The following is a 270,510-nucleotide window of genomic DNA, read 5'->3' as shown; positions in this document are numbered from 1 at the left end:
CGAACAATTCGGTTAACGAACGGACTTCAGGAACGAATGAATTTCATAAACAAGGATCGACTGTATAAGAATCAACATTATCATCACTGTGCCCCCCTCCTTAGCCCTTCAAGTCTATCAATGAAAAGGAGCCTAACCTACTTTTCAGTTGGACGTAAGCTACATGCTTGTTTATAATTTGTTTTCATTTGTTTTTACATTTTCTACAATTTCTTTATAACATTTATTTTTATTACATATATTTTTTGTGTGTGAGATGCATTTTAATCCACTACAATTTGCAGCAAGGCTTCATTTCCCTTCATTAGCAATTTTTCAGTGATTTTATCGATGCTTACGTTATACTTTTGCTAAAAAGTGGTGCATAGGTCAGCCTGGTATCTCAAGGAAGTCTAACCTTAGGTATGTTCATGCTATATTCTGGCAGGTTATGTTTCGATATTGTACTGTTATGTAAACGAGAGCCAGAGTACTGTATCAGTTGATATACACAAGTACAGTATTTCTTTCTTTTTAGCGTTCTTTGTTGTGTATATACTTTGTATATATAGTTGTGTATTTTCTTTGTTTGTACCGTATTTTTATAAATTGGTTACTAGAGAATTTCAGTATGCAAAGAGGAAGGAATTTAAAGTTCCTTCAAAAGTTTCAGAGGATAAATTTCGCGCCATCTACAAAAATGTAGTAAACGTTATTTTGGGAGAAAACTTGATGATTTTGATTTTTTTTAAATTTACCATTATAATCTGCAGTCTACTAAAGTCTACATATCATGTGTGATGTATGTGTGTGTGTGGTTCACACTGAATAGTTTTTCAAGTTCAAAAGTTCAAAAAAGCAATTCTCTGCTTTCTTTGAGTATTAAGAACAACGCCTCCCTTAGGGATGTGCGACAGGTGCGGCCGCACTCGCCCATCTAAAAAAAAATTCTTTTTTATAGTACAATAAGGTGGCTGCTCTTAAGAATGGAAATGATTTCAAAATCAAAGAAGCTTACGTAACAGAGGATTGCACGGTACGCAATGGAACTGAAAATTTTATCTGTCAGCGAATAGTTAGTGAAATACTGTAGGCTACATTATTGCCCCATTATACGGGATTCGGAAAAGTATCCGTTAATAGGAAGTGTTCGCTATTTGTTTAATTTCCATCACGGGAAGTTACACTGCATAAAAAATTAAAGGAAATCGTTCGTATACCCAGGACCGTAACTAACCATTCCTGTACCCTGTGCGAAAATTTGTATTTAGGCACCTTCTGGCCCATTTAGGCTCATTCTGGGCCCTCTTCCAAGTGAGCCCCGTGTGGGTGCGCTTGCTGCACCTGCCTAGTTATGGCACTGCGATACCTGCTATAATAATGGGTCTTGTGATTAGTATTGCATCGGGCCTCGCGTCGGGTAAGAGCAGCCCTAATTTAAAATTTAAATTCCCAAAAATTGGTGCTCGTAAATACGTGTAAATAGCTGTTCGAAATAAATCTGTGACGTCTTTAATTTTGTTTCATCCTCTGCTCATTTCAAGGACTTATGTGAGAGGCATTATACGGAACAATGATCAAAACCTGATGGGAAATTTGGGAGTGTATAGGAATGAAGCATAAAAACACATTTTTAGATGCAGCTCATATTTCATTCTTGTGAAAGGAAAATTAAAGCAAACTTTTTTTTTAGACCAGTATTGTAAACTGCATATGATGAATAAAATTTACCTAGAGTTACACAAAAATAACGTTTTTCTTCTGTTTTCAAAAACTAAACACGCTTTACTAATTTACTGTAAACTGGGGTTACTTGGACCCTGGGAGGTTACTCGAACCCAAGACAAAAAAATGTTTTAAATCACTCCTGGGTCTGCTATCATGAAAATATAGAAGTGATTTACTATCTCTATACAACAGGTAGCAACACTAGCTAGTACCTGAAACATTAAACTATGTTCCACACTTTCCGCCTTCTCCTAGTTCAGGTTATAATGTTTTGTACTAGAAACACGAATTTTTGTGACCTGATAATCTTCCACCTTCACTTTTTTAAACACGGCAGTCACACGCGCAAGTTAAAGAGAAATTTACATTTCATTTATAACTCTTACGAAAATAACAACAGGTTTAGCTACATACAGGCCCGTCATTTGGGGGGGGGGCATTGCCCCCTCTGGGTTTGAAAATACACTAAAAATGGTATATATATACATACATTGAGTACATGTGCTTTGCCCCCCCCCCGGAAAATGTTTGCCCTCCCTTGGAAAATGTTTGCCCCCCCCCCCCGGAAAAAGTTTAAATGACGGCCCTGGGGCTACATAGAGAACCACTTAATACAGAAAAATTTATAAATAATGAATAGTGTGTTGAATAAACAAAAAATGGGGTTACTTGGACCCAGCCAGGAAGTGGGTCCGTCGCTACACGTTTAGTTAAACGTTTTCAAATTTCACCGTAAAAACAATCTATATGTATTTTTTCGATTTCCTTTCATTAAATGGTTTAGCCCACTGTGTTCATGTGCATTTATTTGTAGATATGAAACCAAAAATGCCCTGAAATTACTAGAGGTCTCCTGGGAGCAGAAAGTATACGGCATTTTACAGCTGAAAAATTAGAAGAATGTTTAAATGCTGTAAGGTCAGGAGAAGTGTCTTAAAGAAACGCATCAGCCCACTTCAAAATAAGTAAATCTACTATAAAAGAGAGATTGAAGAATGATTTTTATCAAACAGACTTGGGCATCCAATCGTTTTTATTAGTGAAGAAGAGTTGTGGTTTTTTTGCCAGTCATTTAGATAGAATTGAAACAGTATTTTATTAGGACTAGTTAGAAAGATATAAGGATACTAAAATATTCCATTCAACCTCACAGAGCTTATGATGTATTTTAAAATTTATTGTCAAATTACATAAGTACTCTTACAACTAAACTGTCTCTAAGTGTTTATACAAGTACAAATAAATACAAGTACAAGGCCACAACAGACAAAATGCCCAACGAGGTGGCTGAGAAAAAGATGCCCATAACAAAAAATATGGATGTCATATATTTCAAAAATAAAACAACCCAATAAAAATGCAATTATAAAAACTAAAATCTATGTATACATGATCAAATATTATACAATGCCCATAAAAAATATTTATGGTTGTCTTATTCTAAGTAGGTTAGCTTCTCGATTTACTCCAACATGTTTATCGTATTTCTTTGTAAACGTGTCAATTGCATTAGAATATACTACCTTAAGCTATTCCATTTAATAACAACCCTATTAGAAAAAAATTCCCCGCGATACCACAATCTAGAATTGTCCCTTACCAATCGATACTGGTGTCCTCTTGTCAAAGCAGTCGATTTACGGCGTATTAATTATTCATGGTCCATCCTATCCATCCCGTTGAAAACTTTGAACACTTTGATCATATCCCCCCGACACCTGCGTTCTTCCAATGAAGTTCAAGTCTTTAAAAAAATTAAGTCTTTCGTCATAACTCAAGCTCCGTGTGCCAATAAGGACACGCGTCGCTCTTCTCTGCACCCCTTCAATCAAGTCTATCTCCAGATCCTAGGTCCTAATTTATAGCCCATTACCTATTTAAATTATTTATTTCAAAGGAAATGCAACTTGGGTCCAAGTTACCCAAATTTCACTAATTTATTCATTTTGGTTTAAAAAACCTAGTCTTAGAAAAATACCCCAAAAGTAGTAAAAATTAGTTAATCAGCATGATCAAGGTTTTGATGGCCTATTTTTGTAAGAAATGTACAAAAGTAAAATATTCACTTTTTGAGTCCAAGTAAACCTCAGTTGCGGTACTTTTATTCATTTTCTGCGGTTGTAGATATGGATAGTGAGATATATACGTATTGCGTCTGATCAACATTTATCTTCATGAAACGATAGGGATAATTTTTACACACTGAAAGAAAACTTTTGATGGAAACAAAATGAAATCATTGTTAAAATTTTAATATATATTTTATTCCCCTTACTTTATGTGTGTATATATATATATCTCCTGACTTGTGAAAGATCAGAAAAATCGAAACAACCTCGATTTTTAACATGCGTCGATCGCTGTGCCATCATTATGAGCTCGAGTTTCGCTATTATTTAGTTTGTTAGGATCGATAAAAATCACGCAGCTAATAAGGCCTCGATAGGTAAATTTATGGATGTTAAAAGAAAACTTCAAAAATTGTTTTGGTCGTCATCGATCGAGAAGAAAAAAAAAATCGTCTCGTTGCCTGTCGCTATAAACATGAAACATCAAGAACTAAAAACTTTTGTTTATGTTGTGTCCTTTTAAATCTGGTAGACAATGTAAACCAAAACGAAACTTTTTTCTTCCCAGTCTTATATATGAAAGTGGCGATGGTGGGGGCAAGGAATTAAGGAATGATGCATTAATGCTCCGCAGGGGAGTTCAGGCAAAAGTGGTACCGGAAGGTTGGGGGGTTGGAGTTTGGTTTAAATTCACGAGAAGAGGCTACGCCCATTCGAGTTGTGCTTAATGTTGAGGTTGGGTGGGAATATGTCTGGAATGGCGTGCTTGGATCTCATTGGCGCTCTCCAAACGGCTGCTGTCTCTAGGTCCAGGTCTGGGATCTGTGAACACCTCATTTGGCAAATAATGCATCGCGCGGCTCAAATGTATATGCTACATGATTATCTTTGTCAGTGAGCACTCGCTTTATGACTTTTTTTTATTGACAGTTACTTAAGCTGTGAATAAATGAGAAAACAACTGAATAATGCTTCAAAGAAAAATTTTCAAATTGAGAATCATAAAAAAAATAAACAAATAAATAAAGTTAACATGGAAACTTTTCAAATTTTTAATTATCATTAAAATGTAAACAACGGGTAAACGGCCCAGCGAGATGGGAACACTGACAAAAATAAATACAAGAAACTTCGAAAATTAACTTTTACTTCATTTTCTTAAGTACGCTCATCACTTACTTCTGTATTAGAAAATTGGGCTTGAAATAGCGTATGTAAGTTCATTACTTATGTTAGTTAAGAAAAACAAATACTACATTTAAAACATGTATGTATGTATACATTATACAGAGTGCATAGCCAACGATCTTAGAGCTGTACATCCAGTTAGAAAATATATCCAAATGATACAACACTCATATTTCAAAAGGCTGTACAATTATTAAAATAAAAAAAAATTAACCTCCTCTACCAACACCCTGTGCTCAAAAACCCAATCAAAAAGTTGTTGCCCCATTCTCTCCTGAAGCCAATAAAAGAAATTCTACATTTCTATCAGCAATATTCGCTGAAATATTTAAATTTAAAAAAATTGAAAAAAATTGTGGAGAAAAAACAAATGAGATAAAACAGTATTTTCCGTTAGTTTTTATGCTGTTTTTCCCAATTTCTCTCCATTTTTTTAATTCAAATATTTCAGCGAATATTGCATTTAGAAATGAAGAATTTCTTTTGTTGGCCTCAGGGGAGACAGAGCAACAATTTCCTGATTGGGTTTTTGAGGACAGCGTTTTCATATAAAAAGTAAATTTTTTTTATTTTAATAACTATACAACCCCTTGCAATACTAATGACGTATCTGAGGTTCACACGTTATTTGGATACTTTTTTTAAATGGAAGTATGCCCCTAGGATCAACAGTTCACTAGTAATTTGCGGTTCGAGGAGTTAACTATGCACCCTGCGCAGCGTTGGAATTGAAAAATAAAATTCCCTTACGAAGGTTTTTAACACAGCTGGCTGATGCGAAGATATATTTAGGAAATAGAAAATTTTTTCAACTGCCCCTGCGGGGAATCGAACCTACGTCCTTTCACTTTCCGGGTGAACTCACTAGACTACAGAGGAAACGAATAGCTCCATCTTTCCTTGGAGCTCGTGTGCACTGAACGGGACCGTACATGGACGGTCGAACCTAACTCAGGCCAAAGCTCACAATTGCTGACAATGCCAAATATATTTTCGCATCAGCCAGCTGTTAAAAACCTTCGTATGGATATCGGAGAGTGACATCATCCTCGGATAAAATTCACTTGTCCCACGGACCAGTGAATACGAGAGGTAGTTGCCCAAAAAGACATTTGACCCCAAATGTAATCTCTTCTGAGTAATAACAATTAATTTTCCTAAATATGTTAATATTTAGGATTAATTAAGAATCCTATAATTAAGAAGAGTTATATACCCTAAGGGGTGCAGAAAGCCATAGAAAAAATTATAACTGTAGTCAAACCTTATGAAGTCACCACTGTTGATTCTATGGCTTTATCGATAAACAAGTGTGGAGGCTTGAAAAGGCCTTTTTTTTTTAAATTACATTTTCAGAAAACATTTTGTAAAAGATATTTGCTACTAAGAAATCACATTAAATGCACATGTTTTTTTAGCATATCAGCAAAAAAAAAAGGCATTTTCAGGTGTCAAACTTACTGGCGGCTTTTTTCGCTACTGGTCTCTCCCGCGGACCACCACAATAATTTTTTTCTCGATGGTCCGATTGTTTTAATCAGTGGACCACCAATGACTTCGAACGCTGCTGTATATATTTAAAACTCAGAAACTTTTCTCCAGTTCATATACAGAGTGTTTGCACTATATTGAGTGCTGTCCAACAGGCACGGATCCAGAGCGATGTGCTGGGACCGGCGATTAATTGTGTAGGTTCCTAGAATGGTCCCGTATTTTATGGGGGCCTTCTGGATCCACGTCTGTTAGTCACCGAGGAAAGGACTTCCAAAGACAAAAACAAAATGTTTCAAATGTTGCCGCCCATCATCCTAGAAGCCGTTTGATTAAAAACTAATTATTTCTTCAAGAAATTCAAAATTTAAATTACCATACACTTCCCGGGTCCTATAATCAGAATTAGTAAAAAAAAGAGAACATTTTTCATAAACAAGCACACAATTTTTATAAACAAACTAAAAAAATCAATAACTTTACTTCCGCAATTGACAAAAGTTATGAAACATTAAATTTTGTTAATTTCAGGCATATTATTTGGCAGAAAATATATTATTCCTGCCAGGCTTTAGTGGGCAGTGTAAAAATTTGTCTCTAATAACAAATGTGATTTTCTTGAGATTTCAGTTATAAAAATTCCTTTGAGAAATAAATGATAATTGGTTGAAGATTGAACTTAAAATAGACGTATATAGAAATTTCTAAGTACTTAAGCAAATAAAAAACTAGTTCAAAAGACTTATGGCTGCATTGCGCCAAAAATACTGAACTATTACCTTACAGTAAATCAAGAATTTTGAATACTTAACACACAGTGAATTGAACACAAAAAAAGCTATTATACATTTCAAAAATTTTAAGAAAATTAAAAACATAATTGAAACCCTTCAATAACGTGAAAACAGTGATTGCCTCGGGGGAAAATATATTTAAAATAAATAATATATTGAATAAATTATATTAATAAATTTAGACCTGCTTTAATGATTACCATAATACCTCCAGATCACAAAGAGGATGTATATCTTTGTCTAATGTAAATGTTTTTCGTCAAATGTGAATTCTGCGTTTGATGTTCTACTGTAGATTTCCCCATTTTTCATTTTTATCGATTGTGGTTATGTAATTGTATTCTCTCTCGTGGTTATTCTCCAAATAGAAAAAAGTTTCTTCTTAGACTGATGGAATTAGATAATAAGAGTGTATAATACAATTGTTAAATTTGATTGCTCCTACTTTTCCAATTTTATTTGCTTAAAAGACGCGGAATTTTTAACTATCACATTATTCAACTGAATTTTTTAAAATATTTAACTGGAACAATGAATAAATAAACGAAAATTCGGAAATATTTCTGGAGGTACGCGTTGGACATCAAACGGAAAAAGAGATTACTCATGTGTGTTATCACTATGACAGGAGTTAGGTCACGTGGAGCATTATGTAATTCTTCTCAATGAGTTATAAAATATTAATATTTTATATTTTTTAACGATATTTTGATCTGATTTTTCAGTCTTTGAACGCTGATTGAAGAATTCGGTGTTAAAAGATTATCAGGAAGAACGAACTAATGCATCCCGTAAACTGTAATGCAAACTTTCTTACAATATAGATTAACATGCCAGATAAACAACTTCTCATAGATACACGAAATTCACGATTGCTTATTATGGTGAGATTTTTAAAATATGATTATTCTATCGCTGCAGAATTTTTGAATGTAAGCTTTTTTTGTTCTATTTATAATGTATATGTTTCGAATTCCATAACAGTGGCCAAGAGTTATACCCGGCGATCACTCGTGGCGGTTGGGGGTTATTCATAAAATTGGGCTCTGCCTGTTGAGATGCGGATAAATAAATAAATAAATTAATTAATTGAACAGAAGGAGTGAAATTTTTTTATAAATTTGACCAAGTTTAATCCATTTTAATATGTATAACTGAACTAACGAGGGATTTTTACTTTCCAGTCAAGAAAACTTCGGATCAATCAGTTTGCAATGTTGAAATCTACTATTTGTTTTCATGTTGGTAACAACTAGTAAATTTCAATTGCAAACTTATTGAAAAACAAATTGAAATAATTTTATTTCAATTTAGAAATCATACGCTAAGGGGTTCTGTTTTTGTTTAAATTTTCCACACATGCTAGATTCGATAGAGTTTATAAATTTTTTTACCGAGATTTACTATTTAGTAAAATGCTAAACGTATACTACAGTGTGATTCACGCTTAACAGAGATATAGACAGTGTATAGGGTCAGAATAGACTTTGATTTTCTTTTATGGTGAAAACTGCAATGAGTGCTAGCCATTTTAATGTCTTTTGTGATTTATATTTATCTAAATTTTTCGATATCAAATGCATCTCTATATCATGAAAGACTTGCGAGGGAAACAAATCAACAGAGGAACAAGCTATCTGTGATTACATACTGTATTTTAACGTGTATAAGGAACCCCCTGATTTTTTGGTCTTAAAATTTGTAGAAAAAGTTGAAAGAGATAAATTTCTATAACACTATCCATGTATGTATCCCTCCTATTTTTGGGATCCAATTTTCGGCAAAATGGGGTTCTATATACACATTAAAATACGGTATATCATTATTGAATTTCATCAAGAGCTATATGCAACTTTGTATTCAAACAAAACCAGCTAATTTTTTGACTATATTAATTCTTTTGCTGCTAACATCGCAACATCAGTTTACAATTTAGTAATTTAAATTTTCGTAATATTTCAGTTTCACCTCTCTTATTGCATAAATACGAATGTCATAATTTAAAACTTTTCAATTTCAGTATTTTGAAGAATTTTTTTTTTTTTACAACGGTGATCTTCAAAGTTTTCTTGCATCCCTATGCTCTTTTTTCTTTGATTCAAAACAAAAACCAATTTTCATTGAGTAACAAAAGGAAGCCTTATAAAAACGAATCGAATTCTGCTTTCTTTTCCGCAAACCAGTGATGTTAGAGAACTTCACGAAGTACTTCTCTCTCATATATATCCGTTTGCTTTTATCCGTTTCTGAACGAAAACATTTTTTTTCTTCTTCAATCATATGTAAGAATTGAGTTTTACCAAAAATATAGAAAATCTCAACATTTTCAAGCAGGCGTTACTTTAAAGTAGTATCACTTTTGTGAAAGAAATGATTCACATTCTACAACTCGTTAATAGCAAACACTTAATTTTCTTTTGTTACACTATTGTTCCCAGTATGCCAAGAAACACTGATTTATTATGTGATTTATGAAACAGTTCGTTTATTTTCTCTGTATAAATATTGCGTTTTTAATCTCATGTAAATGAGTATATATTTCAACATCATGACGATTATAAAACGATTATAAAAAATGAAAAATCATACGAGTTTCAATGTTTGAAAAATGTTTCGTTCTCTCACCACAGTTTAACAGTTTTAAATGTTCACAAAAGTTGTAAATTTAGCTGCATAAGCTTTATAGATAGCATCACATATACTTTTAATCATTTAAATCTAGAACTCGATCCACATTTGTTGTGACCATTTTTAAATGAATACGGTTCGTGAATATTTTTTTTCTCTTGAAAATAAATTTACATCCGGTGAAATCGTTGGAAATCTGCTTGCGTCAAGAGAGAAGCAGAGCAGTTTACAATCATATATACTTGATTATAATAACATCTCAGCTGCAACGTCAAAAATTGGCGTCAGCTCCTGCCGATTTCCATAGAGACTAATGTTATTAAACCTCGCCTTTAATATGAATAAAAATGCAACATCGGATATATATATATATATATATATATATATATAACAAATGATTTCTCATTACTTTCACTTTTGTGGTGTGTGGTTTCAAGAAATTTCTAAAATTTGAGCTCAACACATTGGTGAAATGTTTGTCTATTTTTTTTTTTTATGACAACAAAACAGAAAGTTTATTCATTGTTTTCCGTTCACTGTACGTAGGAATATTGGCAGATTTCTAAAAGCCGTCGATCTGTATTTAACTCTTTATTTGGCAGTGCTGCTCTCAGGCAACATGGTTTTCTTATATTTTTTCAAGTAAAGGCATTTTATATTTTGAGCTAGTTTTTGCATTGATGCTTTTTAGATAATCCTAAACATTTGATTTTTACTTGTGAACTGTGCGTGAAGTCTATACAATCGCCAGCAGATGGCTGGATCAAAAGTACACGTGTCTCCTATTTTTTGATATGTCAAGCAAGGACGATTGTTAACCCTAAGATTTTGGAGTGAAATATCACGTGTGGAGGGGAAATATTGATGTGTGTATTCTTAAACAATGATATAAAGTTACGTTTTCAGACAATAAATGATATTTTTATACTGTACTACTCCAAACTATGTACTTCATATGCATTTCATATGTTGCCTGTGTAGGCAACAATGCCAGTCATAAGTATAATAGACAGGTCATATTGCAATGATGAAGCAACTTTGTATCAATATTTTCTGTCACTTTTACTCGTAAATATTGAACAATGTTTTATAAATTCAATAATGATAGGATAGTGATTGAACATGTTTCCAATGCAGACTTTTAAGACACTTCAAAAGAAAAAAGTTTGTTAAAATTTTGAAAAAGAAACAAATCGTTTCTTAGGGAGGAAAAAATTACCCACAAGTGCTTTTATACTACCACTATTTAACCGTACATGCACCTCATGAACATTCCTCTGAAGAATTTCTAATCAATTGATGTATGCCAGAACGTATTGAGTTGTGTCACAGAAACTAGTTTCTTGAGGATATGTGCACTGACAAAGAGCACAAAAGCAAGAGCAGAAGAACATTCGATTAGGTGAAGCAAGACATTTCATCGAATCTTCCCAACTCATCTGAAATTTTTTGTTCCAGTGAAGACAAAACTGCCCTGCAATAGTGTACTTCAGATATTTTGACGTGAATCTTGTAAATGAAATAGTGTATCAGATTTACGGAAGAGTAGATGACTGCCTAATAATACTCAAAAAATCGTCAACGAATAAGGCAAATACCAGGAAATACTAAAAAATTCCTAATGCATTTCGACACACTATGGGTATGGTCTTCAGACGATAAGAGTATCACGCTGACTGAGTTTCCCACTTGGATTGAGTACCAAATCTTCAATCTCGGTTGCTCAGCGAAACGTAAAACAATTTTTTTCGTTTGTTGGAATCAATCCAAGTGGGAAACTCGTTCAGCGTGATACTCTTATCCTCTGAAGACGACACCCATAGTGTGTCGAAATGCTTTAGGAATTTTTTAGTATTTCCTGGTATTTGCCTTATTCGTTGACGATTCTGTTAGTATATCAGATTTACCCGTATTCTGTGCAATCTATGGACTTATGCTTTGTAAATGCATGGCTTGACAATCGACGTGGGTGCGAAAAAACAAACCGTGAGTCAAAAATTTCCTAGTAGTAATTGCAGGTAATCTTATGAATGCTAGCATGAAAAAAAAGCTGTAGGCAATCTCTGGACTTGGAACCATAACCTAAGAAGAAGTTACCATGCGCAGGACAATGGTATATATGATTCGTATACCCACTGGCTTGAACATGGATCAAAAGACCGATGCTGCAAATATGGGTACTCAGCTGTGTTTTGCTCAAATTGTAAAAGGCTTTAGTGTTTTGTGCAACATAGGAACAGTTTCAAAGTTTTCCATATTAAACTGTAAAGCAGGGCCGTTACTAGGATTTTTGCCGCCTCCACAACTTCAAAATTCGATCATTTTGTAACGGTGTTCTTTGTTCCCACGTAAAACTGCCGCCCCCTAAATTTTGAGCCCGGGGCAGTTGCCAAAGGGCCGAAAGTGTTGAAAAAATGTGCATCTTATTATATTCAAGTTATCTAATTAGTACTTGGAGTATATTTTTTTCCACGTCCAAAAGAACTTGAATTTTTATTTATATATTTTTTCTTATTTTGCCAATTTTGCTTATCAAAAATTTTAGTTTTTTTTTCTTTATACTGCTACTGGATTGACAATGTTGCTTACAGATAACATCCCATATTTCTTTCAAAAAAAAATCTCCACAATATATTTTTTTATATACAATGACATTCGAGACACCTCTTTTACTCTATACAACTCGTCAAAAAAAATATTTCTGTGCATATAGTTCGATGTTTGTCAATTATACGCGGTTAATATACATAATTTTTTTAGCTTCCATATCACGTTACAAGTATCTCGCAAGAAATCTGGATCCATGCTTTGTCTTTTATTTGAAGGGGCTTTTGACTTCCATTCAGAGCCTAGTTCAACGAATATATTGTATATACCGCGCCAAATATAATTTTTATTGTCGTGTTCATCAACTACACAATTTCACGGTTTCTTAAATGCCTTTATAACCGAGTTTGAATGTATATATTACCGTATATATTTAAAAAAATATGATAAAAATATTGATAACTATACGTAATCGTCGACTATTATGCATAATCTCCATTCGTCTCGGTGAGTTTGATAAATTTAACTGCATTTATCACTTTTATTGGCGATTATGCACAACTCCCACAAATGATGGTCAGTTTGATAAATATAGAAGAGGTCACATTGGAGAAATCACTTCAATTTAACTAGTTATCAGTTTTACGTGATACGTACACAACACGTATTTTGCCATAAAAGTTAAATTAAATTAAAATAAAAGTGAAGAAGATAGAAAAAAATAAATATTTTTACCAGTGTTGTTAATATTGGCTTTATTCTTATTTATCAGCATGTGCAAACATAATCAACATTACCGATCGAATTCATCATTCATAGGCGAAAATTTGAGCATTATGTTCGATAAATTTGAGTAATCCATTGATGATTTTTTTATTTACCTATACGACCTGAGGATTATATATATACATAATCACCGGAAAAGGTGATACTTGCATCAATATTTATCAAACTTACCAAAATGGTCGATGATTATGCATAACAATTGGCAATTATGTATAATCCACGGATCTATCACACACACACACATACATATATACAGGGTGATTCAAAACTCAACGTACAAACCTTTAGGGGAAGGTAGAAAACACAAAAACAAAACCGAATCACGTAAGAATGTATAACCGGAAACCCCAACCCCTGATCAGCTGGAGGATAAACGAAGATGCAGAAACGATAAGCCAATAATGGGAGGAAAAACTCTTTATTTAACAATACTTTACACGAGGATAGTGCTTGTACGCGTTTTCACAACAAGTGTTCAAAGTTCTTACCATCCACGTCGCAAGAATCTCCACCGCAGCTGTAAACGCCCGCGAAATGTCGGGTATTTTTGAAAGGGTTCGACAATCAATGCGTCGCCGTTATGAAGCGTGCAAAACTGTGGATGGTAAGAATTTTAAGCACTTGTTGTGTGAAACTTAACGTGTACAGTTCTGTGTGTTCTAGTATAAAGTATCGTAAAATAAAGAGTTTTTCCACCCATTATTGGCTTGTCATTTCTTCATCTTCGTTTATCCTCCAGCTGATCAGATTTGGGTTTCCGGTCATACATTCCTACAATGTGATTCTGTTTTGTGGTTTTGTGTTTTCTACCTCCCCTAAAAATTTGTACGTTGAGTTTTGAATCACCCTATATATATATATTGTATATATATATATTTATTTATTCATTTTATATATTTATTTATTTATTTATTTATTGTATGTGTGTGTGTTTATTTATTATATATATATTCATTTATTTATTCGGTTTGGTTTTTATTCATAAGTCATTTTCTGTATAGGGCATTGGATTTCTAACACCACTTGATAGTGTCACTCTCTCCTCTTTATTTAAAGTCTTGAAAAATCTCCTAAATATACAACATATCTTTCTCTTGTCCGTGACTTTAAATCATGTTCATTGGCGAATGTTGGCGATTTCTCTCCCATCTCTACTTGGCAAAAAAAATGTGGCGGAGCACAAGTCGGCAACCTCTTCGCAAAGAGAAGCGAATCTAAGCTTTAAGGGGTAGGTATCACCAACTTGCACACAAAACGCAACATCTCAGTTCATCTTTGAAAGGTAAGCGATGCTTGCATTTACCTTTTCTCGACATACATTAAGACATTCACGCACATCGTTATCATTTTATCGCACTTTCTTTGATTTTGAGAAGGGGGAAAACGAAACATATTGTTTGGATCGTTTCACGAGTTTTGATTTGGGTTTTTGGAATGTTATGAGGGAGGTAGATGTTTTGTTGGGAAGAGCGATTTCACACATTCGATCTTTACTGAGCGGTTGTTAAATAGATAAATTTTTGTTTTGACGGAGAGATTCTGTCAGTGGTTGGAGAGATGGCAACATCTTTTTTCTCCCGCTTTTCCTAACAGAATTTTCGCTCATATCTTTCTTGCTGATACGTACCAAAAAGACCTGCGTTCTTTTTTATAAAACAGTTCGTTTGAAAGAAGCAACCACAACACTGTGGCTAAACAATTAGATGGAATTTGCCAAGCTCGCATCCTGAGAGCAAACAGTAATAGACGAGCCACAAATGTGTTTATTTATGCATGGTATTGGCATATGAAATGAAAATATACTGAGTTTTTTGGGGTGTTTGTAAACATATTTTTATAAGTAATCGATAAAGATGATGAAATGACGCATTACTCGTATTTGCATTGTAATTATAAGCTAGGCTCAAGTGGCAGTATTTATGATAACATTTTTAATGATTCCACCTCCTTTAATTTTTTCTATTCAAAACAAAAATGAACGTATCACTAAATGTTTTACCAAATCAAGCACTATATAAATCTTAGTTACCGAATTTCAGTTAATGAAAGATTGTTGTGTCGTATTATATATATTCGGCATTTTTTTTACATAAAAAAAAGGAATAAATTTTACAAAAATAATTCAATTTTCAATATATGGCAGAAACTCTTTTAACGGGCCTGACTGCGACAGAGAGTCAGCCGGTTGACAGAAAATCCGATGAAACGAAGGAGTTTAAAACATGTTAATGAATTAATTTAATTAACTATGAAATTAGTACGTATATTAAATCTATTAGGTAACTCATAGATAAATATTGCACTACATGAATACTATTAAGAAATTCGGGTAATAAATTAAAATTAAAATTCAAACGATTATGTTCACTCAAATATTAAAGATTACCGTACATAAATACTGTAGTAACATAATAAGACCGCTTGCAACATCAAGTTGGAAATGAAATTTTTTAAGGCTGGTGAAAGGAAAAGAAAGATCCGGTTTTGAAGGAAGGCCGGTATAGAGACGTATGCACTGTATCAAAAAAAAAAAAAAAGCGTTTTACCATCAATTCATTAAATCAATATAAAAATTAGCAAATGATCATAAACAATTTTTACTCATTTTTACAAGGGCTTCAACTTATTCCATTTTCAAAACTGATGTAAGATGTTTAAAATGAAACACACTGATTATATTGCTACATTAAAATTATTATGTGAATGAACGGGTATATTTTCCATTAAGGTTCAATATATTTATTTAGAAGTGACTTTTTTTTATAAGTAACTTTTAATGAATGACAGGGAGCCGGTTTTTCTTAGACGTTCCACGTGGGACAAGAAACCAAACTTACGTGAAATAGAGGATAAAGAAATTTATCCTTCTCAAAAAATGAAACTTCTTGAAGAAATCCCCGCGAACCTGGTGCTCTTCATGCGTAAAGACATTTAAACAGTAAGGTCTCAGTAGACCTGACAGAAGGCCCAAAATTAGCGACTTAAGATAGAAAAGCATAAACTCTGGATCAAGAGTGGAAAAAAAAAAAAGTTATATGTATATAAATAATTAAAAAAAAGTACTTCAAGCTTCTTTTTCACCCCCGTTTTCATGGGTAATCAGGCCAGAAAAATTCTCGCGCGAAGCATAAGAATTTTCCTATCATCGACCTTCCACCCCGTCTCATAAAAATGGCACTGAAAACTTTTTTCTAAAAAAATAAATAAAATAAAATAAAGTAAATAAAAATGAAAAAGAGTATTTTTTATTGCAATCTCTACAGAAAATAAAAATATCCACATGGAGAATTTTGGCGCTGGTGCTTTCAAACTCATTAAGCGCTGGGAGCCTCACTTTTACTTAGGGTGCCTTCCCCCCCCCCCTTCTTACCATCCGACAAAATCTGAGGAATCGTGTTTCAGAAACATAACCATGCCAAGTGAGGCTGACTTTCCTCAAAACTCTGATGAATGCGGCGAAAGTTGGCCTAGCTTTTTTTTTATTTTCTCATATGGCTCTATTTTATTATAAATAACAGGCGAAGGAAACTTCCCCTCCAACTCCCGGGAGAATGAGAGAGCGTAATGAGAGGAAATGACGCTATAACGGACATTTGGGTCTGTGTTAGTAAAAGCCCACGCAAGGGTGTTCCTCTCTTATATAACAAGCACATTACGTGACCGAGGCCCTACACCCTGTGAATAACCGCAGTAGATTGTCATCCCTTGAGTGACTTCATGACTAGAAGCTACATTGCTTCAATTCATTAGTTGTAGCGGTGAAATAGATGGGCTGTGTTTTCTAATGAAAAATCTTAATGAAAACTAATCATAATACTTTGATTTTTTTCACAAATGACTAATATTAAAGCTTCGTTGTGTGATTTTTTCATCGTCATAAGATGGGGTTGGTAAAAAAAAAATTAATTTCTTTACAGAAACTATTGCAATTTGATCAATTTACAATGTCTTAGAGCTTTAAATAGATAGGACAGGCCCCACAGAATGAGGTACATCACAAAAGATACCATAATTATGTGCTTGATATATAACTAACCTTGGATTGTTGCACTGTACATTCTAGTGCCATTCATTGTGATTAGAGCAGGTGTTGAAATTGGTGCCGTTTTTTCGAAGGCACGCGGCCACTCGATATTTCACATTCTGTGATGTGTTGCAGTGTACTTTGGTTCTTTTGTGATTGTCCTGATCGCAGCTAGAATGTAATTCTTAAAATTTTGTGATGTATGAGTGTGAGGTTTGCTTTTGCATACACTCTGGTATACACCCATCCTTCCGGAACGCTTCAATATCCCTCTGAGATGTGAAGCAGGGTGTCTCCGGTCCTTCAATGTACAATGTGTACACTCTGTTTTCCAGAAAACCCCACATAAAAAGAAATTAAGGCTTCTGAGGTCTGAAGATCTTGGGCTTATGACTATATCTGCTGCCAACTGTTTGCGCCATTCACAAATTATTCGATTGTTCCACTCTACAAAGCCAAGAGATTAATATGTCATAATATTTAGCGGTTACATGTGTATCAACTACGAAATTATCAGCGAATTCACTAGGCCGGTTCTATAAGAATCACCCTGATTAATTGAGCTTTTTACAGAGATCGCAGACAGTTGAATCATATTACATCTTCATAGTCCACGAATACGTAAACTGGTGTTTATGAACAGATTTTTTTATGTAAAGTGATTCATTTGAAGTGAGATTTAATCTCTTCAAACTTACATTTTTACGGAAAGCGTAACAACAAAAACGTAAAAAGAAACAAAAAAAAACAAAAAAAAAACAATGCTGTGCCCTGACGTGCCTTTATAGCTCGGGATAATGTCCAGAGAACGATGGAAGGCGTTTTCATTTAAATAACGTTACCATGGTGATATCGAATGATAAGGCCTTGATCAGATCGTGAATAAGGAAGGACAAGAAAATAGTCACTGGCACTTTCACGACATCTCCTTGTTAATCCATTCCACTCCACCAACATACCAACTGTATTGGCATCTTCTTCAATGATGATTCATTTATTCAAAAAAAAAGAACTATGCTCGATTTCTTTATTTCTGTAAAAATGTTTCTGCAAAACACTTAAAAAGAACAAATTTCTGACCTAATTCATCAGACGTGTGTTGTTTTTAGGTATTTCAATTGTTATCTTAAGCTAATGAAATTACTCGTTCAATTAAGTTAATGGCAATTACACGGGTAGTACTTGAGATGTAATAGTGCGATAGCTGCTTAAAAAAACTAGAAAATTTTCCTTTGACTTTTCTAGAAAAATTATTAAGCAAGACGAGGACAATCTCAGAATTAAGTTTTTCCGTTTTTTACAAGTCAACTGATAATGAGGTCATGGGCTTACGCAGAATTTTCTCGGGGGGGGGGGGGGGGGAGAGTTTAAATTTTTTTTTCCTTCTCAAGGGGGGGGGGTTTACGTTTTTTCCTGCAAAATAACACTATAATCGCTTGGGGGGGGGGGGGTTAGAACCCCAAAACCTCCCTTTGCGTACGCCAATGACTGAGGTACAGTATTTGGAAATGAGAACAATATTGGTGCAATCTCTGTTGGCATGTTCCAAATCCCATTTATAGTGTTTTTGAAAAAAAGGTTTAAAATTTTGAGGAATATTTTTACCAGTAAAACGTAGTATCTTCAATCTTTTTGCCGCGCATTTGTGGTTTGTACCTGTTTAATAAAAGAAATTTGTTCTACAGTGTCTAAGGCCGGAATTACACTATAAAAGTTTGATAAAAGTTCGTTTATAAAACTTGAAAATGCAACCAATAGGTGGATCAGCTAAGTTCGCTCGAATGTAACAGATGTGCTTATTGGTTACATTTTTCAAGTTTTATAAAAGAATTTGTATCAAAATTTTATAGTGTAATACCGGCCTAAAACACGCATTTTCCGAAATGTATGAAATCTATTTGGTATTAAATACCCCTCAGTACCATCCTATTGCTAAGCATTTTTGTCATGCCATACCAAAAAAGAACGTTCTTTAAAGCATTAAGGAGATCAACAATGTGTAACAGAACGTGTAAAAGCAAACGATCATTGTTAACTATTCAATGTCATTTATGGTGGTATTTGATCATAATAATTGAAAGCAGATGGCATAAATCTCATCACGAAAGTATGAAATACTGAGTCCAGAAACCAATACAGCCAGTTTAGCGTATAATTGAGGAGAAAGTAGGTAAATATATGATCAGAGTTTCCGTAGCCATTTTGTCCTACCAAGTTTTAGTCAGACCATGTTTTTAAATGCCATGCCCACGCTTTCAAACCGATCCCAAGCGGAGGGCATTGATTGCATAGCCATGTCTTTGCTGAGTTTCCATATACAATCATATTGATTCGAAGTTTTTAGCATTTGCAAAGACAGTGCAAAGTGGCAAACCTCCCAAAATGACATTAGTTTATTTTCTAGCAGCATAATTATCATTATTATCGTTTCGCAATTACAAAGTAAACCCGCATGACATTAGTATTTTTCACAGAAGAATTCTCGAAACATTTTCATCGTATTTCGGTAGCCCCGAGGGAGCTCATTTCAGAAAGACAGATGAAAGAAAAATAATGGAAGCTGGGGTAAAGATCTTGTTTCGATAAATTTCTCTCCGCGTGTTGTTGACTGTGTAGAAATTTGATACTTTAAGCGATAGTTCTTGTTCCAACCACTCAAGAACTCTCAACTATAAGAATATGCGGGATAACAGATTTCAGGGTCAGTGTTTCGCCTTCTATTCGCTTCACTTGCACCGATTAATCAACGCGCCTAGCTCACACAAACTAACAAAATGGCTCCAGCCACGCAACCACATCAACTTCTTTTATATATATACGTTACAGTAAATGTGATAAATCCAGTTATTATGCATTATTGCCTAGCATTTTTGTAAGTTTGATAAATCAAAATAAATATATTGATTATACATTTCCCTAAATTTATCACACTTTCACCGGTAATTATGCATAGTACCCAAGCGTCGTTGGTAAATTTAATAAGTAATAAAAAAATTACCACTTCTATACCGGAGATTATGCATAATACCCAAGCGTCGCGTCGTTGGTAAACATGAGAAATCGTACAATACATCAGTGGTTCCCAAACTTGTTGAAGTGTGACCCCCCCCCCCCTATTTGACCAAAAACATTTATCGGCGGCCCCCTATATAGGCTGACTATTTCTGAGACATTCCGTTTTTTTTGCTAGTAAATATGCTGTCCCGAAAAAACTTTTCGGAACTCTCGTTTCGGTTTTAATTAGGCTATATTGACTGTTAACGATATTCAATACCTTTTTTAAAATATCATATGAATATTTATTTTGTTTTTGATGTACTTGGTGTTCTTTATGCACGATGGAAATGTAGCTAGAGAGGTGTATGCTACTTGATTTTCGTATACAGGGTGATTAAGAAAGAATCATCCGATTTCAAAATGATTCTATACTTGGAATCGACCATTAACAAAAATTTTTCATATAAAATGTAGATATTTTCCCCTCTTAAATTCGCATATATTACTTATAATTCTGTGTTTTTAATTTTTAAGAAATATATAATTTTGAAATCGGATGATTCTCTCACAGTCACCCTGTATAAGTTTTAACTTGATTATTGCACGAGTAGAATTTTATAAAATTACATTGTATGAGCTAATTATCATGTATCATGGTAATTACCTCAGCTGACTAAAGGCATTTTTAGTGACCCCCCTAATTGATTGAGTGATACTCCCAGGGGAGTCGCAACCCACATTTTAGGAATCACTGCTATACGTGATAATTCATACATGTATTTTATCATTACATCGGGGTGCGATCGTACAATTTGTTGTTATATTGGGGTCCATCACGCATACCAGACTCATTTGGAATTTTTTCATATTTATAAAATTAACCAATTATACTAGGGTATTATGCATATTCGCCGGTAAAAAAGATAAATTTATCAAACTTACCAAGATGATTGGTAAGTATGCATAATAACTGGTTATTTATGTATAATAACCGATTTATATACCACATTTACCGTAACGTATATACAGCATCGGCTGTTTCAACCACCTTCTTTATTGGAAAAAAAAAGAAAGAAATTTAAAAAAATTCACGCTGAAAGCAATAGCGAATGATAATGGTGATACATGGTTTGTAGGCAAAAATATATGTTTTTTGTATCAGATTTAGTAATTAAACAGAAAAATACAACAATAAACTTTATTATTATAATCCAGTGTTTCTCAACCGCCGGGCCCTAACATTAGCCACACCGGGCCGTGAGTGATTCGCAGTTTCATTTTCCCCATTAATTTCTCGTTAGTTGTGTGTATGACCGGGCCTTTCACTTACACAAAAGAAATTTACCGGGCTAGGGGCTTCCAAAGGTTGGGGACCACTGCTATAATCCACATCAAGCTGCTCTTATCGACTCAGCCACGTGAACAGGTGCAGTGATTCACCAGTAATTTTACAGTACTTATTGTTTTCAGTACTGTTGCCATAGTGACACGCTACTGCCATTAAACATCGATAGCAGATTCTACACACAAGAACCAACGATTTTAAAGCATTTCAACATGAAACTCGATTCTTGGTGTTATTTAAAAACTGCATGACGAATCGTAGCAAGTAATTATTCCCATAATGAAGCTTCGAAAAACAATACAGACCACTTTAAACTTGTCTTCCGTTTATTCAATATTGGTTCAAAAATACCTGCTGCAGCACGAGTACAGCCCTCTTGTGTACAGAAAATGATTATAATGTGTTTAACACTCAAATATGAAAGAACACGGAAGATGAGAAAATATACGGGAGTATATTTATAGGCACTATTATATGCACCCTGTACATATAGGGTGCATTGCAAAAAGGGGTGCTGTATACCTAGAGGTATACTTCCAATTAGAAAAAGTATCCAAAAAACGTATGGGACTCAGATACGTCATTCGTATTGCAAGGGGTTGTATATTTATTAAAATAAAAAAAAATTGATCTTTTTATACGGACACCCTGTCCTCAAAAAGCCTATTGGAAACATACGCGGAGATAGACTTGGAAGTCGGGGGGGGGGGCACGGTCATTATTTCTGGGGGGCACGATGATGATGATGTCAATTCATATATGCATATATACATTAGATCAGTCAACTTCACCTTTGATGCTGAGGGGATTCCCCCCCCCCCCATATCTCCGCCCATGATTGGAAAGTTGTTGCCTGGTCTTTCCTGAGGCCAACAAAAAACTTTCGCATTTCTAAGTGCAATATTCACTGCGATATTTGATTTCAAAATCGAAAAAAGTTAGATATGAGCAACAGAAACAAACGGACAACGCTTCTTTTCCTTATTTTTATGTTGTTCTTTCCCAACTTTCTCCGATTTTTGAATTCTATAATATCTCTGTGAATATTGCACTTAGAAACATGACACTTTTTGTTGGCCTCGGAAAGGGAAGTCAACAACTTTGTAATTGGAATTTATAGGACAAGGACCGTATGAAAAGTTAAATTCTGTAACTTTTTTGTTAAGAATACTTTCCATTTGAACGGCATTTAAGATGATGGGCGATATCATTTGAATCATTTTTTCTAATTGAAAGTTGTCTCTAAAACCATATTGCATTTAGAAGCGTGGAATTTTCTTTGTTGGCTTCAGAGAGACAGGGCAAAAACTTTTTAATTTGGTTTTTGAGGACAAGGTGTCCGCAAGGGCGTAGCGAGGGGGGGACGGACTTGGGGGTCTGGTCCCCCCCCCCGAAATGTGAGAAAATGAGAGAAAAAAAGGGAAAAAGGTGACCAAATTCATTGTTCTGTTCATTTTGGTCCCCCCCCCGAACGAAATTCCTGGCTACGCCCCTGGGTGTCCGTATAAAAAGTTAATTTTTTTTATTTTAATAACTATACAACCCCTTACAACATGAATGACGTATCTGAGTTGTACACGCTATTTGGATAATTTTTCTAATCATCAGCAGTACAGTATGCCTTTAGGATCAATTGTTCGTCAGTAAAATGAGGCAAAGGGAATTGAGTAACCACCTTGTACGTATATTTTTCTAGAGTTACGCAGATGTAATCTTTATTTATATTGATTTAAAGCCCAGAAAGTTGCTTGAGAAGAATACTGATAAGAACTACTATACGGAGCAACCTTGGACGTAGATATATTTTCTTTTCCCTTTGTCAAGTTGTTATTTGCAATAAGACATCTCTGAAGAGCAGGTCATTAAGGGCAGCAATTTCCACACGACCATAAGAGAAGGCGGTCTCTTATGATGCACAGCTTAGCTAACACAATCTTCATTCAACATTAACAAACGACTTTGTTGAGCTAGGAAAAAAATTGCAGATGGAGCGTGCGATATTGCCAATTATGAAGCTCAGTTCGAGTGTGAACCACCAGGAAGACAGATAAACAGTTTAAGTGCCATTGAAACCCTTTTTTTTCCAGCAAATCTACAACGGAAAGACGTGGAATCAAATTATCCAAACTCTTGACCTCAAAAGACTAAATACGCATTTATTCAACTGGCTGTCGACAAAGATTTTATTATGAGTAACATTTGTATATTTCACACTTATGCTTTTTCATTATTGTAAATGTTGACCAATTTTTGTTCTTACTCTTTCCAGAGAAATCGAATTCATATTAGGTGAGACAAAAGAAACATGATGGAACCGGCCAAAGACAGGACTTCTCTCAAGGGATCCAGAACTAATGTAGCTGAGTCAAACCAACCTTTGCTCGAAAACCCAGCTTCTGGAGATGTATTGAGTGGAACCCCTGAGAAGGATGCCACTGAAATCGAGTCTAACGTAGAAAAAGACGAAGAAGGCAGAGACAGAAATGCCCAAGATGGCACATCTGAGGGAGAATGTCGAAGAATGCGAGCTCTCAGCTGTATGGACCAGTTTACCATTCACATGAATTTATTGAACAGAGATACTCTTCACATCAACGATCATGTAGATGTAAGATTGGTTTTGATTTTATTTTTTAACGTTCACAATGTTCATCAATAGTTGCACGAAAAACACGCGTGATCAATAATATAAATATCATTCTGTAAAAGTTAAAAAAATTATAATGCAGTACCTGTTGCACATGAGAAAAACAAACATTTTTCTATGTATTGTAAGTTTTTTTTCCCCCCATAATCCACAATTTGTGTGAAAATTAGTGTGATTTTAAAAAATCGTGTAATATATCCGTGCTATTCTATTTTGCAGTTGGCTTTTGAGGATGTGCTGGCTGAGCCTAGTTCTCTTCACGGGTTTGATCAAGTCTGGGGCTTGGCATACATGCTATTCTCTGCAACCAGGTTCTGGGTTTATCGTGTGGTAGCCGCTGCCTGTGCCGTGCCGTGTGGATTAGTGTGGGGATTACTGTTCTCTCTAGTCAGCGTCGCAAGCATTTGGGTCATCACTCCCATCATGAAGATCATAGATATATGCTTGTTTATCGTACGGAGGGTAAGTCGTATGAATACAATTTCTCCCATCGATGTTGGATTATATGTTTTGAACATTCCTCTCGAGGTATGTGTGAAAAAAAAAAATAGATATAACCTAATGAGAAAACTTCCGGTAACAAGTACACTACTAGACACACACATACAAAGTAGTTTTTTAATGAGCTAAAAATAGTCTGAATTGAGAAAAAACATAAATGAAAATAGTTGAGTTTGGCGTCATTTGCCTTATAATTTATGTTTGTTTTCTGAATTTTGTTGATCAGAAGTGCTTGTAGGGATCTAAGAAACAATCTAACTTTTTAACAGCCACAAAACAACTTCATCAATGAGTGGATTCGATGATTTGAAAATCACTTCAGTTGACTATATTTTTTTTTTTTTTTTTTTTGCCACAAACTACGTCAGTATTGAAATTAAAGGGCTTGCAGCAAGAAGAGATTAACTCCATTTTTGGCACTTTTGAGTCATGTCAAGGCCGCCCTCACTTTATTGTTAAAAAAATATTTACTTCATTTGGGGCTACACGAAGGTAACTCCAGCAGTTAGTTTCTGTGTTTCTTAATAGATACCGCAAACACCATCATTGAGGCAAGAAAGGGGACAAAAAAAAGGAGTTGACTCCTTCTTATCCTAACGGTAGAAAAATGGAACTAACCTAGGGTGGCCAAATGAGGTACCTGAGAAAAAAAATTTTAAGAACGTGATCCTCACGTATTCCCAAGGGATCAGCATGATTCGACCAGGGAATTTTGTTAGTTTTATAAATTTATTTAAATTATTATTAAATTATTTTACATATCCCAACCTATGTTCTCTTCCAATATACACATCAATGCTCGAACCGGGATTCGAACCCAGACCTGCACAGTCAGTACAAGCTCTCTAACCACTGGATTGCCAAACAGGAACAAATCCCGGAATTCGTTATGGAAAACCGGGACAAAACATACGGAATTCATTAATAGAAACCGGGAGATTTTCAAAACCCTCATTTGGTGAGAATGAAAGTGTAAAATAGTAAACTTACGGTGTTTTACGAGAATATTATCACACTATTTCTACACAGAGGCGCCAAAATGAGTAGAGTGAGTAAAATGATGGACGTTTGGCAACGAGGACGGAGCTATGGCGGTCAGCTGTCCGGTATTATTCGTATTTCATGATATTCCAAGAAGGGGGAGGATTCAACCCTCCTTCTGAGAGTCACATATCCCAAAGCCAATGGTTTTTCGAATTTAATTAGTTGAAATCTATAGAAAGAAAGATTGCGGTGGGGCCGTACTCGATTTCTCTGTTTGTCCTTATCAACATGAGATTGAACCTTATTCGCAAATGACTTCTTCTTGATTAATCTTACTCTATTAACAACTCTATAATTATCAAGATTTCTCATTTTAAATATCTGGGTGTAATTATTTCTGCCAACTTCCATTGGAACCTCCACGTCGATTACATCTTTCATAAGTGTCTCCAAAAACTTTTTTTTATTCGTCGAAACCTTTAAAACTCCACCCGTCACCTCAGACATCTCTGCTTCCAAACCTATGTCCTCTTCCAATACTCTCATCTGCCTGTGAAATCTAGGACTCCTATACACTCTCCAATATAGACAAATTAGAATCCATTCAAAATAAATCAAACCGCTTCATTTTTAACTGCTGGTCTTCCTCTGCCGCCGTTACTGAACTTAGCGCGAACTCAATGTCCAACCGATTTCCACCCGTAGACATATCTCTCGATTAACCTTAATTTTCAAAATCCTCCACGGTTTTTTCATATTCACACCTCAAATATTCTAAAACAACCTTCACATTTTTCCAATAGAATTAACCATTCCCAAAAACTGAAACCCGTCTTTGTATCCATAGACTTTCAAATTTATTTAGTTTCTTTCTACGAACAATAACCGATTGCAACAACCTCCCATTCAGAACCGTCATTTGGGAGGGGGGAGGGGATCGGGTCCCCCGGCTTTAAAAAATACGCTACAAATGATATATATATATATATACATAGATTAAGCATATATGTTCTTCCCCCCCCCCCCGGAAAAAGTTGAAATGACGGGACTCTTCCATCAAACGTTATTAATTGTACAGCAGTTTCCGATTTTAATTGTAACATCAACCGTCGCTATCAAATTTCACCACCGCATTCCCTTATACAGGCCTCTGCCAAGGCAATATTGAATAAATAAATAAATAAACATCCAAACATGTTTCAAGCCTCCAATAAATGTATTGACCACTTTTACTTCATTAAGTCCCCTTCTTACCTGCAACTTCAAATGAAAAATGCAAAAATATTGCAATTAGTTATATAAATAAGAAAAAGCACACTTTATAAAAAAAACATTACAGTGAACCTTCAGTTTGCGAACAACAAAAAATGATTCAGTATACAAATTTGTTTTGGTTTACGAACATTCAAGCCGATAAAAAAGACTCACGGTCCTTTCATACGCTACGGATTCGTCCGTATGGAGGATCGGACGTACGGAGGCATTCCATTAGTGGCGTGAGCAATTGGATGGCAGCTCTCACATGATACGGACGAGTCGCCGTACGGTAAAGTTGCCGTCCGCTGCCCTTACAACACACGGCTGCCGTGCCGTTTCCAAGAACACAGTGGCCTACGTGACTAAATGCATGCCTTCACACGCTACTGGCATTCTGCCGTACGGAGCTTCTCTGAGTAGGTTTGTTATAAAAAACAAATAGTTTCTTAGTTCAGTTTATTTTCTCTCTAGATTTTACTTTTAAAATTAGCAAGAATAACTATTGATAGTAAAGTTCTTATTACATTGGTCGAAGCTAGACCACGAGTTTGTGATAAGATTGGATAATTGTAAAGACAGAAACTTGATGAGAAACGCATGGAATGAAGTTTGTATTGAACTTAACAGTGAATTTGAGGGATTGGGCGATAAAAAAAAAATTCATTTGGTGCAAAATTTATTCACATGTAATGCTACAAACAAAAACAATATTAAACTTTGAAAAGCAGTAGTACCCCCTACTTTATATAATGAAATTGAATCTTTTTTTCAATTAACACATGTCTTATATCAAAGGTAAGAACACACACATATTCTAGTTTATACATTAGAAAATTTAGAGAAAAAAAAACACAATACATTACAATTGAACCAAAGAACAATGTAATAATTACGAAAATATTGTTTTAATTTATACAGAAATTTCAAACCCTACTTTTTATAATGAAATTAAACCTTTTTTACAATAACATGTCTTATAACTGTTAAAGGTAATAGATTTCTCTATTTGTAAATAGAGCAATAATGAAAGCAATAATTTTATTTCGCTCCCATAACTTCATACACAAAACAGCCGACTGCGGACTGAATGCGGCGATCGCCACGTCTCGTGTGAAAGGAGAAAGCAATTCGTTCAAGTATTATGTCAGCAATTTTTCAGCCATTTTTGACCCCCTCCCCCCCTTGTCAGCAAAATTTCGTCATCTCTGCCCCCACCTCCTATCACATATTGGTGAGATAAGACACGGGGAGGGGGACATAGGAGGGCTCCTGCCCCCCAAACAATCAAAAAATCATTTTTTTTAAATGCAAAATTGCGAAAGAAAATAACTTTATATGTTATTATAATCAATTTCTGTTAATTTCAATGCTATTCGAAGACTAAGAACTCAAAATTTCCTTTTAAAAATTTCATTATGACCCACCCTCTAAGCCATATAATGATAAATCCTTGGCCCGTGGACCAAATGTGGCCCGGGGCGTTATCTGATGTGGCCTGCCACATCAAACTTAATTTTGTAAAAATGAACTAAGTGACACATTTACAGATCGCTTAGGTGACCCAGGGCACAATCCCAGAGTATTTAGGCAGCCCATGGCACATTTTCCGATCACTCAAGTAGGCCTGTGGCACATTCACAGATCACTTAAGTGACCCGCGACACAGTTTCAGAACACTTAAGTGATACGTGGCACATTTAGAAATCCCTTGAGTGACAGTTGGCAAAGTTTTAGAGCACTTAAGGGACCCCAGTGCGGCTCTACATCACTCAAGTTACCCCCGGCACTATCCCAGATTACTTAAGTGATCCGCGGCATAAAGGACCATAAATTCGGATTGGAAGAAATTGCGGCTATATTGCTCAGCAGACTGAAATTTCAAGGGCTTTGACTCTGACATTATAGATGATATGCATTAACGAAAAGTTGGACATGGCCCCGGCCCTGCCCCGATATGGGATGTAAGCCCGTTACCTCGTGAGGTTGAGATTGTCTCTTTATAGGGAAAAGCGTCTTCATAGTGTTAGTTTAATGCTGCGTTTCCCAACCTTTTTTGACTAGCACAGCACTGATTAAAGTCAACAATTTAAATTGTAATTTAATTGTAAGCCTCGTAATCTTTTTTTTTAAATCTACATATTTATCAAATTTACAGATACAGATTTATTTTATTATTCTAGAGCGGCCGCGAAGCTCCTGGTAAGCTCACTCGGAGCACAGGTTGAAAACCCTGGTTTAATGATTTCAATTGGTTTTACGTTAAGCACACTTGAGCATAAAACACTGCTTAAATCTTTTCTTTTTGTAGCATTGTGTGTACCCCAAAACAGCACAGGTACTATCTACACAAGACTGCACTAATTTAAAAAGCATGCACAAAGTTTGAAATTTAAGAGTGAAATATAGTTCGGCTTAATAAATATTAAAAATAATTCTATTCCATTAGATCTTTGATATGCAAAGAAAAACCGAGACAAACAGGCGTCCCGAAAGCCTTTCTCGGGACAGTGCATTTAACAGCGAAAACCGGGACACCTGGCCACACTAAGCCAACCCCTTCTTGCTGCAAACACTTCAGTTTTTGAGTTCTTTTACATTTAATAAAAACAAAAAAAAAACATTTTTTTTTACATGAAAGCATTAAAAATTTGTCATTTGACCTTATATTCTCTTAGATTTGGACAGGAGTTGTTCACGCTGTCTTGGATCCTGTATTCAAGTCCTGTAGCTTGATGTTCGGAGGCGTCACTATCAAAAAGCAGCCTATCATACAAGAAATGCCATGAATGGATTGCTCTTTTTGGTGTCTGATACGTTCTCCATTGATGTGTATCGCTTAGTATTTCTGTATTTGTAGTTGTGTTCAGATTTTGTCGCAAGATGTTCTGCAATCATTTCACCACCATAATTTTAGGACATTTTTTTTTCGCTTCTGCAAGCAAGAAACTTTTGCAAACGGATTTCCTGCTGTGATGGACTAATTTAATACTCTAGTCAGGTGCACAGTTTTCAAGATCTCTGAACGTACAGTCGTACAATGGAAGTGTACTGCTTACTCACAAGCTTAGTATATCATATAATACTTTTACATACGCGTCTGTTTATGCATGTATTAATTGTGTCAACCTTACAGAACTTTGCACAATTTTATGTCATTGGATGTTCATATTCTGACTCCTTAATACGTAATTTAGAAAGAATATGCATGTGTTTGCATTGTTCGATGTTCATCAAATTATTCGAGTTCTGCGTAATCCGTCTTGAAGCAAAAGTATCCATCCATGCATGATGCATATATTTATTGTTTTCACACGAACCAAATTTCAATTAACGAGTATCATACATGAAAATAATTTTATCATACATAAAAAAGCCCAAATAAATTTACATTTTTAAGAAACAGTATTTTACCAATACATAACAGTATTTTAACTTGGATTTATTCATCCATATTTATACCATGTTTCAAAGTAGTGGAATTCCTAAGGAGGAAATGTCATTAAAATCATCTTTAACACCGACATGATCATTGAAATTATTTAGAGTGAAGTTTAATTTTTTTTAAACCAAACTTCTTAGCGATGTTTCATCATTCATTTCCAAATGTATCATCATATAAGAGAGAGAAAGCTCATAATGTGAATAATAATAAATTTTTTTATTTTATTAAACGTTTACATACATCATATAATCACATAAAAAGTCTATTTAAAAATTATTTAATGTCATAATATGTAAATTATATATTATATAAAATGTGATTAAAAATTCAGTTTTTATCACATTTTACACTGATGGAAAGAACAATTTATGATCATGTTGGAGGAATTGAAATTGTTGAATTCACACATCTGAACCCAAAGTTTTAGTATTATACTTGTACATCTTTAATCTAATGCTCACTTTTCCATACCCGCTGATATTTTGATGTAACAAATTACAACCTTTTTGAGATGGCTCTTACCCTTTTTCCCCAGCTTTTTTAGATCACACTTATTATTTGAAAAGAAATTTACCGATATTGCATATTTTTAAACAATATCATGAACAAAAGTATCCTTGTTCTTCAAATATAGTAAAAATTTATGAAAAATTTTAAATATTAAAGACATTTTTTACAGCCAAGAAACGTTTTGAGCATTTGAACGTTTTTTTTAAAGGCTGTTGTTATCTTTATTCCAGATTTATACTAAATTATTGAATTTTGAAGAAGTATATTCATATATTAATCGATGTAATATAGCTTAGAAAATGTATATTGTATGTAAAATAATTTTTTGTTGTTCGTATTTTGCTTCTATCTCGAGAATGTGGATATTTATACGTGAAATTTTTATCATTTTATCACTGCTCCATTGTGGAAACATCGAAATGTGACTCGATATTTTGAGGCATCTGTAGCTATATCAATCTTAGATGTCATTTGCATTTACATGTTGCCTGTTTTGCAACATGCATAATTAAATGAAATAAATGTTTTACGTTTGAACTTTCGGAAGTTTCCATTCATGAGTTTATTCAAAGGAAATTTTTTTACACATAAAAAAAGAGAAAACCACATTAATAATTATTCTGATCTGGAATTGAAATTCTCAAATATTTTTTGTGTATAAATAACCATGTGCGAGAATACAGAAATCATAATAAAACTAGTTAATAAACCGTACAGTCATAAAATAAACTCGAGACTGAACGGGCTGACTGTTGATACAAAGACGCGACAACCAGCTAATCATCGTCAAAAATTGTTAATCTTGCAAATTAACACACAGCAAAACAATTAGGGGAGCAAGCAAAAAAGTGAAGAAAACCGTGCGAGACAGCCACGTATTGGCATACAATGGATAGTACACGCGTATCAATGCGCAATACAGAAAAAAGACGTAAAAAAATTTGGAATTAAGCTTTAATTTTTTGAAAATATGGAAAAAACATGAAAAGATGATTTAGGGCAACAATTTGGTTACATGTAAACGATAAAAAAAGTACTGTTTAGACATGATGCATGAGTTTTAATAGGGCGTGTGGTCTCCTCGAACAGCTAAGACTGCTGCACACCTGTTTGCCATGGATGCGATGAGGTTATCGATCAGACTTTGGGGAATACTGTTCCACTCCTCAAGAAGTGCAATCTGCAAGTCTCGGACAGTAACAGGCGGCCTTGGTCGCGCAGCAATGCTTCGTCCAGGATTCAGGTCAGGAGAGCACGCTGGCCATTCCATACGCTGTATTGTTTCAGCTTCAAGCATGTTCTCCACCAGACGAGCTCTATGAGGTCGGGCATTATCATCCTGGAAAACAAAGGAATCTCCAATGGCTCCAGCGTAAGGGATGACATGAGGTTGCAGTATCTCGTCTGCATACCTTCGGGCCGTCAAAGTGCCATTCCGAATGATATGCAGGTCCGTACGTCCGCCTATGCTGATTCCACCCCATACCATCCAACCAGCTCGTCTGTATTGTGACCTTTCACGAACGAATGCGGGGTTATTTCGAGTGCCCCTGTCCCTCCATACCAGAACACGTCGGGTGTCACACTCCAGACTGAATCGGGACTCGTCTGTAAACAGCACTTGGCTCCAATCATGTTGCTCCCAATCTCGATGTTCAGCAGCCCATCTTCTTCGGGCCGCACGGTGGCGTGGGGTCAACGGAATACAGACCATTGGCCTACGTGCATAGAGCCCTCCCTCATGAAGCCGATTACGTACTGTTTGGCTGGACACCCTTCGTCCTGTTGCCAAGAGCAACCGTCTTTGCATCTGCGTAGCATTCTCTGTTCTGTTTCGACGGGCTGTTAACCGTACATACCGGTCATCAGTTGCTGTAGTGGCGCGTGGCCGACCTTGCCCTGGTCGACGTCTAACATTTCCTGTTTCTTGGAATCGATTCCACAGCCTTGCAACAACACTTCTGGCGACTCCAACAGCGTCCGCGACACTACGTTGTGTTTGCCCGGATTCCAGTTTGCCTATAACACGCCATGCCATGGATTCCGGTAAATCACGTTGTTGAGACATCCTCAAGTCACCTTGTCTGAAAAAAAAAATACTGCGCAATCGAATTTCACAGTTACGGCAGTAAAACAGACGTTTCTGCAACATCCCGATTTCTGCCCTTATCTCCTTTTTCTGGTTTTTGACGTCATGAACTTTGATTTGCATATGAAGTTTTCTTCTTCCGTTTCCTGCTAGGCTTTAAATTATGGATGATTCATTTTATGTTACTTATCGGTATACATCTTTGCGTAATTTTGTTAAAACCATGTGCTCCCCTAATTGTTTTGAGCAGTGTATTTTGGATGTCAGCTAATTCCATTGTGTTCCAGTCCACTTCTTGGTGCAATATTGCCACCTTTACTCGGGTCCGCAAATAGAAATGAAAATTTACTCTTTCTCCAGGGGCCTAGTGTCCATTTTGGCATCCCTTCACCGTAATTTTTAACGAAAAAACGGTAAACTCAGTGCCCGTCCCAATCTAGCCCCCTAGGGCACCAGACCCCTCTGCCCTCTCCTAGCCTTAACTTTATCACCCATTACATAGCAACACAAAATATTTTGAAGGAAATGTTTTTTTTTTCTCTCTCAAAAAACTCATTTTCTTATTGCTGTCTCAAAGTGAACAATAGAAAATAGATGAGGAGAGTAAAAATAAATGAAGAAAAAAGTTGTTAAATAACTTTACCGACGACAACCTTGAATTTTTCGCAATAAGGTGAATAATGTCGTTTAAGTAGTTAATTAATTTTATATGTGTGTCATTCAAGCAGGACCGCAACTAGATAATTTGTCAGCCGGGGCAATCACTCATTTTGTAGCCCCCATGTAATGCAGAAAGAGCAGTTACAGGGTGAATTCGACAACCCCTTTAGTCCAGCGCCCAGGGCTCCAGATCCGCCTGCTTACCCTTAGTTGCGACCCTGCATTCAAGTGTAGTGACAACTGATCGTCTTTAGAAATATTGTCTGGTAATCACAGGAAGAGCAATTTTGTTACCAATTAAATTCTGAGGGAGGGAATGATGCCTGTGTGTCTTTGATCGATATTTTGGTGCAACCCCACATTGGCAGCACGACTAATGTAAAGGGTTGCAAAATGCCTGGGCCGGGAACTGAGTCAAGCCCGATCACACACACGACTAATGGAAAATAAATGAGAGGAAAAATGAAACGGAGCAAATCACCCACGGTCTGGTTTGACTGATGTCAGGGCAAGGCCGTAGTGAGAGGGGAAAACTTGGGGGGTTTGGTCCTTCCTCCCGAAATGCAAGTGGTCCCCTCCGAACGAAACTTCTGGCTACGGACCTGTGTCAAGGCCTGGTTTAACATCCATTGCGTCGGATTTTGTAGGGAGCCTCTGGTGCTGTCAAGACCAGCGTCACCCTTTTAACACGCGTTTCTAGTCGTCCCGTATGTACGGGGCTAAAGCCCGTATACAGGAGTGGGAGGGGTGCATTGCATTGTATATTCATTATTTGAGGGAAGGCTCAGCCCTCCTAAAATTTATTGGGGGCTTAAATAGCATCAGCTCCCAGGTTCTGGTGCCTAAGTTAGGACTCCTATTTTATATATTTCTTAGGGAAGGGCGATCGGCATTCAAAAATTCATACATTATTACAGAATCAGGGCAGCCCTTACCAGACGCGTGGCCCGGTGCGATCATAATAGCGGAGCTCCAGGAGTGTCATAAGAATTTAGGGATTCTAAAAATGCTTGGAGGCCCTTTAATCCCGTATATGTACAGTATTTTGTTGGTGAGGGGAATTAGCAAAAATGCATAAATTATTACTGAATACACAGGAGTGCTGAAAAATATTCATGCAAAAAATGAATATTTTTCAGCACTCTTTATAATTTTTTTCAGCACTTTACCTTACAATTAAATGAAAATTAAAACAAAAATTAGTGAAAATCAAATTGATAAAAATTGAGAACTGAAAAAAATTTAAATTGTTTAAAGAAATAATTTAAAAACTTCATAAAAGAAATACTTTGAAAAAAGAAATGAAAATTTATGATTGATGAATTGAAAATAAGAAAGAGAATTGAAGGAAAAATTCAGAACTAATGAAAATTTGAAATTAATGAAAGAATTTCAGAATTAATACAAATATGTAAAAAAAAACACAACAGGCAAAATGCTTAACGAGGTGGTTGAAAAAAGACGCCCATATAAAATATGAATGTCAAATATACTATCTGGACTACAGCAACCGAAATAAAGAACAATTATCACGAAAAAACTAATAGTTAAGAGAAAATAAAATGTACTGCCAATAAAAAATTATGGTTGCCTTTAAATGACAGACATAATTTCAGAATTTATTAAATTCAGAATTTATGAAAGAAATGATTTCAGAATTGGTTGGAGAATCAATAATTTTGCCTCTAGGTTTGATTTGCGGCTCTAAGTTTGCCTCACAACTAGAAATAAAAATTAATTCAAGTCAATTGGGGCCAAGTCCATTTTTATGCTCCCTATCCATACGATTTTGGATGAATAAAGGGTGAATTTGGCATCCAGGCAATCAAGCCTTTCCCTAATTATGGTTCCTCGGTGGAGTACCCCTTGTGATATAAATGTCTCCTTAAAATTATATTTTATGTTTTCATAATTGGCTCAGACACCTTGATTTATCAACTACAAAAATATATATTTAATTGATAATTTTTTTTCCATTTCTCTTACCATGGATGATGCGGAGACCTGTGGGACTTCACCTGCCGCTCACTGCTAAGGGTGACTATATTCGAGATCACCTTGCCATATGGGGCAAAGTTGATCAGCTTCCTTTTGCTAGGGTTATTTAGAATATGACTACATTTATTTTCATACAACCATATCTTTTTCAATCAGAGGCATGTGCAGGAATGAGCATAGAAAAGCCCGTGCCCCTCCCAACAGGGTCATCTTAATCCGTGGGCCCTCAATTGTATCGGAGGGCCACATGATAATGAATGATATCTGGCAGCATAATGTTTCAAGATCAACTTCGTAAACTGGTTGTCTCTTACTTTCCCAATAGAGAATAGAAAACTAACTGCATTCGTGCCCCCCCCCCCCCAAGTGTGGGGTTGATAGGGCTCCAGCCCTAGGGTAGGGCCTGTGACAATTACCATTATTTTTTGTTTTTTTTCACGCTATAAATTCACTATAGAAGGGCCCGTGGAAAGTCTGGCTTGGGAGCCCGCCGAAGATCCCAGCTTAGGAGCCATTCTCCAGGATCTGAGGCCACAACTGTATAGTGTATCCGTATAAGCCCCATGCTTACTCCCAGCCATATTAAAGGGAGTCCATGCTGTTCTTGAGACGGCTCTACCTCCCAAACCTCAAGGATGGAATAATATTATAAGATATTAAAATGAAATAACTCTTTATATATCTGGTTTTAATCAAGTTCGTGCAATTATTCCTGTTAAAGAGATTAATAATTCACAAATGGAAGAAATTCCCCGTGCTTCTCTTATACGTTAGGTCCTATATATGTACACATCCTGAATATTTGGCGTGGGAGTTTATGATAAAATACAGTCTGGACTCTGAAAGTTTGAGTAGAAAATACACAAATCATTGCATTAAACTTTTGCATTGAAACTTTTCAGAAAATCAAAGTAGTTTATATTCGTGTCAGTGGATTCGAGAAAACGTCTTTTTTTCATAAACAACAAAATGAAAAGTCCAAAAATATAAGATTGCTTACTATCAGACCCGAATCTCAAGAGCCATAAATAATGTGGGACATCATTGTTCCGTCCCGTAAAATACGAGAAGCGTACTCAGTAGCGGTCTAAGGACGATGCAACCTGTGCAATTGCACAGGGCGCCAAATTATAGAGGCGCCGAAGTGAGTTAGAAAACTTAGATACACATAAATAGAAAATAACTTTTGAGGTATTTATACAAAAAAAAATAACTGTGCAAATACATGAAAAATACGTGACGAGAGAAAAAATTCAAGGTTTGGGTAGATGCTTCTACCAAAGTCTCCTATATACTGGAGTCTATCTAGGAGGCTTTGGCAGTACTGTATACCGAGATTACCGTGAAGATAAGAATAGGCACACACAAGGGCCTTTTTTCTTCTTGTACTTTCGTTGTTCAGAAGTAATAGAAAAAATAAATAGAATTACGAAAGTCATCTCCCTCCATCACCCCATTTTTCTGCTAACAAAAAAAGAGTGTTCCCCTATGTTGCGGGGAATAAAAAAAGAGAAAGCTTTTTTTTCTTCTGAAGTAATGACCAGAGAGGGCTGAGTCGTCTGCGGGTTCCAAAATACCCCCCCCCCCTTTCAAAACATGGAATCGAAATGCGCTCGGGCGCCGTTTTTCTATCCATCTCACAAGAAGCAATTAGATAAAAAAAAGCACAGTACTCTTTCACGCTGGGAAACCGTGCATTTTGGCGCCCCAGATCCCTGGTCTGCCTCACCAGCATTTCCTAGTAGTGCAACGTTAATACCGAAAAATTATAACAAACCACACGCATTCATACACAACTAAGCATCTTCAGTTGTTTCAGAAACCTAAGTTCCAGATAATACCCAGGCCCAGAGTTAAGCAGAGCCACACCTAGGAACAAAAATTTACCTCCTGTATCCCGGGGCCAGGTTCCATTTTGGCACCCCACTCCCAGTAATATTTAACGGAAAAAAGTGTTAACTCAGCACGCTTCGTAGTCAAGTGCCCGGGATTCCAATCATAAACGCCTCCCAATTCTGTTTACGAACTATAAGGAAGATGGCGAAAAATATATTGCTTTATTTCAGGGAGAGATTGCAACCCGCTGCGAAAACAGCTTTGCGGCCCTCTAAAACATGGTTTCCAAATCCCCCCCCCCCTTGTGCATTAATGTACGCAAACGTGGGATTTTGGGCCTACCCCCTCCCTATATTATAGTGAATTTTTTCAGTAAAAACGTAACCCTCCGGGAAGGGAAAAAATATAAAACACTGCCTCCACCTCCCCGAGAAAATCCTGCATACTCTACTTCCTCAGTGTCCATGAACACCCTGGTATGCACTGGGCTTACATTGGCACCCGAGAAAGATTATCAAACCGCGCTATTGCATGGTCGTAAAAAAGACCATTTGTCAATAAATTAGGACGATGGTGATATAGCCTCCTAGTAGTATCTAGGAGGCTTTGGTAATGCCCAGTGAAAAAATTTTCAAGTGTGCCTGGCTCTTCAATATTGTAGGCCTTTCAGTTAGGGCCACAACTAGGTATTCTTTCAGCCGGGCAAGCATGCATTGTGCCTCTCACGTGTAATTGTGAATGAATTTTAAAGAATTTAGCGCCACCTCTTGCCTAGCGCCAGGGGCACCAGATCCACTTGCACCCTTCTCTTTACTTGGAGGGGGTGTGGTTCCGTTAAAACCTTAGCCAGAGGGTTCGATGTCTGAATTTAAGAGATCTTGGACAAAATTTTAAGTGCTTGATTGCTTTGTGAGAAAGTTGAAGTTCAAATGTAATAAAAGTAGTTTTATTTCGTTTTTTTACGACTCCCAAAATTTAACTGCTCGGTGCGGCCGCACCCTTCGCACGTGCCCAAGTACGGCTCTGCTTTATTTCACTAGGATAGATATTCCTAAATTATGCTCCGCGTATATATTATATATGTAATATATTATATATATAAATATATATATTATATATATATATATATATACGTGTCACCAAATAGATTCAAAATAGATTCCAAATTCAAATGGATAACAGTTTATTAAAGCGTAGTTGTGTGTGTGTGGTGGTCGGCTGAAATTAGTTTTCTGTGGTTCCCAACTTCGAGGCGCGAATGCAAGCCGATCTCCCCGTTATAAGGTCTTGCTGCAGAGAGCAAGAGGACTGCAATGATACAAACATTCAATAACTACACTTCATTCACAATTTGAAATATAGATGGCAGCACTAAAGATATTCATACACAACACTGACTTGGATGGCTTCTCGATTGACACTAAATCACAAGACAAATTAAAATGTGCGCTAATTAATGCCAGGAACTTGGGTGATAAGAAAGATTTTTTAGAAACTATGATAGTTGTGGAGGGCCTTTATCTTACAGCCATTAGAGAATCTTGGGCGATGGGGATGAATCTTTCTTACACAGCTCAGGATACGATACTTTTTTTGAGAATTAGATCTGATAGGAAAGGGGGTGGAGTGTTGATATACGTGAAATCATGTTTCCAGGATGGAGAATGTAACGTGCAGAGAAGTGATATCGAAACTATATATGGGTTGAGCTTGAAAACAAAAGATATCATAAACTTATTGTAGGGGTTTGTTACAATCCGCCGAATAGGGATCCAAACTATATCCCCAAACTTCATGACGAAATTTCCTACATGTGCAAGCATAAGAGGGTTGTCATATTAGGGGATTTCAATAACCCGGATATCTATTGGGAGAACATTTCAGCTAGAGATCAATATGAAAAAGACTTTAAGTTGGTGCTCGATAATTTTTTCCATCAGCATGTGAGGATCTTCTCGAACATGTTGGGGGGGGGGGGGGGGAAGAGTTTTCTTCCAGTGATCATCGTGTCATCAGTTTTCATTCTAACTTTTCTTTGGGTAAGGTTGACAACAAAAGACTGGTTCCTTGTTTTCGGAGAACTAACTTCGACGTTTTGAGAGGAAGGTTAGCGGAAGTTTTCAAAGACCGATTGGAATCAGTCCGGGTGGTTAGTCGATGGGAAGAATTTAGTACGAAGCTTTCCTCTATTTTGCACGAGGTCATATATATTGTTCGAAAAAAGCGTGTTTGTACATCGCGACCTCTATGGTTCACGGATAGCGTGCGTAACCTTTATCTTTAAAAGAAAAGAGCATTTAGAGAGTATAAAAGTGGACGAGGTGACCTATCATTTTTTACTGATAAAAGAAGAGCGTTGAAGAAAGCGATGAGGGATCGTAAAAAGTAAGTTGAATCTAGGTTGGCAGATAACATTGGCTCTGACCCAAAATCATTTTTTCGATACGTCAATAATGGATGTAAGGGGACAGTTGGCCCCTTATCGAGAGGAGGGTCTAGGGTAGACAGCAATGTAGTGCTTTAAACGACTTTTTCGCATCGGTTTTTCAGAGAGATAATGATATTCAATGTACGGGTGTTGCATGGGGTAATTAAAATTCTCAACGATATTCAAGTAGAAAACGTGGAGGTCCTAAATCTTCTAAAAAATGTACGTGCAAGCAAAGGACCAGGTGATATCTATCCCAGGGAATGTGCTAATGAATTGTTGGGCCAGTCGCACAGATCTACAGGAGTAGTGTTGCTGAGGGTATCGTCAATATAGCACTATCAAAACGTGGAGTTGTTTCAATTCCAAGATTATTGCATTGCTATTAGATGGCACCACTATAATATATGACCAAAAAACCTACACAATTTTTCCCAACTAAAGCAGAACTGCAAAAAAGCAAAACAAAAAAAAATCCTTCTCCATAATTGTTCACACAATAAAAATGACCAGTTTTATTGCATTGTCTGGAGCAACACGAGAGGTTTTATTGTTTTTGGGAGCGTTGCCTTTTTTGCCAAGGGCAATTTCACCATAGGCATGAGCATTGTATCTCATTATCTTTATTTTTGAATAGAACAGGTAACACTCCCCATCCCTTCACAGTTCAGCTGTTGGTGAGCAGTGGTATTCTTGAAATGGATAGTGCAGTTTTGTTATTCCAGAGGTTTTTTTTGGACTTTTTCATATTATCTTGGAGAACAAGCTCTGGACCCTGCTTATATAGAGGCAACTTGGGTTTCTGATATTCTGGGAATTTTGACAGAGATCAAAGGGTGTGAAAATGCTTAAAATAAAAACATGTTTCAGAGTGAATTTTTTTTTCACTTGAAAAAGGACAAAAGGGCAAATTTTCTAAAACCTAGGACAATAGTTGAAATGACATCGAAAAGGAGGGCATGTCATCCTGAAGGAGAAAATGTCTGGTATCCCTACATTAGATCTATTCATATACATGCAATACATTCTGCCATGTACCAATTAATAAGAAAATTCCTCAGAGGAATGTTTACAAAGTGTAATATGGTTTAGGAGAGAGAAGTGGCAATTTTTTTTCTTAGTATTTCTTTTACACCCCAGCAGTTTATTCACCGGAAATTAGAGTACTAAGACTATGTCATATAATCTGTGAAATGAAAGGGATACAAGAGACAAAAATTAAAAAAAACAATGAAAGCTCATTTATTTTACAGTTTTTGATAACTTTTGACATACATTTGGCTATAAAATTTATAAAATATGAAAATAACAACCTGATACATCAATTATTATATGAAGAAAAATAAATGCAGCAGAATCTTATACCCCATCATTCTTGCAAAAAACTTCCTTCTCCAGTACAACCACAAATTATTACTATCCTAATATTCTCTTTCAAAAAAAACAGGAGATTCCATATATGACATGTTTCAAATAAGGTTATAGATACTTTCTTTGAAAAAATGAAGCACTTAAACACAGAAGTAGAATTTTTTTTGCTATAAATTCCATCACATATTATGACTCACAAATAGTGATAAAAATGTTATACATTTGAAATGCAATTGTATGGCATTGGAATGAATATATTGACAAAAAATTATTATCATCAAGACATGTTTGAACCAAAAGAAGTTTTCACTTTTCTAAGTGTATTGATTTTATTCTTTTTAATTATAAATAGTAGGTCTCTTAATGTAATAAATAAAAATTTTCAATACATTCCAGACCAGTTTTTCTGTTACTTATTACACCAGGGGCCAAATTTTTTTTACTCTACACGTAGACCTTAAAAATCTTGGGATCTTTCTTGTATGCAACAATCAGATTTTTTTTTTCCAGAATATGCAGTATAAGCTTTATTTTTTTATGTACAGGCAATATACAATGTAAACAATTCTCTTCATGTGACTAATCTCTTTTCAATAAAATAAATTTAATCAAACTCTTGTAATTTTTGTTATGGAATTTTTTTCTGAATCGTTAATTCAAGAATGAAAATGATTATTGAAGAGTTTGGATGCTCAGACCATGGCCCCCACATCCTGGAGCAAGGTCCCTAGGCTAGGATCTATTGTGCATTTATAGCATGAAAAAACAAAAAAATGATAGTAACTGTCCCAGACCCAAGAGCTGGAGCCCTGTCAGCATCACCCTTGTGAGGGTCATGGCGCAGACCCATTATTATATCATGAAAAATTATGAATCAACAACATATACTGGATAATAATTCATGAGCTTTAGGATATTGCTTGTTTTTCCTCCCAAAATTTCATCGCCACAAGAATTCTGACTTTTCACATTTGGGCACCCTTATGATCGAGGTTAGAATTTTAAAAATTTCAATACATTTTCGGCATCTTTCTATAGTGTTCTCACACTTCAATTTGGAATTGCAGCCATTACTACATTCAATATACTACTATGTTCCAAAGTTCTAAGACTTATTTTATTATGGAAAAATGAAGAGAAGAGAAATAGAACCTGTTTATATATATTTGGTGTTTCCTACAAACTCCCCTGTGCAATTATACATTTTTGCTATTGTTCATACAAAGATGTAAATGCGGATTACAAGCTTTTTTTGCGGAAGTGTATAGATGGCTTTTCTTTCCGAGTTCACCTCAGCATAATATCCAGAAAAATAAAATGTTTCCTGTATAGATAAACTTCACTAAAAAATACTAAGAAATCACCCCAACGAATAAGGCAAATATTTGGAAAATACAAAATTCCTAATGCATTTCAATACATAGTGGGGTGTCATCTTCAGAGTAAGAATATGTAACCACTAATCGAGAATACCAAATCTTAACTCTCAGCTAGGAGAGCACAACTGAGAGTTAAGATTCGGTATTCAACCCAAGTGTAATCCTCAGTCAGTGTGTTTGTGTGATTGGTGGTTAAATATTTTTTCCTCTGAAGACAACACCTACTGTGTGTCAAAATACATTAAGAGTTTTGTATTTTCTGTATACTTGCCTTATTTCTTGGTGATTTCTTAGCCTTTTTTTGTTACTGCAGTGCCTTCGTCTCTGCTTGCTGTACTTCTTCAGAAACTGAGAATCTTTGCCCCTTAAGAAAATTCTTTGTCCGAGAGAAACAGTCACATGAGGCAAGATCAGGGGGAATAAGCTGGTTGTAGAAGTATTGAAATGTTGTTTTGACAGGTTATCTGACACCAGGAGGGACCGATGAGCTGGTGCATTGTCATGATGGAGCACCCATGCCTTGGCATTCCAAAGATCTGGTCGCTTGCGTCTCACCGAATCATGCAAATGTTTAAGGGCTCACAGGCCTCTCCTGGTATCAGATTTACCTGTTAAAACACCACATTCTAATAATTTCACAACCAGCTTATTCCCCTGATCTTGCCGTATGTGGCCTTTTCCTCAGATAACGAATTTGCTTAAGTGGCAACAATTCTTACGTTCCAAAGAAGATCAGTGATGAAGCCACTAGAGGGTTTGACAAAAAAGATTTTAATGTGGGTTGCAAACCTTTGTGTGAACAATGGCAAAAAAATGCATATATATATATAATTACACAGAGTAGTTACTTTGAAGGAAACGCCAAACAAACAGGTTTTATCTGTATTCATTGTTCTATAATAAAATAAATCCCAGAACTTTTTTCTAATGTATTAATACTTTCATTCTTAAATGTTCTCCGCATACTCTTGACAATCCAATAACACAAACCCTTTATGAATCACGACTCAATCAGATTATAGTATTTTTCTTTTACGGATTTGCACTTCCTATAATATGCTATTTCTTGATAAACTTATAATTTTCAAGGGAAAAACATCTCTTACAGCCCCATTTAAATCAAAATTGATGTTTGAATGAATTTTAAGTAGTCAAGCCATGATTTGTATAACAATGTAAATAAGTAGGAAAAAAACAAGGCTTGCAACAAGGGTGGATGAGTTGTGTGATGGAAATCAGTAAATTTTTACACATGAACAGATGCTGCTATTCATTTATGTAAGCATTTTAACAGCTTTGTGTTGTTCATAACTGCATATTACAAAATTAGGATGGCTAGATGTTGAAATAAGTGGCTCAAATTAGAATAATACAGTGAAATTTGGTTAATTTGAATCTGAGAAGATAACAGCAAAACAGTTTGAATTATCCAATTCTTTGACATAGGATGACTATATTCTTATTAAAAAAAATGAAAACTCTTAATAATTATAAAAAATGTTATCGAACACAATACACATAGGCCTACACTCACTATGCTAATTTAATCACTCTTATGCAAACAAGTAGGAACTGTAGAGCAATCCACCTAGTCTAGATCTAGCCTTTAGTAATTATAACTAGTTCTCCCTCCTTGAATAACATTTATCTTGCACCCAGTTCTATTCTGACAATGACGTGAGGCAACTGTAAAAATGTGGCTACAACAGCAAAGATATTTTTTTCCATTTTAAATGAAAATTTTTGTTGTATTGACCAAGTAGATGTCTCAGCCAACATGAAGATTATATAAAATAATAGTTTATGTATACATACAGGGTGTCTATAATTGAAGCATGTTGCGAAAACTATTTACAGTCTCAACTACTCATCAGAAAATTATGAAACTATGAATATTTTAATAAAGGGGTGGGGAGAGTTTTGGGGCCACATTAAAGACCAAAAATATACACATAGCTTTAGGATCACAGTGTTCATAAAAGAGTTTCACATGCAAGGCACATTCATGTAAACTCAACATCATACTCTTTAATGAGAAGTAGGAATAGAAACAGTTGTGTTAGAGATGTTTAGATATATCCTGCTATAAAACTTGAGTAGTTCAGTCCTATAATTGTAAAAAATTAACATATGTGCTTCAATTCATATATATCCAGCATCCTTTACTGTTGAATGTTGGAAAAGATTTATTTTGCTCTTGATTTCTTTCCATGAGAGGAAAGATACGTGGTGTGATGCCCCTACAACATCAATGATATGTGCAGGTGACCTAATATATACATATGTATACATTGACACCATCATCATATCCTAACCTTCAAGTCTCTGTCTCCCACTCATGTTTCTTTCTCATCCTCTTATTAAGACATTCCCAAATTTTCACAGCTTTCTGATAGACAGACAAAAAATGGCACTTTCAAAGTTGCAGCCAAGTAATTTGGAAGTTGAAAAAAAATCTAATTTTTAACTCAAAATAACCCTGATAACTCTTTATATTGTAAATTCTAAGTAATACACCAAACTTCTCAAGTAACTGCTCAAAGATGCTTTATAAGCTTTTTTCCCTTGGTGCTTCATCTGTACATGATGGGGGGGGGGGGAGAAGAAAAACTAATAGCCTTACATTCACTAAATACGCAGAAAACTTGGATGCTTCTGAGATCAAGAGAAAATCACTAGAATTTCAAGTTGTACAGCACTATAGATATTTATGTGGTTTGAAAGGTCTCATACAGATTATGAATTAAAAAAAAATATTCAAACTACTTCAAATACAGTACAACTTCAGATTATGAGTGTTTCACAAGATGAGAAAAATTTTGGATGTTAACTTGGTGAACTAGTGATATACAAGCTGTAGGTATGCCAAAGCCTCCTAGATGAGGACCAGTCTATAAGAAGCTTTGTTTATTCATGTCTGATGAGCATCACATGACCACAACCAAAAAGCCCACAGTTCTCTTCCTCTCACTCCAGGACAAGCAGTCTTAATGAGTTCAGGGGTTGGGTCCAAGCATTTCTTTGGGATCCTTTTATTATTTGGATACAAGAAAGACCAAATTAAAAAAAAACAATATTGTATGCCTACATGTATTAATGAAAACCTCAAATAGTTTGAGGAGCCCTTGTTCAACTTGGGCTTCTTCCCAGCCCTGTGGGAGAATTAAACAAATTGACACAAGTCCATGAATGACTCTTACCCTCATGTATTGATGCAAACAGGGATTTTGCAGTGAAAATTCTTTCCTTTTTATCACTCTGATCATACTTCAGCTTTCAATATAAAATATGTAAAAATTCATTGATATAAAATAACTTAATGTGCACTTTATCTTTGAAAAGTCATAGCTGGCATGAGAGAGATGGTTGCGAAAAGAATTGTTTGAGTTTGCATTATTCCTTATGGGAAAATGTGGTTGGATGTACACATTTTGGATTACAAGCACATTCACAGAACAAATTATGTTCGCAAATCAAAGATTCACTGTATGCAATTATTTCTTTTATAACATGAATTATTTTTCTATTAACCTTTTTTAACAGCTTAATTCTTTCATACATAAGATCGTTTTAATGCAATATTACGTTAAAAACAAGCCAGTCCATGTGAGCATCTGGAAAAGGGAAATTACTATGATTACACAATTTTTCGTCTTTGTTATAAATAATGATTTTTTTTTTTTAATAAAATGTGATTTTTTTTCAATCCTTAAATTCTGTAAGAACCAAATTCATGCGAAAAGGTTTTAGTCTGAAACAACAAACAATTCTTGAATCCAGCTTTTTGGCAAAATTTAAAAATACAAATACAAAAGAGAAATTTATAAAAGAAAAAAAAATTAATCAAATTCTCTCACACTTGGTAGTTCTTAAAGAAAAAAACTATTTTTTTTTACATATATATCCTGAACATTCTTGTGATACCAAACATGGAGCATCCTTTATAATAAAAATATTACTTCTCTCAACTATTGTTAAGTTACTAAGTATTCAATTTTTTTTTCAGTGATTTTTGAATCCCTTCTGAGTATATCAGGTATATCTAAAAATGCAATAGATTTGATAATAAATGAACAGCGATTGAAATATTGCCTGTTTAACACAAAATTTTTGATATTGACATTTATCAGTTTGATGTCACACGATGGATGATTACAGTGAAACAGTAAACTCGACTGAAGGAAAAAATTTGAGTTATCTCACATCTTCAAAAAATGATGAAGTTATAACACTTAATATTAGTATCATATTTATGGGGTTTTAAATTTAGAAACTGCTATACTTTATGAAACAATTTTTAGAAAACTTATGGTGATATATTATTATATAAACATTAACTTACATGACAATTTTTAAAATTAATCATTATGAACTATAAATTCAGATATGCCCATGAAATTTACATGTATTTAAGCTTAAATTTACACGTACACTCTAACAAATAAAGGATCACATTAATAACAGATTATTCATAGATTGAAAATTGTTGATAAATGAAATGACTCAATAGTGCATCACCATAGCAAAAAGATATTACTTATTTTATGATAATACAAAAATAATTGCAAAATGTGTATCAAATGAACAAAAAAAAATTATATCCTAGAATTAAGGAATATCAATAGTTTTGCTGATATGTTGTAAAAAAAATCGAAAAAAAAAAGATTTGTTACATCAAAGTGACTCAAAGAACAGTTCATAATAGTAAAAAACTATTTTTTATCTTGCAATAGTTACTTCTCAAACACTCCAACAGCTCACAAGTTGGTATCATGAATAAGTCTTATCATAGTCATATTAATCCATGGCCTCAGTCACATAGAGCCCCCTTCATGTGCAATAAGTGCCATTCACTATTCAACCCTGACATTTTTTTAGCAAATTATATTTACACACAAAAAAAATTACACATTATAACTCCACACTTCAATTGTAGCTTTTTGTATTTTTTAATTTTTTTTTTTTGTTATTTGAGTTTTTATGCATAATAGGAACTAGTTTTAAATGTTTGTTTTCAAAACAGATGATAAAAAAAGATTAGTTTTTCTTTTTTACAAAACAACACATTTTAAAAAGTTTCTCATTTAAAAATTAAAGAACTGTATAAACATGATAATGCACACACAAAGACATATGTTTGTACCAAATTCATAGCCAAAAATAGAGGAACTTTCAAAGCCACCTAGATAGTGAAAAATAATTGCTATACACTCAGACACACCAAAATGTTCCCTCATCTTACATGGTCTTTACTATTTTTAGCAACCAACTGATCATAGTTTTTCTGGTAATGAGGGAATGAAAAATTAAACAAAGAAATAGAAGAAAACATTACTTTTAAATAAGAAATGCAACTATATATAGTGTGGTTTTTTTTTTCTTTTGCGTGTGTATTCATATCTGTCTGCTTCATAGTTCGGAAATGAATGAAAACCAGAGCTACTCATTTAAAAAAAAAATGTAATTTACATTTTTGCATGAATGGTATATAAATATACAGAAATAGCAAATAATTTGATTTATATCTTTTAGATGTATGAAAGTCATTTCCAAAAGCAAACTGATGGCATGAAGGAAACCCTTCATGAGGAAATAGGGGTTTTCACAAATAACTAGTTTTTAAATAAAATTCAGAGATTTTGAAAAATGCATAATTTAAAGTATTTGAAATCGGGTTACAAACACTCAAAGCTATTGTTTATCACAATAGCAAGTGATAACATTTAAGCAACAACTGTGTTTACCCTATTAAATATTTAAAATAATTGAGCTTCCTTGACACATATTTTTCAAATGCCTTCAAAAGATTTAAGGCATTACTTAAAGTAATATAAAAGGAACACAAGTCTTTTCAAAAGTCATAGTAGAATTTGAAAGCAAGTATTTTGGCATTATAGAAAAACTAACAACTTTACAATCAAACATTCATTACTTAATATTGTGAGAAAAAAATTTAAAATTGCCATTAAAAATTTTGAGCAACGTATAAAAGCTGGTGCATCTCAATTTTTACATCCACTTACCGTAGCAAAAATGTATAAATACTTAGATAGTACTTATTTCACATTATTATAAAATATGGCATTATCAAAACATGGTGAAAAAAACAGATGAAACATTCTAGAATTATACAAACAAATAGGAATGAAGATGATATTGAAACATCACAACCTTTCATTAAGTCTTTCAAAAATGTACATTGGTTCTTCAAACACAAACATAAAATACATATGTATATAATTCAATTTTTGAATAAAAATATATACAACAGATACTACACAAAAATTTATTCAACAAAATAAATAACAAACATTCTCCATTTTCTCTTATTCACTGATCACACAAAAAAGTCAACTTTTCTATTTTAAGCATTGATATAAAATATACTTTTTAGTTGTATTAGTTGAGCCACCAGAAAAATTATGTAAGTACTGTGTAAAACTTTGATAAACTGACTTTTTACATAGTTTAATATCAGAACTACATATATAACTAGATGCGAGTTCTATTTCAGTTAAAGAGGTTTTGTTCACAGATAAAAATGAAATGTTTATTGGTTTTTTGCTATGAATAAATGTACAGAAACGTTCATATTGGAGATCTCTTGAATTTAAATAAAAATGTATGTTTCGTAAACCTAGAAGCCAAGTATATCTCCCAAAAAAAGATATACACGTCAATGTCAAGAGATTCATTTCTCTACCAGAATATGACACAACAAGTTGACATAATAAACAAAGAGAACAGTAATTGATCACAGTAGTGCAGGTGCTTTGGCAGTGACTGGTGGGCTATTACAGCTGCTGCCAGCAGCAGCCTCCACATCCTAAATTGCACCAACCATATTGATCACACTGACCAGATTTCGCACACAAAGTGCCTCATGGAATGCTGGAGACAAGACAGTAAAACAGCCATCCTTTGGAACTTTCAGTATGGCACTTTCTGAATTCTTTATATCAATAAGATACTGCAGAAAAGAAAATTTGAATGCATGAGTTGTTTTGAAAGGTGTTAATTACAAAACATGTCATAAATAAAACATTGGTAGAATTTGTTAGAATATATATTTATTTTTGCCTTAAATGGCAAACATCTGCATGCAAGAAAAAAACAAAAATTATTTTGCTATTGCTCTACAAGCTGTGAAAGTAAACCTGTTTGATGACCATCTTTCTTAGAATGCTAGTAACACAAATTAATACCGAGTGGCGTGGTGGAAAGATGCTCGACTACCACCGTGAAGGTTGTTGCCGTGGTCCCGGGTTCGAACCCAAGGGAGGATATAGATAAGATATTTTCCCTAACGAACTTGAGGCAACCACTGATAGACAGCGCCTTCATTTCCAACTCATCTCATTAATGGCAGTAAATTGATATGGCCAGAGTTGGTGTTTGGTGAAGTAGTAACACAAATTAAAGCATCTGTTCACTAAGTATGACTAATCCAAGTGATGAAATTAATATTTTTATAACACAGTAGGACCCCGATTATCTGAGCCTCAATTCACAAGTTTTGGTTTATCCAAGGTACTTTTCATAGAATAATTTAAAAAAATTAGGTGTTCAGAAGAAGAAATGTGAAATACCTTGCATCGGTACAAACTATTTCACAGAATGCCTATGCCAGTATTTAAAAAAAAAAAAAATGTGATAGTACTTCTTGTGAAGAAATGAATTGTGGGTGGGGGGAAGGTAGGTAGAAACTAAGGATACCACATGGGATCCTATGGGTTTGCTTAATGGGGGGGGGAGGGGGAATGGGTGCTTGTGAAATGGAGCTATTTGATTGGTTTATTCAAATTTTCTTACGATTTCTGCTCATAATGAACTTTAGCCTTGGCACTGGGATCGGTGGTGTTGATTTATTGTCGTTTACTAATTTATTTTTGAAGGTCCAAATATATGTGTCTTTGTGAAAGTTTAAATCAGCCATGGACTTTATGGAAAACTTCCACTTCCTGAAATTTGAATCTATGGCCCTCTTGCCAGCAGTGAGTGGCGATGGTCAATTTTTCATTCTTCATTTTTAACACAAAATGAGCATGCTCATTCAATCTAGTTTTTAATCTAATGCTGATGTGAAAAAAAAAAAAGCAGTTTCAATTCCAGTTGCCAAGTACAATACCTAGGTTTTCGTTGACTTCGGTTATCATTGAGTAATTTAGTCACTAAACTTTTACATGTGGGCATTGTATTCCCTTTCATCTTCAAAAACATATTCATTGTTTATTTGGTTGTGTTCCCAGCCACATTTAATGTATCAAAAATTACTTTCTTCTGTAAGGGGTTGTTCAAGTATTGCGTAAGCAAATTTTTAGCCATTTTTGACTCCCTAACCCCCCCCCCTGTCAGCGAAATCTCGTCATCAGCTCTGCCACTCTGAATCCTAAAGCATATTGGTGGGATCTGAGACGTACAAGGGGGGGGGGCTCATGCCCCCTCTCCTCCCGACGATCAAAATTGTTTTTTAATTGAAATTTCAGAAGAACATACTTTTATATGTTATTATAAATTTCTGTTAATTTCAATGTTAGTTGAAGGCTATGAACTCAAACTTTATCTTCAATAAATTCATTAAGACCCACTCTTTAAGCAATATAATGATAAATCGCATAAAGGCCCTTGGCCCGCAGACCAAATATGGCCCTGGGGGTTATCTGATGCGGCCTGCCCTCCTCAAACCTAATTTTGTAAAAATGAACTAAGCAGCACATTTACAGATCACTTAAGTGTCCCGTGGTACAATGCCAGATCATTTAAGCAGCCCATGGCACATTTTCAGATCACTTAAATGACCTGGGACACAGTTTCAGAACACTTAAGCCATCCGTGACACATTTAGATTTCCCTAGAGTGACATGTTACATAGTTTTAGAGCACAGTGCGGTTCTATATCTCTCAAGTTACCTGCGGCACATTCTCAGATTATTTAAGTGATCTGGGGCATATAATTATGGATCACTTGAGTGATGCATGGCACAGTTCCAAAGCACTTAAGGGGCCTGGACACATTTCCAGATCACTTGTATCCGCAAAACATTTAGAGATCACTAAAGTGGCTCTGTAGGGCACTTATCAATAGGGGGAATGTTACTTCAAGAAGTGCTCACAAACTATCGAAAGGTCTTTCTCGTTTTTGGCGCACAGAGTAAGATGCCATTAAAAATATTTTGTATTTTCATAAAGGATGGTTGATGACATAAGCATTATCCAAACCCCCCTTGTCATCAAAAGTCAGCAAATTGGAAACCCCCCCCCTCCCCCACCATCAACGCTGTGTGACGTAATACTTGAATGGCCCCTAAAAATTATTTCATCAAATCTATTCATAGCTTGAATTTCTCTCATAAATAAAACACACACATTTGTTATATATATATTTTTTAATTACTATTTTGGTAAAATAGGCAATTTGCTAAACAATGTGACAGTGGCATTTTCAAGATATTTTTGCCATTTTCACGATATTTTTTACTTTTCAAATTTTTTGACATTGGAAAAGATTGAGAAAGTTATATAAATACTAATTGCATTGAGCACTTATGAAAAAATATGCTTGAATTTCTTAGGAAATAAAATAAATGTTTTTTGGCTTCCTAACCATAGGCATGCATATATAGGATTTCCTCAGGAAAGGGGGTTCATTTATTGTTTTTACTGCGAAAAAACCCTATTCCCTCTTCCCTAGTACACTAGTTATAGTCCCCACATCTAGCAACAGGGCCCTCCAATCAGATTCTTTACATGATCATCAATACTGAATTTCTTGTGAGAAAACAAAAAATAATAAGAATTGTCTCCACGTCGATACGAATCATGTGAATGTGTACAAGACGAGAATTCCAGTACTAGGCTAACTATCTTTCATCGAGTAGCTGTGAATATTTCTTCTCTACAAGTACTAAGTATGTTTTTATTCTAAGTTTTTTGTTTGTAATGCTCATATAAAAATGAATTTTATTTATTTTGAATATATAAATTTTCCTTCTTTATATGAAATTCAGTGGATTATTTTTTTTTCTATTTCAGGTTATGATTTCCGGTTTAGTGTCACATAAAGTGGACAGCCTGTTCCATGTGGTGAAGCAGGAGATTACTATAGCATCACATACTGTCCTCAAGGACGTTTTTCCATAAATTTGGCAGGAACTGGATTCAGAGTATAATCTTTAACAAAATGGGTGAAGCAGGGAACAAATGCATCCAGTTCAATAAAAGTTTGGGGGGCAAGAGTTATTTTCTTTCTTTCTTTCACACAAAAATTTTTAGATAACCTAAGTGTTAAATGTTAAAAACAATTTATATTTATCTATAGGGTCAACAAATAGCTCAAGGAGCATGTGGAGGCTATTGTGGGTGGTGCACTCCTGATCCACTTTGTAAATTATTCATTTTAATTTGATAATTAATATTACTTTGTTGAGGGCCCGCAGGCCACTCCTGCGATAAAGTATGAATAAGGGGGAGAGATCTTGATCTAAGAGAAGAGAATTGATTATTTCTCCCATCTACTCTGGGCTCAGTAAATTTGCCTCTGGAAGAGGTTAAGTTGAATAAATAAAATTAATATAATCACTTCTTTTTATTCATTAATTAATAATATTTATTGTTAATACTCAATCTGTTGCACGGATTACGAAAATTGAAAATCCCTTCAGATCACAAAATGGATGCATGTCAACTGAAGGGTTGGTATGGTATTTACCTTTGATAGGTTTTTACAGATTTTGGAAAAACCAAATATAGGCCTGGTATAATTATTTTATAACTATAAAAAATATTTAAAATATATTTGATTAAGTTCTCCTTAACCAAAGAAAAAACACGTGTGGTGAATATCGTCAACTTTTCCCCTAATTACTAACTGTTGTTGAGCGATTCTCTTAATATTTTCAAATTTAACAAATTACCAATTTCAAATTTACCAGAGTACCAAGTTTGAGTTTTCAAAATAAAACTGACAAATATCATTTTATATTAATGGCTAATTTTCTGCTTCCCACAGCCGGTTTGTGCAAAGTGGCGATACGTTATGCAAATGAATGGAGCATTTCACCATTCCCATTAACCCGATCATCACCGATTTCCGGAATCGGAAACCCCAAGAATTTTTTTTGTTAATTGCTCAAAACCTAAAAAGTTTAAATTCAGGTTTTGAACAAATCAGAAACGATACAGGTTTCTGGAATCAGAAATAGGCGTGCACTATGAGCGTACCCTTATATAGAAAGAATATACAATACCATATTACCTATGGTACTAACAGCACTCACATCCTTTTACAGGTGAACCATTGATCCTAGAGGCATATTTCCTAATAGAAAAGGTATCCAAATAACACGCAGTACTCATATGTGTCATTCATGTAACAAGAGGTTGTATATTTACTAAAATAAGAAATATAACTTTTTATATAGATGTCCTCTGCCTAAAAACTTAATTAGAAAGTTGTTACCTTGGCTTTCCTCCAACAATAAAAATTCCACATTTTCAAGTACAATATTCACTGAGATATTCAAATTCAAAATTAGAGGTGTTGGAAAAAAAAAATTCTTCATGCCTTATGCAAATGACGGATTACGCTCGTCGACAACCGGTCGATTTCCATGAGGGAAAGAATTTCCCTGTCTATAAAAGATGATGTTTGTTCTCGATCAGTGTTCATTTTTTTTTTTCGGTTATAGTTCAATATATGTTCGTTATGTCTCTTCATTATGTTATTTTCATACCTAAGCCAGATGTGGAATTAAATGAAGTCTTTAATCAAATTGAGTTTTTATTGAGCGACACTGCACACTGCGCTGACAAGAGGAAAGTTGGGGGGGGGGAAATGCAATAAATGCAGGTAAAACAGTTTACCCGCTTGTAATTTATTAATTGGAAATATGTCTCTCGGATCAACAGTTCACCAGTAAAACGCTCCGAGTGCTGTTTTACCTATATATACAACAGAAAAATATAGAGTGTGTGAGTAGATAAAATAGAGTAAATTATCTCCTAGGTTTATTGTTCTCAGAGTTTGACTAAACACTTGCATATGCGCAAAATTGGAAAAGATGTGCTATTTTTAATGTGGATAAGTGTAATTAGTCATAACAATTACAGGGTTAAGAAACTCTTGAGGTTTCCTTTTAGGGCGCGGTAGCCCGGTCGATAAGATACTTGCCTAAAGTACCAAAGGATGTTTAGAGGTGTCGCGAGTTCGATACCCGGTTCGTCCTTGTCAGAAAACTTTCCTGACACAGGGGTACAACAAATAAAACAGCGACTTGACCGCAGCAAACAATTGCTACCGCAGGGAGTCCCCCATCGTGGGGTCAGCGCACCAACCTCTCAACGAGTATAAAAAACAAGCCTGCCGTTCGGAATCGGCAATAAATTGTAGGTCCCAGTCTAATTAGCCCTCGCGTGCAGAAAATGACCGTGGTGCGACAAAAATGATCAAATGAGTTTCCTTTTACATAATATCATATTACATATGTCATCATTTAACAAAACAAGGTTTTAAATTTGTTATCATATAAGCACTTTAATTTAAAAGATGAGTACAACTAATCAGCGCCATCTTAAGGCATGGGCCCACCCAGGCACGGCCCTCAAGAGAAAAAGGGCCTCACAAAAATCACTTGGCCCGGGGCCCCTGATGCTCTTAAGACGACCCTGCAACTAATACTAATAGGATTGCTTTTGATCAGAATTTTGAAAATCAACTTTGAAGTTGCTTTGAAAACTTATATCTTTTTTCTTTTTCAAATTTAGTTCAAGATGCTTATCCAGAACATAGTAGCAAGGAAACATATTTTTCGACAGCTCTTTCGCTAGTTTAAATACTATATCAAGGTAACTTTATGACATTTGAAAAATATGCTGTTATAATGGGAAAAGATGTGTGACAGTATTATAATTCAACACGTTTTTTTACCAATAACAAAAAAAATAAAAGCTCAAAACATGTATTACCCCAAGTCATGGTGGTGCCACTTCTAACAATAAACCAATAGTTGGATCAGGAGTGCACCACCCGCAATAGCCTCCACATGCTCCTTGAGCTATTTGTTGACCCTATAGATAAATATAAATTGTTTTTAACATTTAACACTTAGGTTATCTAAAAATTTTTGTGTGAAAGAAAGAAAGAAAATAACTCTTGCCTCCCAAACTTTTATTGAACTGGATGCGTTTGTTCCCTGCTTCACCCATTTTGTTAAAGATGATACTCTGAATCCAGTTCCTGCCAAATTTATGGAAAAACGCCCTTGAGGACAGTATGTGATGCTATAGCAATCTCCTGCTTCACCATATGGAACAGGCTGTCCACTTTGTGTGACACTAAACCGGAAATCATAACCTGAAATAGAAAAAAAAATTATCCACTGAATTTCATATAAAGAAGGAATTTATGTATTCAAAATAAATAAAATTCATTTTTATATGAGCATTACAAACAAAAAACTTAGAATAAAAACATACTTAGTACTTGTAGAGAAGAAATATTCACAGCTACTCGATGAAAGATAGTTAGCCTAGTACTGGAATTCTCGTCTTGTACACATTCACATGATTCGTATCGACGTCCACCATAAGGACACGTGTCGGGAACCACAAGTCTGAAAAATTTGTGTGCATTATAGAGGGTTTTTACTAATATTAGTTTAATTTCTGGTAATTGTTCCACAGAATCCATTCCAATTAATTTTTCTCAAAAAAATACATTCAATATAACAACTTTAAATGTCTCTTAAACTCATGCAAGTTTTTTTTTTCAAAAATGTTTCAAGCACTTACAAATAAATTCTGCTTACTTTCAAAACGAAAAAATAGTGAAACCGAGTTTAATTTTAATCAAATTATAACTTCATGGTAGAACTTTTCTTCACATTGAGTAACTGCAGTTTTATTACTGTTGTATTTGTTCTATGCAGAAATTTTTTCTGCCAAGTCCTTCTCAGATTTTACTTTGTCCATATACAATTATAAGCATTAAACTCATGCTTCAATATTTTATTATCTTTCTCTGCTTATGATGTTTCCACGCATATATGACCTTTTTCTTATTTTTTTAAAACTTGAATCTGCTTCTTAACACACATTCCCTTAAGCACTTATTCTTTCATATACAACTTACTTTTTTTTCATTTCACTGAGTAAATTCTTGCTCACTTTTTTTACGTAAGAAAATACATATTTATTGATTATTAAAAACAATACAATTACTGTACAATGATGAGCAAGAAAATAGGTTCAATAGTCTTTTTAACCTCTTCCAGGTTCAATTTATTACAAGTTTGAGGGCCAAAAAATGGTTTTTTTTTCTATTCCTACTTTTAAACGATCAGAAACTTTTTAAACATAATTGAAAGGCATGACTAATGTGCAGTGCTACCATCGGTTGCATTTCTCTAAGTATGAATAAACTATACTCAGAAGGGACCAGAATGCAGATCATGTGTGCATAAGCCAAGCTATGGTTAAGTTGAAAAAAGGGTTAATGTTATAAAACATTAAAATATGATCTTTTTATATATTTTTCAATAAGACTTTTGAATCAATGATTAACACCCAACCAATATGAATACCTTTACAATGTAACATTATCTCTACTGAAAATGAAAAACACCTCTTACTGACAATGACTTCTAATCACACTACCTGGCAGAACCAACCACAGGGAATTCAAAGAAACAAGTATAATTAATTATTTTGATTTTTGTTAATTTAAAGCAGCACTGCTGAAAAAAAATTAAGTCAGATAAAAAAGTATACATTCATTTTTAAAGGGATCATATTAAACAACTCTAGTCTCATATTTTTTTAAATCTCTGTTATAAATCTAAACAATTCTCAAATCATAAGTTGGAATAACTTTTTCAAGTACTAATGATTTACATACATAATGCCTTGGTGTTCATGGGCATTAATTCCATGGATGTATGTGTGAATGTCAGAAGAAAACTACAATAAAGCAAGTTAGTGTTATTGTGGTAGTGTAATATGGTTGTTATATCTGTCATCTGGTCACATGGGATATGTTTTTTGGCATTGCAACTAGATTTTGTAGCATTGAACATTTCAAAGCACAAAGAAGAGAAATGGGTGACTGACGTATGTAATTGAAATACTTTGCTATGTAATTTTATATTACCTCTAATTCCGCCATACAGCTTACCCTGTATTAAAATCATTATAAATAAATATTTCTACAGATCAGATATTCAGCTGGCTGATCTGGTATCCTGGACAGTTACAGCTATGGCTTGCCTAGTGCAGGTGTTAAGGTAAGCAAAAATTGTCTTCTTGCTCTGAGAAATTCCAGAAAAATTTACATTATCATGCATAGCAATCAATATAACACACAGAATTAGTTGAACAGTGATTCAACGAATCGTAAGAAACCGACCACATGTTTGTTTGATACGTCAAACATTTTAATCAAAGCTGTCAAAATTGTCATTTTTTATCTAACCAAAAACTCTTTCTCTTCAGATGATCTATCATTCTTTGCTTGTCAAGACAGAGCACAAACAATTTCTTTACTATAGGTAATTCTTTCCATGGCCCCCACAAGGTCAAGGCTCACAAGGCTCTAGCCCTAGGCAAAAAGTTGGACTGGGGGTGCAAAAGATCATAGCCTAGGGGCGCTGCTCTAGGATGTGGGAGTAATGTGGACAGCACAATCTTTTATGGCATTGGTGTGCACCGATTGACCGCTGAAACCTTCCAACAAACACTCTAAAATGTCTTTATTGCCTCCTTCACTCAGAAAGGAACAGAGTTCTGCTCTTCTTTTTTATTTGTCTCTAGAGAAGGGCCAAAGGCCAAATCCTGGGAAGTCAAATCTTCAGGTTTTGGGTAATGAGAAATTTAAAAAAATAGGATAGTTCAAAAATAACTCATTATATTGTGGATTTTTATTCATTATATTGTGGATTTTTATTCATTATATTGTGGATTTTTATTCATTATATTGTGGATTTTTATTCATTATATTGTGGATTTTTATTCATTATATTGTGGATTTTTATTCATTATATTGTGGATTTTTATTCATTATATTGTGGATTTTTATTCATTATATCATGAATTTTTATTCATTAAATAAGGGTTTGAGCTTTATTTTTGTCAGGTTTTCAGAAAAAACTTGTTAAATTGAGGAATTAATTGAATCAGAGTTTGTTAAATTGGGAGTCCAATTGTATACACATGAAAACCTGGTACACACCTTTTATTATAAATTTCTGAATAATTATCTCTTTCTCCTTCAGGCAATGTTATATATTCTTTTGGATATGCTGAGTGCATATCTGCGCAGTAAATACTTATATTTCTTCCATGAATGAAAAGTTGCTGCTCTCCATCTGTAGAGATGTTAGTTAGCTTCTGATAATCTGAGCAACTGGTAGCAGCACCTGAAAAAACAAAAAAACAATTATTAAAAATAAAATTTTACTCCAATGTGAAAAAACAATAATTCAGAGGAAATATAACAAGAAATAATTAAAAATAAAAAAACCTGATCATTTCTTTGTACCAAAATGAAGAAAAAAGATTCAGATGAAACAAAAATAAAGAATTCTACATTACTATGAAATACATACATGGGTGCATGTAACATTTTCTTCGCTTTTGAGGTCGTAAAGCTCTATCACATCTATTAGCAGCTACTCTTTTTCCTTCTACAGTGTAACAGTGAACTCTTCGTTTTTGCCTACCCATGCCACAACTTACAGAGCACTAAAAAAATAAGACAAAATAGAGAACCATCTAAAAAAATTAAAACTTTGTAGTAAATTTCTCGATCAGTATCGTAAATTATAAATTTCTCATGAAATATAAAAACCAAAAAATTTTAAGTTTCTGTAATAAAATCAAGAACCTATAGATATAGCATAGTTAACACATCGCAAGTGGGAGACAGAGATCTCAATCCAACCTTGTCTGACTTGAATTTAAAACTCATTCATCTTTCTTCCTCTGCAGGAAGTTGCAGAGTATGGAATCCTTTGTCATTTAGAAATGTTGTTCGAATCTCTTTTCCTTTGTCTAATTTAAGTTAATGAAAAAATATAAAATGGGGGGGGGGGAAACAAAAACGAGATAAAAGTGTGTGTATTGGGATTATCATGTCCTTAGGGTTGGAATATCGTGTCAGTTTTGCGCCTAGAAGAAGGAATAAAAAACTTATATTGTTGCACCTGAAAATCACCCACATAAGAAGTGTTGGTAATGAATAGGCATGAATTTAAATATAATTATGTTGTTAGGAAAAACATTCTTTACTCATTTTTTTTTCACCATTGATCAAATATGGTAAAAGTTACTAAATGATGATAATAATAATGGTAATCTTGGCCAAAATCAGCTTGGAAATTTCAACCAACTCATAAACAAAAATTCTTAATGCTATATATATTATGTATAATAAGAGAGTATATACCGGCAGCCATGAATCTGGTTTCCATACAAAACTATTGCAGTTTCCTAAAGAACAGTTTCTGACCTCTGATGGTTTATCAGTGTCACACCATTCAGAAGACAAATCACTTTCTGGAAGTGGAATGGGTTCAGGAAATACATAACCGTATTCATTAACTTTATGGCAAGTGACACTACGTCTTTGTACTCCATGGCCACAGGAGTCTGAGCACTGAAAGAAAAAAATATGTATATTTAAAATTTGGTATTATTAGAGATGTGAAATCTAGAGTTCAAAACATAGCTATTTTTTTTAGATCAACTGTGATATGTATTATGGCAAGGTCGTAGCCCAAAATATTTTTTCAGGAAAGGACTGAAAGGAGAGAAACACTGGTGGGATGGGTAAGCTTAATCATGTGACTCCCCTCTGAATTCCAGATTTTTTAATAGATTGGGAACCCCTAAGATCCCTTTTCTTAGCTATGACTCTAACTGAATGGTTTTTTTGAAAAATTTCTTCACAGCATACAAGGAAAATTTTCAACAGTATGAGATAAGCTTGTGATTTTAAATCATTATGGCAGCAGGAAAAAGATAATCATTATTTTAAAATTCAATAAAAATAAAAAATATTTTTCTTTAAAATTTGATGATATACATCTCTAATCTCACATATTTAGGCATATGTAGAAATGTGAAATTCAAATGTTATTCATCTGAATCTATTATCTATTATATTATCTGAAATTCATGTTATTAAAGTAACATATAAACCAATGTTCCAAGTTCTTAGTCATAATTGTAGGTTACTCTGGAGATCAGGTTATCACAAACTATTAAAGTCTGGGAGAGGGAAGATTAATTCACATTGTGAATTTGTTAGATTCTGATTGACCATTTGTCTGGATCAATATATTTTTTTAATCTATCAGTGACAGTCTCTATCTCTATTTACATAAAGAAAACTTCCCCCTCCTCTTTTCTTTTCAAATGAAATATGCTGCTCACATAAAACTATTAACAGATATAGTACTTTCTTGCTTGAAATGTCATTTGGTTTTTAAAAAAGAATAATGAAATTGATTGTATGTGCTTCGTTAATTTTCTTAGAGGATATTTGAAATTTTTTAAAAATCATTTAAAATGATTAGCCAAATCAAATAAGTTAATTTTGAAAATATTCAATTCATTTATTAAAAATTTAACACAAATTCTTGATTTTAAATAAATAAATATATATATATATATATATAAGAAAATTTTCAATTTGAAAAATAAAATAACTTCAGATTGAGTATATTGATTAATTATTGATGATTATTGTATAGTGATTAAGAATATTGATCAAAATGAACAACTAAGATATTAAACATTTTTAATGTTCAAAAACAAATATTGCTGAAGTTTGCTTATTGATAGATGGCTAGCTCACATTCATTGCATAGAAACATAAATGACATCAAATGAGAATCAAATTATAAACACACATTCCAGATAATTTCTGAAAATTGTAAATAATTCAATAAAATTATATATATATATAACTTTATTCAAACTAAATTAATTTCATTGCATTACGTTCAATTTATTCCACTCCCATGAAATAATCTTTGAGGGAATTTTAAGCAAACTCTGAATAGCAACAAAAAATATTCATATAGTTGTCAGGATTTGAGGTCAAATCTATTAAAGTGGGCATAAATGTATTTATGACTTGCCTGTGTGATGCAGATAAAAAAAATTTGATTAGCACAATGTTTTTTTTATTTGTAATGATCAAAAATAAAAAGATGATATTTTCTTTGCTTGAATCAATTAAAACACCATTTTTGTGAATTTATTGTAAGTTGTTTATGTATTTAACAAAACAAAATCTTATTTTACCTCTGTCCAATAGCCAGTTTCCCAAATGTATGGACAACCGTGTCCTTGGCAACTTTTTTTTGATGGAGGCTTTTTATGCACAGTGCACAACATATCTGCAATGGTATCATTATTTCCATCTTTGCAATTGATCAGTCTAACTTTATGACCTTTCCCGCAAGAAGTAGAGCACTATAAAGAAGTGAAAATTCATGTCAGAAAAAGTTATTGATGCTGATGTACTACATTTAAAAATTATAAAGAAAAAAATTGAGACACATTGTGAATTTGTACTTTAAGCAGTGTTGATTTAATAATAATTTTCAAAGGATCTGGTTAAAATTGTTGCTCTATAGTTTTCCAGATACTATTGATATTAGCTGCAGCATTTTTCTTAGAAAGCAAACTTTCAAATCATAAAGCACAAGTTTAAAAAGGCATTGCAATGGCCACAAACTTGTTGAATTAGAATTAACTTTGGATGAGAGCAGACATTGAAGATTAAAAACGAATTATGGCAGTTAAAATTTTTGTCATATAATTTTAGAAAAATTTATTTGAAGACATCTATTTTATAAACTAACTCTTAAAATTTTTATGATGGGAGATGTGTGAATTAGGATTTTTTATTTGTGAAATCCTGGATATTTAAAAAAAAACCAGTTGTATTAGCAGTAGCAGAAATCAGTATTATTCTTTTCACCACATGAAAACACAAGGCAATACAGTCTGCCCTCGGTATTTATGGATTTCATATTCATGGTTTTTATTCACGCTGTCTCTTTTCTAGTTTTTATGGAAAACACTTTTGTAATGTAATAATTCTCGTATCGGAAGAAAATGCACGTTGTACATGTTAGATAACTGTTTAAAAATCCCTCTTAGGCCGGTATTACACTATAAAAGTTTGATAAAATCCATTTTTTAAAACTTGAAAAATCTAACCAATAAGGTTATTGGTTACATTCTAGAAAATACAACCGTTGACCTTATTGGCTGCATTTTTCAAGTTTTATAATAGGACTTTTATCAAACTTTTATAGTGTAATACCAGCCTTAAACGTTTTTCTGATGCTTCAGAAAATATTTGTATAACACAGTTTAAGTGTTTCTATAAGTGAAAAACTTTCAAAGAAATTTCAAAATATTGCAAAGGTTAGCTTTGTTGCTGCAGTTTTCCCTTATTATGGCATCAAGTCTACAGTCAAATATATCAAGAAATAAGAACGCAATATTCGATCAGCCATTGCTGTGTGTAGCTACACCTACTTTTACATAGCCCTGCATACATGTCTCTCATGTAAAAAGTGATGTTTTTCTGTGGGTATGGTAAAAAAGATATGCAGTTATGTATTGCATAATTGCACACTTATAGCCATCATTATGTGATCTGCAAATTCATTATGAGCAACATAGCAAAAGCTTTGTAAGTTTAAATCGGCAATGGATTGTTTCCATGAAATAGACCCATCAGTGGTACGTTTTCCACATGTAGAAAAATTAGTAAAGTAAGCCTTGTTACTATACTCTAACAAGTTAACAGAAATTTAAAAGAAACGACTAACAGACATTGTTGTTATTTCCAGAAAGCATCGCCTTGAATCACTAGAACCCCCTTCTCCTCTTTACTTTCACACAAAGCAGATACTGTAAAAATGACATGCCTAAAAAACAAAATTTTAGGGTTTGGGTTATTTGTTGATTTCCTGTATTTACAGTCACTCCTGGAACATAACCCCTGCGAATATAGAGGGATGACTGCGCTTCATATCTTGTACACACAAAACTGTTGCATATTCATATTTCATGCAATTTTACAGAATGCATTATATAGATAACTTATTTTAATATTCAAAAATATCACTTCCTTTCAACTTTTTTTATTCATTAATGTTGAATCACAATTAAGTCAAATATATGAAGATTATATTTAAACTAGTAATACTCTAATATATTATCTATAGGGTGCATAGAAAAGCCTTTTTAAAATAAATAACTCACAGATAAAGAGTGCTACAGCTATGCAGCTCAAATAGTGGTATAGTAAAAAAGGACTATGCCTAATCAGATAACACAAGCAGCAGCTCTTGAAGTATTGTGGAAAATATAAAAACTATATTTTGTATATGACAACAATCCAACAAATGTCAACTACTAAAATTTCTACATCTTTCTGTTTTACCAAAAGAAGTTTTCTCAGTAATGTTTGAATAAAAATTTAATCAGATATTGATAAAGTTTTTGATTTTAGATAGTTTCAAAAACCAACTACATGTTCTTTTTAAGACTTATTTTAGCTCTTGAAATAGCTGAAATTATAAGAATTTCAATCTGTAAATATATCTTGGCAAATTTTTATCTAAATGTTATGGGATAAATTTCTCTCAGTATGATAGTTTCAAATTTTACCTCAATTGACATTTTTTGGATTGGGGAACCATTTACAAATTCTAATTCTCAGTTGCATAGCTTTAGCTCTCTTTCTCTGTTCTCAAACTATTTTAGGTCACAACAACTTTCCTACATACCCTTTATAAGCTGTTTTTACAATTTACTGATGAAAACAAAATTAAAATTTCAGGATAAAATTGTTTAAAGAAAGATTTTAAGATGCCAAAATTTTTTTTAACAAAAACAAAACCCATAAATACGTATAAAAAACTCAAAGAAAGTACCTGTGACCATTTTCCTTTTTCCCAATGATATCTGCAGTTCAAGTTGTTACAAAGCCTACTTTGAATAGAAGGTTTAAGTTTTAAATCACAATTCTCATCAGGTACAGATTTCCTTCCTCTTGCACAATATGCAATACGAGTTTGTGTTCCATTACCACAAAGAGCAGAGCACTGAATGAAAACAAAAATGCAGTCATAACATACATACTAAGGTATGAAAACGAGCAAAAAAATTCCACTAACATCATTATTTCTATAATGAAAGGGAAAGAATGAGAAATGAAAGAGAAAAAGCTCATCTACGAGGTACAAGAACTAAAGAATACAAGTTTATCAGAGAAAACAGAAATAACTTCAATAAAAGCTTCATAAAATACTTAAATAACTTGAATACAAATATTTGTATATTATATTTAAGAAAATGACTCATCATAATTGCATTATTTTTTTTCAAATTTGAAGCAATGAAAGTAATTAAGTTCATCTAAAAAACAAAAAAAAATCTAATTATTTACTAAAATATTAAAATCAAATTTTGTGTATTATACCAGAGGTGTAAGCTAATTTCAAGCATGGACAGTTCAAACAAACAGGGCCGTAATTAGGCTGGGGCAACCAGGGCACTGCCCCTGGGCCCCCAAGCCAAAATGGGCTCCCACAAAAGTTTGCATTTGTTTCGCGTAATAACAACCATTTCAAGAGAGGGCCCAAGAAGGCACACTACAGCTGTGCAAACAAACTAGTCTATTATACAAAATTTCACTATGAAAAAATTGATAAAAAATGCTCACTAACTACATCTATCAGAAAAGTGGAAGAATCAAAAATATTCATTGAAAAGATTGTGGGAGTTTCTGGAGAGCTTTAGATTATGCTTGATATGAGAAACTACACAGTTCTGATTCATCAAAGGAAACCAATACAGAAAGCTTTTATTTAACATCTTTTTTGAAATTACTGCAAACAGACATAAACGTACTTGAGACCAGTCTGACCAAGACCAATGCAAGCAATGACCTTTGCATTTTTTCTGTTTCACTGGACTAGGAAATGAACAGCGAGAAATAGGTAAAGTGTAACCTTTGTGGTTAATACAATGCACTTCACGTGTCCTTATTCCAGCGCCACATTTCACAGAACACTATAATGAGAATAAAAATTTTAAAAATTATAATGTTTGCCAAACACAGAAATATAACTACAAAGCATTCAATATCTTCAAGTTAATATAACCAATTTAAAAACACACACACAACTCTTTTTTTAAATCCATGCATGAATGTATATAGTAACAAAATTGAAAGTCGCTATGCCAACAGTATTTCCTATGAAGCTCTTCACAGATTATATGAATTTTTTTATTCTCTTTTTAGAGATTGATGCAAGTCAAACTATAAACATGAAGCACGGAGAAAACCCCCAAAAACTAGATACTTACCACTAAGGCCAGGGCTGTAACTGATTTTTTTTGGGGGGGGAAAACAAGATATTGCCGACCCCAACACTGTAAAATTCAATAATTTTATTATGGTATTTTTTGTTCTTTCTTAAAATTTGCTGCCATCCAAAGCAGTTGCCCCTCTCCAGTTCCGGCCCTGAATAAGGCCTCTTTCAGCATACTGAGGGCCTCATGCGCCTAAACAAATAACTGAATTAAACTATATGAAAGATTCATTTCAGCATTTAATGCCATGTGGGGTGACCATATGACCAGGGCAGTCTTAAGAGCATCATGGGCCAAGTGGTTTTTCTGATGCCCTACCTGGTAAATTTTAGAAAATTTCAAGTCCCCTGGCCCGATGGGATCCCAAATCATATTCTCAAATTTTGAGCTGATGAAATTTCTAATTACCTTTCAATTATCTTCAACGTCGCATTAAACTCATCCAACTTGCCCTGACTGGGGAATTAATAAGATTATCCCAGTTCATATAAATCACAGGTTCTCTTTCAAATCCCCTTAATTTCAGGCTCGTCGCTATCACCTCTACTTGCTGCAAGCTTTTTGAGCACATAGTTGCCAAGAAAATCCGCTCACACCTTAATTCAATAAACTTCTTTTTCTCGAATAAACACGGCTTTCAATCATATTTATCAGTAACTACCCAATTAGCTTTTTTCATATATGATTTATCAAGCAGTATTGACAAAAACGTCCAAACTGATATAATTTTCTTGGATTTCTCTAAAGCTTTTGACAGGGTGCCTCACAATAAACTTCTACTTAAACTCCAAAACCTTGGCCTATGTGTTCAACTGCTTAAATGGGTGGAAGCCTTCCTTACCAACCACAGTCAGTTTGTCTCCTTCAAGGGAGAAAAAGTTAAGCGGCATGCTCCAGGGCTTTGTCCTCTTGCCATTATTGTTTTTGATTTATATTAATGATCTCCATTAATTGCTATCTCTAATGATTCCATGAATTGCCATATCAGACTCTTTGCAGATGATTGCATCATCTACCAAACGGTGCACAATGAATCCGATTAAGCATCTCTCCAAAATAACTTCAACATTGTCTATGAATGGTGCTTGTCTTGGCAATTACCCCTCAATTCTTAAAAAACTGTCTTTATGAAAATTACTCGCAATAACTTCCCTTCAATTTTTCTTACACTATCAATAACTCTATAATCATAGAAGTTTATAGTTATAAATATCTGGGTGTAATTATTTCTGCCGACCTATGTTGGAATCTCCATGTTGATTAAGTCTTTCACATATGTCTGTCTCTAAAAACTGTTTTTTTCTTCTTTGGAACCTCAAAAACTTCACATTAACCTCAAAAACATCACCAGTCACATCAGACATCTCTGCTTCCAAACCTACATCCTTCCTGTACTCTCATATGCCTGTGAAATCTGGGACCCCATACTCCCTCAAACATAGACAAATTAGAATCTATTCAAAATAAATCAGTCTGCTTCATTCTTAACTGTTGGTAACCATCCTCCCTCACTGAACTCAAGCGCCAACTCAATATGCAACAGCTTTTTACCCGTAGATATATCTCTCGATTATCTTTCCTTTTCAAAATCCTTCGTGGCCATTTTCATAATGACACTTCGAATTTTCTAACTCCAGCTTCATACTTTTCAAAAAGAATTAACCATTCACAAAAACTGAAACCCATCTTTGCATCCAGAGATTGTTTCAAATTTAGTTTCTTTCCTCGAACAATAACTGACTGGAACAACCTCAAGTCAAACATTATTGATTGTACAACAGTTTCCGAATTCTGTTTTCTTCCTAACATCAATCGTCTGTCAAATTTCACCACCGCATTCCCTTGTATAGGCCTCGGCCAAGCAATATTGAATAAAACCGGATCTCATTTTTGTGAGGCCCCCTCTTCTCTTGAGGCTCAGGTGGGCCCATGCGTTACGACAGCACTGCATATGACCAGTATTTTACAAGACTGAATCATTTATTTTCCAAATATTTTTCTTTATCAATATTTATAAGATCAATAACAATTGAATAACATTATATTGTAACAATACAGCTTCAAGAATTAAATTAATGACCAAATACTATCTAGGAAAGAGTGCACTTCTGAACTTTTTTTTTATTTCTAGTTTTCGTTTTTCCATTTCCCTTACATAAAATGAAAGCTACTCTTTACATTGGATAGAGTATTTTGAACCTGCACAGGAACTAACACAATAAACACAAATAGGTGAAGTTGAAGGAAAGAAAAATTTATAGGTAATATCATATTGACATTAAAATTTTGATGCAATTAAAAATGTAATCATCAAATAAACTTGAAAAACTCACTTTGGACCATGCCCCTTTTTTCCATTCTGGGCATCTTTCAACATTACATGGTGCTTCATCAATAGGCCTTCTCTTAGGATCACAATAAGTACTATTTTCTCCACTTTCATCATAGCAGACTACTTGTCGTCTTTTTATTCCCCCACCACATGGTTTTGAGCACTAAATAAAATTGAATTATCACACACTGTAAAAGTATATTAAATTAAAGACCAAACGCTGATTGGCTGGAAAATTATCAAACACAATCAACATAAGAGATTGATTTTTATATGAATACTGGTAATATGAATACTGGTATGTCAGTATAAGTTATACAGGGTGTTTCAAAAAGAATACCTGATTTGAAATGCGTATATTACGAAAAATATTGAACATAGACACTTAAGGCCCATTTACACATGGCAAGTGATCAAGTTGGTAACTAAATTTTAAATTACAGATTGTTCTTAAAAGTGTCCACACGATAAGTCATTAAGTAAACGCTCATTGGATAATTTTTATGGAGGCCAAGAGCAACTAGCGCATGCATGCTTCAATATACTCAAATCCATGGAGGGAGAGAGACGCAACGCACGGGAGAATAATAGTAATAATTTTTTATTTATCTGGCATTCAGAGAGGTGTTTTTTTAAAGCCCATATCTTCCGTAACAATGGATGAAGATGATCCGGCAGAACTTAGGAATACTGTGATCAGAACCATATTTTATATATTTTTTAAAAGAATAAATTTATTCACTTTCACTTGCACAAGAGGGGGAAAAAAGAATACACAACATATAAATTGATGTAAATCATCGAGAAGAAATATAAGATTTCTGTATTTTTCCTCTAAGATATAAATATTGATTATGATATTTTAATCAAAGTTAAAGAGGAGATAAATTATGAATTATGTAAGCAGTAAAGATTATGGAAGAAGATTCTTGGCATTTGTAGGAAATTCTAAGGGTTAAAAATTAAATAATAAAAATTCAACTTCATGCTCCAATACTTGAATTATCCAAAGAAATTAACTTACATTTATGCTAAGATTAATTATTAAATCTTTTATTCTTTTTTATAACCACTAGTTATGTTTTTGTGAAAAAGATTATGCTACAATATTAGGGCAAATGTGTCTGAAATTATTTTACAATGCGTTAAACTTTACTAAAATTAGTAATTTATTTGTGCTGTTTCTCCTTTTTTTAACCTGCAAGCTTGTTCTGTAATATGTATTGTATATGAAATAATTTTCTTTGAGAAAAAAAACTTCAGTATCTTGAAATCTGAATATTTAGAAAAATGTTCTTACTTTTCCCCATAAACCATATCTCCAGAAGTAAACACTTTCTACACTATTTTGAAGAACTGTTGGGTCAGGAAAGAATTCTCGTAATAAACTTGTACACTTTCTTGAAAAACATGCTTGCTCTTTCATAGGCTTGTTCATATGCTCACATGCATTTTCATCCACTCTCTTTCCATCATGGTTGGTGCAAATCACGTGCCTAACTTGTGAACCTTCTCCGCATGTGGCAGAACACTAGCATTAAAAAAAATGGAGCTCATTTTTAACTGCATAATTATAAATAGATAAAATTATTTATCTTAGTGTATTTTTACTCAAGTATAACTTTAAAAACCTAAGGTAAAAAAATTAGACAAAAAATGTATAGCATGTAAACTTTCTTTAATTAATATAGTGTGATAAATTTATTAACTTTTAACAGATTAGATGAAATTTAAGGGCAGCCTTTGAAACTTCATAGATTTACATAAAGCAAAGTATTGCATTAATTTAATTTTTAAATTTAATTGCACAATGATTTACTTTAGGCACAAATAATTACATTGTCAAAAAATGGAAAATATGTAAACAAATATGTTAAATTAATCCACTGTATTACATGACTTTTTAGGTTGTAAAGTTCTAATAGAATTTATGAAAAAAACACACAAGGAATTTTTCAACAACCAAATAGTTCACAGATCACACTATTCTTCTAATATTCACATAATAGTGTAACTAGCCTTGTTAACAAAAAAAAGTTTAGTTCTCACAGTTTAATTAAAAGTGATTAGATTTATGAAATATTTGACAAAATAAAATATATATTATCCACATTTTAATAAAAATCTTTTGTAAAGTTCATGGTATGAATTGGAAACATGGTATATATTTAACATGATCCTCACATATTCCCAAGAGATCCATATGGGTTTGTCAGTGTTAGTAGACATCCATACCTGAACCAGGATTCAAACCCAGATGTGCACAGTGAGAGGCTAGCTCCTTAACAACTCAACTGTCAAGTGGCAAATTTGTGAATAAAATATTTTATTCAGCTTACTAAGTTCAATGCTAAGCGCTCTTAGGTTTAAAATTCATAATATATTATAAGTAATAACACATAATATGTCTGTGTATCAATGAATATTTGTCTTGACATACAAGTAGTGAATATTATACAGAGGTCTGACTGTTACATGTATATGTGTATGCACATATATATGTAACAGTCAGACCTCTGTATAATGTCCACCACTTTAAAATCTGACTTCGTAAGCAAGGTGATATTAAAAATTCCATGTCATTTTAATTACCAAATTGGGCTTACTTGTTACTAAGTCAACTAATTACAGAGTCATTCTTATTAAGTCCCTGGTGGTAGCATTGTACCTAAGTTTCAATGTATACACTTTAGATTTTCTTTTTAACTGAGTTCTATGATTTATAAAGGTATAGCAAATGAGAAAAATTATTACATACAGGACTCCAATCACTACTGATCCATTTTACACACGATTGCTGGTGACAAGCTCTTTCAGCTGATGGTTTCTCTTTTTTACTGCATTTATCTTCTTGAAATACTCTACCACTTCCAGGATCACTACATACAATCAATCTACGCATCACTCCTTTTCCACAAGTAACAGTGCACTAGTTAAAAAAATTAAACAATTTTATACTACTCAAAAACAATTTTTTTGAAATATACTATTCAAAAGACAAAACAGAAATTTCAAAAGCTCTAGTTGTGCACATCGTATGCGATATTCATTAACTAACAATGACAATATTTTTCTTAACTGATTGATTTGTTCAATTTTCCAGAAGTGTGTGTACACATAAAAAAACCATTCTTTAAAAATTGAAGATATTTTTCCAAATGATTGTAAGGCCCGAATTGATCTCCAAAATCTCTAGCAAAGTTGAGATCTCTTGTGCTGCTTTCCTGGATTTTACTTCTAGCACCCAGAAAATCAACTCAGCTTGGCTACATATGGTATATTGTGATTATATATTCCAATCATAATTAAAATATTGTTTCATCTCAGCTATAATTCCACAGCATTTACAAACTGCTTAATTCAAGAACTAGGAATTTTTCGAAGAAAACCAGGTAAATCAGAGTAGCCTAAGTTGAGGTATGACTATTTTAAAATACTGTGTTTTGAATGATTTCATAGTAAAATACTAATTTTGAGGTCTGTAACTCAAAATTTCTCAGAGATTCTCTGTGTGCAATTTCTCTTCAATTCACTAGGATTTCCAAACGTAGGTCCTGTGCAAGCTCCTGTGAGATTCCCAAACAAATTTTTTGCCTACCACTCTCTTCAAAGAAAAAAATTTTCACCCTCTAGGAAATGTGCCACAATCTCTCACAGTCAAGCTATTGCTTATATGGTTAAAATTCAAATTTTTTTAGTCTTGGCAACTTACTCAAAGCTGTGGCTTAGCCAAAAATTTGTTTTCGCTTAACATATCATCAAATAATCAAAAAGATCAAAGAATGTGAATTTGTATAGTAATCGAATGACCCCTACTTTAATTTATTTTCTCTGTTCCCTTTTTTCTACGTGTGGCAATATTTTCAAGTGGTATATTTACTAAAAATATTGATACCTATTTAAGTAAACCCATAGCTGTGACCACCTTACTAGAATTGTCTCAGTGTCATTCAAAAAACAGTACTTTGAGAAACTTTGCTAAGATTGCTTATAAACTAAGTGATCTGATGGTAGTTTTCTTTAAAAAATACATTAGTAAATCTCATAACACATTTAAAAAAAGTTACTTTTATATATATATATATATATTGAAGGGGAAAAACAACTCATTACACATACTAGTGTAAAAAAAATATTAAAATTTGTTAAAAGTAACTTTTTTAACTATATATATATATATATATATATATATATATTAATAATACAAGATATACAGAAGACTGGATGTTGCGAAGATATTTATTATTTGAGATGTTAATTTAAGGAAGGAAAAAACTCATCTCTGCCTCTACCGGGAGTCAAACCTGGGTCCCTCAATTGCCGGACGAGTGCTCTGACCACTAAGCTACAGAGGAGATAGAGATTTTCCTTCGCTAGAGCGTATATGTGCCGAACGGAACCGTGCAATGGACGGTGAACCGATCAACTAATAGCTCATTGCACGGTTCCGTTATAATATTTCTTTCAAAATGTATGAGTTCATCACATTCATCATTTATATTTATGAGTTTATTATTGAAAAAATCACTTCATTTAACAATTATTAAAAATATATTTTATTTTTTGGTAAAGATTCTATATATTTGTCAGTAAGTACTTACTGGTGACCATTCACCAGCTTTCCACGATGGCGAGATACGTTTGCTGAAGTCATCTTTCAAATTACTGATAAAGGGGGGCACCATATTTTCAACATCACCAAAAGCTGCATTTGGCAAATAATAAAATGGCTTTGGACAAGGAGATTTTAAACAACGTTTAGATTCTGAAGGCTTCTTATGAGCATCACAAAGATGAGGATTAACTGTTGCTCCGGTTGTAGACTCACAATGAATAGAACGCTTTACAATGCCTATTCCACAAGAGACACTGCACTGAAATTGTTTTACAAAATAGAAATATATCAAACAAAGATGCATCATAATTATTTTCAAGAAACAGAATGTTAGACAATATATATGAAAATTTATATAGACATATTCATTAAGTAACAAACTAAAAATCGAGTACACTTATAACATACATTGGATACAACATAAGGTTCTGTAATCTCAGAATTTTGGCCCATTCACTTCAATGTATTTTCACCTCTGTTATTACATACCCAACTTAAAACATACACTGTGGATATAATATACCTAGAACACTAACATAGAAAATAATTTTGGTATAACATACTGCAAACAAAAAACCTGAAAAAACGAAGCCAAAAACTGAGTAATTTGTGCAACGTGTATTGTGTGCGAGGTGATGTCTTGATGTTTTCTCACAAAAAGACATGAATTTCTTCTATGATGAGAAATTAAATTGCCAACATATAGCTACATTTGTTACTAACAGATGGTGATATAAATATTTGCTGAGCTTTACTGTCATATGTTGACAATAAATGTAACTATTCTGACAATGAACATTTTTGTTATTAAATTATTTTTCCATATTGAATAAAATTTGTCTTTCTGTGCAAACTGCATTATCTATGCCTCTCGAATTATTGCATTTTTACTTTTTTATTACTTTTTGATCACCTGGTAGATAGCAGTGATAACAAATCGTCAAACCACTCCTTGTTGAAAAGTTATGCTAATTCAAAAGTATTGATTGGACGTGTAAAATTTATGAATATCAGCTTTCTTTCTGAATAAATTGTGTGCAATGCTGTCTTTTAAAATAAAAACCACTCTCTGTCCCATACACTTCAAAAATCATTAACATTTCCAAAAATGTATGCACATTGTAATGTATATCATGTTTTCTAATAGGTTTTAAAAAATTTTCATATATCAATCAAAAACAATATGCATGCAATATTACGTTCCAATTACGTGTTGCATAAGCTTGTTTTTTCTACGACAATCTCAATAATGAATTTTATACATATATATACTATTGCTACTCAAGCTAATTTCAAGAGAGACCTCGTTTACAACATACACTTTTCGAATCACCAACGAGGTATGCATGCCCCCCTCCCCCCCACAAGGGTGGGGCTAATAGTAATTGTCCTGGGCCCAGGGCTGGAACCCTATCATTTTTTGTTTTTTTCATGCTATAAATTCACTATAGAAGGGCCCGAGAAAAGTGTCTAGTTTGGGATGCCACTGAAGATTCCAGGTTAGGGACCCTGCTCAAAGATGTGGGGGCATGTTATGACCAAACTTGACTGTACCAAAAAAAATATGAAAAGCAATTCACTGCATTCAAATCCCAAAACAAAATCATGGCTTTAATTTTTGAGAAAGTTTGGTAAAACTTATGATTTATTTTCAATGAATGAAAAATTGAAGCTTTCAATGATATCATGGTGGCATGTATAGTTTTGTTATTCCTTTTTATATTTTCTTTTAAGCAATTCATTCTTATATTTATTATTGTTTTTGCAATCATGTGAACAAGAACATTTTCCTTTTCTCCCAAGTCACAGAGTATTAAGAATATGAATATGATAGCTATACTTTACAGTATTGCAAAATTATCAGTGAAAAATATAATTTTAAAAATTTTATTCATCTAATTATGCAGAGATGTCACTAACACCAATAGAAATAATCTTTTTTATTTAAAAAAAATTCAATCACTGTCTACTCTAGCATTCTGAAAAATTTTCCCAATAATTGAACAATTGTTAACTTATTAAAAATTAAGCTTTCCAAAATAAAGAACTAATTGGCAAATTTATCAACGTACCCTATTCCAGGGACCAGCATTCCAACTGTAACATGGATGAAGAGAGCACTGTTCTATCCTCACAGGAGCTGTGGCTTTGTTACAAAATTTGTTATCAACAATCTGACTTCCTTTTTTGCAATGATATGAACGAGAACGTTTTCCTTTCCCACAAGTCACAGAGCACTAAAAATATGAACATGATGGCTATAAATTACATATATTTCAAGTAATAAATGAAATACATGGAGGTATATTTCTGAAAATAACACATTAAAATTATCTTTTGAATAAGAGAACATATGATTCAACTAGATATTAATCACATTAAAAAAAAATATATTCAGATAAAAATTTTCATTTCAACTTTCAACAAATAGTTACGCCAGGCAAGGGTGATGTGTTGGAGGGGGCAACTTATTGTACAGGGGGCAATTATAATTAAAGTTCCCCCGTACTCTTTGAATAGTTTTCTCAAAAACTACTCATTCGAACACACAGCCAAATTTTCAGGATATCTTAATAAGACCACGGAAAAGAGATTTATGCAATAAAAAAAATAGTTCAATTTTTGGCCATCAGGTGAAAATATCCCTTGTTATTAGGCTCTCCAGATGAGGGAGGAGCACTCTGGAACAACCCCAAAGTTCAGCTATTTTGCACTGATATCATGTAGTTCATTGATGAAAGACAATATCATTCATTCAACATTCACATGTTGGCCTTGTGACACAAATGGTGTTATGCCAACTGGCCACTAGATATGTTATTCATTGACACCCCTAATAAGAAAAGAGTTGTATAAGCCTGGTGTTTGCGGTAGTTGTTGACAGAACCATTCTTTTTGTCTTGTTATTTATATCGATTGATATTTAGTGAGCAAAAAAATCCAATATATACCCAAATACAATGTTTTGGAACAGAATGCTGCAAGAAAAAGCTAATACATACATTTTACCATTAATAAAAGCCACTGGAGCTAAATACTAACTATTAAACCACCAGGACTTCTTAATCAAGTTTAATCAGCTTTAAATTCTTTAAGGATGGGTGAAATGATTTTGCTGTATTTTAAACTTAATCATGTGACTATATTTTCTATCCATAGAAAGTATAGTCAGTCACCACAGTCATAGATATTTCTATTAATATAAAAAAAATATTTTCTATTGATAAAAAATATAGTGTTAGAAAAACTGATGTACTTGAAATGTAAAGTTGAAAGAATTTAATATAAAAATCATTTATTAGTATCTTTACCTCTAGCCAGTCTCCCAGTTCCCACTTAGGACAATCATCTTTTGAGCATTCTCGGGCGACTACTTTTTCTTTGACGTTACAAGCAGAATCAGGTAGCTTAGTAACATCATCTCCATAACAAACTGCACTTCTAAATTGTTTTCCTCCACCGCAGGTAGCTGAGCACTAAACATTTTTAATGAAAAAAATTAATCATACAGGATGTTTAATTCTTTTCAAAATTAAAATTAATTGCATTACTCAATCATTAAAACCATCTGCAAGGTTTTAAACACTGTATAATACAGAGTGCATAGTTAACTCCTCGAACCGCAAATTACTAGCAAACCATTGATCTAGGATCAATGGTTCACCAATACTTCCAATTAATCAAATAATCTAACAGAAACTGTTTTTTTCTCATTTATGCTGCCCCTAATTTTTTTATATTTTTTGAATTGAAATATCTCAGCGAATATTGCACTTAGAAACCTGGAATTTCATTTGTTGGCCTCAGAAGAGACCGGGTAACAACTTTTTAATTGGGTTTTTGAGCAAATGGTGTTCATATAGGAAGTTATATTTTTATATATTTTAACTATATAACCCCGTGCAATATGAATGATGTATTTGAGGTCCACACGTCATTTGGACCCATTTGCTAATTGGAAGTATGCCTCTAGGATCAATGGTTTGCCAGTAATTTGCAGTTCGAGGAATTAGTCATTCATCTTGTATAGCACACCTATATTATTACTGATCTCATATCACTGACTTCACTTGTGAAGAACAGAAATATGTTTATTAGATTTAATTATTCAATACTTTAAGGATATTTAGGATATCTATCTAAGTGAAATTTTGGTGTTTTGTTCCAGGAGAATGAACCAAGTGTTAAGCTCTGGTCTGATAATGTAATAAAATAAAAATGATAGCCTGAATAAATATTTTCACATTACTTTTTTAAATATGTCACATGTATGGCATAACCACTGCAGAATTTGGAAATGGTATTTTCAAAAAATAAGCGTCAATGAGAAATACAGTAATTAATAATCGAGTGATGTATAAAATAACCACACACATATTGGTATAAATCAATAACTGCTGTATGGTCGTTTGAGTATGGTCATGACTGCAATGTGAAAGTCCAGGTTCAAGCTCTTTTGAAGTTGCCCTTCTGTGGTTTTCGAATTTTGAAACACAAACCCTTAAAAAAAAGTTCTACCACAGCAAACAAATCAAACCCACAACAGAAAAGTGCACTCATTAAAAAACCCCATAAATTTGAAGATTTCTCACTTCCAATTCAGAAGACAGATGAGAGTACTTCCTGAGCATAAAACACACACAACTTCAGGCATTCACATATACTGTAAGAATTCATCAACACAAAACTTTCCAGGATGTACCATTGTTCACTGGAGTCTCTTCAGAGGAATACTCGCGAGTTGCATGTGCAGTCATAATAATGTGCAGTGCATAATTTATATTGAAGAAGATGCAGTTATCAAAGTACCTGAGACCATTCACCAAATTTCCAGGCCGTGTTGTTGCACAAACCAATACAGAGTTCTCGTTTCTTAGGACGGGATTCCAAATGAGCACAAAAGTAATCGGGTACTTCCAAAGCCTCACCAGAGTCCATGTGTTGGTAACATTTCACATCATTCAAAATGAAACCTTCTCCACATACAGAAGAACATGACTTATATGGAGTTTGGTGCCACCTGAAAAAAATTCATGAATATAATCAAGATTGAAATAAATATAAGAAAATATGAAAATAATACCCTCACAGCTGAAATATTTTCAACAAAAACACTGAACATAGAGATTAGCCCATTTTTTTCAGCTGTAAACGCATATCCTTGGTGTAACCCTATAGTCTTTGCCCTCTCTACATGAAGAAAAATTTTTTCAATTCATCAGTTTTTCTTTCCAATTTTTTTATATAATTTAAATATTCACTAAACCATACTGCTAGTAAAACAAAAACCAGGAACTACAATGGGGAGCTTTCTGTACGGAGCATATCACTGCTCAACTCAAATTCCATGCTTTTATTGAAGTCTAAGAAATACTCAATCCTTTCATTAATCAGAATGGCATAATGACCTGCAGAATCCCAACCCTTTTTTCTGAAGAGTGGGTAAAGGCACCAAAATGGCAAAGGAGTATATCTTTCTAAACAATAAGAAATAACTGATAATTAACCCTAACTAGTGTGACTGTTTCGGTATCTCGTGGAATGTTTTTTGGGTGAGGAAAGAGAAATAGAACCTTAAGAATTGATCTTTTCTGGTGTTTCAGAACCACCTCACACACACTGAATATTGATCCATGCAGTTTTTTCAAACTAGTTTCCTTAAGTGTTTGTGGAGTATCATCTTTGAAATATTTTAAGTATAAATAAATTTGAAACTTCATATTTCACTGATAAATTTTGAGTGCTCCACATTGGGATTTCTTCGATTTCAGCCTAAATTAAAATAGTGAGCTTAAATTCCTAGATTTGAAACTTAATGAATCTCTCAAACATGATTCTTAGAAATATCATCTTCATGAACATTTACAAAAGTTTGAGCAACATTACTTTCATTATTGAAAAAAAAAATCAAGTGTCTGAATTTTATCTTTGAATCAGACATATTGAGCATCCTGTACAAATGTTCAAAACTCGTCAGTTACGATATAATTACAATAATTTACCTATGTCGCTACAAAATGCTTACTTTAATATGATAAAAAGACACACAGCAGACATGCTGCATATACAAATATATGTGTGGTGTACCTAATAAAATAGTTCAGAACTTTTCAATGATGCAAAATCATTATCAGAAAAAAATATTTTATCAAATGACCTGGTCACAATAACACATTCATAGAAAGAAAACTTATTCACTTTAAACAGAGATGCATGATTGCATTTTTAGGACTTGAAATACTTTAATAAACCTTATCAAAAAGTATAAAAATTAAATCGATATAAATTCTCATTAGCCCTCCATTGGATAATAATGATAAAAAATGAAACATAAATTTAATTTGTGTTATACCATACAAAGAATTAACAGACAGTTTGCAGCTTGGTATTAGCGATACAGCACTAAATGGGTAAAATATTTCCATGGGATATCTCATGCATTATTTACTTTCATCCACACATCTCATATAAAAATACACTATGTTTATTTAAAAAAGACATTCAACACTTATACATTTACATACCGAAGAGTGCAGTTTGTATTACAGGCCTTTGCAGAATGTGCAGGGCGTTCTTGCTCATAACAGTGTTCGTCACTTACTACTCTGTCATTAACTACACTTATACATGAAGCTTTCTGGAATTTTTCCCCTACAAGTAAACCCAAAAGATACATTACTATTAGAATAAAAAATATTCTATTCTCAAACACACCATGTTAATATAACTATTCAGTTTTAACACTTATTCTATTAAAAAATTGAGAAGCAATTTTTAGAGCATTTCTCAATCAATACTTTAACTATTTTCTACTCTGTTGACTATTTCAAATTGTGAGAAGCAAACCCACAGCCATATTGTTGCTTTATTTCTTATCAAAAATGTATGTATGCAATATGTTTCCGCCAAAAAATGATAATAGCATAAACCAAATTGCCACAGAGAGCTGCAGTTCTTTAAAATTTGAAAAATACATTTACACCTGCACTGAAGTTTTTGAAAACAGATTATAGCACATAATCAGATGCATGTAACAAACATCTGGCTATCCTGACTTGAACTACTAATGGCCATAAATAATCACAACTGAGATATTATCAGGACCATATGGATAGTCATATAGTATTGGTACTAGAGTTTCTACCATGGCATTTATTATATTGCACAGAAAGTTATAAAAATGTGCTTGAGAATCTATATGGCTATTGTGCAAAAAAAGATAATGAAGATATTCCAAGGCAGTAAACATTTCTTTTCATAGTTCTTAAAATAAAAAATTTAATGAAGATTTGTTTTAATAATCGGAAGTAAACTACGTATTTTACTCAGTTATTCTGCTTGACTTGTTTGATTATTTACTCTGCTGAAAACTAAAAAGATGAAATATTCATTAAATAAAAACAATTTGGATATTAAACTCCCCACACCAGAAAAAAAAACAACAATATAGCAAACCCTCAAGGGAAAAAACTAGAGATCTCAGAAATAAAATTTCTTAAATATAAATCTGATCTAATTTTGAAGAAAACAAATGTGTGGCTTGAAATGTATATGACAAGAAAGTTTCTAAACTTATATTCCGGCTATCTATATATATCCGGCTTATATATATATATTTCCTACAATTTAATGTTTTTTTATAGATGCTATTTTGTCTCTTATTTGAAGTTCATAAGCAAAGTATGTGTAAAATACGAATTCAATGTATGAAAAATGTCCTTACCTTGACAAAGGTTATTACACGAGGACCAATTATGTTCCACACGCCATCTATACAAAACCTGGTCCCTCAGAGAAATAGTGTATCTAAATGATATAGATGGAGGATGTAGCTTTCCAACAGTCAATACCTATGGTGTATATAAAAGAAAAAATTAAAAAAAGTTATAACATTTATATGTAAACAAATCAGAGCAGTGGGTTCTTGACCTTATTATTAGGCCATACCCCCATAGTGGGCTTCAGACGCTGCCCTTTAAATAGCAATTATGTGTGGAATCGTTCAATCATATCGTAGATAATTTCCCCATCGTGCATCCCTAAGATTGTCTTCTTGAACCTTCAGGCGCCCATGGTAAAAACCACTGAAAATGTAATTGTAATCCATTACAGTATTCTAGGAAATATTTCTTGACAATTGCAATAAACAGTACCCCTAACAAAAACGAATTCATTTCATTCTCATCTCTATTATCAGCTCATATGATTATGTTCTAAATATATAAATATTTCACAATATTTATAACAACTTACTTGCACATACAGATTCCTGTGAAGTTGTTTGGAAGCATTAATCTTCTCAATAACACTATCTGAACCACTGTATTCTAAAACTGTCCCAGCATAATGTAAAGTTTTAGGAAACATTGAGATCATAAAATCTCCATTCAAGATATAGGTATTATTAGAATCCATCAAAGCTAAAAATACAGCAAATATGCTATTTTAAAGATGAGAAAATTTATAATCATTTTCATTTTTTGAGTGATTAAAAAAATGGAAGTTTAATGCATAGTTTAAAAATCCAAGCACCACATAGTGTTTTTTTAAACATTATTTCTTAGCTGTTTCCTAGAAAACTGGATCTCTTTTTTGTTGAAAACATACCTAAGTAGTTATCATCCTTCATATTACCATGACCATATTGAAGAATCTCAATATTACTAGCACCAGCTGGAACCCTGACCACATGATTATACCCTGAAAAAAAATTTCTTTTTATTACAGAAAACAAAAAAAAAATGTCTTGTTTAGTAATTTTCCAAGTTTTAGATCAATTTTTTTCTATTTTATAAAAAAAAAACAAAAGTTGTGACTAACCATACTTGACTTTTTCATAATCTCCATGTATAACCTTGCAAGTTGAACCATCACCTCCACATATGCCACAAGAATCAGGAGTTGCAGTTGAACCTAGCTTATGATCACATCCAGCACGCTACAAAATAATTATCTGAGTGTTATTTTGAGAGAATTTCACAGCGTGGGTAAAGCAAACTTTTATAAAATGATAGATGAAAACTGAAGCTGAACATATATACAAAGTGAACATAATATTAATATTTGATGAGTTGCTAAACATAAAATGTACCTAAGAGTTCCAATTGAATAGGAAGCTCCTGTAAGTGCTAATGCGACCTTTATCTCATCAACCATCTGTCATAGAGGTATGATTGAAATTTATAAACTGCTCAAAAGATATTCAAAAACTAACAAAATTTCTGTCACAATTTTAAGAGTGAAAATACAGTGTGCCAGAAAATAAGAAATTAAATTTTTATACAGCCTCCCCTTTCTGTCCTCCACCTTCCAATTAGGAAGTTGCTGCCCTGTATCTCCTGAGGCCAAGTGCAATATTCGCTAAGATATTTGAATTCACAAGTTGGAGAAAAGTTATGAAAGAACAGAATAAACTAACAGACAATGCTCCTTTACCTCATTTATGCTGTTCTTTTCCAACTTTTCTCAGATTTTTAAATTCGAATATCTCAGGGAATACCGCACTTAGAAACTTGGAATTTTTATGTTGGCTTCAGGAGAGACTGAGCAACAACTTTTTAATTGGAAGTTAGAGTACAGGGGGGGCCATATAAAAATTTAGATTTTTTTATTTTGTTACACACTATATTTCACTCTCAAAACTGGTGATGGGTAATTTTTAAATGAATTTTCAGTATTTTTAAATTAAAGCTATACGTCTATGATGGATGTAGGATGAGATAAAAGTTGCATTAGCATTTACAGGATACATTATTTATTATACAGTATAACTTATTTCAGAATAGGAAATTTACAGTGAAGCCATGGAAATAAATATGATTGTTTGATCATTTTATTATACCATGGCCAATTTATGCACATAGGGCTAATCTGCCATTTAGCTGAAAACTGCCCAACTGGAAGCAGTTTCTGAATATCTGTGCTTCTACATGTTATATTGGGATTCAAATCCAGGCCTTTTAAAAAAAAGGCATGTGTACTATTGAACTGACGAACATGAGGGATTTTTAATTTATTTAACACTTAAGACAAGGATTTCTATATAAAAGTTCTTGAATTTATAGTGTTTTTAGATTTCATAATCCTTGTAACCCTTTACTAAGGTTATTTTATTATTGTTTGGTGGTTAAAAGCAGAAAAATTTGATTTTAATCAGAAAATTGAACTTTCCTTGAAGTCAATACATGTGTATTGACAGGGATGCAAGAAGCTGAAATAACTAGAGGTGAGAGAAAGTTCATAGAAAGGCGATAGCCGGGATCACTTAAACATATTTTTTTTGGCCAAATCCAAGAAAAAAGGCTCAGGAGACAATTATTGCCTTTTCTCCAGACACTGGCCTATCAGTGTTTTAAGTTTTGTTGCCTGATATTGTGTTATGTGCTATTTCACAAAAATACAATAATAGTAAATCATCGAATTTCAATAAGATTTTATAAATAGATGTCAGACACTCATGCATTCACCTGAATCATTTAAAAATTTAATATATAAAATATAGTATATTCCCTCACCAAGCATTTTCCATTCACACAAACATCAAAAGTGTCTGGACCACATGCAGTTCCGTCAATCACTTTTTCTTTCAGTAGATAATATGCTGATGTACCTGCAGCTCTACAATACAGTTTGCATACTTCTCTTGCAGCAACTTTATAAAAAAAATTCAAACATCTAATTATTGATAAAAGAAATTGGAAGATGTCAGTGTAAAAATATTTGAATTTATACGGAAAAAAAAATATATTGCTAATAATTTTTTTCCCCATATGAAGCTAGAAACATGTATCTGAACCTCCAATATTAAACAAAAAAAAAATTTCACACACATATACCCCAAGAAACGCGAGAGCTAAAAATGTGTACATGAGGTTAGTCATAAGCACTAGCCTACACAGGATTTTCTCAAGGAGGCTCTTTCATCTTTTTTTCCCTAGAAAGGGAATTTGTTTTTTACTGAAAGAAAACACTATAATCTTAGCTCTAGGGGACATATGTCAGTGGCCATCATGGAAATAATGCAAATAATTTGCTAGCTAATTTTAAATTTATGTAAAATTGATGCAATGTCTCGGAAGGGGAAAATAGTTTTGTAGGAAGAAACAGTTATGATAGAAAAATGATATACTTTTATACATTTATAATAATTTTTTTTAATTGTGATACCCTTTGTTTTCTTTATTGTGAATATAAAAAAGTGATTTTCTCAGTGAGAGATGTCCTAATACAAGTGTATGCAATTTTGGACCAATCTCTCAAATTTTAACAGCTACTTTAAAAGTATGTCAGAGTTAGACAAATGTCAAAAATAGTGAAAAAACTGTCAGAAAGCAATGGTTCATCGCTTTTGAAAATGTCGTTTGAAATGTTTACTTTGGTTACCGTGGTTCCCAATAATGTGTTTCAAATAGGTTTATCCCTTTATAATGATTTACCACTTCTTCATCGCTCCAAGTACATGACAAAATCTCTAGAAGTGTCAGGTATTATTGCTAGTTGCAAATAAAATCAGGGTTGGATTTATACCAGGACATGTGGTAAAAACTATGTATTTAATAGTAAATACTATCGTAAAAAGGGTAAAACCCTTGTGACCCTCTTCACATTATATATGGAAAAAAATATCAGGTTTCAGTCTTCCCCACCAATATTTTCAACAGCTTCAAGGCCTATGAATGTAGATATAGTTAAATAGTCATACTTACTTCCTTCAAAATAGGGTACCCACAACACTCCTTCATCAACATTAGCAAATCCAAAGGATTTACCATCAAAATAAGAACACTGCTCTTCCCTGAATCCTTTACTACCTGGAGGACAGTCCTAAATTGAAATTTTAAATTGTGGAATATGAAAGAAAGAATTAGAACAAAATGCATGATAGACGAGAGAAAAATAAATTTCAATAATTATGTTATTTATTAATGGTATAGGCTAAGGCAATTCAGTATTATCTCAAAAAAAAAAAATTCTGTGAAACTTTTATCACAGTTATTATAAGTTACCTGTGTGTTACATGACTGATATCGAGTACGATCACCAACACAGTAACGTCCACCATTAAGAGGCCTGAAATACATGGATCTGTTTAATGCTCTTATATAAAAAAATTCCAATGCAAACATTCATTTATTTCATGCACACTCCAAAAAATGTCATAATCAAATTATATTTATAAAAGAGTTAAAGATTTCATTCGAATGAGAAAAAAGTTATGACTTGAAATATGTGAATAAAAAAACAAATGTAAAAAAATATGCTAAAAAGGCTGCAATATGCATTAACACTTTTGGGTCTAAACCAGAGCCTGACTCGGGATGCCGTTTGTGTTCAAGGGAACTAAGCCAGAGTCAGACTCGGGCTTAACTTTTAACTCTCGTAGCTATAAAACGGCTGAGTATATATGTTCCCAGTGTTTTTAAACATTATCTATAAATCTTCTAGTTCTAAAAAAATATAGATGGCAGCAGCCAACGAATGTAGTTTTATGAAACGATGTAGAAGTAAGTATAGTTGAAACATATTTTGTCTTCCTAGGTAAGGTGTAGCCATGTTTGTTGTGTTTTGAGATGCCTCATAAACGATTTTTAGACTTATCAGATGTTGATGATTTGGCTGCACTGAGAAATATATTAGCACACGATTCTTTGTCAGAGTTACCAGATTCAGATCCAGAATACCAGCTCGCTTGTATAAGGGATTCAAAATCGCAGTTCTCAGATGACGACAATAGCAGCGGTAAATATATTTAATTTTTTGCTTTTGAACAAAATTTTGTGTATATTACTTATTTTTTCAAATGTTTTAGGACGTATATTTTACAAAATTATTATTCACTTTAGATTATGAAAAGGAGCAACAGAGCAAATTAAAGGCAGAAACTGGAAAAAGATTGAGGAAAGAAACTCGAACTTATTATGAACATTCTGGTGTTGCTCTATGCGTAAATGTGTGTTTTGAAGTGTACCATACCAAAGCAAATTTTACAAGATGATATTTTTTTTTAATAAAAACTATTTTTAGATATTTGTAGAACATTTAGGTAAGTTTTTATTCAGAATTGTTTGCAATTTTATGTTGAAAAATGTTTACTTGTACGGAACTTATTAAAACTCTAAAACATCTTTTTTTTTAATTATTTCTCATCAAATGTTAATTATTAGTACCTTTAAATAATTGCTACATTATGAAAGAAAAGAGGTTGAAATTTCTAGTTAAAAAAACTGTTAAGATATATATATTCTAAGTATTTTTAAAAAATCATGAAAAGTGTCAAAAGCCCTCAGTCCACAGCGACCGACACTCGAAATAGCGCAGACCCGAAAGTGTTAAGAAAGTATTTTATCAAAAAAATCAAGTTCTTTCATAATTTTCTCCAATTTTTGAATTCAAATATCTCAGCGAATATTGCACTTGGAAACATGAAATTTTTTCTGTTGGTCTCAGGGAAGGCAGGACAAGAATTTTCTAATTTGAAGTTAGAGGACAAGGGGGACCGTATAAAGAGAGAGATTTAGATATTTTATTTTGTGACACACTGCATTTTCACTCTCAAAACTGGTTCAGGGTAAGTTTTGAATGTCTTCTGAGCATTTTTTAAATTGGAATTATACCTCTATGATGGTCGGTTCATGAGATAAAGGCAGCATTAGCACTTCCAGGACATCCTGTATAAAATGTAATTTTAAGTCTTGGTGTAAACCTAAATTGTTTTTTTAAAGGCTTATTATTATTGTTTAACAATTTTTTTTCAAGCTGGGACAGCAAGATTTTGAGGTTTTGCTACAAACAATGATTAAAAAAAATTATATACCATCTGAAACAAATTATGAAACACCATATCGCAGAGAATTAAATGAAGAACTAGAAAAAATTAAAATTATTACCAGAAATACTCTAAAATTTTGTAAAAAAAATTTTAAAGACTCTGGCTTGTTTTATAAACTTTTTTTTGGAAATAATCTATATTTATTTATTTCACATGAAATGGCTCAAAAGCTCTCTGAAAGAAAAAAATAGAAGCATATTTCCAAAGTGATTCAGGGGCAGATACAAATTCATTGATCTTCAGTGACAGCAATTCTGATGATGATTGTTATTTATTAACTTAAAAACTTCTTAATCAAACATCCAGGGCCGCAACTAGATATTTTGTTACCCGCTGCAAGCCGGCATTTCGATACCCCTTGTAATGTAGAAGAAGCTGTTAAAAGGTGAATTCGGTGCCTGGGGCACCAGACTCGCCTGCTCCCCCCCTAGTTGCAGTCCTGCAAACATCTACAAGCTAATTAACCAGTTTGAAAAAAAATGTATGACAAACATATTCACTCAATTATTGCAGTAAAAATGATGGCAATTAAGGTTTCATCAACAGTAAATTTTGTTTTTCAGAGATTATTTCAGTAAAAGTTGAAACAATTTGAAATAGTAGAAACTGAATGCAAACAAGAAAAGGCAAATATTTAGGCATAGGGATATTTCTCAGATGAAACTTCAGAGTATTCAGTGATATCAGTGGTTAATAGATGGTTCAATAAACAAGACACCCAAAATTGGACCCAGTAACTTTTGTATAGATGGTATATACAGGGTTGCCATAGAAAGAAAATATAGTGACAGATTTTTTGAAGTCATTCTTCCAGAATATAAATGTGGGCTAAGATTCCATGGGGGGGGGGGGGGGTGTCAAATTTGCCGATTTTCAATTTTGCCAAGGTTTCGGTCCTTGGCGACATGGAAATATTTTGCTCACAAAACATCTTCAACATTGTGAAAATCAAGTTTGCAGACAAAAAATAAATTTGGCAATTCTTTTTTGGGAAGCTAGAACATTGTGAGGAGAAATTCTGGAATTTTCAAAGAAAGAATTGGCCACAGGATTTATTTACCCATTACATTACAATTTTTGTGTTCCTATTAAGGCAAATCAATTCCGACCAAATTTCTTTTCGCAATCGCTGTTTAGAATCATGCTAGCAGCACATTTCAAGCAAGAAACTATCACTTCTTTCGCAGGTATCACAGACTTCTGTCAAAAACTGGTTAGTTTTCTTGTCTAACTTGAAAATGATCATTCACAAAAAAGTTGAAAACTCACAAGCAAAAAATGCAGGGATGACGAACAGGGATTTGGCCTGTGCTCACTAAATTTTGATACTGATAAACTCAATAAGAAACCTAAGACGCTCATGATAGCAACAACGCTGGTGACAATAAGAAATGAAAATAGCACAAAATAGATAAGGATAGCACGTTGACTTGAAAAACATTATTGAAAAAGCCAAGAAATCAGTTGGGGACAAAAAACAATCACTAAATTTGGCACAACCCCACTTATGGAATCTTAGCCTAAATGCACAAAGTCATAAATTTTTTCAGTTTGCATTCATTTGGGCAGTACAAATTTTCACCAACAGATAGCACTTGACATCCAGACTATCACAATCATGTGCATCAATCGCAATGTTCTTGAAATGTCCACCATCCTCTGCAACCACGTCTTAAAGTACAAAATTAGCAGCAATATTCTCGAAAGTCTTTCATTGGAATGGCTTCACATTCATTACGACGATCTGCACTATGTCTGCAGTCATAGTAGGGTTTCATCAGTACAATGAATCCTTCAAGTGGCCCCACAGGAAGAAATCACATGGATTGAGATCTGGCAAATATGGCGGCCAATCCATACCTTTGCCTGTTTTGTTGGAATAGTCCAATACATAACACGACCATTAAAATATTTCTTCTGGAAAATGAAAATATCACCAGTCTAATTAAGCCTTGCACCATCTTGCATGAACTATGTTGTTTTGGGTAAATCGTCCAACACATTATATGGATGGCCACAAATTCATGCAAGATTTTAATGTTACAACACAAATTCACTGTCTCCTATAAAAAATGGGCTCAATGATCAGGGCCATCTTAAGAGCATCGTGGGACCCCAGGCCAAGTGAATTTTCCTCACAAATTCTCAAAAAATTCAACTACTTCTCATTTTTCTGAGGCCCTCTTCCCTTGAGACTCCCAGGCCATGCCTAGGTAGGCCCATGCGTTAAGACGGCACTGTCAATAATGCCTCTGTTGCACAAAGCTACCCATACAGTAATTTTTTATGCATTCAGAGATTGTGGAATGCACACAAGAATTTTCTGTTCCCCAGATCTGCCAATTCTGTTTATTTACGAAACTGTCCAAATAAAAATGTGCTTCGTTAAAAACTATATGCAATTTACATCAATATTGCCATTGTCAATCAATTGCAGCATTTCATTACCAAAAACCAGTTGCTTTTCTCTCAAAACCACCAAAAGAGGCTGCTGTGTTTGGAGTTTGTATGGAAACATTCTGAAGCAATTTCGTAGTATTCTGTGCATTGACATCTTGCTCAATGAGCACGTAGCTGCGGTTTTGCAGACCGATTCCTTCAGACATGTTTTGATAATACTCTGAATGGTGTAAGTATTTGCTAATGTCATGGCAGACTGCGGCCTTCCAACGTTACCCATAAAATCATCAGCAACACTACTGGTCAGTTTGAATTTCTCGAACTACTGTTTTATTGCATTCAGATGTGGACTATTGTTGACCTTAAATTTGCTCTAGAATCACCTTTTTGTTGCTGTTGTCATGGCCCCCACATCCTGAAGCAGGGCCACTAGGCTGGGATCTTTTATGGGCCCCTTTATGATGAATTTATAGTGTGAAAAAACAAAAAAAATTATGAAAATCATCCCAGGCCCCAGGGCTGGAGCCTTGTCAGCCCACCCCTTGTGGGGGCCATGGCTGTTATACTCTCACCCAATCAGACATGTTCAAAAATAATAAATAGGCCTATTCTTTATTCCAAAGAAGACACCATTTTCATCTTTTGTTAATACTGTCATCGTTACACACTTGTACACACACACACAAACTCGCAAATGCATTTCCACTGTGTGGACTCACTGTCCTCCATGCATGCCTCATGTACAGCAACTGCTGTGCCATCTGTCAGTGAAAATTTATACTACCCAAAAGAAAGCGAACTGAAAAAATTTCTGACTTTGCACATTTACACTTTGCAAGAATGACTTGGAAATTGTCACCATATTTTTTGCCATCCCACTTTCAAAACCGTCAGTCCATTTACTTCCGGTTACCTTTACTTTGGATACTTAAACTTGAAAATGAGGATGCATGCACAGGTACTCTTGAAAATATCACATTCACCTAAGTTTGCAACAGATGGCGCCACTATACCAACAAAGAACTATAACAATTTTTTTAAAACTAAAACAAAGATGCTTTTAATATTAATTATTACTAGCTGTTGCTGAGCTAAAAATGATATTCTCAAGATTGATGTTGTAGTTTTTTTCCAGAGCTGTTTCAATATTGAATAATAATATTGAAACAGCTTCATTCTAGTAAAAGTGTGGCTAGAATAGTATCTGTCTTGCTTGGAGACAACTTGGTTCTAGTTATCAGAGAATTTCAAGACCAATTGGTCAGGGCATGTAAATATATGTGGGAAAAAAAGAAAGTGTAATAAAATATGTTAAGAAAGAAAAAATTCCCAAACCCTGAAAATGAGGACAAAAGGGAAAACATATGAGGATGCTCAAAATGACAAATATGAGAATATGTCCTCATAAATAAACTGTTTAATAACCCTATATTTACTGATGAAGCAAAACTGAAGACTCTAGGTGTTAAAACCTGATTTCACACAGTCAAAATATCAACAGTGAAGAAAATGATCATATTTCTCACAATATTATAGAAGTTAACAAATACTCAAAAAATAATGACAAGCAATAAATATGGGTCACAAATTATTAAAGAAAAATTACAATTTTCAATACCATCAACCCAGTGCTATGGCTCCCACATCTTGGTGCAGGGCCCCTAGGCTGGGATCTTTGGCGGGCCCCCGAACTAGATTTTTCACGGGCCCTTCTATAGTGAATTTATAGCATGAAAAAATAAAAAAATGATAATTGTCCCCGAGCCCTGTTGGCCCTGCCCATGTGGGGGCCATGCCCAGTGCCATCTTAATGCATGGGCCCAACCCGGCACTCAAAAGAGGGGGACCTCAGAAAAATGAGAAGCGGTTGAATGTTTCGAGAATTTCCTTGGCAGAGCCTCAGAAAAATCACTTGGAACCGGGGCCCATGATACTCTTAAGACGGCCCTGTCAGGACCTCATACCATCGCAACGCACAGAGCTTACAGGCAATCAGTCAAAAAGTTAATACAAAATATTGCTGAATATCTACAAAAAAAAACTTGAATTACTCTATTTCATTATTTTTTGCAAAATAATTGTTGATGTGATTAGAATGTATGAGTACATAGAGTAATTAAGAAAGAAAATTCACAGATCCACAATTTAGAACAAATTTTGTCTCATAAAACGGTCAAACTAAACTCCTATAGAAAAACATTTTCTATTTTTTCAGAGTCCATGTCTTTTGCTATTCAATAGATGGCAGCACTACCTTCAACATGATAAAATACTTTAACAGTTCGTTCCTCTACGGGTCTCCGGGACGCCGCGCGCGGTACGTTCAAGTTTCTCAAATAGCATCTTTAGGGTAACGTCGCGCCATCAGGCCTGTAGTTTGTGGTGGGGGGGGGGGGGGGCAGTCCCGTTGCCAAAAATTTCGTTCGGGGGGGGGGTGGGACCAAAGTGACAGAACAATAGATTAGGCCATCTTTTTCCCTTTTTTCGGTCATTTTCTCACATTTCGGCATGGGCGGAGATACGGAGGCATTGCCCCCCAGCGTCAACGGTGGAGTCGACTGATCTATAATGTATATATGAATTGATATCATCATCGTGCCCCCCACACTTCCAAGTCTATCCCCGCCCATGCATTTCGGGGGGGGGGGGGACCAGACCCTCAAATCACACTCCCCTCGCAACGGCCCTGGTGGGGGCGATTATGTTCTTTGCCCCCCCCCCCCCCCCGTAAGAAGTTGAAACGACTGGCCTGTGCTTTATGCAATCTTGTTTTCGGTGCATACAATTCAAATTTATTGATATCCGCTAAATTTAAACAGAGGATTCCAAACGGCCGTCTTGACAACACAAGGGCCCCCTCTCCGGACAAATCAATGTTCTGGGCCCGTACGTAGCTGAAAGTGCCTGCTCCAGGCCGTAACTAGTATTTTTGTGGGGGAACAAATATGGTTTTGCCGCCCCCAGGCAATTGTAAAGTTCGATAATTTTACAACGCTGTTTTCGTTCTCCCGTTTTTGCTGCCCGGCACAGTTCATCCCTGACTCCTAGTTCCGATCCTATGCCTACATAGAGAAACTTTCCTCATAGCTCAGTGGATTTTACCGAGTCTATCTGGGAGGCTTTGACTGTACTTAAATCATAGTACCAAATCGCATTATCCATAGGCGGCTCGCGCTTACCTGCCACCCGGGTGCAAAGCCTCTTGTGCCGCGCGTAAAGACGACTCTTGCAGGAGCCTGACAGGGATTTAGCCTAAGGGACCCTGGGATAAATCTGTTTTTTTTAAATATAAAACAGCACACCAATGTTTATTCAGCAAAATGTGTGTGTGTGTGAATGACTACACGTCCTGCTTTTAAAGAAACTTTCGCTCCAGGATAATTTTATCGTTCTTGATTCTAAGTTTCCTTGCCTTTATTTGACCGTTACGGAAAAATTACTGGATGGGGCATCAAAATGTCTTATTGCCCCTTGTGACAGACAGTCGGAGATAGACTTGGGAGGCACGATGATGAAAGCTGGGGCATGATAATGTATATATGGATATACATTACATCAGTCGGCTCAACCAATGAAATTGCCCCCCACCCTGTATCTCCGCCCATGGTAACAATACGTTCTTATTTCTGGTATTACGGTTCCACGCGTGGCTCCCACAGCAGGGCGTATCAAGCCAGACTATAGTGTATTTGTAGCACGGAAAAAAATGATTGTAACTATCCCGGCCGTCAGCCCCATTCTTGTGGGGTGCCACCAGGGGCGTAGCCAGAAATTTCGTTCGGGGGGGGGACCACTTTCATTTCGGGGGGGGGACCAAAGTGACAGAACAATGGATTTGGCCATCTTTTTCCCTTTTTTCGGTCATTTTCTCACATTTCGGGGGGGGGGGGGGACCAGACCCCCAAGTCCCCCCCCCCTGGCTACGCCCTTGGGTGCCACGGTTCCACACCGTCTGTTCTCTCAAGTTTTCTTAACATCTCCGCCGCCAACGTATGGGTTAAAGCGTGATGTCATGTGAATTTTTAATATTGGAAAGTTAGTTCCCAACTTCAAGGCGCAAATGCGAGCCGATCTCCCCGTTAAAAAGTCTCGCTACAGAGAGCAACAGTCCTACAACGATAAATCATTCAATCATAACACTTCACTCATAGTTAGAAAAACTGGCGGCAGATGGCAGCACTACACATAACAAGCATTACAGAGAAACATAAAAAAACTTCACGTCAGGTTTCACTACACGTACACGCACATTCCCGCATGTACCGATTCGTTGGGGTTTCCGCGGGGAGGGGGCGGGGTGCATGTGTGGTGTAGCAGTAGTAGGTAGGGCCTCCAAAAAATGGCTCGGGGATCCATGATGTTCTTAAGTCAGCCACCTCGTTGGGCAATTTGCCTGTTGTGGCGTTGTATTTGTATAAAAAATTTTGATTTCTAAACCCTCACCTACCGCCCCCGGCATTATCACCGGCCCCCTTCTCCCAGAAGGTCCCCATGCATTGCCTAAACAGCCCTGCTTTCACAGAGGAAGAGGAGCTGACCGGCTCTAGTTCTGAGGAAGTATTTTTCACTTTTACTGTTCATAAATATACTGGAAAGTCTTAGTGGGGAAACGGGTAATATCATAATTTAGTAGAGAGCGGCATTGGTTCATGACGATGTGTCGGGGGCAGGGCCGCAACTAGATGCTTCATCACCCGGGGCAAGTGCGCATTTTGGCGCCCCCTTGTAATGTTGAAGGAGAGGGTTGAGAATAAAATTTGCGCCCTCTCTGGTCCAGCGCCCGGGGCACGAGACCCACCTGCTCCCCCCTAGTTGCGGCCATTTTCGGGGGAGGGTTTGCAATATTTCTTCTAAGCTGTGCACGTGTCCGACCACGCACGCAAAATTACCAATACACTTTTGGTCTACATGATGTAGCACATTGCTATAAAACGCACAGAAATAACAGGTCCGTGCAAATTAGAAGGAATTTTGGTGGGGATAAATTTCCTACGGTGACCAAACATTCTGGATTTGACGGGATAAAACAATTATTTTTTTATAATTTTTGGTTCTTGAGGAATAAAAAAACGATCGCACTCTTCTGGATCAAACAAGCAGATATTTGGTCAGGCAAGCAGACGCGGATGCAGAGCGATGTGTTGGGAGGGGCCGATTGATTGTGTGATCGAGTAGGAACGTCTAGTATTTTACAGGACTTGCCCATTTTATCCGGCTCTTGGGATTAACGATCGCCTATTTCAAAATAACCATTGTGTCCGCGCCTGCAGCCAAGACCACGCATTTTGATGCCGCGGCGTGATGCTGAAAGTGCGGTTGAAGAGTAAGTTCGGTACACCCTATGGTCTAGCGCCTGAGGTACCAGACCCAGGGCCGCAACTAGATACTTTGTCTTCCGGGGTGAACCGGCATTTTGGCTCCTAATGCCATGTAGAGGAAGCAGTTAAAGGGTGAATTTGGCACCCCTTCTGATCCGGGGCACCAGATCCGCCCCCCCCCCCCACAGTTGCGACCCTGACTAGACCCGCTTGCTCTCCCTAGTGGTGGCTGTCAGGATCCACACCTAGTAAAGAGGGATCATGAGCCATCTCCACGATGCGGGAATCTGGGAATTTTGGGCTAACTAAATGAACCTTACCTTTGCAATACGTATTTTAATTTTGAAAAAAAAAATGTAATGAACCAGTAATTATATGTTTTATTTAATTTCATCATAATTCACAATTAGTTATCCTATTTTGATCATCATAAAACCTTTTGTGATTTTGTCTGTACACATTGTCAAAAAAAAAAAACCCGTTTGCATCAAATTTTTAGTTTAAAATCTTAAAAGTTTGATGAGGTGCTCGTGGATGCTAGACATGAGCTTTGAAGCGATAGTTGACTATAAGATAACAACCAAAGCAGTGTTCATCAATAAGGAAATGAAATTGTGGCAGTATGAAAATCGGTAAACAGAAAAGCCGACAACGCCAAAATGTGTGACAAGTACATGAAAGAAAGAAAAAAAATCACCAAAATCTTATGCCTCCCCTCCCAATTACCTTTATAGAAAGGATAGTTACCGGTACGTCTAAACATTCACTATATGCGTTGCCCTTGAGCGATTCGGTGAGCTCTCGTATGTGAATGGGATGAGAGGTGATGATAGGTTTAATTTGCGACGATTCATCGCAGCACGGCCGCAACTAAGGGGGGGGGGGAAGAGTCCTACTTCTACTACTTACTAAACCACACATCATGCAACTCGTTCACATTCCTCTGCGGAACTTGTAACGAATTGGCAGATTTCAGAACGTGCGTGTACGTGTTGTAAACCTGACGGAAGTTTGTTTCATTGTAAGGTTTTTTATGTGTAGTGCCGCCATCTGCCATCAGTTTTTCTAACTATGAGTGAAGTGTAGTGATAGAATAATTGTATCGTTGTAGGCCTGTTGCTCTCTGTGGCTGGATCTCCTCGGGCGCTGGATCATTAAAAGAGTCGAGTTTTTTTTTCGTTAAAAATTATGGAGGGGGCGCCAAAATGAATACCGGTCCTGGGCAAAAGAATACATTTGCGTTTCTAGTTGTGGCCCTTACAAACGGTATATCAAGAGAGCGTTGCGCCTCTTGGATTTTGTGTAGCGAAAGCTGTGGCACTGCGATCGTAACCGGTTTGTGCGTTGGCAGGGAAGAAAGGAAAGGAAAAAAAAGAAAAAAAGCAGTATTAATTAAAAAATAAAAGAAAATTTAATAAAAGAAAGTCAGTAGCAATTATTCATATGTGCGCACCCTACGCGTTATCCTTGAGTGGTTTGCTGAGATTGCCCATCCGTCGAACGTCAAACTCAGGAGAACACGCTGATGACGGACAACTTGCGTTGCGTCTCTGATTTTGTATAGCGAAAGCTGCGGTCGGAACTGGGTTTCGCATGGAGGAGGGGGAGGGGTCACTTTGAATCATGGGAGTAGGGTAACTTAATTAAATCAGCCCTTGCGTATAAAAAAACCGTAGTGCGCAAAAAGAGTGATTGTAATTACATAAACGCGTTTTGTGTCAATTTAGTCACTCCACGGAGTGCTACATTGACAGCGAAGTACAGTAGATAATCAATTAACAGTCTTGATGCATCTACGGCGAAGTGTTCCTGCAATGTGAAAAATAAAAATTTGAAGAGAAAGAGAAGAAAAATAGCGAAATTTTAGTTAAAAATAGTAAAGTTTAGCTAAAAATTTAAATTAAAATTTTATTTCACTACTTACTTATTACGCTAACCAGAAATTAAAAAAATTCGCAAAACTCCACGTTACCTGGGATTATTACATTCACGCGTCGACGTTCTGACACCTCCTCCACATGATCTGGAACATGCTCCGTAGTCTTGCCATTCACCCCACTGACCGTCTTGAGGAGGACCAATGCTGATTGGATCCAAAACACATTCTCCGTGCCTACATGACTAATGCAGTAGAAGAAAAATATTCTGATCATAATATATTCAGATACCATCTTGAGCATTCCAATAAGATGGTAACTTGAAATGTAGAGATATACAAAATTTGAATGATTTTACGACTATCTACTTTTATTTCCACGCCACAGACCCAGAGGCGTAAATTAAAAGCTATTTATTATAATAAGAAATAAACGCGATGAAAGATAATTTCACAATTTCCATGAAAGAAAAAATTGTATGAAAAAACATTAGCAAGATTTATTGAGACAAGTAAGGCAAAAGAAAACTTGACAGCACCTATCTGTTAATCACTTCGTTAGTTATAATGTAAGCATTATTTACAAAAGTACTGTTAAGCAGCGTTAGTGGTATTTCAGGCGCTGTTTTTAGGGTTGAAGGGAAAAAAATGCAGAAAATGCACAGAATAATCGGAATACGACTGCTTACGATTTTTCATCGAATGTGCTGCAGGCTCAAAGTCAAAAGCTAATTACCAACATCATTAGCAAACAAACAAATAAAACAAAGTTAGTAGACAATGCGGGGAATGAGGATTTTGCCTGTCCGTCATCAAGCAGTAGGTCAAGAGGTTGCATGAAATTGAATTTTTCATCAGTAAATAAGACATTCCCAATGCATCATTAAGGAATTGGACAGTAAAGGGTCAAGGTTGAAACCTTTTTAGTTTTCTCATATTATTAACCCGGTAGCAGCAGAAAGCGAATTCACCGAGATGAAAGAACAGATAACTAAATGCCTCGTTATGTGTAAGAGCCACGAAACATTTAAGGATCCATTCGTCAAAAATATTAATAAATTAAGGGATCTTTCCAAGTTCATTAATGGTAGAAACTCACGCGTCTGATTTCACTTGCAGGAAACAACGTTGCGAAAGTGTGTGAACGGCATAGCATTTCGCTTTCTTTTTATCTAATGGAAGCCACGTGATTAGATTATTCATTCGACGCGACGAGCATAATTATAGCTCATTATACTAATTGATAGCCTCTTTTCATTAACTAGCGAAAATATAAATATTGAGGTTAAAGAAAAGCGTGCCTCAATACGTGACATTACCCAATGCACGCTTGCAGTCAGCATTGGAATGAGTTTTCGTTTTGCCCGAACGATATTCAAAATTAAAATATATTAACACACAGGATGTTAACTTTATCAAATATAAATAGTGAAACACGATTGTCTGATTTTTTTGTTACTAATCATCATTTAAATCTGAACCTGCTAAATTATCTTGATTTCTATGCGAACGATCGCATTAACTCGCGATATTATCTTGCGGTAACACACTAATGTAATAGGTTTATATACATTATTAATGAATAGAGAATAATCAGATATATCCCTACTTACTTTGTCTGGAGCACATTTGGTGCCATCTGCCCATGGCATATGTTGAGTCCGACAACCGCCTTGGTTCACGTCTTCCATTGTACACCAAAGTCTTTTACACACTGGCATGTACGGACAAATTTTTGAGCCTTGTCCGAAAACTAACTCGCACTGATAGTCCATGTCATAAAGTTCTCCCGGTGGCGTTGAAGAATACGTGAAAGATGAAAGTTTGTCAGTTGGTGATTTGTTTAACAAGCAATTTCCATTACCAGCACTGACATTGAAAAAAATTATGCACATTAGTAAGCGAATACGGGGGGTATGGCTTTATTTCTAAACTTACGTTAAAATTTTTTAATAAATGTTTGATGGAAATTACAAATAAATAAATAAAACAGAATATGTTTTGAAATCTTACTCAAGGAATGAAGTCACGAAATGTCTGCTGCATTCTGACCAACTCCATGGATGACTGTTGTAGTCTAGCATTCTGGCCATGATGTGAAGCCGCTCGTTATGTTCTTGATATCGGCCGCATTTCACGTCTTCATCATGCGGAATGCCGAGACTAGGAACACAAGTACATAAATTTGAATGAGATCCTCTCTCTTTTACTTGTTTTAGTTATATACAGCCATTTTTTTTTGGTTCAGTCATCAGAACAAACGAACCATACGCGCATATACAAATTAGAGTTTAAATTTGAGCACGAAACACGCATACTTACATGTGTCCCAGCTCATGGGCGATAGTGAAAGCTGCACTAAGGCCGTTATCTTCAATGACGGCACAGCTGCTGAAGCGATCACAAACCATACCAGATTGTGCCAAACCTGCAATAGAACACGTGACGTAGCCATTTTATATATAGGGTCTGTATTTCTTCATATTTCAAATGCATGAATCTGAAAGCCGCATGAGAAGTTCAACGTAGGTATGAGTAGCAAGATTTGATTTCATGATGTTATGTAAGATAATGTTAATGCCCATATCATATTTGAAGTAATTTCAACCTTTAAATGTCCATCAATTAAAAGTCGATTGATACTTTAAAATTTCAGACAGCATTGAACATATAAGTCATGGTTGACTTTACAAATATTCGTATTAAAAAATTTCAGCTGATGGATGCATAAGTCCGTATTTGAGCACATTAAGTAGCAATATCTGGGTGAGATATTGACCATTACAAAGATCCGTATCATCACTCGAGGCTACATTGTTTACAACGATGAATAGTTCATCAAAATTAGGCTGGTCGTCTAGTGGAGGCAGGGCCGCAACTAGATGCTTGGTCACCCGGGGTAAGCGCGCATTTTGACGCCCCCTTATAATGTTGAAGGAGAGGTTTCAGAATGAAATTTGCGCCCCCTCGGATCCAGCGCCCGGGGCACGAGACCCACCTGCTCCCCCCTAGTTGGGGCGACACACAATACGAGCGATTACAACCGACATTAATTCGGCCGACTAGTGGCAAATGAAGTCTTCCACTGAAGGCGACTCTCAATATGTTACTCAGTCATGGCTGCATTTCATATAGAAAAAATATGATGGTAAATTTTTGTGAATACGAACTCAACACTTCTTTTGTTACCAACAGTGGTAGGTATGTTTTTATATACAAGATTCCTCGAAAGACAAAGAAAGATAATGATTACAAGGAAGAAAATTCATCTCTGCTCTCACGGAGACTCGAACCAAACAACCGGGGATTCATCTGTTTCCATAGCTTAGTTGGTAGAGCACTCATCCGGCAAAACGAAAGACCGGGATTCGAGTCTTCGTTGGGCAAAGATGAATTTTCTTCCTTTTAAATATTATCTACAAAAATATAACCAAAGGAAAAAAAATTCATCTTTGCCCAACGAAGACTAGAATTCCGGTTTTTCGTTTTGCCGGATGAGTGCTCTACCAACTAAGCTATGGAAACAGATGAATCCCTGGTGGTTTGGTTCGAGCCCCCGTGGGAGCAGAGATGAATTTTCTTCCTTGTAATCACTAGCTCCAAAAATATAACCAGTCTTTCGAGGAATCTTGTATTAACAACTGGAGAGGACATCTCTACATACATGTTTTTATATCATCAGAAATTGACTATCACAATTTTGATTTAATTATAAATTCATAATGAATAATATTTTATTAAAATTACAAATTTCGCAGTTTTCGCTGAATATTGCGCAAATGGTAACACGTTCTTTTCAGATTGCACATACGGCACCGAGGAAAGTTTTCAGCTTCTATATTCGCGAGAAGCGGGAAATATTCTGATCGAAAATAGAAAAAAAAAAAAGAGTGCCGCTAAGATGGACAAAAAACTAAACAACCTCATTGCACCTGTCAGAAGTGGCAATATGCGTAAAATAACATTCCTATGAGGGTCGGTCGTCGCTCGGTTTCCTGTAGTTACCAGACGTCGTTTGCATGAGACGGTGCTCACTCACTTTCTGTGCATTGGGACCAGGGCCGCAACTAGATGCTTTGCCATCCTAAGTGTCATCCGCGGCAAGCCGGCATTTTGGAGTCCTTTGTAACGTAGAAGCAGTTAGAAGGGGAATTCGGCGCCCCTTCTGGTTCAGCGCCCGGGATGCCAGATCCGCCTGCTCCCCCTTAGTTGCGGCCCTGATTGGTATCAATCTTGCGCATACGGAAATTCATCTCTGAATCATCACGTGACTTGTTTATCGTTTACAGTCGTTTCCAGTAGACGACCAGTTTCACTTTTGCGAGGTACAATACACTGTTAATATTAACAAAAATGGAAATGCAATCATAGATTTCATTTAGAAATATCGAAACAGACATACCTAAAGTGTCACACGTCTTGCTTTGACGACATAAGTCTTCTCTTCAAGAAAAGGAAAAGAGGAAAATACTATTATATATAAACAACATACAATGAAATACACTTACTTAAATTTACGTTCTCCGAGACTATCGATATTGAACTCCATTTTTATGCGGTGGAACGACAGCACAGGTACTCAAATAATGACCGAAATAATAGAGAAGATAATTTGAGGTTTCAGAGGCAAAATGGAAATCGCTCTCAGCCATAGTAGCCTGATATGCACTTAATAACACCATCTGTGTTTGTGTATGTGCACGTGCGTTTCAAAAATTCATCATACCACGCAATAACAACGAACTAATTAAATCGAGAATTTGGAAAAGTCAGCGATCTCAAAGGAACGCTGATTTCCTCATTTTTCCTGCAAACGGCCTGTTTGACTCTAGAAGACAAACTTTCTGGGAGGGTGTGAAAGGTAATTTAGAATATGTTATTGCTTTGGGAAAGCCATGACACCGTAGACAAAACAAACACAAGCTCTTGATGCCAAAAAAGCAAGGGAAACAGCGTCCATGCCCTGATGGAATGCAAAAATAAAAATTTATTTCATTCAGCTGGTTTCACTCTTCTATAAGCTATGTTACATACAAAAGTTTATAGAAATTTCTTGCAAGGCTTACACTTTCTTATAATGTTACGTATGCATGACCATGACGATCAATAGATAATAATTAGGCAAGAAAAGAATTTACCTTCAACGGGAAATAGTCTTGCATTTTACTGTTATCGATGGATTAACGACCCTTCTAAGAAGCTACATACGTTAACGAGAAACATTCTTTAGCCATTTCGATGGGTTTTTTTCTCAAACTATTACAAAAATATATATATATTTCTAGAGAACCATGTACATTGCACGAACGAGAAACTTCTGCAAATGCGGAAGTCATCCTGATCAGAGTTTGAACAAAACAATGTCAATAAACTCTTATGGAATCAATGCCAAAGTTAATCATGAAAATATGATTTTTTTTAGATAATCGATTAAAAAAAAAACCAATAAAAGACAAATGATAGATATGAAGTTTTTTTCAAAATCCGTTTATTCATTTTTTAAAGTGACCACGGTTACGGTATAGAGAAACGCGTTTAAAAGCTTTGATAGTATGATTTTTACATATTACAGATTAATGTCACTTAATGAACCCTTTCCACGGCATAGTGAAAATACCCAAACGCCCTGTAGAATGCCATATATTTTTGTAATGAAGTAGGCTTTCTTCCGATTTTCAGCTGGTGCAAACTAAAAGGTATAGGGAAAAGTATTCCAATGAAAAATCAATTTTACAAATATCTGGGCTTTTCAATGCTAAAATATAGGGACTTAAAAGGAGGTGGGAGGTCTATATCGCTTGAAGGGTTAACAAATCAGTCATTTACAACAGTGGTTCTCAACCTGCATCCATATGGCTTCCTTTTGGTACTATAATATTCTAAGGGGCCATGGGTGAAAATCAATGGGAAGGATAGCCAGAATAGTTGGTTAAAGGGGGAAGGCTACATAGAGCTGTTAAGAAATAAAGCTTCTAAGTGAAATATGGTGGGGGGGGGGGGAAGTGAGACAACTTTCATACTCCAGCAGAACTGCCCATAGAATCAGGGGCAATAATAGCGCATGAGCTCAACCTGGCGCGGTCAAGGGGCCTACATGATGAGAGCTGGAATCTCAAGAGTGTAAATACGTAAGCTGTTTACTATGGGGTCCCCCCGAATATCACTTTCGCCGGGGAGACTCCACGATATTGAGACGGACCTCCATAGAATCGGGATAAGAGGGTAAGCTCACTGAACTCAAGCTCAGGGGTCTGGTGACCTTATAAATTTCGATTCAGAAAATGTTAATTTACTGGAAAAAAAATGCAATAAATTGAAAAATTTTTGCTCCTTGGGCATGAGAAGCTAATATGGTGCAAAAGAGGCCATGGGCGAAATAAAAGGTTAAGAAATACTGATTTACAAAAGTTTTCGGTGAAAGCAAATTTAATAATTTTCAAAAAAATATTTAGTCCATTCAGAATTATGTATATATATGTAGCCCCTTAAATAGTGAAGGAAGGAGGGGAAAAATGTATCGAATAAACATAACGCTCACTTGTAAACAGCACGGTAATAGCGACAAGTCTCATTACTAACATTGTCTTAAGAAAAAAGTTCAGGGCATTAGTAACCCAGTTACTTACCTTCAATTTTGATCTATAGGGAAACATTCAGAACACTACAGTTACGTGCTGTCGTTCCAGAACCACTAAAAATCGAGTGTTCAATAACGTATTTTCATGATCATACGTCTAAATAAATACTCCAATTACACGAATATTCAAACATAAAATGAATATATTTCTAAATCATTAATGGTAGGCATTTTGATGATATAGCTAAATAATTTTCATGAGTTATTTTGAAAATGTACCATAATAAGTGAAACGTACCACACAAGTCAAAAGGTATAAACAAAAAATTTCGATTCAACATAACTGCGACAGAAAAATGAGAATGTACAGTGGAAAAAATGAATATATCTATCTTCATCCAGCAAAAATGCTTACGCAAAACAAGATCCCATCACTAATCAATCTGATTGGCGACATAAACATAACGCAATACGATTCATTATCTGAAGACTTATCTCAGATGAGACATATCCAGTTCCATCTCTCGCTAGCGTCTAAATTCAACTAACCACCAGAATTAATTTCATTCGAAACGAAATATCTCGAAAATACACATACACACACACACATATATATATATATAGAAGAGTAAATAACGAGTAGCAAAATAAAATTGTTCAAAAAATAAATAAAAATATCGAAACATACACTTTTCCTTTCAAAAAAAAAAAAAAAAAAAAAAAAAAAAAAAAAAAAAAATTATATATATATATAGGTCTCTCTCAAACTTTTGAAACTTATCTTGAACTAAAAAACGTATATAGTAATGATATATTTAAAAAAAAATTATCAATGCCATGTGCTCGTCAAGAAATGTCATCAACGGTGAATGGTCTCCTTTCCCATTGAAGATGTTGGAACAGAAAAAAAAATCTTATATCGGAAGCAGCAGAGCTAACAAAAAAAAATAATAATATAAGAAGCTGTAAGAAGTGTCAGACAAAGGTCATCAACGCTCCTCGACATTAGATATCAAGGTCGCAGCAGATCAACAAGGAAATATTATATACGTTAAGTTTTCCTCCTTACAACAATCGCCAACCAAAAGATATTGAATGTGATTGTTCCCAGTTTTTGATTGATTGGAAACAAAAATCAAGAGTAAAAATTACTTTTCCTAATCAGCCTTTTTGATATTGGAAATTTGCCATTACCGAGGGAAATGGACTCTGGATTATCTTCGATAATGGATTTTTTTTTCCTCTATTAAAGCTAAGTTATATACTGAAAAAAAAGTTCTTGGTGAGTTTAATTCAAGTTTCAAGATGAAGTAAACTGTTTTTTTCTTTAATACAGTATTACATATACAGGGTGTCCTGTAAGTGCTAACATGGCCTTTATCTCATCAACCGTCCGTCGTAAAGACACGATTCCGATTTATAAAATGCTCAAAATTGCCCTGTGGCAGTTTTGAGAGTGAAAATACAGTGTGCCACAAAATAAAACATCTAAATTTTTATACGGTCCCCGTGTGCTCAAGAACCCAGTTAAAGTTGTTGCCCGGTCTCTCCTGATGCTATAAAAAATTCTATGTTTCTAATTATAGCAATATATACAATCAAACCCCGTTGTAACGTCACCGTCCGTCTCAAAGAATTTTGGGGTGGTGTAACGAGTTTGGCGTTATATTGGATCATGGTCAGAATAGCGTTTCGGAAAGGCATCATCACAAATTCACACGTTTATTATGAACTACTGCATCTTGGTGTCTTATTAGTGTTCCCCATGAATAAAATGACCTATTTTACAAGCATTCAATTTCAAGATGAGAAAATTCCATGAAATTTTAAAAACTGAACAATTACTTAAATATTTCTTGATATAAAACTTGAGATACATATTTCACACTTATGTCTGAAATTATTTTAATTCTGCATAATCGAATTATAAAATGCATGGATAAAACAGAATTAAAAGCACAAAAACAAAATAAACAAAGGAAAACAATGGCGGCATTGCTGTTTTAATCCGTATATTGGTTTTATAATCACAAATTTCCCATTTCTCAGATATTGAAAGAACAACACCTGTTTACATAATGGAGTAAATCAAGGGAGATGATAGTACAGGAAATGTAATGACCAGCGAGCAGGCACGTATTGTGCCTTACGGGGTGATCACCGCCCTTCCCAAGCGAAATGCGAATATGATAATATTGCATTCAATAAATCCGTTGAAAATTACTTGTATCAACGTTTTTGATTTAAATAACAAATTTAAGAAAACTTCCGACTACAAAACGGAAAAAACCGGGACATTTTTTTCACAAAAGTAGGAATGGAGAAAAAAAAACAGAAAAACCAGGACAGAAAATACGGGACGTATGGTCAGCTAACCCACAGCAATTTAAAAAAAAAATCACCCCTCCCAACAGTGAGATCTAAATCTGCCCCTGCACTACACACAATTTTTTATTCTTCAAGTCATTTGCTCCAAGTCTAAACTATTGTCATATTGACTGATAATAACAATGGAATGAGAAGGATAATTCCTCAACTCCTTTCAGAAAAAAAAATGATGGGAGAAGAAATGTTGTGGAAATTTTCTGCAAAATGACAGACTTTCTATACATCCAAACAACAGTTGGCGTTATAACGAGTTGGTGCTATATAACGGGTTTTTAACGGCGGTAAGCGAGGTTGGCGCTACGACGGGGTTCGACTGTATATAAATGCGATATTTTCAGAAGGTATTCAAATTCGAAAAATGGAGGAAATTTGGAAAAGAACAGCGTTAAATGCAGGTTTTTCCACATTTACCGCTGTTCATTCCTAAATTTCCTCCGTTTTTTGAATATCTCTGAATACTCGTACTTAGAAACATAATTTTTTTTTTTTTTTTGATGGCATCATGAGAGACAGGGCAACAACTTTGTAATTGGGTTCTTGAGCACACGGGGACCGCGTAAAAATTTAGGTTTTTTTTTATTTTGTGACACGCTGTATTTACACTCTCCAAACTGCTACAGAGTAATTTCTGAACACCTGTTGAGCATTTCATAAATTGGAATCATATCCCTACGACGGACGGCTGATGAGATAAAGGCCGTCTATCATTTACAGGACACCCTGCATATAACACTCAACAAACTAGTTTGTGGATTATAAATCGCGATCCTAGAAAATTTATATTTTATTGTGTGTAGTTTAAAACAACGGATGGAAACATTGATTTTGTATCGAATGCAATAATAAGTAAGAAAGTGGTCTTTCTTGTAGCTTCTTTAAAAATATAAAAAGTACTCGTATATGCATGAAAACTTCAGATTTTTTTTAAATGAAGTAAATGTTGAAACCGTTATACGTATACGCGTTAACAATTCGTTAATATTCAAAAAAATATTTAAAGTTTGATGTGTTACTTAAGGATGCAGTTTTAGACGGACAATAGATTAAAAAAATATATATATATATAGCTTCTATAATGTGTCTTGAAAATGAGTTTATGTACTAAATTTTTGATATACTACTGCGAACATTAAGCAAAAATAAGTTTCGTGACCGAACATCGTACATAACCAGCAGGTATTAATTAATAACCCGGAACGATGACGTAACAGCTATGGTTGTCATAAACTAAGAGTATAAAATATTTGAAAAACAATACGTGGGTGATATTCCCAGATCACATACGCAATAAATTAGCCTGCCTATAAGGAATCTCGATACGAGTAGCGATGGCACGTTGAAGAAAATGAATACCCCGATACAAAACAGCTCGAATCATTTACAGACATTTAAAAAGGAAAATAAATTACGCGAAACATTTTTTACGTGTTTTTCTTTACGACGTAGAGTTGAAAAGGTGCATTATAATGAGCGACTTATTATCAAAACGTAAGTTATGTTTCTCGTTTCGAAATGAATGACACCCACGCGTTTGAACCTCGGTAATCGAAATTTCGATGATCAAATGATCATTTAATTTATTCGTATTCGTGATGCCCGAGGAAACGGAGATAGCAGAGAAAAGGAAAGAAATGTCCAATAAAACTTATTTCTTGAACGAATGTGCATTTGGAGAAGAGAAAAAAGTATCTTCCACTCCTTTTTCCATTCTGTAACAGCACACGCTGTTTCGTGAAACAAAGAAAGCCTTGATCAAATCTGAAAAGGAGTTTTCTCCACGATATACGACAAAAGGCGGAACTGCGATTGCTATTAAAACGGATTTTTGACAGCATTTCGCCTCTGGTAAATGAAGAGCCTTCTGTCATTGTAACGAGGAAAACATTCACATTTTTCTTCCTTGACCTTTGCAAGAAAATAATACTAGAAAAAAAAGCACGAACTTTATCGATGTCTTCATTCGTATACTCTTTTACTAAAAACTTAAAAAAAACTGCCCCACATTGCTGCTGATGAATTCTTCGAATGCATTAATTCCTACCAAAAAAAAAATCCATGAAGAAATAAAAATTTGAAATTTGATTATCAAGTCCACCTGGGATATTCTAGGATATTATACTTGGACATTCTTACAGTTCCAGGGTCGGTTAGGAGCGCCTAACAATAGGAAGATATGCTTTTGGAAAGGTGTCCATCGACGAGAAACTTTTTATCGATTGTACATGTTATCTTCTACGGGATCGCAAAACCATGTAGGTGGGCTGAAATGTTTTGCCTTCTCCCTCTATGATAGTATTTCTAGTTACAGTAGATATGTCTGAACAAAATTGTTTCAGTATGTAATCACGTGATTTCCTCTTTATCATATATATTCGACCTTGAAAACACTTTTATTGTTTGAACTCCGTGTAGCAACATGTATAAAAATGAATATTCAAACTGAAGTCAAAATGGCGAGCCACATCTGAATTCTTGACTGTGAAAATGCCTTTTTCATAGATACATATACGAATGCAAAAAACTATGATGATTTAATTGCGATGAGAGTACATTAAGGTTCTGGGCAAGGCAATTTATAATATGAAGGAGTAAGAATTATAGGAAGAAATTATATACTCCGAGTATAAAAACTTGAGTCATATTCATTGGAATTTTTGAGTCCTTGTAGATTTCGATGAGAAAAACAATTTTAAAATTTGAAGAAAAACACTAGATAAAGCTTTTTTTTTCTTAAAACCATAATTTCTAATTATTGGTTATTATTTTAATTATTACTTTTTTTATACATTAAACATTTCCATAATTTTTTCTTATTAATTTAAGAGGAGGAAAATCTTTTCAATTTATCGTATACGAATTACACTCGAAATACATACTTATGGAAAATAAAATCCAAAGAATTGGTAATCTACCCTTGAGAAGGCGTTGGAATTTCTCATTCACAACCAATGCATGTTGATACATAAACTATTTCTTAGCTCTTCAATGTTGATACGATGCTCCAAAATACTATAAACTCGGAATACGGCATAAATTAGGCAAACAGCGGAAATAAACACGAGTTCTTTGCAAAAACTCATATTTTACAACCGTGCTTGATTTAGTCAACAGAAACATAATAAAATTATATCTCGAAGAAAAACTAATCTAAAAAAATACAGCAAAAGGAAATATCGAATAAATAATATATAACATTATGCATAAAAGTTTATTTTCAAATGATGCATTTACTGCCTTCAGGAAGTTGGTTGAAAAAAGATAAACAGATGTCAACCAATTAGGGTCCAGTTATGATGCAAGATCCTTGCTCCCTTGAACTCTCGAGACAGCATACATTTAGTCGACGAAATATTTTAATCGTTATACTTATTTTTCATCCACACACACGCCTTCTTCTAGATTACGACTTGAAATCGAGACCATCAAGATGATGAACTGATAAGATGCACGAGAGAAAGACAGAATCTACAGTTCTCACCAGACACTGTTATGTGCGTGACATACAGGAAGTTCAAAAAACACACTGTGTGCTCAGTCTGCAGAGCTATTTAGGAATTGCAAAAAATGTACGAACACAATAGTCAACGTAAATGTATCCAGTCATCATATGACATAATAAGTATGTTCACATCTCAGGTATAACCATGATTTTCAACATTTTCCAGATGCATTAATCAACTTTGGTATTCGAAATTGTGATTCAGAATGGCGTGACTGTGTTAAACAAGAAAAATAAATGGGTGAAAATATTTATTTGAATATATAGTGCGTGTTATTTTAAATATTGTACCGCACTCTTCCATATTGACAAATAACTAACCAAATAATTTTCTTTTGTCTGATATGGTATATGTATGGTATGAAATTTACATTTTAGAACATGCATTTTTTACAGAGGAGAGAGAACCATAGTTTCTATAAATTCACGCGTCTGTAGCTAAAATTTCCGAACATGGAGCTCTGAAAACCTAGATCTCTATGTCGGTTCCCAATTTCGAGGCGTGAATGCGAGCCGATCTCCCCGTAAAAAGTCTCGCCAGAGAGAGCAATAGGCCTACAATCTTCAATTACACTTCACTCATAGTTAAAAAAAATTGATGGTGGATGATAGCACTACACATAACAAGCATTACACAGAAACAACTTTACATTAGGTTAACAACACGGACACGCACATTCCAGCATGTACCAATTAGTTAGAGATTCCGCAGAGAAATATGGACGAGGCGCATGTGTGGTTTAGTAGTAGTAAATCTCTGTCGAGAGCTTGCATCTATCGAAAACACGCGTCTAGTGTAGCATGTCAAATTGATGGATAATCGGTCTTCTGTATTTCGACACAACTTAGATACAGAGGCCTACCAAGACATTGTCATGCAATTCATAGTTTTACTTGAAGAAGATGAATGTGACTGTTTCTATACAGTAAATAGTGAGACCTGCCATATCACAAATTCTACCATAGCATTGCGTGAAGGAATTTTTTGTGGCAGAACCTTGTCTAAAAGACTGTGCTACTCAAACCTAAACCAGTCTAGACTACTTTATGCGAAATATTTGAAACAGACTGTATATGTTACTGTCAAAGCCCGAAGTTGGCCACTTTGCAAGCTGGCCGGCCCAGTTGATTCGGCCAATGTCCGAAATTCGAGCTATGGCCGGCGCCTATGTGTTGATCCTTATATATGGATCACTAAAATATCGATATTCAGATTCCTTTGATCGTTAGGGTTGCTATAGGTAACCATAATAATTAGGGTTAGCTATGGCTAATTATAAATGAGCATAATTATCATAAAAAAATACACTAACATGGCAATGACCCTGAATTATAGGGATCGATATATAGGGGCCAGAGAAAAACCGGATTTCGGATATTGGCCGGGTCAACTGGGCTGACCAGTTTGCGAATCGACCAACTTCGGGCTTTTGGCAGTAACACATATACACAAACAATCCATACACACAACTTAGAGGAGCTGAAGTTGAATGTCACCGTTGTCACCCAGGGTATAGACGCCATCGGGTCGCGAGGAACAGGTAAGGCTGGTCGTCCACTCAAAGCGACAAGACGCGGCAGGCAACATGGGCAACAACAGCCGACATTAAGTCAAACGACTAGGGGAGTCTGACGTCACCAACTGAAACCGACCCTTACACGCTATTCTGTTCACGCCTGCAATTCGTGAAGACGAGTGTGTTCGTTAATAATATTGAGAAACTAAAATTTTTGAGAAAGGAATCCAGAGGACCTGTATTTATTTAGTCCATGCTTAATGAGACATCTGACACAAACTAAGAGAAAGCGTTCGTGTTACGAATGAATAATATTTAATCCATTACTCTACTTACCCATCGCAACCCATAAACGGCAATTATCACAGTTTAGCTGTTCACACGGGAGAGAGGGAGACCAAAGGAGAAAAAAAAAACGGCGCTAGTGATGAGAGAAAAAACGTAAATAACCGCATTGCACCTGTGCAGAAACGGCAAGAGGAGTAAAATCCCAATTTCGCCGGATTTGTCGCTCGTCTGCTGCTGTCACCGGAAGTCATTCACTCAAGATCGTTTCTAGTGGACGTCATTCTCCTACTTTCCATGCAATAGGATCAGTCTTGCGAATACAGACAACTCCGCGTGACTTATTTATCGCTTCAAGTCGTTTTCAGTGGACGACTGGCTTGAAACATATCAACAAATGCATTGAAACGCAGGTACATAATTTCAATCTTTTATTGTAGCCAAAGACATTTCTAAACATATGCGCATTAATACTTACTCTCATGATGCTTTTCCGGCGGGTGAAATTTTAAATTGAACGCACTGTATATTTTGAAAATACTGCACTGATTGAAAATCATTATCATTGTGATCAAATTAGAGCACATTGAAAGGTACGGAAAACACTTTTTTGAAGCCGGATAAGACATTATGCATTGCGAAAAAGAAAAAAAACAGTGTTAGTACGCACACTATTTATTTAACCGTAGATAGGAAATGGTAGCTTGATCTACCGACAACGAATAAAAAAGAAGCATCAAAGTAAAATTACACCTGAAGGAAAAGAAAAAGCCATCACTTGTACCGCCTTAGCCAGAGTGGACTTGTAAAAAAAGCCATGCTAAGGTTTCGCACGCGTGTTAGACAAGTCTGATCCGTCACGCCCGGGAAAAAAGCCTCGCATTCTTTGTCCATTTTTTTTCCAAGGGGGAATATCTCCTTGTAGGAGGCACCTGCAAATCAAGGGTCACGACACCAATCTCCCTCATATCCCCCCTTCACTTTTACTAGTGAAAAAGCGTTGAGGTCTTGATCCGTAATGGTTTGGACTTCTCACGGACGAACTAATCTCGCACCTGAGACCTGAAGAAAACAGCCCATCTCAGTGCCTCACGCTATCCTATCTCACATCATGGAAAGTGAACTGAAGGTGAAGAGATTAAAAAAAAAAATATATATATATATATATATATATATATTTCAAACCCCACCCCTCCCCCCGTACTGAAAAATATAGTTTTTCAGTGAAAATTGAATTTCATAGGGGAAAAACTATTATAGATCTCGAGGGAAAAACTAATGTTTTTAAGCTTACATCTGTAAAATTATTTTTTTACCACAGTACACAGTACCATCACACGGAGCGGATGCGGGTCCGGAAGAAGGTTTAACTACTATTACATACGGAGCCTTTCAGACGATGCGGAATGCACCCGCAACTTCGAAGTGTTCGTGCGGGTCCGGATGGCGTCCGCATGTGTCAAAACCTAAGTGTGGGCTCCGCATCCTCACATACAGGTTTTGTACATTAGGTTATATGGAGCTATTCACACGACGCGAGTCCGGGGGGAATTCTCCCGCATCTTTGGCTACTTTTAAAGATGATTTTGCATGGAATTTTTTTAATAATTTGCCAGAAATACCCTTAAAAACACCGTATGAAGGTCCCTGTTCATCAATAGGATGTACCCACATACGTCTATCCCTCCGTTTCCTTCTGAGATAAAGGAGATATAGCAACTTTAACTGCCTTTTGTCCATACTTTACAATTTTATACAATATAATCTGCCAACAACGGCCACTAACGGGACCATGAAAATGTAGCCGCTATTGGGAAGTGGCCGTTATTGGGAATGAAATTTTATTTCTAAAAGAAAAAAAACACTATAAAATTTGCAATCTATATAACACGTAAAATTATAAGCCGTTATGTAATTCATTACGATAATTATATTTTTAATTGACTAAATACTTCAATAACTTTTAAATTAAAAAATTTTAAATATTTATTTTTATTTTTTTAAATTTTTAATCCTTTAATTTTTTTTACTTTTAAAACTAAATACTTTTATTAAACAACGTTATCCACGTACGGCGTTCACTCAGGGCCGGATTAAGACGTTTGAAGGCCCTAAGCACTTGAATAGTTCCCCCCCCCCCCCGATATCTACAAGTATATTTTACTCGATATTCAGTCTATAAACAAAAAAAAACAAAAAAAATTTATATTTCAGAAGTGAGACTAATCTAAGGATGGGATTTCACTCTAAAAGGTTTATGAAAGTTATTTTATAAAACTTGAAAAAAGCAACCAATAAATTTTTATGAATTAATTTTTATAGTGTAATCCGGGCTTAAGACAGAATTGTGATGTGAATATTTCTAAGCACAGACATTTTGAAAGTCTCTACCCCTCCCCTTTATTCTACTTGCAAACTCTTTGATATCCTCTGATTTTTTTTTTTTTGGAACATCACTGGATGTTTTTGGAATTTTTCTTTCATATTTTCCAAAAAGACATCTTGGATTTTTGTTTTTAAAATCTTTTGAAAATATTTTAAGATATTTTCTCCTATCGACTACTTCTGATCTTTTTACCCATATTCTCTATGGGGCTCTAGATTAAACCACCAGAGAATGGCTCTAGGCTTCCTATGGGCACTCTGAATCAGGGGTGAAGGAGAAAAATAATTACAAATTTTAAACTAAGAGCGCACTGGGATGAGTGACTCGCAGAGAAAAAACCGTGAATAAAACTTAAAAAAAATTAAATACTTTTATTAAACAACGCGCTATCCCCGTATGGTGTTCACTGGGTGAAAACAAAATCAGTCTAAAGATGCGGGCGTCATCTTCAGTGCTCGTGTGAAAGGGCATGCGGATCCGGACCCGCATCCGCTCCGTGTGAAAGGGACCTAAAGCCCGTTCATACGTTCCACATTCGTAGTTCGATTAATTTTAGACCGATTGATTTCCACACGTTTTTAATTTCGTTTAAGCGACGTTAAACTTCTATTATACAGTTTTGCATAAAACTGGGAGCACGTAGTACATGCATATAATGATGGATTAAATGAAACTCGTTCGAGTTGATTTATTAAGACGGACGAAAAAGGTACGTCTAATGGAGTAGCAGAATTTTGAACGTAATCTCTCAGGAAGCCAGAATGCACTTATGTTCGATAGAAGCAGTCATCATAGACATTCACCATGCTTCCATCTTTTTGAGTGGAAAGCATACATCGTCCGTGCATGAAGGCTTCGGTTGGCTCACTACAATGACGCTTGTGGCAAGCTGCATAAAGCCATCATAACTGACAATGCTCTTTTCGTGTTGTGCAGCATGTTTATATGAGGGTCTGCACCACCCATCTTACCGTCCCTCCAATGCCAGAAGCGTGAATGTGCAAATTTCTAAATCTTGGGAAGCGTCGTTTGAGTGTTTACTCTACGCATGTTAGTCTACGAGTCATTTTCCTAAAATGCTCTGTAACATGCTTTTCAATAGGGGTTAAACATTCGCGTTTCTGGCAAAACTTAGATAGCAAAATAAGGAATAAAGCTAGATGATAAACCCAAAAAGTGAAAATTTGTGCTTCTGGCCTGAAGAGGATGATATGAGGGGTTCACAACCATAGTAAACCAAGTCCGTTTATCTTTATTATAGATAATAACACCTTAAAGACTTGGATAGACAATTAATTCGGTTTAAGTGATGTGAAGGAATTAAATATGTCAAAGTACAGCTAAAACTAATAGTGCCCTGCTTTTATAAATTTTGTAAAAACAGGGCTTTTACAAAATCTTTAAGGTGTTATTATCCGTGATAAAGAAAAATGGACTTGGTCTACTATGGTTGTGAACCCCTCATATATAATCCCGATCGTATTTGTTTAAACCAAAACTTTCTAAACTTATTTATCTCATCGTAAGAAATAGAAGTTCCCATCGCCCCCTCTCCAGCTAAACCAAACCATAGGAGCTCATGATGCATCCGTAGCTTCTAACATCCCCCAATTCGTTCCATCACCTCTTTTGGAAAACACTGGTTTAGACCTTCAAAAAAGGGATATGATTTAGGATGTGCATTGTCTTGCAACAAAACACCACACGAAAACATGTTACTTCACCAAACACCAACTCTGGCCATATTGCAATTTACTGCCATTAACGAGATGGGTGGGAAATGAAGGTGCTGTCTATCGGTGGTCGCCTCAAGTTCGTTAGGGAAAATATCTTATCTATATCCTCCCTCGAGTTCGAACCCAGGACAGCAGCCTTCACGGTGGTAGACGAGCATCTTACCACCATGCCACTCGGGCGAACGAAAACATGCTGGATTACTAAGTTGTAATGGCTTTATGCATCTTGCCCATCATGTTATTGTAGCGAAGTGATGAAAGCTCTAATTCATAAACGGTATCTGCCTTCAAGAATTTGAATGTCTATGCTGACTTAACTAATTAACACAAGAGCATTCTGGTCTCCTTGTAAAGTGAGATGGTCGATTCTGCCACACTCAAAGTATAAAAATTTTGTTCTGTTTTGATAAATTTACTCAAACGGATTGGATTTGATTATACAGATAACGGTCGGTTACGTTCTTCATAGTCACAACACTTTGCGTATATTTAAAATGTTCAAGAGCTTCAGAGAATATCTTACAAAACATACGATCATATCGTCAGTCATCGCATTCACAAACGAATAGGCTTATCCTGAAAAATACTGTACTTTAACTATGAAAACGTTTTTGCAACTATAGCCAGAATTCATACTTTGAGTATAGCGAAGTAATTTCAATGTGACACTTCAAGAAATCGAAACTATTATTTCTCGGACTGCCTCAGAAAGCTCGGTGAATAGTAAACTAAACTCTGATGGAATCCTTTGAAAATAAAAGTCAACACTGAATATCGGCATTCACTTGACAATAGTTTAAAGAAATACAATGGTGTACCTTGTTAAAAGTATTGCAGTGTCATGACTAGTTCCAGGATCGCTGTTATTGAAAGGATTTGATTTCTCCATTTGCTGATACTGCCATCTGCAAAAATTTCTCAATGTCTTCGATGCACTAGCAAATATGATTCCAGTATCCTGAAAAAAGAAAATTACTCCTTCGTATAGTAAATTGAAACATGCACGTATATATCGGTATATAAACATTTAAAAAAAGTTCAATACATATTACTCACCTGACCTTCTTCCATTACAATGAGTTTCACGACAGAAACATTGATATTATTGCCTATACTAGGATCCTTGAATATTAGCGCCACCTGCAAAATTAGAAGCAAAGGGATCAGATTACAAGTCTTATTTGCAGAGCAGCTGCAAGTCGAATGTACTATAGGTGCGAACGGCTAGCGAATTGAATTATCATGAAGTTCAAATTAGCCGAGAAACAATAGGGGAATCGATATCCATTCATCACGCTGATTGAACAGCTGAGCAAGAGCAGCCGTCACGTTTCTCAATGGAAATCTTCCAGGGTCATTCCCTGCTACGAAAAATTAACTAATTATAAACTACTGACCGTGGAAAACCATATGACGTCAAAAATATGACTTGAACCTCAAATGTAAAGATGTTTGATTTTCTTTTCCACCTCGAACCACATCTATATCGTGATGGTTCGTATGTATGAAATTAATATTTGAAGCGTGAAAGGAATTTTCTTTTAGAGAGCTCTTTACGAATTTAATTGATCGTTTTGTCACACTGCCGATTATTTTTATGTAGACTAGGGATAATTAAACTCCTGGCATTACATTTAGAGGATAATTCCGAATGGCTATGCTTCTATGCCACAAATTTGAAGCGAAACCTATTGAATTCGAGGGTTATGCACTAGCCATGCCACTACTAGGATGCTCGAATTAATTTGAATTTGTGCAACTGCTGCTTAAAATTCTATTATTTGTATTAAGCATTCACTGGAATTAGAATTTATTATTTCAAATAATTATAAAATATACAAGCTGGTTTAAATATCCATGACTAATTTGAAAAATTGATACAAAATCAACCATTTGGCGTATAAGAGTGTGATGAATGTGAGTATGGGTAGCGATTTTGTCTCGAGCTCTGCCCCTGATTACAAACCACTCCATCATGAAACAATCGTTTCATTTTAACTCTTAAAACTGCTCCGATAACCTATAGATGAGCTTAGTAGCCTGTTCAATCATCCTCCGATGATTTCAATTGCTATTTTTAGACGAAATTCCTAAGACGACGTATAGATGGCGTGCGAGTGTGTGTATATATATATACTACATCTCTATTCTCTAACAGGCTTGCTTGTGTACTGTATCTCCACCTACCGTTTTTTTCAAGTCTTAGTTTGATTACCATTTATTGTTTATGAAATAAAATTATAAAAAGGGCAATTTTTCGTTCGAGCAGAGAGCGGCAAATCTCCGACTATTTGCTCAGCCAAAAGGGTTAATGCTAATTTTTCATATGTATATGGACTTTTGGCTGACTATCGCTTAGAACTTGAATGCGGTAAAATTTATGCATTTAATTTTTATACTCAAACCGATGAAAAAATAAATAAAATGTCAATGATTTGAAACTCTTCTCGCGAATATTCAAATTTACTATTAGTTTGATATTATGAGTCTTTGTAGTGTTTCCAAAATGCATGATATAATCTATTATTTGAGGGCTTCATCGTTAAAACAGGAAAAAACATTCACTATTCGACGTTAGAATTCGTTCATCGAATTCGAATAAAAAGAAACCTTACCAGAATATATGTATAGGGCTAATGCACGAGTTTAAAAATCCGAAGACGATGAATAATTCAGAGAATAATTAATGACTGGAAAGTGCATTGTTGCAGATAGAAGATTTATATAAAACCGTCATGTATTTTATAGCATATGGGAATGTTACGGAAACGGGATATAATAGAGATCATAGTTTTTATAGCTTTTTTTCCCTAGGGTTGCTTGGTTTAAGCTGTGGCCTTTAGAAATAAGACCGGATACACAAAACTGGATTAATAGTAGTCTGTCAAAAATGCTTTGATGTCTTTATTAAGAGGTCATTCACAATACTTTAAGAACAGGAACAACAGCTATAAAAATTCTGCTACCTAATTAGCGTTAAAATTCTTATACTTAACGTTGTTGAGGAGACCAACAAAAGACAATTCTGAACTGATACGATGCGATGTTATGGGGTTCTATTATCAAAGCAATAAAAATTTACTTCGTTTTCGTAAATGCTCACTAAACCAGTTACCATCAAATTGATGGTCAATAAAATAATATCCTAGGATCTACAGTAGAAACGTAAACTTCGTAAGTGATATACTTATATACACATTTCCTCCACTTCCGACATTAAACAAAACAACGTCTGAAAAACCGACGGACATTTGTAACTGATATACACTGTTTTGTAAAAAAACCGAAGCAACATGAAGAAAGTGACTGTTTCTATTGAAATAAAATATGTACACAGATAATGAAATGGTAAAAATTCAAAGCTGTAGGACCCATCAATGGTTCGCAATTGCACATTGAATGTTCAAATCACTAATTGGTGGAACCCTCTCGGTGACGAGGCATGCTTGTGTCATCTTGCGATACATTCTGCCAAGCAGTCATCAATTGTTGCTCCAGATTTGCACATTTTGGGGTACTCGAATCTGGCATCCTACCATGTCCCATACATGTTCGATTGACCAAAGGTCCGGTGACCTTGCTGGCCAAGGAAGAGTATCAACAGCACGGAGGCAATCCAGAGATATGCGAGCCGTATCGGGCATGGCATTATCTTGTTGAAAAATGGCCCCAGGATGGCGTGCTATGAAGGGTAACGCAACTGGCCGCATGATCAGTCATCAACTCAACATATCGTTGAGCTGTTAAAGTTGCACGCAGGATGGCCAGAAACGACCTGCTGTCTTAAGAGATGGTGTTGGTACCAACACCCCACATACCCCTGGTGTGAACCATGGGTAATGGCTGTATGCCTCTGTAAAACGAAGGATGATTTGGACCGCTGGCCCCGGCCACGTCACGCATGGATCGGATGGTCATCTACTCCTGGGATTCATCGCTGAACATTATGTGATACCAGCCATGATGATCGGAAACTTTGAACGACTCTGCCGATGTTTTGTGGTTAAAGGCAGACGTCTTAAAGGCCGCTGTGACCGTAACCCCGCCGCAGCCATTCACCGTGAGATGTTGGAAGGTATCACGGGTGGAATGGAATAGTCTGTAGAACTTTGGATAGCGGACAATGATGTCGTTGGGGAAGTTCGGGCCTGTCTCGCAATCATCCGATTTTGCCTCACATTCGTGCACCTTGGTCTTCTAGAGCCTTCATTCCGCTGATGAGTTCCTTGCAGCAACCATTGCACAGCCATGTCCATATGGTGCAGGTGGCGGCCTTTTGCTCGGTATGACCAGCCAGCTCCACGAATCCCGACTATGCAACCACGTTCGAAGTCGTCCAATTGGTCGTAACGGATTTATTGGTTGTGTCTCCAGGGAACTGCAACGCCGACAACAAGAAAGATATATAGTCCGCGATTGTTTTATACAATGCTAGTTTCGCAGTAGAAACGTGCTAAGGCCGGTATTGCACTTATAAAAGTTTGATAAAATCCCTTTTATAAAAGTTGAAAAATCTAACCAATAAGATTATTGGTTACATTCTAGAAAATGCAACCGTTGACCTTATTGGCTGAATTTTTAAAGTTTTATAATAGGACTTTTATCAAACTTTTATAGTGTAATACCGGCCTAAGACAGAAGTTAACATTCATTGGCCTTGAACATTCAATCATTTGCATACTTGGTATAAAGGAATTTGCATGCGAAATTCGAGATGATCGGATCATGTTTTAGGGGTGCTTCGTTTTTTTTTTGCAAAAGAGTATTAGCACAGCTTAGCAAACAAGTATGTATTTAAAAAAAATCTTAAATGATAAAAAATTAAATTTCACATCTCGTTTTTTTTTCAAAATAGTTTTGATATTATCACAAATCACGCGAATGAAATTTTTTTAGCACATCTATCATTTGGTCAACTTCACGTTCGAATTCGTGATGACATTTCAGAGAAAAGCGTATTACTCGTAGATACCAAGTCAATGCGAAGCGCATATTTAAAACTGAACAGGTTGGGAATTCCCAAGTTGCATATCATCTCTATCGAGTAGAAAAGAATTTACAATTCTAATCACGTTTTAATATTCAACGCATTCACTTCACATGTCATTGCCCCACATTTAAATACTGATTTTGACACCATCTACTAGCAGCGGTTTGATCACTACACGCACTCTCTCAGCTGGACAAGTTTTAATGATCTTTCGAAAGCAATTTGCATCAACGCTGCTGCTGACAGTCGAAATTCTTCAGCTGCTAAAAGTGCACCCAAACTCAATGCCAAAACATTTTTTTTTTAATTATAAACTGATGTCTCTATCATAGCATGTGAATAGTATAATTATCTTTTTGCATTGAGAAGACGAATTTTTTTTTTAGTTTTTCAAGTTGTGTGGCTTGAATTTCTCAATCTATAAATTTCCTGTCTAAAATTAAAATTGAAAAATTTCTTTCAGCATGCTCATACAACAAATGTACTTTCTCAATGAGCTCAACTAAATACAGGATAGTGCGTATTGTATCTACCAACTCCAAATAGCAACTTTGTTGAAAAGCGTGTGTGCATGCACAGTATACCTACAGCTAAGTACTGATGTGGATATTATGAAAGTCTTTGACTTCTACATAAGCCTCAGAGGAGTGAAGAGGTTGTTGTATGGTATTTAATTTGCATGTGTTGGTTTATTGGTACTTTTTTTAGGATTATACAGGAGGTCCAGTTCTCCAGCACCAACTGCATCCTAACCATGGATTCAAAGTTTCTGCCAGTCCGACATCCTCAAAAATCAAGGAGACCAATTGCAAATTGCACGACACATTTGAACTCACCTGAGGCTTCTAAAAATATCAAAGAATTATATGGGTTCATTGGGCACACACACATGCATTCTAACAGTGTTGTCAATTAGAATTTTTACCATACGCGCTACCCGGTATAACAAAATGCATAATTAACCACACAAACCCCAAAAATCATCATCCGAAGAGTTATAAATTCAATTAAATTAAGTTGCATTAATTAGCATGGGATCTTGAACAAATGTTAAATACGTAAGGAAAATTTCCAGCTACTAAAACGAACGCAGAGCATTTGTGAATTTGAAAAAGGACGTTAACTTAATTATGTAAATGCTAAACTTTCGAAGATACTAGAATAGTTAGTTTATGTGGCGTGGGTGTGATTTAATTCAACGGTAGGACCTACTTAATTTCATGTTGCGCCATTTGCATTCGCCATTATGTCAGGCACTCAACCGCTCATTAGCATATAGTTAAACATAGAGGAAACAATGTCCTCGAGCATATATTAATCAAATATTCTCACGTTCAGGGTCATGTTGTGGAAGGGCATTTATTCATCTGGGCTTTCAAAACGGTTTAACTGTAGCTGTTAAAGTTATAATATTCAGGAAGCAAACAACAACACCCTAAAAAAAACACTGAGGAAAAAATATTCTATAATTAACTTCTGAAAAAATTCAACTAATTTCGTAGAACTTGTTTTTTTTATGATTGCGTAATTTTACATCAGTATAATATCAGTTCATACTTCAAGAAATCTAACGCGTGAAAACAAGAAAAAAAGCACCAGGCTCTAAATGCAAATCAATTATAGCTTATAAACCACCATTTATTTCGAATATACCGTATCATCTTCTAAACATAAAAATAAATGGCTTCATTACCAAATAAAATAATTTAATGCAGAGAAGGAAAGACAATCGGAGCAAAAGTAACAACGATTTATTGTAATGAATGCCAGGAGACAATGATGGAGAATCAGTTAATAAACGGATGAATAAATCTATCGTAATTTTATGAATGAAATACGCAACGTTACTCGCCAATTTTAATTGAAAAAAAAAAAGAGAAAAAAAACTGCATATGACCTCTGCATCGAGTGGCAACAAGGGAAAAACGGCCACTTGAGATCAGGTTACCGACTTTCCAAAGGCTTTATAAACAACAAGCCACGGATAACAGTCAATAGTGTAAAAGGCAGCAAAGGTTAGACCACTCACAGTCAAGTTTGTATGTTTTTTTGTTCCGGAAGTAAACATTCTCATAAGGAGATCGCTCTGGAAATTGTGTAGATGATCCATTGTATTTAAAAAAAACAAATGGAAAAAAAAATTAAGAACTCGCACAAATTGGTTTCAATTGAGCCTGTGTGTACAAAAATCACTATATCCTGTGATCTAAGGGGGTGTCACGAACAATGAAGTCGATTTTTCGAAAATGACTTTAAAAAATAATTCATGCAATTGCAAATCACATGGAAAAAATTTCGTTTCAATCGGTTAATTTGCTCTTTCAAAGTAAAAAAAAGTAATAATTAATTATAGTGTAAATGTATAAAAGAAAAAGAAACACTTTAAACGCGATTTTGTCAGATTGCAAAGCTCATTCGTAAGATTAAAAAACTACTGCACCAAAATTTCTGAAATTTTCAAAAATGTTCATTAGACATTTTTTAGTAAAATGAACCTCTCTGATTTTGCAATTGACTAATGAAAAGAATTATTAAAAAATTTTGAATTCAAATTTTTGAAATTTTATGTTTTTAAAACTTTAAAAATGCATAAAATTCTAAGGATAGTCAGATATCCAAGTTCGAAGTTGTTTATTCGACATGTGTTAGTTAGTATAATGAACTTCGAACTTGGATATCTGTCTATTCATTAGAATTTTATGAATTTTTAAAGTTTTAAAAATATATAAACTCAAAATTCAAAACAATTTTTAAAAATACTTTCCATTAGTCAATTGCAAAATCAGAGGTTAATTTTGTCGAATAAACATGTGTGCAAAATTTCAGAAATTTAGTGCAGTAGTTTGTTTTTCCTCTTATGGATGCTGCAATCTAAATATCATAATCTGCAATCTAAGAAAAAAAAATTTAAAGTGGTTTTTCTCGTATACACTATAATTAATTATTTCTTTCATTTCGAAATAACAAATTAACCGATTGAATCGAAATTTTTCGCATTTGATTTGAAATTGCATGAAATATTTTTCAGTCATTTTTGAAAAATTGACTTCAGGGGTCATTACACCCCTTAATTAAATGAGCTTGATATACGTACAGCATTACCTATCATTAGTTAGAGAACGATGTTTTGGGTTATTGTGAAAAATAACACCATTCTCCCACCATTCACTTCAGAAAATTAGTAAATTGATATACAGGGTGATTCATAACGTACAGCGATATTCGATATAACGATAAATCCTTCTACAACGATATTTTTTTCGAATCTTGTTTGAAATTGCCTATAGTGTAGTTTTAAACTCCTTTTGATAAAGCGATATTCTCTACTACGATAAATCCCTTTGTAACGATATTTTTGAGGATATCTCGAAAAAAAATCCCTACATTTTTTATATTTCACTCAAAATCAACTTCAATATATTCTTAAGTTCACGCCATCTCTTGTTTGTCCCGCCACTTCCTCTGCCTGATGTCACATCCTCACCAGTTTTCGTGCTTTCAAGCGTTTTTAACAACATCGGTATTTTGCACTATCTACCCTCCGAAAGAGAACCCAATTGTTACCGAAAATTCTTATTTTCAGCAAAATAAAATTTATTCATAATTATATTTGCTGTATTTTTGTCAAGAATATGACAAATTTGCAATTTTTTTTAGAAAAATCCGCTATATTGTGCATAGAAATCGGGCAGGGGGACGTAGCGACCCGTTGGGCACGAGCTTGTCTCAAAGCGTGTTTTTCTGCATGGGCATAAATGAAGTTGCCGACAAGCTATTTTTTGGGTAGTACATAAAAGCATTGTGCGGAGAAATAACTTTACAGGGCGAAACAATTAACTGAATTTCATTCATCAACTAATCAATTGAAACTTTTCGCTGGGAATAAAGTTTCTTATAAATGCATTTTATCGTGGTACTAAGTATGCCAATTCAGAAAAGACGCCAATAACAGCATAAATTTGGTGGAACCTGATGATAATGCTGCTTTTCAATACAACGCGATAATCCCTCTACAACGATATTTTTTCTGTGTCCGCAGAGTACCGTTATATAGAGGTTTCACAGTACAATACGTCTTCTAGATGCTGCAAGCTGTAACAGTTGAAGACACACAACTGTAGTTCATTAGGTGGATATACTAGTAGGGTTTGTGTCCCGCTACTCGGAAGTGATGCAGGAGATTTCTTTTCAGAATCATGATCGAAAATGTTGTTTCCCAGATTGTTACAGATTCGGTTTTACTCAATGCAAAATGCCTTTCCCACTGTAGATGCTGCCATTTTGATTGACTGATCACGTGGTACACGCAATGATCTACATACATCACTTCCGTAAGTAGCGGGACATTAAGATTACATTTACCTAACAGATCACAGTTTTGGTCCGTTTCTTCAACTTTCTCTGCTCTACAGCATCTTTTATTTATTTATTTATATATTTATATATATATATATATATATATATATATATATATATATATATATATATATATATATATATATAAATAAATAAATAAATAAATAAAGTACATAATTCTTTATAAATCACAATGTATATTTAAAAGATCAGTTAAATGGTGTTTATCGAGTTTTGTGCAACGTAATGTGTTCTTTTGTTGCGTAGTAACTAAAAGAAATTTCATGGTGATGGAAAACTAAGATTTACATCATATTATACTAAAAACTTAAAGCATTCAAAGAGATTTGGATAACACTTACCGAAGCCATCAAGGTAAGGATGTACATTTCCAAATTTTCACCGTGATAACGTTTCATTTTGCTGTCTGCTACAACCAGCATTTCCAAATCCCACTCCTGAGAAACTGAGCGGGCTGAACGATGTTTTTTTAAGATGGAAGTATTTGCTTTCTCAGTAGCTGCTGTTTGATGAGCTTGTCTGACTTCTGAAAATTAGATACGTGTCTCAGAATGATGAAAGTACGTATATACATTTATAAATGAAGCATTTACCAATAGCCGCTGGGCTATTAATTCAATCTCCATTCTATTCGCCATACTACAAGAATAGGCTATTACTCGGTAGGAGTGCCTGTGACTTCGATGGATCATACAATTCTTCGATCATAGTTCCATTTAATGCAGCTGTATTAAAATACAAAAATATGGACACACGTGATTGATTAAAACCACTGAAATGCCATTGTTTTATCCAACGATAGTGGACACTTCAGATTCTTATGCATTTTCAAGTGAATTAAATACACAGTATATATCCCGGTTTTGAAAGGAATAGCAATTTAGTTTTATTTGGAATAGAAACATATATATTCATGTTTTCCTCTCTCCTATAATGGCTATTGCCTATACGTCTTTTAAGCACATGTAGCTAACCAATGCTGCCAACCAATTACAGTTAGACTTCGGTAAAATGTCTAGGGGTTATTAACGTCATTCCGCTAGTAACGTCAGTTTTTAAGGGTCCCTGAAAGCAATTAGCAAAGCAGACACTCTTTACTATAAGCCACCCCATTTTTGAAGTCATATTTATTCAGCTCATAGGGTGACGTTGCATCGAGGCCTGACTATATATGCAGAAGCCATATAAAATTTCATAAAGTAGTTCATACAACCCTAATAAATTATGCATGTATAATGTATAATATAATTGAAAATGCACTAAATACTTTGTACTCATTTTTTTCTTAGTGAAAAGTGCAAAATCAATAAATGTGAGTATTTAAAAAAAGTACAAAGGAATAGAAAAACTATTACTTGGTACTCAGATATACAACATGTAAAATAAATCTATGTACCCGCAAATTACAGATTGTACCATATACTAGTATGTATTCAAATCGAACAGAATAGATGGGATGTGATCAACATTAACTATTTCTATTCAGTTTCAAATTTTAATAAACATAGCATAAAGAAATCCGGGGAAATAATTTATTATTTACTACATAGAGCGATAGTTCGAATTTTGCATTTCAAAAGTAGGAAGTGAGGTGATTATTTCGTAGTAGAAACCAAACACGGGAGGGCATTCCACCCAAACAACAGTTAACCGGTGAATGCAGACTGACCTACTCGCCTATCAAGGTTGCTGTTCTAAGCAAGGTCCCGCTAGTGACTAAGTCCGATAGTGAAACGACGTCAATAATACTGTATACGTCTAGAAAAGGAAAGCCTACGGTCGGATAAGCAAAGGTATTTGATAAACATTTCAAACCGGAAAATCAGATCAGCAGCAGAAAATCAATTTTATGAGTGCCTGTGATGTTCTTCCGAATGACTCACCAATAATCAGAGGTGCAACACATTGAGAGAAAGAAGGAGAAGCACACGCTTTCTTCTGGAGGTCTCACAGGTCAAGTACAGCTTGTAGGCCGGTTCTGCGAACTGTGTCAAGGTTGCCTTTTTTTGTTTTCAAAAGGCAAAGTAACAGATGAATGCTTTATACCGCTTTGCAAAATTCGTTCCATACTCGCGAAATGATGCTTAGAGGAAACTCAGAAGAAAGTAACATAATAAAAGAGTGTGTCATGCTAATAGATACCTTCACTGGATAACTCATTTTTTATTCATCAGACTGATATGCGTGATAAAAACTATTTTCTACTTAAATTAAAGTATCACATATGAGCATTCAATGAGCACCCTTCAAGTCACTGTGTATTTTGTCAGTTTTCACAGAAGAGTTGGATAATAATACGTTCGTTTTCGAAACCAGTAATAGTAAAATTGCCAATTCCAGCTTATACGCTACCAATATTCCCAGCCTACCGATATGCACTTATATAGTTGGCATTCGATAGCTTCAAAAACTACGTTACCACATACACTAACTCTGGTCATATCACCATACAGCACTTTACTACCGATCGAGTTGGATCGAAAATGAAGGTGCCATCTGTCGGTGGCCACCTCAGATTTGGTAGGGATAGGGAAAGAACTTACTATCTATGTTCTTCCCCAGGATTGGACCTGAGGGTAACTTTCATGGTGGTAAACGAGCATCTAATCACTTCACCACTCGGGAACTAGCTTCAAAGACTGATATGTTAGTAAACATGGATACAAATATAATTGTTAAAGTTTAATGATTCAATATCACAAATAAGTATGGTGGAAGATTGTTTTCAAACGTATTTATATTGTAAGGAGTGATATGGAAACAAAAATTTGGTGAATGTCTAGTACTCCTAAAAATATTAGATTCAAGAGTATTATTTATAAATGTCGATAAATATTTTTCTTTTATAGACATCTACTTCCATTTGAATGTCCAGAGATGGATGATAATCTGTGGATCATCCTTGATGTTTCTTGAAAAACCACCCAATTGTTCTATTCTTATATTTTACTTTCTTATGACTTTATGAACTCCCAGCCAATTAAAAGATCAACTCGCCACTCCTTTCGCCTCTCCGAAAAAATTTACTTCCTTAATGTCGATGAACTGCACCCTGACTCAGATCTTGTTCGAAAAATAAGTTACATTTTATTGTTCTATTAGTACCGACCTTCAATGGGCTTACACGTACGCTAAGCAACTATGGTGCGGCATTCGTCATAAGAGATTTAGGAAAAACCGTAAATTTGAAGGCGTTAACTTGTTTATGACATTTTAATCTTTTTCCAAGTTGTATAAAGACGTGAGACATTTAAGAACTCTATGATTTAGAAGTAAGGATGTACCTCAACGTGTTGACAGTAATTTATAGTTTCACTTGTTCAAGTAGCTCATTTTTACACTTTCTCAAGTCATTTTCTTCCATTTTTCTTAAAGAAACCGCTTTTCACCTCAGCTAATAACTTTTTTATTTAATTCGATTCTCGTGATCTTGAACCTGACTTAACCTGGTCGCTGTGGTCGAGATATATTGTACATAATTTTTTTATAGGCCATTAATCTGGGGTTATAAGAACAGGTATTTGATAGCCTTTCTTGGACCGTCGTTCCATTGCTAAAGAATATCTTAGAAAAAAACATTACAAAAATTAATAGATGAGAATCGCATGTAAATACATAATATTGACTTAAATCACACTTTCTCACTGAAAAATATATAACGATCTATGCGGTAAGTTGGATTACGAGAATTACTATTTCACTTCTACGTCGAAATCGTGTATCGTCGGTACGTATAAAAATTTACTATCACACTCACAGAATGGTGTAATCAGTCATCTTATTTAAAGCTAGTTGCTGTTTTTCTGATAACGGTTCTATTCAGAGGACAAAAATCTATTCATTCTCTACTCAAAATTAGCCCAAGAAGAGATACCAAGCACATATAAGCGAGAAAAAGACCGCAACAGATCTTGGAACTCCAAGTACGACAGTAAGCGGCTGCCCTTTGTGGATGAAGCAGCTCTTGAGACACTACGATGCTTCACTCTGAAAAACGACAGTTCTTCACAGTTAACAGAAAAAAAGTGCATCTTATCTCAAGCTTTTCAAACTCTTTCATCTTTTATCACGGACAAAATCTCTTAATAATTGATAGAAGAATTTAGAAAGTGAGAGAAACTGTCGAAAGCAAATGGAGCTTGAGAGTGTGAGAAGCAAAAATTAAAAGAGATATCTCGGTATCTAAAAAAATATATCTAAAATAAACTTACAATTTTCCTCATTTACATGCAGCGTGTACCATTTAAAAAAATTAAATCATGGGTATATCTTCAATTTTTACTCGTTCTAATGAAATTCGTGCCCTCAAAAAATATGTTTGTTGCAATTTACTAACATTATTTCGACTTAAGTTCGTCCTGGACTGGAGTATGCTGTACGATTTTCGAAACCTACCTACAGAAGAACATAGATTTGGTTGAGGGGGTGCAGAGAAGTGCCCTTGTTGGCACACTTCATTTTTTGAATATGTTTACATTGGAAAAAAGCAGATGTCGATCGAAGTATTCCAAATTTCCAACGGGATGGATAATGAATTATTAATACGCCGTCAATCGACTGCTTCGACAAGGGGACACCAGCATCGATTGGTAAGGGAAAATTCTTAGGTTATGGTGTCGCAGGGAATTTTTCTCTAATAGGATTGTTAATAAATGGAATTGTTTACTCACGAGGGTAGTAAATTCTTACACGATTGACACGTTTAAAAAGAAAAAAGGATAAACATATGGTGGTAAATCGCGCGCGAGAAAGCCATTCATACTTAGAATAAGACAACCATAAAATATAATACAAAGCCCATAAAAAAGATCATGTACATATAGTTTTTATAATTGCATTTTTAATTGGGGTGATAGCTGTATTTTAGAAATATATGACATCCATATTTGTTATGGGCATCTTTTTCTGTCACCTCGTTGGAAATTTTGCTTGTTGCGGTCTTGTATTTGTATATTGTATTTGTTATTTCCCATATTGTAAATCCCATGGCCTTAGACATAGCAAGACACCGCGCAATCAACAAGTAGGCGTCGAATAACTTATATTCCGTTTTTCTTTCGGCTAAATTTCGGTGTCTTTGTGGGGATAGAATACTTGACAGACACACTAAGCGAGTTCATTTTAGTCCCTGTTTCAAAACAGTGAGCGATGCATAAAAGAAGGCCGTGTTTTACGCAGCTTCAAAGTTATAGGCGAGTAAATATTCAAAAATAATTTTTGGATGGGCACATAAAGTGTTTACTAACATTATTCAACAAATGGCTGCTTTTTTTTATTTAAATGTTCAAATGAAAAACATGTTATTTGCGTCATAAATGAGCTCTCGTACTTGCAAAGAGAAATTTATTTCGTGGCTACAAACCCGTTCAGCATTTATTATTATTTTTAAACTTTTGTTTCATATATTCATAAAGTTTCCGATTTTAATTCTTTTTCTTTTCATCCGGCATTCAAATCACGATAACGAGCTGTTACTGAATGCAGCTATAGAAATGCACGATGATAAATGATAAGTATGAGAGACGAAGCGGCTTGTCAAAGCAATCATCAAATCAAAAGGCAGCATAATCAGAATATGAACCACTCTTTGCAATCCTGCACTTGTTGACACATGTTAGAGGCATTCTTTTGGAACTGACCGATGGGAATACGAGCAGCATTGGGTAAACTTTACAAACTACTTGTTTTTAGTCATTTCACTATTAAAATGCCAGACGATTGCGAGACATTCACGTGATCTGGTATCGTATAAGAATATAGTTGTTGTCTAAAATACCATTTTAGACAACATGATTATAAATTTTCGTGCTTAGAAATATTAACATACCACTGGGAGTAGAGACGATCAAAATAATTAAAATTATGAGTCGACAAAAAGAATAATGCATACGCAATAGTTTTTATTGCATGTATATAGTTCGATAGAAACTATTAAAACTAGAATTTTTAGGTACAGTCGGTGCCCGAGCTAAATGTTGACCAATACCTATCTCAAATAACACTGACCCTACAGAATTTTGAGGTTTGATGAAATGCAAGAAATGCGGTGCTCCCGAGTAAGAGATTTAATAAATATAGTCTGTGGTCTTCCAAACTTATTTTTTTCACCTTCGCTTTTTTTCAGAAAAGTTAAATTCTTATCGGTTCCTCTGGCTAAGCCAACCTATAAAGATCCCACATTGCTTCTGTATCACTTCAGTTCACTTTCAGTCCTGAACGGTGAAAAAATGACAAATCCAACTGAAATTCTTTCAAAAGAAGGGAAATCGGCAGACCTACCACAAAACTACAACCATTTACATTTCAGTTCAGACTGAAAAAAAATATCAATGTTCTAAAATCCTGAAATATGATCCTAAAATACTTATCGTCTTGTTCATTAGAAGCACATTCACGTTCGAAAAAAAATAGATCGGGATATCGGATTGTCACATATTTTATCGAGAGATTCTGGTGTCCGTGTAACACATACGTATATACAAAGATTTTTTTTTTCCGAACATATAGCAAGGGATTATCTTTCATTTTCACACTTTTTCTTTTTCAACATTAAATCTTGATTCTGGAACCAGTATTATCTTTCGTTTAAGTATAAAATAAATACTTCAATCGGGCTTGTTAAAGCCTTTTTTCCTCCCTTTTGGAGCATCACAAAAGACACAAGTAGTGAAGCTTTTCCACTCTCAGTAATATATTTTATACTCTATATCATCAAATGTCCAGTTATGTGCTTCAACGTTTTATTTAGGAGCTTGAATCAAGTGGTGACAATTAAACTATTGAAGGAAAAAAAAAACTTGAAATAACTCGAACTTTCCTCGAAGAACGATTTTCACTTTCACGAGATATGAAATACGTTCGTTTCTTAAAACACTTCGATAAGAGAAGCGTGAATCCATTTTCGAAGCTCATAATGAAGTGAAAGTTTCATCAATTCCAGTAGCAACAAAGCTGTGGCATACTTTCGGGTGTAACCCAAATTCCCAATGCCAAGGAACTTGATCTTTCGAGATCCAATTATTTTTCAATGCAATCCTATAGCTTACACTTACCCTTCCTAATTACATGCCCGACGATGGTGCTTTAGCTAACGTGACTATTAAAAAGCTATTACGCTCATTTACGCTTCTTTAGCATTCTCATGTGGTAAGAGCAATTATCGAGTTCCGGTGGAGGCATTCTTATTTTTTACCTCTCCGACGCTAATATCTTCTAAAACAAAACTTTTACAACAAAAAGGACGATTAAAATGAAGCTAAACAATTTTCTAAGAAAATAAAAACAGATTTAAGAAACTGTGTGTTAATAAATGGCTTTACGTGATATATTTGAAAATTATGTAGAAAAAAATTATCTGTTTTCCCATCTATTAGAGAGATATTCATATTCACTTTTGACTTGAAGGTTGGAAACTAGTTCAAAGCAATAAATGTATATTTAAAAAAAGGATTATTGTGCAAAATATCTACATATTTTCTGAAAAGAATTTGCCCACGGTATTGAAAATAACATAGAACCAATCTTTATGCTGTATCCCCAATCTAATTCTATGGATTTCTATGCCCATCTTCTGTAATATTCATCCCCATGTAAAAGCTAATTTGCGTCCTTCATTTCAAGTATATTATTGTTTTATAGGAAATATGAAATCTTCTGATAATGTTTTAATGGGAAATATTTGACCACCAATGCAGATTAAAGTGGTTGATATACCATTCTTGAAAAGATCCAATCCATGTTCGAAACGACCAAAGAATGCTAATTGAATTAATTTGAGTTGGGTTTTTTTTTTTGTTTTATTTTGGTTTTTTATAAAAGCTCCCAATTTAATAATAGATGTTGACGCACTTTTTCTTGTTTGTAGGATGCAAACAGGTTATAACCATTCGAGCAATTTTTATTCTTTCTGCGATGGTTAACAGCAGAAAACACCCCGTACATCTTGAATAATTATTTTCGAATCTTCTCTATAGAAGAGAAAGAGACAGAGAATATAACCAATACTTAGGCATTTCTTTTTCTCTCTTGTTTTTTTGCACGCAAAAACTTGTCTGAGCCAAGTTGTCTTCTACCTCATACCCCTCAAAGTACCACCGTCCTCACAAACACCTTTAACTATCAAGTACTTATCGTGACGCTGATTTTTCCTTCAAAACAAGAATAAACATAGAAAATTACACGTTTCTAAATTCAAAGAGCGTCGGAGACCAAAAAAGTGGGGTGGATTCAAATATATATTAATCGTTATATATGAAAGAGAGGGTCTTGGGCTGCACATCACCTGACATTTTGATCTTCAGCATGGAATGCAGTGCATCCATTTTCAGCACCAACATGGTTTGGATCGACGTCGTTTTCGAAAGATTTGCAGCGACGCATTGCATACGACATAAGATTTCGGGAATTCCTCGTTTTTTCTTTATTAATGTCTTCATAACGTCTGAATAGTCGTTTAAAAAATCAGTAGAAGCTGTCAGAAGATGAATCATAAATATTATGATCAGTTTATTTGGAGAAATATGATGGATTATTTGATCGACGTAATTACGTTTGAATATTTATTCGGACTTGAAATATCATCCATGAACAGTAGAACATAACTAACTCAGAACCGACATTAAAAATAAATACAGTTGAGTTTGCTTATGAAATATCCCCTTGGTGATCTGAGAAATGTGACGCGTGTTATAAGAAGGGTCTTTTAAAATTATTTTACATAACAGTTGTATAGACGCATAAAGTGCATTATTGAGATTGTCCCGGACAAAATAAGCTTATGCAGCACTTTATCAAAATTTAACTTGAGTATAGTCTTTGGTTGATAACTCCTCAGGAATTTTAAAAATTCATTGGAGTATAGTTCATATTTAAGTTGTCAGTCTTCATACAATAAATTAAAAAAAAGGACTAATGTTCATGAATTATACTTGTCATCAATCAACATGCTTTTGCTTAGTCTTTCAATACGTAGAGATTAGATGCGTTTAAAACAGCAGGGATTTCTGCTTTTCCCGATCATAACAGTCCTTTATCACTGTCATCTACCAGTGATCCAAAAGTAATGGAAAAAGTAAAATTCAATTATTTGAAGACCATATTTTCTATGCAGTTTTTTACATAAATGCATAATTTTTTTTAAATACGTAAAACAAAATTTTACTGTTAAAATAGTTATATTTGTTACCAACAGGTGGCGCGCTTTAGCTGTACATCAGTCTATCTGTCCGTGTTAATGTAATTATTTCGACAGTAAATTTTTCAGCATTATAAAAATTCTTACTGCTTTCTGAGAAAAAAAACAAGATTACACAAATAAGTCAATTTTTGGTTCAATATTTCAAGGTTTTTGTTTGCAGCGTTTATATCCGACTTATTTTCTATGTAAAGAAAGTGTTTTTGATATGTAAATATCCACAGCCAGTCTTTTTTAACACGTTGGTGAAGGCAAGGCCTTCACCAGTTAAAGCCTTTCCATTTGACCCACCAATAAAGAGAAAAATTTTCACTCGCCCACGAGTGAACAGTTTGAAAAAACCAATGACTTATACCCTTTCTTAACAGTAGCCCATCACGAACAGTTTGAATTTCTTATAAAATGGCCTGATCCACAGTGTATATTATAAGTGTACTCAACTGTATTAGGTGCTATTTTTCCATAGCCTGTTTCTTAACTCCATGAGATCTGCTGAAATGAAAGCAACAGACGTGTTTTCAGTCACACTGGAAAAGCAGTAAGAGTTAGCCACTGTGTATTCAATGAGAAAACTAAATTATATGAACAGTATCCGATACCCTTCGTTTCGACACGAGTGAAATTAAAATAATTGGTTAACTTGACGTACGCTGGAAAGATCAAGAGGGCATAGATAAATAAAAAAAAAATGAATATAGATACATTCGAGTTCAGTAAATTATTCGTTAACTTAATATCTTTTGGTTGATAAGTCAAAATTATTACAACCTTTGCGGAATGAGGTGAAAAATAATTGCATATAAATTTTTTTTCTCAGTTTCTTGATGATTGACGTACATTACTAACACAGACACATGCTGGGATTTTGTGTGTTCGACGAGACATTCATTCTCTGTACCGCTACTTTTACTGATAAATGCTGTTGGGATGAAATGCAAATCCATCCTCGAAAACCAGACTGAATTAAAAGTAATCTGACGGAGAGAGAAAAGTTGGCATGTCATGAAAAGCTGGTCTCTTTCAACTTCGTGACAGTTGACAGACCCTCATATACACCAGATGCCCAACATTTGCCCAAAAGCATTCATTTGATCGACACAGACAACAGCTTAATTCTAAACATTCATCATAAATCTAATTGTTCACTTGCTCATTAATCAGTTTAATTTATTTTCGGTATAAAACATCAAATTATCAACAGATAATTTTGCATATAGCCGTAGATGTTGAAAGTTCGGTATCGTAACGTAAAATAAAATAAAGAAAAAATTAAAACGTTCAATTCCCTCTTCGCTCCAGAGGTACACATATGTATACCTTATTTTTAATGTGGTTTTAAAAATTGTTATTTTTTTCAAGTCAAGTCCAGAGGTACACATGTGACCTAACTCAAATGGCCCTAGTTAAGATATCGATCCAAAAATTAATTACATTATTTTCGACATACAATAAACACAAATGAATAAAAAAAATTGTTTTAATAGTTTTGGCTCAAGTGTGAAGATGATACATAAATTAAATATTTAAAAAAATCGGGAATGCAACATAAGTTCAAAATATTAGGGAGGGAGGGATCTAGTGATCCAGAAAAAATATTTTTGGCTTTTCAGGATCTCATTTGCGTTTAAGTTAACAAACAAGGCGATTCATATTGATATGTACAGTAATTTAAGAGGGCATTTATGAATTTGAAAAACTCGTTGTCTCTATTCCATTCGTACACTAATTTAATTTAAAGTTCTCCTGTTAATCAAAACGAAAACAGACAAATGAGATAGTCAGCCCATGGAATCTTTTTGCCATTACCCTAATTGTCAAAAAAGATTCTTTTTGAAAAATTTACACCCATATTGAAGAATATTTAATTAAATGTCAAAACAAAAATTTTATTAATCTTTCCAAAATATTTATAAACCAAACACTCCAATTAAAATATAGTTTGTAAAAATACGCCAATATATATTTTTTGGAATAAAGTTACTTAAGGCAAAGGAAAATTGGAAATATTTTTATTAGGAAATACATTGTATCAGGGGTTCTTGAAACTTTTTAGTTGCGACACAAAATTCGCAACACAATTAACTTTCCGATTCATGTGTCTATTTTTAAATTAAACATGCTTGTTAAATATTCCTTATTAAACAAATTCTTGCTCATAGAAATTAATGAAACCATTGGCACAATAAGTAGATTTGTAAGAAAAGTAGGTGAATTTGTACGGTTGTAGTAGGGATATATATATTTATATCTTTCTCATTTTTTGTATTATATATTGTAGAGACGAACGTTTAACCCTTCCAGTACTGACGGTATTTCAAAAAATCGCTAATTTTTTTAGCCCCGTAACATCCCTTACATACTTTTTTAGGCACTAGTGTTTTGAAGTACATATAAAAACTGTATAACTACGGCAGCACAAGTGTGGAACAACTAGTTATTTGAATATGTTAATAAAATGAATAAAATTCAGTTAGATGTTTCACCCCTGTAAAAGTGTTTACTGCATTACACAAAAGTGTAAATAAGTAATGCTGTAAAACACTTTTTTTACAAAATGTTCCCTAATAATAAAGAAAACAAATTATGGCTTTCTTTTGTGGTAAAATAAATATTCGTCATTATGAATTCAACATATTTCAATTAGTATTTTTTTATTTTTATTGTAAGCGTATAGTGCTGACAAAACTTTCAAGTACCAGATTAATTAATTCGTTGTGTACTAAATAATTGATTTTTTTTGTTTTTAGGCATTAATTAGAATTAAAGTGACTTACCAAAAAAATTTACATAATTATTTCATTTTTTTTCATAAGTGGTAGTGAAAGGGCTGTTTCACACATTCCACTGGCGTGTGACAGCAACACATATAGAAGGCTATTAACATAGTCGTTGCGCAGAAAAAAAATATGCGCACGATTTTAACATTGCGGAATCGGCTGAAGTAATTGTAAAGTGAGTAAGTTCAAACTGCTATGGTATTTATCTAGCCCCCCCCCCTCCCTAATATAACTCTGATAATTTATTTTTCTAGTAGATAGTCGGCTCAGACTAGTCTTCAGACAGCAAATAATCGGATCAAAAAGCTTACAAAAAATATAAAACCAAAAAACGAAAAAATTAATGCGCAGATCGAGTCCAAAACACGGTCTTTACGATTAGGAAGCAAATCCACGTGGATACAATTATGGTAATCGCAGGTGAAACGCCTAAAGGCTTGAAGAATTTTCTCATGTGATCAGTTTTTTTATACAAGAAAAACATGATCAGTAAAACTATATTCGAATGACCTGTCAAGAATACCATTATACGGATTCATAATGATTTGCTGTTTGAGTGCTAATGCTCGAAAGATGTAGTCATTGATTTTCGGGCACGAAAAATGTTGATAGGTGGATTTTAGAGATTTAAAGATGGAAAATAAATGAAGCTTTTTCCACAAACTCACTTTTGGAAATCGCCTCTTCGTGTAGATTAGTACCCCGAAGCACTAACGGCGGGCGTGTTACTAAGCAAAGGCAGGCCCGTGGTACCATCATCAGCATTCATATCATACTTTAGAAACCGCTTTAAGGTTCACGAACGAAGCCATAAAGAAATGCCCTAAAATTTCTGACATATATTCTACTAATGATGAATTGTTTCGTAATCGCATTTCATTTCGAATACCTATTTTCAGCATTGTAGCCTTCACACCTCCATTGCAAAAAAAAAAAAAAAAGTTAAAGTATATATATAAAAGAAAATGTTAAAAAAACTCGGATGTGTACGTTTTACTGTAGTAAATATTTATGGTGATTATGTGCCATTTTTAGATGATTGAATATGTCGTCAGATAATAGAAAAAGAAATCCAACAATGTTTCATGACCTTAGTTGGAAGTCAGTGTTTCCAACGAGTATACAGGGAGTCTTATTATTATTATATTATATACCCTATATCTTTTGAACTGTTGGCGATAGAAACATACTTCCTATAAGAAAAGTATCCAAATAACGTGCTCATTTTGAAATTTTCAATATAATTTTACTTGGGCCGTATATATATACTGAGATACAAAATTTTGTTTTTTATACAGTCCACTGTAATTTAATATTCAACCAGAAAGTTGTTGCACTGTCTCTCCTGAGCCCAAAAAAAATCCACATTTCTTTAATTACAACATTCGCTGAGATATTACTGATTGAAAGTTGACGGGACATCTCGGAATTTAGAAAAGTTTCAATAAATTGCAACTTCAAAAAAGAATGTTTTAAATTTTTTCTCGAGTTTGTTCCTTAATATATGCTGTTCTTTCCCTCATTTTCAGTTATTTTGACCTGAAGAATCTCAGATAAATCACTTTAAAACATGAAATTTTTGTTTATAAACATGAAAATAATGTTGGGCTCAAAAGAGACAGGCCAATAATTTTATAATTGAAAGTTAGGGGAATTCCCCCTATCTCAGTACATATACGAACCCTAGAAGAAAAAAATTACATTTGAATGGAGCACGTTATTTGGATATTTTTTTAAATGAAAATATGTTTCTATCACCATCGGTTCAAAAGATAAAAAGGTTTGTAACAGTGGTTGTCAAACTTTTGTTACCCGCGACACCCTTAACCCTTACCCAATTCATGGTTCATCTGAGGCTCCCAGAATAGTTCATTTTATATATTTTCACTTATAAAATAACCACTTCAAAGCATAAATAGGCGCACAAATCAATATCTCCAGCTCGCCGCGACACCCCTAGGAGCCACGAAGAACACTTTAAAAAACACTGGTTCATAAAGATAACGCCCTGTATAAAGGTGAAAATACACCGAACACCAAAATATGAAATGTTTTTGGGAAAACATTTTGCTTACTTAGATTGAAAATATTTTGCCCATTATTATTCATAAAAATTTAAAATAAACGAGGTTTTAATCCGGTAACTTTTATAAATGAATTTTTTCAGTTCATTTTCTATTTCATGACAATTTAAGTGAAAGCTCTCTAGATACAAAAACAGAATTTCTTCCGACTATTTTCCTTTTATCCTGATGATGAACAGTTTTTGTAGAACAAAGCAGCGGGTGGCATATTTTGCCTTGAAAGCCCACTTCATTTAGTATAGCAAAGCAGCCAACGACAACATTCAGTATATACTGTTGTTAATCTTTACCTTGAACGCTTATGCTGCTCTAATTGACAGGCGTTCTTATTTTCGAAGGCGATGGCTGAAAAAAACAGATGGTGAATGTACGTTACGCGAATGAACTAAAATTGACTTCCCCATCTAAACCAGAAACAAAAATTCCCGCGTGGTCATCTCAAGGTAAGGATTATAAATGAAAAAAAAAAATTAAATTATCCAACACGAATTGCATTATACGTGTATGAAAAAGTTGAAAATCCTTGAAATTTTAAGTACAAATCCCCCCAAAAAAATAATTTAACAAACTTATAGATCGAAATCGTTCTCATATAGCTATTGTTTCATACTCTAGAAAAGCGTTTCTCAAACTTTTTCAGCCTTTGGACCATATTTTCTTCTCGTGGCTCCACTGTATCATCCAGGACCCTCTACTCTCATTCAAGAGCCAGAGCCTTTCAATTTGATAAGCCAGTAATAAGATAGGGAAATAAAGTACAGCGGCAATCGTAGTGAAACCTCGATATAAAAATACTCTGCGAATCAAGAAAAAATATCTTGGTAGAGGGATTATCGTTATACCAAGAGGTAGCAGTTTAACATTGCAATATAGACATTTCTAAACAAGACTTGAAACAATATCGTTGTAGAGAGTTTTATGGTTATATCGAGTATCGTTGTAGAGAGTTTTATGGTTATATCGAGTATCGTTGTAGAGAGTTTTATGGTTATATCGAGTATCGTTGTAGAGAGTTTTATGGTTATATCGAGTATCGTTGTAGAGAGTTTTATGGTTATATCGAGTATCGTTGTAGAGAGTTTTATGGTTATATCGAGTATCGTTGTAACGAGGTTTGAATGTAATCAAAAACTAAAGTCATAGTGAACAAAACATTTATAAATAAGATGGACCTCCGGAACCTAGGGCCAGGCACGGACCCACAAAATGGATGATCATCCCTCCCAGGAACCGAATTATATTTAAAAAATAGGTGTATAGGTGTGCGCAAAAAAAATATACGGGACGATCTAACGAACCTACACCATGAATCGAACTTGCCAACATATCACCTTGGTCCACGCCTACCCTGGACAAGAGAGAGTTCAGTAAACTTCCTTCTTGTGGCACTTTTATGCATGTCTCAACATTGTGTATACCTGGGCAAATTGATGTTCTGGGGGCCCATACTTAGTAGGAAGTAACAGTTTACATACTTACCTTTGAAAATAATAGTACCAGATCTCATCGTGTAGGCCCCCTATGAATATGATGCCCTGGGTCATGCTCATATGGGCTAAGATGGACATCTCTCTTGGAGTCTGAAAAGTAATCACTTTTCCCTTAAAAGCGTTATTTTTCACAGCTCTGTGGCCCCCTTATCTGATTTTCACCCGTGGTTCCCTTAAAATATTCCAGGACCACAAGGGGGCTCAATGGCCCCAGATTGAAAACCAATGCTCTAGAAAAGCGTTTTTCAAAGTATGGTCCACAGGTAGACTTGATAATTGTAATTCTAACTGAATAAAAAATTATTCAATGATAGTAAAATTGATAGTAATATTTTTATGGGTTCACATAATAATCAGACCTTCATACTCGTAGTAAACGTTCTCATGGAGGAAAATACGGTAAATTACAATACTAAGTATGGAGTATAGATAAAGCAAAAAAATTGCAATTTACGACAAATTAGCAAATTATTAAAATTGCTGAAGAGTAGGGAAATAAAATATTGCGACAAATCGCAGTAAATAAAAATGTAGGTCATGAAAAAAATTTATCATCACCTGGTGTTCATACTTTGAGGCAAATACGGAAAACAGATTTCAAATACGGCCTAATGCAGGATATTACCAATTGTTTTCATAAATATTGTCATAAGTTGGCAAAATCACCAATCATTGCTGAAGTGGCTGAAAAAATTACCAATGAGTGAAAAGAAAGGACTGCTGGAATTCGAAATGAATTAAAATGTAGTTCACGGAAAAAAAGTTGAACAGGACTAATATGCGATAAATATTTCTATCCATAATTATCATAATATGATTTATAAGTTATGAAAATTATCTTCATTCACGATTTTAGTAAAGATTACAAATTCAAATTAGCTTCGTTGAAACAACGGGACATATACTGAGAAATTGAATTTTCTGGATGTTATGCCGAAACTGATATTTGAAAAGAAAAGTATTTGTCTCCTCCGAGAAACGAACCACTTTTCTTTAGAAATATAAGTTTCAGCATAACATCCAGAAAATTCAATTTCTCAGTGTATTTCAGGCCGAAAAAATACCATCTCTTCATACAACCGGACAACTAAATAAAAATTTGAAATGGATAAAAATACGGTACACATGGTCACGCTACGCTTACGAAGGTTTTCAACAGCTGGATGATAGCATGAATAGTGGAGAGAGTCGTCATCCTTGAACATGCTATTCTTGCTGTAAGTTAGTCCATCGAATTGTTTCACATATTTTACTGGTTGAGAAACGCTGCTTTATAGAAACATCAAAATTTTTAAAAATGTAGTTGGAGGTAAAATTCTAGCAATTTTTTTGGATTAGATTTAGGTTTTTTAGCACAAGGACCAATTAGGTCAACTGCACCAAAACAAATGACCATAAAATTTTTCTTACTATGAAATTTCTTATTGTTACAATACCGAAATGCTAATTTTTATAACTGAACAAATAGTCCTTCAATATCGAATATTTTTTTATTAACTCTGAATGAAACTACACTTATATTTTCAACTTAGTTCACTTGATTAGTATTAAAAATTGATAGGGTAGCTTCGATTTTCCTCTCATTGCAGTTTGAAGATATTTATGAGTAAGAAATGAATTATCCACATCACACACATCATTTTCTTTCCTTTCAATTCCGATAAAAACTAAACCAGGAAGAAACTCTGTTCGAGGTACTTAATTTTTTTTCTCTAACATTCATCGATAAAAACGATTCGACGAGTTCGTTGACGTCGTAAGATGGAAGAGATAAAGACAAATAACGCCATTAATTTGGCGCGTAATTGACCGATCGACATAAAACAAAACTGACAAATGGTTGCCTTGTCGTAAATTGTTTTTCTTCTTCAGGCTTTTGCTTTTCCGATGCCCATTCATTCTATGTACGCAGCCTCTTCATCAGTGCTCGTGAAAAAGAACTCGAGAGAGAAGTCTCTTCTCTTTAGAACAAGAAAAACTTTTTTCCAATCTTAGAAATTTGATGAAGATGAGGAGTCTGCGCATGGTTGAAGAACAATCCATATAATCGTTTTTATGGGTCACTGGGAAAATTCAAGAGAACCTTTCATAGACTGCGGGATAAGTGACAAACTCTTATTTTAGTAAACCTATTAGGAGTAATTAAGTCGTCCAAGCACTTGACTACTGTAAACATAAAAAAAAAGCATGGAAGCTTTAAAAACTACCCAGAAATTTTCTTAAGACTCCGTATCTAGTGCATTCGGGTAATATGAAATCCCAGGCCTTCTCTGCCTTCAGGTATGACCACCAAATGGAATAGTGATAAAAACTCTACCCCACCATCACGATGCTATAGAATCAGTGTCGCTCGGTTGTCGCCATCATCACGGCTTGCTGTAAGAGAATATTTTTTTTCCAATTGAGAAATTTACTCAGGAAAATTTTCAAATTATTAATTATTAATTTATTAATTTCTGGAAATGTGCCCAATGATTTGAAACTAAGCCCAATGTACAGCACAAGTTCGGCAACAGGATAAGTCCGGTGGGAAAGTTCTGGTGTTCATTCGTCCAGTACATCACAAGTATTGTATTTTATTGTGCTGTGCTCATTTTTAGCTAGCGATTCTCTCCGGTTAGATGGAATGCTATCTTTTCACTGATGGTGTGTCGGGTAATATGGAATACTGTACGTACCATCCGAGTTGGGCTACAATAGCTCTTCAAGATGGAAAGTTTAATAAGATAGATGACGAAAGGTCTAGAGATAATGTGTGTCCTGTTCTCTGAGAGCCTATTTTGGGGCAGAATAGGAAGATTGCATTCGTGACTCTTGTAAATAGACTATTACACCAGAGCATCATCAACTACAAGGTGAGGAAAAAGTCCGTAGAAACTTTAAAATTCATAAAAACCGGAAAAATAACCTAAATAAAACACGGTTTGCAGGGTTAGCATCACTAGGTCACGGGAATTTTTTTAAGATATAAAAAAATAACAAAAAGCAGTCGATAGGTGGCGCTGACGTACACAAGTCAAGGGAAAAATACGCAAATAACGAACAGAATGCCTCCAAATCGTTTATTACAGCAGTATGTGTTCCATTTCACCACCACCACCACAGGGTATAACACATTACAGGTGAGTCACAAATCCTTTTTTCGCACTCAGCATCTTTGTTCACATAAACGGTTTACAACGGTGAACTGGTTGTAGATTAGGAGCACAAGTTCTTATAACCGTCTCATTTGCATATTTCCACCGAAGTCGCTCATACCAGCGCCACCTATCGGCTGTTTGAGTTTTCCCCGTCTTAAAAAAATTCCCGTGACCTAGCGATGCTAACCCTGCAAATAGTTTATTTCGGTTATTTTTCCGGTTTTATTCATTTTTAAAATTTCTGTGGACTTTTTGCCCACCCTGTATAAAAACAAAATGAAATTCAAATTTTTCATTGTCATACTCATTAAATTTTGTTTTTGATCAATTCGAATTAGTTTTCTTCCTTTTGAAACCCTTATTTCATATTACCCCACGAAAATAATTTTTTAAATGCCTTTTTTTCTTAATTGTAATATATTTATTTTTAAGTACGATACATTTATCAAAGCAAAAGACAAAAAACCAAGTTCCATAAAAATACAGGTTTCCGTCATGTTTTAAATTAGAACAATCGAAAAAATAAAAGTGGTATTCCATATTACCCGAATGTACTATACTCAATTCATTGCATTCACCGAAATTAAAACATGCAAATTTGAATATTCTTGTATGAAAACCAAACATAAAAACTGTTATTATCAGCAGAGGTGTTACGATACGCTGTGGAAAACTTGACTAAATATCACGAAAACAAACTCACGTTTCTAGTGAGAACCTACACCTCACGAGATAAACACAATAAAAACAAACAAGAGTAAATAACGATGAAAAAACTAATATTTCTGCTAGTGAAAGTTATTTCTAATAGAAACACCAAATTAAGTGATACTACCAACGCAAGACCAACGTCGAAAGGTGGTACACAATGGGCGTTGCTGAAAATTCGTTGTCCATGATGGTTGACAGCAAAGCTGGTACCGCCCGACTTCTGAATTGAAATATCACCCCTTGTCTCTAGATTTGAATGAACGTTTGAAATTGTTCTACTGCTGCTACTTGTTTCCCCACAAGGGGAAAAGATTAACAAAACGGCATATTTTTGAATTTCGTTAATTTAATTAGGCGATAAAATTTGGTGTGGAGGCTGAGCAGTTTCAATAGCAAACCTTTATTTTTATCCACTTCCATTGAACATTTGTCACGGGGACCACTATTCAATGACAACGATTAGAAAAATTCTCACAAGTACGGAGGGTAATTTTTATACTATTCGTAGAATCCGAAAATGTTCAATTAGGTTTTTGGAATCCCATAAATCTCCTGATTAAATTTTTTTTTTTAATTTTGAGGAAGTTTCACGCTCCGTACGATTGTTGAACTTATTTTCACAAAACAATTTCACTTATTTTATTCAAGCCTCAATATAAAAAAAAATGAATGAATATGGAGTAAGGATCATTTAAATTTTTATGCACAACATGTATCGGAAATGAAGAAAGCCCATGGAGAACGCCGCCAAGTAGTCTGGGTTGAAGAGTCAAGAAGTGCGTAAAGTGCAATGCCTTTAGTTCCACTAAAGAGCAGTGTACCTTTAAATTAGATTTAACGCAGTTCTCGACAATTAATCAAATTTCGAACAACGCTATGAAGTGGTCATGAAAATTAAGTGTCTGTCATTACAAGACACTTAGCAACAAAATTCTTCTTTGGAGTAAAACTGATTCGGCAGTTTTATATTTATTCAACTCCTTATGTCAGAAAAAAAACACTTATATTGGAGTTGGAATTATCCTCTTGAGAATCTGTAATTGAGATATAAAACACTGTGCTACTCGGAAAGATTATCATCTTAATTCGCTACGGTTATATCTTTATGCAAAAGCAATATTTCATTTTCTCATTACCACTAGCAATCAATTTCAATTATTTAAACCAGTGTTTCTTAAAGTGTTCGTCAGGGCTCTTAGGGGCGTCGCGGCGAGCTGGAGATATTGACTTGTGTGCCTATTTATGCTTTGAAGTGGTTATTTTATAAGTGAAAATATCTACTAAACTATTCTGGGGAGCTGCGGGTGACAAAAGTTTGAAAACCACGGATTTAAACAGCCGATGAGCAGAGATTGGTTTATTTCCGTGCAGCACACACACACAACGAACCCCCAAACATACTTCATATTCCGGATGTTTTGTCTGAAAATGACTGACCAATGTTCACGATACAAGTCAGTTTTAACCCTCTATGGTCCTGTGTATGCTTCAATCTACTGTACATAGTAAATACAGTCAAACCCCGTTATAGCTTATAGCGCCCCCCCCCCCCCAATGTCGCGCAATCCCGCTTGGAACCTGAAACTATCAATTAAAAAATCTTCCATTTCTAGGCTTTACACGTGTTAAACCGTGATTCGATATAACGCCGAACTCGTTATAGCACCAGAATTCCTCAAATTAAATGGCGGTGTTAAATCTGGGTTCGATTGTACATGGTCAAAAAACCCATTGCAGCAATTTCCTTTGTCAGTTTTTTGGTATTTTAGAAAGTACACCTTTTAGTGTCATTTCAGTACAAGATATGGCTATTCATGTACAAAGCTTTTATTTACTAGAAAAAGTTGATTCCCTGTCGGTGTCATTTTTTGAGTGCTGCTGAAACTTTACGTGTTCAGAGATTTATAAAATCACACCAAATTGAAGGAATAGTAAATAAAATATATATATTAAAGGGAAACAACTACTCAACTTTGCTGAGAAAGTTGAGGCAAACGGTATATTTCACCCTTAATTAACCATTTTAGCAAATAAAAAAATCCACTAATTGAATTGTTGTGTTGATGTAGTGTCTCAATTAAAAATATGCTAAGAGCACCAATTTACATCCGTTTTTGCCAAAAAGAAAAAAAAAATCGAATACGTTTTTATGGGGGGGGGGGGTGAACCACATAGGGTATTAAGAAAATAATTTTTTTAGAGACATTTGCAAAAAAATAAATCGTTTTTTGATGGCAGCAGCAACACGATTCCAAGGAATGTTGATCTATAACCCTATAACAAGAGACAATTTTCTATCTAAAAGACTATATCGTCGGCGTTCAAGCATAAGTCACTAAGTCCACAAAAAATTTTAACTGACTAATTGCAACTGATGAGAATTTCCAATTAATTATTGCATGATATGAACAGTTATGAACCACGGACCAGTTATCTAAACATCAGTAAATCTACTTTATGACTTAGAAATCTTTAAAATAGTGTTTAATATTTTTCATAACGATTCAAAGTTAAATTGACAAAATCTCAAAACTGGTCTTAGTGACTTCTACTTGAACACCAACAATATCATCTGATTATTTTTAGAAAGTCTCCCAAATAGGATAGGATTAAAGAAAAATTTTATACTTAAGTGAATACTGAAAGTAGGCCGTTAATAATTAACAAGCGATCTGATAACGATGTAGTGATGTCTTGAGACGTTCAAGGTCAAAGACATTCAAGATTGCAATCAACATCAATAATACAACATCTAACGATAGAACACTAGCCCGAAGGAAAGGGCTTTAAAATTATAGCTTATGATTTAGTAGGTAGCACACGGCAAGAATATAAACGGCAAAATTGAGGATCCAAATAACTAAGTCAAGACGAGGGTGAAAATCTTTTTGAAAATAACCAGGCCCGTCTCTCTTGTGTTCCTTTAAATTTTTTTTTTACTAAAGGATCAAAGCAGAAGGTGCGTCAGTTCTTCACTTGGTATTGACATTTCATAAGTACACTAGGCGGCCCGTTCAAGCCTTAAGGAAATCCTTCCTTCAAGGATAGCAAAACGAGATTTTAATTGAAGCAGCAGAGAAGATCTTTAAGTTTTAACGTGGGCCAAATCATCGTACTTGCTGACCTGGCCGTCAAATAATGGAAAATGACTTTGAAAAAATAAACAAACAACGGGACTTTTAGTTCAAAGTGGGGGGGGGGGGATAGAGTTGATTTTTTCTTCTTATTTTTGGTATATTTGATAAACACGGAAACAGATATGTAATTCGAGCACCTGGCATATCGTTTAAATTTATTACTGTCTAATAATTTTCATTTTTTAAAGTGGATTCCATCATGAAAGCAGCTTCTAAAAAAATTTTTAAAAACCTAATTTTACATACCACAAACATGGAATCATTTCCAAAACTAGAGACTCTTTTAACGTGTCTTAGATTGAAAAACTCCAATCCTCTTAGAGAAATTTAAAAAAACAAAAATTTCTGCTTTCCAATCGGTTATCCGTCAATATAATTGAAGGCTTCACTCGTGAATCAGTCAAAGAGTTTTATGATTCGTTTTTTTTTTTAAATTTTATTCACTATCAGATAGCATAGGAGTTGTAATTTGTACGCGGAATTTCATTTTGCTTTATTTTTTTTAGTTTACACAATGTCAAAGCTATTAGACGTTGATGCAAGTCTAACTAATGACTACCGAATTTTCCAGGAAAAAAAGTAAGAATATTCATTTAGATATATTTACACATTACGAACAGAAAAAATTTAATTTAAAAAAAAGTTACTAAAAATTACAAACTGTTAAAAGAGAAGCATGTAATATAAACTATACTAGCTATAGCAGTATAGCACAGAAAACTGGAAAATTTTTCTACCGAGTGCTTCATAGGTAATTTTTTTAAATTTACATTTTTCATGTTTACATTTTTCGGCCAGGAAGTAACGTGAGTACTTCCGGATCTGATCGTATATGATGAATCTATCATTCAAGAAAACCGTTTTTAATCAATACATTTTATATAAACAGACATTTTTGCCCCAATCGTTCAGGGTGGAAACAAAATCAACTAAGTAAATATCCACTCACAACTATTAATTGGCTATACGTTTTATAAACTCAAACTGTATACTATTGGAATAATATTACAGTGATAACGATACTCTGCGGATCAAGAAAACATATCGTTGTAGAGGGGTTATCGTTACAATGAGAAGCAGCATTATCATCAGGCCCTGCGAAATTTATGCTGTTGTTGGCATCTCTTTTTGAATTGGCGTTGTTAGTACCACAATAAAATGCATTTATAAGTTTTATTCACAGCAAAAAATTAAAATTAATCAGTTGATTAATAGAATTTAGTTAGTGCTTCACTCTGTAAATTTATTTATCGCACAATGTTATTGTATAGCTTCACGGAAACTTTGTTGACACTTTCTGAGGGTATATAGAGCAAATTTTACTAATGTTACTACACACCTTCGAAAGAAGAAAAATTGGTGCGGAATTTAAAAATATATTGAAGGTGATTTTGAGTGAAATATAAAAAATATCGTTAAAGCAGTTTCAAAATACCCTAAACAAATATCGTTATACAGAGGTATGTCATAGGTCAGGACGTCGTTATATCGACAGGAGTGTAACATTAGACCAGTGGTTCTCAAACTTTCGTCATTCGCGGCTCCTTTGCCCAATTCATGGCTCATCTGCTGCTCCCCCCCCCCCCAATTATAGTTTAGTAAAATAACCATTTCAAAGCGTAAATAAGTGCAGAAATCAATATCTCCAGCTCGCCGCAACGCCACTGACAAAGGTTAGCTATGCCTGTATGGCCGCGAAGCACACTACATTAGACTGTAGGCAATTCCAAACGAAATATATATAAAAAATATCGTTGTAGAGGGATCTATCGGTATATAGAGTATCATTGTGGTGACGTTCAGCTGTATTTGTGGAAAAAGCATGTACATCTATCTGTATGTGTGAGAAGAGAAAGTTCACCATGATCTCTTACTACACCGAAAATGTTAGCTGCATGCTCGTGCAAGTGAACCTAACAAGAATGCAATCAAGCAAATTTCAAGTTTGCTCTTCGAAGGAAAAATTATTCATTCATCATTGCCGAGTAGACCTGCCTCTTTAGGTGTGGCAAATATCATACAGGACGCCACCGTGAGGGAAAAATTAATGCATCACACGTTTGCATCACTGCGTATATCTCCTTCAGACTGAACAACAAAGAACTTTGTCTCATCATTTCACACATGTAAAAACAGATAACGATGCCGAAGAATAAAGTTGAAAGTGTTCATGCAGTCGTACGCTTAATCATATGTAAAAATCAGACAGCTGAAGGCCACAGGATATGGTAGAAATACGTTACCATAAATACAAATTTCAACACGATTTGTTTGACCTGAACTTATTATGTCAATCAGTTCTTTCTGTCAGGCGTTGCATCGGATTTTTATGCCGTATATTTTATAACATCAACAATAGAAAAGTGCAATAATTATGCTGCTTTTCATAGGTTTCCCATCATGTTTCATCGTTTTTCTATGCACTAATACTCCTAAAAATGATTATATCAACTTTCTTACTTAATGTATCTTATGAATGACAAAATAGTATATACAAACCCCATTTTTGAAATAAATAGGCAAGTGTTAAGTGATGACTAAAGTTCAGTATTCAAAGTAGAAAATATGAAAATCCAAGTTTATTTACCACTCAATGAAAATTATTGACATATGCTTTGATTTAAAATTATAGATCTTGATGACAGCTTAAAGGATTAATCAACGATTGCCAGTATTATTCATCGTACATTTCATTCTTCAGTTATAAAGGAACTCGCGTTTCAGTGATCAGAGAAGAAAAAACCGCGTAATTTTTTTTTAAACTTTAAGTTGTCACAGTTCTATAGAGAATATTAGTTACTTAGTATCATATAAAATCATTACAAATTTTTCACCACTATCTCGTCATATAGACATAAAAAAAATTTCTGAGGCTGAGGAGGCGTAGTTGGTCCTTTAATGCTTACAGTTAGATGTTCTCATTTCCAGTTTCAAACAACGAAACACAAGTCATAAATATACGCCGCACAATTACACGTTCAAAAATCTGATACCAACTAGTGGTGCTGGGTATACGTTAAAAACCAACGGTGACTTTGAAAAGTCGAGAAGAAACTCTTTTATATATTGTGATATTGTTTATCCCAACCGCTACCGCGAAGTATAAGATAAATGTTTTTCAACTAAAAATTGATTATCCATGATGTGTTGAAATGAAAGTAGAGCAGAAAACGAATTCGCTTGGGCTGATCCTATTTAACCACGAGAAGTGTCGAAAAGCTTGAGTGAAACAGTGATAGGTGACCCTTAATCTAACTCGGGTAAACTTTCTCTCTAATAGGGATTGGTAAGATCAGTCAAAGGTCAAGATGTCAGGCCGTACCTCTCACTATGGGGTAGGCAAAAACCTGAGAGACCTCTGTAATTGTCTGAAAGAGTGTAGAGGGGGAACAAGCCTTAAGAAATCATCGCTACACTGAATGGTCGTCCTTCATAGGCAGAAATATTCTAAGGAAGGCTGAAGTTTACGGTTTGTTAGAGCCAATACCCGCTGAGAACAATTATTTTCCGCTAGGGCTGAATACACATCCGTGTGTAGGGGAAATCGCTGAATATAAAACGGCAATTTTATTTTTTTTCTTTCCAGAAAATATTTCTTTTTTCCAGTAGATATACTTCCTATAATTTTTGAGTCATTCCGAATATATTTTTAAAAGAATAATTATGTTTCAATTTTTTAAAAACTTGTATGTTATTTTAGAACAGAGGTGGCCAACCCGTGGCACGCCATGGTATCAAGAGTGGTACGGGAACACTTCAAAAATTAAAGAAATTCTATTGCATTTTTCACACACAAAGAAATTCTCTACAACTTTTAAACAATCCTTTTCTTATGAATGACGATCTTGTTGGCTGCCAAACCTATATTTAGGCACTCTGAAACAATAATTATTTATTTGTTTCCAAAGTTTAATAATACATGAAACAGTCAAATCTCAATGTTTGTTGTCTAGAGGTCTGAGCCTGTACAGAGCAACTAATTAAAGGTAAAGACGAAAGAAACAAACAATAACACAAAACTTATAATAAAAAAAATACAGTTACATAATAAAATGAATTTTTAACTAAATTTTTGTAATAATTATGCTGAAATACATGTTCACATAACAGTAGCATTTGATATAATAATAATTGATATGAGGCAACTACAGGCGTATGGATAATAATATAATTCGCTTCTATAATTGAAAATATACATCTATATCGTCTATTGCTATTAGAAATTCAAAAAGTGATTTTTTAAATGATGCAAACCTAGATATATTCTGCATTACCAACGGTAAAGCATTAAATAGTTTAGGAGCAAGGTAGTAAAAATGTTTGCGAAATATTTCTTTTCTAAATGAGGGTGTGCAATAAATTTCGTTTGGTCTTCTCAGTGATATGGACTCTCTTTGAGTGCATATTGATTTATTACGATATATGTAGAGTATGATTCGGTAGATGGCGTTATGTCTTATGGGGAGTAGATTTAAATTTCTATAAATTGAGATTTGAGAACGAGCACTGTAAATAGTTTTGAAACATCTGTTTTGAGTAGAACAAATAGGCTGTAGATTTGTCTTTTAATCGCCACCCCAGATGATGATACCATAATTGACAATTGAATAAAACCAGGCATAATAAATTTTTCTCAGAAATTCTGCCGTTACCTTTTGTTTCAGATAATAGAATTTATATACAATAAAACGTAGTTTTTTCGCTATTTCTAGTGCATGAAGTTTCCATTTTAGATTGCTACTAATATTAAGTCCTAGATATTTGATATTTTGTACCTGCTGAATTTTTTGGCAGGAGCAGTCGAGGTTCATCAAACATATTGGGCTATGGAATTTTAGATTAAAATCAATTTCAGAGTAAATTAAGTTGAAATGAATGACTTTAGTCTTTGAAAGATTTAGGGTTAAATCATTGGCTAGGAACCACTTTCTGATTAAGCACAGGTCTTGATTTATTTTAGTTGTTAGTGTATTACGATCGTTGGAAGAATATAAAAGAACTGAATCATCGGCGTAAGTAATCATAGTACCATGAATATTTAGTTTACATAAGTCGTTTATTAATATTATAAAAAGTAAGGGGGCTAAATTTGATCCCTGGGGGACTCCTCTCTGTATAGTGATATAGTCACTTAGAGTGTTTTTAATTTTAACTCTTTGTTTACGATTGGTTAGATATGAAGTGAACCAGTTCAATGTATTACCACTGATTCCAGCAGAACTGAGTTTCTTAATGAGAATTGAGTGATTTACATTGTCATAAGCTTTTGAGATGTCTAAAAATATGGCCAGGGTAAATTTACAGCTGTCAATACTGTTATAAACAAATTTAGAGAAGTTTAATAGAGCGTTTTCGGTACCACATCTTTTTATGTAAATGTAACCATATTGATTTACAGCAAAGAAATTTGTTAGGTTAAGGAATTTATAAATTCTAGATGATAAAATTTTTTCTATAACTCTAGAAAAAATTGGGAGAATCGATATAGGTCTGTAATTAAAAAGGGAATTTTTCTCTCCAGATTTATAGATCGGAGCGATGGTTGCTCGTTTTAAGGAATCAGGAAATGTGGCTGAATAAAAAGAAGTATTAATAAATTTTGTTAGAAATTCAACATTATTTCGTGCAAATTCTTTAATAAGATATATACTGTTACCATCGTAGTCAAGTGTAAATTTCTTGTAGAAGCTGTTTAGATTATTTAGGACTTCAGTATTATCTACATCAAACAAAACAAAAGAATTTACAGTTGGATATAAATAATTTTTGAATTCATTAGTATCGTTAAAAGCTAGATTACCATTGTTGATATCGTTAAAATGGGCGTTGAATTGATTTGCAAGTTCCAAGCTGTTAGAAAAAATTGAATTTTGGTTTTTATGATTGATGGTATTATTAATGAATTTCCATTTCTGATGGTTTGAATTACATTTAATAAATTGTTTTCTATAATATTCGTTTTTAGTGTTTATGATTTTCAATTTCAGTTCCCTAGCTACACAATTATAAGCAGTTTTAAATAATAAATCATGAGGATGTTTCCTTAATCTGGTATATAATTTTTCTTTTCTCTTGATCAGGGCATAGATTTCAGACGTCATACAATTTTTTTTAAATTTGTTGTTTCGATATGTTATAAACTTATTGTTAATAGAGTTCAGAGTGGATGTAAAATACTGATATTGTAAATTTAAGTCGATATTATTCAACCAGAGATATTTATAATTGTTAAAATAAGTTGAAAGTTTTTTTTATCTAATAATTTTAGAGGGGGATTTTCATTAGATTTGGAAATTGGAATTTTGTCATAATTTTAAAAGAACGGGATAGTGATCGGTTAAATCGTTGATATATATTCCAGAGGAAAATGATATTCTATGATTTTGATTTTTTATAAAAATATGATCGATACAAGTCGAGGTATCTTTAACTCTGGTTGGTTCATTTATTAAGGATTGAAAACCAACCTGAAATAGATTGTTTTGATAATCAAGTACATCGGGATTATTTGTCAGTAAATCTATATTCATATCTCCTATTATTATGATGTTTCAATAATTTAAACTTTTTAAGACAGAATCCAGTTCCGTGTTGAAATTTGAGATAGTCAAACTGTGAGAGCGATATAGTGATATTAATGCAATTTTCAATTTTTTGCTGTATGATAATATCATTTCTGCAGTTGACATTTCAAATTCGATTTGATTGAAATTTAGCAAATTTCGTGTATAAACTGCAATGCCTCCCGACCGATTACTATCTCTGCATTTAAAAAACGAATCAAAGCCTTCAATTTTATATAAATCCATTTCATTACTGTAGATCCAAATTTCGGAAAGAATTAATATTGAAATATGATTCATATACTCTGATAGTAAAGCGGTTAAGTTATCAAAGTTAGCGCGTAAGCTTATCTGATGACTTTCTATTCAATACGTTTCTGTTCGGTTTTTCATCCTTGGGCATAGTTGCTGGACATCCTATGTGTTCGAGATTAAGTATTGTCCTCATGGGGGACATGCATTGTACAGTATAATAAGATTACATTGAATGCGTATGAATTCTTGGGGGAAGGGGTTAAGCCCTCTTAAAAAGTTTATTTGAGGAGGAGGGGGAATCAAGAACCTTGAGTCCTCAAGTTCCGATATCTATACCCAACATGGTGTATAGGTTAAATGAACTTCTACCGATATACGTATATACCAATCTGCATTGCGATAATCGAATTTATGACTCAAAAATAAAAATTATTTAGAACACAAGAGTGACAAACTGAACATTTTTACAAAAATAAGAGGACAGCCGAGCAATATTTTGCAGGAATGGGGAGAATGGTCGCTTCGTAAAAATTGGACGTATCATCTGCTATCAGCGTAAAATTCGTACATTTGCACAAGTGCATCGAAAATAATTTTGATTGCACCACCACTTTGAAAAAGGTTGGCCAATTACTCATAAGAAATAAGTTAAACTTGTTCTGTGAACTAAATATCACGATAACCTGGGTAAGAAATGAATCCAGCATACGAAGAAATAATGAGAAATTTCTAAAACAAGTATAGTTGTCTATCTTTTCCTCGTATTTTAGGAGAAAACTGCATGTAATATATCGTGTCACAAATGACTTTTTGATTTTAATTTCCTTTAAGAACGTTCTCGATATCTTTCATTTTCTTCACCAAACTATGAGAACATATATTTTTAAAAAGTTAAAAACTGAACTGGTGCTCGTCCTATTCAGCGATAACGGAAAGTCTATCTAACAAAAAAAAAAACCTGCTTTGTAGACTGACATATCTCCTCTTGATTCGAACATTAACGTAAACATAAATGGGATTGATCTTGATTCTTTATCTCACACACCATAAATCAGAGACAAAAAAAAATAACTAGACACAAGTTCAAGACAATGAAGATTATTCTAGATTGACCTCATCACCACAAACACATCGTTTGCTTCGTCTGGCGAAAGTTTTACCGACTCTAGTCAATCTAAATTGGCAAAAAAACCCTAAACAAAAAAATAAGTAGTAACAACTCGCACATGAAGATGGAAATTTTATCCCCAGAGATACAAATGAGCATTATCTAATTCATAAATCAGACGCTAACTAAATTATGTCATTTTGTCCCCAAGTACCAATCCCTGAATGGGTCTATAGTATCTCGGGGATGTTGAGTTTGAATGAGTGGCTCATTTCTTTACAAAGATAAAGAGTTTCCCTTAAAATAAACGTAGAGATAAGATATTTTCTATCCCATAACATAAGCGACACGTTCGCAAACACGCGTCATATATCCGCCCTATTTCTATTTTCTGCACGATATCTGAAGAAAGAATAGCCTACAATAAATACACGGCTCCTGCACTTATATACATATTATCGAAAAGGCCAAATTAAAAAAAAAAACTGCCCTCCGCATGTAAGAAAGGAAAATAACCCCATCCGCCTTGGTTTAAAAAATATTTCATTTCCATAAATTGGTTGAATTTAGAAACTTAGTAAACAGTTCATATTCTGCGTCTTCCATAAAAGTATAATCAATACGAAATGTTTCGGAAACAACTATAGGTTGCAAATTAATCGAGCAAGAGCATATCAGAGACGATTAAACTGACGTTATTTATCTTAAAAAGGAATAACCAAGATCATTTGTGAAAGAAATAAGAGAACATATTTTTAAGCTTTTTAAGTTGGAGAGAAAGTGGGATGGTCATGTAAGAATGATGAAAAGTAATCAAACGGCTCAGCATGTTGCCCAAAGCGAAGCAAACTAATGCATCTTCGCCCCAGCATGAGAAAAAAAAAACTCAAAGGGAGAACGGTACTTCCTAGCTCTTTAACACCTACATCTGTGTAAACTTAAGGCAGGAGCTACAAGCTGCATTTGTCTTGATCATAATCCTTGTGGTTGACTGATTTAAAACAGCAACGTATAATATACACACACCCTACCTACAAAAAAAACATTTCTCTCCAGGCATAAACCAGAACACTTTTTCTCGCCACACACGAGAGTTATTTTTCTTAGAGACACATTTGGAAGGATTTTCCTAAATCCAGCTCACAGGTGTGTCACCTATCTTACGATTATTATACCCTTCCATTCCGCTCGGGCAGTTTAAAATTCTCGGGGGCCAGCATATCAAAGATTAGAATGTGAGCACAGGATTATGTAAGTTTACCCGAGTTAAACAAGTGTGGAGTGACGTTTTCAAAATAGGATTAGGTTTTTATTTTGAAAGCATGTTTTGCGAAAGCTGAGTAATAAACTTCAGATATTTCGCTAGTCTAAAAGCTGGATGTAACAAGCGGAAATCTTAAAGAACATATATTTCTAACATAACGAAAATTTTAGATGAAGCCCGAAGATTACCTTTCGAAATCATGATGACATATAGCATTTTCTTTCCCTTTTCTTCTCTTAAAATTATGTTCAGCCGAAACGATAACTCAGTAATAAACTAATGTAACCGGACATTCCATGTACGAGTCTTCATCCCTTTTGAACAACAATGAAAAAAATAGCAGAACTCTGAATTCTTCTGGTGTACCAAAGAACACATATATACACCATGAAAATTTTTTTTAAGGTTGCCTCCTGAATTCTCCCTCAGTCTTAGTGACAAGCTATTCGGAAGTATAAAAACAGAGTGCCAGCCTCGTCATTATCAGAGCAAGTACATTAGGAAAAAAATTCTACACTCAACTCTGACCTGTAGATGATTTTAAAGCTTACTTAAGTAATCTCCTAAGGACCCATTTCCAAAAAAAAAGAAAAAAAACTAGCTACATTCGTTCTATTGTGCACACTTTGCATCACACCAGCCCCATGTCCTCACTAAGACGACTGCGCATGTCAAAATGTTACCAGAAAAAAAAAATCAGTATGCTGCAGGTGTGCCATAGGCCCACCCAGTTTGCTTGAAAAAAAAATAGATAAAAGTTGAAAATAATGCAGACGCGGAAAACAGGAGATGGAAATAAAGTAAAAAGTATTATATTTTAAAATGACTTTAGTAACAAAAAAGTGAAAAACGCTCTAAAATTTTAGAAAATTTTTCACTTACTTTTTTGTTACTTTTTAGAGCGTTTTGTATAAGAAAAAAATAAGTTATTTCATCTAAAATTTTAATTTCAGCAAAAATTAACTTGAATCAGAAAAAAATATATTCAAACGTTTTTATTCTATGTAAAAAAAAACAGTTTACAGAATTCGTTACGAGATACGCAATTTGATAAATGAAACAGAGGTCGTCTTGGGATCTCGGATGTGTAACTTTTATTCCAATGAAATTACAAAAAAAAAATAAACATTTATTTAAGAAAAACATTTTTCACGTCATATAATGTAGCCGTCTATTTATATATCTTGATATACAAGGTTTTCATTGCCGGAAGTATGGATTTAATTTTCTGATAAGCGTCACTTCATGCAGCCTAACTTTATAGTGAAGCAATCCATAAAGAAAAACATCAACGAGCAAATCGTCGTTGCACTAAAGAAACCGACAGTTTGTTTTATTTCTTCTGTGTCAACCCAGTTTTATATTTAAAAAAAAAACCTTTTGAGTGAACAAGCAAAACTTTAAGTGAATTTTTGACAGAATTTAGGAACTTGTAGCCTCCGTTTGCAACAAAAATTTTCCTTTTCCACATTCTCTTGAATTGGGAAGTTTCAGCCTCAATAAAGAAAGGAGCAGCAACGCTTATGGGGGGAAAATTTTGTATCGAATTTTGGGAATTACAATTGACATTCATCCAATATTTACACGATGGCTGATGCACTACACTAGAAAACAATCAAGATTTGACTTTGAAAACTTCATACTTTTGAAAAAAACGAGGCTGAGGTTGCTATAAAAATATATAGCGGAATCATGCTTGATGCACTGGTGCACTGCCAAACTCAGTTTCTGTTAATGTGCAAGAGAGCAAAAACTGAAATTAAACAAAATCCAGAACGTGCGAAAAAGCTTTTTTTGAAAAGAAATCAATGTCACGTGACACGAAAGAATACTACAACAGCCGACGACAGTATTAAAAATACTCCAAAGCTGAAAGTAACTTTCACTTTTCTTTCGACTATCAATTCAAATTAAGATTCAACCTACAGATTCATTCAAGATTTCGGCATCGCGCCAGCATGTTTTTGCAAGGATATTTATCCGTAGGCGAATGTTTACTCACTCACTATCCTACAGCTGCCCATGCATATGACCTACTTGTTGGTTTAGTTTATTTATTATGAATTGCACTTCTCTCAAAAATCGCATTCACGATCGCTCCTTTTACTTATCAATATTACGGTAACAAAACTGACCAGGCCACCCATTTTATACTTGTATTAATTTCAAAGCTATATTAGAGTGGGAATAGATATTATGTTTGGATATCGATCACAAAATAACGTGACGAACGCAAAATTCCTTATGCTTTTGACCTTTTTTTTTTCTGGAGATGATTCATTAAAATACTAATTGAAGCTAGAAAAGCTTTCGGAGTATGTTTCGGTGTAACTAGTTCGTTCCGCAACTCATCCAGTATTTCGAGCATGCGACGAATAATGAGACGTTTTACTCACGTCAAAGTACAACGGGTACTGAACAGGCGACAATAGTGAGACGTTTTATTGACGCCAAAATGCAACGTTTACCGAGTTGCGACTATATGGTGCGACAAAGTTTTCCTACGAGCCACTTACTTATTTATATTAAATTACTTCTGTGAATAGTGTTGAAACCATGTTTTGAAATATGTGGACTACCATTATTATTGTGTATCTAAGTTATAAAACGACCCGAATATGAGCCATCTGGAATACCTGTTTGAACGTTGAAAGGTCAACCTTGTCCTTCACGTTTATTTTAAGATGAAATGATGTTACCTAAGTAAACCAAAGATCTTATTTTTTGGCTTTTGTACCTACTTCAGTTAAAGGTTTTGAAAGTAGTAGTAGTGGGTGGAACTTTATCAAAGTCACGGATTTTCGGTTCATGATTCGATATCTCCTCCTTCAATCACTCGGAAGTGGTATGAAATGGTCAAACGTGACGCTAAACATTTCTTTTACCCCATTCTTCAATGGAGTTGAATGAAGCAACGTTGCTGGGATCGCGTTCTTCAAAGAAACGATAAGCTTGTATAATATTGTACTTCAAAGTAAAAGTAGTTTGTAACACCGTGATTTCATTAAGTACGAGACGCATTTATAACGAGTTCATCGATCCACCGCCCACAATATGCTATCTCGTTATTGATGCCCATGCTTCCAAAATAATCATGCTAACGAAGGCCATGGATAATCAGAAAGCCATGCGCGCATATGGTAATTTGCATGTGTAAACGGATCTTTTATCGGTACGCATTTTAATAAATAATTCATTAGTTATAACGAAAATATATATCATTGCAGAATGATATGTCCTCATCTTATAATAAAATTACGTGGAATATTTACATACATAATGAACAATTATTTCTTGTTTGAGTTTTATTCCGTAAAATATTTTATTTTGAACGTTTATTGGCAATCCTTGAAGTTATTATTAAATATATCAAAAACCGTTGCTTTCTTCTCACAGCGAGATAAGAGAGTTTTTATCTATTATATAAATTAATTCAAGATGTGACAAAACATCTATTAATATAAAGCATAGTTTCCCAAACTTCCCGTTCCATCGCCCCCTTCTTCAAAAATTGTCTTCTCATCACCCCCAACTCAAGTCAACACATAGGATCGTATGCTGAACCCAAAGCTTCTACCACTCTCTGGACTATTCATCGCCCCCCTCCCCAGGGAGTGATATTGACCATTTTGGGAAACACTGATATAAACAGTAGACCGAGGTGTCACTAGACTTTTAAATAGTACAAAAAATAAAAATATCGAAATAGATTGACGAGTATGCGATTTGAACCAAAATTCATATCAAGGATCGGATTTTAGTTTGAAACAAGAAATAGTTTCAAATACCTTTGGCAGGTGACACAGACTTTGTCATCGAGTTTTTCGAATATCATTTTAATCTGGGTAAGAAACCGTTTTTAAGCCGACAGCTTATCACAATGTCACTTATCACCAAACTCAATTCATTTATCATAAACTGGAACAAAACGATTGTGGATGGATAGCTGTTTTCAAACGTAATTTTCTTTGCATATTTAAACTCATGAAAGTGCTTTATATTGGCGAAATTCTTACCTCTTTTATAGTAAATTGAAATTCTAATCCCCGACATGAATTTTAGCACAAACCACATATCCGTATGACAAATTGTTCAATTTTTATATATATATATATATATATATTAATGTTTGATTCACATCCAGCTAGTATCCGGAAATATTCTTTAAATCTCATCAATGTAATGATTATTTTCTTGATTCATAAATTAACAACTGGATTAAAAGAGACTATTGCACACAGATGATATACGAGTCGTCCAGTTGCAAAACTCGTTAAGCGTCAACCATATTTTTTTACAGAAAGTGAAAAAGACTTTTGTAGAGTGTATTTTTCGAGCTGATGCTTCTTAAAATGTTTATGCTATGAAGTTAAAATTTTAAATTTCAAGCTGTCAGCTCGAAAAATACAGTAAATAAAAAAAAAAAAGTTTCTTTTTTACTTTCTGTGAAAAAATCTGGTTGGCGCTTAACGAGTTTTGCAATTGGAAGACTCATATCATCTATTTTATTATCTAAGATTGCTTTGTGAAATTGTTAAACATAAGTAATAGTTATGTCAAAATTTAAAAATACAACTCTGAAGATGAATGTTTATATTGTTTGCGATGCATCTGTGCGAGACAGAAAGAACAAAGCGTTTTAAATGTCAGGATATGAGGGATCCCATTGACTATAGGATATTGTGAAGTCATCAACCCTCAAAGAACAAAAGTTAGCTTTCTTTCTAATGAACATGAATAATCGACTCTGTATTTGTATACAGAAAAAAGTCTTTTGCTCCATACCAGCACGCGGAAGCATTCAATAATATAAATGGGAGGAAAAGAAAGCTGTGCCTATAGTGTAACACACTATGCAATATAATTTAATTTCAGTTCACAGAAATGAATAGCGCGAGTACCGTGAAAAGATTGTAAATTTTTCGGGAAAGGAGTAGCAATTACTATAAATGTTTGGGCTCGCACCACACGCCTTCTATTCATCGTATATGATTTTTTTTGTATTTGTAACGGCCTTGGAATATTTTATTTACTTTTTTGATCGCCTAATGTTTCTAGTGTTCTGCAAGCGGAAATCCTTGAGACGAGGCAAAGATCGGGATTCCCATTGTATGCAACCAATCAGTCATTATAGTACTGAAGAAAACAGCGATAAAAAAGCGGTACACACCGATGCAGAAAATTATAACCCATATTGTACTTGCGAAACTTCCACGTCAATTTTTGTAAATGGAAAACAATGACTATCTAGATAGTCAGTATTTTTTTTTATCCGGGCTTTTTAGATTTTATTACCATAAAACCATATATGTACATTGAAGTAGGTGATGTTTTGGGCGGTGAACAACACTTTGAAACAATCAGTACAGGAACTGCTATTTCTGTTTTTTTCTCCCCATTCATTACATCCTTGCACTGGAAATGCCTGTAAAAACAGTTCCTAATAAAAGAAAAGCCACCGAGCTCGATGCACTTTTTGAGTACAGAAGAACTTCGATTATTCGAGCTAATATAGTCCAGACCTACCTCGGATAATACAGAACCATAGAATTTTGAACTTAAATGAAATAAAGCCATAAATGATGGAAATTACGCTTTTCCGCATTTTTCAATGCACTAAATTGATTAAATGAATATGCAGTCGAATCCCATTATAACGAACGCCAAGAGACTGGAGGAATCACTTCGTTTAAACGAAATTTCGTTATAAAGGAATTCCAGGTTACCTAGTATTGTTCCTATGTAAACTTATTTGAGGATTAGAAAAGTGTTCGTTACAACAAGATTTTCGCTATAATGGTATTCGTTAAAACGGTATTCGACTGTACTACAAAAGGTCCATGAAGTACCGTAAATGCCGCTACATTTGTTCCGGCATACCTGTAAGATTATCCGAACATGCATAGAGCCTCGGTACATTTAGAGTTTCCACCATTTCGAAGAGTACATACATTGCTTTGAAAAACAGCCTTCAAATGTCTTCTGTCGTCGAGCACTGTTTAATGCTTCAGGGAGCTCCAATGTGCTCATGAGTAGTATTAACAGGTTTGAAATGTTTGTCTTGTGAAAACTCATTTGCCTCACCGACCCCCTTCTAAGAAAAAATTGATTCCTAACGCCCCATGGTTAAGCCAATCCAAAAGATCCCATGTTGTATCTGTAACTTCTACCGCTCTCTTGGTCCACTCCATCGTTAACACAAGGGGTGATATCAAGCATTTCCGGAAAGAATGGACCGAGTCTTTACATTCATGTTGACGGTTTTTGATCGAGAATTCTTTCCCGCCCATTCTCGGGATTTTTTGACAATTTCCTGTTCCATAATTAATGGAATTATTGTCAGAAAATCGAGAAAATTGTTTTTTTCAACCCAGTTAACCAACAATGTGATATGAAAAAAAAATGTCCTCAGTTGTTAAGCTGTTTATCTTCTGTCAGAATACTAACAACACAGGATGAACTTGGTCACTCACAAAAAAAAAAGTAAATTATGGTGGTATAAGGGACATGTTGAACTGCTTACATGATTAGTACTTCAAGCCTTAAGCAGTAGTATAGACAGGCTTATTTCATTACAAAAGATGAATATTCAAGTTCCTATCCGGTAATGCGGAGGAAAATATTTTGAAAGGAAATACAATTTGGATTGATTCAACTTGGAAATAAAGATCACATGTCCACCGCAACAAAGTACTTAAGCAACTGGACACATGTTTCCCGGTTGTCTCATGGCAGCTTTGCTCTTCATTAATAATAGTCACTTAATATTCGTGCTAGCCTAGGATGTTTACAACTTTTACACTAAATGTGTTAAAAAATTAAGTGAACAAAAATTTTGACTCAGGAGCCAGTTTCGGCGGGGCCGGGGGAAATTATTGTTTATTCTCAACATCTTACGTAAAAATAAATAAAACATGATTTAGGGAATTCTCGAGAAAAACGATTTGCCGGTCGCGAAGGTTCCAAAATATCGGGAATTCAGAAACCCTACACAAAACCCGTAAAGCTCTCGTTGAACATGTTGCGCCTTTCTGCGAATCAGTTTGTTGCGACGCAATATATTTTACTGCCCCTAATTTTTAAAATCGAGTTATGTAAAGCGCCTCGGATAGCTCGATTAATCGAGGTACTACTTTCTGAGCCAACTGTAGAGAGATATTGCTTAATAATGTAAAGATAATAATATGCGCATTTAATATGAAATAATATAGTCCTCAAGAATCTTTTACTAATGAAGATAAACGTACGTGAGCAGGTCAAGGCTAACTTCTTGGATAACGCTGGATACATTTTTGCGTCACAAAAATATAATTTTCATTTTGGAATTCAGACTTCATTGCAAATTTTTTTCTTTTTAATGTGTCTCGATTTTAATACCGGAAAAATGATGCTTTAAGGTTCCGCTTTTCTTCTTGGTTTCATTATTGCGTATAAAACCGTAAATTGCTCTCTATTTAAATAAGTGTATGTTTGGCCTCGACTTCACTTGACACTTTTGCCGGCATCTAACTCGGGTGCAGCAATTACTCGACATTTTATTTGAACCATCAAAAGCAAGGAGGAAATTCTTTTAGATGTTTATGACTGCTGCATGCCTTGAAAGAAAATATTGTTCATGTGAGACGACGTAACTGATAATGCCAAGTCATTCATGAAAACTCGTATCTCAGATGACAAATCTCTCCCTTCGTATATGCGTGTGTTATGTATGAAGAAATGCAGCAAGCGTTTTTGGTTTCCAAAAGTTATTCCTACATCATGAATATTTTTTACGACATATATTCTAGTCGTGCGACGGTATTTTTTACGTAAAACATAGTTAAAACGTAACGTAAACACAGTTTTTTACGTAAAACATTAAGACCACCAACACTAAATTACCTGACACTGTAGAAAATGGCGAGAAAGTATGACATTTGAATTAAAGTGGTTGACGGCGTAACATCTAACAAATCATTTCATTCTAATTTAAGTAAAAAACAACGGCTAGTTGACCTTGAAAATGTCTGGAAAAGCTTTTTCAACTAATGAATGAAATTTTTAAACCAATGGATTAACAAATCTTCAAGTTCTATTTTAATATCAACGAAGAAAAAGATCAGCATCATTGAAAAATGAAAACATTCTACAGTGGTATTCCGGTACCGAACAGACAAATGTGACTGCGGTATGGTGAGTACTCCAGTTCACTATGCCACAGAGTGCAAATTTAAGAAACATCTACACATGTACAAATATTCCGAAAACAATAGAAAACAATGGTTCACTGAAATAATCAAAAATAAAAACACAGCAGCAATGATTACAAGCCTTGTCAAATATATACACGCCAACGAAAAACAAAAAAATTATTTTATAAATCTGGTGGACAGATTTTTTGTAAGTTTTGCAAAAATAAGGGAAAAACAGAAATAGATAAAAACAACACAAATCATACCCACATGACTGCCACTACTAATACATAACCATTACATGTACAAGATATAGAATGTACTAACGGGACCCGAACAAGAATTTTTTTCGACATTCCCGTAACAATGATGTAAATGCGATAACCACAAGTGTCCTCCATTCAGTTTTTCTAGCGGGAGTGCTAGGCGGGAGGACGCGAATTGTTTCCATAACAAATTTTCTTCTGTGGCCCCCTTGAAGTATCCCAGTACCACTAGGGGGGGCCATATGGCCCCCGGTTGAGAACCACTGCTTTATAGGACTAAGAAAAGGATTTCTCAATCACCACTCGAGGGGTTCCACTGAATTGGCTTCAAACCAATACCTTTTAGACTTTAAAACATGTACAGGAGCACTATAATATTGAAACAAAAACTGTTTAAAAGTTATGAGAGCTACCTTAGAAAATATAAATTCGACCAAAACTGTCTCTATATGCCTACATTCTCAAGATATGGCTCTGTCATTACATAGGTCAGGAAACACTTTTTTCCTCTAAGCCATTTCCGTAGAAAAACTCACGAGTGATAAAGGTCCGATAAGCAGATGGATTGGTGGGGGCTTGTTAATAGACTCGGCCGTGTAAAAAACAAAGTTGGAGGGGAGGGCTTATACAATAATAGAGCCCTACTTACGCTACCCAACTACCCAAAGTTACGGGAACTTAGAGTTTCGCAATTTTTTTATGAATAATGCACATTTCCCAAATTCAAGTATAATCACAGGATAATTGCTGAATTAAAAGCGATTATTAAGTTATAAGCATTTGTTCCCATGGAACTGACGTTTACAGGAGTGGTGTAAAATATCTACACAATAAATTGATGAAAATGTAAATTAATTTAAGAAGTAACTCCAGAACTTATTGAAGTGATAAAATTGGGTATTTATTATAAATTCAAAATTGATGAAAATTATAGCAAAAATTAGGGAACAAAAACAAAGTTGCATCATTTCGCAATTTTTTCGAAAGTTTCAAGGACATTAAACGCACGTTTAACCTATAAATGATGCGATATTAGGAATCAAAAGTTTTATATCTCATTTCGGCTTGCACAAACAAACTGGTTTAGAAGATATTTGTTGGATTTAACATTCAACAACCTAGAAATTTCACTTCTATCACGCGAGATTATCATGCAGTTTTTTTTAATCACATTAGGCACAGTTCGCCGTGTTGTATTCCTTCTGGAATTACACCAGAAAAGTTTTTCCCGTAAAGACTGAATAATCGTGATTTTCTTACGAATGGTAGGAGAAAAAAGTCTTTTTGCGCAAGCTTTCCCGTCCATAATTTTTGGGCCCATTTAGGAAACTTTTACTAACCATCTTCAACCTTTAAATTCTTTCCACCATTTGATGACCAGGCATCGAAGTTTCTTTGAGAGCAAGATTTCGCCTTTTCAATGTCCGATAAATATGTTGTCTTTGTCATCTTCACACTTTCAGAAAAAAAATTGATTGCACAGCACGACTACGCCAATATGAATAAAATGCTAATTTCTTTTTACGACGTCAAAAACCACGAGTTTGTTCTTATGCTTTTTTCCAGGATTTGACCTTTACTATAATTTAAACAATTTTTTTCTGAAAAAGTGAAGCACTCATCACAATTATTTTCAGTGGAAAATGGAATATGTTCTACTTGTAATTGTCACTAAAATTTTCACGCAGAAGTTTTTAAGATATAGCGGTTTTTCGGTTGTCCTTAAACTTTTTACCCCAGCACCTTAAAGAGAAAACAATATTTGAATCAGTTGAATTATATTATCTAAGTTTTTTTTTTTACTTCCAGAAAAAATGTCGCAGACCGTTCAACATTTAGCGCAAAACAACAATTGGTGCGAGTGGATTATTCCATTTTCGTCGATAAGAAACGAACATCAAGTGAATTATTCTACACTTGGTGATGAGAGACAATAAAAATTCGCATAATGTTTCACTTTGTGTATACAAGTGAGTTAAGGAGCAGTCATTTAGATAAAAATACAGGTATACTTCCATTGATAAGGATGTAGCTGTATGGAGAATAGAATCGCTGTATTTTTAAAACAGCGTCATATTTGGACTCAAGTGCATGGACGATCATTGAAGATTCACAGAATGATCACGGGATACTATTCATATCAACGGCTATATACAGATTATTCAAAGAAAGAAAACTAAGATGTTTAGTCGAAAGAAACTACTCAAATTATCTTCTCTTTCCCTTTCACCCTTTAACCATCAGAAGAAGACTGACTTATCAAGGAGCAGTGGTGACAGCATGCGAACAGAAAAGGTCAAATCTAAAGAGAGATTAATGCCATTTCAACATTTTTTTCTCTTCTCTGTGGCTCTCAAACAGCAAAGTGTGGATTCAACATATGAAAAAAGCAGATAGAAATGATTACACATGAAACCCAATGTTATTTTTATTCTTGTTACGATTTGTCGTACAATATTAATATGAAGAATTATAAGCTTGTAATAAACTCTTGAAATTCATAGTAAAACACTCCATAGCAAAAAGTTTCTAATATTGCCAGATCTTAGACCAGAGCAAATGGCGGTTTGAGGAAAAAATTATTCCACACATTGTTTGTAGAAAATACTTAGTATGTGTATGAATAAAAAATATTATCGTTTCTATTCGAGAGCGGAATTTTATTGTATGAAATAATTTTAGAAACTATCTACAACAGTGTTTCTCAACCCAGGGTAAGTGACAATGGCATAGGTGATCCGCAGGCAGACGTAATGAAATTATTCATCCGTCGTAACTGATATTAGTAATTTTCATATGGGTTCAAATAAAATTATACCTTCATGCTTAGGTTCACCATGCATCAACTGAGGAGAATGCAATAAATTGTGATACTAAATACGAAATATCACTAAATTTTGCCAAAAAATTGAAATTTATTGCTTTAAATGCAGTTTGCTAATTGCTGCAGGGTAGGGTATGGAAATGAAGGACTGCTACAAATCGCAGTGAACAAAAATGTACTTCACGAAAAACATGATTAAATGTTTTTTGATTGAGGAAAATAAAAACCGGTAAACTGATCTTAAATAATAATCCGTAAAATACAAGAGATCGCTAATTGTCATCAAAATCATTGTCTTGTCAGAAGTAGGCACAATCACCAATCGTAATTAAAATTCAAAAAAAAATTGAGGGAAAAACAATCAAATATGTCAGATGAAAATTTATAATTTTTGCCATTATCATCAATACAATTTATATTATGAAAAACTATTTACAACTTCAGTAAATATTACAAATTCAAATAAGTATAGTCGAAAAAAACGCGACAAATGTATAAAAAAAAAATCGAACAACGAAAATTATAGGGATATCCCGTAATCGGGACACATAAGTGGTTCGTCAAATTGTTTCAGATATTTTACTAGTTCTTGATTTCAGAAAAGTTGAGAAACACTGATCTAGAATATACAGGTTTATTTATTCCTAATAAAAGGATTCGTCACTGCAAAACCCGATCACGCGACACCACATACTGGGTGTTTCACGAATTGTTCAAAAAGAATAACAATTCTATGGTTTTATTTCAATCCCGATGTGAAATGTGAGAAAAAAAAAATCAGTGAAAAGAAGGGAAATTAAACTATTCTACTTTTTTACATTCGTAAAACGATATTTGAAGGAATTGCATCAATAATATGCGAGGAATATATATATAAATTTTAATTTCGTTCACTTCAATCGAAGAAAAGTCAATTTGTAATGTAATTGCCCCTCTTTCTATAAAAAATGAAAAAATTTACATTTGAATGAAAACTTGTCGAGGATTAGGCAATCAGAAAATCAAAGTTCTCGATTTTTTGCAAAATGAGTCAAAATTAATCTGGAAATAGTCGTAAAAAATAGTAAAAATTAAGTATTTGGACGATCAATATTTCGGCGAATTTTCATTACAAATACAAGGTCACAACAAGGCAACAACAAAATGCCCAACGAGGTGGCTGAAAAAAAGATACCCATAACAAATATGAGGATGTCACATATTTATAAACTACAGCAACCCAATTAAAAGTGCAATTACAAAAACTGAAAACTATGGAAGAGTAGATCAACTTTGCCTAAGAATATTAAGAAGTCACTAACGAATAAGGCAAATACACGAGAAATACACAAATATCCTTATGCATTTCGGAAAAGATATTTAACACGCTGACGCTTAGTACGTCTGTTCACTTCAAATGTCGTGGTCAGGTTTCCGCTGAGCAACCGAGAGTTAAGATTTGGTATTCAATCCAAGTGGGATCCTTGGTCAGCGTGTTAAGTGGTTAAATATCTTTTCCTCTGAATATCATTGTGTGTCAAAATGCATTAGGAGTTAGTGCATTTTTTGTGTATTTGCCTTATTCGTTGGTGACTTCTTAATAAAAACGCTATACATACATGATAAAATATAGCACAGTGTGCCCATAAAAAATATTTGATTTTCTTATCTAGGAATGGATAACTTCTTGATTTACCCCAATACGTTTATCGTGTTTCTTTTTTAACATGTCATTTGTGTTTATTTACAGCCCTATTAGAGATGGTTGTCGGCTGAAGTTGGTTTTCTGTGGTTCCCAACTTCGAGGTGCGAATGCGAGCCGATCTCCCATATTGAAAAGTCACGCTACAGAGAGCAACAGCCCTTCAAACGATACACATATTCAGTCATTACACTTCACTTCTGAAATAGATGGCAGCACTGAAAAATCAGACAACACTAAAATACGCACTCAGACTGTTAGGTACACACACACTTACACTTCCGGCAAAACTCCCTATGTAGTAAATTGCCCATGGCGAAATGTGTGCAATCAGAGAATTCCCCGTTCATCATAACCCGTTGTGACCTATCTCTTAACCACGATTCTATCCAATTCAGCAAGTTGCCCCCAATCCCAATCTCGTGTAAAAACACTTCAAGAGTTTACCATGTTAGACCCGATCGAATTCCTTCTGGAAATCAAGGTAAACAAAATCGACATTTTTTGCCTTTACCCAAAGCCTTAGTCACGTGATCATAAAAGCAAAGGAGGTTGGTTACACATGATTTCCTCTTCCTGAACCCATGCTGATTTTCCGACAATATGCTATTTTCGTCTATCCACTTCACCGATTTTTTCACATATTTCGAGATGCGAACTTTCAGAAACGCAGTAGTTTCATAAATTGTCGTTTTTTTCCGATTCAGAGGCCGTATAAAAATTTAAAATTTTACATCTCTTTCCCCCATAATCATTTCACGAGAGTAGCTATTACACTTCCCTCTTTTAGCCAAAGTATTTTCTCCACATTCGACCAAAATTTTCAGAATCAACCATATAGAATTAGTATTTCTTCAGACCGCATATCCTTTTAATAACTTTTCAAAAAATAATTACTAGAAGATAATATGTGCCGAAAACATATTTTACGACTAGGGCATTTTATCATCACACCATTTTTTTTCCTTTGAACATAAAGATAATGTCGAAAGAAACAGTGATTCTAAGAGGAAAACTGAAGGAAAATAAAATCTATTATACGACCGATTCCAGTGTCATACTTATATCGCATTACGATGACTATCTCTGAATTATACACAAAGTTTTCTTCTCACCTGCAACCTAGTTAAACTTTACGGCTCTTAGTCTAGGTGATAAAATAAGGAGTGGGGGGGGGGGTGAGTTATCCAAGACACGTTCAAGACGCCAAGCAGTCTGCCAAGAAAAACTTGATAAGTAAGTACGATCAGCTAAAGTGATTACTATGCCACCGGTATCATCATGCAACAGAAAAATAAAACTGTCACGTATTATTTGGAGAAGCTTTTTTTCCAAAAGAGATATCTTTCTGTCTGTCCTTCGTGCTCTCATAAAGGATTATAAGGAAGCATAACCACAGAAATACTTTCACGACTTTCCACAAATAAAAGAACTTTTTTTTATTATTATTTCATTTTTCTATTCTTTCCTTATTGTTTGTAGTATTTCTCACTGGCTTTACGGCATTTTAAAAGCCTTCCACGAACAGAAAAAAAAAAAATGCCAATGATATTATTGTGGTACAATTTTTGGGTGGAAAGTTCCCCCCCCAACTATTTCGACCTTAACAAACGTTTCATTGTACGTACGTGAAACAAATCAAAATGAGTTAGAAGTATTATAAAAGAGAGAGATGGTATGACCGCATTAACAAAATAGAATGGCCAAAAATATTTTTTGAAACTGAGCATTAACGGACATAGCAAACTCGAGATGATGATCATTTTTGTGAAATGATCAGGAATGAGAAAAATTTTGGGGAAAAGAGTACTTTTTACGAGGTTGCAACAAAAATATTAGTGTCTCGTTATGGATCGTGCATTTTCGAGAATAAGTGAACCAATAGTTTTTTCTGCTATCCATTGTTTATAGCAGACTGAATGGAATGTTACCAACGCATACAGTGTCAGTATATGATAAGCATCTTCAACACATTGTTCGCGAGCATTGCGGTGCTCCCTAAAGCACCCAGAGTGCTCGATGGTCGTGTCCAATTTCATGCTCGCGAGCATTCATCAACGTTGCAATTAGACACCTTGTACAAATTGCATTCAAGGATTGAAATCATCCTGATTTCATGCAGTCGTGTGTTAAACTTGCCGTAAGGGTGCTCTTTTAATGATGGGTACAGGCAGTGCTCGCAACTTTCTTTTCTTTCAAACGGAGCACAACTCAGGTCTATCACCATCTCTATGGGTGATTTACTACCTAGTGAGTTGTGCCGGAAGTAATGCTCGCAATTAGATTGAATGCTCGCAAAAGTTGAAGACCTGTGATTTATGATCGCGACTTGTCTAGATCAGTGGTTCTCAACCTCAGACCATATAATCAAACAATCCTCTTGTGGTTATAGAATTTTCCAAGGGGACCACGAATGAAAATCCAGTGGAAGGGGGTCACAGACAGCCATGAAGAAAAAATTAAATTCAGGTGCTAACAAATGAAGCTTCCAAGTGAAATACGGATGGAAATAGTAACTATTTTTAGAATTCAGCAGAGCTGTCCATAAAACCAAAGCCATCTTAACTCATGGGCCCAACTGAATAACCAGGACGACCTCATATCAGTATGAGATATGGTACTATGATTTTCGAGAGTATTTTAAAGTATGCAATATGCAAGCTGTTAAATCCAGCCAAGTACGAGGCCCGTGAACATCATTTTGCCCGTTGGTCCGTGATGTTGAGAAGGCCCTGCATAAAACCTTCAAAAAGGGAACCTCACTAAACTCTAGACCAGGGGGTCTAGAGATTGATCTTAGTTATAAAAAAGTTTTGTTCACTATAAATTTACTGAAAATATCAATTCAATAAATGGAAAGTGTCTCTCTCCTGAATGATGCTGGTGGGCCCTGGATAAGACGGGGGAAACGAAAAGAAAACATGGTTCGAAGTTGGTGTGAAAAATTTCAAAGCCACTCGCTATATTTTCATTCTAATTTCTGCTTTGTACTGAAACACATTCTAAGGACCCCCTAATTACCACTCGACGATCTCCTGTGGCTTGCGAGCCACCTTTTTATAAAGAAATTCCGCTTTGATAACAAGATATTTATCATTGCAAAACGTGAATTGCGTGAAGAACGAAAACAAATGATGACTCAGGTTTTATTTATTGATTAACATTATTTTTAATTATTTTATTTTCACAGGGGTAATCGCGAACAAAATGTTAAACGATTGAATCTGAAGTTTCAGAAAAATATCGGCGTATCTGCGAGGAATCAAGAAGCGATAACTGGCATGAAACGAACAACGGCCTTGAAAAATGCAAGCCTACATCTGAACTACCTTGACTTTCTAGTTGAAGAGGTGATGGTTTTTTTGACCACATCGAATCGGTCTTTCTTGCTTTTAAAACCATTTATGGGTTGAAAAGGTTAGGTTTACAATTTGTTTTCGACGTTTTTTTCCAAAAAACCTTTAACGATTACCGATGAGCAAATACATTGCGTAATAACTGAGCTTTTGCCAGAGACTGAACGAAGCTCAATCATGAAAAAAAAATTAATAATATAATAACTACTTCGAAAACATTTTTTTTTACCGTCAAGAGTAATTAGATATGATAATGACCGGAAAATTTCGGCTTCGTAACAGCATGAGGTGAATTAAAATTTATCAGCACGAACTCGAAATATATAATAGGAGAAAAAAAATTAACAAAGGCAATTATCGCCAAACTTTGGCAAATATTATCAACTGTTTCGTCTAAAGCTACAGGAAGAGAGAGAGCCTTTTTCTTCATTACGAAATGGAGAGAAACATAAATTGGCACTGAATAAGGCGACGAGATGACGGACGCACAACTAGTCATCTCTGTCATTATAAAATGAATGCGCCATAAACAATGCTCCACAAGACAAGCCAGAGCATATCAAATTAGAATAAAGGGATAGAAAACAAGGCTTATTACGTAATAGGAACAGCAGATCCGTGCCTTCATTAAAACATAATAATTGGTTCAAATAATTATGGTCGCTTGTTAATCAAAATTGAGGCGATATACTATTTCCTTAACAAGCTCGTGAAATTGGCATCACTGGTTCGTATGAGCAGCTCATACATAAATTGTTTGCTCTTTGGACAACAAATAATTGAAAAAAATCTCGTTCTGAAAAACAAGATTCGTTTTGCGACATCAAGCTTACTTCGTGATTGTCATGAGAGCATTTTCCTATAAGAACTTTATTTCTTTTAATAAATAGTAGAATTGAACACTTCATTTTTCTTTGCTCTCTTTTGCCTATCCACGGCGTGTCTTGACTTCGGCGAAAGCCTTTTGAAGATCCCTCTATCAAAGTTTTGTTTTCCTGGGTTTGACTGCAGCCACGGCAAATTATTTCTCTGTAACGCCTAGTCGGAATTCCAAAAAGAACCATCATGTGATCACCTTTAGCCAATAGGCATCTCCGAATAGAAAATATCTTTAGGTGGGGCTCTTGATAACGTCACTCTGTGGTATGATTTCCTTGTGTTAGGACGGGCAGTTGCCCATTAAAGTTCAACCTTGCTTTGTTTTGAAAATTGTAAAATGTAGAATGCAAAACTATATCCTACCACATAAGTGTTGGGTAAGTTGTAATGTTTTGAGTGACAAATTGTTTTCTGGCTGATATAAAAACTATTCTCTATTTGTCTTGATTTAAGTCATCTATGTTCGATTAATAATTTTAATTATATTTTCAAATGCCACGTAAATGATTAAAAGTTCACATTGCGACACGCAACGTGATATTTCCAAGTTTTTCTATGCGTAATGTTTCATTTTATTTAATTTCAATATATTCAAGACACGACCCACAACAAACAAATTGTACTGCATGATCCCTGTACTGATTACGGTCGCATACGTATGTGGAAGTATTCAACATTTTCTGTTTCAGCTAAGTGTTCATTGAAAAAAAAAAGAGAAAAGATAACATGGAAATATACAGTATATGCTGAGGGTCACACACTAGAAGCCGACATAAACGCGCACCGACACACACCCAAAACCCTGTGGCGTCCTTAATTTTTCCGATAGAGAAGCCTCTGTGGATTTTTGATTTTTATCTCTTCTCATTTGCGTCACAAGCGCAAGCAAAAAACAACGATATTTTTATTGCGACCGTGGCCAACTGTTTCTTTTGACGCCATGTTTTTATTCTGTTGCACAGACAACTATGACAGAGAAGAGGAATAGATACCCATCGACCACACCCTCGAACCGTTTGTACAGCTGTCCGGCTTTTGGTATATTTACCTAGAACTTATAAATACACTTTCGAAATCGTTTCGAGAGTCGACTTGGAATGGTTCCCTTAGGAACTAAGAAATGCAGAAAAAGTGGAAATCGTGATTATCCACAGCAACCATCAAACTGTCAATGCTACACCGTTCAAATTCTGTTTTTCTACAGTATATCCAGAACATGATGCGTGAACTTACCAACCATTCGATTGTAGGAAACCGAATCTAATCTATGATAAACCGGCAAATGGCACGTTTTTGTAATAAAGTTGTGTAAAAATTTAAAATCACCACCGAGATTGCACTTTAATATTCACAGAAATGGAAAATAATATTTCGTTTGCTTCACCACAAAAGACAAAATGTACTTACTTTTTATATGACATTCATTGCTGCCGTTATGAATCTTGTAGAGTCTATGGAATGAAGATGAATTAGATGCAACGTCTGGTTCTATTCTGTAGTCACCGGCGCACGTATGAATAAGTCCTAACTGCAATAAATAAAGGATTTTAGTGGGAAAAATGATTTGTTTTTTCCAAATTTTTGCTAAAAATTCAAGAACTGATTTGTCATGTCTCAATTTTCATCTGGAAATCATTTGAAAACTCAACACCGAGAATTTACATAAAGGCATTTAACTCTCTATAGTCCCGTGTATATTTGAACATACATGGCAAATAAATGTAAAAAAAACCATTATACTAATTTTTTTTCCAATATTTTTTTTTTGGTACTTTAGTAAGTACATCTCTTCATGTCATTTCAGTACAAAATACGGCTATATAAGGACAGTACCTTTTTAACGAGAAAGAGTTGATTCATAGTTGGTGTCATTTTTTTAGAGCTGCTGAAATCTTACGTGTTCGGAGACTTATAAAATCGCACTAAAAATTGAGGGGATTAGAAATAAAATTCAAGGTAAAAACTGTTCAACTTGCCGAGCAAGATTTTATCTGTTTATATAACATTAAAATCAAGACAAACTATATCTTACCCTTGTTGATTAACCCTTTCAGCTAATTAAAAATCCACTCTAATTAAATTGCAAAATTAAAAACATGCTAAAATTCCTCTTTTTTACATCCATATTCTTTAAAAAAAATTATTCAACACGTTTTTATGGGGGGTGAACCATAGAGGGTCAAATAACAATTTTGTTAATTTCGACTCGTACCTTTACTTAACTATTGATTCACTTCATATTTCCTGAATAACAAGAAATCGATGAAAATTGACCATGAATCAAATTGGTCACGATATTTGAGAAAATTATGATCATTTTGTGCATTAGCGGAATGGGAACAAGATTTACGAAAGATTACACAAATAAAATCATAAGATAAATAATAATAGTCCTATGTTGTATTAGAGACAGACAGAGCCCGATGTTGCTAAATAGCTCGATAACATCTACTTCTGGTTGCAATTATTCTATCATTAACAGGTATTTAAACTATCAGTTCAAGAAAAAAAGAATCAACTTCTCAAAACAGAATACAGCAATGTGAGAAATTAGTATGCGCGATCAGCACCTCTGTTACACGTCTCTTCATTATTTATTTATTTCAAAGCTTGCGTGTTGAGTCCTTCATATTAAAAAAAAGTTGATTGAAGTAACTATATATATTTTTACATCATTACAGTAATGAGACAAAATTACTATTTACCAGTTATTACTAAAGCAAATAGATGCTGGTAATTCAAACACATTTACAATTCACGGTGCATAAATTTATTTTTTTTTATTTTTTGTTAAATAACACAACTTTAATGGACACTAGGAAAACTGACGAACTAATTTGGCAAACTTCGATTGCTATCGTGATTCTTTGACGTTATCCCCCGCTGGTTTAATGAACGGGAGGATGATGGATTTTCAAATTTAGACTCGAGAATCTTAACGAAAGTAACTAAATTTTTAACGCGAAACGCATTATTTTAAGAGCTGCTGCTGCACAATGCTTTTCGAATTCAAAGTTTTAGCCTTAGGTATAGGGTGACATGCCTCCCACCAAGCAACTGTTTAAACTTTCAAAATGCCACACAGTAAGAATTGAAATAATAAAAAAAAATAAAAACACCGTTACATTGTAATAAGTGATGAGCTTCCTCGAGCAAGCGATGACAGGTCTTTAGCGTCTTAGATTGAATGGCTGTTTCAAAGAACGCGTTAAGAAGCCTTTGTTTACTTTTGCCAAAATTATTACCTCGTTAAAAAGCACGCAGAACGCCATATGGGCCTATTCTTTAGACATACGAGAATTGTTCGAAGAAACTGTTTGTTTTTAAAAGTGAATTATTGTTCGCATGTCACGAGACGATACAAAATGAAAAATTGCAGGCTCGTTTTCTTTATACCCATTGCAGTTTTACAAGGAAGACGTCCTCTTCCATCCATGATGTTTTTCCAATGTCTGTTGACAAAACATGGAAGGATGTAAGTTCAGACATAGTTTCGCGAAGCAAAATAAATAGTGCCGCACAAAAAATTAGATATATGTTCGAATACTTATAAGGGGCGTTCCGAAAAAGACTCTCCAACTTTGTAATGACATGACTTCGAAACTGAAGTAGATAGAAAGATGGAACCAGTGATACGTAAAATAGGCAGACCTGGCAGCACACAAGTTTGTAAAATTAGTTATTTTTAGCCAATAGATAACGGCGCGGTCTCAATGAGATGTTGAGTGAAATTGCCCTCCGTAAAAACACACACACACAATGGATTCGAAATACATATACCTAGAAAAACCTTACAACTTGTATTTTTTTTCGTAATTTTGGTCGGAGATTTCTCAATAAAATATCTGCCTTTTTTTCCTGTATTTTTAACGAATCTTAAATTTTTATTTTTCACTGAAATCGAGGAAACTTCCCGTCACGTTCCGGCAGTGGGGCAGACAGAAAACTGGACATTCCATACTTGTGAACAACATATGAAGATCACTGACCACGGTGCCATTCGTGCGCCTCACAGTAACATACTCGCCTACCACCATGAAGGTTTCCGTCAGATCCACGGATTCGATCCAGGGGACATTGGTAAGTTATTTCCCGACATAACCTGAGGTGACCACCGATATATGTTGCCATCATTTCCGGCCTAACTCTATTGGTAGTAAATTGTTGTATGGCGATATAGTTGGTGTGCGGTAAAGTTTAGTAGTAGGTGCAAAGTGAGAGAGATAGGAAAATATATTCCATTGTGTAAAATCAGCTTTACAAAATAACTGGGCTAGTCATTGTTAAAATAAGCCTTTTTGGAAGGAGAGATACCTCGTCAATGCCGATGAGAAGGATAAAAAGACTAGTGAGAATTCTCAGCAATAAAATAGCCGAAACAAAGAAATATTATTTGATACCCTTCCGAAAGACAATGTAATTTATTGTTTTATTAAGAATTAAAACGGTACGATTTCATTCATTTTGGTTATTTTCATTCAAATAACGAAACCCGTAAAAATTTTATTAGTAAACAAATTTCTCAGTGGAAGTTTCAAGCAGCATTATTGTGAAATGTAATTATTGGCATAACGAACAAAGTAGTAGTACATGACAGTACGAACAAATGGTAGTAAAAGTTTAGACCAAGAGCGTCTATCAAGCATGCATTAAAAACTCTTAGGACGCTAGTTCAACCACAGCATTTCTTACATCACTGGATGGCAAAATTGTTTCTTAATTAACAGATTGTACCAATAGCAGCAGGTACAAGGCAAAGTTTGCAGATTAGGGGCAATGAAATGAAAGGATTTCAGAAAACATACGTACGTTAATTATCCGACCAAGAATCGCAATATTATTGCATCAATTACAATTTTCTTTTCATATCTTCAAATAAACTTGACCTTTTTTTGTACAGGAAAAAAAGTACACACGCTGTTTTTTTTCCCTCGTCTAATAATAGCGGACTGCAGTTAGGGAGGGCTTGCGCAATATTTCTCGAGGGACAAACTTTTATCTGAAGGAGGCCGATGTCTCAGTTTTCTATTAAGCTATGGGCGTTCCTCAGTTACTTTGGGAGTCTCACCTTATCTACCTAATGGGCCATTATTATCTTCGTAATGACTACCTTTTTCCAAAAAAACGTTTAACCACCGTTCTCTACGGGTACTGCTGGGGGAAGAGTAATTTGAACTGCTTTATATATATATATCTATAACTATATATACACACACACACATTGTGTATAAAAAAAAAATAGTCCGTCTTCTCGATAAGATGCTTTCAAGACTTAAAATTAGTGATATGTTTCCCTTTATGGAGCTCCTCCTAATCGATAGTTGCATATACAAACATGTAGCAGAAATAAGTGAGATTAGAAAAATCACCAAACCAATAAATTTCAATTGCTCGAAACACTTAGTCATATAACTAGACAATTGGGGTTGCACTTCAAGCGCGTGAAAGTCTATGCAATTGTAATTCCCGACTAATAATCAGAATAACCATCTTTTGCAACACACGAAAATTAATCCTATATTGCTATTCAATCGAGGTTGTTCTGAATTTTCTTAATGAATCATTTTCCGGGAACTAAGAGGTAGCTGGAAGTCATGGACGGTTTTCTGAAGCTCTTGCTAAAAAATATGTGTAGCAGTGTCAAACTACAAATTCGAGTCATAATGCGATACCTGCTAATTAGCCAAAATAATATTTTTGTGCACTCTCCAGCACCTAGAAAATCTGGAACTGACAATAAAATTTTAAAAATTTTCAAGGGTATATAGAGATAACAATCAACAACAATGAAATTGCGTCTGAGATGAAAATATACAATTCCGAGTAGTTTTGACCTGCTGAACACGAATATCACCATGAAAAAGTTTTATTGGCTCTTGTTTTTGACTCTCTTTTGCAAAAAAAACGAAGCTCCCCTAAAAAATAATCCGATCTCGAAATTTCGCATGAAAATTTCTTTATACCAAGTATGCAGATGATTAAGTTTTCAAGGTCAATGAATGTTAACTTCGGTCATGCAGCGCATGTTTCTACTGCGAAACTAGCACTGTATAAAACAGAAAACAATCGCGGACGATTTATCCTTCCTCGTTGTCAGCGCTGCAGTTCCCTGAAGACAACCAATAATACCGTTGCGACGTTGTCGAAGACCTTATAGCCAATTGGGACGGCATCGAACGTGGTCGCATAGTCGGGATGCGTGAAGCTGGCTGGCCCTACCGAGCAATAGGCTGCCACTTGCTCTGTACGGATACGCCTGTGCAAAGCTACTGGCAGCCAGCAGTGGCTGCTGTTTTTATGTATATTAATGTTGGACATATATTGGTGAAGTTTCTGTACACACACTCGTGTTGTGTTTTTTTCTGTATACTTACGTTGTGTTTCAATGCATTGTATTTTGTTACTGTGTGTGTATTAAATATGCGGTTCCAGAGAAAACCGTGGTTAATATAAAATTTTAATGGTCAAATTCGTGTTCAGCACACTGAATTAGTACATAAGAAATGGCTTTTTGTTTCGGACGCAGAGACTTTTTCAAAATTTGTTTTTGAGTGGGAATTGCAATTACAGTGCATGGCAAAAAATCTAATTGAGTGAATATGATGATCGAGTTTGTTCAAGACTCTTCTTAACCTTCTCAGTGGATTCACGAGATATCTCTCTTTAAAAATTTCATTTCAGCAATAAGAGGCCGTTCAAGTATTACATCAGCAAATTTGTAGCCATTTTTGACCCCCCCCCACCCCCACCAGCAAAATTTCGTCAGCAGCTCTGCCTTGTACTTGTCCGGACGCTGGCTGTGGTTTTTGCGGTTTATGTCCAACGAAGACTTTTTATTACCTTTTACTTTAATTATCTTACCCAGCGTCGCGTACCAAGTAATCGTGGGATTGGGGCTTTTCGAATCTTTACCCCAGGGGTCCGGAAACCGACCTTATTAATGAAAATTTTCGTTCACTATAAATTTACAAAAAAAATAAGGAGATAGTCATTTCTGATGAGGAGGAATCAATAATATAGGGAGGGCCAGACAAGAAAATGTTCCAAAGGGTGCCATGGGCCAAAGATTAAAAAACACTGATCTACTATGTATATATATTCACGACAACTTTACGCCAGTGTTTCTCAAATTATGCGTCACGGCGAGTTGGAGATATTCATTTGTGTGCCTGTTTATGCTTTGAAGTGGTTCTTTTGCATGGAAAAATATTCATCAAACTATTTTGGGGAGCCGCAGATGAACCATGAATTGGGCAAGGGATGCGTGGCTGACAAATGTTTGAGAACCATTGCTTTACGCCAACTTTTCGGAGATGCAGCTGGTGTGGTCAGAAAAATGATTTACAAAAGTCTTGGACGGCAAAAATTGGTTATAGTCACCAAACTCGACCGTTTAAAATTCTCTTATCCGATAAAACAAACAAAAAATAATTGTTTCGACACTTTCCCTGCCAAAAGTCCCAATAAAGAAAGATAAATCTAAAAACTTTTTGTGTGTCGATTTAATATATCTTATAGTACTTTTTGAGCTTTTCCCCAGTTCCCCCAGGCGTAAATAGCATATAAAACAACTTCTCTTTCCCGTAAAAAAAAACCCAGAAAGTCTTTCCTAGGTAATAATGAACCAGTTTTTCACCAGTAATTCTTCCAAATACTTGTGTGGCCTTCCCTCAACTATTCAGCAGGTGCTCTTTTGAAAGACCTACGAAAGTAAAACTACATTATTACTATATGATGAAGCAAATAACCAAAAAAAATAGGGCTGTTTAAAGCAACGGTTTCAGGATTGTCGGATGGGGGCACAAGTTGTCATTTTATTGTCATGAGAACTTTAAACATTACTTTACTTATTTAATAACGTGCTCATATAGTATCATTTTTTTCCTTTCCTAATAATGGCAACCAGCTCCATTAGGTTTCCCCCCCCCCCTTGTTTTTTCAAGTCATGGACATATTGCTTAAGGTTACGCCCTCAACTCACGAAAACTTCGTTTTATGTGCGATCGATGTTCGGATATTAATTTCTGTAGAGCTGCGATATAGGTGTCCTGTGACAGCTCTCAACCCGTTCCTAGACCGGATGTCCAGATCTGTAATAAACATGCAGTTGGCGCAAGACCTCCCAAGGAGAATCGCACACTTTATACACATTACCTTTATTTTATTTATTTATTTATTTGCCCTATGTTCTCTCTCTCTCTCTGGCATTCCCCCCCAAAATACATTTTCTGCCTTAGATCATTGGGAAGAACAAAGATTGTGAGTGAAAGCAAAGATATAGTTTTTGATAAGAAAAAATTGTTTTATTATACGATTTCCAAAAAATAAATAATTTTAGTAGAACATAGAAAGATTTAGAAATATATGATGGTTTATACGCCGGTCATTTTTGTTGCTTGCGAAAAATATCCATATGCAGTCAACTTTGCCACCAAAATGAATGAAATCAGATACAACTGTGTTCCGGCAAATACAAAATATGAATTTAAAAAAATCCGAAGTAAATTTAAAATGAAAAATTAACGCTTCATTTTGTTTCGAAAAATTTGTTTCTTCTCCAAGATCCATTACCTCAACCCAAAATTAGTGGTCCACTAATTTTTCATGTTTTATCAGTCAATAATAAATAATTAATAGTCCTTTTTTTAAATTTAAAATTGATTATTTCGTAGTTAAGAAAATCTCTAGCTTTCATATGAACAAAATTAAACAGTAATTTTTTTTCCATTTTTAGTGCACTTTTCTGAAATAAAAAAAATCAGACAAGGAGTTAAAAGCCACTAAAAACTCGATCTTCACGATCTTTTCAAAATATATAACACGGGTTCCGTTCTCAAATGATTAAAAAATTTTCAATCTAAAATGGTCACGGATGGAAGGGACCAAAAACGTTGGTTGCCCCAATGGACGGCAACAAAGGATTGCAAAGTACAACGAGAGTGCAATAATGGAGTTATTTTCTTCACTAGCAGAATTTTCAAATCGGATTGAATACTTTCGACAAACCAATCGTAATATTCTTATATTTATTTAATTCGTGATGTTGAACGCTTCTATATATATATATATATATAAATAAAACTAGCTGTTACCCGTGGCTTCACTCGCGTGGATTTGGTAATCTGAAAATTGCTCCGCGATGATTTTCCCCATATAATATTTGAACCTTTCATGACCCTCTTGAGGTCTGAATATTTTCAGAAATCCCGTCTTTTAGTGAGTTATTATAAAATATATATTACCAATATTCTTCATAATATACAGGGTGATTATAATTAAAATTCCAATGTGCGTGCGTGTGCTCAGAGTAGTTTTTCCCAAAAACTGCTTATCCGAATAGTCAAATTTTTAGGGTGTCTTAATGAGACCATGGGAAAGAGATTTACGAAAGAAAAAGAAATCAATCTTCGACTACCGGGAGGGAAAAAGTAATGTTTTATTTCTTATTTTTCCCCTATGAACCATATAGCGCATATGCCAAGTTTCAATGTAATATGTCCTCCAAAACGGGAGCTATATAAGTCGGCGTAGTGTCAGTATACAGATGGGTGCTACGTTGGTCTGAGCAGTGTCAGTATACTGAAACTACTCGCACCTATAGCACCCGTTCTGGTACACGTATTCAATTGAATCTTGATATATACGCTTTATGGACTTTTTTTCTTTCAAACCGAGAACAACTCAGGTCTATCTCCATCTATGGGCGATTTACTACCTAGTGAGTTGTGCCGGAAGTGTAACTGCATGTGTACCTAACAGTCTGAGAGCGTATGTAGTGTTGTGTTTGATTTTTCAGTGCCGCCATCTATATTTCAGAAGTGAAGTGAGTGATGTGTTATGATTGAATTACATTTGTACTGTTTGTAGGTCTGTTGCTCTCTGTGACGAGACTTTCTAAATGAGGAGATCGGCTCGCATTCGCGCCTTGAAGGTCGGAACACGCAATATGGACCATGGGAAATATAAAATACAATAAAAACGCTCCATTTTTTTCACCTGGTGGTCGAAAATTCAACGTTTTTTATTTCATAAATCTCTCTCCCATGGTCTCATTAAGATATCCTAAAATTTAGCTGCATCCGGATAAGCAGTTTTGGATAAAAACTACTCGGAGTAATGGAACTTCAATTACTATCACCCTGTATATTATAAAAAAAATATAATACTGACCAAATTTCATATTTATAGCTTCAGTGATTTAGGCACAGCGATAATCGCCCCATATAACCTTTGAACACCCTCTCCCCGGTTATGGTACCCGTAGATGTTGATCGTTTGATCATTTTTGTCGCACCCGTCATTTTCTGCACACGAGGGCTAATTAGACCGGGACCTATAATTTATTGCTGATGCCGAACGTCAGCCTTTTTTATACTCACCGAGAGGTTGGTGGGCTAACTCCTCGGTGTGGGACTCCCTGCAGTAGCAATCTTTTTCTCTGGTTATGTCGCTGTTTCGGTTGCACCCGTGTCAAGAAAATTTCTCATGAGGTCGAACAGGGTATCGAACTCGCGCCACCTCTAAACATCCTTTGTACTTTACGAGAGTATCTTTGGTACTTTTCATTGCATAAATAAAACTTTGGTACTTTTTATTGCATTGCAATTTTTAATAAAACGATATATTTTATCGACCTGGGCTACCGCGCCCCCGTAGGTGTTGAATCATGAAAAAAGTCTTTTTATTGTGTCTACATTATAAACTAAAAATACTTACTAAATTTCGTATTTATAGCTTCAGCGGTTTTGGTTTGGCGTGATTTACCTATATAACACCTTTGAACACCCTCTCCATGGCTCCCTTAGGGGTTTGAATTTAGAAAAACCCTTCTTAGTGAGTTCTTACATCATAAAATAAAACTAATGAAAATGGACGCCGTCCCGTACGTTACAACTGTTAGAACGGTTGGACGCTGGAATAAATTCAGAAGGCTGGGGTCCGCGCCTTTTATTCACTGTGACGCAGAGTTGCATACGGTTTCTTCTTCCCCAGGTTACATTTACATGTATGGTGTTCTTTCCCCCCAATAAATTTCAACGGGAATGCTGTTTTAACGTTTGCGGAGCAACCGTTTCGAAACGCGCTAGCGCGTTTGTGTTTCATGTTAGACCATGCATTCTTCGACGAAAATTGTTTGTATTGGTGTGTACTATCACCTCTCTTAAAGTTTTCCCATCTTTTCTGAATCACCCTGTATAGATAACATGTCCTGATTCACTGACTGATTCATCGCCGAGCAGAAACCACCGAAGCTATAAATATGAAATTTGGTCAGTAGTTTTATTGCATGATGTCGACATGCCTAACTAAAAAAGGATTTTTCAAAATTCAACACTTAAAGGTGTCATAAGTGTGAATTTTCAGATAACGAAATCCCCGCTAGCGAAGCCGCGGGTAATAGCTTGTTCGTACATAGTTACACATAAATCAAGTATTCGCTTCATTGAAACAAATTCTTTTGATTGCATTGAATTGACTATCATTGCTACGTTAAACCTAAATGAAACATTGATTACATGTGCAATATATCTCCTTATATTTTATCACAATTAGTACATTCTTGAGGAGTTTAAGAGAATACGGGACGTTCAGATCATGAAAATGACGAAATATTTTTTATTACACAAAAAATAGCAAAATTTGCGTAAAATATTTTTCAACAAACTGCATTAAAATCTGTTCTTTAGTTATTTTTCTACTGTGATTTTTATAATTAAAAAAATCATGGTTCTCTACGGGAAATGAGAGGATTACTTAAGAACGCTTGAAAAAAATGCAATTATAGATATATGTATATAATGTTGTAAGGTCTGCAGACAGCACGCGTACGCATGCCGTTCGTCGCCCTGATAACAGCTACTGCAGACAAAGCAGATAGCTCACTAGCTTACTCACGTGATTACGCTAACGTTCGCGCTAATCGTCGGCCTTTTACTGCAAATGTCAAAATGTTAGTTTATATCTCCAAGTGGCCGCAAAAGACACACAGAACGCAAGAAACGCCGACCCTAGACATTCGAAATATGGGTCACTTGGCGTAGACTCAACACGTATCTCTTTCAGTTTCCTCGTGGCTCTTTTTTTGTTAGTGTTTCTGTCATTTTATTTTTGTTTCCATCTCTCCCTACTATAGTCTTTTTGTGTGTGTGTGTACTTGACTGCCGTTTCGCTCGGTGCAGAGAGTTCTGCCACTCATGCCAAATATATCCTACTTCACCGATTCGGCTTTTCCCCAACGAAGAGAAAAAAACGAAGCCATCGCTGGGAATGGTTGGTTGTGACAGACCTAGTAAAACTTGAGAGAATTCAGTCTTCTCTTCCTCTGGTTGATGGCCATCTGCATGAGCAATGTCAAGGACTAATTTCTTATCTTGGAAGAAGAATACCATATCACGTCGTTCCTTCCTTCTCGACTATATGCATACATCAAGGTGATATATGTGAGCGGTTCATGGAACTGTCAACTACATGGACACCGCGATAAAGCTACAGTGCATAGTTAGATAATTTGTTTGTGAATTTACTACCATGGAGGAGATAAACTTTGATTTCTTAAGCGCAAAAACGTAAACTTTTTGATACCTGTTACACAAATTAACGCTCTTGTTCTCAAATCCCATAGAATGTAAACAAAAAAATCAAAAATAATTTATGCTGCGGAAGTTTTATTAGAAAAATTACCATTAATTCCAAATGCAATCTATCTTTGAAAGATAAGAAATGATAAATTTGTCTCTAAACAATAGTTTCGTTCATCATCTTGGATTGTTTTTTTTAATATTCCACATCCTAAAATTTCATCGAATTTATGTGGCGATTTCAACGGGTGTTCAAAATTAAAAGAATATAAACATTTTTAATTTTTGAAACTGGGAACAATTTATTAAACTTTTGTGTAAATACAAAGTATAAGACAGATAATAATTTATAATATGCAAAAGTCAACAGTGGAAGCACCCGTTACTATAGCCATTACTCACGACATAAGTGGGTATGTCCATAACTGACATTGGAAGATACCACAGAAAATGAGGTGCACAGTCATCCCTGAAGATCCCACAGCGACTCGTCATGCTGTTAACGAGACATTTGGTGAATTCTTGAGGCAACCGTATCCATTTCTGTACTAAAGCAGTTCTTGGTTGGCAATTGGAGGCGTTTGATGATTCGCAGTTACTTCAACTGCATCCCAGACATTCATTCAGGTCTCGATGCTCCATCAATCCACTAAATCTCCCTCATTTTGAAGACATTTAGACAGGTTAAAGTTATAGTGTAGTTATAAGTAGGTCATATTTTCAACAATTCTTTGTCCAGAAATGCAATCTAGAAGTGCTAAACTGTTAAAAGAAAAATGAACCAAGTCACAGCTTCAATAGTTCGCCCTTAAATTATGAAATGCAAAATTTTTAACATGGAACTCTATTTTAAAACAATTCTAGCAAAATCTTCTTTTTCTAGAAAGAGGCTTATTGACTTACACCACTGTAACGTTAACCCGTACATTTATTCATAAGTTTAGCTCTACGTGGAGGAGCCTTGCCAAAAAAAAAACGGAACCAACGGCATCCCTGAAAAGCCACATATACAGTTCTATGATCTCGTCTCTACCATATACTTCTGAACAGTCAGGAAACCTCTGCTGAGCACAAAGAGTGGTGTGCGGCCAATTACGATGCCTGGTCACAGATCATGATTTACCTCTGCTGACAGAGTGACCCTTTTCCCTGATGGTGGAGGAGTGTAGCCCGGTTCCTCTCCAGATTTATGATACGCCAAGTATCAGTATCTAAGCTAAATCTAGACGCATCACTGAAGGGAACTTGAACCCACTCAAGTTGGTTCAAAAGCTGTGTATCTATTCTCTAAATTCTGAGTCGTAATTAAGGTCATAAATTGACCGATGTCCGATAAATTTGTAAATAACAAATTAAGATGCTTAAATATCGCAGAATATTTTGAAGGAATGGAACATCTGATTCAATAACTTTACAGACAGCACACTGATTCTGACAACTTCACACGATTGGAAATTGTATATACGCAGAGTAAGCACAAAGAATAATTCAGCAGCAAAAAATCAACCATCAACTAGCGATATCTTTCAAGTACAAGATGTAGCGACAATTCTGATACAATGTTGTATAAAGAAAAAACCGTGCTTTGCACTTTGTTTCTTTCTCGGCAGATAAGTTTTTCAAGTAAAACATAAAAAGAATACATTCATCAAACAAACTAGGGAGCAAACAAACTAACTAAACACGAGTGCTATCAGTCAATGGCGTGAACACCAACCATCAAAAAAATATGCGTACAAATTCTTATCTGCATAAATTGGTTCTCAAAGGCACAGCAAGGCTTTTTATCACTGACACTTTTTCTCGGCTTCTCGCCAACAGTGGTGTCGACAGAAGGTGAAAGTGCGCGATGGTGTGTGTGTGTGTGTGTGTTATTCATTCACGAATAAGACGACTTCTTGGAAAAGGTACATAGTATTAATCTCAACTACGTTCTCACAGACGGTCAATGAACGAACTCTGAAGATATTTCGTCTCATTTCCGCGTGTTATCTTCTCTGTGTGAATAACTAAGCGCTTAATCCGTTGGTCAGCCAGCTTACTTCTAATATAAATTTTACAATCTGCTTCATCTACATTATCCCACCACACTCAATTTCATTTTTTTTTTCATTTTAAGGGGAGGGTTGAATGCAACGAAAGCTGTTTAGATAGAAGTTGGTTACCATCCACTCGAGTACAATCAAACCGTTCCCACGGAATTCCTATCAGGATATCTACATATAAATATCAACTGCTAAAAATAACAGAAGAAAAATTTTTGAACATGGCAAAGAATTTTCAGCGTATGAAAATTTGATCAAATGGAGAAAATTACGAGGTTCTAATCCATACATGAGTACATTTAATTGACTCATAATTCCCAAAAACCAAGCATTAGGCAATTAATGACCAGCGCGACTTTGATTGCAGCAGAAAATACCTTCTAATTTTTTTTCAACTTTACTCTATACAATAAAGCAAATTCGATGTAACTCGGCTATATACAAATACAAGACCACAACTGGCAAAATACCCAACACCTCGTAGGCTATGCAATCTACTATCTGACCATATTATAAGGAGACCGACTAATGTCCATCCTGCTTATAACGTTTTCCCGCTTAGTACAACTTATTTTCGTTGTCTCACACAACTCTAAGTAATTCTCATTAAGGTTTCCCGTTTAAAGCGCTTGCCCGCTTACAACGTTTTTAGCGGGATCCACTGCATTTCGGATGCATACGGCAGAAATGAGTTACTGGCACGTCCACGTATCCAATCTATCAACAGCTGGAACTGTTTCGGGAAGACAATGCGCCAGTGATGATTTTCGAATGTCCCCAATGGGAATAGCACGAGCACGTCATACCTGCGGAAAAGCGGTGGCTAGTTGCGCCGACTTGAGCCATCTCGTAGTTGGCATTCCAATTACGACACCTGCAATGTAGACCGATGTGCGATATCACGGAAATGCAAGGTTACCCTCAGAGAAAACTCGTCATAGTGTTAGCAGCGCAGTCTAAAACGTGAGGATACGAGTCCACGTGCAATTTGCTATGCTGACGAATCGGAGTGTCGACAACTTGCCGAGAAAAAAAAAAATCACGGCATTAGAACTCCTCCACCGGACTTCATTATAATACATTCGCATTCACAATTTTAATATACAGTATAAACGCGCCTCTGTTGGATTCGCAGATCAGGAAGTGCGATTCCATCGCTGAACAACACGTCATTGCTCCATGCTCAGCATTGCAATGATGTGTAATTTACATGCTACAGCTTATCAATGGCATCCTAACATTCGGAGATCTCAGTGAATGGTTATCATACTGACCTTACAACCAACTGCAGCACTCTTTATTCTTTTCAAATACCGTGATGTGTTTTGTCATGATTATACTGACGTCAGCTATGAATGTTTCCGTTTCATATTGATATGCATAGTCGAACGGGGTACGTTCAGGAACTCGCAATCTAACGGACTTGCTACAACAATGGCATCAAAAACCTTTTTCGCATTTGAAGTCGAAGATTTCACTTTTTCCATTCGTATTACGTCTGAAAGTTTTGCAGGAATGTGTGCGATCCCCCCCCCCCCCAAGGTATCCGACTACCTTTCTTGTCACTTTTATATAAAATGATACTGGAGTGAAATTTAATAACATTTTTTTGATAGAAAGCGTCTCAAAATGGTGAAAACATTAATACATTTTGGACAACCTACGTCATTTTCTATGAAAAGGTAATATTCAAAACATGATTGCAAAAAACCTATGAATGAAATGTTATCTTATTTTCACAGTATATTTAGCAAGCAATAATGCAGATTATGAACTACTATTTAAAGGATTGTATGTGATTCTCATAAGTTACACTGAAATCTGTTGTGATGTACGTGTGAGTTTTTTCAAATTTCATTCAATATATTATGCATAAAACACTGTAATTAGACAAATACATGCGATAGACCTTAGACTTTAGTTCATTATCTCAACATTACATTTTTAGAAATTATGTTTCAAACAAAAATTTCAGAAATAGCATTCTTCGTAAAACGTGTTTAAAGTTTTTATTTACACAGATTATTTCTCTATGTAAAAACGCAACACTAAAGTGGTTGTAACTTCGGGTCTAAGCGTCATATAAACAAAACAAGGCCTGTTTTGAAATCGTAAAAAATGGGCCTTTCACAAAAAATAAAAATTGATATTTTCTTCCGAAATGACGTTTTAAACGTTGTCGGATACCAAAAACTTTGTTTCATCTCGCCCCCCTTCTTCCAAAATTTTTTCTCTAATCGCCCCAAACTCAAGCGAACCCGTAGGGTCCTATATATATAGCCGTAGCTTCTATCGGCCCCCTTGACCATTCCATCGCCCAGCAGGTGGCGATATTGCCCACTTTGGGAAACATACTGCCTTAAATTATTCTTATCTAAACCTGCTCATCGTGAGCTAAATAATTAGACCCACTCCATAATGGGGAAGCGTTTGCGATAGTGTATCACTATGTTGATTATGTTTTAAATACGAAACACCATGACTGGAGTTTTGTCGGGTTTTTTCAACATAGAATATAAAAAAATCTCGAAAAATGAATTTCTGACCCAAATTCAAGATTAAAAAAGAATTTTTTTTTTTTTTTTGAAAACATTGACTGTCTAAAGTTCAGTTGCCATGTTAGCAATTTGTGTTTTTGCTTCAAGTAGAGAAAGAAGGTTTTTGTTTCCTGCTAAAAAGTAGTAATGAAAACTTTTACTTAAAGAAAAATAGTCATTACTTTTCTTATATTTATTGCCGTTTTGTATGTCGAGTTTCGCCAAGAGAAACACATGAGGAAAATAAATGGCGACGCGAGATTATGTACTCGAAACGTTTAGCTGAACAAGCTAAAAGTATTAACATTTGGAAACTTTCACCGCTTTTTTTATATCTTTTCTTTTCATCGTGAATATGCCTCAACCGAAAAATATCCAGAAAATTAAACTAAAAAGTTTTAAAATGGCTGTAATTTCTTTAATGAAATGAGGTAATTTCGACAGAGATACAGGAAAGACCCGAAATAAAGTTCTAAGACAGGGGAGAGAAGAAACCTGAATTAAAACCTCATGCATGCATCCTCAAAAAGGAAACCTTCAACATGAAGAGAACTTGTAAGTAGCAATCTTGCCTCGATTGTAAACGCGGATTACGCGTGTTACTGGAATAACCAAAACAATAGAAATGGATTCGAAATAGGTGTAACCTTGAATAACGTTCGAATGATCTCATGTATCTCAGAATGACAAAAACTTTGATTGACATGCACGAGGCTTTTGTAGAAACTCGAATCAGTCACCCCGACATCGTCGCTAAAAGAACGGACGAGCCTTTTAGGTCCTTGGCCTCTCGTCCTTCATTCGCATCATCATTATCGTCATCGTCTGCTCGGAATATCGCCAAAAAACTGCACGCGTCACATCATCGTCTGTTTCTTGTCGGTTTCCACACAGCAAAAGTTCCCTCTTTCGCTTCTTTTCATACTTTCATCTTATAAATGCAAATTACATGGTCAAAAAGGCGAAAGAAATCTACACTCAATTAACGGCCAGCAAAAGCAGAAGAAACTGCGGAATAAGCACATAACCGCTTTCTCAGCTCTTCAGAAGAGGCAACATTGCCAAGCGGTGGCTGTAATTTTGCGGTGAAGCATTCGATGAAAAGTAATATCATTAAATTCTCTATAAATTGACAGAAAAGCGACCACGTGAGGAAAGGAAACTTTTCGCTGATGCATGTTCAGTTTACATTGATATCAAATAAGGCTACCGAAAGATTCGTTCAAACAGCGAAATTCAAGGCTGATTACGCAAACTCATTTGTATCAAACATTTTATCGCAAACAAGATTTTCATACAACATATAAAATATCATTAACTATAACTCGCTGTCTGTCACTTTATTCAACACATTCATTTGCTTACGGCTGCCTTTTATCAAGATGGATCTGGTCTTTTGAATTATCTTCGGGCCAAAGTCAATCACATTATTAGTTTCGTTTATTTATATGGAAAGAAACATCTTCAATCAAAATGATACAGCAACCACTTTAAACATTAATTTGGCGATATGTTGAAAGAGAGATAACTGTGTGGCTTGAGAAAAATATTACTTCCTTTCTTAAAAAAAACCAACTTATATTCGTTTCCATCTGTCATATCCACTGCAACAAATTCTTTTAATTCTCGTCTTACTTTTGTAACAATGAAAGCGACTCACGAACGTTCATAAAGTGAAAACGAGAAATGACGATAAAAGTTTCATCCCCCAGAAGGAATGGTTTTGATGAATCTGCTAAAGATCTACGCCAATAAATGAAACGCAATAAAGCATGGTTTGAGGTTTCTGACAGAGATTGAATAGTTTACGTTATCAAAAAGATATCCCATCGTTACGAAATGTCGTTTGCGCCCACGTTCGACAAACACGATTATATATACGATGACTTTAAAACTCGTTTAATTGCAGCTGGCATTGCATGGTTGGTGGGAGAAAAATCTTTCTGTAAATACTATTGCATGGTCTCGGGTTTCAAAGAAGCAATGTTTGAAAATCGAAAAAGCCATCAGTAATTTTCTTTCGGTTCTTATTTTTTCTAATCCAACTACCAATGTTACTTACCAGAAAACAAAACTTCAATTCTTGATTTACTAATATAAAAATAGATAGTTTGTGCAGGTTGTGAATTATTGAATTTTTCTGCTCGGGCTTTAAGCTTTAGACATAAGACATTAGATACTCAGTGGGTTTAATTAAAAATTATAACATCCAAAAACGCACCATATGCGTAAGAGTATAAGAACACATACACACATACCTTGGTTATAACATGCGTTGGGAATTATGTTCCGGCATTTAATGCATCTACTCGTAAGTTTTACCATATTCTTCGCTAACCGATGAAGCATTTTGGTAGAAACAATGACATTCAACATCAGCTCTTGTTAAAGGTGTGAGGATTATTCGCGTATACAGTATGTTTTAAATATCCCCCAAAAAGTTGTCTGCACTGGTGAGATCAGAGAAAAAATCCGTCTTTAGACATTGTTCTGCCACAACAGCAATTCTATAGTGCAATTTGCAGTACTGCAGGTCAAGTGAAACTACGAACTTTCTGACAATACCTTGGTAGGCCTCGACATCTAAGTTGCATCAAAAAACGGAGGTCTATTCCTCGCTTTGATATGGCACATAAGACTTCAATTTTCAGAGGATGCAGAAGTGGCCCAGCAAAGAGATTTTGATTTACAGAGCTCCATGCTGTAATTTTGACTACAAACACATTCATTGCCATAAAACCATGCTAAAATTCACACCATCCATAATGGAAATGTCCCAACAAATGAAAGCCATAAACCATTGGCAATAGTGCAAACGTTCACCGGAGTCAACTGAGTTCAGTTCGAAAAAAAGAATTCAGTTAAGTCATTGTCTTTGTGTAGTACAATTTTGAATCGAAAGCACCATGTCTTTGTCGTTGTATAAACTCTAATAAAAGTGATTTTTCTCATTTTTCAAGAAATGTTTTACTTAAAAAAACTAAACGTGACAGCAATTTTTTATGTTTTATAAGCTCATAAATCTTTCAATATGATATATTTGCTCTCATACAAAGCACACGCTAAAAGATTAATATCAGAAAATACTAACATCACAGCTGTGTATGAAATATGACGAATAGTAAATGATTTTAATTGACCAGCAAATTTAGAAACTAGCTACCAAAACGTCGCTGATGATCCAATAATTTGCCGATAGAAAGTAAAAAGAAAAAGAACTCGGTAGCTCGACACAATTAGCGATCATGAAGATACTAGTATCAAATGCATGCACAGCCCACTAACAGCCTCATTACATACTATTAGTCACCACCAGCAGTTAACGGGGAATGTGTGGGGTTGGCCGGTAATTTTGATGGTAATATTCTTACCGTGTCGCACCATCACATCGTTAAATTAATCAACAGAATGACATATATAACGTCCGATACTGATTGGAATGCCGATCAGGTCGAAACATATATGTATGTATATAAATGGGGTTATACTATGTCGAAATGTATCGAACCAATCCTACGCGATTGTATTTGAATCAATACACACAAGTTCGGCAATATTAGGCGTGGACTGAAGCTCACTTTTTCCTATGATAGCATTTCACATTTGTTATATCATGGAATTTTTCAAATGTTCTATGAACAACCACTATGCCTTTGAAAATTAAGCAAAGTTTTAAATAAACTAGCCTTCAATACGAGTTCAAAGAAAACGCGAATTAATCACTTTCTGAAATTTTGTTTTATCGAATTTGAAATGATTTTCTTCTTGGTTATGGTGTGAAATTGTTAATTCAAAAATAAATATTAATTTTACTGCATCAAAAAAGTGTTTTCCGTAGAGGTTTCACACTTTCACTTTTCTCCAAAAAATTGTCAAATAATTCATTTTCATTCGTTTTTTTATCTGATTTTTTTCGTAGTGTTTAAAATATTAAAAAAAAAAAAAACCACTAATTATTGTTGTATACCCATGCTAAGTTGGCCTCTGACCTTGACGCGTGAAGGGAGGGTTTATTTTTCAACGGGGGGGGGGGGGAACTAGCTGAAATAGTGCGAAAGACGCCAACGGAAAATACCAACCTGCTCCATTTTGCCTGCGACCTTTTTACTGAAAGAAGGTGAATGGAATCACCCATCGTGACGTTTCATGACGTAGCCAGAGGCCAACTCAGCGTGGGTGTACAATACATGTTGACAAATTCTTAATAGAAGTATTTTATATGCTATGCGGACCATAAACTGGTAGTAAGGAAAATTCAGTTATCCTGTCAAAATATAGTCAGGATCAACGGTTTTAAATCGTTTTTAATGATTCTTTTTTCAAGTTTAGACATGAGGTACACATGTGTATCTAAAAAAACTCCAATGGTCTTGGTAAATATATCGACCCAAGAAATTTAAGTTTTTTAAGAAATGAAAATTTTTAAGGGGCATTTTTACATACAATAAACACAAATACATCTACATACAACCAAAAAAAATTTTTCAATAGCCAGTTTTGGTTCAGGGATAAAGACGTTACGTACAACCAGTTCCCGTTTATATGTGGCAACTTTGATTTTAGCCTGTTTGAAATTTTAATAAATTAGTGTGATATGGGGGATCATCTTCTGTTTAGACCACAAAAAATAATAGTCCAAGATTAACTGCGGATATGAAAAAAAAAGATCTGAATTCAATTCAGATGTATACAAAAACTTGTTCAGATCATACCACAAAAGTATATCTACAGAGTAAACTGTGTGTACGGGTTCTAGTTTTTTTTTTTTGATTTTTAAACTGAACTATTCGAGAAAAAATAAGTTTTTCTTGTTACTCGTGGAAACAAGTTTTGATAACGAAACCACAGAAAAATGATTGAACACTTTCAAATTAGTAAGATATTCCCAAAATTTCATAATAGATGCATAAATCGACGAAAACTGTTACGCTTAACTGCAGAAAGACCCATTTTAAAATATTGATAAGGAGATAAATGTTTCCCCCTGTAATTCCACACTGCATTTCAGCATTTTCAAGCAAATGTCGAATGATTTATCACCAACTAAAATAGGGCAGGAGTTTATAACAACGCCAAAGGCTTCGACAACATCTGAAATGCGTGTGATCAGTTTGTTACTAGATTTTGATTGCTCGATACTTCTAGTGTGAGTGTGACACGATAAACTAGAAATATATTATTCTTTCCTTCACAAATATTAATGATGTATCGATTCTTACTTAGAAAATAGAAAAATAGATAGCTATTAGAAATCTGGCTGAAGGATATGTAACGTAGAGGTATGAAGTGAAAAACAAAATGCGATACATTAAAAAAAAAAAATCACAAATATTTGGTCATAAAATTCATTTTTTATAAAGTAGTAGATACTTGCTGAATTAATGTACCGACGCGTGTGTTTATGACAGTGATTTGATGCAGCAGGTGCACGATCAACTCGTGAAGGTCCATATGAAGAAATAGGAAGCTAATTAAATTTTTTTGGTGCGTGTTTCAAAACCCAATAAATAAACCTGCATCAATATCAAAGAAATCTCCGAATGAAAGAAAAATTATCATTAGTAACAACTCGGTTATTACTTTCACCAAATAACAGACTCGACAACGAAAATGTCGATTGCAGTAAAAACCTGCTTCAGGGTCATAACTGTGCTGAATTTCCGGATCTTCACTCTACCAACACACTGAGAATTAATTATGAACAATTAATTTAAAAAAAGAAATAAAAAAAAATACCACGACACTTGTACGGGTTACCTCGCATTATATTCTGCCACATACTGCGTCAACGTATCGGGCGTCTGATTAAACGTAAATCTGATCGTAACATCAGCGGGGTTGCTTTCATCGTCTTCAACAGAACGTATTTCAAATTCTCGAACCAGGAAGAAAAAGATCGTATCACATACGGAAAAAAAACTTGGAAAGCACGAGATGAATGAGAAGAGATAATATCTTTTCGGAACTTGTGTGGTTCGAATCTGTCACTAGATCTGGATTGTCGCGAGATAACAACCAATCGATGCGGACCTCTTCCCATCACGGCATTATTTGTAAATGGTAACGGCGAATAGGCGTGCCGAATGAAAATTGACTCTAGCCGCGATCATTTTCAATAAGATTTCTTGGAATAAAACAAAATATACTAAAAAATTACTTCAAAAAAATTCTTCATCCTAAGAAACCTAACGCAACCAAAATAAAAATTGTTCATAAAAATATGCATAATATTAGTGGTAAATAGTAAATGTTTTTAAATACCTGTGGCTGACAAAAAATCACGAATATTCGTGCTGCCGAGAAACCCCACGATTAACCCTTTAATTGGCAAGCATTGAAATATCAGAGAAAATTTTTGAGGGGTAAGCAAATGGGGTACTCTCTAACTCATTACAGGAGAAAAAAAATTATCACCAACATTTAAAATATGGGATGTTGCACTTCAGGAAATGCTATTTTTATATGGTTTACATAGATTTGCATAGTATAAAAATGTCATTGTCTGCCAACTTACTTTTCTACCATTGTTGAACAAACAATGCACAGCAATGTCTCCTCCACAGATGGTTTTTCCCTCCAAACTGCAAGGGTTATATAAAAATCGTTCTTGCTTGGCATATCAAAAAATAGGAGATACGTGTAAGAGATTTGCTGGTAATTATGGAAACTTCATTAACAGCTCATTAGTCAAAATCTAATGTTTGGAAATAGCTTAGAAGCCGAAAAGAGCTCCAAATATACGTCTTTATTTGAAAAATATGAGAAACTCATGCTGCTTTTGAGAACACGGCCAAAAATAAACGATTTGATCGCACATTCCTTTCAATTAATTTCTAAAGTAAAAGCATTGTATGTTTTGAGCTCATTTCGGCACATTGGTGCTTCTAATCCATTCCTAAACATTCGAATTTTACCTTTGAGGTGATCATGAAGTTCTTACAATCACCATCAAAATGGCTCAAAGGTACACGTGTCCTATTTTTTAACAACCCAAGCAATGGCGATTGTCAACCCTTGCAATTGTTGGAGTTGAATACCATGCACAAAGGAGATGCATTACTGTGTATTCTTCACCAATGATAAAAAAAGTGAGTTGGCAAACAATAAATGACATTTTTATGCTATTCTAATCAATGTAATACAGTAGAAGCTCGAAAATCCGAACCCCAAAATTTCGAGTTTCCGGATAGGCCAAGGCATTGAAAATTTTTGAATTTCCTTCTTGAGACCATCTTTTTATTTTTTTCCTTCAAGAACCCAACTTCTTTGTTTTTTCCGTAATACTACGTAGTACGTATGCATTGTGCAGTAATTTCAGTTTGAAAGGGACTGGGCGACCCCCACACCAGTGATTCTTCTTTTAATCACCCGCGGCTCCTTTACCTGACTCATGATTAATATGCGGCTCCCCAGAATAGTTTGATAGATACTTTCCCCATATAAAATAACAACTTCGTAAGTAGGCACACAAATCAGTATCTCCAGCTCGCCGCAATGCACACTTTGAGAAACACTGCCCCAGACCAATAATAGACAACTCAACTAGTGTAATAAAATACTAGACTCCTTGAGTAGACGTAGAACATTCTAACTTTCGGGGGGGGGGCAATGAGAAAGAGGAGCAAATTTGACCGTTTTCTTCGTAATGGTGGACAATGGCACAGTGTCCTAATTGCTTGCGCAAAATCATTGAAAAAGCAGTTGAAAGCTATCAGTGTATAAGCGTCGTTCACCATCAATCCCATACCCAACTCTTCTCACTCTTTCAAAACATGAAGAATGAGAAAAGGCGAGAAGATAAAACACATCGTATGGCATCTATATCTTATACAAGCATAAAAATATAGTGAGAATGTGAACAACTTTAATTAGCTATGTAATATAAAATTAATCTTAAGTGCTTATGCTCAATATTTTTCGTAATATACGCATTTCAAATCGGGCGATTCTTTTTGAAACACCCTGTATAGTTTTTTAACGTCACAACAAATTCAACACCCCACCCCAAATGCTTCAAGTAGCACTGTGGTGCTCGCAAGCAACACAAGTTACAGATATCTCTCTGTTTCAGTGTTCCAAACTTATTTTTCACGTCCCCTCAACCTACTCAGGAAAAAAAATCTTTATCACTTGCCCCTCCCCGTATAAGCTGCTTGTATAGTTACCCTCATCTGTTTCCATTTCTCTCCCCCTCAAAGGACTATATTGCCTATTTTGGAAAACACTACCTAGTCTCTACAGGGTGTCTCATAAATATGACTACCGTATAGACATATGCCGTGCATCCCAAGGTATTGGGATATATCGAACACCTTTAATTTGTTTGTAAAAAACATTATGATTAGCCATGTAGTAATAAAATTAATCTTAAGTGCCTATGTTAAATATTTTTCGTAATATACGCATTTCAAATCGGGTGATTCTTTTTGAAACACCCTATATATTATCTGTAAAGCAACATCTCATTTTTTAAATATTGACAATATTTTGTTCTCTTTCTCATGAACTGACATTCAGGGTACCTCATTTGCTTAATATAATTCCTTAAAAAGTGTTTCCTCTGGATATTTCAAAGCGTGCCAATTAAAGGAATTAAGGAGGATTCCCTCTCACACAAGACAGTGATGACTGAAATATAAAGTGGCTAGTCGATGAAAGAGTTCAAAGACACAATCAGAAAATTCATTCTCTACGGCTTCTTCAGTTTCAAGATTCGGTAAAGTGGTTCGAAAGCAAACCTTAGAGAGAAATACGGTCAAGACTGAAAACACTTTCGTGCTTGAAAAGCCCTTTTCACGCGTTTCAAAGGAAGTCAAATAAAAAGAGATCTCTCTTATATTTCCCTCTGATGTACCTCTCGCTGCCATTTAGGAAATAAAAATCTAGTGTCCGATGGGCGCGATTTTTTGGCTGAGACTGTTCTTTCGGTCGCTATACAAATGACAGGTGGGCAAGCAATGTGTAATTTTATGAACCAGATGCTCTTCTATAACCTACGACAGAAACATAAAATCCAATTTTACAGCCACTGCATAAACTTAGAATTTGCTCAGATATAACCCACCGAATGAACCATCCTTTATATTTAAACAGCTGCTAAAATATAAAAAAGGTGCATATATTAATGAAAATATAACTCGCAAGCATCTGATTCATTCAATATTTCTTTTACTGAAACTACATTACGAATGGGGTTTTAAAAAAAACGGTATAAAACGCGTTGAAGGCTCGGTACTGGTACTTACCAGACAAACTAGTTTGTGGTATCGACTGACTGTGACCCCATGAAAATATTTTCGAGAAAGTATTGCCAAATAAATGTTTTAGTAAAATATATCTTATTATATAATAATAATAAGGGATTCTGCAAAGTTTCGGTCGGTAGAAAATTTGAATGAGAAGCAAACTGTGTCTTTAGTACAACACTGCAGATTCCGATAGGATTGTAAATTATCGATTTGATTTTTTTCTTCTTAATATTTTAGATTTGATTTGTTACATAGGGAATACAATAAATATTTCTATTAATTCTATTACCTTTAAGTGTCGTTAATCAATTGAGATTTTTTTTCTCATATCTTTGAAATCTATGACTTGGAGAAATCGCTATATTCCCGACTTTGAAAGTGACGTAACTAAATAAAGTCCCACCGCTTATGTCTTAGAAGTGTATGATGTAGGTGGCAGAGTTAATGGTGTTTAAGGCTATATCATATTGTAACAAGTCCAACGATTCCCAATTCACGTACACATTCGTCTTTACAATAGAGTACCAGAATGCCTGTTACCGTAATGAGTCACTGAAGTGATAGAATTCGAAAAATGTTCTATAATAATATATGAATACGGTTAAATCTTGCTAGTACAAATCCTATGATGCATCACTGATATGAATAAATCTTCAAATTTAGGTATCAAAACGGTCATCTCTTCTACCGTAAAAGATGTATTCACATTCAATCTTCTGTAGAGTCAAAGAAGGGGGACAAATTGAATGAAAATTTGTAGTTACATTACGAATGTAATTTATCAGCTTTAGTGTTTTCGCTTTTAGATTATCATTTTTATGTTACGCAAATTTCTTCAACATATAAGTATCATAGGATTCCCCCCAAGAAGGGGCATTTTTGATATGCATACAATAAAAAGGTCTTGTTCAAATTGGCCACCCAAAGGACTCGGCTGTATTAGTCACCATAGATGGTCATCTTACTAGAATAGAGAGTGCACGGATATAATATTTAACAAATTTAATTCTAGATTTAAATAAGACATTACGAATACTTTAGACAAGTGATCATATTGTAAATAGGTCGTCAGTCAAGTTTTACTATATGGGCTATTAAAATGTGTTATAATCTGTTTCCATCATATATGTTGAATTTTAGTTACTGTAAGTAATGAATAAGAGCACTTTAACGAACTTAGTGATAAGATACCGAAGACAGTATAATTTATAAGAATTCAGACTAAGCGTATGTTCATAATCCCGATCAATCTACCAATTAAGATATTTGCCAATGATGTTGCATGGGTCACGTATTAGTTTGAATTCACGATGGAATTCTCGAGTGTCAAAGAGCAAGCACGCATCGAATACTGTGATTATCAGCTGAAAGCTCGGAAGCTTATCCAAAAAGAAATTTTTCCACCTCTTTAATTACTAATAAACGACAGGTTTCAAATAATCCCATCAACAACTAACTCAAGACGCTATCATATAATTACTAACCGATGGCACGTCGTATGTTCACTCATCGTTTGAAGTTGAAAGCAACTTGTTTCAGTTCGGTCTTTTCCAAGGACCCCGTAATTGAACATCTGAATTCTATCTCGACTAGTCAACTTGCTCGTTACCTGTGATTACTGGTTAAGTAATTACTGGCTACCCAGATGTCTTTTCGAGCAAATAATTATGATTACTTTAGTAATCAGTGCCACTCGCTCAGCGTGTGTTCATATTATATGGCATCACAAGCTAATTTGATGCCGCGGTCTCGTATCGATTCAAAGTTTTCTTGCTAATCTGTGTTGCTAAGTTCAAATCACACGAATATGCAAATTTTAGATTCATTCAGCAGGGTAGAAGCAAACAAATCATGAATCAAAAGATATATAAATAAATAAATAGATATATTCGTCTTAAAATACGATTGGAACTTGTTTTCTTCGTATTGATAATATCAAATTTTGAAATCATTTTTTTGCGCATTTTGGGTTTTCTGTATTCGTTTGAAATCAAAAATTTGATAATGTAATGCAACAAAATTAAAAAACTAGCATATTTCGTCTTAGTCAGGCTGAAACACTTCAACCATGAAAATCGTGGGAAAATGCAATCTCTAAAAAGAAAAAATGGATAAGAAAAGAATAAGTCACTTCGAACATGGAGACGTATGAAAAAAGGCAGTAAATGAACTTAAAGTTACAAAAACATTTTTTGTACGTTACCTAAGACATAAAACGAGTTCCAACATAAGCAGTATGGCTCTGACTAAAACTACAAAAGGGGTTGATCATAAAACTTGAACACATTTCTCGAGCATTCACACTCGGAAAAGAGAACAGCTGCATGTATATGGGCAGATATAATGTACGTACACATGTGACTATCCTATTTTTTATATACTCTCGATAAAATACGATGGCTCAACGCAGTACAAAATTTTATAGAAAAGAATAATTTTTATGTTCGCACAGTACCAGGAACATCTACTCTTAAATCATGTGTTTAGAGCACATCATAAATCTCTGAGATTATACAGAGAAGCCTCGATCTTTTGTCGAAGCTCGGCGGACTACATTTCGATACAGTTCTTTCATAAGAAAATACAGTCATTCTGTCATGAAAGTTATATGGGAAAAAGTCCGATACATCTTGATAAATAAACATGTCATCCAGGAATTTGTGAAAAAACTATGGCAACAAGAGCCATAAAGAGGCAGGAACGGCAAAATTAAATGTGTCAAAAATGTGTAAGAACTGTTAAGTATAAATTTGCTTTTCAGATAAAATAGATAAAATTATTTTCAGATATGAACAACGATGAGCGAATATTTTGTTCATAATCGAAAAATGATACACGTCATCTCAACTCTTACAGGTTTATTTATGCTCAGAAGAGAGATATATGTCAAAAAAAAAATGAAAATTACTCAAAAGCTACGTTATTATTCAATGGCATCGAATGCCCAAGAATATTTTAGAGCACATCAGACAAAATCCATGCTGTATTAGTGTTTTCATTGCGTCAAGGTTTCCAACTATTCAAAAAAAACGTGAAATGATTCCATGCGTAATGCATGATGTATTTAAGTACTTTCAGCCATGCGCTTGAAACATTTTCCTCTCATAGCGTTTTAAACATACAGAACAGAATCCTAACAACAATTGAAGACAAGCCTCAAAATAATGATGTCGGAAAATCCTCGCAGCTGAAATTATTTGAAGGACAAGAATACTAACTTCCGGGAAAAGTTCCGCTCAAAAGACAAGCTCAGCATAAAGGCACATACACGCTAAAAATCCAGACATAAACAACATAAATCTACAATTTGATACAACCGCTCGACTGCATTCAAATATCAGCTATAATTCATCTCTCACCGCACGTAAAATGTTGAGATATCACTTAGTAGATATGATTAGACCAACTCGTTAAGGGAATTCTTTTCTATTTTCTACGTCTTGCAAAAAAGAGAAAGCATAATAAAATTTCATAAATGAGAATAAAAACTACCGTCAAACAAAAAGTTGATGCCTTAGACTCGAGAAAGTCAACATAGAAAAAAAAAATCAGTTGGCTAACCATAACTTATGTTACGAGTTTTAAGAATGTAACAACTGAAAAGTTTACATTTTAAAAAAGCTGGTAACAGTTTCTCATGCAGTTGAGTTTTCTTCTAATAAATCAGAGCAAGGGGCGAGCAAAAGCTTGCTTTCAAAAAACGGGTTTCCTTTTATTTTCTTTTAAGCTTCTTCCGCCTTAGAGCCCTTGAAACTGTTAAGAGAGAGTTTTTGAGAAGGAAAAATAGATGATCCCTTTCATTGAAGCGGTCTTTTAATAGGCCCAAAGAAAACAGCTCAGTCAGTAGTAAAGGATATGAAAAAAAAGAGAAAAGGAATGAATTTCTACGAGAAGAGAGCAGAAAAAAACTGCGAAATGCGGACTATATACTACTATATCTCGATCAAACGGGAAACTGTTGAGCTCGTTACCATTAAATGAGATCGGATAAGTGTTCGTTACAAAGTTACAACTCGTAAAACACGAGGAACGCGACGGGATCTACATCAACCTATTAACCTCGCTGTGCTCAGTGTCACGATGTGCGTGTTTATATATATATATATATATACACTGTTCTCTCGGCAATGATATTATTACATTCGTGCACCACAAATTCAAGCGGATGAATTCCCATTACTTCCCGTTTGTAAATTAATGACGTTTATCTTTCAATAATACGCCTGTGTTGTGATCTACACTACAAATATGCACGACTCGAAAATTAAAAGCTTCAAGAATTCTGAATCATTATTTTTTTTTTTGTATTAATGATGAAAGAATTGTTTTTTTTATTCCAGTGATAGCCCAAAATTACGCGTCAGGAGAGACCGACAGTAACCGTGTAACTCGTAGTACCATTTTGCATAGCGACGGCCCAGTTCAAAAAGGCAACAAGTCAAGATTTTATGTTTGAGATATCTGCATTTTAAAGATTCACTTTATATGGAACTGAATGGAAATCACAGTTCAGATTTAATATGCCTGAGCTTATCAAGGAGTGCATAACTTGAAAATTCAATTTTCTGAGTTGTTGCTTTTTTTCTTTCTTTTTTTTTGGCATTAGGCTGTCGATATGAATTATTTATTAGTCAATTGGGTCTTTCGGATTAAAAACTTGGTGAAATTCATGGAAGAAAATCCGAATCTGGGACGAACAAAGAATCAGCACGATTAGTCCAAGAAAATCGTCAAGAATCAGTCGACCAGTTCTCTCATATGCTGAGAGTCTGATGAGTTCCTGAACGACCGATGCTGCAATTATGGATTTCGTGGTGGCAGCTGTCTCCGATCCCTCGTTATTTTTACTTTCCCTCTCCGATGACAGGATTTTATTATATATATACTTATAGTTTTTTGCATATTGTCGTTTGGCTTCCTTTGTATACCTTGCCTTCCCAATTTATGCAAAATCTTGAGAGCATAATCTGTATATATTTTTGTATTTTTTATGTGTACCGTGTTCTCTCAATCTATGCGAAATGTCTATGCAGCGGAACTTCAGCTAACAAACAATTCGCATAATGAGTAAAAATTGTGACTTGGTTAATGAGGGACGAGCAAAAATTTTTAACTTTGTTTATTTATTTTCACGTTATCACAACTGAGGTGATGGTTTTTCGCTTTCGTCCGCACACGTCTCCCCTATAGCATACGGTCAGCGTGCCTCACTCGAAAAATGAATACACGTGCAAGCGTGACTGTTTAGGATACGAAACTAAATGCAGCATATTGTAACTATACGCATGTGTGCGTGGCAGTTTTTTTTAAATTCTACTTGGAGAAAACTGTGGGCTGATTGCATTATTGAACGTGACTTTGAGGGGGCTAACTCATAAACAGGAGCCAACATTTGTTGAATAGATTGTGACTTTGGGGAAGATCATGGGACTGGAGTAGCATGAAAATGACATTCAAGAACTAGTGGTAGAAGATGGCCAGGAGTTGGCTATAGATGATCTCTTTTGCACGCAACAGTTTATGGATGTTATCTCGTCTGGGAAAGAGAGAAGTCCCTCACTTCAAATGAGATTAAAGAGATGTATAAAACGTGGGAATTTGTACAAAATTTTGTAGAAAAGAACCACCCAAATAAAGCTGTGGCAATATGCGAGCAATGAATCTGTCCAACGACAGTGAAATTTCTCATTTCCGAGAAATCCTAAAAAAGAGGCGAAATCAAGTGTCATTGGACAGGTTTTTTCCGTCACACAGTAAGAATAAGTTTGCAAACAACCGAGCCCGTAAATCGTTTTAAACGATAGTCTTCGCTCTGGTCGTTTAGAGTAAGTAAATTTGTAAACATTATCCTATTGTATGTTTATTTATGGCGTTATTATATGGGCGGGTTAAAGTTACAGTGGTGTATAAGTCACATTTTTAACAATTCTGACAGAATGCAATTAAGATGTGTTGAACGTTTGAAAGAAAAAATTAATCAAGCCACAGTTTCAATATTTTGTTTCTAAAATTGTGATATCGCAACATTTTCTGCCCCTATACAGGGCCGTCATTTCAACTTTTTCCAGGGGAGGGGGGGGGGGGGGCAAAGCACATGTACTCAATGTATGTATATATATATATACTATTTTCAGTGTATTTTCAAAAGCCAGGGGAGGGCAACGGCCCCCGACCCTAAATGACGGGCTTGCCCCTATAACAACAATTCTATTAAAACTTTTTCTCGAAATGAGAATTATTGACTTGCACCACTTTAACCCGTCCATATTACATATATTTTGATTTATTATTCTATTCTGTTGTGGTATTGATTGATTGCCGTCTTTATTAATAATTTTATGTGAATAACGGTCCCAACCCTCAACAGGGGCAATGGATGGATAAAAATTTTTTTTAATTTGATAAAGCCTGGACAGAGTTCGATTTGAAAGAGTCAATTGTGGGGGGGGGGGCGGCGGCAAAGTTTAGGAAAACGCGTCTTTTTCCCCCTTCTTATTATGGGCGTACACAAATACTATAGTACTCGATGATTTTTCATAAAATTTAACTTTCTTTTCTACAGCAATGCGGTTCTTAAGAAAAAGCCTTTGTCCGATAAAATCTGTGCGAATGAAGGTCACGCGTTAAAGGCTTTGAGTGTTTTGATATCACCTCAATCCATTGAATGAAATAAGTGCTTGCGTTTGGAAGAAAAACTTTAAAACGTGGGTTGGAATCAGGTGAGAGTTTCAGACCACATGATTGGTTATCAATAAGCAGCACCACATTGAGAGAATAATTTTTTTTTCTCTTGATTTCTGACGTTGGACTTACGACTTGGTACGAAATTATGACCTTATATGCAAAAATGGCTGATACCACACAAGTCTTGAGATTCCATTTCTAAATCAAGGCAAAATTTTCATCTTTATACATTGTAGCCTCTCAAAAATCAGTGCAGTTTCATTACGTACGATATTTCTATCCAATTAAACAATTCTTACTTGATTATCATTTAATAATCTCTATCTCGGCATTAATCTAGCGATTGCGCTTGAATTTCAGAAATGTGCATTTTTCACAGAAAATCGCATAATTCGGGCTAGCGTATGTCGGGATATTACTGTGAAAATACTTGAAAACTTTACTCGAAAATACTGCTATCGGAGCAATGATAACTCATTTCTAGCATCGCGTTATCAAGTCGTTGGAAATTTATAATACAGGCTGTCTATAAGTGCAGCACTTGACAAATCACGGAAAAAGATCTAGGCAACAGAATTATTTTTGGGAGTCGAAAAAATTTTCCCCGAGAGAAACAGGTCAAAAACATTTATTTCAGGGCATAGTGACTCTCATGTTAGACATGCTGATATAAAGTCCAAAAATTTTGTGTTCTCAATCTCCAATTGTAACTACACATAGAAAATTTCAGTCGTCATAGCAACTTAGTGCCTGAAATTGTCAAGATAGATGAACTTTTATAGTTTGGTTGTAGGCATATTATTTAACAGATGATCCCAAAACTTAACGATTTCTTAGGGGAAAATACAAAGATTTTTTTTTTAACGTATACTATAGGTACTCTATGTGTGTTCCTTTTGAGGGATTTTGGAAACAGTTCTGTAATTGGGTTTCTCCCACACATGATGCAGCATTCACCTATCAAATTCGATTCAAATACTACTGAGAAAATCCTATAGTTCAGATAGATCGGCTGGTAAAAAGTGACAGAAACAATGTTTTCCCATATAACTTTACCTACACAAAAAATTGCACAGGGATTTCAATCGGGAAGCATGGAGGTCATAACAGTAGGTGATCATCTCATTCCAACACGACCGTCCATCGCTTTTACAAACTGACGTTCAAGAATCAGTAAATGAAGTCCATACCGTCGGTCTCCAACTGCGCGCCGTAAGTCAATGTTCCAACATGTCCAGGTAAATGTGTCCTATAGTGGTCTGTTTGCAGAGGAAAAAGAACAAACCTTTTCTTATTGCATGGAGCAATCTTGCACACTTATAAGACAAACAATCACCGTCATTTTGCGGCCTCAAACGAAAACCAAAAAGAAAAATTAGGAATATACTTGTTTCGTAATACAAAACTTGATCACCCTACTTCAAAAATTAAAGTCATAAAAAACCAAATCACTATAATCATTTGTAGACATTCTTTACTAATGACGCGTGTCGATCGTATCAAAAGTTAAACATTAACACTAATGATTGAGATTATAAATACAAAAACATGTCGCTCAATGTTCTTGTCGCGATAAACTATCGCGTTCATTGAATCATTGTTAAAAGCACATTTTCATGTAAGTCAATCATAGCTACATCATAACTTTTGAATGGTATAAAAAAACACACTTTTACAATATTTTAATGCATCAAGTTGGAATGCATGTGAAGCTTTTTATTTACCGCAATCAATCGTAAATAAAATTGTAAGTGGCTCACAAACAACGATTTTAAATGAAGATAGGAAGGTTCTTCTACATGTTTAAACTCTTGAGATTCAATAAATGAAAAAAACGGGAGTGAAAATTTTTATGACTAAACGTGATACCAAGTGTGAACAAAATGTAGACTGAGATGTCCTTGTGCTTTTTTATCCACGAGCTCGATTTTTCGACTTCGTCAAGAAATCCGTCTCCAGAGCATCTTAGCAAGAAACGAAAAAAAAAAAAAATCACACAATGCCATCGTTAAACGCTTCAGGACGTAAAAAAATTAAAGACACAACCTTCACTTATCAACTTGCTCGTAACATGTGGTTTTGGAGCTCTGTAGGATGCAGTTTTTTCTGAAAGTTCTCCTCCTCCTCAGTGTATGTCATAATGATGTGCATTACGCTTTGTTGATAGCTGAATGAAAATGTTTTGAATATATACAAGCAAATCTTGCTTTTGATTCATAAATTTATCCAAACTACTAGACCGATCTTGGCTTTAAGCCGAGAAAAAGGATCGTTCAAAAAATTAGAAAAACTAGTTTAAGCGCAAACGTTTTTCTTACCGGATCATGGAAAGGAAAACCAGAATTTCTAATTGGTTACTAGATCATGGAAATTTTAAATAGAGTAGAATTCAAACGCAATTTATTAGAAGACCGAAAATTTCTAAAACCGGTATTGCACTTTAAAAATCTTTGACAAAGATCTTTTATAAAGTAAGTTTGACAAAGAAATATGATGGTGTAATCGTGGACTTTAATAAAAAGACGCGCTTTGCCAGTTTCTTTTATCAAAGTTAGCCTCTTTATAAAATAATTAATGTGATATTTATGTTGACCCTGACTTTGCCTGTAGTTTGAACCACTAAAACCTACATACATACAGGGTCTTTATAATTGAAGTTTCACTTTGAAATGGCTATAAAAGGAAAACTACTGGACAAAATGTTATCGAACTTGGTAATTGTTTACAGGAGGTCAATGCGATTCAATTTTCCACAAAAAATTGAATAAGTCAAGTTCAAAAACTCACCACCAGCGAGGAATTGCGCTGTATGCAATATTGCTAAACGAAATAAGACATGAAGACATCAGTTTAAAATGTTTTTAATCGTTTCTAAAACGTGTTACAAAGCAAGTTCAATGCGCCACCCATCATTTTCTGAAAGCAAGTTAAATCGCATTACTGCGTTCTCAATAGTAGGTAGCTCTTAGCATATCAGGAGGAGTGTTACGGACATGTCGGTGCCATTGCGATTTTGCATAACCCCACAAACAGTTTTGTTTTAGAAACGATTAAAAACATTTTAAACCTATGTCTTCATGTTTTATTTTGTTTAACAATATTGCATACAGCACCATTCTCCGCTGGTGGTGAGTTTTTAAACTTTATTTTTATTTTTTGCGGAAAATTGAATCCCATGATCTCCTGTAAACTATTACCAAGTTTGATAACATTTTGTCCAGTTTTCCTTTTATGGCCATTTCAAAATGGAACTTAAATTATAAAGACCCTTTACTTTGTGAATTGCTCAAATAATTAAAAAATAAGTGATAGGTGGTCAGCGGGAGCTAAAAATATCTTAAAGTAAAATCTTAAAGTATCTAAAAATATATTTTAATACAGTATATGAATACCAGAGATTAGAATTTCTCCATGAGCAATCAATGGTCTTATCCCCGCACACGTTTCTTTTTCTTGCTATTCTATAAAATCAAAGCCATTACAATGAATGCAAGTGATGAATTTGCTATAGCAATTGGTATAAAAATACTTGATCCATATATCTACTACCGTTAACACAAGTGAACTCAAACTGACCAAAACTTCGAAAAATATTTTATAAATCTTTTATGCCTTGTCAACATGATACATTTATTGTTTTAAAAGACATTTTATAAAATAAAGTTGAAAAATGGAAATGATGGGAAATCTCTGGTGAGCAAATGTCGAGAACTTGATGGAAATGTCATGGTTACCGGCAAAAAAAAGATTCAACTTGAAAAAAGAACTGAGCGTACCAGCACCCATCATAGTGTTCAAGATGGTCGAGGTGAAGTATGGGTATCAAATATTTCCTTCCAGTCTCAACTCATACCCAGGGAAGTTCTTAAGTTGACCTCACAGAGCTAGAAGACTGTTAATTGTGTTCTATATCTTTTGATACTGGATAAATACATACTGCATATACTTGCAGAAGATAGAGAAAAGCATGAAGTCGTAAAACTAGAGAAACTGGAACAATTGTTGGATCCTCATCTTGCTGAAGAGCGTGCAAGGCTTTTAGAATTGCTTCAAGACGTTCATCGGCATTTTTTATTTTCAAACCCAGTCGGTGAAGATTGCAAACAGTGTGAAGCACAAGATAAGCACCGGTGATGCTCTTCCTGTGAAACAAAAGCCTTATAGTGTCTCGCTTGCAGAAAGACATATAATGCAAGACGAAGTCGATAAAATGCTAAAACTGGATATAATTGAACCATCCGAGAGTCATTGTCTTCATCAGTTGTGTTAGTGAAGAAAAAAGATGGAACATGGCACTTTTGCGTTGATTACCGTCGCCTAAATAAGATTACCAAGAAAGATGTATATCCACTGCCACGTATTGATGATGCATTGGACAGTTTCACTGAGGCAAGCATATATTCCTCTATGGACCTCAAATCTAGCTACTGACTTGTAAGTGCAAGTGGACAAGCAAGATAAAAAAAAGCAGCATTCATTACACCCGATGGTCTTCACCAGTTTGCCTTTTGTGCCACCAGGTGATGCCTTTTGGACTCTGCAATGCACCCGCTACATTCGAGATTATGATAAACAGTTTACTAAAAGGATTGAAATGGCGTATTTGCCTGTTACCTAGATGACGTAATAGCTTATGGATCAACTTTTAAAGGACATCTTTCACAATTGAGACTGGTATTGCAATGTATAAAAAGAGCTGGATTAACTTTGAACCATAAGAAATGCTGTTTAGGATAGAAGAAACTTACGATTCTAAGTGACCTAATAGATAAAGAAGGCATTCATCCAGATCCAGCAAAAGTAGAAGTCATCGAAGATTTCCAATCCCGAAAAACATTTCCAACGTGAGGGAATTTTCTCCTGTTTCAGACGCTTCATTAGGGATTTCTGTTTCATAGCCCCAACTTTGAATCAGTTGCTGAAGAAAGATGCAAAATTTGCTTGGAAAAAAGAGCAACAACTATTATTTAACCACCAGAAATTATGTTTCAAGAAACACCCAGTCCTTGGCTACTTCAAGCCTGAAGCAGAAACCCATATACATACGGATGCCAATGGATACGGTGCGAGTGCAGTTCTTATACAGATATAAGATGGGGACGAAAAACCGATCGCTTACGCCCACGATCACGTGCATCGCTTAGAAAAATTACTCAACAACCGAAAGGAATGCTTGGCTGTCGTATGGGTCATAAACAAGTGTCGGTCTTACCTCTTCGGACATCCTTTCACGGTTGTAACCGACCATCACTCTTTACGCTGGCTCGTAAATATAAAGGATCCGTTGGGAAGATTGGCAAGATGGGCATTACGCCTACAAGAATACGATATAACGGTGGTTTTTAAAAGTGGGAAGAAACATGGCGATGCCGATTGTCTTTTCCATTGCTTGAACCTGAAGCAGAGAGAAATGGCTGAAGCCGTACCATTTCCCAATGTCATTTAGAACTTTAAAGACGAACAAGTGTGTGAGGGACTCTCAGTTGCAAGTTATCCGAAAGAAGCTAGAAGAAACTTATGGCTACCGAAACTTTAAGATACTATATGGGATTTTGTAGAACTAGATCCTATGGAAAAACCATGGTTCTTGGTAAAATATTTCCAAATGGATATACTAAAAAGCCTTCACGAGGCACCTACAGCTGGGCGTTTAGGTTTGGCAAAGACGTATGACATAGTACGTAAAGTTCTACTGGCCGGGACTGTACGTCATTATTTGTCGCATTGCAAGGAATGCCAAGGAAGAAAATTCTCTTTACGACCCCCAGGATATCTTCAACCGATTAAACCTGCTAACGTCCCGTTCCGTAAAATAGGGATAGAGCTGCTCGGACGATTCCTGCTGACAACTCAAGGGAACAGATGGATAAATGTATGTACAAATTATCTTACACGATTTACCATTGCGAAAGCTCTGCCAACCGGTGATGCAATAGAAGTAGCAAAATTTATAGTTGCAGATATGATCTTAAAGCACAGATCACCAAGGGAAATTATCAGAAATTATTAAACGAACCGGGTATCGAACTCGCGACACCCCTAAACATCCTTTGGTACTTTAGGCGAACATCTTATCGACCTGGGCTACCGCGCCCGACTATGTACTTGAATTAATAAAAAAATTCAGAGGAAGCTCGAGATCTGGCAAGACTACATATCTTAAAGGCCTGGGGGAAAGATAAGAGCTGTTACGACGAGGCTCATCATGATGTACAATACAAGAAAGGTGATCTCGTCTGGATTTTCACACCAGTCCGCAAAGTCGGTTTGTCCGAGACGCTTCTAAAGCGCTACATGGGGGGGGGGGGGGCATATCGTGTTTTGAAGCTGTCAGAGGTCACGTATGAAATGAAACTATGCGTGGAAAAGTCCCGGAAGAAGCGGCAATTAAAGAATACCATTCATGTTTTACGGATGAAGCCGTATCATGACCCAAAAAAAAAAAGCAACAAGATCGACATCCAGAGCCAAGCAACAAGCAAGAGAATGCGAGCCGACATCCAGATATTCGTAACCTTCCTGGACCTGTAACGAGTTGGACCAAGCAGGTGCAGCGAGCCGCTGAAGTTCTTCAGAGGGGAAAAATGCAACGAAAGACAATACCGGCAGGTATAGCGTAGTGTGCATGTCTCGCATCTCATGATTCCAGGTTCAAATCCTGGTACGGACAAAAAAAATGCATTTTTCAAGGTGCAACTGTGATTTCTAGAATATTCTGTCAAACCGGAAATACGTTTTGATACTAATTTACATACTAGTTTCTGGAATGTTCTAAGAGCCGTATATAACCCGGCACTGAACGATTCCTGGTGCACTCGATTATTCTCTCTTGTAACGATTACCTTCACGAGTGTTTGAAGAATAAATTCGATTCAAATTCGTATTTCGTTGTTAAGCCTCGATTAATTCAACAAAACTACGTGACAGTTTTATATAAAATATAACTTTTATAGTTTAATACCGGCCTAGAAAAAAACTGTATTTAAAGATTTTAATCCGTTTTGGGAGCATATTTCAGCTGAAAAAGTAGGGCGTTCTTCTCTCAGTTAGCAAATGTGCGTGCCTGTCAAAAACGCTGCGTTAAAAAAAACGCTTTCACACACACAATCAACATATGTAATCTCTGAAAGCTCTCATTGCGTGGGGTTATTGTAGATGCACCGACTCCAATTTACCCAGCACAATGACTTTACAAATTACAACGGAGAGCAGAAGTGCTCGACTGACGTAATGAATGAAGAAGAATGAAGTGAGTTGAAGTGCTCGTACTTATTGACAAATAATAGACTCCTCTAATTCTTTTAACTCTGACTCTTTCGGCAGTTTTATGCCGTCGGGTTACTTGCCATTGTGTGTGCATGTGAACCTCTTCATCTTCATCCTAGAAGCTTCGGCGAGTGTAATCATGATATCAGTCTGTTGTACAGCAGTCATTCAACTCTAACATTTCAAATACAAAATATCATAGAAGAGACGCACGGCCAATTTCGTTTTGCCAAGTTCGACCATTTTGTTTTCACATTTTCTGTCTGTAGTTGTCAATTATATGTAATCGATTGAAGATAAAATTTTCAAAGTGATACGATTTCCTCTTCCCAATGCTACATTTTCGGTATCGGATAAATTTTTCGGGTTTAAAGGAGGACATTTTTTTTTAAATAGTCATCGCTCCGTAGTGCAGTGGTTTCCCAAACCTTTCGAAGCGCGACCCCATTTTTGACAAGAATTTTATCGGCGAAATCGCTACATTGGGTGACCATATGTCCCGTTTTCCGAGACGTTCTTGACTTTTTGAAATGAAACTTCTATAGCGACGTAACAGTGAGAGGAACATAAGAGTGAAATTTGGTGAGGGAGAGAAAATTCATCATGAAAAGTGAAACGCTTTCTTTTTACCCTGAAAAGCCATTCCATAGAAAAACTGATTGCGTGATGAAGCACCGAGAAGCAGATGGGTTGTGGTGTAACACCGCGAGACGCAGACGGTGTTACAGTTTCTGGCGCCTCGACGGTCTCCCGTAATAATAGAGCCGCCGACATGAAGGGAACCGGCGAGTTCCGAGAAGCAATTCTTCTGAGGAACCGCTGGTACCATCGGGGCCTATACAAGGTGAGACGCTGCTAAAAACGGGGTCTTTTTCCCCGTAGTCGTGAAGGAGGTGATAAGAGTCGAGGTGAGAGGAGAACGAAAGAGGGAATCTCTGATGATGAATATGGACGATCAATATTGAGATGGGTCCGAAAGATTTGGTGGTGAGTGCCGTATAAATATAGTCTCGGAATTATCTCTCTCAGTAAATAATCTAAGTTTTATTTCTATGCCGATAATTAATCACTTAAAATTCGGCCTGTCCAGTTCATGTATTTGCGATGGCGTTATATCATGTTGGATAAGGATCTCCGCTTTGAATAGCTCTTATTTTAATTGTTAATTGAATAAATTAATTTGTTATTACTAACCCCTTTGTGTGAATTCTATTAATTTTCAATGGTCAATTTCTTTGTTGACGGACGTCACAAAACACAACGCAAAAATAGTCCTTAATCGGAGATTTAATTGTTTTCCTTTTTGTGCCCCTTCCCCAGTCGACACCGTCACAGTGGAGATGATGGGGAGGACGTCAGGCATTCGGCCGTGAAAGAAAATAAAGTTGGGTGGGAATAGTAGCGGCTATAGATCGGGACACGGAGCAATGAATAGCCTAAAGCGCATGCGCGGAGCAAGCTAATGTCTCTCGTGACTTATTCGTGCTATTAATATATCTAATAAGAACGCAAATTGGCAACCGGTTCTGGTGCCAATGGGTCATCATTAGGGATAACCCGATCAATTAGGGATCATTCAAGTGTTACGTCAGCATCGATAGGGTGGGAGGTTTTAGATTCGCTGAATTTTGATGACAAAGGGTGGGGGGGGGGGTGTTTGAATGATGCTTACGTCATATCAAACACCCTATATAAAAATAATTCTTAATGGCATACTGAGTGTGCCATAAACGAGAAAAACCTTTTCCTAGATTGTGGGCACCTGAACTAACTATTCCCCCAATTGGTAAGTCTTCTATAGAGCCACTTTAGTGATCGCTAAATGTTCCGCGGAGCTTTCAAGTGATCTGGAAATGTGTCTGGGCCACTTAAGTGCTCTAGAATTGTATCGCACGTTACTCAAATGATCCCTAAATATGCCACAGATTATCTAAGTTATTTGAGACTGTGCCGCAAGTAACTTGGGTGATATAGAACTGCACTGCGGACCGCTTAAGTACGCAACTAAAACTGCGCCTGTCACTTAAGGGATCTCTAAATGTATCACGGATCGATTAATTGCTCTGGAACTGTGCTGCGGTCACTCAAGCGATCTGTAAATGTGCCGCGGGACTTCACCAAACACAAACTCCGGCCATATCGCTAAATTGCAATTTACTGCCATCAACGAATTGGGTCGCCACGGGACTACTTGAGTGATATGAAAATGTACCACGTATGACTTAAATGCTCTGGAATTGTGCCATGGGTTTATTAAGCGATCAGTAAATGTACTGCTTAGTTCATTTTTACAAAATTCGGTTTGTGATGGCTGGCAACATCAGATCACCCAGAGGGTCACATTCGGTCAGCAGGCCATGGGTTGAACTCAATGGCTCAAAAGGTATGTTGCAATGAATTTCCTAAAGAAATATTTTCAGTTCTTAGCCTTTAAATAGCATTGGAATTAATAGAAATGTATTAGAATAACATATATCGATGCATTTTCTTCCGATATATATATTTTTAATATTTGTAGCATCAAAAAAATAAATTTTTGATCACCTGGGGAGTGGGGAAGACTCGTGCCCTCCCCCCGTGCACGTCTCTGATCCCAATGTGCGTTAGGAAGTAGGGCGCAGAGCTGACGAAATTCTGCTGACGGGGGAGTGTCAAGAATGGCTAAAAATCTGCTGACGTAATACTCGAATGGCCACAGAGCGTGGGACTCGCTACCCAGAGGTTACGGGTTCGATTCCGGCTCGTCACATCTGTTACAATTTTTTTCTCTCTTTCATATTTAACTTTTTCTTCTTACTCTTCACCCCGTACTAGACTTCGGTCCCGATAAAAAGCCCCCTCCCCTGATTTAGGGCCAACCACTATTATCGCCAGAAATGTTTAGTGAACAAATCTGCCACACGAAATTTACTAAGAGATTATTACGACATTTAATTAAATTTAAAATGTCTAAATTCAATCTTAAATAATTAAAATCAAATTCGATTGAGGTGAATCTAGTCACGTCAAACCTAGAGGTTTCATAATCACCTCTAACGCGCGAGATTCTGATGCAGATTTTTTTTTTTTTTGTTAATGAATGTGCTTTAATTTCCGTTTTCAATGATGAATGAAATCAATTATTTTTAGATATTTAGTTGGCAAAACATTATGCGATTTCAAAGCACCCACATGATTTCAAGTTTTGAATCCTGCGGAGCCGCAAATAAGGACGGAATGCTTATCTTGTGCATCGTAATGGTGCAGAGTGGACAACTTGATAACCGATCTCAGGACCCAATGGAATAATATTTTCGGGTTCCTCTCGTTGGAAGAATTTTAGTTGATTTGTTACGTAATTTTGAATATTCGTGACATTTTCGTGGTTGTGGCACAGTCACTCTTGCTTTATTATACGAAATTATATTATACAGAAGTTTTTTCTCCTATAGTGTATATTTTTCGGTACCCGCTGAAGTCCCCACAATATTTTTAAGTCCTCTCAATATTTTCAGTGACTTCACTTCCTCATCAAAAGAGCTTCATAAACGGTACACTAGCGTTATTAATCGTTCGTAATCTAGAATGCAGACATTTACCCTATACATTCATGTATTACTTATCGCGTTCTGTGCTTTTAATCTTTATAAACATTTATAAAGGTATTTTAAAATCGGTTGATTCAATACGAGGGGGATTCACATCAAAGCTTATATGAAACCCTTGTATAAATATCAACTTGGTCTGTTGATCTTTGTACACGTAGAATTTGATAAAATTTCATTGTATGATACACGTATGGTTAGTAGCTGTTCAGTTCAGTTGAGACATTTTTTAGTTTTGACATACTTCTACTTACTTATATGTTGCGAAAAATAAAAATGAATTTCTTATTCGGACGTTGGATGTTTTCATTTTGAATAATCTCTCACGACCTCCCCAGGAGGTCGCTACTCATACTTTGGGAACCACTGCCGTAGAGGAACAATCGGCTAACAATTAAAATTTCGTGAGAAATTTATATATCTGAAGCAAAATTTATTTCTTGCTTAGTGATTTTTCATATTTCCTTTCCAATATTCCAACTTGATAAACCATCCGTTCTCCCGTGTATAATTACTTTTTCTTCTAAGAGCGTTCAAGAAAACATTTTTTACAAAAAATGAAGTTTTAACCCTCTGTGGTTCACCCCCATAAAAACGTATTTAAAAAATTATTAGAAAATACGGATGTGAATGGATGCTGTTAGCATATTTTTAACTGAAACAATACATTAACAGTACTTAGAGAGTTGTACTCACTAACTACTTCCAGCGACGTTAATTGAAAATCAGTATTTTCTCCACAACAAAAACAAAATCCCAATTGTTTAACTCTCTCATCGCAGAGATTTAACAAGAGGAAAATAGCAAATAAAAAAAATTACATTATTACTTCGAGACACTTGTATAATTGTTGGAAATTTTTTTCTAATATGTACGACTACTTGAAAGACAAATTGGAAAAAACTTTGAAAAACAGTCTCCTACTGTGAGCTCATTAAAGTATTCAGTTTTCATCCGCGTTCTCTTTTAGATAGACACAATCGACTTGAGTGATAGCGTAATAAAAGTGGCATTTCAAGTTCACGTGATATATACGTATCCTCCGACAATTACTTAACCAAGCCGCCTACGTCAACCTCGTATTCTTTTATGCGAGAAAATCGAAGATATCGCTTGATATCGAATACAATATATTCTGATGTGAAAGACAGTTGTTATTTTTCTCTATCGAGGAAATATAAAACCAACTGACTACAAACAAAGGACTTGTACGCAGAATTCGAAACTAACGTTTTCATATCATATGATTTATGAGTTATAGAATATATTTTTCGTTAAGTGAAATGTGTCTCACATTGGAAAAAAAGCAACGACCACTTTTTTCCCACTGTTTCCTAATACCTGTAGGAGATAAAGATAAATCACTTTCGTACTCGATTTTTTTCTGATGAGGAAAGAAAAACAATGCCTAGGAATGTTTCTCAACCCCATTAGCTCTTTACCTGGATGACCACGATTCACCACGAAAGAATTTCTGAAAAAAAGGCAAGAAATCACGAATAAGACCCTCCACAGATAGTAATGCCCTCTACGTACAGAACGTGCGACGATGGCCAGCCTATACCAGAAACTTAACGGTGCTGCGAGGCATCAATCAAATCGCTCCTCTGGTCGCCTCACTACATGGATACAAATTAAGAGTTTCTGACCTTTTTTACAATATTCTTGACCTTCACGTCTTATCTTTCTAACGTTATATTATCTTCAGAGCAAGGGGGAAAAACCTTTCTTTGAACCTGTCTGCAATAGTCAGGCCTCAACCATTCAATTATATAGAAACTAGCGATTTACAGCATTAAAAACATTTTCCAGTCTGCTCCAGATGTTATTTGATACTGGGGCCGTTTGGCCAACGTTAATGCCACAGAAACCTCTTTTTTGTTTTTTCTTTCATCATCTTTGAAACATGCAGCAGAGAAAAAAACTAATATAATTCAAAATATTTAAGACTGACTCGGGATGAAAAAATCATCGGTGAGACAGAAAATTTGAAACTATAAAAACTTTGTTGACCACTATTAAAAGTATCTTGGTCATAAGAAAAAAAGCTAGAGAGTTGTTTTGTTGAAATCACCCAAATTTAGAAACATCGTATCCAACAAATTTTTGTTTCTTTTAGGTGGCCTATCACATAAGGTCATTTTTTCAATATGTGAGCATGAGTATATTTTCACTCTTACTTATAATCAAATTGCCCTATAGGTGCAGTCTTCAGGTGGGAAAAAAAATAACCCTATCAGACTGACCAGTAATTCTATACTTGGGATGTTACAAATCTCAACCCCCGGTTGCTCAACGGGGAAAAAACATATCCGTACAAAATCAAACGCTGTGTTCAGAATGATGCATGCAGATTGCCTGCATGTAAATTTAAAGCAACGTTCGATTTGATTACAAAATCTAATTATCTGATCTTTCTATTCGACTTTCCTTAAGATTCCCGCTCAAAATGAAAATGAGTGCCCCCCTCCCCATGGGCAGATCTGTTATAATTATTTGATATATTTTGAAGGCACATATATTGGAGTTTTAAAAAATATATTGAGCCTTGATAACAAATTTACATCACTGATTACATTGCCACTGCTCAGATTCATCTTCAGCAGGAATCTGAAGAAAATTTGAAAAGATCGAGCAAATACAGTCAAACCTCTCTATCTCGAAACTGACGGGACCGAAAAAAATTAAGAAATAGTTTTTTTTAGTAAGTAAATATAAAACAAGCAAAAAAGGGTGAAAAATTCTACTGATAAAACTAAAAAAATACCGTACATATAGTACATACGAATGAAATTATTGGTTAAGTTACACAATCAAGCTCACAATCACACTACATGCAAATACGCGTTCGAATTTTTATTTTTATCGATTTAATTTTATTTACATACCTGATTTAAAATAATCCGTAAGCTTAGATCGATGCATATATTTTGCACTTTGAGCCTTCACGATTTCGTCTATACTAACAAGAGCTACAAATATTTTGGGCCCTATCTTCTCAGTTTTCCCCAGAAAATGATGCAAACTTTTTGCAGCATGTGTTTAGCATTTTTCACTATCACCTTTTTTCTAATTCTTTTGAAGCACCGGCTGTATTTTCGTTAACCGAGTTGACCATACATTCAGAAATAATTTTGGTATCAGTCAAGGTGCTGCAAGTTTGTAGTGAACTTGTCCATTTCCACAAAATCGGAAAATGACATTTCTAGCTTTAAGAGTGTTCCTTTTTTGCCCCGATGCTTTGAAATTTCGTTTCAACATTGTTCTGAGAATCGTTGAAATTCAAGTGAACCACCAAATCTAATCCTTCATCACTAAAATGACTGATTCCAAATTCACAGCTTTCCTGACGCGGTTTTGAATTGTCTGTTGGCTGACTTTTTGCCATGCTTTGGTTACCAAATCAAGTGGTATACCCGTTCAGCGTGATAGTGTTCATATTTTTCTTACATAGTTTTAACAGACTATGGGTGCTGTCGCCTAAGGATGTTCGATTAAGCATAGTTAAAAATTTTAGTTGCGTTAATCGACTCGATCAATCAGATTAAAATTTTTTCATTAAAAGTTTGTTGTTTAATTTGATTTTATATTAAACAGAAACTAGTCCATATTTTTTGAAAATTCTTTTTGGTCCACCTTAAAAATATAGATCCACACATGCTGAGAGAGAGGTATGAATGAATATTAACAGCATTCGGTAATTTTGAAATCATTTTAACACGATTACCACATTTTCTATTTTCTTGCAATTTTCTGCATTTTAAAGCCAAAATTACTTGCTTCTAATTAATTTTTTTTTCAGTTATTACTGATATTTGTTATTTCTTTGACCGATTGTACTCAAATATATCCCTCACATTCAGAACGAAAAAATTCAAATAAACAATAATACAAAATTATTTTTAATAAAATACCAGTGAAAATATTTATTTTCGTAGCAATTGCTTCAATGTTTGCAGGCATAAATCAAGCTTTTTTCACTCCAAAAAAATTAATTTTTTTCTCTAGCATAATACTTCAAAAATAAATTATGTAATATCACAAAATGTAGTTTGCATTTTCGATTTGGGTTACCGATCAGATATTTTGCGTTAGAATGGAATTTAAAACAAAAGATAAGAGAAACCGATTATTTAAAATTAACAAATATATACTCAGTGTGCCACAAACACTTGAGAAATATATTATTTGATTGTTTAAGCTTGTATAATTTTTTTTTTTTGCAAATTAAAAATTTACAAAAATATATATACACGACATCCATATAATTAATTAAAAGACCCTATTTTAAAGTAGCCTACAGGCGAAACCAGTCATCAGAAAAGTGTGAAATTTTGTGGAGGACATCATGAAGTGATGGAAATTTGTTTCAGGGGGAAAATTAGTTGCATATGTCACCACCAGTGGGCGTTTTATTAAGAAATGACACATTTAGGCAAACGTTTACAATTTTAACAATTGTTAAACACTTTTACAATTATTACTGCAACAAAACATGTTCCACATGATGTCCATCATTTTCAGATACCACGTAAAATCACAAGATGGCATGTTCCACAACTGACCAAAGTGTGTGCGGGGAAATGTTCAGCCCGTGGCGTGAAATGCTGTCTTTAAGGTCAAGTAAAGTTCTTGGATTGTCACGACTTCCCAGACGTTTCATATGCCCCAAAGCCAAAAATCACATGGATTAAGGTCCGGGGATCGGGAAGGCCATAGATTAGGGAAGTGCCGGTTGATGACAAGTTCTTCTGTAAAATGTGTTTTAAGAGCATTCTTAATACACACTGAAATGTGTAGAAGAGCTCTGTCTTGCATAAGGATTGTGTCTGCAAGGCAGTGATATGCTTGCAGAGCCGGGAAATTTCGTTCTGTTAGAGAAATTCATATGCTTAATATTCATATTCGAATTATATTCATATAATTCATTCCCGGTGATCGAACATGCGTGAACGTAACTCCTCGTAGAAGTAGGGATCGAGAATAAATTATGCAGCAAATCCACACCATACCGTCAATTTTGGTGAATGCAACGGTACCTCTAAGAAAACGTACGGATTTTCCGGTGCCAAAATTTGGCAGTTGTGAGCATTGAATGCACCATCCAAGTGAAAATGCACTTCGTCTGTCCAGAGCATAGTTTCCCAAACTTCTTGTTTCATCACCCCCTTCATCAGAATTTTTCCCTCTCTCATCGCCCCCAACTCAAGTGAACCCATGGGATCCTGTGTTAAATCCATAGCTTCTATCGCCCCCCCCCTGGACCATTACATCGCCCACTTTGGGAAACACTGGTCCAGAGGATATACCAAGGCCATTCTGAATCGACCTCAGCGAGAGCTAGAAACTACAGTGAGAACCGAAGTCGAGCGTCATAATCATGTGGAAGCACCCGCTGCACAATCCGTACAGTGAAAGTCTGTACGGATAATATCGGAGGATATTTCGCATGATCTCATGGACAGTTGAACGTGGTTTATCCAACGCCTGTGCTACACATCTGACTCTAGTTACTACGAGAATTTGAAGCTCTGTCCTGTTCCACTTGAAGCGAAACCCCCTGTACTGCGTCTATAGAGAAACGGGTTTTCTTCCTCTTCCAGGACGAACAGCCAACGATCCTGCAGTTTCAAATTTCGTTATCATACTCCGAAGGTTTTAACATTCATTGGACCTTTTCGAATCCTCTTCCAAGCCCGATATTTTCGTAGAGCAGTTACTGTGGAATTGCTGTTTTGGTAAAACAATTTGACCAAGAAAGCGCGATCTCGTAAACTTATCGTTATTTTGAGCAGCAAACACATTGAGAAACAAAATCTCTGCGAATGTTTCTAGGTTTTATGACAGCTGCTGCGTGACATCGCATAAATTTACATGTTTACTACAGGTATTCAAAGTGAAACACCGTCTGGTGGCGACATAAGCAATTAATTTTTCCCCTGAAACTAATTCCCATCACTTCATGAAGTCCTCCACAAAATTGCACTTAATTATGGACGCACTTATGTATATCCGCCAGCAACGACTCTTTACTTTTCAATTTTTTTTTTATTCCTTTCCAACCAAGCACAACTCAGGTCTATCACCTAGGGCAATTTACTACTTAGTGAGTTGTGCCGGAAGTGTAAGTGTGTGTACCTAACAGTCTGAGTGCGATTTTTTTTTTTAGCGCTGCCATCTATATTTCAGAAGTGAAGTGGACCTGGATTGAATATTTGTACTGTTTGTAGGCCTGTTGCTCTCTGTGGCGAGACTAAAAATATTGTTATATACCAACATACGTTTTATAGCGACAAGTGTTTGTTAACTTTCTGTTGAAATTTATCTAAGCGATGGTGAAACTTCATCATCGTGCGTTGACCGGATGATCTGATATTAGCTTGTACTGCATAGCAAAGCTTGCTCGTGCTGGGCTTTTCCAAAATACTTTTCATTTTAGGGTTCACCAGGAGATAGACGTGAAAGTCTGGTGGGGGACATGACATGATGTCAATTCATATATACGCATATACATTAGATCAGTGGGCTCCACCTTTGACGCTTCGTATCTCTGCCATCCCCCCGTATCTTTACCCATGCATGGTCTTCAAGCCAATGTGTTGGAAATTCTCGAGCTCTGGTCTTTGTTGGAGTATTTTCCATGGTTTATCGTTTTTCCTTGTAATCACGACGAATTCCTTACGTGAAAACATGATAAGATCTTGCTGCATGATTTTCAATTTTCAAAAATATGACTAATGTAATGTTTCTATATTCAGACGAAATTTGATGCTTCTGAGTTCAAGGGAATGTGTAAATTTTGTGTGTGAAATTTTCATCAATGTAATTGAATCCCCCATTAGTACTATGAGTCTTACGTAAGGTAATTTTATAAATGCATTACAAGAAAAGAGGAAGCTAAGGGCGACAATGGATCATACATATACATCGCGTTCACCCACAACATATAAAATATCCGAAAAGAAGTTTCACGGAGGGACAGAGGAGACGAACTTTTTTCGTAAGTCACTTTTTATGATTGAAACTACTCAAAAAGAAGCAAATCTTCAAGTAGGATTTTCAGAAAGAATTTATTCTACAAAAAGCTGGGAAAACAAAGAATCGAAAAGAAACCTAAAAACCAATAGCAAAAATAATTTTGTGGTTTCACTCAAACACAACCGAGTAATAAGCTAAGAAAGTTAAGTTTTTCACCACATTTCAGAGAAAATTCCATTTCAATGATTTATCGCCCTACTTTGACTCTCCGATGCTTCTCGATGTGAATGAGTATCACAAAATGAATAACACCTTAAGAAGCATCAGACATTTTTCAAGATATGGTTTTTTTCCCCCCGATACGAAAATTTCATTTTTGATATTTTTTTCCAGCTAATTTCGTGATTTGGACCACTGTGCGTCGGACGCAATTGGTCTAATAGACCGATTTCTCTTCTCCATCCTTTTTTAGATAGCACTAGTGCGGCTCTTAAATTTAGTCAGGTATGAATGCTTAACAGTTACAGTTCACTCAAAACTTCACCGAACGTGTGTATGGTAACCGAAGTGATCTACTAGGCTCATTGCACCCGATTACGCAACATTTCGAAATTTAATTATTTTAACCCCCCAGTGTGCAAGTTGGATCTGTGAGACCCATGCACACATATTTCTTCATTTACCGACAAGTTTCCAGACAATTTTCTGACGTGCTTACTAATTTCTTCACGTCGCGCATTCGATCGGACAGGCACAGCGCTGCCATTTCGTCACCTCGCCCCTCCGCATTAAAATTTGTTTGACTGGTAATAAATTACATACAATAACAAATTACAAACACCAAATACACGGTGTTTGTAGAAACTTGTTTTTTCATCTATTGATAAACCTAATAATGACAGTTGTATAAATGAACGTTGTACTGGTAGTTATATTAATTAAGTTCGTTTATACATTGTTTTTTGAATGTGTGCCCATCAAGCCCATTGCACCCAAACTCCGTGATCAACATCTCGCGCCTGACGGAAGGTTAAAAAAAAATTCATAACAAATCAACCAATCGTCATTAAAAGGTACGGTTTGCACTACAATACCTGTCATGACCTTTTTTTTAATAAATTTAAAAGAAAATGTTCAGATTTTACTCGCAGGTGATGATGTAAAACGAAAAACTCGACATAACGCATAAAAGGACACAGTGTATAATTAATGTGTATGATAATTTGCGTTACATTACAACTGCCATATTCCAACGTGTGAGCACCCTTTCATCCGAGCTAAAAAGGTTGCTCATGTTTAAATGTGATGGTTTTGAACGATGTAACGCAAATTATAATAAACATTAATTATGCGCTGTTTGTGTTATGTCTAGTTTTCCGTTTTACAGTACCCCACCTGTGACCATCCTGTATATTATGTTGTTATAAACGGTTAACATTTGGAGGTATCCGATTAAAATACTTGGATTACCCTCTTAAAACTTAAATCGATTCCCAGCTTTCGTTAAAAGTGCGTAAAAAAGTGTTTTGTTTCCTATTAAACTGCATTTGCCAATACATCTTTGTTATTTAAATCTGATACAAATACACTAATACGGAATTTATTTCATAATCAAAACTCAAACTTAATGTCACGAGGATGAGGCAATCTATTTATAAATATATTTACGAACTTCCAAAAAATCTTATCAAACGAAATACAATATATTATGGATCTGATTGCATTAAACATATGCTGATGTTACATTACATCATCCCTTAAAAAAACCGGAAGCTCCATGTTTGAGAAACCGAACAAATCTTTTTACATACAATAATATGCATTTGACAAGACCAGAGATTCTTTCTCTATTCGTGATATTTTTTTAGACTCTTCACAAAAGCAAAGGTCTATTGAATTTTGTGAACAGGAAGGGGGAGACTGACAGGGAAAAAAAAACGAAAATGTAAATTGTACTTATCACTGTCGAAATCGTACTTGAAACACATTACAAAACCCGAATTTTCAAACCTGGTGAAGTACAGGGCTATTGAAAAGTGCTAAAAAAACATAGAAAAGGGAGGCGGGGACAGTCACTTATTCAAAACAACAATTCAGGGAGCAAGTGGTGACAGCAGAGGGCTTAGGGAAAAAAATGCCAAAAAAAAAAAACTGCTTTCTCTGACCTCAGTTTTTTTCCTCTCTCTTTAGAGCGCGAACGTCTCTGGATGCACCAGAGTCTACAGTTTGGATCGAAATTGCTGGTTGTCAAGTTACCGAAGAGCAGTCGTAAGTCAGATCTTTACCGGACGTTTACCACGCCTTTTCGAGTCACCAAATCAATTGTTGGCACACGTGTTATCAAAATTATTTCCAGCAACATTGTTTTCGTACTACCAAAAAATATTTTTTGTGCCTGACTGATTTTAATTGTACACCAAGAGTAAGGATTCTAAACATTTTGCTGGTATATTTACGAGAATATAAATTTGATTCTTAAAGTTTTCATGACAAAAATTCCAAATAATTACAGAACTCAAGTTTTATATTATGACCAAATAGTCACTCTTGAATTTTGAATTTTAGTTGCTATGGTCTCTATGGAGTTAACGAACACTTCATTTAGGGGCCGTAAATCTTTTTCGAGTCGTGAGCACCGTTTATGCCCATAATCAGAAGAGCGTCGGAATCGCAATTATGATATATGTTTAAATTTAGAACAGCATAATTCAAATTTTTGAGTGTAACTAAAATAAGACGGTTTAAGGGGTGTTACGACCTCCGAGGCTTCAAAATGAGGATTTTCAAAACTGACTTCATTATTAAAAAATAATTCATTCAATTGCAAATCAAATGCAAAAAAAAAATTCGTGTCAATCGGTCACAATTAGTTCTTTCGACATACAAGAAAGAAGTAATGGATAACATCGTAAAAATATTCAAGAAACAAACTTCGAATTTTTTGCAACCCATCCGTAAGACTAAAAAAAACTACACCAAAAATTCTGAGATTTTGTAAAAATGTTCATCCGACATACGTTTGTAGAATAAATCTCAGATTTAGCAATTGACTAATGGAATTTTTTTTTAAATGCTGGATTCAGATTTTTGAAATTTATCTTTTTTCAAACTTTTAAATCCATAAAATTCTAATGAATGATTACATATACGTTCAAGGTTCATTTTACTAAACGCATGTCGTATAAATATTGCTACAAAATTTCAGAAATTTGGTGGTTAATTTTTTTTATCTTACGGACAAGCTCAAATACTGTGATCTGAGAAAATCCTGTTTAAAGTGTTTTTTCTTGTATAAATTTACTATGCAATTCATTCTTCTTTCAGATTTTAGAAGAAAAAGTTGACGGCTTTTGATATGAAATTTTTTGCATTTGCGTCAAAATGGGGTATTTTTCGGTTACTTCTGAAAAATCGACTTTAAGGTTCACGACACCCCTTAATTACCTAAGCATCGAGCACTCTTTGGCACTTCACTTTCTTCGTAGCAATACGTTGAAGATGCTTGCACTACATAGTTTCTAAGTCTTGGAGCATAGTGAAAAAAACGAAGAATGTGGATGACAACCTCTCTATCGAATTCCAAATCATTAATCAAAGACATTGCTCACGATAAACATAGGTGCACATTTAGCAAAAACACACAAAGTCAATTTTGGCTCACCTATCGGTTATTATAAAGAATTAATAGTCGAGATAAACGGAAGTTAAATTTAATACAAAGTGGAGAGATAAACGAGTTTCACGTACGTCGTAACACAAGAGTTGTTGCTGACTTTAATTTGTCTTCGGCCATTTCTTTGGAAAGCTTCCCACTCAAAAGATGAAGGGATTGAATTTTGAGAGGCAATATAAAGAGGAAATACAACAAAATAAAATACGTACAATCGAAAAATGGTAGGCGTCGTGATTATTTAGAAACTGCTAGTAGTGTGACGTGACCCCGCAAAAAGTTATGAGGCGAATAACAAGTAGAAGGGGAAAAATAAGCGAAACAAAACTGGCAATTGAAAATTTACAAGTTAGATTCGAAAATTTCAGAAAGTAAACTTGTCTGATACTTCCAATCGTTACACGTGAAATCTGTGTAAGTAAATCCGGTGTCAGGATGGGCCCACCAAGAGGAAGCACCGCTCCCCATTTCCGGAGGAAGACCCTTGGTGTCTGGATGGGCCCACCAATAGGAATTATACTCAAAAACAAAATCCTCCCCACAATCAACACTTATATTCTTTGTAAATATCTTCATATAATCTGGAATGTGCGTAGGGCCTGCGATGTGCTGTTTCCATAGCTCCCGCAGCTGGTGCCCATTTTTGTATGTACCGATTTTGAATTCACTAAACAGTCCTGGGAGACCGTGGTTCAGCCGAGAGGTGATCAGATTAATACCCACTGGGTTACCTTGATGGAATGGTTTGGGGAATCAGATGCCTGGAGAGGCGTTGCCCATGTAGGTGTCTGAGGCTCCGGAGTGTGATGGAAGCCTTCTTCCGCTTCAACTCACCTCCTCTAGGGGGTAGCAGGCCTGGATTAAAGTCGGATGTACCATGTGTAAGTAAATAATTTGCAAGTATTTTTGGTCGAGTTTTTTCTTAATACACGGGAACTGATTAGTTATCGTCGTCTAAACGGAGATTAGACAAGCTGTTGAAAATAGAGAAATTTCTCTCAAATCTGAAGAGCAATGAAGATATATCATACAGATAATCAGCAATTAAAAACAGTAATTTTACGGTTTGACAAAACCTACGTCACAAATCAGTTCAGAGTTGAATCTATATAAAAACACAGGATATGTTTCAAGGTCAATTCTTAATTAGCAGTGCGATAATGTTTTCATCAGTTACAACTAAAAAAAAAAAAAAAGATATTTTGCGATTTCTGATTTCTAGAACTTCGTAACACACCTGCAAACGTATTTCATCTTGATGTAGCCAAATAGAACCATCAAGTACTCAGCACAGTTCTATTACATTAAAAGAACTGTAAAACACAGTATTTACATTCTATAAATGTGAATTCCCGGCAAGTTCAAAGATAAACGATTTACATCACCATTTTTGTTTTTGTATCTATAAATGTGTTACTGAATACTTTGTATTTATTACACAACGGGCAACATCAAGTTATAAATCTTAGTTTTTTTGATGAATTAACATACAGCACGGTACAAGGAATAAATAATAAAAAAAACACTCGAATCCCAGTCCACATATTAAAAACTGCGATTTTCGTAACTCATCTTATGTTGAGCACATATTCTTTCCTTAAGATGCCTAATTTATCTGTCTGCGAAATGTCTTTTGACCCCTCCCTTGCAGTGTGATAAATAGCTAGGGAATTAAAATTCACGTGAGTTTCCCAACTTATCTCAACGTTGCTCCTAGGCCAGAATGAAAAGCACGTTTTCGATCTACCAGTTGCAACGATGAAAGTTTCGGTTTATTCTAATGATACTTAGCGGGCTGTTAAGGCGCATTGAAATGAAAATAAAAGCATTTAATTCATTCAATCGAGTAGCTTGTTTCATGAAATTAAGTGCTTTATCGTTATCTTTCGATACATTAAACAGAGAATAAGGCCGCTCTTACCAGACGAGGGGCCCGGTGCAAAAATCATCGAGTGGCCAGGTAAATCTCAACAATTTCGGAGCCCCAAAAGTGTTTAGGACCTCCCTTTGTGACGATTTTATATATTTTGTTGGGGGAGGAGAATCGGAATTTCAAAATATACGAAAATGCTGAGAAAAATCCATACAAAAAAATTTACACACATAGTTAAATGCAAATTTTAAAAGTAAATTAACACAAAAAATTAATGAAAATTAAGCACTGAAGGTAATTTTAAACTGATGAGAGAAAAAAATTCCCGAAACTAATGAAAATTCTAGACTTGACGAAAAAATAACAATTCAAAGAAATAATTCTAGCATCAATGAAAATTCACAACTAATGAAAGAAATCACTCCGGAATTGATAAAAATTCAGAATTTATGCAAATGATAATTCCATAATTGATGAAAAAAAGAGAATTAATGCATAAATAATTTCAGAATTGGTGAAAGCCTGCAATAATTTACAGAGAGTTAGGGGCATGGTGCAATTGCACCTGTCGCACCCCCCCCCCCAAGGGGCGGCTCCGAACAGCGATCCAATGGCCGTTGGTACCACGTCAGGAATGAAATTTTAAAATGCGTGTCTGAAGGATGTAAAACTAAATAACTGTAACTGTTACAGAATTCCGCATACTTTTCTTCACTTTGAAAAAATTTAATTGTAAAAAATCGGAGCATTAGTTTTCTTCAATTTTTTAAATCTCCAATTTTGATCCTGTTGATTCCGATTTACTGTTTTTATAAATTGCGAGGGAAAAAAATGCTATAATTCCACGAAGTAGAGATAAGGCTGCACTTTCTTCGGATGTATGTACGGCAGAGATTATTCGTTGGCTGTACGAGGCACCGAATATAGGGTAAGAAAATAAAATAAATAATAGAAATATTTACAAAAAAATTTTTGTATACAAAATTAAAACTATGAATACATAGGATATAATAACTTTAACTGCTTGTGATGATTATTAAGTTATACGATATAGTTCACGATACCCAACATATAAAAAAATATATTAAAAAAAAAAAGATCCAAAAATGATGAATTGCGAAGGCAGCGCCAAATTTATAGGAAGTTCCAGACGAAATAGAATAGATTTCGAAACGAAATTATATATTTGCTCTATGTTGTTGACAACAACGCGGCAGAGGGAGCCACAGAAACATCAGCTAAGCCATTCCGAGATGAAGCAATAAATAAACAAACCATTCGGTGATGGTACCAGGAAGGTTTTATTTGTTTTCTTTCAAATGGTGCAGCTCGTAGGACGGAAGTGCACCAAAAAAGATGTTTCACACAGGTGAAAATTTTGCGACAGCATTTTAGTATTGCGTATAGCTTTCCGACCGACTCTACTCTTCGTTTGTGACCGTTCTTTAACACTGTTCATAATTTGATGTTCAAAATGAAATATATCGACGTAGAACTCGGAGGCCTCAACATACGAACAAAGCCATAGAAAATCCATCCAATCGTGAGGTTCCATATATATTGAAATACTTCCATCTAGAGATAACGGATTACTACTCAAATCCAGAAACGATTCTTCAACTCGTAAATACATTGGGTTCGAACACTGTTTGGTCGCTTGTCTCGAAAAAGCTCGGTAATTATAGGATGCCCTTCGTATGAGTGGCTCGCGAGAGTTTTGCACATCGGTTCACGGGACTTCAAAATCAAGATGAACGAGAGTTCTTTCAATAACCGTTCACTAGCATCTTGAAGGAGACACGCCTTTGGCAGCTGAAATAATCCATCGTTACTAGCAGATAAATGACTGCTATACAGAAGTTATGTCTTGGCAACCTTTCCACACCGAAATAGCAAAGAAAATGAAGAGAAGACGCGAAAGAGATGTGTGCTACAGATACGACAGTTGCAAGCAGAAGTCAGAACAGGAAACTTTTGTCACTTGGTGGAGAAATGAGCTCTCATTACCCCAAGATGTAGGGCACAAGAGATCGTGATTAAATAACAGGCGGCTTCATTTCTTAGCTGTTTCTCTGGCTTTTGAAGTTCTTCTTACTGGCCATGTTCTTAATTTGCTGTACTAGACACAAGGCGTAACCCGCGGCTGCTATCAAAGCGGGTCTCTTACAAAGTGATGAGCGCGGTATTAGGAATCAAGATACGCGCGCGTCTGCACAGGCGATTACTCCCTTCCCCCAACCTTTACTCGTCATACGGTAGTTCAGATTTTACCCTTTAGGGTTGAATACCGAACATGTAAATTAACATGCAGTGTATAATGAGATGGAAGCGAGATGAAAAATTCATAAGTCATACCGTAACCGAAAGTTAAATCACGCGGGCTCGCTTTTAGTTTACCCTCCGACACCGCATCTCTTGGTAGTATTAATTTTATGCAATTGTGGTAATGACAGCAGTTGTAGTACATCGTTTGGTTTATGTTATGCCCTATATATACGACACGTATTTTAACCGTGTGATTACGGGTTACATTCGTTATATAATTTCAATGCAGACGTAATGCAGGTGTGGCATTATATATCATTCGTTTCAGTCCCAAACAACAGTGATAAAACTTCGGACGTATTAATATGACGTTGAAATGTTAGAATTACAAAAGCCATTATATCATTTCAGTTGAATTTCCATCATAAAACTTCTCTATCACACCCAAAAACATTTTGCGAACATTAGCACCTCTCTCTAAGCCGCTGTGGTGGTCGAGTGGTTATAGTGCCTCCACCAAGCCGCTGTGGTGGTCGAGTGGTTATAGTGCCGGACTCGTGATGCGAGGATCCGGGTTCGAACCCCACAGTGGTGGTCGGCTGAAGTTGGTTTTCTGTGGTTCCCAACTTCAAGGCGCAAATGCGAGCCGATCTCCCCGTTAAAAAGTCTCGCCACAGAGAGCAACAGTCCTACAACGGTAAATCATTCAACCATAACACTTCACTCATAGTTAGTAAAACTGGGGGCAGATGACAGCACTACACATAACAAGCATTACACAGGAACAAACTATACGTCAGGTTGCACTACACGTACACGCACATTCCCGCATGTACCGATTCGTTGGGGGGTTCCGCGGGGGGGGGGTGCATGTGTGGTGTAGCAGTAGTAGGTAGGGGCTCGGGGATCCATGATGTTCTTAAGTCAGCCACCTCGTTGGGCAATTTGCCTGTTGTGGCGTTGTATTTGTATTTGTATTGTCATGAATTCAATAGGAAAATATAGCATTTTGGTTTACTCGTTTGGAAAGATTATGTCTTATCAGAGAAATGAACGTCTTTAAGAGTTTGTAGTTGTAGTTTAAATTTAAATAGGCATTTTCAAGTTTTAAGAACCCGAAGAAGAGATATAAATAAACAATGCGTTAGAACAATATTACTTGAATATAAAACAATAAAAAAAACATCCTTAGAAATTTCATGTATTTCAAAGCATTCATCGAAACGTTTGTGCAAATTATTTTGGTTTCATCCTTGTAGTGCATAATTGAAAAGTTAATCATTTTGTGATATGGCTAGTAACCATCACTGATATTAAGGTGTGAAGTTGACCAAAGATTATATTACCAGAGAAATAAATTTTATATTTCTGTAAAAAATTTCATAGCGAAACCATTTTTTTTAGAATAAAATTTTCTTTCAAGATTAAATTTTGGATATAAATGCTATTATATAATCACCACTCAAGAAATAAGAGTTGTTATAAATAAAACTCGTACACTCTCAATTTTTACAAAACTTTTTTTTTTTACTTTTCGACCCGTTTTATGCAGGACATTTTGAATGAAATGTAGTGAAGTGAAATAGAATGAATATATGTTCATCCATTTCGAAGTAGGCCTCTTTTAGGTTAACTTGAAAAGCGGACATCCCGATTTTCCCTCTCGATCTACAGAATGTCATGCACTTATAATATATCAGCAGTGGGAGAAGTCAAGTTGATATTGGGACTTTTGAATGCACCTGGTGTTCATGAAAATGCTATCCACGTCTTTTTAACACAACGTGGCGGTGCAAGTTCTAATCTACTTAAGAGTTGCGGGGCTTCCAAAACATTTCAAAGCAAACCAGTGCATCTGAAAACTGAGCATGAATGCTAAACTGTCCATCAACACACAATAGCAGTAATAAAATACCCTTTGACTGAGGGCTGCGAAGGGGAGACAGCGATGAGCATATAAAACAACGTTCCGAAACGGATAAGGGTCTCTTAATTTACTGCTCCGCAGAGACCGCTCCGTGCATAGGTCACAGAGGCCAAAATCTATTGCGATCTTATCACAAGAACGGTCATTACCAAGGATTCCTGACAAAAGGAAATATAAGCGATACAAGGCCGAGTTGGGTTCAGGTGGAAAATGAGTGTCTGATAGAAAAGACGTTCGCGAGATAGCATTTCCGAAAGGTAATGCTGCTGCTGATTTAAAAGAAAGCAAAGGAAATTGGAGATACACCCACATTTCAGTTACTTTGGCAACAAGACATAAGTAAACCAGCGACAAGAAATTTGCTTCATAAATGTCTGTGCCTAAAGAAAGATCAGCCTCGGTTCGCGACCTTCAATCTATAACAGTCAGGTGTCACTGCCAAGTCAGTTCTGCGTATTAAATCACCCCAAAGAACACATGTTCAACTGATAGGTCATGACTCTAAGACCGCCTAACAATATCATCATCACTAACACTCAAAATACAACTTTCTTTGTGGCCGTGTCGAACTTACTCATTAGTGAAATAATCGTGAATCACCGAGATTCATTATTCAAAACTAATAAAAAAAAATATAGGGTCAATGAAATTGAGGAAAATCAAGGTTATTTCTCTACTGTTTTTTCGCCTAAAGCAAAATCGACACGTTTCAATTTGAATATGAGTGAGTTTTTACTTTAAATGTTATAAAAATGGCGAAAAATCAATAAAAATATACAAGGTGCGTTCCATGAGAACTTAGGGTAAAATAAATAAAAAAAAATATATAAAAAAGTTATAGCAGAAAATGTGATTAATTCTTTTTCAAAATATTTTCCCTCAGATGATGTGCAATGGTCCCATGTTTCCACTTTTCAAAGCAAGTAGAGAAGGCTTTTTCTGGAAGCTGTCTCAGAGTGAACCCTGCACAACTGAAGTTTCTACCAGTAAACGACACTTTCTCGATGTGTCTCAGACATTTTAAAACAAACGTAATACGTAAATGCAATATTAAAATCTTGCCGCAAGCCCCTTACGGTCTGGATCTGTTACATCATGCGATTTCTGGCTGTTTCTGTTTCAGACACTCAAGTAAAAGCTTCGTGGGAGAATTATTACTTATTTAGCTGTGTAGGGTTCACACTCTCTCTCTGACAGCTTTCAGAAAAAGCCTTCTCGACTTGCTTTGAAAAGTTGATTGAACGATGGGAGCATTGCATAACACTCGTATCATCTGAGGGAAGATTATTATTTTATTATAAGATAAATTATTTTTTGCTGTACCTATATTTCTTAATTTTTTATTGTTACTCCAAGTTCTTATAAAAAACACCTTAAAATTTATTAAATTTGTGTATACTTCACTAACCTATTACTTTGTTCTACTAAAGTTAGTACAGTATTAAACAAAAACTTAAAAAAAATATTCTGTAAATCAAGGAGCTGGTAAACTAGATAGCTTTTGAAGTTAAAGAAATGCTGTGCTTACAAACCATTTTTTACAACGAATCAAAATTATTAACCTTTTTTTTTCCTTGTAAACTTTGACTGACATGCCGTTATAAATATCGGGAGGCACCTCTATCCCGTTTCTCTTTTGCAGCACAATGGGTGGTTAATCCAATTCTCTTCATGGCGGTCAAAGAATTTTTGGCCTCCCCCACTGACAACGCCGAAACATTAAATCATTTTTAATCACCGGTTATAAATCCATATGGACTTCACTCTCCTGACGGTCTAAGAATTTTTTAGGGCCAGCACAGGAATGGGTTCAATTTTTCCTCGAAATATATTTTGCTCCTTATAGTGCCGTCATTGAGGAACTGAGAACTTCTTTGACTGTGAGGAACCTACCAGTAGAATCATTTCTAACAACAAAATGAAAAAAAAGACAGTGAGGTCACATCGGCCGGTGTAAGTCGAGTTCCTTTCTGTTCGTAATTTTTCATGCCACCAGATGAAAGAAATGCTGACAATGGCGAGATACAAATGCTTGTGTCATAGAAAAGAACTGCATAGTGTTCTTGTTTCGGTAGCAGCAAGAAAGAGATTAAACTATAAATGATTGTAGTCTATTTCACACAAAGAACAATAACAACTAAAAATGTAAGCAAATATATTTATTACTCACCAAGCCTTTGCAAATGCTTAAAGATACTGCGGAGTAGGCATCGTACCGAACTTGGCCTTTGTAAAAACATCGACGGAGTTCAGATCTTTGCTGGACGTATAAAGATGAGTTTTCAGAGCCCTCTTTCATAGTCATCACGTGAAAACTTGGATGAAGAAGATAATCCACGAGCTCCAAGTCTAATGTGAAATTTTGACTGAATCCAGTAAAACTATAAGTAAGCGTGTTATCTTCCGGCGTACTTCGCTTCATCCTTCCTTCACTTGGTGATTGCATTCGCACCGGAAGAACTACCGCGTAGTTCTCATTTAAAAACTGTTCTGTAAAAGCGAGAAAAAATATTAGTGAGCTAAAACAAACCACATACAAAACAAACGGAGCATTTCATCAGAAATGAAATTAGAATCAAAAGTTGGTCATATTAATCTTTATCGTCTCTTTTAGCGCAGTTCAGGATTGATTATAAACAGAATTTCACATGATGTTTCCAGGATTCATTGGAGGCAGGTTATGAAATAAACATCTTTCCTGATGGATTTTTCACGACAAATCTGGAAGATGTATGGTTTAGGTGCAAGCGATAAATCTTTGAAACTGATATCTTCGTTTACATCTAGGATTAAGGAAAAAGTGGTGTTGATTGTTCTTTTGTAACCGGCCAATGCATTTGTCTTATACTTTTTGCGTTACTTATTAACTAACTCACAAACGAAATAGTACAGGGTGGGAAAAAAGTCCGTAGAAACTTTAAAAATGAATGAAAACCGGAAAAATAACTGAAACAAAAAATGGTTTGCAGGGTTACCATCGCTAGGTCACGGGAATTTTTTGAAGATAGGAAAAATATAACAAAAACAACCAATAGCTTTCCTTTGACGTACACAAGTCAAAGAAAGGATGCGCAAATAACGAACAGAATGCCTCCAAATCGTTTATTACAGCAGTATCTGTTCCACATGACCACCACCACAGGGGATAATACATTGCAGGCGAGTCACAAATCCAGCAACGGCAGAGTGCAGCAGGTCCGGATGTATACATGATCCCTCTCGGCGCATCGCATTTTGCAGTTCCGACAGATTTGATGGACCGGATCGATACACCCGGGACAGTACCACTCGTACCATAGCCACCTATCGGCTGTTTTTTGAGTTATTTGTTTCCTGTCTTAAAAAAATTCCCGTGACCTAGCAATGCTAACCCTGCAAACCGTTTTTTATTTCGGTTATTTTTCCGGTTTTTATTCATTTTTAAAGTTTCTACGGACTTTTTGCCCACCCTGTATTTCTCTCCAATCCGTGAGTTTTTTTACCAAGGCTCTTGCGAGTCGTCGGAAATATGTCAGGAGTGACGTGAGCTTAGATAAGAGAAATTATTATTCTATAATGGGGTTTTGTGGCTTTCATCTGATTGTACAAGAGTTCCGGAAAACAAAAAAAGGTTAAGAATCTGTGTTCTAATCGCTTTCTTTGAATTCAGTAGGAACGAAAAAACGATTGAAAAAATCCTAATCTCACCCTATAATAACCAACAAAGGTGAAGATACAATTCCTTCCCACGACTAGATTAAAACGAGTTAACTCGTTCACATTAGCAAAGCAGTTAAGATAATCATTCAGTATGATACGTTTAATGATATCACCTGAAAGTAAAAATTTTTTTCGCTTCAAAAAACAAATTTCGTAAGAGATAGAAGGTTACTCACGGAGCACCCATCTAAACATCTGAGCTTGAGAAAATATTTTCCGATAATAGTGTTAAAGACATTTTAACGATGAAATTTAAAAAAAATACCCAACGGTTTGTGACGACCGTATCTGGTACCTCAGTAGAATTATTCATCTACTATCATTCATAAAAATGACTGAAAGCTCCTTTATAACTAGTCACATTTCACGTCATAACTGAGGGCAAACGTTCCCACGGTATTCTATTTCTATTTAAACTTCTTTATTTGGAGAAGAAAAAAAAAAGAGACAGGCTCTTACGATATATCTATTTTAGCTTAACAAAACTTGTAAAAAAAAACTTTTTTGAGTTTCACCTAAAAACTTTTAAGAAATTCAGTTTCGTTTTTGAAAAAAATCAGTCTTTCCCTTAAATTTAAAGATAAGATCATTTATAACGGAACCAAAGTTGTTGCAAAATTTTTTTCTTCAGAATTTTCTGTGGTGCTATTTTAGACATCTGGTGAAGAATTTTTTTTTTTCCTCATGTGGAGTCAAAAAAAAAATCAAATATTTTCCAAACTTACGTTTTCTTGTTTTTTTTTTTTTTTTTAGATTTTTTCTTTTCAGTAACAGAATTCTCTCAAAATTCGAAACGTTTATTCATTAGTTCTACGGATGGCTTTTTACAAAGTTTCCATAGACCAACAATGAAAACTTAATTTTTTCAAATGAAATCAGCTATGTTTTTTATTGGGAAATTTACGGCTAATAATTACCATGTGTGCAACATGCTGCAACTTTTCAATTCATTTTAGTGCAGCTATTCGGAGAAAAACTTACCAAAATCGTATCCTTCAATTCATTGCAAAAAGTTAATCTTTGATTTGACTCTACCCTTAAATGCACAGCTTTGCATATGTGCATAGGGTCCTTTAAACGTTCATTGCTGCAGCCAGTTTGAAGATAAAAATTCAGAATCGCCTTTGCACATAAGGTGAGATCATATTCTTCCCATTTTGAATTTGTAGGTAGATGTCCCAATTAACGACAACAACTCTTTGTTTGTTGCAGAGCATGCGTGGCTGTGATTTCGCTAATTTGTTAAAATGCTTTGTTCACATTTTTTTTTTCCTTGAAGTTTAGCAAGTCAAATTTTTTTTCTTACTATAGTTTGAATCACACAAAGAAGGCAGTTGTTTGTTTGGGAAGTATTATTAATTACTTCAATACATTTATTTTACAAGATTCATCGAAAGACTTTATTTGTGGAGATGATAAAAAAAAGGAAAATTCATCTCTGCACCCACGGGGACTCGAACCCTGGTCTTTCGTTTGCAGGACGAGTGCTCTACCAACTAAGCTATGGAAACAGATAGAATATTTCAAACTTGGAGAGTTTATATATGTTGAAGGGCTCCGTACATGGACAGGGCGGCAACAATCAACTAATAGCTCGTAAATGACAGGCCGCCACATGTATATAGAAATGTCCTCTCCACTTGTTAATACAAGATTCATCGAAAGACTGGTTATTCGTGGAGATGATGATTACAAGGAAGAAAATTCATCTCTGCCCCCGCATGTGACCATTTGATGGCTTGTCATTTACGAACTATTAGTTGATTGTTGCCACCCATCCATGTACGGAGCCTTTCAACAAATATATACGCTCCAAGGTTGAAATATTCTATATGTTTCCATAGCTTAGTTGGTAGAGCACTCGTCCTGCAAACGAAAGACCAGGGTTCGAGTCCCCGTGGGTGCAGAGATGAATTTTCTTCCTTGTAATCATCGCACACATTTCCACAAATAACCAGTCTTTCGATGAATCTTGTATTAACAAGTGGGGAGAGGACATTTCTATATACATTTATTTTATATGCAATTTGAGGTTCTTAGAACGTCTTCTGAGGACCTGTATAAGCAGTTCTTACAATTCAAAATATAGATTTTTTTGAAATGATTTTCCAGCTTTCTATACGTGTCAGTAACTTAAAAAAAACTATCAGCTCAAGAAAAACAATCATACATTCAAAGGTTAAACATTACATGTTTAGGAATACGAAATACAGGGTGGACGATAAGTCTTGGACACATTTTTAGAAAAAAAAAATACAAATCAACCACTTGACATAAAAAGGTGCGGTTTGCACTAAAGTAGCAATCATGTCTTTTTTTTCCATAAAATAATTTCAAAAGAAGTTCAACTTTAACAAAAAATTCAAATTTCACTCACACGTGGCACTGTAAAACAAAAAACGTGACATAACGCATAAAAATGCATCACAAACAGTGCATAATTAATGTTTATGACAATTTGCGTTACATAAAACGATCACATTTCTACATGAGCGCTCTTTTACCCGTTTAGATGTAGCCCGAACGAGAAAAGGTGCTCATATTGAAATGTGATAGTTCTATTAGCACAAATTGTCATAAATATTAATTATACAACTGTTTGTGTTGAATTTCATATTTTATGCCGAAACTTTTGTTTCACAGTGCTACCTGAGTGAAATTTGAACTTTTGTTTCTGATACATCAAAAAAAAGCTACGCCAGCTATTCTCAACCGGTGCTCCGTGAGCACTCTGCAGGGCCTCCACGGCCGTTCGAGGAAAATAAAAAAAAGAACAGTAAATTTTTTAAAAAAGTAATTATAAATATTTTTAAATAATAAAAATAAATCGGTGACTTTGATGAATAATTCTGTGATGTTTAGTCAGAACATAATAACTCCAAAATCACATCTTTGAGATATAAGCATTTTTATTGTCATTTAAAAATCTAAAATAAATCATATACACAAATACAAATGAAAATATCATACATCAGAATGTTGCTTAACCGTACGCACGTATTTGTGCATTTATCTCACTTCTAATTAGTTATAATTAGCAAGACTTACTTTTAGATCAAAAAGCCATTTTTTAGTGATATCATGTTCTGACCAAACACCACAGAATTAAAAACAGGCCTTCGGAGCTCCGCCATAGAACTTTTTTTTACTAAAAAGGGCTCCGTGAGTCAAAAAGGTTTAGAACCGTTGCTGTAGGACATAAGTATTTTAGTATAAACTGCCCCACTGCCCCTTTTTACGCCAATTGGTTGATTTGTCATCAATTTTCAAATGTGTCCAGGGCTTCTCGTCCACCTTGTATATTAAGTAGTACATTTTTATAGTAATCTAGATTAACTATAATGCTGATTATCTTTTCTTATATTCAAGGCTTCAAATTGAATGTGCATTCGACAATGTATCGCGTGACAAATTAAATAATTTTTGATGCATCAAGAAAATGTTGTAGTAAAATATATATTTTTGTTTCAATTTTTTAGTTCCGTTGATCTACGAGTTGAATTACCATGTAGATTTATTCATGAATTAGCCTTAAAGAAAATATGTTAAGCATTATCGATTCGATTTTAAAGTTTAATACGAGAAAACATCGCTTCGCTGCTGGTTACGAAATTACGGAGTATGTACGTTAGGCCGGGATTACACTATAAAAGTTTGATAAAAGTAATTTTATAACATTTTTGTAGAGTAATGCCGGCCTTACAAGCGATTTTTTTTACATAGATTTTCGAGAGGAAAGTTTAAAAAAAAAGATTCATGTTCTCGGACCTTTTTTTTTTTTAAATTACAGAAAACTTACAAACGATTCTCTTCACCATTATCGTTTTTCTTCATCCCGCGGCACTCGAACTGTCATATTTATGAGACTTTACAAGCATGCTTGAAGTGTGCGCTCAATGTACTCTTGCGCAGAACTGACATTTACACGATTTTCAAAAAACCGTTCAATATTTCAAGAAGTATTTTTGACAGAGAAAAAAATGCTCGGCCCCTCTTGGCAGACTCTTTCACTCTCCAAGAAAAATATGTTCAAGAGCTGAAACTGTCTTTGGGATTACTCCACCCTGTCGTTTTTGTCTGCACAAGATAGCACTATCTGCTAAGTCTCACCGAAATAAGGAAATAAATTTTAACTGAAACGTAAAAAATAAAGAAAAAAGCAAAATATTTTTCACATTAAATTCTATTTAAAGTACGTTATTGAGTACGGTAAACCCGGGTTAGGTAACAATACATTGTTTTCTTTAATTGAAGATTTCGTGCTCATAATTATTGACATAAATGCTCACAAAATTTTCAACACACTCATCATGGGAATGAGTATAAACGCATCCAAAAGGATGGGCAAGCAGTTTTGACCTGCCACAGACGCGTGAATATGCACATTAGATGCTCACTTATCATACTTTATAACACCACTGGCCCATCACCAACCTGTTCGCATGTGCGATTCCTGGTTTGGAGTTTTATCCTCACACGAGTATTTTCATCTGCCCGATGCAGTCAAAAGTGCAACCCGTCAGATGATACTGAATATGCGTCCATCTATATTCTGCGTTTTCGATTCGAGAACGCTGAGAAACAAATAAAGACATAATAAAGCAAACGTTTGAATTCTTGTTTTTGCAACACGTTTTCGAAGTTCGAAATCGGAAGGAAGCTCAAAGGCTTCATCAAACGTATTCGGAGTAAGCACACGCGACGCAACTCATCAAATTGCACCCACTTGATTCGCGTCAATCATACAGATCAGGTGAACTTGCCGGGTACCGTCGCTCAAAATCGAAGCATTGTCAAACGGCGACGTACTTCCTTCTCGAAAGTAAAAAGGCGGCCTTGACAGACGACCTTTGCGTCACCATAGGCCTTGTTGACGTCAGCGATATATTCAGAAGCATAAAGGGGGTCGGCGGGAAAAAAAAACACAACTTGAAGTTTGGAAGTGCATTCAATGAAGTGCCACTGTTTTGATAACGGCCCAGAAATTGTCACTTCGGCTTTTGGACCGTTTTGTGATAACAAAAGCTTAAACGCTCACTAAACGAGTAGCGTATCTTGTCTGTTTCAGGAAACGAAACTACTAAAACAAGAAAAAAAAGAAGACAAGAAATACTTAGAAAGAAATTACAATCCATACAATGCTTGGTTAAGTCTAAATATTATCGTAACTGGCATAAAATTGTGTTTTTACTTCTATTTGTTATGCAAAACTCGTCGTTACGCACCAAGTAGAAACATGGAAAGTTTGCATACTCACTGATAAAACAAAATTGTGTTACAAGAACGGACTTGTGTTAGTATGTTTCACAAACGCATGTGTAAAGATGAGTTCATTCTTGGCGGAGACGGCTCTGGGTAAAATGCAGTCTGCCAAACAATAACTCAGACATAAGACGACTTTCATAAACGGCAGATCTTGAAATTTCTTCAAATACACAAGTCCGGATGTTTTTTCAACTTAAATCAAATGGTTGAAAATACAAAAAACTTTTTGAAGATGCGTATATATTAAACAGCAAGCATAAATAGGAGAGAAAGTTGTGGTCAAACAACAAAATCTTTGCAAGAGTTAGGCCCCGTGATACACATGCTACTAAGTAGCACGAAAGCATGCCAATTTCGGGCATATGCAACCAATGAGATTATATGTAACATTTGCACGAATGAATCTCATTGTTTGCACATGCTCGAACTTGTGAATAACCCGCGAACTTTGCCTTGAAAAAAAGGTACAGAAATAAAATCATCGTTTAGAATAAATTGAATGGTTCGATTTTTAAGCATTTTTTAATCACTTATGGTTCCAATATTTTTTAAGTAATTTCAAATTCCGTCAACTACATATTGGTAGATTGAGTATATAGTATTTTGTCTAATAACTATGAGATCACAGAAATTTAAAAATTTGATGTTACAAACTTAAATGCCAACTATGCGAGTTCAACCTCAAAACATGATCTTCACAAAATGTTTCCATTTTTTTTACTCAACGTTGTTCTCCTAGACACTAGGATTAATTAGACCGAGACCTACAGTTCAAAAATTCCAAGCTCAATACTTGAACAGATCGTCAACCCAAAAGGCGGCCATATGGCACTTCTTCAGAATATTATCATTTAATTGTGCTCATCACAAAATAGGCATTATTACGTTCGTGAATATATACAGGGTGCATAGCAAACAGCAGGTATGGCAGTTTCTGGTAAACCGTTGATCTTAGAGGTATACTTCTAGTTATAAAAAGTTTCAAAATAACGTGTAGTACTCAGATATGTCATTCATATTTCAAGGGATTGCATAGTTATTAAAATAAAAAAAATTACTTTTTATACAGTTCCCGTGTGCCCCAAAACTCAATTAGGAAGTTGTCCGTCTCTCCTGATAGAAACGTGGAATTTTTTTTGTTTGCAAGTGCAATATTCACTGAGATATTCGAATTCAAAAAAACTGTTTAACCCGCATTTAACGCTGTTTTTCTCAAATTTCCTCCGTTTATCGAATTTGAATATCTCAACGAATATTGTACTTAGAAATATGAAACTTTTTTAGTTGGCATCAGAAGAAATAGAGCAACAACTTTCTAATTTGGTTTTGAGGCACACGGGAACTGTATAAAAAGTTAATTTTTCATTTTAATAACTATGCAACTACAAACAACGTACTTACTACACGTTATTTGAAAACTTTTTCTAATTACAAGTATACCTCTAGAATCAACGGTTTGCCAGTAAAATGCCATACCCCGTTTGCTATGCACCCTGTATAGCCTATGTATAAACACACATGGTTGTGTGTGTATAGAAAGATTAGCACGGCACTTTTGAGATGGAAGGAACAAAATGTCATCGCCCCTTGATGAACAGCCATCATTCACTATCAATCAAAAACTATGCCTGCATTAGACTGCTCGATTATAAATATAATAGTTACTCAAGTTCTTTTCTCATTCATTCATGCAAAGTCTAGGCTATAGTTTGAGCGAGAGATGCATTTAGTATGATTATTTATTATTCATGGCATGGCTGAGGAAAAAAAAAGTCTTCTAACTCAGCTGTCCCTCTCATTAACTTTGATCAGATCTTAGCAATTATGCCATATACAAGGCATTCAAGAACATTGATGAATATAATAATTTCACATTGAAAAGGTCTTGGAACTATGTTGGAATGTTTCATTAAAAAGGAGAGTATAAATTGACCTTTCAAGGTATCATAACTGGTTCAATAACGAGATTCAGTGAATTCTTTAGATACGGAAACTGCTCCGTCGCGTAATAGTTATTCGGAGGCATACTCTCGGAGAAGAAATGGTTGATCGTATTAGATGTTCGCGTGCATATGAGGGGGCTAAAGTTAGAGGTGTAAGTCGATTAGTACTCATTTTGAGGAATAAGGTTTTACTAGAATTGTCGTCATAGATTCCAGTGTTAAAAATTTAAAATTTTTGCCAATCGCCAATGTTAAAAATTTTATGATTTTACAATCTAGAAGAGAAATATTGAAGATGAAACTTGGTTAATTTTTTCTTTCAAGAGTTTAACAATTCTAGATTGCATTTCTGTACTTGGTCAGAGTTGTTAAAAATATGACTTACATAACTCTGATTTTAACACCCTCCCCCATATAAAGCGCGGTCTTTCCAATCAAGAGATCGCCAAATGTGTGTCTTTTGTCTTTAATTCACGTTAAATTTCCTGTTCCCAAGCTGCTACTTGGAGCACTATGACTTATTTCCAAACAACACATAGAGTTTATTATTTTTGTATGTAATAAAAAAGTATCTTCTTGATGAAAAGATAATTGAAGAACAAATGGTGGAGTGGGTTTTTTTCCTTGGAGAATTTTTTTCGCAGTAGCAAAAGGTAGGTCAAAGACGCCGCAGGATATTTGCTGCTGCTAAGAAGGAAGAAGCGAAGAAATAAATAAGAAAAAGCAGAGAAAAATGTGGTGTTTTTTTTCCTTTTTATACAGGGAACGAAGGGAAGCATCTGATGCCGGAATGTAAAAGATATCTTAAGGCCCATTAAGGATGGGAAGATACTCATTCTGCATAGATGACTTCAATGACAGAGACTCTAATGAACGAGAAAGCGAAACGACTTTCTATGCGGCCCACTGACCCAGTTACCCGGGTCAAATTGGTTCGCGACCCTACACTGGTCATTACCGTCGTTGCTTCCAGAAACAAACTTTTTTGTCGCCGAAGTAAACCCTCTAAAAATTTCTCAAGTATGCCACAGCTACTGTTTACTTCCTTTGATTCGATTACAGTAATAGCTACAGTAGAAACTCTATAATTTCGATTCCCATAATCCGGACACTTATGTCAAGCTACTTTTCAATTCATTTCTTCAATGTTTTTTCACCCAAAATCCATTTCAGCTGTTTTATATTACTATCAGTCTTTTTTGTAGCACCTCTTTCTTGTTAGAAAACAAAACATTTTCAAAGGATATTTTTGAATTGTCTTCCAAACTACACATCTGTTTGCAAATCATGAAGTGCCCTTTTAAAAGCACAATCTTCAGACTGAAATTTTGACTTTCGTCAATGGTGGTGAAAAAGGTGCAAGATTTGAAGCAGTGATTCTCAAACTTTGTTAGCAGAGAGAGAGTGGCTCCCTTGCCCAATTCAAAAATTGCGAAATTTTAAACTTACTAGAATATATCAGCAGTACATGTCCAAATACCCTGAATTTATAATATGAGGATATTGGAAAAAATCATCGACAGTAATGAGATGCAACCAATTTTTAACAAATTAATGAATGAAATTTGTGACATGATTTCAAATCGACAAGAGATTGATTCGCAAAGTACCAAAGACAGCGATAATTGAAGTGATGTAGAGGGACACAGAGTTTCTATTAACCAGTTGCTTTGTTCTTTAGATCAGCGATTCCCAACGTGGGAGTTAACGCTCCCTAGGGGCGATGGAATGTTGCAGGGGGGCGGTAGAAGCTACGGATTTAACATAGGATCCTATGTGTTAGATTGCGTTGGGGGGCAATGGGAGAAAAAATTTCTGAAGAAGGGGCGATGGAACAAAAAAGGTTGGGAAACTATGCTTTAGATAGTGGTCACCAACATTGGGCCGTTGTAGGCAAAAATTTGTGTTTCCATAAAGTCCGAGAAAAACTAGGAGATAAATTAAAACTACGCTAGATATTAAAGAATTCTCCCGACTATTTTTAAATCAAACTGTAATAATATCAAGTTAATAAAAATGACTGTCCCATTCCAGACTAGCATTTATATGGGAATTAACAGTCTTTCACATCCTTTCAGACACACTACGTCGGAATGGAAAATGAAGATTGCTTAATTTTATGCGACCGTGGTTACGATAAGAGGAAAGACTTTTACTGAGTAACATATGTTCGAAATTTCTGTGTAAACAGTATTCATTAAGAATTAGAATATCCAAAAATGATTCAATTTTTTAACTGTTCCCTCATGTTTAATAAAACACTTTGAAACACTTATCTTTTGAGCCGAACCAAAAACTGTACAAGCATTTCCGCTCTCATCTAAAGTGTTGCCTGTCAACACAGTAGCAATTTTTTTTTTCAAACATGTGTTCTCCCAGATGAGGTTAATCTTTTACTTTTTAGTGCCTAAAAAAATTAATAAAATGCAGTAAAAAAAGAACACTTACATTCGACTCTATAGGTTTTTCCAGTTATATACGTATAATCCGATATAAAATCTTAAGAGAGCAAAATTTATCATTAAAATGCTTTGAAACTTCTGTTGTTGCAGTTAATGCAGTCATGTGCATTAATACTAATCTGTGCTCAACTTGAAGAGGATCAGCTTTCAGATCCTTGGGTCGTTATAATTTCAATCGATGTAATACTACTAAATGTTCTGATGCACGAGTTTAAGTAAAAAGTTCGTGATACTACGAGAAAGTAACCATGACACATTTCGACATAGCGCGTATTTCATTTCCGATCTTAAATTTGCCGATTGTCTGTGAACGATTTTTAATGATTCTCTCCCAGGGTTTATAACAGAGGAAGAAATCCGAAACCGTTAGATATGAAAATGATCTAAATTGAAAAATCAGGCAATTTGATTAAATCTATCGCCAATATCTGAAATCTCTCGTCCTGTTAGAACCAAACAAAGCTCATTATTACCCGGTAATTTTAAGACGAGAAAATTCTGCCATATTTCACAATAGTGGTCGGCAATACCAGTTACACTACACGTCTGTCATCAGCCTTAAAAAATAAGGATGGAGGCATCTCTGAGCTAACTTTTCTCTCTGCGGACAACCAGACAAGTGTGTTTGAGGATATTAGATCATCAACACGATTAAATTAGAACACACACATAAATGTAACTTCAAGTGCTAGAAAATTTCTGAATTTTTTTAATGGAAAATTTCTTTCTTCATACCTTTTCATCCTATAAATTTTTTCCCGCTAGAAACTCTATTCTATACTTATAATTTTTGAAACACATATTGTGAATAGGCGAAATATTAGCCTGGATAATGCTGTATACCTTTCGACTTAGTTTTTAATTATATTTCTGATAACACTGTGATTTTATGACTAAAAGGGTTGATTCAACAGGGACCTACAGTTTGAAGCCGGTTCAAAATGACTTCTCAAACTTCATGTTAATAACGAAATGTTGATCCAGAGGTATGTGCGAGAACCTTACGGGTTCACCCTTGCGTAATACGACAGATTACGCAAGTTTCATACCATATCACAACCTTTTATTTCGTTTGAGTATTTTCGCGGCATCGGCCAACGAAATATTAATCACCTGACCATTAACGGATGTAGGTACAACACGCTTGCGCCCAGGGTTGTCAATCCAAGTTGGTAGATACAATGCTCAACACTGTATAAAACTCCAGCACTCTTGTCTTCCATGACTGAGATGAACAAAGAGTGAACTCTTTCATTTTCGTATTCAATTCCCAAAATGTTTGCGGGATTAGTTTCACACAATATACAATCATATATTAGATTTGATAACTTCAAGTACAGAACCAACACATGCATCAATCGGGCAAATATGGAGGCGTGTATATATAAACATTTTGACACACATATTCCTTTTTTATTTCACAAAAAAGACGTTCTGAATCCATTTATTAAAAACACGTTTTGGAACAGTGTCGTAAAACTATGAAGAGCAATAACTTGGCACAGCATTAAGAGCGGAAATTTTAGCTAGGATAAAATTACTTTTTTGTGGAAATAACAATTTCAATTATACCAAAGAGTAAACGATGCAACTAGTGATTTTGCTGAAGAAACCACTAGGCGATAACATAAGAAATGAGTATATGTTTCCGACAAAAAAAAATTGGCACCAGTCCAGTCAACTAAAAAAAGAATCAATGCCACCAGCAGATGGGCAGCTTACGTCCTAAGCCCTTCCTTTCAACGCCACTGGCCTTGTTAGAAGCTCCAAAAGTATCACAAACCCAGCAGCAGGCCCGTTTCAAATACACTCCAGAGACAGCACAAGCACGTCACAAGACTGATGCTTCAACCTTGAATTAGGAAGGTTCGGCAAGAAGAGGGGAGACCACTTTGTATCTCTGAAGGCTCTGCCTGTTTTGAAACATTTAATAATGCCGGAATTTTTGCGATCATTCATCCTGTGAACGGACGCCGCACTCAAGTAACAGCGAAAGTGGCTTGCGATAAAAAAAAAAAAAATAGAACATTACGCAAGACTCAATTTGCTGTCGCGTGCGCTGCCAATCAACTACTATACAATCAAAAAAAACTCGTCTTCTTTCTCTGTTCGCTGAATTCAAGTTGCAAAGCTATTTCTGACAATTTCCGAGTTATGACTGTATAGTTTCGCCCTCAAAAAAGATATAAGCAGCTCAATACAGTTCATCACCATTTTACCGATATTGACGGATTTTGAAGAACATCACGATAGTCATGGCAGTATGCAAAGCCACTAACTGTAACAGACTCTTTCCATTGTTTTTTTTTTTTCAAGTAAACCACAAGATCTCACTACTGATAACCGCAAGAGAAAACCTTTCGCATAAGGCTCACTTTCTGCTTCCGGAAAGCGAGGCGTAAGTAATCCTGTGAAGTTGAAATCCCGATTTAAAGAATACACCTAAGGAAATGCCACCGCATGGAAACTAATGAATGGGAAAGACTCCAAAAAAACACAAAAACAATGCAGAAATGATTCTGAAGACAAAAGCATTTAAAATGTTCGACAGTGAACACCCAAAACAAGCTGAAATATACATATGCGTATTATCGTTAGAATTGACTCATATGGTGGCAATCTGGCACGAAGTCAAGTGAGAAATCTGTATTTAACATTTCCTTGATGCGTCTTCAATGTTACTCATCTGGTACAAATTCACTTCTTGTACAATCATAAAATAGGGAACTTCAACTTAACCACAAAAAAGGGAGTCTAAAGATACATCCGTTGAAATCTTTTCCAAAAATTTTACATCGGTTGAAAAATACATGTAATAACAATGAGTTTCCGGTGTAATTGTTTTAAGCATTTCTCCATTTTGAATCTTAAAACAAATTTTAAACGTGCTATTCTCATCAAATGCGTATTTCCAAGTCATTTGCACGTTACATAAAGATTTTTAACGGAAACTGAATGAGAGTACGTGAAATAATAAATAGCTAAACCGAAACCACTAGTACAGTGAAGTAAGCCCACTCGCATATTTCCAGTGATTCCCAACGTCGGCGTTAACGCCCCCTGGGGGCGATGGAATGTTCCAGGGGGGTGGTAGAAGCTACGGATTTAACATAGGATCCTATGGGTTAGATTGCGTTGGGGGGTGATGGGAGAAAAAATTTCTGAAGGGGGCGATGGAACAAAAAAGGTTGGGAAACTATGCTTTAGATAGTGGTCAACATCGGGCCGTTGTAGGCAAAAATTTGTCTTTCCATAAAGTCTGGGAAAAATTAGGAGATGAATTATAACTACGCTTAATATTAAAGAATTCTCCGGAATATTTTAATTATTTTTATTAAATATTGCGTTTCCTCTATCCAATGCATCATAAATGCACAAAAATATTCAAATTTATTAAACGTGAAATAAATGACTAAAATGCATGAAAGAGAACAAACATAAATAACCGCATGAAATCATTATTCGATTTCATGTTTTACAACGTTATACACATTCTACATCATTAAATTCGTTTTGATTTTTTTTTTCGGAGAGATTATGTATTCACATAGCCGCTGTGGTGGTCGAGTGGTTATAGTGACGGACTCGCGATGCGAGGATCCGGGTTCGAACCCCACAGTGGTGGTCGGCTGAAGATGGTTTTCTGTGGTTCCCAACTTCAAGGCGCAAATGCGAGCCGATCTCCCCGTTAAAAAGTCTCGCCACAGAGAGCAACAGTCCTACAACGATAAATCATTCAATCATAACACTTCACGCATAGTTAGAAAAACTGGTGGCAGATGGAAGCACTACACATAACAAGCATTACAGAGAAACATAAAAAAACTTCACGTCAGGTTTCACTACACGTACACGCACATTCCCGCATGTACCGATTCGTTGGGGGTTCCGCGGGGGGGGGGGTTGTGTGGGCGGGGTGCATGTGTGGTGTAGCAGTAGTAGGTAGGGCCTCCAAAAAATGGCTCGGGGATCCATGATGCTCTTAAGTCAGCCACCTCGTTGGGCAATTTGCCTGTTGTGGCGTTGTATTTGTATAATGTTAGATGAATGTCATGCCAAACCAAATACTTGATTATCCTACAAAATTCTAGATCCATAGTTTATAGGTTCGAATTCTTTCGTACACGTGTATATTTAAAATATTTCAGATTGGGTTCGGACTGCAAAACCTCGAGAGAAATGACCATGACGGAGCAAAAAATTGAAAAAGAAAACATTTCCAATTATACGGAATGTATTTTTACGACCCGCGCACGATCAAAAGCTGTGGATATGAAACGAGAGTTAAATATCGAGGTATGGAATTAATTTATCATCAACCCTCTTCAAAAGCTCTCCAAAAAATCTAAACGGCACTTAGAAGCTGCCGGTCTTTGAGATTTCTTTTTTGTTATTTTCATGAAAGTTCTTTCATGAGTCTTCTCTTATGTAGTTTGGATAGAATCCAGTGTTTGCTATAACATACGTCCAGTCGTGTTAACGGGATAAATATTAAAAGAGCTTAGCGTAAATTTTAAAAAGAGGTACTCCACGATCTTTAGTAATCTCATGTAAACATTTCTGTCATTATAATTTTCCTAAAAAGAAAATGAACTCTTTGCCGTTTGAAGTCAATGGAATTCTATGAGGGTCAAAGGTCGATCAAATAAAACCCGTTTGAGTGTATTTATTGAGACGGACCGGGGCCGTGACTGCGTTTTTTGCTGGGGGTTGGGCCAAACATAATTTTCCGCCCTCTCCAATGTAAAAGTATTAGATGATTTTACAACGTGTTTTCTGTTTTAAATAAAATTTACCACCCCCTTTCAAGATTACCGCCCTAGGCACATGCTTCTTTTGCTTCCCGCTAGTTCCGGCTCCGAGACAGGCGAAAGGGTGTATCTAATGGTGGTAAATTGAGCAAAGCAGCCAGAATGTACTTTGTTAGCTAACAAGTCAAATAGGCTTTAAAGCAGGTATCCGGCTTTTAAGAGTAGGTCGATACCATCCGTAAATAAAAACTTAGATCAGTTCGCAACAATGACACATTGAGAAAGCTGCGTAAAGATATCACAACTCAGAAATCCAACATACTTTCCTGTGTTAGGATGTGGTTGAATAACAATGTATGTCTCTTTAGAGCATTTTCTTCAAAAGGTCTGAACGAAAGACATAGTGGAAGATCAAGGGCCATAAGATGAGTGATATAGAACCTCGTATCATTTTTTTTTTTTTCTCGTGCAAAACATCCCAACAATGTTCGCAACATGAGGCGTTGTGCATCAGAATCACACAGTGAGTCACTTAGTCATTATGAAGTTTGCCTAATGTGCCATAGTAGGGGACTAGGCCCGGGCTAGACAAATCACAAAGAAATCTAGGAGCCAGAAAAATTTTTAGGCGACAAAATATTTTTACATAAAAAAAAAGTTCAAAAACAATTCAAAAAACAAACAAAAGTTCAACTTTTAACTTTTTCAGGGCATGGTGACACACTTTCATGTTGGCAGATATGCTGTTATAAATTCCACACATTTTGTGCTACTCTCAGCCTGCAATTTGATAAGTACACAACAAAATTTTCGGCACCAATTTCTCAGTCACCATGGCGATTGGCATTTATCCATTTCTGGACTAAACTAAAGTCATAAAAGGCTGGACGGCATCCGCCTTCTCTTCAAGAAGTCGGAGCCTGGTGAATACTTAAGACTGCGATGACTTTTCCAACAAGCACAAGCGTGTTCCGACTTTCTTAACGATCAAGGATGGGATATCTCTGCCCTGTGTAAATGGAAGAAATGCATTCGAGCTCTCTCTCCCTTCCTACGGGACTCTTCATTTTTGACCCCTTAAAAGAAAACTGTCTTTTTTTTAAACCCCTCAGCATTATATTTTTTTATATTTTCTCCCTCGCTACGGTTTCACAATTAAAAAACAATTTTATAACATACATAGAGAAAAGGTAACTGTGGACAAAAACCTGCTCTCTCATCTCCTTACCTTCATTTCCCTTGCGTAAAGAATGATACCAGTTATAGATTTATCTCTGCTACTTCAACTACACGTCATCCATATTTGTTGCCAAAAGCTTATACGTAAAGGGATTATAGATTAATTTATTTCATATTGTCACACCATCGGACCACCAACTTTTGGTTTGTCATAATAATTCTACCTAAACGGGTTTCATTTTATCGACTTTTATAGTAGACGAATTAGATCGAAATATTACTTATCTTCACAAAAACAATTAAATAAATGCATGTCTGCTATGTATGAATTGAAGTGTTAAAACACAAATACAGTAGCCTACTTAATCTTCAAAAATTATTATTGATCATACGGAGAATCGTGACAAAAAAATTTTCCAATGAAACCAAATTTTACGCCTTTCATTGCACTGGACCTATTTTTAAACTTTACAACTTCCGAGCAGTATACAGAAAAAGGAAGACATATGGCATCTCAGACAAACTGCAAAAGAAATATCGACATATCCGTGACTGGAACAACGTTCGCGTTAAGAGGTTCGGTTGTAGCGTGGAATATAAGAGGGCTCGCTGTCTGCTGAAGTATCTGCTTGACACACACACTCCTCTCGACGTTAAAATCAGATTATTGTCCTAAGTTTACGACTTGGCTTCAGCCACTTCATTGCCAATGTAAACTATGAGCAATGTCTCGATTTATTCTCAAAGTTAGCTGCCTAAGTCCTGGTGATCCTGCAACACGCCAAACAAAGTCCGCGATTCCGAGCCTCGGGATGAACTGATGAAAATGATTTTGAACACCAACGATAAAAAAAATTGTGTTTTACGATAATGAAGATTTTCAATTCATATAATATCGACCAATGAAATCTGCAGTGAAAGATCTTGAAAAATACAAGTGGTTTTTAAATTCATTTTTTAGAAGAATGGGATGATTCAAAAACCACGAGGAATCACTGTTGACTGCAACTTGATATCTATATTTTTCGAGCTTCTGAACCTTTAGGCAGAAATCTTCAACATTTTTTTCCAGTCGCGAGCACTGCCTGTACCCATCATCAAAAGAAGAGCACCCTTATGGAAAATTTGGCATACGAATGCATGAAATCAGGATGATTTAAATAGTTTAATGCTATTTGTACAAAGTGTTTAATTGGAACGAGCACGAAATCGAACACGCTGGGTACTTTCAGGAAGCACTGTGGTGCTCGCGAGCAACGGGTTGGAGATGTCTGCTGTAAGATAATGTAAAATACTGTAAAACCTTGTTACAACGATACTCGATATTGCGATAAACCTCTATACAGCAATATTTTTTCAAGTCTTGTTTAGAATTTCCTACAGTCTAATTTTAAACACCTCTCGTACACCGATATCCTCTACTACGATAAATCCCTCATAATTTTTTTAAGATATTTTGAAACCGCTACAACGATATTTTTTATATTTCACTCAAAATAGTCTTGAATTTAATTTTAATTTCGACACTTGTTTTCATTCTTCTAAGAGCGTCTAATAACATCGGTGTTTTGCACCAAATGATCAACGAAAATGTTGATAAAGCTGTTGGTAATGCCACTTTCTCTGTATAACACAAAAGTTCAATACGGTAAACTTCTTTACAGGGGCAAGTGTTGAATTAGTATTGTGTATTGAATTAATTTCATTAATCAACTAATTACAGTTTTTCTCGACGAATAAATACTTCAAAGTGCGTTTTCTGATGGTATTAACAACGCAGAATTAGAAAAAAACGCCAACAGCAGCATAAATTTGGTGGCACGTGATGACAATGTTGCCTCTCGATATAACGCGATAATCCCTCTACAACGATATTTTTTCTTAGCCAGCAGAATATCGTTGTCAAGGTCTCCACTGCATAAATTTCAAAACCATTGATACATCATTTCATAGACAAAGGAACATTTTGCATCATTATTCTTGATAGAGCTTACACTCGAACAGGATGGAAAAACTGGAATTTCCAAGAATGTATTCATTCGACTTGAAAATAAATCGCTGGTTGAAAGAAAAAAAACGAGAATCTAAGTCTAGGTTCTAAGTCTATGTCGACTCAACGTAGGATCGCATCAGGAAAAAATATTTCATTGTTATAACGCCCCGTTTACGATTACAGAAAGGTCCATGGGAATTCGGCTTCTTAGCAGAATTTATGAGCTATCCACAAAAACCCGAGAGCCACCATATAGGGGCTTTTCTCATTGCGGGAGAGGGTACAACAAAGTACGAACTTTAGCAACGGACTATATCTGGACCGCTAAGGGTTAAGAGATGATCCCCCATTTCAGTTCCGTTTAGCAAACGGTGTCTGAGGAAATTGTGCATAAAAAAGAGTACACAAACCATAATTCATATGCATCTGGCGAAATCGAACAACAAAATTTCCCCACGGCATTTTGGCATTATACATATTGCAATCGTATGAAAACGATCCCCGGAGGAAAGCTCCTAGATACGATGAAGTTGAGTTACGGCGTTGAAACTATTTTTAGCAGCCAAAAGATGCTTAATATTTCTCTCTTTGGTTTTAAACGTGAAGAAAAAGAAACTAGCATCGAAAAACATATATTCCTACTAAAGATTATATATTCCAAGAAATTTCTCTTATTTTCTTTTCCAAGAGCCAAGTAAGCTCAGACTACGAGTGGGTGGTGGTAGAAATCGCGTGTCTGTCTCAAAGTCCGTGACATACTAGGCTGCAGATGTGCCCGAGACAGGTGAAGCCAAAGTGAAAAAGTAAAGAAAATAAACAGGGACTAATAAACAACGACTTAAAATCATATGTGGAAACATCAGTAATGCTGTGCTGTTCTTTCTCCCCCTAAAATTTTTGCATAAGTCAAACATTTAAAAAGAATTTGATGTAGTTCTTCACACCCCTTAGCGCGATTTACACAAAGCAGCACCATACTATAAAACTATTAAATAATCACGTAACTCTTTCAATTGAGCTTCTAACGCGTTGGTCGTTTGTTGAAAAAGGCAAAGCACCACCGAGAAACAAAACGCTAACGTATACGGCCACTGCTGGAAAATTCGCGTTGAAATATTTTTTGTCAAATTTGCTTCAGTCTGATAAGTGTATGCTTCAGCATGATTCTATTATACAGGGTGTCCTGTAAATCCTGATTCGGCCATTATCTCATCAATCGTTCGTCGTAGAGGTACGGTTTCAATTTAAAAAAGCGCAAAATGTGTACAAAAATGATCACTCTATACCAGTTTTGAGATTGAAAATATGGTGTCATAAAAAAAAAAATCGAAATTGTTATACGGTCTCCGGTTCTCTAACTTCCAATTAGAAAGTCGTTACCCTGTCTCCCCTGGGGCCAACAAAAAAAAATTCTATGTTTCAAAGTGCTTATAGAAGCGATATTTGCATAAATACTACTAGAATTTTAAATTCAATGAAGTGATATTTGAATTAAAAACGAAGAAAAGTTGGGAAAAAACAGCATAAATAAGCGAAAGAAGCGTTGTCCGTTAGTTCAGGGGTTCTCAAACTGCACACCGCCAACCTTTGTCAGGTGACGGAAAAACTTTGACAAAGGGGCTTTTTTGCGTAGAGATTCTTTGTTAAACTGCTCTGGAGAACCGCGGGCAAGCATTGTGTAGGAAAAAAGAGCGCCGCGAATGGAAAAGGTTTGAGAACCTCGGGGCTATTATATGCTGTTCTTTGCCAACTTTTCTCCGATTTTGATTATAAATATTTCGGCGAATATTCCAATAACGAACATGGCATTTTTTGTTGGCCTCACAAAAGACAGATCAACAACTTTCTAGTTGGAAGTTAGAAGACGGGGGACTGTATAAAAATTTAGATTTTTATTTTATGACTGTATTTCACTCTCAAAACTAGTAGGCCTACGTAGTGATTTTTGAATACATTTTGAGCATTTCTTAAATTGAAACTATTCCTCTACGACGAACGGTTGATGAAATGAAGGCCGAATTAGGACGTACAAGACACACCGTGTATAATACTTGTAGATATTATCGCAATTTAATATTTGGATTTTTCAAGACATTGTCAACAGTAATACCTACTTTTTTTACGATTAGAACAGTGAAATGGATCGCATTGACACACCCGTAAGGTTCTCGCACATACCTCCGGATCAACATTTCGTTATTAACATGAAGTTTGAGAAGTCGTTTTGAACCAGCTTCAAACTGTAGGTCCCTGTCGAATAAAGCCTTTGCCATAAAATGACGGTTTTTTTAAATTATATTTCTGATAAAACTAAGTCGAAAGGTATACAGCATTATCCAGGCTAACACTTCACCTATTCACAATGTGTTTCAAAAATTATATGTATAGGATAAAGTTTCTAGCGGGAAAAAACTTAGGATGAAAGGTATGAAGAGAAATTTTCCATTAAAAAAAATTCAGAAATTTTCAAGCACTTGAAGTTACATTTATGTGCGTGTTCTCATCTAATCGTGTTGATGATCTAATACCCTCAAACACACTTGTCTGGTTGTCCGCAGAGAGAAAAGTTAGCACAGAGAGAGATGCCTCCATCCAGAAAAAGGACAAGAAAATGTTCCATCAAATTACTTAATGCCGAGTTAACTGGAAAGCGGCTCTCGTGCATCTCAGTGGTTAATGAACTAGGGCTCGAGTACCGTTTTGGAATCGCATTTCGCAGAATGCAATTGCTCGATGAGAGAAAAGAGAGACTGCCCAGTTGAGAAAAGAAAGAAAAAACAGCTAGAATTAGGCAAAAGAAAGAGGAAAAGCTTGTCGCTTTGCTTTTTAAGAATACGTCTCAAGAGGTTGCTGCTGCTAACTTCTTGCTTTTGTATTACGTAAGCCCCACGAGCAGTAGGTCAAAGTAAAGGGTGGAGGACTTGTATAGGATAAAATGGAAAAGAAAACGTCTATAAAGCTTTAAAAAAAAATCACGTGTTCGAAAATTTTAAGGCCGGGAGCTTCTTTTGTTTTTACGCGGTTTTTTTTATGCAATCCTGGTACTAATTTGTTTAACGATATATAAATAACGCTAAATCTTAGAGAAGAATCTGCATTTAATAAACATATCTAATTTTCAAACGAAAGTAAAAGACAAATTTATATTACGAAGATTTTTAATCATCCACAGATCTCGATTAAATGATTACGCAGCAAGTAGATCAAAATTTAAAACAAAATCAAAGTTATTTTTTTTTAGAAAAACGTGATTCTCGCGTATTACAAGAAATGCATATGATCTGTAGTCGAGGGAATTTGTGTTGGTAGACATTCATGCCCGGACCGGGCTAGCTCTAATCCCGGGGAGGGGAGAAGGGACCGAGGCTAGCTTTATGTAACGACCATATAAACTTATTATAGAGATAATTCAAAAGCAGATATGTTCAGGATAACACGTTTTACAATTGCAAAGTGTTTTTTTAGGGTAGGTTACGCAACCTTTTCATAAATTTTCAGACTGAAACATGGCATTCATTCATGAATATTCCAATCATTGGTAGTCATAACATCGATTCAGAAAAAAAAAGAATTCGACGGGTGAAAATTTTCACAAGATCAATTTACAGCACTGACTAGCATGAAACATTTTTTTGTGAATGTTCTCTGTTTATAGCAGTGTTTAGGCTCTCGTTTAATGTCTGGCTGTATCATCTCCAAAACCATCTCCTAGACTTTTTAAAATATTGTATTAATTCGAACAAGCATCACAGCGCTTATGTTTTTGAAAATATAATTCTAGAGGCTTGCGGGACACGTACGTTAGTTTTTGTTTCGAAAAACTCCACAATATTAATGAAATTGGGTATGAACATTGCCGTATATCTTTAATAGTATATCAATTAGCTGGATCGTTTCAACTATTCAGAATTCGTTCTGAGTATTTAAAAATATTTTATAAAAGATATATTTGTTTGTGGACTACATAAAAATAGTAGGTACATGGAAGTTCAATTTTATCATGAAAAATTGTGCATACACCAAAGTGACTGTTGTGTTAAGCTCATACATATTTTTATTGGTTTTTTCACAATGTAGAGCAGATGTTACCAAACTTTCTGTTCTACCACCCCCATTTTCAGAATGTTTTTTTCTCATCACTCGCCCTGACTTACGTCAACTCGTAAGAGCCTATGTTACTCCCAGAATTTCTACCGTCTCTCCGGAACACTCCATCGCTCCTCAGGAAGCAATATTGCCCGCTTTGGGAGCATGCGTTTATGCGGTGCTATTCCAAGAAATGCGATACACGTATATATAGTTGGTTTCATAAATCTTCGTTTTTACTCGGAAAACGAGTGCATAAATAATTTTTTGTCAGAAATTTTACGATTGCTATCGGTAATTTAAAAAAAATCAAGAATGACCATTGAGGAACAAGATCATATCGTATAATTTGAAGCCATTTTTTCAACTGATACAAAAACCTCCCGTCTTTGACTAGAACCTAGAGGTATTCAGCTGACGAAAGCAAGTTATCTACCCAGCCAATAATGCTGTCATCAGCGTAACAAGGAACAAACTATTGACATAAAATATGTGTGTGTGTGTGTCTTACCTTTCAAAACCGGGGTACCACGCTTAATTAAGTCGGAGTTAGAAAACGGTTGGGAATACTGCCACCTCTGTGATGATGAAGGTCCGGCTTATTTCTTCAAAAATATATAAGAACCGATGATTACAGTCGCGGTAGCCGTAACCTGGAAGCTCAGCCTACTTGAGCCATGAATATACAATGCAATGCTCTCTTCCCCGAGTACGCCCTAGAGAATTCCGTTATACGTAAGTTTCCCTTCCCCCGATTACATTATGATTTGGCGACTACGCATTCCAATGGAACAGTCGAATCGCGTTTTAACGAATACCGTTATAGCGAAAAAAAACTCGTTTTAACGAATACTTTTCTAATCCCCTAGATACGTTTACATGGGAACAATGCAAAAACCTGGAATTCCTTTATAACGAAATTTCGTTGTAACGAAGTGATATCTCCGGTCTGTTGGAATTCGTTATAATGGGATTCGAATGTATTATATGACGATAGGCTTTAGATCATAGGCGCCGAAACCTAGTGGCTGAGGCCCTTTGAGCCCCCACAACAAATTTTGTAAGGGGGCTGAGCCCTTCCTAATAATTCCTGAAGAAAAACAATGCAATGCACCTTCTCTCTCCTGCATATGCTGAGTCACGTATATACGGGACGACCAACAACTTTCAGCTCCTCCAATATTTTCTTCATGTCGGCGCCTGTTTTAGATATTCTTACGACGTTTGTTAGACTGTTTGAGGTTTTCTTTCTTTCAACAGCACACCAACCATAGTCGTATCGCCATACAGTAATTTATTACCGATCGAGTTGGGTTGGGTCAAAAATCTTTTCCCCTCTACAGAAAGTCGTGTTCTACTTCCTTCCTCGTCTTCAGCACGGACGGTACTACTGGCGAGGACATATTGAGTTCCATCTATTGGTGATCGCCTCAGGTCCGATAGTAAAAGGCTATGGTTAAAGAAAGCTATGAAGTAAGCAAAGCGATTCCTCAGCAGTGGCGTGGGAGCCGGGGTAGGAGACTGTGGGTACTCGTCTTCAGCAGCAGCGCAGGACCACAAAGTAAGAATAATATAGAGCGCGCGCGAGGGGTTACAATGTGAAGCAAAGATCCGGAGTCACGTGACTCCGGTCAAAAGGCTGGTCAGGGAATCTCGCTTTCAATGCTTTCCTTATGGCTATTCGTATGACGATCTACACGCCGCGCTGTCTTATTTTTGATTAGAATGGCCAACACTTGCGCAGCTTTCGGATGTTCTGAACGGTTTAGGAAAGGGGGACCAGTATCCTTTCACAAGGGAATACTTTTTTGCTTATTCCCCTTCTTATTATATCTTTAGTCTATGCGCAGGATCCAGGAGCTGTGGATGCTCATCCTCAGTGCCGTCTTAACGCATGGGCCCGCACGAGCACAACCACTGGCCTCACAAAAATGAGACCCAGTTGAAATTTCCGAGAGTGAGCGTATATATTTGCCAGTGAGGGCCTCAGGAAAAATCACTTGCCCCCCCCCCCTTCCACGATGCTCTTAAGACGGCCCTGCTCATCCTCAGCATTGGCGTAGAAATACGGAGACGAACATCCTAGAACTTATGCCCACAAGTTTAAAACACTTCCGACGCTCCTGTTTGTCAGCTCTAACAAGATCTTCAGGAATTCACTGTCAGATGTTTCCAGTAAATTTTCAAAGCTTGTACCGATTTTATTGTGACAATGAATATCACACGGCACGTATTTAAAGCCCTCAGACTTGGGGCCGTGACCATGACAAAGCCCGGTTAATTTTTTTTTTCTAATTTTTTTTTCCTATTTGAGAATTAATCTTCATAATCACATTTTACAACAAATGTTTTGTTGCATACAGGGGTGAAACCCGAAGTAGACAGGTGAGGCTAGTGCACTGGGTGCTGAATTCACCCTTTATCTTTCTTTGACCACTCATGCAACATAACGAACAGTGCCGTCTTAACGCACGGCCCGAGGGAATGGGGGGGGGGCCTCACAAAAATGAGATGTAGGTGAAATTTGCGAGGAGTTTGTATGTAAATTTGCCTGGTAGGGACTTAAAAAAAATGGCTTGGACCGAGGGACTCTGGTGCTCTTGAGACGGCCCTGATAACGAAGTCGCCGCCCGGATGTAGGTTTGCTCCAAATAAGAGTACATTTTTGCTTTCATTACGGCACTGCCATTAAATGCCGCCATGCAAAAAAATCATGAAAAAGCATGAATACATATTATAAGGACTTTCGTGAGGACAAAGAATGTTTTACGCCATTCTCCCACTTCACTTCATCTAGCAAACTACATTACTTTACTGCACCAATTCATCTTCAGCAGCAGCGTAGGAGTATATATAGGGAGTATGGCACTTCACTGGCGAACTGTTGATCCTAGAGGTACACTTTTAGTTAGAAAAAGTTTCTTAATAGTGTGTAGTGTCCAGTTATGTCATTCATGTTTCAAGGGATTGTGTACGGTTATTCAAATGAAAATGTTAACTTTTCATACAGTCCCCGTGTGCCCCAAACCCCAACTAGAAAGTTAATGCCCTGTCTCTCCTGATGCCAACGAAAAAAAGTTCCACGTTTCAAAGTGCAATATTCACAGAGATATTCGAATTTGAAAAACGGAGGAAATTTGGGAAAAACAGTTAAATGCGGGTTAAACGGTTTTTCCGCATTTAGAGTTGCTTTTTTTTCCAAATTTCCTCCGTTTTCCGAATTCGAATATCTTACTGAATATTGCACTTAGAAACGTGGAATTTTTTTGTAGGCGTCAGGGGAGAGACAGGACAACAATTTTCTAATTTGGTTTTGGGGCACACGGGGAGACTGTATAAAAAGTTAATTTTTTATTCTAATAACTATACAGCCCCTTGCAATATAAATGACATATCTGAGTACTACACACGTTATTTGAAAACTTTTTCTAATTAAAAGTTCACCTCTAGGCTGAATGGTTCACCAGTAAAGTGCCATACCCAGTTTGCTATGCACCCTGTATATATGTGTTACGAAAGCTATGTAAATAGTCGTAATTTATCCTTTATTATGTCATTTAACACCTGCAGATAGTCATTATCTTATTTTCTTATTAAAAAATGAAATCAACGCATTTCTGTAAATCTCGCCAAATTAGCAACAAACTTGGCGAGGTTTCATGACAGCTCCGATGATTTGGCGATGCCATGACGCCAAAGAAATTCATGAGATCTAGCGAGAATAGTGGAGAACTTTCTCGAACATTTCTTTGGCTGTGTATAAGCGCCGCCAAAATGGAACTAAGGAGCATTTTGTTAAGTAGTTGAATACGAGATCTCTTGTTAGAGAAGCCGTATGTCAGGAGCACTGTTTAGCGTGTATTGTGAAATCACTTTTCTGTAAGTTAGAATCTGTTTTGTCCTTCAAATTGCTTCGTGATCTCGAGTGCTCGTGAAAGACTTTATTCGGAACAATATATCATAAGTCATATCACCATACGCAATCAATTATCCCCCGAATAAAACTCGTGGACCCTGACGGTAACCTTCAGGGTCGAAGACTAGCATCTTACCACTGCACCACTCGGGCGCTAGCAAACTAAGCTGAAATTAAATGTTAATTAAAATGCCAAACATTCCAAAACTAGCCAACGCCTTCGTCAAGAGACACTATTCAGGTGACACTACTATATTGTCAATTATCCATTCTTTCACCAACCAACACGAAATGCCTATCAAAGAGGATGCTAAGCACGCTCAACAGAATGCCCATCCCTAAACCCTTCAACACTTAATTACTTCTGACGTTTTTTTTTCTCTCTAATCAAAAACCTAAAAATAAAGGTAGAAGATTACGCGAAAAGAAAAATTTCAATAGAAAATAACAAAAAATCCAGAGCGAAAAAAGGGGGTTGTTGCGCTGGAAGTTGAGAATTGCTTGGGATGACATAAACTGTCTGGCACAACGCCAGAGTGGAAGCCTTCCATGGCGTCAATGGCTTTGTTGGGTGAAGACCAGTTTTTTCCTTTCCTTTCTCATTTTTGAACAAGAAGCGGGACTTGGTATACCGGTGGCAGATAGCACCTTCATACATCGATAAGAACAGCACATCCTTTTTAACAAAAGAACATAGTACCTACAGTAGTAAATGTATTGGATCACTCGGGAACCGTTCAGAGAAAAAAAAAGCAAACATCAACCAGGAAAAGACGACAATTAAGGAATTGAGTGATGTTTCTAGTACCAGACTGGAAGGAAACTTAATTGCAAACATTATCTTCTGTGAAAGAAAAAAATAAATACATACTCTTAGTGTATCACTTTTCCACTAAATCCATCTTTCGGTTATTTCCGTGGTTGGCACTGACCATTTTGGGCCTTGGAAATTTTGAAAACTCTCGACAGTAGAAAAAATTTTTTCTTTCATCATTTTTGAGTGACACGTGTTCTAAAGCAGGATCTTCAACCTTTTTCTGAGTCGCGAGTAGTCATTATTCATGAGCACAGGTAGTGTATCCACAGGGTTACTTTAAAACATGCTTAAACTTAAATGAACATGATAGCAATCTGAATGCAAGTCGAATGGGACGTTTGGTTGAGGTGTCAATCAATAACTCGAGAGCACTAAACCAAGCAGAAGCACTCTTCGGTGCTCGCAAACAGCAGCAGGTTGAAAATATCTGATCTAAAGTGCATCGTCAGTCAATGCACACTGCAACAATAGGTCGACATATCGAAGAAAAACGTCCAAATAGTAAAGTAATTAAGATAAAATTTATTATCGACCTAATTTTCTTTCTTCTACTGCGTATAATCTCGCGATTTGTCATTTCATAAAAATCACTTCTTCCAATTTAATTGAGCAGAATTATCGATCGAATTTCTTCAATTGATTTATAGATTTGATTAATTTTTCTGTGACCGATTCAGTTACTGATTTAATATGCATGTTTGACCGTTATATCGGTTTTTCCAGAAAATAACGGTAAACTGCTGGATTAAATGGCATGAATTCAGCAAAACAAAATGAAAAAATATATTTTTACGCATTGGCAACAATTCTATTGATAAATTTAATATTTTTTTATAAAATAGATCTCCAAGAATAGATTTTCTCTATTCTTGGAGGCTCGCCTTACTTATCTTTCTTTGAAAGGATGGAACCAAATAGCCAATGGTATGGTCAAATAGCCGAAGTTCCGCGGCTTGGCGTTATTATTTCAGGAATCAAATTTCTTATCAGGGATTTTACATTTGATCAGGATTCACATTTTTTCACAAAATACCAGTGTTTCTCAACCTGTGGTCTGCAGACTTAAAGATTTCATTCTAATTAAATCAACATTTATTCTCTCAACCAATAAAATTTTATTGCAGCACCTACAAACAAGGGTGGTTTCAGAGAGACTGTCTGAGGGGTAGTTTTTTTCATAGAGGAGTTTGTAATCCCAAGTGGGGGCTATGTTTTGCAAATTTTTCTTTCACTTTCAGTGTGGAGTTTTCTTCGTTGGGGGGGGGGGTAATTATCCCGATTAACCCCCCCCCCCCCCCCGAAAACGCCATTGCCTGCAAATCTAAATTAAAATATTAGACCCACATAAGTTAGTGGTCCACCAATTTGTTTCAGACATTTTACTTTTCCTTGCGTTCAAGAGAGTTGGGAAACCGAAACATTCTGTGATTCTAATAGCTAAACGACTTAAAATGTCGTAAACATATCGCGATAATGCATTTAATTCTAAGCGATATTTATTTCTAAAAGGAAGTCTTTAATAAGAATCCTCTCGGTATTTTTCCCCGCGATGTTAATCGAGAGGCCAGATATGTCTCACCATTCACCAATGTGGCACGAGGGCGTCCTGTGTTGTAGCGTCTGGTATATAACCTGCTCTTCCTCTGAAAACCTTCTCCACAACCTTGAGATTACTCTTTGTGGCACACCCGAGATACATGCGCCTGGTTCTGGCCTGCTTCCAGCAGTCCAAGCATTCTATCTCACGTTACACCATCTAAATGTGAAAGTTCTACCACACTGAATATTAACTGAGGAAGCGAACTGCTGAACTAACACCGATTCAACTGTTCAACTTCAAATTCTTTCGAACAGATAATCTTTGTCTCAATGATGGTAGAGAGCGACTATATTCTAATGTAATGGGTGTTTGCATAGAAGATACTAGTACATTGGAATTTGTGAAAACAACATTATCACCCTGCAATAGGTTATGTGATAATGTACAATATTTGGCTGGGCGCACACCCGCTAGACACGAGAAGACAGCTTTAGCTAAACATATTCATTTTTGTTCAAATTGATTTGTATGATGAAATGTTTCAATTTGTCTGATTAACAGGTGTGCGCTGCACCATACAAATCAATCTGAACAACAATGATTAAGCTTGTCTACAGCTGTCTTGTCTTGTCTAACCGGTGTGCGCCCAGCCTTACGAATGTGGCATTAAGCCATAAAAAACAATTTGTAATTTACAAATTGTAAACAGTGATATAGTTTGTTCGATAAAATATATAAGAGAGATCTTTCCAACGTCTGGCAAAAAGACGTTTTCTCTAATGAAAATTTCAATGGTAATTGCAGGTGTAATCTGTCGTGTCTGTTATTTAGTCTTGTAAGTACTTGGCATAAGCTTCATGTGAAAAATTTTGATATCTGAATTAATTCTGGAAGTGTTCCGTCCCGTCCTATAAAATACCGTGGGTGCTGCTGGTGGGTATATTTGATATTTTAAATTCTGTTTGATTCTTCGTGTCATGTATTGGATTTTCTAGAAGGACATGCTGCACATTCAAATTCATGATAAATAATCTCATACGTAACGTGTGATATAATTTAAAAACACTAATTTTCCTATTTTGAAACTCATCGCATTTCGAAGAGAATAAGAAGTCTCGGCATGCTCTTCACTAAATTCACAAAAAAACCTAAATTCTAAGGAGCTTTATTACTTATGAACGACGATTCTTTTACAGCCTAGAAAACGACTCAATGGACTATGAAGTGAAGTATTTCCTGCGCATAATCCCCGGATTTATACGTTGAAAGAGCATCGGAATTTCTTAATGCGAATTATGTTCCACTGCGTATTATTTGCAGTCTTTTTTTGAGCAATTTGAATAGGAATAATTATTCGAAAATTAATTCATGAAAAATAGTCTTTCAAGTATTTATAGATAGCGTAGATGGCCGTACATAAATCGAAATTTTTTCCTGAAAAAATGGGACAAACCACCCTTTCCATTTTCTTAAGGTTTCATTATTGATGAATGAAATGTGCACATGCAGTCTATACAATCAAGTTTCCTCGAAGTAGTGGCATCTGCTGGTTATACACATTTCGTAGAAAATCACGGTACTCAAGAGTTTCGGAACGAATAATTACTGACAAGTACCGAGATACCACTTTTTATTTTATCTTCGGCATATACGAGCACTGGGCCAAACAATTTTACGGAAACCCATCTCAGTAGAACAAGTTAGAACTGCTGAACAATTGAATGAGAAAAGAAAATGCAGAAGAACTGCTCCAATTGCTTCTCCGAGAAATAGGTGGAGTGCATGGAGTTCTTTTCTTGATCGTTTCATGTGCAGATGAATCCCATAAGCCGTAAGAACGAAATCCCCCCAATCCAAAAAAAAAATGCTCCCACCATACCATCGCTTGATTTTTCCGTTAGAGAAGTTTTCTATATTCATGGGCGCAGCCAATAAAAACAAGGATCAGCCCACCAAACTGCATCGAAGTTGCAACATTATTATTTTTTTTCCAAGTGCCATCCACCCATAGGTGTAACACGCCGACGACCACTGGTTACTCATTATCTAAATGATTTTTTGATGGTTTTTAGAAATACCGACAGGAAACGACGACAGAGACCGACTTTTCCATTCTTAAGAATTTTCTGGAAGTGTGGTTGGTGCCAGGGAAATACAAGAAGGTTGAGAAGTGACAAAGAAAGGGAAGAAATAAATATGTATATGAAGTGAAGAAATATATTTAGAAAGCAATCTTCGGTAGAAGTGAGAAGACAGTTATCACTTTTGCGATCATTATCCGGGTTGAAGGACGATCATCAGATTCATCTTCGTAATTTTACACACGTAGAGATTTTTTTTTCTTATTTTCTTCTTTACGGAATTATCAATTATAAAAGCCAACGTGATAAACTTTCAACGGCAACCGATACATTACGTCCATAAGAGATTCCGTTCATGTGATGAGCGGGTTAAGCTCATGCGGCGACGTTATTTTCTGTTCCGAGGCACGCACGGTCATTTAAATCTTTTTTCCACTTCATGTTATAACAATTAAGCCACAAGTACACACCGAAGAGCTTTTTTTCTTTTTTTTAACTCATAAAAGTTACTTAGCTCGGTTTTTGAACCCCGGCACTTCTGTAGATGCATAATGTTTCAAGTAACATTGACGCATTGATAATTTTGATATTTTATTCCGGTTTTTTTTAATTATTATTTTTTGTTTTGTAATTCCTTTCAGGGATAAATAAAGTTTATGGTCATATGATAAAAAAAAGGCTTCAGCAGTATAAACTAATTTTCCAAATAGTTTTCACATACCTTTGAATGTAATGTTGCACAAGGAAAAAAAATTCTCTAGTCATTTAGTTAACATCAACAAAAACTGTTACAGTTATTCTTACACGAATTGGAAACACTAAATTACATTTATTAATTTTTATTGTTGCGATATATTTTATGCATGCAATTGTCAATTTAATCGACATCCACAGCTGAACAACGATTTGTAACCACTAAAATTTGTATAGAAAGTTTTCTATCTCTATGAATGTTAAAGCCAATAAAAAGTTCAGTTTTGTTTTTACCTTTTTCGGTTCTCGTACTGTAAACTCTTCATTATCGAAAACCGAAATTACACATAAAATTAGAACCTGTACAAAAACAATCAAAAATATTTTGAAAGATGTAAAACTTATATATAATTCGGTATCGTCATAGTAATAAAGATGACGTTGTCTTGCGCTGGATTTTTTATTTATGAATGTAACTCATATCTACAAACTATGTTATTATTCGCCTCTCAACTAGTACGTGTCTGCGTACATCCGTATACAACGTATACGGGCCTACTATGTAAATTACTAAAGAAACATTTTCGCCAAGTTTAATTTAGTCACAAGTTTATGTGAGACAATCTAATATTTGGTCACGTACATATATTAGAAAAAATTTTTGCAATTTTTCCAGAAAGCTTATATACACCCAGACAGTAGGCTACTCCGATCCTGAACCGGTTGAATTCTAGGCTGCTGATGAGCTACAGCTTCTCCGCTGCCAGGTTTTCTTGCAACTTGTAATTCTTTGCGATTATTCGCGAATGTACAAGTGCTCTGGGACAAATTCCAGCATGGGCAATTTGGCTAGGACACCATAATTTAAGGATTCCACAAGTTCAAACAATATATTCACCAATTTACCAGGCATTTGACTCTATCCATAGCCCCCCCCCCCCCAAATCAAAATCCCCTGCCAGTACTGAGTGTTATTTGTAAATATCTTACATAGTTTTTCCAACTCCATCCCATTCGATGCATAAAAAGCTAATAATTTCTGACCAACTTAATTCACGATCTAGTACCTTCAGCAAAATACGTACGTGATTTTATAAAGCTCGGGATCATATGTTAGTGTGATTTATAGATATTACTGATCTCCCGATTGGTCTGAACAATTAACCTAAGCAACAACTTATCTGAACAATTGTCTCTTGTTTTGTTTTTCATTTCATAAACTGACCAAAACGCGTTGGTTGAAAATTCATAATAAACGGCCAAATTTCAATCAGATTACTTCATAAAGACAACCTTGTCCAAATAAGCGATAACATGGTGGATTTAAAAAATTTTGGGCATCATTGTAATATTTTTTGAAGGAAATTAATGAAATAAATTTGATTCGATACGTAACTGAAATAATTGTATGTTCTGAAATCACTCACCTTTCTTATGCACTTGCAAACTGTCGACGATCTTGAGTGCGATAAGTCCGATAATTACCGGAGCCAGCAACCTACTGATATTAAGTCTTCTCATGGCCACCACATGGATTGCACGCGACACACGAAAACAAAACGCGCGCGCTCCAAACAGCCTCCAACTACGGACTGAACTGAATGAGTAGACAGAGCTTCGATCAGTGAAAGCGGCAAGTGATCATATAACTATCTACATGAGTATCCCGCGCTTAATTCTTTCCCCTCCCCATTTATAATCTCTAGCGCCATCTGTTGCTGAAATTCACAACAACTATATACCCATAATATGAAATACATTGAAGAGTTTTACGATTGTGGTTCCATCTTTTGATCAGAAAACTCACGAAAGTAGCTTACCAATGGATTTAATTTCGTAGAATAAACGCACAACCAGCCTTATAATACCCTAAAGTTAACATTTCTTCACCCCACTACGCACAAACACTCAAAATAATAGTCTCGTATTGCCCTTACAAGCGAGAGGCTGGCATGGGCGGAGATACGGGGGGGGGGGGGCGTGGGAGGGCATCCCCCCCCCAGAGTCAAAGGTGGAGTCGGCTGATCTAATGTATATATGAATTGACATCATCATCGTGCCCCCCGCCCCAGCAATAATGACCGTGCCCCTCAGACTTCTCTATCTCCGCCTATGGAGGCTGGCATGTGAAGGCTTGGGGCTTGATCTTATGAAACTAGAAATTTACTCTTGTGAAAATCAGTAGAAGGTCTGTGATACACATGCAACTAAGTGGCAGGAAAGCCAAGATCGCGTAGCGTGCTTTCTGGAGGCTCCAGGGCAGGCGTTTTTCTTGGGAGCCTCTTGAAAGAGTTATGCTCAAAAAAGGAGGGTTTAGGGCCCCCATTCG

At 35.2% G+C, this 270,510-nt stretch overlaps 2 protein-coding genes and 2 non-coding genes across 4 annotated transcripts; 2 read left to right on the top strand and 2 right to left on the bottom strand.

Annotated features, from left to right (window-relative positions):
- The first annotated feature begins 14,402 nt into the window (after positions 1–14,402).
- Positions 14,403–31,454, top strand: LOC149085532 (caveolin-1-like). The gene is made up of 4 exons (XM_089233595.1): positions 14,403–14,492; positions 23,846–24,184; positions 24,443–24,685; positions 29,641–31,454. Exons 2-4 carry the CDS (start codon positions 23,882–23,884, stop codon positions 29,749–29,751), a joined length of 657 nt encoding a protein of 218 aa, XP_089089721.1. The 5' UTR covers positions 14,403–14,492; positions 23,846–23,881; the 3' UTR covers positions 29,752–31,454.
- Positions 31,455–41,146: 9,692 nt separating this feature from the next.
- Positions 41,147–269,799, bottom strand: AdamTS-A (ADAM metallopeptidase with thrombospondin type 1 motif A). The gene is made up of 36 exons (XM_089233594.1): positions 269,609–269,799; positions 235,927–236,246; positions 174,509–174,629; positions 124,544–124,728; positions 115,892–115,975; positions 115,654–115,793; positions 100,850–100,890; positions 98,770–98,875; positions 98,461–98,610; positions 98,061–98,316; positions 96,544–96,692; positions 85,031–85,094; positions 84,731–84,848; positions 83,540–83,676; positions 81,846–81,963; positions 81,633–81,725; positions 81,279–81,445; positions 80,749–80,875; positions 79,550–79,676; positions 77,835–78,045; positions 76,337–76,501; positions 75,098–75,262; positions 73,012–73,284; positions 71,169–71,339; positions 69,711–69,941; positions 68,412–68,573; positions 65,614–65,775; positions 64,635–64,805; positions 61,981–62,151; positions 60,116–60,325; positions 59,277–59,412; positions 58,901–59,087; positions 56,152–56,288; positions 55,833–56,029; positions 55,642–55,743; positions 41,147–49,648 (listed from the first exon to the last, which is right to left on the bottom strand). Exons 1-35 carry the CDS (start codon positions 269,700–269,702, stop codon positions 55,648–55,650), a joined length of 5,442 nt encoding a protein of 1,813 aa, XP_089089720.1. The 5' UTR covers positions 269,703–269,799; the 3' UTR covers positions 41,147–49,648; positions 55,642–55,647.
- On the bottom strand, positions 238,895–238,966 carry TRNAA-UGC (transfer RNA alanine (anticodon UGC)). Its single transcript has one exon. It is a non-coding gene; the product is annotated as a tRNA-Ala (tRNA).
- TRNAA-UGC (transfer RNA alanine (anticodon UGC)) lies at positions 239,290–239,361 on the top strand. Its single transcript has one exon. It is a non-coding gene; the product is annotated as a tRNA-Ala (tRNA).
- Positions 269,800–270,510: the final 711 nt, after the last annotated feature.

This window comes from Pholcus phalangioides, unplaced genomic scaffold, assembly GCF_987345545.1.
Source record: "Pholcus phalangioides strain wild (caught in Gottingen) unplaced genomic scaffold, Ppha-v1.0 ptg000007l_1, whole genome shotgun sequence".
Classification (NCBI taxonomy): domain Eukaryota; kingdom Metazoa; phylum Arthropoda; class Arachnida; order Araneae; family Pholcidae; genus Pholcus; species Pholcus phalangioides.
The sequence above is the reverse complement of the archived record's forward strand: the minus strand, read 5'-3'. Positions and strand labels throughout refer to the sequence as shown.

Bases quoted from the DNA above. Each gene is read 5' to 3' on its own strand.
- AdamTS-A (XM_089233594.1), bottom strand. From the start codon at position 269,702: ATGAGAAGACTTAATATCAGTAGGTTGCTGGCTCCGGTAATTATCGGA. The intron at 115,794-115,891 runs GTGAGTAATATG...TTCTTTTTTCAG, and splicing joins TTGTAATGGAAGAAGGTCAG to GATACTGGAATCATATTTGC. The intron at 83,677-84,730 runs GTAAGTATGACT...TTTTTTATAAAG, and splicing joins GGTACCCTATTTTGAAGGAA to TTGCTGCAAGAGAAGTATGC.
- LOC149085532 (XM_089233595.1), top strand. From the start codon at position 23,882: ATGATGGAACCGGCCAAAGACAGGACTTCTCTCAAGGGATCCAGAACT. The intron at 24,185-24,442 runs GTAAGATTGGTT...TCTATTTTGCAG, and splicing joins ACATCAACGATCATGTAGAT to TTGGCTTTTGAGGATGTGCT. The intron at 24,686-29,640 runs GTAAGTCGTATG...ATATTCTCTTAG, and splicing joins GCTTGTTTATCGTACGGAGG to ATTTGGACAGGAGTTGTTCA.